Raw genomic sequence first — 286,883 nt, 5'->3', positions numbered from 1 at the left:
TGTGTTCCCTTTCAGTCGGTCACGTTCGACGTACGTCAGTAGTGACCGACGAATTGGGATATCGCTTAGAGAGCCCTATCATCTTCGTGTAAACTAAAACAAGCCAATGGAATTGGCGTGCGATATTTGCATAATGCGCACCGCCCCCGACAGGTGTATATAAATAGGAAGCGGATGCAATCGCACTCTGTCTTTCGCTTCGGAGCCATTTACTGGTGTCCTGTTTGAAGACTCCTTTCTTCGTTTGTTTTCTGAATTAAAACATTGCCTCAAGAAGAGGGTTACAGCGAGCTTCAGTGCTGGTGAAGAGGGCACGTTCAGCGAGGTCGCGAGTGTCCGAGGAGCTGAGCTATAAGCTCTAAAACTGCTGTTTTCACAGCAACACAAAGAGTGTGTGTGTGAGCGATTTGGGCCGGTTCCTCGGTGTGTCAGGGAGTGGTGTACCTGACACATCGCGTCGCTCCCTGGGTGCTTCAGCACGAGTGAGTTGACTTCCCCTTCTAAAAGAGCTTTACAGACGAACCCTGACAGTATGTCATTTCGTCTGTGCGTTACTGGGTGCGGTCGTTCCCTGGTCCCTGCTGATGGGCACAATCGCTGCATCTCGTGTTTGGGCGTTCAGCACGCTGAGGCAGCTTTTGTGGATGGTTCATGTTCCCATTGCGGGAACATGACCATCGCGGTGCTGAGGTCGAGGCTCTCCTTCCTGAAGTCTCAGGAAGCGGGAGTCCCCTCTCCTATGCCGCGTACGACCGTTTTTTCCGGCCCTGGGAACCGGAAGGACGGTACGGCGCTGTATAGGGAGGGCGGCCTGAGGATAACGGTCAGGGCTCCCCCGCCGAGCGGAAACGCTCCTCGGGCCCCTGCCCCCTCGCCAGCACCGCAACCCATCTTTCGCCCGTTGGTTTCCGCTGGGCCCTCTTCGGACTGTCCAGCCGTTACCTTCGGTGCGCCGGCGGAGGATCAGATGTCGGTCGCTGCGTCGGAAGGCGAGTTTGAGAATTCGGGAGAGGAAGATCCGGACGCGCTGCCGCCCTCCGGGACGGTAGCGGTGGCCGAGTCGGATCCCGAACTCTCGGCTGTGCTCTCTCGGGCAGCCTTGTGCGTCGGGCTCGAGTGGAACCCTCCACCCTGTCCCGGCCCATCTCGGCTGGATGATTGGTACTTGGGGGGGGTCGCGCTGGGCAGCCCCAGCGTCCCGCCCCAATGCCTTTCTTCCCGGAGGTGCATGATGAGGTGACCAGGTCTTGGCAGACACCGTATAGTGCCCGTACCAGGCCTGGCCCCCGTCCGCCTTCACCTCCCTGGACGGCGGGGTAGCCAGGGGGTACGCGAGGATCCCGCCAGTCGAGCGGTCTGTTGCGATGCAGTTGTGTCCAACAGCCACCGGCTGGCGTGGTGAGCCGCGTCTCCCGTCCCGGGCCTGTAAGTTCTCAGCCGGTCTGACTGAGAAAGCTTACAGTTCCTGTGGGCAGGCTGCCTCCGCCCTGCACGCGATGGCCCTCTTGCAGGTTCACCAAGCAAAGGCGCTGTCGGAGATGCCCCAGGAAGGTCCTGACCAACAGCTGCTGGGGGAGCTGCGTGCTGCCACTGACCTTGCCCTCCGGGCAACGAAGGTGACAGCACGCGCTGTTGGTCACGCGATGTCTACCTTGGTAGTCCAGCAGCGCCACCTCTGGCTGACCCTCGCGGACATGCGGGATGCCGACAAGCAGCGGTTCCTAAATTCCCCCGTGTCCCCGGTCGGCCTATTCGGCGACGCGGTGGAGAGCTTCGCCCAACAGTTCTCCGCTGCACAGAAGCAGGCTGAGGCTATCAGTCACGTCATGCCACGGCGGTCCGCTGCTGCCTCCACCCAGCCGCCCGTGGCTCAGCCTCAGCCCGCTCGTCGCCGAGGGCGCCCGCCTGCATCGTCCTCCGCCCCTGCTAAGACGGCAAAGCAGCAGCCTACACCAGCCAGACAGCAGGGTGCCGGTCGCGGGCGTGGTGCCCAGCCCGTCTCCGCTAAGCCCGGTGGTAAACGTAAGAGCAAGACACGGCACTGAGACGGGCAACCTGGAGGGGAAGGATCTTGCTCTTCGGGAGAGTTTTCCACCATCTCTCCCACCCCGGAGGAGGGCCGGGGGGAATTTGTGTTTGTCTGTCCACCGCCGCTGGCTCTCCGGAGTCCAGCGGTACCCACTTTTTCACAAAAAGAGCAGTTTCCTCAAACTCCAGGTCACAACAAGGGGTGTCTGCCAGTGTGCCAGGCTCCGCCTCGCCGCTGACAGCTCCCTCCCCATTCGCCAGCAGGTGGCAGTGTGTTGGTGCAGACCGTGCCCCGTGCGCTGTCTCCCATGCACACTGCTGCCTCGCAGAGTCCGACCCCACTCCGGGCCGCCCCCAAGCCGTCCGGGTCGGGTCCCTCTCTGCCTTGCTGCCCCACCCCGGTGCGTCTGTGGTGCCTTTGGTCCCGCTGGCTCAGTGTCTGGAAGCGTGGATCACGCTCCCCAGCCTGTCCAGTTGGCTCATTCGTACTATCAGACTCGGCTATGCGATTCAGTTCGCCCGGCGTCCCCCGGTCTTCAGGGCTGTCCACTTCACTCAGGTGTCGTTGGACAATGCACCTGTTCTCCGGGCGGAGATTGCTGTCCTCCTGGCGAAGGATACAATCGAGCCGGTCCCTCCAGCCGATATGAAGTCGGGGTTCTACAGCCCCTGCTTCATTGTACCGAGAAAGGGCGGTGGGCTACGGCCAATCCTGGACCGTCCCCAGGATTGGTTTGCAGCAATGGACCTGAAGGACGCGTGCTTTCATGCCTCGATTCTGCCTTGACACAGACCCTTCCTAGGTCGGTCTGCGTTCGAGGGTCGGGCATGTCAGTACAAAGTCCTACCCGACATGGTTGTAGCTCCCAGCCGGTTGGGTCTTCAGGTCAACTGGGACAAGAGCAAACTCGCCCCCGGGCAGAGGATCTCTTGTCTCGGTCTCGAGCTAGACTCGGTCGCACGGACTGCGCGTCTCACCGAGGCGCGCGTCCAGTTGGTGTTGAACTGCCTGAGCTCGCTCAAGCGCAGGACAGCGGCTCCACTGAAAGATTTTCAGAGGCTCCTGGGGCATATGGCATCTGCAGCCGCGGTAACGCTGCTCGGATTGCTTCATATGAGACCGCTTCAACACTGGCTCCGCGGCCGGGTCCCGAGATGGGCGTGGCAGTGCGGCACGCTCTGTGTCCCCGTGACACCGAGCTGCCGTCGCACCCTTGTCCGGTGGTCGGACCCTTCGTTCCTGCGGGCCGGAGTACCCCTCGAACGAGTGTCCAGGCACGCTGTGGTCTCCACAGATGCCTCTGCCACGGGATAGGGGGCCACGTACAACGGGCAGGCAGTGACAGGTCTTTGGACGGGGCCTCAGCTGCATTGGCATATCAATTGCCTCGAGTTGCTAGCGGTTCGTCTTGCGCTGGCCCGCTTCAAGAAGCTGTTGTCAGGCAAGCACGTTCTAGTCCGCTCACACAGCACTGCGGCCGTTGCGTACATCGACCGTCAAGGTGGTCTACGCTTCCGTCGCATGTCGCAACTCGCCCGCCATCTCTTGTTGTGGAGTCAGAAGGTTCTGAGGTCCCTTCGGGCCACTCGTGTCTCAGGTGTGCTCACCGTGCAGCCGACGAGCTGTCACGGCAGCATCTACTTGCGGGCGAGTGGCGTCTCCACCCCCAGGCGGTCCAGCTGGTTTGGCAGCGTTTCGGCGAGGCCCAGGTAGTCCTGTTTGCCTCCCCGGAAACTGCCCTCTGCCAGTGGTTTTATTCCCTGTCCGGCGGCACGCTCGGCACGGATGCCCTGGCACTCAGCTGGCCCCCGGGTCTGCGCAAACATGCGTCTCCCCCAGTGAGCCTTCTCGCACAACTCATGTGCAAGGTCAGGGAGGACGGGGAGCAGGTTCTGTTAGTGGCTCCGTACTGGCCCACTCGGACCTGGTTCTCAGACCTCATTCTCCTCGCGACAGCATCTCCCTGGCCGATTCCTCTGAGGAAGGACCCCCTGACTCAGAGACGGGGCACCCTGTGGCACCCGCGTCCCGATCTGTGGAACCTCCACGTGTGGTCCCTGGACGGGATGCGGAGGTTCTGAGTGATCTCCCGCAAGCGGTTGTAGACACCATCACTTCCGCTAGAGCTCCTTCCACTAGGAATCTCTATGCGTTGAAGTGGAACCTGTTCGTCGAATGGTGCGCCTCTCGCCGAGAGGACCCCCGATCATGTTCGGTCGGATCCGTGCTTTCCTTTCTGCAAGATGGGTTGGAGCGAAGGCTGTCTCCCTCCACCCTCAAGGTGTATGTTGCCGCTATCGCCGCACATCACCACGCAGTTGAGGGTAAGTCCCTGGGGAAACACGATCTGATCGTCAGATTCCTGAGGGGAGCGAGGAGATTAAATCCTCCTCGCCCTTCCTCCGTACCCTCTTGGGATTTGACCCTGGTTCTCACAGCTCTCCGGGGTCATCCCTTTGAGCCTTTGCAATCAGTCGATCTGAAACTAATGTCTCTTAAGACGGTTCTTCTGGTTGCATTGGCTTCCCTGAAGAGGGTAGGGGATCTGCATGCATTTTCGGTCGACGAAACGTGCCTAGAATTCGGGCCCGGTGATTCTCACGTTATTCTGAGACCCCGGCCTGGATACGTGCCCAAGGTTCCTACCACTCCCTTCAGAGATCAGGTAGTGAACCTGCAAGCGCTGCCCTCGGAGGAGGCAGACCCAGCCCTAGCTTTGCTCTGTCCCGTCCGCGCTCTGCGCGTTTACGTGGATAGAACGCGAAGCTTCAGGACCTCAGATCAGCTCTTCATCTGTTACGGAGGCCAGCAGAAGGGAAAGGCTGTCTCCAAGCAGAGGATGGCCCACTGGATAGTGGATGCCATCGCCTTGGCGTATGAATCCCAGGGCGTGCCTTGCCCGCTCGGGTTGAGAGCCCACTCCACCAGAGGGGTGGCCTCTTCCTGGGCGCTGGCTCATGGCGCCTCGCTGACAGATATTTGTAGAGCTGCGGGCTGGGCGACACCTAACACGTTCGCTAGGTTTTATAGCCTACGTGTAGAGCCAGTATCTTCACGTGTACTCGCATCCACTAGTCGGTAGACGTGTTGTACCTGCTCTAAGTGTCGGCTTGCAATGCCATTCCCGCCACTGGCCGGATACGTGCATACTTCACTCCAGTCGAGTTCCCCGCTTGGCGAACCCTGTCGAGTTCCTCCGCCTCCCCCTTCGGCTCGGACATTGCGGAGTGTCTGATGCCAGGCCTACATCCGTCGCTGACGCTGTCTGTTGGCTGGGGCCCATATGTCGTGACCCCTCTACGTGAGCGGTCCCATATGTGTATTTTCCACGGTTTAAAACTCCCTACGGGCCGAGTCCGTGTCTTTCCCTTAGCAGAGCCAGCTCTGCTGTCACCTGTCAGATGAGTCTCCCCCTACCAGGTGGAGCCATCCCAGGGACTCCATATGCGTACTGCCCCCCGGGCCAGTCCATGTGTGTATTTCCCACGTAAACTCCTCCCCCATTGGGTAGGTAGTGGTCTCCGCAGCGTCCCTTACGGGTTCGCTTCCCCAGTGTAGTCTAGTTTACTTAGTGGGTATTGGTTAGACAGCAGTAGACTCTCTCGGTGTAAGCTCGCCCCCTTCACCGTCAGCCGGTGCTATGGGCGGCTGAGCTTGCGCTGGGCTCTGGAAGGGGTTTCGTAACTGTGGCGCTTTAGTTGGGATCCCAATTCGTCGGTCACTACTGACGTACGTCGAACGTGACCGACTGAAAGGGAACGTCTCGGTTACGTATGTAACCCTCGTTCCCTGAAGGAGGGAACGGAGACGTACGTCCCGTCGCCACAGTTTCTGTACCCTCGCTGTAGTGCGGACACCAGTTGTCTCCTCAGCGAAAAACAGAGTGCGATTGCATCCGCTTCCTATTTATATACACCTGTCGGGGCGGTGCGCATTATGCAAATATCGCACGCCAATTCCATTGGCTTGTTTTAGTTTACACGAAGATGATAGGGCTCTCTAAGCGATATCCCAATTCGTCGGTCACTACTGACGTACGTCTCCGTTCCCTCCTTCAGGGAACGAGGGTTACATACGTAACCGAGACGTTTTTAGTCTAGATTTAAACTGACAGAGTGTGTCTGCTTCCGAACAATGCTAGGAAGATTGTTCCAGAGTTTAGGTGCTAAATAGGAAAAGGATCTGCCACCTTCAGTTGATTTTGATATTCTGGGTATTATCAACTGGCCTGAATTCTGAGATCGCAATAGACGTGAAGGACTATAATGCACCAAGAGCTCGCTTAGATATTGGGGAGCTAAACCATTTAGAGCTTTATAAGTAAGTAGCAAGATTTTAAAGTCTATACGATGTTTAATAGGGAGCCAATGTAATGTTGACAGAACTGGGCTAATATGGTCATACTTTCTGGTTCTAGTAAGAACTCTAGCTGCCGCATTTTGGACCAACTGTAGTCTGTTTAAAAGCCGAGCAGAACAACCACCCAGTAGAGCGTTACAGTAATCTAGTCTTGAGGTCATGAATGCATGAACCAACTGTTCCGCATTTGTCATTGAGAGCATATGTCGTAATTTAGATATATTTTTTAGATGGAAGAAGGCGGTTTTACAGATACTAGAAACATGACTTTCAAATGAAAGATTGGTATCAAAGAGCACACCCAGGTTCCTAACTGAGGACGAAGATTTAATGGAGCACCCGTCAAGTGTTAGAGAGTATTCAAGGTTTTTTCGTGAGGAAGTTTTTGGTCCAAAGATTAGGATATCAGTTTTTTCTGAATTTAATAATAAGAAATTTCTTGTCATCCAGTTTTTAATGTCAGCTATGCATTCTGTTAGTTTTGTGAATTTGTAGGTTTCGCCAGGGCGCGAGGAAATATAGAGCTGAGTATCGTCAGCGTAGCAGTGAAAACTAACACCATGCTTCCTAATTATCTCTCCTAAGGGCAGCATGTACAGAGTGAAAAGCAACGGTCCTAGTACTGAGCCTTGTGGTACTCCATATTGAACTTGTGATCGATACGACATCTCTTCATTAACTACTACAGACTGATAACGGTCAGATAAGTAAGATTTGAACCATGCCAAAGCAATTCCACTAATGCCAATATAGTTTTCAAGTCTTTTTAAAAAGAATGTTGTGATCGATAGTGTCAAAAGCAGCACTGAGATCTAATAACACTAATAGAGAAATACAGCCACGATCGGATGATAAGAGTAGATCGTTTGTAACTCTAACGAGAGCAGTCTCAGTACTATGGTATGGTCTAAATCCTGACTGGAAATCCTCACAGATTCCATTTCTTTCTAAAAAGGAGCACAGTTGTGTTGAAACTGCCTTTTCTAGTATCTTTGACAGAAAAGGTAGATTCGAGATTGGCCTGTAATTTACTAAATCTCTCGGATCTAGTTGAGGTTTTTTAATAAGAGGTTTAATAATAGCCTGCTTAAAAGTTTTTGGCACGTATCCTAGTGTTAAAGATGAATTAATTATATCAAGAAGTGGACCTACGACCTCTGGAAGCATTTCTTTCAGTAGTTTAGTCGGCATTGGGTCTAACATACATGTTGTTGATTTTGATGATTTGATAAGTTTAGATAATTCTTCCTCTCCTATAGCGGCGAATGATTCTAGTTTTACCTCAGGGACACTACAGTGCACTGTCTGAAGCGAAACTGTAGACGGTTGCATGTTTATAATTTTCTCTCTAATATTGTCAATCTTGCAAGTAAAGAAGTTCATAAAGTCATTACTGCTGTGCTCTTTGGAAATGTCAGCAGTTGAATCTCTGTTTCTAGTTAATTTAGCCACTGTGTCAAATAAGTACCTAGGATTATGTTTGTTTTCTATTAAGAGATTTGAAAAATAAGTAGATCTAGCATTTCTTATAGCCGTTCTGTACTTAATCATTTTTTCTTTCCACGAAAGGCGAAAAACTTCTAGTTTTGTTTTCTTCCAACTACGTTCAGCTTTTCTCACAGCTCGTTTTAGAGCCCGAGTGTGCTCATCATACCACGGCGTTGGATTAGTTTCCCTAATCTTCTTTAGACGTAAAGGAGCGACTGCATCTAATGTGCTGGAAAAGAGAGAGCCAATAGTTTCTGTTGCAGCATCGAGTTCTTCTAAGTTGTCAGGTATACTAAGGCGATGAAACTGCTCGGGGAGATTATTTATAAAGCAATCTTTAGTGGTAGACGTGATGGTTCTACCATATTTATGGCTGGGTGGTGGTTTTGTAGCCTTGGCTAACTGTATTATACACGACACTAAATAATGATCTGATATATCATCGCTCTGCTGTAGAATTTCAACAGCATCAATATCAATTCCATGCGACAGTATTAGATCTAAGGTATGATTACGACAATGAGTGGGTCCTGACACGTGTTGTCTAACTCCAATAGAGTTTAAAATGTCTGCAAATGCCAATCCAAATGCGTCTTTATTATTATCTACATGGATATTAAAATCACCAACAACAAGGACTTTATCCGCAGCCAGTACTAACTCTGATAGAAAATCAGCAAATTCTTTGATAAAGTCAGTATGGTGCCCTGGTGGCCTGTATACAGTAGCCAGCACAAATGTCAACTTACATAATGTTACATAAAGCACCATCACTTCAAAGGAGTTATATTTGAAATTCTTTTGAATGATTCTGAATATATTACTATAAATTACAGCAACACCTCCCCCTTTGCCTTTCTGTCGAGGATTGTGTCGATAGTCATAACCTTGAGGACTAGACTCATTTAAAATAATGTAATCGTCTGGTTTTAGCCAGGTTTCTGTCAAACACAGCAAGTCTAGTTTATTTTCTGTGATAATTTCATTTACAATAAGTGCTTTTGAAGAAATAGATCTAATATTCAGTAGCCCAAGCTTTATCATTTGTTTATCTAATTTATCTGTGATTTTCATTTTTTGAACATCAATTAAATTTTTACCCTTAAAAGGTTTCGGAGATTTTTTGTATTTACTAGTTCGAGGTACAGACACAGTCTCTATGTGATAATATCTAGGTGAAAGAGTTTCTATGTGCTGTGAATTATTTGAGTTCTGTGACGTGAGGCAGCTAGCAGACGGTCGGTTTAGCCAGTTTGTCTGCGTCCTGATCTGGGCCCTGGTTTGTCATGGTTTAGCTCTAAGACTATTTGCCAAATTTCTAGATAGAAGAGCAGCACCATCCCGGGAGGGATGAATACCATCTCTTTTCAACAGATCAGGTCTGCCCCAAAAGCTTTTCCAATTGTCTATGAAACCTATATTATTCTGCGAACACCACTTAGACAGCCAGCCATTGAGTGATGATAACCTGCTAACTATCTCATCACTCCGACGAACAGGAAGAGGGCCAGAACAAATTACTTCTGCTGACATTGAATTTGCGAGTTCGCACACCTCTTTAATGTTAATTTTAGTGATCTCCGACTGGCGAAGTCGAACATCATTTGTGCCGACGTGGATAATGATTTTAGAATATTTACGTTCAGCATTAGCCAGCACTTTTAAATTTGCTTTGATGTCAGGTGCTCTGGCCCCCGGCAAACATGTGACTATGGTGGCTGGTGTCTCTATTTTCATGTTCCGTGTAATAGAATCGCCAATAACTAGGGCACTTTCAACAGGATTCTCAGTGGGTGCGTCACTGAGTGGGGAGAACCTGTTTGATGTTCTAATCGGAACGGAAGAGTGGTGTTTGTTCTTGCCACTATGCCGCCTCACAGTCACCCAGTTAGCCTGCTGCGTGGCTTCTACAACCGGAACCGAATGTGCAGTGTTTACTAGGCTAGTCGCATCCAAAGCAGTATCTAAGGCCCTTTCATTCTCACTATCCTCAATTAAAGTTTGGATGAGGTGTCTCTAATTCTGAGATTCTCTCTGTCAGCCTGACAATATCCCTGCATTTATCACATGTGTAAGTCTCACTGCTGACAGAAAGAGCTAAGCTGTACATGTTGCAGTTAATACACATGATAATCGTCGGACATGACTGACCGTGTTTTTGTACGCCGTCCGAAAAGCTGCATCGCACACGGGACTCGCTAGCTGGATGTCTCGGTCGCTTGCCGGTGCCTGGGGCAAGGGTGATGTGCGGGACGCTGTACCTCGCGGTGGATCGATGAATGCCGGGCAGCAAAGTCTCCACAGCTTCCCGATCTGGCGAGGACAGATCAGAATAACATACATCGGATAAATCCGCCATTAGATCAACAAGGAAGGTTAGTTTAGAGGAAAAAAAAATAGACGGTAGCTAGCAGGCTAGCGGGCTATGGCTGACACTAGGTGATTACGCTGGTAGATTACTAGTAATAAATCGTTCCGTTTAGTAATACTATGCAATAGGTTAAGTAATCTAGTGAAAAATAAGAAAGTTATATTATGTGAATAGGAATAAAGAGAAAGATTTAGGATAAACTCCACGAAGCTTCGAGCGTAGGTCAGACAGCAGGCAGGCAAAACACTGAGCAGAGAGGCAGACAGGAGCCCGTTCAGATCAGAATTTTGTATTCTTTCTATTATTGTATTGAACCTTTCACTCATTAGATAGATATAATCTCTATTCGACAACATCCTGCAAAAAAGTGGCTGCAAACGAGTGGGGGATGGGAAAGCCTGTGATTGGCTGTCGCTTAACGAGCAATTTAGCTGTCTAATCGCAAGGGTTCCACCTGTTGAGTGCTTTTTTGTTTTACTGATTCACAATGTAGAAACAACATTTGATCACACACTTATAGGCCTAACACAGTTCAACATTCTAACAAAATCTCATCTCATTATCTTATTCATTGTAAAATTGTTTTAAAATTTCAGATTGTTGTAACAGGTAATGAGAGCATGGTTTAAATCACTGAACACATATGATTTTGAGATTCATTACTTCAAATAAGTTTACCGACCCGGTCCGTGTATGGTCAATCAGGGTATCTTCCGTTCATTCCATTTCCGTTTTCAGATCAGAAAACGGAAAACGAAAAAACATTGTTTTTTAATTTATTGTTTTCGTCATAAAATGTAAAAAGATTAAAATGGATTTTAAAAACAAGGAATTTATACATTTTTATATATTTTGTTCCTCAATCTTATGTGTTAAAACTAAATTGTGAAAAATAAAAAAAGAAAATCTTAAAAAGCATTTGCAAAGGTCAACGGCAGGGGGGGGCAAAGACGCGGCAAAGGATTAAAATGGCATCTATAGCAGGGCACGCAGATGTGATCATCAGTATGATAAATAATAATATGACTTATGAAAACATTTCTGCGCACTTATCCCAAATGGGCGTACAGAAATGTTCTGCATTCAGCGTTTGCAGATTTTGCAGCGCACTCAACGTGAGAAGACGCGGCCACTTTGATGATAGCCATCTAGAGTTGTATAGCAGCGCTATAAATGAGGTGAGTTTATGGACTATTTTTGAACTTTTATGAAAGGGGACATTTGTTATGAATGTAGTAGCCTACATTACGCAAAAACATTAAGCCTGCAAAGGCAAACATTTTTAACCTATTGCTGATCATGATGATTCTTTCGCATTTGCATTTATTGTATAGGCCTATCTTTGCATGGCTTAATTATGGAAGCCCGTTTCCGCCACTAAATAAAAAAAAAATATATATTAATTTTTATCTCAGAATTCTGACTTTTTAACTCGCAATTACATTTCTTGTGCTCTACAGAGCACAAGAAATGCAACACAACATAATTTCTTATAAAATCCGTAAATGCATTTAAAGAACCAAATTAGCCAGATATATTCAGGATGACAAGGTCTGGCACGACATACAATCAGTTATATACACACACGCACGCACCGACCCACACACTCACTCCTATCATTACTGGGATTCTCCATAGGCGTTTTTTATACTGTACAAACTATGTATATACTATCCCTACGCCATCACAGAACATTTTTTCTGGAACCCTGCGCTCCGCCATGAACTTTCCCAATCGTTTATTTACCACCCTTCTCTCTTCTTCTCGCTCGTCTTTTCAGGATTATCCTGGATGTTTCTACATATGACAAAAAATACCATACCGATTATGTGAGCTTAAAAACAGACACTAAAATGTAGGTTTCTCAAATAGCTTTTGCTCAGTCACAGAAAGAACACTAATGTGGGGCTGCTTGATATGGTCAAAAAGTTATTCAATTCTCAAAGTTAAAAAAAAACAGACTTAGTCTTTAAAGAATCAAGAACTTTATTGTGAAACATGAGTTCAGTGTTGTATACTGTAGCGAATCATGAGATTAGTATTATTAGTCCCTTACTGAATAGTCAAATAATTGTCCCATATATCATTAGTTCTTATCAAATATCAAAATAACTAATTGCAGCTCTATTGCTGAGTAATGACAGCAGGTATCCCCCTCTTTTTTAACTTTCTCCATATAATTAGAAAAATATCTAATTTAATTATCAAAGATGCTGCAAAAAATGAATTCCTCTTCTCAAGAGATGTTTAAAGATTAGGTTAATAGAGCATTTTCTTGAGCACTTCAACAGGTGCCTTCCATGTGAGGGTGAAAGTGGGTTTTAGAGGGACATTCAAATGTCAGAAAGCTCTTGGGTTTCATCAGAAAGATGGTAATTTGTGTTCTGAAGATAAACGAAAGTCTTATGGGTTAAATTTTTTTTGGGTGAACTAACCCTTTAAAGGAACACTATTTTTTAACATAGGCTCTTTTTCCATCTCTCCTGGAGTTAAACATTTGTGAATCAAATCCATTCAGCTGATCTCAATCTGGGGGTATCACTGTTAGCATAGCTTAGCATAGATCATTGAATCGGATTAGACCATTAGCATCTCAGTACACTATTTAAATACAGAAGAATCAAGTTTTAAATAGGAAAAATATAGAAACTCATTTTTGAGTGAGATGCTACTGGTCTAATCCAATTCAATGATCTATGCTAAGCTATGCTAACAGTGGTACCTTCAGCTGACAGGAAAATCTGACTAACAGTCTTTAACAATGGCAGAGTTTATTCACATTAATTTAACACATCCTTCAATAGTGTATGGCTAATTTATTAGGGTCCTATAACTAAAGTAAGGTTTTCTAAAAAGGATGATTTGCCTTGATGTAAAACACTATTCAACTCACCATCTACATCCGAGTCCCCATCCTCACTGCTATGGGCAGGTGTTTTTTGAGGGGAAAAGAGGTCCGAACATTTGTCTGAAAAACAGAAAATGTGTTATCAGATCTTCTGCAGTGTAAACAGACATTCTGAAATCAGTGGCCATGTCTCGAAGTAAAGCTGCATTTTTTTAAGATGATCTGAGCCTCATTTTAACAAGTAAGCCTACAAACCCACTTATATATCAATAAATGTAGAACGCTGTGTAATTTAAAAAACTGAATTCATGATTAACAAACAATCAGAAGGACAGTTCACCCAAAAATGTAAATTACAGTATTAATTGCTTATGTGTTCCTAAACCCACAAGACTTTAATATCTTTCTGGGGCTTGAAAGTGTCAATCGCATTCAAGTCTATCGACGGGTCAGAAAGCTCTTGGGTTTTATCAAAAATGTAAATTTGTGATCTGAAGATAAATTAAAGTCTTAAGGGTTTAGAACAACCTGACAGTTAGAAAAAAACACATACTTAAAGGGTTAGTTCACCTAAAAATTTTAGTTCAAAGAATCAACAATTGTCCACTGTTTTGTGCTCAGTCATGCATGTATTTGGCTCTGGGACACTCTCAGAAAATAATGTACATAATTGTACCTTTAGGGATACAATGGCTTGTCAGGGTACAAATTTGTACACTGGTGATTTGTACCTTAAGAGACCAGTTTTGTACCTTTGGTGACAATTTTGTACCTTTATTTAACAGTACAAAAACTGACCCTTCAAAAAGGGTACAAAATTGGCTTTGACAGCGTACAATCGTTGACTATAATGAGATATATATATTTTACACACACACACGCTGAATTAAAATCAGAATTTATTAAATCTTTTTCATTTTCACATTTTTTTTTTACATCATTTCATTTTAAACACATTTTTAAACATTTCATATGAGTCCATCTTGCTGGGTGTTGAAAAGTAACACTGAAGCAGTGTTAAAGTTAATGAGATAATTGATTGATGATTGAGTGATGATTGACAATTAGTGGAGACACCTGATGATAATAAGCAGAATCATTGAAGGAAAGAGAGAAAAAAGGTGTTAATTAATGTTTTATTGAATGTTTCATTTCAAGTCACCATGAAAGAGGTCAGCATTTGCTTTAGAAAATAGGTGTATTTGACATCGGCTGCGGCTGGATGTAACCGATCGGTGAGATTAGCCGCATGCAGGCGGGGAGGAGCTGAAAACGGAGACGTGAAGTCGAACACGCTGTGGTTCCCATAGTTTGCTGCATTTTTCTTGCATGAAATTGAGCACAACGAGCAACGAAGATGAGTAAAGGTTTAATGTAAAAAGTATTTATTTACGTACTTTAATAAACAATATACAATTATTGTTATAGTTTAATAGTTATTACCTAGAATCTGAAACCTGTACATCGAATAAAATACTGTGTGGCAAACCAAATTAAATGACCGAATTGTTTATAGCTTTACAATGTATTATTGATGTAATGAATTTAATCAAGAAACATAGCTTCTGTAATCAATAGTGGCTTGCCAGCCTGTTTGTTTAAATATAAAGAAATTCTAATTCTGTTTACACAAAGAAATAATGGGCTTTTATTACAATTTCAACACTCCTGAATACCCTTATTATTTTATTAAAATCCTACTTAAACATAAACCTTGAAATTAGATTTGTTAACTACCAGTGTTTTCAGTTCCACATATATAGCGAGTACAATTCCTCTTTCTGATATATAGAATGGTTCCAAAAATAATGAATTTTGTGGAGGATGTTGTCCCTCTCTACAGTCTCTCAGAATTTAGAGGTCATTTCAGGCTTTCCAAAGAACAAGTGGAGGTGTGTGTACTAGACAATATAAAATTCATTTACTTATTTCAAGTGTTAGCATGTTATCTTGATAACCTATTTTCTACCTTTGCAGGATGTCATTACCACCCTTGGTCCTGTTTATATGAATTTACAACAGACTAAACCGCCACTCATAAACAGTGTTCTTGCCTGCCTTTGGACGTTGGCCAATCAGGAGTCATATCGTGGGGTGGCAGATAGATTCAACATGTCAAAATCCACTCTTGCCAAGCATCTCCATGAGTTTTGTTGCTATGTTAATACATACATGGCCCACCACATTTCCTGGCCCAGAGGCCAAAGGCTGGAGATGTCGAAGTTAGGGTTTGATGCAGCAGGTTTCCCCAACACTGATGTGCAGTGGATGGGTGTCACATTCCTATAATGAGACCCCATTGTGATAATCCCCTAGCATACCTGAATAGGAAACAGTTTTATTCTGTAAATTTAACTGGGTTTTGTGACAGTCAGCGGCGCTTCTGTCATATCAGTGTGGGTCACCCTGGGAGTTGGCATGATGCCAGAGCATTTCGCTTCAGAGGTTGGTCGTCTTATTGAAGAAAATCCCCATTCCCTTGTCCCACAGGGAATGCACATAATTGGGGATTCTGCCTACCCTCTGTTGCCTCAATTTATGAGGCCTTATAGAGACAATGGCCACTTGTCTGCTAGGCAAAAACAATTTAATAGAAACTCAATACTGCTCGTGTGGTCAGAGCATGCATTTGGCATTCTAAAATGTAAGTTTAGGAGGCTCCAGTGTCTGCAAATGAGAAGCATTTCAAATATCAGTACAGCAGTCTCAGCATGCTGCATTTTGCATAATATTTGTTTAGAGGCCAGTGATCAAGTTGTTGTGGTAGATGATGGTGTTGATGATGAACCACACCCCCAGCAACCCACAACACTCATGCCTGTCATTATAGAGACCAGATTTGTGGTCAGATCTAAGTTGTATGTCTATACTGAACATGCAAACAACTGAAGAGAAGTATTTATCTAGATTAAACTTTGCCAGTATTTTTTTTTTAATATATATATATATATATATATATATATATATATATATATATATATATATATATATATATAATGAAAGTAATATTGGAATGTAAAGAAATATTTGGCAAATGATAACCAGTTGACCTAATTTGTTTTTGTTAATTAAATAAGAATGTTCTTTGAGACTTGGTGACTTTTCCTTTACTGGCTGAACACACAAAACAAATTGGACTCAATTTGAGAAGTTAAAGTGGTGGTGGTAAAAAAACAAAACAAAACACACAAAGCACAGGATATTTTATATATAGATTTTGTAACTGACATGCATTTGTTAATTTATTGACACCACTGCCATAGACTATACACTTGTATCAGATTGTGTATAATTTCATTTATCATCTCCCTGTGCATTAAGCAGATTTCCCATTTTCATTCACAGCTTTATCTTTGAAATACAATAGACGGAGTAGTACCAACATGCAGTTGTGCAATGAACTTTTGAGCATTTGTAATTTATAATTGCTAACATTTAACACATGTAAAAAGTGTTTAACACATAGCTGAATGATAAAAGGCAGGATTTGTGTTGGGAAAAAAAAAACTTTAATGAACACTAGAATAAATGTGATATTCTAGAAAATATGTTCTTGATTGAATAAGCATTTAGAAATGGTGTAACTTGAGAACATTAAAAAAAATATTATATATATATATATATATATAGAGAGAGAGAGAGAGAGAGAGAGATAGTAGTGGTTATAATTTGGTCTTGTCGTTTTCCCATTTTCTTTAGTTCCTCCACAATGGTTCCTAAGCTGGTCAACATCTTTCTCTCAAACGATCGCCTGCGCCTCTCCTTTAGCCGCCGCCATCTCTCCAGGTCTGGCCTCACCAGGGACTCGAGCACAGCAGTCCTTCTCTCTGCATGCGCTTCAAAGGCATCCAGAAATTGTGAGGGTTGTGATCGTCTCTGCCTGCTGCTGAGGGTTGTGTTGTGCATTGCAGAGGTTCCAGGCTGTGCATCCATCACAACACCTGCTGGCTGGTCTTGAGAAATAGTGGGCCTTTCGGAGGATGTGTCTTCCAAACCCAGAGGAGTGGATTGAATGGTGCCAGGTGGTGCAGTACCAATCCCTGATGACCCAAAAAGCTCGTCCATTTGCTGAGGAGTGGAAAAAAGGTCATGTGAAATGTATAGTGAAAAATGACCAATATTTCAGACTTATAAGACATGACAATGTTATTTTTAGATGCTTGAATATAATAAGGTCTTAAACTTACTGTATAGTACTCCTAGGTGTGCCTCCCCTCCCCAGTTGCACGGCGCCGGTCCTTTACTCGCTTATATGTGGTTAACATGTTTGCTAGTTTTTTTCTAATTTTTTCGCTTGACAAGTTGTACCCATTTTGTGAGAATGTATTTTGCACCTTTTTATAGAAAGCCATTTTGTTCCTAAAGTAGAGTTGCTGATGAGTCCTTGTTAGCTCCAGTAGGAATAGTGTCATTTTATGTGTTATTTCTGTAAAATGGAAAGAGAAATATTTTAACACCACAAAAAGAAAAAAAAAGAAAGTAATTCAACCACAGCACTGGCATTTATATTTTTTACAGTCTTTGATGCAATACCTTGTGACTCATGGCTGTCTGACTGGATGGAGGGGGGTGACGTTTGAATGGCTTCTGAAGGGTTTCCACATACTGCACCAGATTGGAGAGTGGCAGATGGTGGGTCCTTGACAGTGGGGTAAGTGGTACAGGGGGCCTAGTGATGGTAACGGGGCGCTGGCTGAGGGTGGAACAGGGGGCCTAGTGATGGTAACGGGGCACTGGCTGGCTGAGGGTGGAACGGGGGCCTAGTGATGGTAACAGGGCACTGGCTGGCTGAGGGTGGAACAGGGGGCCTAGTGATGGTAACGGGGCACTGGCTGAGGGTGGAACAGGGGCCTAGTGATGGTAACGGGGCACTGGCTGAGGGTGGAACAGGGGGCCTAGTGATGGTAACGGGGCACTGGCTGAGGGTGGAACAGGGGGCCTAGTGATGGTAACGGGGCACTGGCTGAGGGTGGAACAGGGGGCCTAGTGATGGTAACGGGGCACTGGCTGAGGGTGGAACAGGGGGCCTAGTGATGGTAACGGGGCACTGGCTGAGGGTGGAACAGGGGGCCTAGTGATGGTAACGGGGCACTGGCTGGCTGAGGGTGGAACAGGGGGCCTAGTGATGGTAACGGGGCACTGGCTGGCTGAGGGTGGAACAGGAGGCCTAGTGATGGTAACGGGGCACTGGCTGGCTGAGGGTGGAACAGGGGGCCTAGTGATGGTAACAGGGCACTGGCTGAGGGTGGAACAGGGGGCCTAGTGATGGTAACAGGGCACTGGCTGAGGGTGGAACAGGGGGCCTAGTGATGGTAACGGGGCACTGGCTGGCTGAGGGTGGAACGGGGGGCCTAGTGATGGTAACGGGGCGCTGGCTGAGGGTGGAACAGGGGGCCTAGTGATGGTAACGGGGCACTGGCTGGCTGAGGGTGGAACGGGGGGCCTAGTGATGGTAACGGGGCGCTGGCTGAGGGTGGAACAGGGGGCCTAGTGATGGTAACGGGGCGCTGGCTGAGGGTGGAACAGGGGGCCTAGTGATGGTAACGGGGCGCTGGCTGAGGGTGGAACAGGGGGCCGAGTGATGGTAACGGGGCACTGGCTGGCTGAGGGTGGAACAGGGGGCCTAGTGATGGTAACGGGGCACTGGCTGGCTGAGGGTTGCAGTGGCTTCATAAAACTGAGGTTTAGGGGTACAGGTGACCTACTGGAGGTAGCGGGGCATGGAGTAGGTTTGGGGAGGTTTGGAGCACAAGCTGGGCCACTGATGAGAGCTGTTTGGAGAGAAAGGTGTAGATGTGGTCATTATCACTTAAGAAATATGTTTCCAGTATGTGCTTGTTCATCAAGTAAATGTGTACCTTGTTTTGTTTCAACTTTCAGTTTCAGCTTTCAATTAGCAGTGATTGCCATGGTGTTTTTATGATTTAGCGATTAAGTAGCTTTATGGATTCACAAACTTTTAAGTAGTGTGTATGGTGTTTTGGAAGGGTGTCAAAAGAGAAACAAGCTAGTAAATAAACTGAGAACATATTGGATTTATGACTAGAAATCTGATGAATTACATGGGTGTTTCTGGTACTAGAAAATGGTAAAAGTAATGTATTAATAAAATAATAATTAATAAAATAATTCACTGATGGTTATGAGCATGTATGTGTTTTTCTTTAGAAAGTTTCAGCAACAGGATTTACACTACCAATCACCTAAGCTCTCTTTAACATTTTTAAGACAAACACCATTACATTTCATATACAGAAAGCACTTTTGTATTTCGATCGTGATGTACACCAACTCCATTAAAGTGAACAGAATGTTGGCTTGTTTATTTGAAGATGCAACCTAAGTTGTTAGCATGTGCAGGTGATGTATGATGAACACAGCAATAGAAACTAAAGAATATGAAACCATATGAATAAATAGAGGAACATAATGTATTATGCATTATTTGTATAGGAGGATATGCAATTATGACCACATCAAATGATGTTTTTAAGATTGACATTTGAGTTATTCTTTAAAAAAGTATAAATACTGTAAACTTATGCTGAATACTGTAAAAGTTTGTATGAAAATGAAAGTCCAAAATAAACCTGTACACAAAACCTTTATAAACAAATGAATCAAATAACAATAATGTAAAAAAAAAAAAAAAAAAAAACAGTAAACATGATTTGTAAGATGAAAACAACATGAAATATGAATTGTAGGCTACTCTTTTGAAAGTGTGCGTGTATGAACATGAGTGGAACTGAAGAGGCTTACACTTACAGCATCTGTTTTTACAAGAATAAAGTTCAATATAAGCATATACAGTATTATTTAAATACCAGTGTTGTGGGGTCTACGTTTCTTATCAGTTTTATTTTGATAAACATGACACAATAACATCGTGACTTAGGGTTGCCAACTTTGTCACTATGAAATGAGGGACAAAAGGTGGGCTGGTTTTGTGCGAAAATACAGTGTATGATTTTTAGCCATTTGTCATAATGATAGCTAATTTAAAGGAATAGTTCACCCAAAAATGAAAATTCTGTCATCGTTTACTCACCCTCAAGTTGTTCCAAACCTGTATGAGTTTCTTTGTTCTGCTGAACACAAAGGAAGATATTTGGAAGAATGTTTGTAATCAAACAGATCTTGGTCCCCATTGACTTCCATAGTATATATTTTTTCCTACTATGGAAGTCAATGGGGACCAAGATCTGTTTCATTACAAACATTCTTCCAAATATCTTCCTTTGTGTTCAGCAGAACAAAGAAACTCATACAGGTTTGGAACAACTTGAGGGTGAGTAAACGATGACAGAATTTTCATTTTTGGGTGAACTATCCCTTTAATAAAATATTAATACATAACTCTCATGCCTTGGCAACGTACAGTAGGTTTAATAATAGTTTGTTCATTTACAGCAGCATTAACACAGACAAATAGATCATCTCTGCTTTCGTTCTCCCCAAGCGCATCTTCTTCACAACATTTGAGTCATGAAACAAAGCACCGTTTAGCTTAACAAGACAGTCGTTGCTGTTATACCTGAGTCCATGTTTGACGGTGTGATACACGTATGAGTTTCCACAGTAGTTACCCCGAAGAATCCATAGATATTGCTTGCACCTTTAGCTAGTGTGGCCTTCTTGTGCATTTCTGTGGAAGCATGTTTAGTCAAGTCATTCTCACCTCCATGGGCAACTGAAAATTCCCTGCGACATAAACTACAGAAGGCTTTTGTTGAGTAACCGCTGACGGGCTTAATCCATATATTTTTTACTTCCCAGTTTTTATTGTAGCTGCACAGTCTTTTCTTTTTTGCAGGTTTATCCATATTTGCAGTTTTACCCACATGCCAAATCGATTATCGACTTTGTGTGTGTGTGTGTGTGTGTGTGAGGAATTGGCGCATTTACAACGTATACTGATGCGCGTGAGAGGAGGGGGCTGTGATTGGATGATGATGATAGGTCAGGTGTGAGGTGTCCTGTGTGTGTGTTGCCGTGTCGGTGATCATTCTCAAGTGTCATGATCAGCACTGCTGTTGTATCAGTGGTTAGATCAGCGCAGTGTTAAAAAAAACGGGACAAGTGAGGTCCCGTACGGGACAAATCAATTAGGCTCAAAATGCGGGACGTCCCACCTAATTCGGGACAGTTGGCAACCCTATCGTGACTTCATGAAAAGAGCCTTAACTGTTATAAATATACAGATTTGTAAGCATTCGTGGAACTGAAGTCGTGAAAATAAACACGAAACACGTGATCATTGTCATTCGGTGAATCCGGCCAATCGTGAAACAGCTGTGTTGTCATCAGAACTCGTGCAGCTCCTCTTCTGAAGCTGCGCTGGCTGACTCGGGTGGCTGATCTCGAATCGCTCTCGTGGTACTTTAAAGCCATACGTCACAGTCACATGACGTCAGCGCTGTCTCAAGTCGGACAACATTTCTTACCGGCATGCACTGCTTCAAGTCAGCCGCAGATTGGTCTTTGTCGAACAAGCCTATTGTCAGTGGAGCCCGGAGGCGGAGTCGCAGTATCAAACTTCCGCCCAGATGACTGCGTCATCATTAATGTATTTTAAATAGAATATATGAATTATACACAATTTAAAATTCTACCTATAAAATAATAGGCTATTCTGTTTCTAGAGCAATTATATTTTTGAAACAGCAAATTCAGTAGATAAAATCAATATAATATGCCACTAGAAACAACTCTAAAATGTCAGAAATGGTCCTGCCATTTTAAATAAAGTTGAACTAACGTTACAATATATATATATATATATATATTTCATTTAATAAATTTTCATTTTTTTTATTTGACATGGAATAACTCAGGAAGGCAGTAAGATCATAGAAATTCTTTTTTGGTGATGCTCTCCTACATGTGAGCTGCACCTTTTTCAAATTTTGTGGCGATAAAAGTGTTATTCATTTTTTCGCAGCTAGATGGCGCCCACGGACGGTAAAATCAGTTTAAAAGGCACTTCTCAGCACTCTTTAGAGCAGTGGTTCTCAAACCTGTCCTGGGGACCCCCCACCACTGCACATTTTGCATGTCACCCTCATCTAACACACCTGATTCAAGTCATCAGCTAATTAGTAGAGACTGCAAGAGACTTGGGTAAAGTTGGATTTATATACGCACATTCGGACATCCGTATTCAATAGCCTTGTTAATCACACTACATTCAGTGGACATTCACAAGTAAATATGCCCTTAAAACAATACTTGCCTATTTTGATCGACTGTGAAAAATGTTGTAAGTTGACAGTCGTTGGTTGTCAATATCATGTCGCTGCTTAAAATTCGCAAACATTAATTTATTGCACATTTATTGGAAAGTCTGAATTTATCAGAAGTCCGAATGTGCAAATATAAAACCAACTTTACCCAAGTCTGCAAGAGTTGAATTGGGTGTGTTAGATGAGGGAGACATGCAAAATGTGCAGTGGTGGGGGGTCCCCAGGACAGGTTTGAGAACCACTGCTTTAGACGAGTTTTTCAAAATGGTTCGATGCATTAAAAAGCTGAGTTTCTAAGCTTTAAGATGATACCTATTTTGTGTTATTCCACATTTGAAAACGAACATGGATGGTTCCAGGAACATTGGATACACACTGCATCCCGGAGAGATGAGAGACATGTTTTTAGCCAAGTATGTTAAATCATTCCATGAGTAATATCTTGTGATCAACGCAATATATTATGTTGATTTTGGATTCATTTTAATGAGAATCTGCTTTAAATAATGATGTGCATTTTCTATGACCTGTGCATTTTTTATTACGTTATGAGCACGTGAAATCTACTTATTTACCTACAAATCGGTCCCTTTCTCTATGTCAGAGGAAGTGACGTCGCCTGCGTCTGCGCAGTGCGACCTGATGCAGCCCCTGAAGTGAGACACAGGAAACAGAAATACTGCAAAATAATAATAATGACGCAACTAAACGAGACGAAATAACATTATAACATTTCGTCTCATCCCGTTTTGGATAATGAAAATGAAGAGACATTTTAGCATTTTAGCATTTTGTAAACCACATTTAGTCTCGTTTTTATTTGTCAACAATATTGCATTACACATTTAATTTTCGTCATCGTCACATGACCAGCATTTACGTCGCGTCTCGTCTTCGTCACATGATAAAGGTTCGTTGACAACGATATTTAGTCATAATTTTCGTTGACGAAAGCAACACTACTGAATCGTAAAACTGTCTCATGTTACTGCTTCTGATCATCTCTGTAATAAATTCCTGGATTTCTTTGGCACTAAGGTTGAAAATGTTCGTAGAGGTTTGTGTGCCTCTACTTCATTGTCTTCTTCAGCTGTTTTTATTCCTTGTTATTCTGGTTCTATGTTTTCAAAATTTTGTACATTTGACACATATTCTCTTTTAGCAGAGGACTCTAAAATGAAAGCAGCCACTTCTCTACTAGATCCCATACCGTCTGGTTTGTTTCAGTCATGTTTTGCTTCTCTCTGTCCCATTGTTCTGAGCATTATAAATGAATCTCTGTGTACTGGGGTTGTCCCAACAACTTTTAAAATGGCTGCGATTACCCCGTTACCTAAAAAGACTGATATTGACTATGAGAACCTTGCTAATTTCCGTCCCATATCTAATCTCTCGTTTCTTGCTAAACTTTTGGAGCAAGTTGTTGCTACTCAGTTAATTTCTCACTTAACTGAGAACAATCTCTTTGAGCCGTTGCAATCTGGCTTTCATAAATTCCATAGTACAGAAACAGCTCTGGGCAGCGTTTCCCAAAAGCATCGTAAGCTTAAGTTGATCGTAGCTCCATTGAAACCAATTTTTGGGAAACGCTGCCCTGGTTAGGGTTACCAATGACCTGTTAATTGCTTCAGATTCAGGCTGCCTTTCAGTTTTGATCCTTCTTGATCTTAGTGCTGCTTTTGACACTGTTGATCATTTAGTTTTGATTTCTCGTCTTGAAACTGTCTTTGGTGTCTCTGATACTGTTCTAAATTGGTTTAAGTCCTACCTCAATGATCGGAAGCAGTTTGTTGCCATGGATGGATTTAGATCTGAGGTTAATGTTGTTCAATCTTGAGTGCCTCAGGGATCAATTTTGGGCCCTCTGCTTTTTAATATTTATGTTTTCCCTCTTGGCCAGCTTTTGAGATCACTTGGTCTAAAATTTCATTTTTATGACACTCAGATCTAATGAAACCTAATGAAACTGTGCCTGTTGATTTTTATTTCTGAATGTATCTCTAAGATGAAAGAATGGATGACAGAAAATTTTCTTTGTCTTAACAGTGAAAAGACTGAGATTATGCTAGTTGGTACACCCCACCAACTACGCAAAGCTGGGTCAGCCAAGCTAACTCTTGACGGTTCAAATGTGTTTCAAACTATCTAGGGGTAATTTTTGATACCAATTTAATGTTTGAGCCACATATCAACAATACTGTTAAAACTTCTTTCTTCCATCTCAGAAATATTGCCAGATTGCGCCCAATGCTGTTGTTTACTGTTGCTGAGAGACTGAACAACACTTTTGTGTTTTCACGTATCGATTACTGTAATGCCTTGTTGGCTGGGGTGTCAAAAGCTACCTTAAACAAACTGCAGGTTGTGCAAAACTCGGCTGCCAGAATCCTTACAAGAACTAAGTTAAGAGATCATATTACTCCTGTATTGGAGTCTTTGCATTGGCTCCCCATTAGGTTTAGGGTTGATTTTAAAATTTTAATGCTTACCTACAAGGCCTTACAGAGGTTGGCACCTCAGCATTTGACCAAGCTTTTAATTCCTTATACTCCAACCCCTGACCTTTGTTCATCTGAAACTGGTCTTTTAACTGTTCCCTTAACTCGTTTAAGATTGATGGGTGATGGGGCTTTTTCTTCACTAGCTCCAAAACTTTGGAATTCTTTACCAATTGAGATAAGGCAAGCTAAATCTCTTGGCATTTTTACATCTCTGCTTAAAACTAATTTTTTAGGGTAGCTTTTAATTGAATAATTTTTTCATTGTGCTGAAAAAAAAAAAAACTGAAAAAAAACTGAAAAGACAACTGCTATTCATGTATACTGCTGGTGACTCACAGTTTTGGGGCTGGTAGCGATAGCTTTTCTTATTGCATTGAATCATCATCATCCAGTGGAGATTCCAGAAAAGAGAACACTAAATCTGAACATTCTGAGCTAAACTCAAACGGCGAACAAAACACATACAAATGCACATGAACTCGAGCTCTGCCGTACTGCTCCACAGTACTGTTACATGGGGTTTGCACCAGATATTCAATTCAATTCAATTCAAATTTATTTGTATAGCGCTTTTCACGATACATATCATTTCAAAGCAGCTTTACAGAGAATGCATGTCAACATTACAATTTAAAGAATGCAGTTAGCAAATAATGTAATAATTTAGGCAATTAATTTAGAATCACTGTTAGCTGTTTAACTGAAGGTAGAAGCAAGTTCCTGGAAAAATGAATTACATTAACAATAATTAATATATATAGAAATTGGGCAATCTGCATGTTGATCCAGATGATTGCGTTTTCTGAAGTCCTCGCAGGAGTTGGCACCAGGAGTTTTATGTCCATATGTCCTGATGGCAGGGGAATCCTATGACGAATGAGGGAAACCCTAGTATTACAACACAGCGCTGCAATATAAAGTTAAGGAAAACAGAGAGAAATATATGTCTACCTCAGATTTAACATTTGAACTGTACATCAGCTTCGGAGGATAACGTTATAATCTCGTTCACTGGAGAGAAAGCTGCTTACATGTAGCCTACACAGGGAAAGTAACCGTAAAGACATTGAATTAAACATAAATGCAGCTTTTGTGTATTTATCAGCTTTTCTGCATTTATACTGTCCCTGAAAATCATCACACATCACTTGCCGCAAATCCGTTTTTATGAATGATGACTTACTAGCCGTTGCTCTGGTCTTTGTAAACAGCCGCTAGCAGCACCTGCTGGTGAAGACGACTAACAGCAGATGGAGATCATGCATCAGTACTCTACTGCTTTTCCTGCAGTTCCCGGATGTGAAATGTTGAATTTTCTGCCGAATTTGAACCAATGAAAATTGCCAGTTGAATATTATAGGTTGTATTTTTGAACAGAATGAATATTTTGGAAGTGAAATCTGAAAGGTGAATATAAATCACTGAATTTTTTTAACCCTCTGGAGTCTGAGGCCGTTTTGGGGCCCTGGAGAAGTTTTGACATGCCCTGACATTTGTGCTTTTTTCAGTTGTTCATAACTATACTAATGGAAAAAGTGTCATTACACTGTATTCAGCACAAACTAGGCCACAATAATATGTGAGGAACATGTATGTACATGTTTGTGTTTTTGAAGGAATAATGTTTATGCGTGGTTATTGAAAAAACAAAAAACTTAAGTCACTGAAATAAGGCCAAAATGCAAATATTACATATATGTTCACAAGACCTCTGGGTATTGGAGGTTGTAGACTAGAGTTTGTGCTTTAAAATGATGTAAAATTATCCTGCCCACTTGTTCATATAAAACAATAGAGAGATTTAAATTGTATACTGTGTTTTCAATTCATACTTGCAACCGGAGGGCGCTCTGTGCACCTTTAGTCCACAAATTACTCTGTGTGCACACAAATAAAAGTACACAATGTGTGTACACATTCTATAGTTTCAATTGATATATTACTTATGTCTCTATGACAAAAAATGCTGCAAATATGAATAAAAATCCTGCAATTTAAAAAAATCCTGCAAAAATCCCTTTTTTAATTGAAATATTCACAGCTTAAATATACGACCATAAAATATCAGCCCATAAAAATGCAAGCCTTAAAAATACAACAGGAAACAGCCCCTAAGATTCCGGATAAAACATATTTGATGCCATATTTGTATCCACACTCGAGTACTCTTTACACTGTTGTTAATGATAATTCTTTTGTCACAATTTACAGTGATATTGATATTACTGTGTTTATTAATTATCATAAAGTACATTACATTTCAAAGATTAAAATTTGTCACTATATGTGGAAAATAACAGACTATGACCCTTAGTGGGCAGTTTGATGTTCCCACTTTACTCTTTTATAACGAAAACCTGTTTTAATTTTTAATAACATTATTGTAACTTATAAATGTAATTGGAAGCCTACAGTTTAAGTTTCTATTTTGTGATATTTATATTGCAACATATGTTTGTGTGTCAAGAATAAAGTGCATTAATAATTGTGTTGGTCTCTCACCTGGGGACCAGAAGGACAGTGATGGAGAGTGACGTGGCACCAAAGTCTGCCGATAGGAGAAAATTGCAGAAATCATGGGCACTTGTAATTTATGAAAACTTTTGTAAACAAAATCCCTGCTGCACACTGGTTTTTAGATACCAGCACTTAAAGGTCACTCACAGTCAAATTCCAATTCAGATGACAAGGATTGTAAGGTCCTGCTATGCACGTTACCAGAAGAGAGGCAAGATTGCCAAAAAAAAAAGTGGTACAGGGAGTAGGCAATGTCTACTATAAAAATCTCAGAGAAACACCAGTTCCTGAGTTGATGGCAGGAAACATCACTAAAGTTTAAATAAAAACATACTCAAAGTAGTTTCTAGTGAAATTCAAAAAAGCTGCAGACTACATGATGATGTTATCCTGGAGCTGATGTTGACTCAGAAAATTATGAAAGACACAGATCTGCATACCAATTTTGCTCAGGATATGTCCAACATTTGCAGGTGGATCCTTTTGGTGTTCATCTTTACACTGAGACAGGACTAGTCATTCTTATACCACATCTATGAAAAGGACATCCTGTTACTTTACATCTGGATGCTACTGGATGGGTTGTGAGTTGAATTCCAAGTCAGGCAAAGAGAGTGTTGTACTACAGCATCAATCTTCCCGGACATGGAAAAGACAAGCCTCCTCTTCCTGTGTCTGAAATGAAAACGAATGACCATACAATCCCAAATGTTTCCTTCTGGTTTCATCAAACTTTAACATTCACACTAGGGATGCACCAATACCATTTTTTAAGGACTAAGTACGAGTACAGATACTTTTTTCTAGTACTCGCCAATACCGATGCCTATACATTTATTAATTTTTTTTTTTTTTTTCTTAGCAGCTGCTGGAGCTCTGCTCGTAGATCTAGATGCACATTAATCCGCAATTTCTTCAAAGACACTGTCCAGACTGGTACCTGGTTGGTCTCTGTGAGGCCTTTTGACTGCTGGTTCTTCATGCTCCTCAGCTGTGGCTGTCTCTGCAACAGGCTATATTAATAATAATATATATATTAGGGGTGTCGCAATATACCGGTATTGACGATAACCGTGATATTCAAAGCATGAAATATCGATATTGTGTTAATTTAGGGTGTGACAATATACCGGTATTGACGATAACCAAAATATTTAAAATAAATAGGACTCTTATGATATCATGACATGTAAATACTCCAGCGCCAGTACCTGGTTGAGCTCTCAGGTGGCAGTATTAAACCTTAACGTTGACGCCTGCCAAACAAGAAGACACAGCGTGCGCAGCTATTCCGAGCAAGAGAGTGAGAGGCTCTGCCCACAACCGAGAAAACTAAAGTAAATTCGACAGAATGGGAGTTGCAGATTACGCCATTTTACAGAGAGTAAGTTGTGATTATTTTACTAGTCATGGAATGGGAAATGTTATATTTACCTGTTAACAGTGTGTGTTCATATATTTAGGGTGATTATTTTAAATACCGCGTTTTCTTTACTCGTCTTATTCAGCGTGATGTATATTCATACAGTTATATGCCCTCAAAATTCAAGATATATGGGCATTTTTTGCCCCGACGAGTTTTTGTCATTAAATCATAAGATGTAGTTGTTTTACAATATCACACGAGCAAAAGTGCCGTTTTCCCCAAATCAGCACAGATGCAATGTTCCATCAACTTATTGTTAAATGAACAATGCGAGTTACATTTTAGACACAGTATTGTTAATATTGTTTTTTTCCCTTTATTTCGCCAACGGAAATTTCAAAATTATGAACCGCAGAACAGAGCCCCGTGCAACAGAAATGTTTTTGTTATACTGACTGAATCCGCGTTTAGAACGAATGAATCCAAGCTTCGTTCCTGAATGAATCAGTAATTTGAACAAATCGGTTGACTCACTCACTCATTAAGACAGTGACTTGCTGCCACCTACTGGCAGTTTAGTTTAGTTTTAAGGGACATTTTAATTAAAAAGTAAAAATTAGAAAAAAATATTTAAATATTTAAATATTGAATTAAATTTATGTAGACAAATTGTAAATGCTTTGTATGGATTGATGGATTTTGTTGATAATGATTTCATTTGATTGGAAACAGCCATAATGTATAGGCTACTATGCTAGTATTAATTTTTATTTCTTCAGGTCTTAAAAAACCTTAAATTTGACTTTAAAAAATGTGCAGCAACCCTGAAAGAGAAAAACTAAATAAACAAAGTAAAAATTATTTAGACTGATAAATCCCCTGATAAATATTTGTGTAAAATAAGCAAAATGTAAATTTAATTGTCATGACATTTTATGCATGAATAGTACACACATGCAGCCAATGTAAATACATCAATTTTCAGTTAAAAAATGAATTAAATATAATTATTTTAATTCATGAATTAACTGACAACAAGATGAACATAAACAAAAGTGAGTAAACAAATGAATAAAACAAATAAATACAAGTCAACAACACATGAAACGAATCTTTATTCAAATGTATTATTCTAACAAGCTATATCATATTTACAGGCGGACAACCCCACATCGTACTGCCATCTCAACAGAGCTGTGCCAATACTGCAGCTTTATTTCAATGAAGCAGCTGACCACTGTGCCCACCTTCGCCTGTCTTTGCCATCCATCATGTCCCTCATTGGTGCACTCAGGCTGGAATCTGACCATGGATGGGAGAGGGACATCGAGGTGCTTGTCTTCCTCTACTGGCTTGCCCATGTAGCATCCTACAGGGTGGTCCCACAGACCTTTGATATCCCCAAGTCCTCTGTGCATGACATTGTGCACAGAGTGAGCCAGGCAATCATGGGAATTTTGAGGAGGGTGATTTGCTTTCCGACCGGAGATGACCTGGAGCCATCACCACCAGTGTGTCTTTATGCAAGCCACTTTACTCCAGGGGCATTGTCCCTGTAATAAATGCACTGTAAGTTGTTTTGGATAAAAGCATCTGCCAAATGCATAAAAATAAATAAATGTACTTGAATTTTGTACAGCCTTATTTAAATCGTCTTGAATAAATGCTTAAAACTGCTTAGTTCTTATTTTATTCGAGATACTACTATAATACAAAATGCATGCATTTACTATTTGTATTAGCTGGGTTAAAAAAAAAACAGAGGGATCAACAACATAAAGGCGAGTAAATACTGACTGAATTTGTATGTTTGGGTGCAATAACGCTTCAGCTACTATTTTACTGTGTGTAGTTAATGCAAAACTCTTAGGTCATGAAGGGCCATTGTCCTGCAGTGTTTTCCTATCCTAATTCTACACACCTGAACAATCTAGTTAAACCAATTAATGACTAATTGAAAATGACTGACAGGGGTGTTGGAACTGAACCCTGCAGGGCAGTAGCCCTCCATGACCTGCCCTGAATATCCCTGCATGTGCTCTGTATGCATTTATAAGTCACATTATATACACAACAATAAAACTATTGTTTGAAGGCGTTTTTGTACATTACACTACACATATTCACAAAATATTCAGCACTTCATAAATACTTAATTTATGAATGTTAGCATTATTTCAAAGTTATAACTTATCTAGAAGTCTATAATATATTGTGATTGCCTAGAAATTATTGTTTTATATACCTAGTATTGTGCAAAAGTCATAAGTCACCATGTGGTATTGTTGTAGCAAAGCTATAATGAACATGTGGCAAAAATGTTTTTTACAAGTGTAAAATTACCAATTACCTTTACACTTGAGCAACAGAAGGACCCTGGCTTTCTTAAACTTAAATGGAAAAGGACTGGAAGCCCAAGAAAGGCCAAGAAAACTTCTGATTAGAAGTAATATGATAAGCTTCAGAGTTTCTTGTTTGACATGTTTGTTACTGATGTTTGCCTAAACAAGCCATTTTGTACAGATTTTTTTTAATTCACATTTTATATATTTTTAATTGTAATGTTCATATTTTCTGTTTTTATCTTAATAAAGAGAAGAAAATATGGATGGTCCTTAAAGCATTGCTAAAACATCAAAGCTGGTTGTGCCTTATGATTTTTGCACAGTACTGTATGCTTTTATTTAATTCTATTTAAAAAAATGTGTTTGTTCATATTACACAAACCCAAATGTGTAAATGATCAGAAGATGCTTTTGTGTTATCATTTATTTTTAGCAAGGATTTCAAGGAGGGAAAGGAACCTTTCGTCCCTTTCCTTAGTCTCCCTATCTCTCCTTTCCTCTCTCTCTCACTTCTCGTTGCCATCTCTCTTCTCTATCCCTTGCATCTCTTTCTTGCCTTTCCTCTCTCGCTTGTCGCTCTCGTTCTCTTCTGTCCTCCTTCTCCTCCATTTCTCTCCACCGTCTCTCCTCCCTCTCAGCAGCTTCCCGCTCTCTCCGCTTCCCTCTCCTCCATCTGTTTGAGTAGGTCTTGGAGGTCGTCTGGCCTTTTTCTTTTAGCCCTCGTTGGCTCTGGGCTCACTGAGGATGAAGAACCTGCAGCAACAACTGGGCCAGATGAGGCAATAAGGGCAGGTGGAGTGATGGAGGGTCTCCCCCCAACTGCCTCATCCATGGCACTGAACCATTTCCATTTTTCCTGTGGGTTCTCCATCCTCAGTGCTCACACCGGTTTGTGGAGATTTCAGATCCTACAAAAATGCACAAACTTAATACAAAAGCTGTCATTTTAATAGCACAATATCATTTGATTTCTGTATTAGAAGTAACAAAATGATCTTACTTTATATTTTTGTTTGAGGTTTTCCCATTTTTTTTTTTTTTTTACAAATGCTGCGGTCACTCTGCCTTGCAGGTCCTGCTCGGCCACAAAAAATCTGCAGCAAATAACAGAAATCAAGAATCAGAAAAGTGCTGTAAGGACTGTTTGAAATTACAATAATTGAAATAAACTACAAGTTACAATTTAAATAGACTTTTATTGACTTTTCTAGTATACTCACTCAAAGCCTTTGATGGAAGCATTCCGCTTTCTGGTGAAGAGGGCTTCATTAGCCGCTCTCCACCGGATAAGCAGATGTGTGCTCTCATCTGTCCCTGTAACATCCATACAAGATTCAAGTTATCTCTGAGATTTGTGTGCTCAATACTACATTTAAATGTTGAGGTAGTTGTTGATGTGTTAAGTAACTTTTTATCCAACACAAATGTTCCTAAATTTTTCAACAGAACTAGTGGACAAATAAAATAGATTGCTTATATTTAGTTACTTTATGGAAATTTATTTACATTACTTTCATTCATCTATTGCAAACTGTGCTGACAACAGTGAATTGTACTAAGTTACACAATAGCATGTACATCATTCAAATGTCTACTTCATATGAGGACCTAATAGACATACTCATGAAATTCATATGGATGATTTTCCTACAAGAAATTAAATAGTCATTTAGTAATCGTATTTAGGATGTACATTACTGGAGCTCACCTGTTAGCAAAATCACAATAATACTATACCATTTAGCGCCTTTAGTTTCAACAATTTGCTCTACTGTAATTCAACAAATGTGAATTTAAAACAAGGAACCGTGTTTTTGGTTTGTAATACTCACATTTGAAAACACCTGTGTCTATCTTTTCAGCCATCCTCCTTCTTCTTCTTGCTTTACAGCGGATCACAGACATTTAAGTGCATTACCGCCACCTATCGCACAAAACGTATCCTCTTCTTCTTCTTCTTTATGATCCTCTCCCGTGGCCTCCTGGGATAGAAAAGTATCTATCAGATGAGCACTCAAAAATCTAGGCGGAAGCAGTAGGCCATCCGGGAACTTCTCGACTACTTATTTATGATTACTTTGGTTTCTGGCATACTTATTCGCTTGTCTACTGCTTTTCCCCTATTATAGCATTGGTAAGTAGGCGGTTTCGGACGCACTTTAAGTAGGCGCACGGCCGAATCTCGCGAGAATTATTACCTCACCCAGGTAATTTTCACCTACTCTTTTTGCTTCTGACATACTTATTCGCTCGTCTACTGCTTTTCCCCTACAAAATAGTAGAGAAGTAGGCGGTTTCGGACGCAGCCAAGGTGCAGTATTGAGTTTTGAACGGTTTGTTGGTTCCACCTTTCCGATTCTTTTAGCCAATCAGGTCCTGTTTTGGGTGGGGTCCAACGCCCAGTTCTCCTGTCCTTGTATGCAATTAGCATACTGTCCTCACAGTCCTTTGTTCTCAAACTTAGGGATTTTGGTCAGAACTTTGAGAAGTTAATTTTGCTAGTTCAAAAGTCATACATCTTACATAAATCAATTTTGCATCAAAATACTGGAAAGCATTCATCAATTTTGCACCAAAATACTGGAAAGCATTCATCAATCACATCCATACCAAACAGTACACACTTTCTGTAATTGAGGTAGATTTTCTTCAAATTTACCAGTAATCAATATTTAAAACACACAGAAAGAATTACATACGTTCCATGAACAAAATAAAACATGCTTAATACATATGATGTGTTAGAGACTGCTTTTTTTGGTGATAAATTCATATCTCTGGCAGTATTTCCTAAATTGTCTTTGTTGTCTCTGAAACTTTGGAATGTCTTTTGAAATGCAAAGCTGGGCAGAGGGAATGTTTCTTGTGGGTGATTCCCATGGTGCCCTGCTGTGATCTTCACCTCGAGATGTGTCACAGGTCTAGGTTTTCCTGATAACAGTGGGAATTTACGCCTTGTATCTTGGACTTTGTTGATCTGTTCCTGTTCCATCTGTTCCTTAGTCAACAAAGTGAGAGATAGTCTTTTTGATCTGTCTCTTCAGTAAATGGTGGCAATTGGAGAACAGGATCTTTCAGCAATATTGTGATTCATGTAGGTCTTGGTGAGGGAATGAGTTGATTCTCTTTGATCTTTTGAATGTGGAGTGTTTTGGTCATGTAATGTGCTTCGTTCAGTAATAATCCTACAGTGTTTTTCTCTGAATTCAAGCGCTTCTCACTGGATCTCATGGCGCTGTTTAGTGGTCATGTGACTGATCAGAGGGTAAACGTATCTTGATATAATTTATAGAGGAAAATCATATAGCAATAACTATCGTTTTCCTGTTATCACCCTGCCCTACGTCTTGGCATTTGGATGATGTAATCTCCACGGTTGCACCAGCTGGACATAAACAGTACTGTGTGAGCTCTACACTGGGCTCAGCCACGTCCAGCCTTCCATTACATATTTACACCTGTTACATGAACTCAAACTATGACCAGACGCATCTACGGCTAGAGAAGAGGAAACATGTCCACGTTGACACATTATACCGCAGTTTAAGATGGCATTCAAACTTTATTATTAATGAAGATTTGCTCATGACATAATAACAAGTGAAGCCACTGCAGCATCTGATGACAATGATTGAATGAGCAAACATTAGGAAATCTAATTAGTCAGGAATTATTTCACGAGTTCACATTTACATATAATTAAGTACAGTAAGGGTTATGCATATTTGGCGTGCTGTCCGGGGGGAGGGCTCCGAGCTCGGAAATTTTGGCCCGAACCCAGAGTACTCCCCCCCTTTCGTTGAGATAGAAGTAGATAGAACTGAAGTGAGGAGAAGGGGTGGAGGAGGGATGCTGATGAACTGTCAGACGAACAGGGGTAAGTCTGCTGTATTTATACCTCTTGTCCTGATTGCATTGATTAACTGAATGCTCTCCACCTGAGCTAGTTAGGTTAATTATCTGCACCTGTTCCTCCCGAACCTTGTTTAATAAAACATCATTAAAAGTGTGAGCGATGTACATAAGCCTACTTCAAATGTCAAAATGTGCTCATTCTGAAATCTCAATACATATTTATTCATTTTTAACATTATGTTCACACAACTTAATTCAGTTTGTCTGACTCTTTGAATTTAAGTCTAGATTGATTCACTTTGGCCCATGGAAACATGAACACACTGTAGTGTGACGAGTTCACGTTTTATTAAAAGTGACGCCCATGTGTTAGATAATATTGCTTATGTTAGTAATTTTAATTTAGACAAATAAAGTTTGTCAAGACAAACTTTGAAGCTGTTGAATGTTGATTTCTGGAGATATTTTAGTGAGAGCTGCAGCTCAGAGGCTGATGTGTTGCTCCTGTCATACAAAGCTTGTGGAGACCTAATAAAGCATAAAAGAGCTTCATTTCAGAAGAAGAGATGCTGATGGAGATTTTCTAGAGATCAAGGCAGCAGATTGAAGCTCTGAAGCTCCTGAAAGACTGGAATTACCAACGGTGTTCAGCAGCGAAACTGTGAGTGTTTGTAGTGAAGACAGAAATAAAGCACACTATCAGGAGACGACGGGATTTCTTCATTCTGCTGATCTGAATCACATTCATGATCATTCATACTGTCATCAGTTCACATCAGTCATTCACAAACCAGTTCAGGATTAAACGAGTCTCAAATGTATTTTTATTCAATCTGATGAACAATTTACAATATAAATATTAAAGCAACTTTATTACTTTGTTTATTACAGATACAGAACAGTGTGTGTGTCTGATCTAGATGTGTAACTTCTAGAAGACAATGAAAAACATGAATTAATACTAGTGGTGGGCATAGATTAATTTTTTTAATCTAGATTAATCTCACTGTAATCTTGGAATTAATCTAGATTAAAATGGCTCATTTGAATTCTGCCGAAGACATTCAGAATATGTGAGCTACCCAAATAATGACTAAAAGTAATCCGCCATTTTGTCCGACAAAGCAGTCAGGAGTTAGAAGATTAACCTCGGTGGAGTTAAACTTGAAAAATTGTGTATATTGACATCTTTCCGCCTTTGAAACAACATTGATCTCATGTTCATGTTTATTTGATGCTATAAATCAGGGGTCTCAAACTCTATTTACCTGGGGGCCGCTGGAGGTAGAGTCTGGGTCAGGCTGGGCCGCATCAAGTATTCCACAAAAAAGGAGCACAACTGATCCAATCATCTCAATCTTTATTATTAACAGTTCTTCAACATAAATAAGGTCAGCATTGTGTGTGCGCGTGTGTGTGCTAGTTATTATACATAACTAGTGACATGCATAACATGCATGCTGGTTATAACATGGAAGAGAGAAAAAGAGGGATCAGTTTAATTTATTTTTCTTTAATATGGGTTCTATTATGTTGTTCAGATTCAGATTTTATTTTTGAATGTTGTTTCTATACATTAAAAAGTTGTAATTGAAATGCAAATGTTTAATAGTATTCTTTTTTCATGACAAATTCATGCATTTTTAAAGATATTGTGAGACATTGTGAGTATGAGTTCATTTAATAATTTAATTAGAATTGTTTTCACACCTGTCATAGTCAAAGTCATAGTTAAAACATTGATTTTTTTAAAGAGCCATTTGTGAGCTAAAAGAGCCGGGTCTTTTCAGCGAGCTGAGTCAAACGAGAAAGAGAAAAAGAGCCGGAATGTCCAAGTACTTCGCGGTTGGCTTGACAACCATTGACAACAAACTCCGCCGAAAGCTGTCACGAGATCTATGGTAGCCCATAAGTGATAACAAAATAAAACAAAAGTGCGCGAGCACGGCACGCAACGACTCAGCAAAAAGGTGCGTTTAGAATAATTTGCGGGCCGCACTAACACTAAACTTTGATGTCAAGTGGGAGGCCACAAAATATCATCCCGCGGGCCGCGAGTTTGAGACCCCTGCTATAAATGGAGTAAGAGATGATCGGTTTACGAGCCTCTAGAGTTGAGGCGCTACAGCAATCTGTCACGACCATGGTAACGGCACATTAAAGAGCAACAAAACGGTTTTTATTGTTTGAATTTCTTAAAAAACTACACAGTTTTAAAGCTGGGACTTTGTTTAAAATCATAAGTAACCTGCTCTGTCTTGTCTGTCGACGTGTTGTCAGTGTCCTCTTTGCTCCGTGATGCATTTATCACTGTGTGGCGTCACAGCGCCACGGCTTGACAGACAAAGCAACAGTAACTAAGGGGGGCGGGTCTTTGCGAAGGGTCAATTCGGCTAGGTATACATCCGTGCTAAAATATCAAGGTGAAAGTCATCATAGCTTGCGTAGCTCCCAACCCAACTTTGAGAATAGATTAACGGCAATATTTTTTTTATCGCCCAATAAGAGTCTCACGTTAACGCAGCATGTTAATGCCGATAATGGCCCACCACTAATTAATACAAATGTAATGAAGTGAGATTTGATGAGTGTGTGTAAAGATCAGAAAGAGTATTTACAGAGTGTCTCTCTATCCTTTAATATCACACAGAGACACTGAGGAATAAACACTAAATCCAGCACAGAGGGGTTCAGTGAATGTGGTGTTGAGTGTATGTAAGTGTGTGAGTGTGTGTGTGTCAGAGACACCGTAGAAGGACAGGGTGCCGGCCGACACGTCCACATATACTCCTGCTCTATTACAGGATGAATGGTCAGCAGGTATATCAGTTCTGTTCTTATTGTGGCAGACAGTGAATCCTCTATCAGAGCAGTACAGACTCCAGGATTTGTCATTGTATCCAAACTCACAGTCACTCCCTCCTTTCCTGCTGATTCTTTTATATGTCACTGATATTTCAGCTCTATTTCCGCTCCATTCAGCCTCCCAGTAACAGCGTCCAGTCAGTCTCTCTCTACACAGAACCTGAGGATACTCATCAAATCTCCCTGGATGATCAGGATACGGCTGATCCTCTTCCACACGTGTCACCTTCCTGTTCTCATCAGACAGAATGAGTCGAGTGTGTGATGTGTTTGGATCCAGTGTGAGATCACAGGCATCTGAACACAAGAAGAGAGAAACATCAAGAACAACAACAGTGAAGGTGTGTGTGTGTGTTTACAGCTTTGACAAAATGTCCTCCAGATTCACAAATGTCCTCACTAATCCAGTGAAAGCTGTTGAACAGAGACTAGAGATTCGGAGCAGGCGGATTCATGGTGGAATGGGTTTTATTTTAGAAACATGAAAGACGGGGTGAATTCTCTTGTTCACTGGAGGAAGTTTGAGGCGGACTGCCCCTGGAATAAGAATCTTAGTGACAGTAAAAGGACTGGTGAATTTGGGAGCTAGTTTATTACAAAAGAAGCGGAGAGGAATGTACTTGGAAGAAAGCCACACTTTTTGACCCACAACGTAGATGAGAGGCTTCGACCGGTGGCAATCGGCCTGAGCCTTAGTGCGAGCTTCCACCTGGAGGAGAGACTCTCGGGCTCTTCTCCAAATGTGACGGCACCTCTGGACGAAGGCGTGAGCAGAGGGGACCATGACTTCGGACTCCAGACTAGGAAAAATGGGTGGCTGGTAACCTAAGCTGAAACCTAAACCAAATGGGTTACGACCTGCTCGTTCCAAGCCATAACATAAAAGAGGGATTAGACCTCAAAATCAAATTCAAGGAAAGATTTATTAAATTCAACAAATTATACAAGCAATAATAAAGAACAGAAATCTAGGGGTATAGCAGAAACAAACAAAAAAATAATAAAGAAATTAAGCTACATGTATAAGGTAAACACAAAAATTCACCCCTGAGAATTGTTCCCCAGAGAGTGCCTATCCTCCAATAATACACAGCCATTTTTATTCTGTAGCTTTAGTAGACTGAGGGACGTCACACCTCCCACTCCAAAGAACGGACAAAAAAAGGGCCACAGAGAGGAGAATAGAGAGAGAACAGAGAAAAGGATGGAGATGTGTAGCGAATTAACTCAAAGGGGAAATGTTAATAATTATTCATAACTCATTATGATTATTAATTATGATTAATTATGAATATGTAAATCGGTTAATCGGATTAACTGGATGTAGCTACATTAAGATTAATATTACAATCGATTAACCTGTTCGTCCAGTTTATTAATTCTAAGAAATGTTAATTTCCAGGTTATGGAAAAATAACATTTCTTATTGTACCGTATCTAAATCGGGACCTAATCACTTAAGAGGCAACTTATTAGCAGACAGAGTCAGAACCAAACATGTATCGTGCACAATCTTTATTAACTAACTCACAAACACATAACTAAACTAACAAACACATTACTAAACTAACAAACACATAACATAACATACACAAAGGGTCACATACACATACATATTGTAGGTAAGAATGAGTAATGATTAGCTTGAACCGGAGGAGGTACTGTTACTAGAGCTATAGGAAGAAGTCAAAGACAGTTTCGAAAGAAATCATCAGTTTCTTCCGCAATGGCAAAGGTAAGTCTTACAAATTAATACTAAATCGCTGTTTAGTGTTAAAATGTACGATACTTGCAAGATGCTTTTAGGCTGAGGAGCGTCGAATCTGCAGGTTGAGGATAAACCTTGAGGTTTTCGTCTGAAGTTGTTGCCAGTCTTTCTATGTTGGGCGATGAGCACATGGCTGGGTGTCGTAGGCCGAGGCCTACCGGCCTTGCGGGCCTGGTCTAGGCCGCAAGGAGGTCCGTTCGGCAGAGGTGTAAAGTACTTGAGTAATTTTACTTGATTACTGTACTTAAGTATTATTTTTGGGGATTTTTACTTTACTTGAGTACATTTAAAAATCAGTACTTTTACTTTTACTTGATTACATTTTTTGAGAAAAAAGAGTACTTTTTACTCCTTACAATTTTATTTACAGTCAAAAAGTACTTATTTTTTGGAGATCACTTCATTCTATTTTCTTTTGCTATTACCAAACCAATTGAATTGCGCTGATGACCAGTTTAATTTAATGGTTATTTATTCAATGAGATTCATTTTCACATTCCATGAAATTGGTCAGACATGTTCATTGGTCCTTTGGAAGTGACGTCATGTTGCATCAATTACCACAATGCACAGCACCTTGACCTCAAAGAATATACACTAACAAGAAGCAACACTCAACAGAATGTTCCATTGCAACACCTGCGCCAGCAGCGGCCTTGTATTTCCGCCATTTTGGGGTGAAGGCGACTTGGCAGTCCACTAGTTTCTATGGCAAAATCAGCTGCTTTGTTAAAAAAAAAAAAAAAAAAACTTTTTCACAAAAACTTTTTGCTCTCAGTCAGTTTGGGTTAAAACTCTTTAAAAGATCTAGTATTAGTATTAGACTTATAAACCCTGAATTAATACCGACATATGAAATTGAAATTATGATATGCATCAGAAAATTTGGGAATGTTGGACAATAAATATATGAAAATAACAGCTTGATTTTGCAGTGTTGTCTAATGTCCATTGAAGCAAAAGTGTCCAAAAGTGGGAATTATGCGATAATGGACACAGCAGATCATAAGATCATTATGTTTGTAGCGTGATCCATTAAAACGTACAATATAGCTTATTTCAGTTCAGATCTAGATATTATTATTATTACTCCACTAGGTCTGAAATATATTGTTCGCTGCAAACATGATGATCTTAAATTAATTAATTATTAATTAATTTACTATTAATAAATGTGTAAAGTTTCATAAAATGAAAATGCTCAATAAAGTAGGCTAACTACGTTACCTCAGATGGATGAATGGTTGGATTCCACAACTGGTAAAATAAAACGTATATAAGACAATACAACATTTACTGTAGGAGCCATACAATTTACTGGTGACTTAATTTAAAAAACTGTTCTATTGCGCTTCTGATTTGGCAGTGAAATTCACCGATTTGGGTGCATAAGATGTGAAGGATTCAATGGTCCAGTTAGTATTTTCACCCCATAATGGTGGCCGCGCTACCGGAGCGCCATCTAGTGACTGTTGCCTAAAAAGTATCAGAGTGTCGCCTCTTGGGTTCTAAGCTCTTTGTTGACCTGGAAATTACAGTGGGTACGGAAAGTATTCAGACCCCCTTAAATTTTTCACTCTTTGTTATATTGCAGCCATTTGCTAAAATCATTTAAGTTCATTTTTTTCCTCATTAATGTACACACAGCACCCCATATTGACAGAAAAACACAGAATTGTTGACATTTTTGCAGATTTATTAAAAAAGAAAAACTGAAATATCACATGGTCCTAAGTATTCAGACCCTTTGCTGTGACACTCATATATTTAACTCAGGTGCTGTCCATTTCTTCTGATCATCCTTGAGATGGTTCTACACCTTCATTTGAGTCCAGCTGTGTTTGATTATACTGATTGGACTTGATTAGGAAAGCCACACACCTGTCTATATAAGACCTTACAGCTCACAGTGCATGTCAGAGCAAATGAGAATCATGAGGAACTGCCTGAAGAGCTCAGAGACAGAATTGTGGCAAGGCACAGATCTGGCCAAGGTTACAAAAAAAATTTCTGCTGCACTTAAGGTTCCTAAGAGCACAGCGGCCTCCATAATCCTTAAATAGAAGACGTTTGGGACGACCAGAACCCTTCCTAGAGCTGGCCGTCCGGCCAAACTGAACTATTGGGGGAGAAGAGCCTTGGTGAGAGAGGTAAAGAAGAACCCAAAGATCACTGTGGCTGAGCTCCAGAGATGCAGTCGGGAGAAAGTTGTAGAAAGTCAACCATCACTGCAGCCCTCCACCAGTCGGGGCTTTATGGCAGAGTGGCCTGACGAAAGCCTCTCCTCAGTGCAAGACACATGAAAGCCTGCATAGAGTTTGCCAAGATGGTGAGAAATAAGATTCTCTGGTCTGATGAGACCAAGATAGAACTTTTTGGCCTTAATTCTAAGCGGTATGTGTGGAGAAAACCAGGCACTGCTCATCACTTGTCCAATACAGTCCCAACAGTGAAGCATGGTGGTGGCAGCATCATGCTGTGGGGGTGTTTTTCAGCTGCAGGGACAGGACGACTGGTTGCAATTGAGGGAAAGATGAATGCGGCCAAGTACAGGGATATCCTGAATGAAAACCTTCTCCAGAGTGCTCAGGACCTCAGACTGGGCCGAAGGTTTACCTTCCAACAAGACAATGACCCTAAGCACACAGCTAAAATAATGAAGGAGTGGCTTCACAACAACTCTGTGACTGTTCTTGAATGGCCCAGCCAGAGCCCTGACTTAAACCCAATTGAGCATCTCTGGAGAGACCTAAAAATGGCTGTCTACCAACGTTTACCATCCAACCTGACAGAACTGGAGAGGATCTGCAAGGAGGAATGGCAGAGGATCCCCAAATCCAGGTGTGAAAAACTTGTTGCATCTTTCCCAAAACGACTCATGGCTGTATTAGATCAAAGGGTGCTTCTACGAAATACTGAGCAAACGGCCTGGATACTTAGGACCATGTGATATTTCAGTTTTTCTTTTTTAATAAATCTGCAAAAATGTAAACAATTCTGTGTTTTCTGTCAAAATGGGGTGCTGTGTGAACATTAATGAGGAAAAAAATGAACTTAAATGATTTTAGCAAATGGCTGCAATATAACAAAAAGTGAAAAATTAAGGGGGTCTGAATACTTTCCGTACCCACTGTATAACAGTCAGTGGAAGAAAATGGAGGAAGTCAAAAATCAGCCACAGAATCAAGAGCACCCATGGCCAACAGTTCATCTGATGATGAAGATTTTTTCGCTTCTTTGAAACAGACAACACATGAAGCCAGCAAAGAGTTGGATGGATATCTGGCCTGTGTTTCAGACACCAGTGTTTCAGGCACTGCAGGATTGATTTTTAGCCCCAAAAGAGCTAGGCTTGACACTCACAATTTTGAAAATCAACTTCTGCTTAAGTTAAATCCGAGGTTTTGCAACTTTGAGTAGCATGTTGCATAATGGCATTGGGTAGTAGTCTTATAGTTTGATAATTAAATACAATTAAACACAAACAGTTCTAAAGGAGGATAAAACTTTGTATGTGGTTCATTCACTTCATGTTTTTAGAGATTAAAAGCTTATACAAGAATCTCTAGTTTTCATTCTTGCTGTTACTTTTACTTTTTTAATACTCAAGTACAATTTTAATGTAGTACTTTTTTACTTTTACTCGAGTATGATTCTGGACAGATACTTTTACTTTTAATTGAGTAAAATTTTCACTCAGTACTTGTACTTTCACTTGAGTAACATTTTTGAGTACTTTTTACACCTCTGCCGTTCGGTTGTCCAGATGCAAGGAAAAGAGAGGGAGTGGCATTGTTCGCTGGCTTTTAACCTCTGGTCAAAGTCCAACCTCTTAGGAATGGTGGGGCGAATGAAGATGTTGTATTTCCGGGTGACAACACACCCCCTTGTCGGGGCTTTTATGACCAAGAAGAACTATTAAAGATTCTTGTAATACTAAAGTGTTGCACAGGTATGGACATACTGCATACACAAGCGTTTAATCTGCCCAATACGAACCCATAGACACTAAACATGGCATAATTGAAGTTACATTAAATGTCATAAAACTTAAAAATCATAAAACATGTAAATACAATGACTGCAATACAACACAGTAATAATAGATACCATTTCCTGGGAATATGCATGTTCATTTATAGAATTAATGTAGCAACGTCTTTGTTCTGTGTGGAAAATGCAGGGAAGATGCAGACTTCCTGTGTCTCTTCTCTGCTCTCAATGTGGCAAGCATATTCCTTGGTGCAATAAACTTGTAACTGAGAACTTCTCGGGGGATGGGGACAGTCAGATCCCAGAGTGAGCTTAAAACTATTGGTGAACTAACAAATAATTGTCTGATTTGTCTCAGTCATTACAGAGGAAAGAATTGAAGAAGAGAGAGAGAGGAAGAAAGAAAGAGAGATTCCTGACACTACTGGGATGTCTTACACACAAGAAAGAGCATCGGATCTCAAGTTATCCTTGCCACGGATATGTTTAATCTGTAAGTGGAAAGGATGCAGAATAAAACTCCATCTCAGAATTCTTTGGTTCTCACCATGCATTCGATCTAAAAATGTTAACAGGTTATGTTCAGTGTATACTACAATAGGACCACAGACCGAACTCAAATAGACCTCGAAGTGTTGAACTGCTAAAACAAGTACTAGAGCCTCTTTTTCCACTGCAAAATACATTTGCTGGTGACGATTGAACTTTTTTGAAAAATTACTGACTGGATGCTCAATCCCATTTACATCTTGCAAAAGAACAGCGCCAGCACCATAAGCACTAGCATCAATAGCATGGAGGAAACATTTTTAAAACTGAGGCAACTTCAGCACAGGAGCATTGGCTAAAAGGGACTTCAAAGGCACAGTGACACTGTTGTGCCCATTTGAAAGGTGTCTCTGGGCTTAACTAATCGGTCAGAGGGGCAACAACAGTCCCAAAGTTCCAACAAAAGCCCCTGTAGTAACCTACCATCCCAAGAAAACGTCATAACTCGCGACAGGTAGCTTGAACAGGAAAACTACAGACAGCTTCAACTTTAGCGCTGACAGGTTTTACACACCCCTGGCCAACCACCTTACCCAAACATGTCACAGTGGCCTTGTCAAATTCACACTTGGCAAGATTTATAGTCAAGTTAGCTTTAGCCAAACACTCAAAAAGCTCTCTAATTTGAGCAAGATGGTCAGACCAAGAAGAACTGTACAAAACAACATCGTCCAGGTAAGCTTCACATCCCCTTAACCCAGACAATTCTCGATTTACTAGCCGCTGAAAAGTAGCATGAGCATTTAAAACTCCAAAAGGCATAGTGGAGCACTGCAGAAAACTATCAGGTGTAATAAAAGCAGATAGTTCTTTAGCAAGTGAGGTCAAGGGGACTTGCCAATAGCCTTTTAGATTGAATTTACTAATGAACTTGGCAGAGCCCACACAATCTACAGTCATTGATTCTGGGAAGAGGGAAACAATCAGGTTTTGTCAAAGAGTTAAGCTTACTGTAGTCAGTACAGAAACAATAAGAATGATCAGATTTACTCACCAAAAGGCAGGGAGAGCTCCAAGAACTGAAACTAGGTTCTGCTAGATTATGAGTAAGTAAATAATCCACCTCTTTCTGAAGCAACTTCCTTTTTATAGGATTTACACAATATGGATGTTGTTTTACGGGTTAAGCCATACCAACAACAATGTCATGACAACAATGTTCAATGACATGAGTTTGGATAGGAACATTAGAAACGAGTGAGGGGAATGAACTTACCAACTTGATTATATCTGTCTTCTCTGATTCACACAAATGAGACAGATAATCAGCTAAATTAGCTAGAACCTCAGAATTGTTGAGGCACCCTTCCACTTCTCCTCGAGAAGGACCTTTAATCTCCTCCAGATTGTCAGCCATATCTAAAGGTGCTGTTGAAACACTCAGATCTACAAGTTCAGCAACAGCAACAGACAGAGAAGGTACAGGAGTCACATATGGTTTTAATAAATTAACATGACAAACCTGTACTTTCTTTCTACGATCAGGCATGTTTGAAAGATAGTTGTTGTTAGGATAACACTTCGCTATCATATAAGGTCCAGTGAACCTAGCCTGCAATGGACAACTCAGCACAGGTAGCAAAGCAAACACTTGATCTCCTACTTGGAAATTCCTGGACTTAACCTTACGATCATACAACCTCTGCATTTTCCTTGAGACTTTCCCAATTTTCATAGAGAAATAGCTCAGGCTTCATAGAGTCTGTAACAAGAACTACTCACGTAGTCTAAGGTATTCTCAGGTGGATCAGATGTTTTCCATTCATCTGCCAAGAAAGCAATAGGGCCCCTGACAGTATGTCCAAACACTAACTCATTAGGACTGTGCTCTTTTGCACAACCTCACGAATAGCTAACAGCATCCAAGGAAGTCCATCTTCCCAGTCACAATCAAGTTCCAGCCCTCCCTGACTCCCTGAGGGTGATAAGCACTCAAGATGTTGTGTTTAACTTTGAGTTGTTGCATGGCTTTAGAGAATTGTCTGGACACAAAATTTGAGCCCTGATCAGACTGAATGGTTTTTGGAATGCCAAACATTGACATAAAACTTGTTAAAGCCTTTAAAATTGATTTAGTTGTAATCAATCTTAGAGGATAAGCTGCAAGATATTGTGTAGACTGGCACATCATAGTGAGTAAATAAGTATGACCAGCCTTAGATCGTGGTAAAGGACCAACACAATCCACAATCAAATGTTCAAAAGGAGTGGGGACTACTGCAATAGGCTGTAAAGGAGCCAATGGAACCTTTTGGTTTGGTTTTCCGGTCATTTGACAGATGTGACAAGACCGTATATAGTTAATCACATCTCTCTTGACTCTAGGCCAATAGAATTTCCTCAGAGTCCTATCATATGTCTTCCATACCCCCATATGACCAGCAAGGCCCTGATGTGACAGGGTGTTCACCATCAGTCTGTAACTCATGCATAGGGTTCACATCTTCAACTTCAGTACACACAGTACTGGGTTCCGGCTGAGAGGAATTTGCAGAAGCAAGAAAATTATCACTAGGAACATTTTCTATTCATCAGACATTCGTCTCTTAGCCATCGCTCGAGTTATCACACAAGCAGGAAATAAGTTAGTATGGTCAGAAGATCCATTCAATTAATCTACAACAGGAACTACTGTAGGTGGAACACCTATTAAGAACAGCATAGTCTGAAATTGTCAATAAAAGCAAGCAATCTCACCTTTTGTGCGTGTTACTGAAGTATTATCAGCTGAATTTGACACAGCATTCGGTTGTGCAACCATCTTTTTATTTTTAACAGAGATGCTCAACTTTGACCTACTCAGCTCATTTAAATGAACAGAACCTTGATGAGTAAGACAGGGTTTCTACAGGTTTCATCAAATCTAATTTAATGCTTTTTAATGCCAAATTTTAAAAATGTAATGCCATATATATATCGCTAAATGTAAATAGATGATGTCATATGGCAATTAGAATATTTATTGTCATTAAGTTCTGACAAGTGTCAGCCCTTTACATTTGATTGCTTCTCTGCTACTACTCTTTGTGCTCACATAGTGTATTTTAATACAGCCAAATTCCCAATAAAATTGTTTAATCTATATATTTTTCTGTTTTATTGTCAGAAAATATGAAATGGTGACTGAAATGCGGCCCATTAAGACTACATACAGGGCTCAACATTAAACCTTGTCATGTGCTTGTCCTTCGGACAAATAAATCGGTCATTCATTGTCCGAGTAAAACAGTTGCTTGTCTGCAAAAAATAGGATTTTTTATTTTTTTTTGCAAATATAAATTATTCTGAAGCAATATCCTTTCAAATATTCCAGCTTTGACATATATAAATCTGCATAGTTGTGATATTTACACTGAGTGATTTTTTTTTTTACCTTTACAAGGGGAAGTTTCCCCCCACCAGTGATAATTTTGTTAACGAAAACTATGACAAAAAATGTTCGTTGACGACCTTTTTTTCCATGACTAAGACGAGACGATGAGAGACGACACCAATTTCATTTAATGATAACGTGACTAAAACTACACGTGCAATATCGTTGACGGAAAAAGACGAGACTGAAATGTGGCTAAAAGACTTTAAACACTTTACCAAAATCACTCTTTTTAAATCACTTTTTGTTTTTGTCGAATAAAGGAGACAAAACATTACAGACTGTCTTTACAAGTCACGCGGTTGCCAGATTTCCAGAATTTAATCCCACTATCAGAGCTTTTCTGTTAAAAGAACACGTTTTACTTAATCTTTGCTATCTGGCAACCACGCACACGAGCCCTCTCAACACTGAGGAAGAAGCGCGAATGATCTGAAAACACAGACAAGTAAGCAAAAGTTCAGCGCACTTCATTTGAGATTTTCTACTTAAATTAAAGTGTCTATATTGCGCTGCTCGTTTACTGACTAAATCTGGGACCAAAGTGCAGGCTGATATCCAGCAGTGGTTCTCAAACTGACGCGAAAAGTGCTGTTCATTTTATTCTACTCACTTAAAATAACATGAAAATTGAACATGTATTTCTAGCAGGTAAAATGTCGTATATACACGACATTCAATCAAATTACCTCATCTTTCGCGGTCGAAACTGACTGCACCCACACAAGCCAGCATCACTATATTAGTGTTGTTCTCGACAATATAACGTTACCTTTGTGACAGTGGGGATTTAGCACTACTAGCATGAAGAACAAATATAGACATAGACTGCATGTAAATTTAAGATTAAAACTCTCTTCGATACAAAAACATACCCTTCTGCGAGTTACTGTTTTTAATGTTGATCATATACCAGCAAGAATATTGCCCGAATATAATATAGCTAATATATAATATCCCGAATATTGATTTTATACAACAGTTCAACAAACAAAAGGGCAATATTAAATGATGTACATTTTAAACAGCATTGTCAGTAGAGTGGTCACTCGACTGATACTGCACTGCTGTCAGTCACTGAATCCTTGCGGATTGCAAAGGCTGATTCCAAATCATCAGTTCTCATTCTGCTCGATCTATCTGCTGCCTTTGACACGGTGAATCATCAGATCCTTCTGTCCACCCTGTCATCACTGGGCATCACAGGTACTCACTGGTTTGAATCCTATCTCACAGGAAGGTCTTTCAAGGTTGCCTGGAGAGCGGAGGTATCCAAAGCTCATCAACTGACCACAGGGGTTCCTCAGGGTTCAGTTCTTGGACCCCTCCTCTTCTCCATTTACACTACATCAGAATCAAGTTTCCGACTCCAGCTCGTCTACAGAGAGAACCAATACTGATTTATTTTACGACACCCCATGCTTCCTGATAGCAGGAGAAGTGACAAACCAAATGGTCACCAGGAAGATAAAGTCTCTTTGATCACCAGATCAAAGAAACAGAGAAAACAATGCAGGCCCCATTTGTTCTCTAATACCCCTTTTCCACCAAGGCAGTTTGAGTGCTGGTTCGGAGCCAGAGCCAAGTTTCAAATCAGTTCTTTGTCTTTCGACACACAAAGCACCAGGTCCGAACCAAGAAAAGTGGTTCGTAAGTAGCACCAAAACATTGCTGGGCTAGAAGTAAGAACTGCTTGCGTCAGGAGCTGGGGGCGGGGTTACCAGGACCAACAAGAAACTTGTGACCGCCATTTTTGAAATAGCAGCTAATCGAGCTAATGCCGTCTATATACAAATTACGGCGAGACGTGTTTGGATGACGATGTAGGTTCACAAAGCCATGAGCATCAACAGTAGTGAAACATCCGCGATTGTTGATAGAAGGCTTGTTCGAGATGCATCGGAGCAGCGCGGATTGATTCGGTGGGTCCCGCGGATCCGCGGGAGCGTTTGTAGAGCATAGGACTCCTTGTGCTTTTGGATCGTTCTCACGGAGCTTTGATGTCATGAGCCGATCACTATGCGGGAAGCCGTATGTGATTGTATTTGGCGCTGCGGCGCTAGCTTTGCTGTGAAATATGAGACATACAGAGACGTAAGACCTGGCTCTGTGCTGCTCTCTAGCCTGTGGAAAGGCAAACCGGTTCTTAGAGGGCTCGTCAGTTGAACCAACTCCGAACTGGCACTAGCACTAGCTCTGAACTAGCACCCGGTTCGTGCTGGTGGAAAGGGGGTATAAAGGACCTAACCTCACAGAAAACTCAACAGAGACTGTTATACAACTAAAACTGCAACAAAATTGTTCCAAACAATTTTAAATGGACTTATCAAACATCTTTTAACTACATACATTTTACATTATGTGTTCACAAATAGTTATGCTTTAAAACACTCACAATTCATGTAAATGTGTTAATTCTTGACTGAATGAATGAAAGTATGCTTTATTGTGTCTCTTTCCCCCTTTCCTATATCCTGACTTGAATGAAATCTGTTTAAAATGTATTGTATTCCATTAAATAGGAATTATGTTAAATTGACACTCTCTGATGAAGCAGAAATGGGATGTAACACCCATGTGTTATTGGGGGCAGAGAAAGGCCCTTTTGAAACAGGACAATATCTGATTGGCCAAGACTCCTCTGAGGTGTGAAAAAACAACTAAGTTTAAATAGTCGAACTGCAAGAGAAGACTAGTTGTTGTTTTGTTTTGTAATGAGTTAGGACTATTCAAGAAAACAGCACAGAAGAAAGAACCGGTCAGCCATGACCAGAGTAAGCAGAACCATGGAGTAACAAGAAGAACAGACAAGCCGCTCATTCAAGCCATTCAATTTTCACTCACATTTCTTTTCTTTGCTTTTACTTAATTTTCTTTTCCATTGAAATGACCAATGAACCAACAACTTTTGCCGCGTCAACTCCAGTGACAAAGAGACTTCCTTTTATTGTTCCTCACGGACCCTGGACAAATCATCGACGTGGAAAACCCTTCTCTGAACGACGAGCGAAATTCACATTAAAAAGTCAACGCAAGCAAGTACCTCCAGATAAAAACTGAACTGGTGCATTTAAATTAATGATTCATGGTTCGTTCGGGTCTTTGAAATACATTGATAGGAATTCTGTTTATCATATCACACTCTGTCTCTCTCTTAAAACTCTTTCTCATTTCCTGTCTAACTGCAACGCATATGAATGTGTGTGTGTGTATGTGTGTGTGTTTGTGTTAGATTAGTTTGTGTTAGAATAAATAAAATCTCTTGTAGATTTTAAAAGAAAGTGTCTTGTATTATGTGCTTCTATGATTTAATGTCTTAAACTATCATTTTAAGTTACCTGCTCTAATCAGAAGAGCTTACGGCTCGAGCAAATGAACGCTGGACGAATCAGTTGCTCGGTCGTAAACTTACAACTCTTTATAATTCCCTGATAAATTATTTCATTTAAGCTAATTTTACTTCCTAGGGTGTGTTTGCCCTACAACAATCAAACCTCTACAAATGATTCAGAACGCTGCAGCACGTCTCGTCTTTAACGAGCCCAAAAGAGCCCACGTCACGCCTCTCTTCATCTCTCTACACTGGCTACCACTTGCTGCTCGCATCAAATTCAAGGCGTTGACGCTTGCTTACAGAGCTACCACAGGCTCAGCACCCTCCTACTTCCACTCACTCTTACGAGTCTACACTCCTACCAGAAGCCTTCAGTCTTCAAAGGAGCGAAGGCTTGTGGTACCGTCACAGAGAGGCATGAAATCACTCTCCAGAATATTCTCATTCACTGTTCCTTGCTGGTGGAATGATCTTCCTGCCTTCGTCCGGAATGCTGAATCCCTGGCAACATTCAAACGACAGCTGAAAACTCATCTCTTTCGTGAGCACTTAACCTCATCTTAAAAAAAAAAAAAAAAAAAAAAAAAAAATCTTACACCTATCCTTTCACTTCCTCTCTATTGTAGCTTATGATACTCTGGGCACCGCCTATAACTTGTATTGTGAGCACTTCTTGTCTATTTGCCTCGTCAGGACGACTCGCTTGTTGTATTCCTCACTTGTAAGTCGCTTTGGATAAAAGCGTCTGCCAAATGAATAAATGTAAATGTAAATGCAGTATTCTTGCTATATTTTGCAACAAAAGCCACATCAGAACTGCAGCACACAAACTGTGTTTCGTGAACGAATCTGTGGCTTTGAAAGAATCATCAATGATTCAATGATCCATTCATAAATACAGCTGCTCGCTTTGATACTGAATGAATGAATGAATGACTCGATGATTCACTCATAAAAACAGTGACTTACCGCCACCTACTGGCGGTTTTAACGTAATACTTAAAAGTATCATTTCATTTTTTTCATCATTGTATTTATTGTTTTTGTTTTTTTTAATTTTATTTAAGGCATTATTTATTTTACAAAGGTATTTATAAAGGTAAAAAATGCACTGGAAAATTGATTTAAGAAGGCAAATATTGTCCCATAATGGAAATGTGTAATTGCAGTCTAAGTGGAAAAGAGGGTACACAGAAGGATGTTAAATCCCTCAGGGGGTACCACACTAGAACTTTTGAGAACCACTGAAAGAGGATATGTAGAATTGCACAAGTGCTACTACTAAGAGTGCTATGTCAATACAGTCTGTTACCTTGATTCAAATTTTTCATAAGCTTTAATGAATTGGTCTAAAGAGAAAAATTATGACTATTTTGTCTAAAGACTACATATAAAATAGCTATCAAAATTAATGTTGGTAACTGTAGTTTGACTAAAAGTAATGACTAAGACTTGACAAAAATGTGATGACTTTTTGTCGACTAAAACTAAACTAAAATATGAAAGACTAAAATGACTGAAATGTGACTAAGACTAAAGAGCATTTTCGTCTGAAGATAAAGACTAAAACTAAATCAAAAATGGCTGCCAAAATTAACACTGCCCCCCACCCAGTATGATTCATGTAAAATGTATGATTTATCTTTTATTTTTAAATTCTTAAATTTGATTAATAAATTCAATTAGAATAAGACACTAAGGGCTGTTACCAGGCTGTTTTTTTTTTTGAAAATTCAAATTAGAAATGTTGGGGGGAAAGTGATACTTTTAAAAATGAAACTAAACCACCAGTAGGTGGCAGCAAGTAACCATCTTAATAAGTGAGTCATTGAGTCATTCATTCAAACGATTCATTCCAATGGCTGATTCGTTCAAAAATGAGGCAGCTGTTTATGAATGAGTCATTGTCTACATCTCAATTTGCATTCTATCCATCCTAAATAGTATGTGATATTAGTAATATTCAATACTATTTAGGGCGGATAGTATTCACATTCCGTCCTAAATAGCCTTCAGACAGCGTGCGATCAGTTCTCCTCCCACCTGAATGGTCAAATGCACACATAGTTGTCAAAATGTCCATCGTGTGGAGTATCTCATGTATATACAGTCAGTTATGGATTAAATGGATATAAATATTAGGGTGAAAACAGGATATGTGTCAGTATCCATCGATTCAGTTTTAAAGGGTCCGTAGCCTATTTGTCATTAATAATATAACAACAAAATATGTTAAATAAATGTAGTCATGGTAAAAACCTACTGTATCTGAAAACAAGTTTATTTAATTTGTATCTCTATAGTATTTGTTGTATTGTTTGTAATTTGTTTGTAAATTTCTTTTTATATAACAACAATTATATTGGTAATAATGCCCTTTGAAAGTTATTGGACACTGTGAAATTTTTGTTCTTTAAGTTTGTGACAAGCACATAAAATTTTTTTTTTTTTTTCATTAGAGTAATAATAAAGAAGCTGTCCTACATTCATTAGTCTCACTGTGCTGTGCTTGGAAAACTGCAACATCACCAAAAAAAAAAAAAAAAAAATAGAAATGAATAAATGTATAGGTATAGGTATCGGTATCGGCGAGTACTAGAAAAAAAGTATCGTTACTCGTGCTCGGTCCTTAAAAAATGGTATCGGTGCATCCCTACAGATGAAAGAGTTTCATATGAAATTCATCAGAAAGAGTTTGAACAAGAATTTCAACTGTTTTTGCATTCAGTTATAACTCAAGTTTTTTTAACTGGAACTCTTGTTCTTGTCTCTCTTTTTTCAAATTATAACTCCATTTTACGGAATTCTAATTGCTATTGTAATTTCTTAATCTCAAAATCCTTTTCTAACTCCTTCTCTTTCAGTGCACATGCATCACGCTCTGCATGAAGTTTTTCCACATCAACACATAACTGTTTCTCTTGCAAAGACATCTCACTAAACTTTGCATTTTGATCAGTATCATAAAGAGGAGAGGTTAAAGACACATCAGGATTAATGGCTTGAGCTCTTACCTCTAAAACACCCAACTCATAAAGTGTGTCTTTCACAACTTTCATCAGCGTCTCTTTGAGCTTTTTATCATTACTCGTTACCTCAACGCCAAAGCGCTCGGCAATCTGCAACAGCTCTTCCTTCATACACTCAAAACTCTGGATTTACCTGAACATGTAGCAGTCCCGGACGAGCCCCCAATTTTATGTTACGACCCGCTCGTTCCAAGCCATAAAATAAAAGAGGGATTAGAGCACAAAATCAAATTCAAGAAAAGATTTATTAAATTCAACAAATTATACAAGCAATAATAAAGAACAAAAATCAATGGGTATAGCAGAAACAACAACAACAAAAGAATAACAAAGAAATTAAGCTACATGTATATGGTAAACACAAAAATCAGTCACCCCTGAGAAATGTTCCCCAGAGAGTGCCTATCCTCCAATAATACACATCCATTTTTTTCTGTTCTCATCTATGGAAGCATTGCTGTGCACTCCTGGATCAGTGCTCGATTGCTCCTGTCTGCCTTGCTGCTCAGAGTGGTTTGTGTCTTTAACTCAAGCAAACAAAGCTCTGTATAGCTTTTTTTTTAATCTCTTACTTTTATTCATTGTTGCTTATATTATTATTACCTTATATATAATATTGCCTACCACATTAATCTGACGTCGCTAGCTTGTAATCTTTGAATCTAAATCGCTATTACAACGCGTTTGCATCTCGCTAGCTTGCTCAGATCACTCTACAAACACGGTGAGTCATGTCATCCTCTCCTAGCATTGTTACCTGTTCCATTTGTCACATGTTCAGCATAGTTCTCTCTGTCAGCAACAAGAGATTTACATGTCATAAATGTAGGGAAATAGTCAGGCTGACAGAGAGAATCTCAGAAATAGAGACACGCATCCAAACTTTAATCGAGGATAGTAAGAATGCAAGGGCTTCAGATACTGTTTTGGATGTGACTAGCTTAGTGAACTCTGTACATTGTTCGGTTCCGGCTGTAGAGCCCGCTCAGCAGGGCACTTGGGTAACGGTGAGGCGGCCGAGCCGCAGAAAACACCACTCTTCTGTTCCAATAAGAACATCAAACAGGTTCTCCCCACTCAGTGACACACCCACTGAGAATCCTGCTGAAAGTGCCCTAGTCATTGGCGATTCTATTACATGGAACGTAGAGAAAATAGAGACACCAGCCACCATAGTCACATGTTTGCCAGGAGCCAGAGCACCTGACTTCAAAGCAAATTTAAAAGTGCTGGCTAATGCTAATCGTAAATACTCTAAAATTATTATTCACGTCAGCACCAATGATGTTCGACTTCGCCAGCTGGAGATCACTAAAATGAACATTAAAGAGGTGTGTGAATTCGCAAGTACAATGTCAGGAGAAGTAATTTGCTCTGGTCCCCTTCCTGTTCGTCGGAGTGATGAGATAGTTAGTAGATTATCATCACTCAATGGCTGGCTGTCCAAGTGGTGTCCGCAAAATAATATAGGTTTCATAGACAATTGGAAATGTTTTTGGGGCAGACCTGACCTGTTGAAAAGAGATGGTATTCATCCCTCTCGGGATGGTGCTGCTCTTCTCTCTAGTAATATGGCACATAGTCTTAGAACTGAAACATGACAAACTGGGGCCCAGGACAGGAAGCAGACAGACTGGCTAAACCGATCGTCTGCTAGCTGCCTCACGTTACAGAAGTCAGATAATTCCCAACACATAGAAACTCTTACACCTAGATATTATCACATAGAGACTGTGTCTGTACCCTGAATTAATAAAAACAAAAAACTTCCAAACCCATTTAATGGTAAAAATTTAATTGATGTTCAACAAATAAAAAATAAAAATAATAATGATAAACAAATGATAAAACTTGGGTTGTTAAATATTAGAGCCCTTTCTTCAAAATCACTTATTGTAAATGATATTATCACAGACAATAATCTAGATATGCTGTGTTTGACGGAAACCTGGCTAAAACCAGACGATTACATTACTTTAAATGAGACTAGCCCTCAAGGTTATGATTATCGACACAATCACCGTAAGAAAGGCAAAGGGGGAGGTGTTGCTGTAATTTATAGTAATATTTAAAATATTAGTCAAAAGTCTTTCAAATATAATTCCTTCAAAGTGATGGTACTTTACGTAACATTATGTAAGTTGACATTTGTGCTGGCTACTGTATACAGGCCACCAGGACACCATACAGACTTTATCAAAGAATTTGCTGATTTTCTATCAGAGTTAGTACTAGCTGCAGATAAAGTCCTTGTTGTTGGTGATTTTAATATCCATGTAGATAATAAAAAAAGACTCATTGGGATTGGCATTTGCAGACATTCTAAACTCTATTAGTGTTAGACAACACGTGTCAGGACCCACTCATTGTCGTAATCATACTTTAGATCTAATATTGTCACATGGAATCGATATTGATGCTGTTGAAACTCTGCAGCAGAGTGACGACATCTAAGATTATCTAGTCTCGTGTATACTATATTTAGTCAAGGCAGCTAAACTGCCTCCCTGCCATAAATATGGTAGAACCATCACTTCTACCACTAAAGATCACTTTATAAATAATCTTCCTGATCAGTTTTATCACCTTAGCATACCAGACAGCTTAGAAGACCTTGATGTCTTTTCCAGCACATTAGACTCAGTTGCTCCTTTGCGCTTAAAAAAGATTAAGGAAATTAATCCAATGCCATGGTTCAATGAGCACACTCAGGCCCTAAAGGTAGCAGGCAGAAAAATGGAGCGCAGCTGGAAGAAAACAAAACTAGAAGTATTTCGCATTTCGTGGACAGAGAAAATGACTGAGTACAGAAAGGCCTTAAAATCTGCTAGATCGGCCTATTTTTCAAAACTTTTAGAATAAACGTAACCCTTGGTATTTATTTGATACAGTGGCTAAATTAGCAAGAAATAAAGCTTCAACTTCTGATGTTTCCAAAGAGCACAGCAGTAATGATTTTATGAACTTCTTTACTTGCAAGATTGATAATATTAGAGAAAAAATTATAACCATGCAACCATCTACTACAGTATCGCGTCAGACAGTGCATTGTAGTGTCCCTGAAGAACAATTCAATTCATTTACTGCTTTAGGAGAGGAAGAATTGTCTAAACTTGTTAAATCATCAAAATCAGGTAAACTAAAAAAAATCAGGTAAACTAAGCTAATGAAAAAGATGCTTCCAGAAGTCATAGATCCTCTTCTTAATATCATCAATTCATCTTTATCACTAGGATACATACCAAAAAGCTGGCTGTTATTAAACCTCTTATTAAAAAAAACACAACTTGATCCTAGAGAATTAGTCAATACAGGCCGATCTCAAATCTCACTTTTCTGTCAAAAATACTTGAAAAGGCAGTCCCATTACAACTATGTTCCTTTTTTAGAAAGGAATAGTATCTGTGAGGATTTCCAGTCAGGATTTAGACCGTACCATAGTACTGAGACTGTTCTCATTAGAGTTGCTAATGATTTGCTCTTATCATCAGATCGTGGTTGTATCTCTCTATTAGTGTTACTGGATCTTTATGCTGCATTTGACACTATTGATCACAATATTCTTTTAAAAAGACTCGAAAATTATGTTGGCATTAGTGGAATTGCATTGTCATGGTTCAAATCATACTTATCTGACCGTTATCAGTTTGTAGTAGTAAACAAAGAAATGTCATATCGATCACAAGTTAAATATGGAGTACCGCAAGGCTTAGTACTAGGACCGTTGCTTTTCACTCTGTACATGCTACCCTTGGGAGATATCATTAGGAAGCATGGCGTTAGTTTTCACTGTTACGCTGATGATACTCAGCTCTATTTCTTTGCGCCCTGATGAAACTTACCAATTCACAGAATTAACGGAATGCATAGCTGATATAAAAAATTGGATGACCAGTAATTTCCTACTACTAAATTCAGAAAAAACAGAGATTCTAATTTTTGGACCGAAAACTACTTCACGCAATAATCTAGAATACTGTCTAACACTTGATGGCTGCTCTGTTAAGTCTTCGTCATCAGTTAGTAACCTGGGTGTGCTCTTTGATACCAATCTTTCATTTGAAGGCCATGTTTCTAGCATCTGTAAAATCGCATTCTTCCATCTTAAAAAAATATCTAAACTACGATATATGCTCTCAATGAAAAATGCAGAGCAGTTAGTTCATGCGTTCATGACCTCAAGGCTAGATTACTGTAATGCTCTACTGGGTGGTTGTTCTGCTCGCCTGATAAATAAACTACAGTTCGTACAAAATGCAGCAGCTAGAGTTCTTACTAGAACTAGGACGTATGACCATATTAGCCTAGTTCTGTCAACACTGCATTGGCTTCCTGTTAAACATCATATAGATTTTAAAATCTTGCTAATTACTTACAAAGCACTAAATGGTTTAGCTCCCCAGTACCTGAGTGAGCTCTTAAAGCATTAAAGTCCTTCACGTCTATTGCGATCTCAGAATTCAGGCCAGCTGATAAAACCTAGAATATCAAAATCAACCGCAGGTGGTAGATCCTTCTCCTATTTGGCACCTAAACTCTGGAACAATCTTCCTAGCATTGTTCGGGATGCAGACACACTCTGTCAGTTTAAATCTAGACTAAAAACGCATCTCTTTAACCTGGCATACACATAACACATTATCAATTAATATTTTCAAATCCGTTAAAGGATTATTAGGCTGCATAAATTAGGTCAGCCGGAACGGGAACACTTCCTATAACACCAGATGTACTCATTACATCAGAAGAAGAATGGCATCTACGCTAATATTAGTCTCTCTGTTTATCCCGAGGTTTACCCTAGTCAACCGGATCCAGGCCGTTTCCAGGTGAGACCAAGGAACTGCGCCTTGACACGACCACAACGCAGCCTTGAAGTATCAGCAGAGATTGAGTCAACTAGATCATCCACTCTGAAGGCCTGATCAACGCGACAACCAGTGGCACAGTTCCTCAACAACCGTCCATACCGGCGTGATGAATACAATCCTCAACTGGATGGAACTGAAATAAATACTTTGAATTTTGCAATCCTATCGGACTTATGATAGCAACCTGGGGCCGGATTCACGAAACATTCTTAAGAATAAAATTCTTCTTAACTGCCAATTTCTTCTTTTTTTTTTAACTTAAGAAAAAAGATAAGAATATTTTGTATTCCCAAAAAAATCTTCTTAAGAATGTTCTTATCTTTTTTCTTAAGATTGTTCTTAAGACAAAACTTAAGAAAACTTCAAATTCTTTAAAAAGAATGTTCTTAAAAATCATCTTAAATAACTTCTTAAAGTTAGGATAACTGAATACTATTCGTATGATTTTTAATGAAATTTATGCTTTTTTCAAATATTAAACGTTACAAATTATAAAACTTATATTAAACTGTGTAACTACTTATATATATGAAGACTTCAGATGCAAAAGCCTCTAAGTGCCGTCTGAAATTTTCTTCTAAAATAAGCATTTTTATCAAGCTTGTATGTTTATGTTCAGTTATTTCACTTTAATGTCAATGAAAAGGATCTATTATTTGCCATTAAAGTGGAATTACTGAACCTAAACATACAAGCTTGATAAAAATGCTTATTTTAGAAGAAAATTTCAGACGGCACTTAGAGGCTTTTGCATCTGAAGTCTTCATATATTTTACTTATATAATCTAGTATACTTGGCTAATTATATGTCTGTGTTTCAGATTGAAGTGCTGTGGGTTGTCAATAGGGAGAGAGAGCCAGAAAGGCCTCTTAGAGATCGAGCAGATCCTCTCACCCTTCCTGATCATGCTCTGCTTAGACTTTATAGGCTAACAAGGAACTCAGTAATGTATCTGGCACATATTCTGAGAGATAATTTGCAGCGAAAAACAAAAAGGTACTCTCCACTTCCCATGATACTGCAGATAATGATTGTGCTACGATTCTTTGCTTCCGGATAATTTGCAATCAATCGTTTCTTGTCATCCATGTTAGCTTTCCTGAGAGTATTCTCTTTTGATGGTTAATGTCGAGATGTGATTGCTACTTTAAAGAAGCAGGTTATAATAAAGTGATACAATTAAAATGTGGCGATAATAAATTTGTTGTAGCCATAGCTGTTTTAATTTTATTTGTAAGAAAAAAAAATAAGATGTTCTTGGGAAAATATTTGAGAACTTCTTAAGAAGTTTTTCAAGAATTGCTCTTAGGAACGTTCTTAAGAACTTCTTAGTATTTATCTTAAGAATTTTCTTAACTTCTTTCTTAAGAAGATGTTCGTGAATCCAGCCCCAGAGTCGTAACAAAGCACTGTTTGCCAGAGGAGAACTGGCCCCCTGACTAAGCCTGGTTTCTCCCAAGGTTTTTTCTCCATTTAACAACTATTTGCCACTTGTTTGCCACCTGATGTCACCTGTTGGAGTTTGGGTTCCTTGCCGCTGTTGCCTTAGTTGCTTAGTTGGGGACTCTTGACATTTGACTTGACATTTGATATTCAACAGTATTATTGATGTTTACATGGACAGCAGTAATCCGATATTAATACGATTAAGACAATACTCTGATTAAGAAAGGACCATGTAAACAGCGATGTTTTATTACCTTAATCAGACTAAAGTCATACTCGAAGTAAACACAAATCGAATTAAGACAGGTGGAGTATTCCTATTTTAGTCGCATTATTGGAGTGCATTCTAGACATGTACACACCTTGATCACACTATTAACTTCATGTGGGAGTTTTCGCCACAGGACACATAATACACACACGGCAGTAGTGAGCACATGAAGCGTGACAATAAGCTTTTTGAAGAATACGGACAACGGAAGCACTCGCAAGGCGATCATTTGTGTTTATAAAGCATATACATTTAATTGTTTAGAAAATGACCTATCATTTCTCTAGATAAGACCCTTATTCCTCGTCTGGTATCATATAAAGCCATTTGAAGCTGCACTGAAACTGTCATTTTGACCTTCAGAAAGATGTTTCCACATGACTCCTCTAAAGCTGAACGCACAGTTATGTTCACATTATGTAGTGATACACTACTTAAATCATCTTTGAGAGAAAATGAGCCCCTGGTGGTGACCGACACTGATAACTAGTTAAAAACGCCTCTTAAACTGGCCAAATCATGTTTCTCTGTAAATCTAGTGTTTTTCTGTGATGTTTGTTTGGGGCATAAAATATATCATTAACCTGATAGAAAAACAATTAAAGTCTATGAGATGAGCTCAGTAATAGTCAAACAACTGTGTGTGTTTTTAAATCTAAACCTCTTTCACATACTCGATTCATCTTCTCCTACCCTCCTTTGACAATGTGTAGCGCGGCCACATAATCGGTCTTTGTCAGGTGACGTCACACTCGTGAAAACCGAAGTGCATTATGGGTGTCGCCGCCATTTGTGAGGTATCCAAACAATCTCTGTATCAGTGCAGAGTTGTTTCTTCTTTGGCTTCTTTTCATTGTAAAAATGGCACACTTTTGTTGTGTGAAAAGCTGCAATAATATGTCCCACGATAGAAAATGTCAAAAACTTTACTACGAGATTAGATTTAGTCGGTTTCCTACTTGAAAAAAGGCTGTACGGAGAGTATGTAGAGGCAGTAACAGAGGCGCCGGATCGCTTGGGTTGCCGCGGTGAGACGCAAAACATCACTTTCGTCAAGATATTTCCATTCACGTATGCTTGCTCTCTACATTTTCAAAAAATTTGAGTTAGAGATTTCTGTTTTCTAAAGTAGCAAACGTTATAGCAACGCATTGTTTTGGATTGTATGTGCTATGAAACAATAGTCAATTTAAACTGAATCCCTTTACTTGAATATGTCTACATTTTTTTTATTCTTAATTTTGCTAAGGCATTTTTATTTTATATACTTAAGGTACGACATTTTTGCTCTGTATCCATATGCTGATTCTAATTTTCTGATTACTTTTTACAGCTGTGGTCTTATGTTATGTAGCTAAAAACCTTCTGATTTCATTGCAGATCAGCCTGCTTAAAGATTATGGAGACTGACCCCAACTGGACACCATCCCTCCCTACATTAAGGCCACATCAGCATTAAACACAGGCTGTGTCTCAATCAGCTCCCTAGTTCAGTAGTTAGGGCACTGATCAGGAGAGCTCAGAGCTGATTGAGATGCACACACAGACACTAAGTAAGTCAAAACAATGCATTATTATACATTATTTCTATCATTATTTCATTCATTATTTTTTAAACTTGACATAATAAAACATGTTGAGTAACCTCTGAGAAGCCTATCTGAATTTGTGTATTTAGTTATAGATAGTATTTTGTAATATAACAATTTTCTATCCATACAGAGGAGGCATTGAAAGTACTTGGGTAAAGTTGGTTTTATATTCGCACATTCAGACTTCTGATAAATTCAGACTTTCCATTAAATATGCAATACATTAATGTTTGCGAATTGTAAAATTTTGTACATTTTAAGGTTAAATGCATCAATCTGGTGCACTCTGGAAGCTCAAAATTAAGAGCTTCAACCCATGTACAGTGTGCAAATTGACCAAAGAAATAGCATTGTACCTGGACATGAAAGAGGGTTTAGTTCTTTTTAGTCTGTAGTATCATCTTTTTAGTTGTGATATAGTGTCTACATCGTTTTAGGTGTTTTAGGATGCCAAACAATTATTACAATCAAATAATAATATAATAATGTTTTAGGCCTATATAATTAATATCCATATATTGTAAAAAATGCTCTCTAAATAAATTACACTTTTTATTAGAAATTATAAGACTTTTGTACTAATTTCTAAGATAAATCTTTGAGCTTTTATTTTAATCTCCAGATCACCAGCTGATCGCGTGAGCAAATGTGCGCACTTGCAGCGCAGACAGAAATATACTTAATCTCTGTATTTTGCTGTTTTATAAAGGCACAAAGCCATATCGCGGTTTCGATTTTAGTTCGTTGGCAAAATAGAGAAGAAAAAAAAAATCACTGAAGCTGTTTATACTGTGAAAATTAATATCTTACCGATTTGTACACACTTAGTTCAGTCAGCAAGCGAGTGAAGAAAACACCGGCATTTTAGCAATGACTCATCTGAACACCTCTGATTGGTCATTATGGAGATATAAACACAATCAAAGCCCTTACAGGATTTTCATACAGGATTTCACTCTTTGTGATGTCTCGTTTTGCCGCGTTTATCTAGTACGTGTCTGCGGGAGCACCACAACAACAATCTGTGATGCTGTATAGGAACTCACTCGGCTAATAGCTGCCCTGATTGCTGCCTCGCGCTAGGAAATAAATTAATTACTGTTATAAATACAAAACGTCACTAAAACCTATAATTTTCACAATCATTTTTAATGTTAAAATATATTTGTCAGGGACCCCCCAAAATCCAAAAATAAATTCTTATGGGGGGTCCCTAATGACTTATGGAGGGTCCGGGACCCCCCCAGACCCCCCTCATTTCGAACCCTGGCTTTATCCAGTCTTGCATGAACAATAAAGCATGTATAATTAAATTTTTCATGGTGATTTGTAGATTTATTTTAAGATTTCACAGGTATATGCACTTATAGTATTAACATGATAATTACTAATATACACAATCTGTAAACCAGATATTTAACTTGCACGACATGTCTTTGTTTTTATTATTATTAAGGCCTTTGGACAAAAAAAAAAAAAAAAGACCCATAATGTCATTGACCCAGACAACACAGAGGTAGATGGAGGACAATAATTTACAAATTATTTTGGCTCTAAAAGGTTTACTATATCAGAATGTACTATAATAAAATACATTATTAAATTCAACATACATCTCTGATGATGCCTTGTTTATTGGAACAATGTTTATTGTGTTATACATTGGTTTATGTACTTAATGCAATAAAGAAAAAAATGCATGAAAAAAGGGGTAGTATTAGTTCAAAATTCTTCCTGATCACAACACTAAACCATCCTTAATCAGGCACTTATGATATACAGTTAACACGACATCATCATCATCATCGTTTACTACTGCGTTATCGCAGTCCTTCCTTCAGAATATAAATAAATCCTGCACCCAGCCATTAGTGAAATGTCTGTGGGTTTCAAGATATTTATAGTTTATAAATTGTTCACAAGTATATGCGTTTATACCATAAACAAGATAGTTAACAATATTTAAGTATGATGATTTAGGTGGCAATGCGGGGTCAGCAGCACTCCAACTTACTGCAGTCAGTTCGTACAGATCTATGTTATGAATGGATGAAAATTTCTCCAAATAACAGTCCCTGGCATCTTTGGTGAGTTTATCGCGATATGACATTTAAAATTTTTTCTTGTGCTTCTTCATTTTTGCGAGTTATTTGCTTGTTATCTCAACTCGCGTAATCTCTTTCATTCTCACAGTCAGCAGGGATACCACAAATATGGCGCCGCGGTGACGTCACACACAACAAAATCACGTGTCTGACAAAGACCGATAGGGGAATATTTATACTGCTGTTAATTATTCTAATTAATAATTTAAGTACAGCTGTTGTATATATGTTTTCCTGTGTTATATTGCCCGGAAATGTGTTTGTGTTCCCGTTGTACTCACGCGAGACTTCTGTCGGGAAGATCCAGGGAATCCCCATGACGTCATGGGGTTGGACAGCCAGGGGCGTAATTTCCACTGGGGACAGGGGGGACATGTCCCCCCCACTTTTTAAAATCCCCTTTGTGTCCCCCCCACTTTCAAATTCGTTTGTTATGATTTTTTAACCGCACGCCATCATCGCCACGGAGGAGCAGGACAGAGAGCCTGCCTGCGTCAATGCGCGCGTCCGCGTCCAGGAACGTCGCGTCTCACGTGCACACTTTGACTGAAAGTACTAATGAGCAGGTATCGCGGTTACGGCACAGTCAGTCAGTCAGCCAGCGATGAAACACAGTCAGACGCAGCAACAGATGACTTTGTCATCATGGATGAAAAAAAAGAAAGGAGATGTGAGTTGGTTGATTCAGTAAATTAGCTCAGGTCAGGATAATCATATGTTTGATGTTAGCCTAACATTGACTGAGGTAACATTAATATACACTATTGCTAGGTAACTTCAGACCGTTAGCTAAATATTTCATGTAGAACAGTCTGTGTACAATGAAAACGAAAATTAAACGAAAACCATGAAAACTCTAAACCGCAACTTTTTGTGTCAATAATGTATGACAATCAGACTCTGGCTGCTCTGGATGTTAGGCTCAATATGATCATTCATAACTCGTTTTCAGAGGACAGATGAGGTGGAGCTGCTTCTGGACAGGGAGGGTGAGACAGGGAGAAGCAGTAGCAGCACATTGTTACAGGTAGGTTAGTAGGCCTATATGAAGTGCCAGGTGATTTTGATTTGTTGGTGATAAAAGAGAAGAAGTGTACATGATAAGTAGTGAATACAGTTTAAATATTATCAAATTAAATCAGTGTTTCCACACATTGATTTATTTGTGGCGGGCCGCCACCCACAGATAGCCACTGCCCCCTGCCATCAGCTCCAGCGTCTCACACACAAGGGAGCGAATTTGATTTCAGATCCCTTTAGCGCATTTTTTCATGAAAGGTACATAGAGACAAATCTAGCTACTTTTTTGAATAAACCCTATTATAAGTTGGATGATGTCGCCGGTACTGCCCGCGAGCGCTAGGTCTGACTTCCCGCCGCAGAATCGCTTCTCTCGGCGCAGTGAGCGGCAAAGAACTGAGCGCATTCAGTTGACTGTACACAGCCAATAAAGGAGTACAAAACAGCGTTTTCATGAACATAGTTGGTTACTCAGACGCAGACAGTGCGCTACATGAGACAAATAGCCAAAACCACCGCATAATGGGGCAGGGGCGGTTTCTTCATAGGGCGACGCACTACTAAAATGAGAAAGGGACGGATTTTTTCAATCACATTCAACCTCAGAGTTATGGCTAGCTGTCACTCACTGCTCTAGACTGTTCGTTCTGCCTCTGGATATAGTCCAATCAGTGTTGAGTCACGTTCTGTGGAGTACCGCCTCTTGCCCCGAGTGCTGCCATAGACTTACATTCATTATACATAACCTTAACTTGTGTAGCAATTGGTGGAAACAAACATACCTCTATTAATATTTTTTTAAGCTGAAGTGACATCCAATAATTTCCTCAGTGCATAATTTACATTTCACAGACATATTCTCCATCTTTAAATGTTAGAAAGTCTAGAAAATATTTCAATTTTGCAGTCAGGCGTGGATGAGCCTTCAGCAAGCACAAACTTCCATGAACGAGCGCCGCCGCGCGCATGCGCGTCAAACAGACGGAGTTCAATCTGAGTAAAATACATTATGCTAAAAATATTTGTTGATGAAAATTTGTTTTTGTTGGCGGACATAATTATGCCATATGTAGAATTTCGAACCTACAACTAAGTGTATTTGTATGATAGCAGTAACTGTGTAAAGTGACTGTTGTAGGGTAATCAAAATAGCCTAATAATTAGTCTGTTCTTTTGTTTTTATTTAGTTTATTTATACAGATTTTTTTAGATCCCAGCCCTATGGCATACTTTAAATACTGAATTTTCCATGTTTTCCATGTTTGCTTTCCAAGTCTCACAAAATCCTGTGGGAAACATTTAAAATGTTCTTGCAGGACCCGAAGTGTGTGTTTAGAATATTTTGTTAACATGGTCACATCATCACATGGGTATGGTTTCATATTATTTACTTGCTCACTTGTGTGGTGGGAAACAGGCCCTGATATATATATATATATATATATATATATATATATATTATTTATTTATTTATTTTTTTTTTTTGTGGACTGTTTCCATATAGTTTCATTTGTGATGAACTTTTGTTTATATTTATTTGTGTCATGCTTTCATATCAGAGGACTGACGAGGTTAGGAGGCTTCAAGACAGGGAAGTTGAGACAGCGAGAAGCAGCTCAGAGTTGCAGGTATGTGCTGTGTACAGGGTCAGGTCATTTATTTAAATTAAGTTGGCTTGAAAAAGCCAATTTACTGAATTACTATTTAAATGTATTATTAGTGGTGCTCACACACGCACTCGCACACATACTCACACACTCACTCGCACGCTCACTCACATACCCACACACACACACACACACACACACACACACACACACTCACTCACTCACTCATTCACTCACATAAAACACCATAACAATTACCCTGAGCACTACCCTTGACTGTTTCCATATAGTTTCAGTTGTGATGAACTTTTGTTTATATTTATTTGTGTCATGCTTTCATATCAGAGGACAGATGAGGTTAGGAGGCTTCAAGACAGGGAGGGTGAGACAGGGAGAAGCAGCTCAGAGTTGAAAAAGTCAACTTACTGAATTACTATTTAAATGTATTATTAGTGGTGCTCACTCACTCACTCTCACACATTCACTCACATACTCACACACTCGCTCACTCACTCTTACACACTCACTCTCACACACGCACTCGCACACATACTCACACACACACTCACATACTCACACACTCACTCTTACACACACTCACTCTCACTCACACACTCACTCTCACACACTCACTCGCACACATACTCACACACCCACTCGCACACACACTCACTCTCACACACACTCACTCTCACACACACTCTCACACACACACACACACACACACACACACACACACACACATAAAACACCATAGCAACTACCCTGAGCACTACCCTTGACTGTTTCCATATAGTTTCATTTGTGATGAACTTTTGTTTATATTTATTTGTGTCATGCTTTCATATCAGAGGACTGACGAGGTTAGGAGGCTTCAAGACAGGGAGGGTGAGACAGGGAGAAGCAGCTCAGAGTTGCAGGTATGTGCTTTGTACAGGGTCAGGTCATTTATTGAAATTAAGTTGGCTTGAAAAAGCCAATTTACTGAATTACTATTTAAATGTATTATTAGTGGTGCTCACTCACTCACTCACATAAAACACCATAAAAGCTACCCTGAGCACCTTAGCAACTGTCACGGATACACAGCCAACACCTACCAACACACAAGCATCGTCACCAGATCTCCACACCCTGCCCACTAGTTCACTCTCCCCTGAATACTGATCAGGAACACCTGCACCTCATTAACACTCTGAGGTCTGAAAACGCGCCGGCGCGTTTTGCGGGGTTTTTTTCACATTGCAGCAAAACAGACGTAAAATACTTTGTCATTTTTTGTCATAGAGACATAAGTAATACATCAATTGAAACTATAGAATATCTCCTTTTATTTGTATACACTCAGAGTAAAAACAAAATGTTGTACTTTTTGTAAAATAAAGAAAACTAACATGATGCGTGATCTCTCGTCTCCCTCTGAACGAAGTCCAATCTGATAGTTCTCAGAAAATGAACTGCAACTTAGTGAATACTACTGACAAAAAAATTACACTTATGCCTAAAGAAACGTTGAAATGTCAGGTTTTAAATCGTGTAAGTCAAATCGAAAACAAACATTCTGTGTTTATGTAATCTGTATGAAAAGAGAGCCATGTCAGAAGTCCGTGATTCAGCTCATTACCCACTAATGCGGCCACGCCCACGGAGCCAGCGCTATTCAGAGGCAAATTCAGAGGCAACACATGCATACATCGACTCAATCGTGTATTTATTGCCTTGAAAAGTGTTTATCTGGATGTAAAAGCCATGGTTAGCGATCTCTGGAAGACATGCAGTTAGTTCCTGTTTGTTTTCTTCAATTGATGAATTTTAGCGTTTTTGTTTCTTTAGCGCCCTCCGGCTGCAGTATGAATTGTAAAACACCATTCATGGAATATCCTCTTCTTCTTTGAATTTGTGGACTAAAAATGCACAGAGAGCGCCCTCCGGCTGCAGTATGAATTGCAAACACCAGCGCTCATAGAGATAACAATGAATAAATATAAAAAATGAATAAAAATAACTCCTCTGTATAGAAAATTGTCATAAACATATGAGAATCCAATATTTGTCCAAATGTGCATGTTTTTAAACTAAAAGCCTATAATCAGACTCTTTGCATCACAGAAATACATTATATTTTAAAGTATAATATAAAACCATTATTTTATATTGTAATAATATTTTTCTGTATGTTTCATATACCATGATGAGCTTGAGACATCACAGAAGTTTTTTTTCACAGCCTACCTGACTGAAATGCCTCATTAATATGCAAGTCTTTTCAGGTCATTACTATGCGATTCTTTTATCTTCTCAGGTGAGAATGACCCATTATTCATGGAGATTCACGCCTCCACGCATACTGTTTCTCTTGGCAAAAAGTGTCTTACAAAAACTAAATCAATATATTGTTATAAATGAAAGAGTACTCAGCATAATTTTTACATAATTTTGAAGCAAAAACTCTAGTCTACAACCTCCAATACCCAGAAGTCTTGTGAACACAGATTTAATATACTTTTATTGGCCTTATTTCAGTGACTTAAGTTTTTTGTTTTTTCAATAACCACGCATAAACGTTATTCCTTCAAAAACACAAACATGTACATACATGTTCCTCACATATTATGGTAGCCTAGTTTGTGCTGAATACAGTGTAATGACACTTGTGTCATTAATATGTTTATGAACAACTGAAAAAAGCACAAATGTCAGGGCATGTCAAAACTTTTCCAGGCCCCAAATCAGCCTCAGACTCCAGAGGGTTAACGGACACTATATAGACTCTCAGTTTCATGCAGTTCATTGTCTGGTCTCGTCATACATACCTGGACTCCTTACCTGCTACTCACCTGTGTTTCCTGTTGTCTACGATGTCCTGTTCTCCGTACGATCCTGCAAAGACATTCCAAAGTCATTCCTCAGCTAAGTGTCAGTATGTTTGTGCTTGCATCGAAAGTCATCATACCATCTGTTGTTACCTGTGTTCGTGTCTCTGTTAATAAACTACCATCTGACTTTTACTTCTCTGAGTCTGACAGAAGACCAGACCACAATATGCAGAGCGCCACGAACACAGGCGAGGATCGTACACCGGATCCGTTTACCAACCTGGTTGACGCTGTACGATCCTCTCTCCCACCTCCAACTTCGAGCACAACACCTGCAGTCACTGACACCATCGTGCACGCCATCCATAAAGGTCTCCTTCACCAACCGACCACCGCTGCATCTGTCAGTCCCATGGCTCGGCCAGCGACATTCTCCGGTGCAGCGGAAGATTGCAGTGGGTTCCTCCTACAATGCTCGTTTACTTGGAAGCGCAAGCCCATCTCTTCACCACCGAGAGAGCCAGGGTGGCGTTCATCATCTCCTTGCTCTCCGGACGAGCTTTACACAACCTCTCTGGGAGTCTAACACTCCAGTTACTGTCACCATTAACGATTTCTTCAGTCACTTCAGGGAAGTCTTCAGACAGAATACTGCTGATCTATTCGTACATGACCAACTCTTCAGTCTCCGCCAGGGGAAAGAAACTGAGAGTATGTATGCGCTCCATTTTTGTACACTAGCAGCTGCTAGTGGCTGGAATGAGACGGCATTGATTACAGCTTTCTGTCAGGGACTTCATCCTCATGTGAAGCAGTTAATGGTTGTGTACGGCGACTCTGTAGGATTGGAGAACCTGATTCAGAAAACCATCCAAGTGGCTCAACGTTCTGCGTGTTCAGTTTCTTTACCCACCGTCAATCCTCTGCCCACCACACCATCTGTCGCTCTTCCAGCACCTGAACAAATGCAAGTGGACTCATACCGGCTTACCTGAGCGGAGCGTCAGAGAAGGATGCAACAACACCTGTGCCTGTACTTTGGGGCAGAAGATCATCCAATTACCACCTCATACTGCTCCTCTTACTAGAACTACAGTTCATATCCTTAATGCTCATACCTGTGTTTCAGCGCAAGCCCTCCTGGAGTCTGGGTCAGCAGAGAATTTCATCAGCAACGAAATTCTCCAGAAACTGAATGTACGCCATAAACGATGTCAGCAGAATCTTCAGATACAGACCATTCAGGGAAAACCGCTGGGACGTGGTCGCATCAGTCATTTCTCCCCCACATTGATGCTCCACAGAGGACATCACGTTCATGGTGCTGGAAGAATCCACCGCTGACATCATCCTGGGATGCCCCTGGTTAAATCAACACCAACTTCACGTACAATGGAACACTGGTGAGATCCTCAAGTGGAGTAATGAATGTTTCACTGTTCATCTTCTATCATGAAACCTCCTGCGAAGATCCAAGTCTCCTCTTACTACGATTACGAAGTTTTTCCTGTTCTTTCCACATCCATTGAGAGTCCTGAGACAGATCTGAAAACTGAAATTCTGGAACAGCTACGTCTTCTCCAAACTGGACCTGCGGAGTGCGTACAACCTCATTCATATATGACGGGGGGATGAGTGGAAGACTTAACTACACCATCTGGACACTATGAATACCAGGTCATGCCGTATGGCCTGTCCAACTCTCCCTCCGTCTTTCAAAACTACATGAATGAGGTGTTCCGGGAGTACCTCCAAAGGTTTGTGATCGTCTACTTTGACGATATCCTGATATATTCCAGGAACCTGGCCGAACATCGCCACCACGTCTCCCAGGTCCTGGAGAAGCTACGTCAACACCACCTATACCTCAAGCTGGAGAAGTGCGAGTTCCACACCACCTCGGTCCAGTTCCTTGGATATATCATTGACCAGCACGGGATCAAGATGGACCAGAGGAAGGTGGAAACCATCCACAACTGGCCACTTCCCTCAACCATCAAGGAACTGCAATGATTCCTTGGCCATCCATCTGCCAAAGAAGCCTTTCAACACATACAAGAAGCTTTCATCACTGCCCCGATCCTCGTCCACCCGAATCCTGAGATCCTGTTTGTCGTCGAGGTGGACGCCTCTTCCACCGGGGTCGGGGCGGTGTTGTCACAGCGGCAGGGTGATCCCCCACGACTCCATTCATGTGCCTTTTTCTCCAAGAAGCTCCTTGCTATCAAGTTGGCCTTGGAAGAGTGGAGACACTGGCTGGAGGGAGCAAACCATCCGTTTGTGAGTATGGAGTATGGAGTACCTTCGAGAAGCCAAAAGACTGAATCCTTGTCAAGCTCGCGGGGCCCTTTTCTTCACGAGGTTTGACTTTAAAGTTTCCTACCATCCTGGATCCAAGAACCGCAAAGCCGATGCCTTCTCAAGGTTATATCACCCCGAGCCAGAAAATCCTGACTCTGAACCGATTCTCCCTCCAGCCATGCTTGTCAGTCCCATTCAGTGGGACATTAACCAGCAGATAACCCAAGCCCACGTCTCTGAACCCGCTCCACCGGTAGGTCCTGAGGGGCTCCTCTACGTTCCACCCGCTCAGCGTCAGCCCCGCATGGACTTAGCTCACTCCGGACTCTGGACACCCAGGCAGTTTACGTACCCTCTCGCTCTTGTGTCAACACTACTGGTGGCCGTCCATGACCCAGGATGTCTCCCGATACATCAAAGGATGCTCAGTCTGCACCGTTGCTGACACTCCTAGGAGGCTACCGGAAGGCAAGCTGCTTCTTCTACCTATACCTCATGGTCCATGGAGCCACATCAGAATCGACTTCATGACAGACCTACCTGCATCCAACAACTTCACCTGTGTGTTCGTCGTAGTAGATTGATTCTCAAAAGCTGTCAAGCTAATTCCCCTCAAGGGTCTTCCCACAGCTCTGGAAGCTACCAAAGCTCTCTTCCACAACGTGTTCCATCACTTTGGCATCCCCGAAGACATCGTCTCGGATCGGGGCCCACAGTTCATCTCCAGAGTCTAGAAGGCCTTTTTCCAGCTCCTCGGAGTGTCCGTCAGCCTATCCACTGGATACCATCCGCAGACCAACGGCCAGACTGAGCAGAAGATCCAGGAAATCGGGAGATACCTGTGGTTATACTGCCACTGGAACCAGGACAGCTGGAGCCAGTTCCTCCCCTGGGCTGAATATGCCCAGAATTCCCTTCAACAATCCACCACAGGGCTCACCCCATTCCAGTGCATCCTGGGCTACCAACCTCCTCTCTTCCCCCGGTCGGGTGAGCCCTCTGAGGTTCCAGCTGTCAACCACTGGTTCCAGCAGAGCGAGAGAGTGTGGGACTCACCCCATATCCATCTCCAGCAGGCAGTTCGGAGACACAAGTGGCATGCGGATGCCCAAAGAGGACCAACTCTGTTCACTCTCCCCTGAATACTGATCACAAACACCTGCACCTCATTAACGAACACTATGTAGACTCTCAGTTTCACGCAGTTCATTGTCTTGTCATACATGCCTGGACTCCTTACCTACTACTCACCTGTGTTTCCTGTTGTCTCCGATGTCCTGTTCTCCGTGTTCTCTGTACAATCCTGCAAAGACATTCCAAAGTCATTCCTCAGCGGCCAGCGGTCATTCCAATTGGCAGTGCATTTGTGCTTGCATCGAAAGTCATCATACCATCTGTTGTTACTTGTGTTCGGGTCTCTGTTAATAAACTACCATCTGACTTTTACTTCTGTCTCCATCTGAGTCTGACAGAAACCACATTGCTAGCTTTAAAAACTACTAAACTAAAACTTAAACTATTGAAAACCTTAAAGCTTTTAAACTTGAAACTTTCTGACTAGCCTTTATCAAGCCAACTTAAAGTTTGTCTACGAACTTTACTCATCTAATTAGGTCACATGTCAGAAACAGGCTAGCACATTTTCATATTTCATAGGAGAGACCTGAGGGGACAGGTGCAAGCGAAGAAGTGCAGGCAGGCAGGCAGGAAGGTGAACCTAACCACGTTGACCCAAAGCTCATTGTAGTGCAGCAGCTTACCAACAAAACACTACGGTTCCAAGAAAAGTGGTACCGTAAATTTCCTTGGCTCCACTACAGTCCAGGAGTCAATGGAATACTATGTTTTTTCTGCGCTCAAGCTTTTGGGCATGAAAAATCTAATTTGGCCAAAAATGCAGACCCAACATTTATCAAAACTGGTTTTCGAAACTGGAAAAAGGCAACTCAAAAATTTGCAGAGCACATCCAAAGTAATGCACACAAAGTTGCCATCACTACCCACTGCCAAAAAACGAATCCAGTGGATGTCCAGTTATCTTCGGAAAATTGCGGGCTCTGTACAGTTCTTGGCACGGCAGGGAGCTGCCCTTAGGGGCCATGCAGCTGAAGAGGGTAACTTAAACCAGTTACTGAAAGTAAGGTGTGAAGATGACCCTGGCTTAGAGAAATGGCTGTCAACAAGAAAACATGATTACACATCCCCCAAAATTCAGAATGAAATTTTAAATCTATTTGCAAACAGCATAATTTGGGAAATCATTAGATCAATTCACATGTTGCCACTCCTCCAATATTCCATTATTATTGATGGAACACAGGACATTGAAGGAACTGAACAGGAAGCCATATGTGTCTGGTATGTAGACCATGATTTGGTCCCCCAGGAGGTCTTCTTGTGGTTTTACGAAGTCTCAAGCACAACTGGGGAAAACCTAGCAAAAGTTGCCACAGATGTGTTATTGCGCTTGAATCTTCCACTGTCTGGTCTACGTGGACAAACGTATGATGGAGCAGCAAACTGTTACAGATCCCTTGTTTCCCTGGACTCCATATCCCATGATCCTCCTTTTCTCCACACCTGCACTCACTTCCCTCGTCAGCTCCTCATCATCACTCATCACCTGCACCTGGACTCTATTGCCAGCACTCCCTTTATATTGCACTCACTCCTTTCACTCCCTGTCCGTTCTCTGTTGTGTTAATGTGTATGTTTGGTGTTCCTGCCCTGTGTTTATTAATCCTCTGGAGTCTGAGGCTGATTTGGGGCCTGGAGAAGTTTTGACATGCTCTGACATTTGTGCTTTTTTCAGTTGTTCATAAACATATAAATGACAAAAGTGTCATTACACTGTATTCAGCACAAACTAGGCTACAATAATATGTGAGGAACATGTATGTACATGTTTGTGTTTTTGAAGGAATAATGTTTATGCGTGGTTACTGAAAAAACAAAAAACTTAAGTCACTGAAATAAGGCCAAAATAAGTATATTAAATCTGTGTTCACAAGACTTTTGGGTATTGGAGGTTGTAGACTAGAGTTTTTGCTTCAAAATTATGTAAAAATTATGCTGCCTACTCCTTCATATAAAACAATATATTGATTTAGTTTTTGTAAGACACTTTTTGCCAAGAAACACAGTATCCATGGAGGCGTGAATCACCACTGAATAATGGGCCATTCTCACCTGAGAAGACAAAAGAATTGGATAGTAATGAGCTGAAATGACTTGCATATTAATGAGGCATTTCAGTCAGGTAGGCTGTGAAAAAAACCTTCTGTGATGTCTCAAGCTCATCATGATATATGAAACATACAGAAAAATATTATTACAATATAAAGTAATGGTTTTATATTATACTTTAAAATATAATGTATTTCTGTGATGCAAAGAGTCTGAATATAGGCTTTTAGTTTAAAAGCATGCACATTTGGAGAAATATTGGATTCTCATATGCTTATGTCAATTTTCTACACAGAGAAGTTATATTTATTTAATATTCATTGTCATTACTATGAGCGCTGGTGTTTTCAATTCATCCTTGAAGTCGGAGGGCGCTCTCTGTGCATTTTTAGTCCACAAATTCATCTAAAAGAAGAAGAGGCTATTCCATGAATGGAGTTTCCAATTCATACTGCAGCCGGAGGGCGCTAAAGAAACAAAAACTCATCTAAAATTCATCTGTAGAAGAAAAGAAAACAGGAACTAACTGCATGTCTTCTAGAGCTCCCTAACCATGACTTTTACATCCAGATAAACACTTTTCAAGACAATAAATACACGATTGAGACGATGAATGCATGTATTGCCTCTGAATTTGCGTCTGAATAGCGCTGCCTCCGTGGGCGTGGCCGCATTAGCAGATAATGAGCTGAATCACGGACTTCTGACATGGCTCTCTTTTCATACAGATTACATAAACACAGAAGGTTTGTTTTCGATTTGACTTAAATGATTTAAAACCTGACATCTTAACGTTTTTTTAGACACAAGTTTAACTTTTCTGTGATTAGTATTCACTAAGTTACAGTTCATTTTCTGAGAACTATCAGATTGGACTTCGTTCAGAGGGAGAGGAGAAATCACGCATCATGTTAGTTTTCTTTATTTTACAAAAAGCACAACATTGTGTTTTTACTCTGAGTGTATACAAATAAAAGAAGATATTCTATAGTTTCAATTGATATATTACTTATGTCTCTATGACAAAAAATGACGGAGTATTTTAAGTCTGTTTTGCTGCAATGTGAAAAAAAACCTGCAAAACGCGCCGGCGCGTTTTCAGACCTCAGAGTGTTAAAGAAGTCTCTATATTTGTGGAAATCCGTATCTGCCTCATCTCTCTACCAACACCTGTAACAGAAGAACGGACCTTTAAACCGCTGGATTTCCTCAAGAAAATGGAGACTTTCCCCAGCTTCCTGGCTCCAACTCCTCCAACGCCTCCCACTCTTATGTCTGCTGGCGATCGCCTCATCGGGCTTCTGCAGTTTGGACTTTCACTGGAGAGGTATGTGGAGGAGTTCGTTGAGCTCGCTTATTTGACTAACTGGCCCGACGCTCAGTTGATCGCCCTGTTTCTGGATGGACTGGATGACAACACTATCCGTTTTGATGAACCTGATTATCGTTTCTCCTTAAGCGAAACTATCAATTTAATTTTGTGGTTAAATGGCTCCAAATTCCTAGTTGATAAGGTTCAGGATGAGTGTTTGTCTCCAGTCCAGCTAGAAACACGGTTGGCCAGGCCAGTTAGTCAACCTCCGTCTTCCTCCGCATACCCCTCCAGTGAACTCCCTGCCTGTCCCACACTGGACCCACACTCCTCCACTGGGTCCCGAAAGCGGAGGAGGAGGAAGCAAGCCGCTCCAGTCTCTCCAGAGCCCGCTCCAGTCTCTCCAGAGCCCGCTCCAGTCTCTCCAGAGCCCGCTCCAATCTCTCCAGAGCCCGCTCCAGTCTCTCCAGAGCCCGCTGAGCTCTCTCCAGTCTCCGCCGAGCCCGCTCCCGTCCCTACGGGAATTCTAATTGTATTTGAGGGAATGGACTGGCCCTCAGCCCCAGCCGCCGAGCTACTATCTCCAGTCTCCGTCGAGCTACTATCTCCAGTCTCCGTCGAGCTATTATCTCCAGTCTCTGCCGAGCAAGTTTCTCCAGTCTCCGCCGAGCAAGTTTCTCCAGTCTCCGCCGAGCAAGCAGCGCCAGCCTCCGCTGAGCAAGCAGCGCCAGTCTCCGCCGGGCAAGCAACGCCAATATCTCCAGTCTCCGCCGCCGAGCCCGTATCTCCAGTCTCAGCCGCCGAGCCCGTATCTCCAGTCTCCGTCGAGCTATTATCTCGAGTCTCCGCCAAGCAAGTTTCTCCAGTCTCCGCCGAGCAAGTTTCTCCAGTCTCCGCCGAGCAAGCAGCGCCAGCCTCCGCCGAGCAAGCAGCGCCAGTCTCCGCCGGGCAAGCAACGCCAATATCTCCAGTCTCCGCCGCCGAGCCCGTATCTCCAGTCTCAGCCGCCGAGCCCTCAGCTCCAGCCGCCGCCGCCGAGCCCTCAGCTCCAGCCGCCGCCGCCGCCAAGCCCTCAGCTCCAGCCGCCGCCGCCGAGCCAGCCACAAACTTCAAACTGTTTTTCTCCTCTCCTCCAAAGACTGTGTTCCCTCCCTGCCTCCCTCTCCCGCCTCCTCCCACTTGTGTCCACACTGCACCTCCACCTCAAGCCCCCTCGCCCAGATCTCCACCTCGGACCTCTGGGCGATTACCTTCACCCCGGCTCCAACCTCCCTCTCCTCCACCGTTGCACATCAGGCCATCAGTCCCTCGTCAGCCTGCCCTCCCCTCTGGATTGCACTCCTCCGTCTCCGCTCCGTCCCTCGGTTCCAGTTGGCCTCCTCACTCCCCCCGGTGTTCGCTTTGTTGTCTGTCATCCGTCTTCAACTGCGGCCTTCTGGAGCCCCGGCTGCGCTTCGGTCGGCGGAGCCTAGAGTTCCGCCATCACCCGCCAGTCCTTCAGCGCCACCTGGGCTCAGCGGCAATTCGGCTACGGCCCCTGACCCGCCATGGCTGCCTACGGCCCCTGACCCACCATGGCCGCCTTCGGCTCCTGACCCGCCATGGCCGCCTTCGGCTCCTGACCCGCCATGGCCGCCTTCGGCTCCTGACCCGCCATGGCCGCCTTCGGCTCCTGACCCGCCATGGCTGCCTTCGGCTCCTGACCCGCCATGGCTTTTGAACCCGCCCTGGAGACCTCCACTCCAGTCTGCTCATCCCCCTGCTCCGGCTTGAGGTCTCCAGGGCGCCCACCCCCCTGCGAGGACGCGCCTACCGGGAGGGGGAGGTACTGTTACAGATCCCTTGTTTCCCTGGACTCCATATCCCATGATCCTCCTGTTCTCCACACCTGCACTCACTTCCCTCGTCAGCTCCTCATCATCATTCATCACCTGCACCTGGACTCTATTGTCAGCACTCCCTTTATATTGCACTCACTCCTTTCACTCCCTGTCCGTTCTCTGTTGTGTTAATGTGTATGTTCGGTGTTCCTGCCCTGTGTTTATTAAAGAAGTCTCTATATTTGTGGAAATCTGTATCTGCCTCATCTCTCTACCAACACCTGTAACACAAACATGTCAGGCAACATAAAGGGAGCACAGGCCAGGATAAGGGAAATGCAGCCACTGGCTTTGTATGTACACTGTGGCGCCCACTGTGCAAATCTGGTCACCCAGGCTGCTTGTACAGCATCATCACTGACATCTGATGCCCTGGATTAGGTCCACAAGCTTGGCTGTCTGTACAAATTGTCAGGCAAATACAAAACAAAATTTGTGAACATTGCAACTGTAGCATCAGGGACAGTTATCAACCTGCAACCCTTGTGTCAAACAAGATGGACCACCAGGACTTCAGCAATCTGGTCTGTGCTACGTCAGTATGAGTCTGTGCTACTCAGCTTAGAGGACATGGCCCAAACAGATGCATCAAACACTGGTGTGACAGCAAGAGGGCTGCTGGAGAGATTTGGAAGAGGTACCACAGTTTTAGGACTCATGATGGCCACTGAAGTAATCTAGGAGTTGGAGTGCCTTAATTGCACACTGCAAAAGCGGACAGAAACAGTGTCTGGTATGCTCTCTGCAGCAGATTGTGTGAGGACCACCCTGAGAGCAAAGAGAACAGAGGAGAAGTTCCAGGAGATATACAGTCACGCAACAGAGATGATTACCAAGCTAAATATTCAGCCGATAATCATGCCCCACATCCGCCGTCCACCAAACCGCTTCATTGGCAATGTCACTACTGCACACACACCTACAACCCCAGAAGAACACTACAGAGCTGACTTCTTCAAGGTGCTGGATACTGTGGACATCCAGCTGAAGGAGAGGTTTGATCAGGGTGGTCTGAAAACACTGGCGAAGCTGGAGGAAGCCCTCCTAACTGGGGAGATGGACACTGCTGTGGTGGAGCAGTATCCTGAATTAAACCAAAGGTCCCTGAAGGTGCAGCTGAACATGTTTAAGCTCCAATACACAACCACTTCAGAGGCCGCAACTATTCTGAGGAATCAGTTACCTGAAGTCCGTGGCCTTTTCATCCAAGTAGAAGCACTTGTATGACTTCTTATGGTTGTTCCTACTGCCTCTGCTGAAGCAGAGAGGAGCTTCAGTGCTCTGAGGAGGTTGAAGACCTGGCTGAGAAGCTCAATGTTGCAGATTCGCATTAACAATGTAGCAGTCTGTCACATTCACAAAGAAATTCTGGATAAAGTCAGCAAGGAAAATATTTGCCAGGAGTTTATCCTGGCGAATGAGTACAGGAAGCATGTGTTTGGCTCTTTCATGTGAGAAGAGGATACAGGACAGTATAGAAGGGTGGATAGTTAGGATACATGGAAAGAATGGATAGATGGACAACAATGAAAAATGTTTTTCATATTTTTCACACTATCACCGTCAAGTTCTGTTTGTTTTGGTTTTCATTCGTCATGTTACTTTGTTCTAAGTTCCTGCCACTCGTCAGTCGTCAGTCACCATTGACACCATGTTCTTCATTAGTTTATCTTCTACTCTGTGTATATCAGTTCCTGCTCGTTTTCAGTTTAGTATCCTGTGGCGAGGGGGGCGTGGTTTAGCGGGGTCTGCAGCAGGAGGGAGTGTCTGGGGATGTGCGGTGATTGAACGGGTTGAATGTAAATCACGAACACCTGTTTCTCGTTCCAGTAATTGGCGTGGAGACAGGATAAAACGCCAGGAGAAGCAGGAGCGTGGGAGAGAGAGAGGGACTGCTGACAGTCAGACTGAGTGAGCTGTGCTCGTGTCGTGGAGTGAAGCCCGTCCTTGGATGTGGAATTATTGAGTGTGCGTTGCACCGTCTTTTTGTTTATGTGTTTGATATTTTTCTCTGGTGAGAATAAAGACTGTCAGCAGCCCAAAGCCGATCCCTGTCCTCTTCCTTCCCATTACACAAAGAACCTTCATTACATATCCAATCTTGTATTTTTCATGTGTGTTGTTATACCTGTTCCTGAATTTTTGTCATTAAACTTTGTATTGGAATAACCCTTCATCTTCTTTGTCTGTTTGCCAGTGACCACGTGTTACAATATTAAAGTTAAATGTTTGTTAAATATTTATGTTTGTGAGATTGTGTGAAAATCTTGCACCCTGTGTACCAAATAAGTAGTGTATCTTTTGTGTTATCAATTTTCCCATCCTTTTGGATTACAGAAGTAATGCTTAAAAATTGTTACCCCCTCACTGGTATTATATTGTTGGAGGCATAAACATGATCTACTTTAGGTATTTGTGCTACACAGAAAATTAGCACCAGGAATGTAAATATTTTAATTTGTTCATTAACAACAATGGTGGTTGTTAATGCACGAAAGACAGTAATTATAATAATGATCAACGTTTTCATATAATTACATATTAATTTTGCTGCTATCTATCTGCAATTCATATTACAAAATAGTTCAACACACATTATTCATAAAAGCTTTTTGCTTTTTCTTTGTCTCCGACAAACATCCTGTGCAACAAGTAATTTATTTTACATTTTCAGGTACAGCTGTTAGTTTGGGGGAAAAAACAGTTTAACAGTGGAAATTGAGTCTCACAAATCGAAAACATTTTGTGTCCCCCCCACTTCTCAAACCAAAGTTACACCCTTGTGGACAGCTGATTGTCACATCCGATAAAAGAAGCCGGTTTACCGGTGTTCGGGAGAGGACGCTCTCATTCATTGCTTTGTGGATTAAGCGATCGATCGCTCTACACTACTTGTTTGTCATCGTCTGTGAATGGTTATCCCGTTGTGGAAATAACATCCATTGGATTAATTTCACTGTTGGGATTCTGAACAGGACACTGTACATCGTAATCCCGGACTAAAAGCCTTTCCGGTGAGGCCGATTCAACACACACACACACGCATACACACACACTTTACATTGGACTGAAACGCACTATTCCAACACACATACATACATTTTTATTTATATATATATATATATATATATATATATATATATATATATATATATTGTTGGTGTTTTGGTATATTGCTGTTTCTTGTATAATACACTTTGGGTTGACATTTATTCTGTTTATTTTGTGGAGAATTTTATTCAAACACGTTTAAAAGAAAGGGTTAAAGAACCAGTTGACGTTGTGTAAACTGCCCTATATAGGCTGAGTGTTACAAAAGTAGAACTGAAAACTAAAATCTCTTTACATCTGGAAAGAAATTCCTCACGTCAGCAACCTTTCCTAAAGTCTCATCCAAAAAATAATTGATCTCATCTAAAGAGTAAACCTGATCACAACCTGGGAAATTTCTGACAGATCTGAAACATCAGATAAACACCATCCTCATCCTCATTCATTTCATGCTCACCTAATTTTAGTAGTTTTTCTCTGTTTTTCTCTTCATCTTCAGTGCTTCCAGATTCTGTCACTACACAATCCCTGCTTCTCTGGCCTTCCATCCCCACAACATCATTTAATTCAGAGATCTGCACTTCAGCATCTCCTTCAACTAGGGCTGTAGCTAACTATTATTTTGGTAATCCAGTAATCGTTCGATTATTCTTAACGATTACTCGAGTAATTCAATGTTTCAGATATTTAAATACACATAAGTACAAGTGACAATACATTTACCCCCGGTTTCACAGTCAAGGCTTAAGCTAGTCCTAGACTAAAATGCTTGTTTGAGCTGTTTCAACTGAAATAAACTTGCACTGACATATCTTAAAATATGTCACTGCCATTGTTTTGTCTCAAGATGCACACCAGTAATGTTTTTTTCTAGGGTATGTTTATAAAAACTACTTAAATACCCTAATTGAAATAAGGCTTAATCCTGGCTTAGCCTAAGCCCTGACTGTGAAACCGGCCCTTAGAGTTTGTAAAATATACACTGATGTCTATGGAAGCTGCAATAATAATCCTGTCCATTATAATTAGACAACGCATTATATTCTTATCAGATACATATTACATACTGTGAGTAAGGCAAGCAACTATAAAGTTTACCCTGTTCTCCCAAATCACCGGACACTTACATCCATCTGTGTATTTTGAAAGAAGTGGATGAAGTCACGTGTTTATGGCAAGCCGTTTTAGCTTAAATTGTTCCCAGCCTTACTCATCATAATTGCAGTTCAGTACATGGAAAAGACATACAGTGAGTCTCAAACTCCATTGTTTCCTCCTTCTTATATAAATCTCATTCGTTTAAACGACCTCCGAAGAACAGGCGAATCTCAACATAACACCGACTGTTACATAACAGTCGGGGGCTCCGCCCCCCATATTTGCATATGCCATTGCCAGCTCATATTCAAGCCATTAGAAAGGGCAGAACTTCTGGATGTGCACAGCAGAATCAACAGACTAGGTAAGGAAGCGAGGACAATAGCAAAAAAGGGCAGATGGAGCAATAATAACTGACATGATTCATGATAACAGGATATTTTTAGTGATATTTGTAAATTGTCTTTCTAAATGTTTTGTTAGCATGTTGCTAATGTAGGCTACTGTTGGTTAAAGTTACCATCGTTTCTTACTGTATTCACGGAGACAAGAGCCGTCACTATTTTCATTTTTAAACACTTGCAGTCTGTATAATGCATAAACACAACTTCATTCTTTATAAATCTCTCCAACAGTGTAGCATTAGCCGTTAGCCACAGAGCACTGCCTCAAACTCATAGAGAATCAAACGTTAACATCCAAAATATATACTTTACTCACATAATTCGAAGCATGCATACAGCATGCATGATGAACATCTTGTAAAGATCCATTTGAGGGTTATATTAGCTGTGTGAACTTTGTAAATGCGCTGTAATATAGTCCAGAGCTCGTGTGGCAGGGAAGACGCGATTGGCAGGGGGCGGGGTCGAGTGTAAATCAGTGCATTGTTAACGATGCCCCAAAATAGGCAGTTAAAAAAATTAATAAAAAAAAAAAAACTATGGGGTATTTTGATTTGAAACTTCACAGACACATTCAGGAGACACTTTAGACTTATATTACATCTTTTAAAAACATGTTCTAGGGGACCTTTAAATGGGTTTAATATCATGCTGCCTTAGAACACCGTCTAATAATGCGTTTCATGGATTCTGTGGAAAGCGCCACTTCCTGTATTTTACTGGTTACTCAACACAGGCAAATTGAAATTGAGGATTTTTTTAAATAATTGAGTATTTGAATTTAAACAAGGAATCATTACAGCCCTACCTTCAACCATTCGCTGATTCTCAAAATTCACCTCCTTTACAAGTCAAGTCTTTCCTTACACTTTCAGTAGGAATTAAGAATTAACATTAAAAGTCTGTGAGTTTAAAACATAAATTGTTCTTGCCTAAATGACAGCACATCTTTCAAATACTTGTCACTAATTTTACATCTAGTTGTTCATCCTTGAGAAAAAACACCACCGCTTTGTTTATTCAGGACGCAGGAACAATATTCTCATGTCCCACACATTCAGACACCTCCAACAGCACATATTCCACAGAATCTCCAGAATTTGTGAAACACCTGATGACATGATGGAGTGAAAGTGTGTGTGTGTGTGTGTGTAGACCTACACTTTTGTAGTCCTGCTGTCATCATGACCTCTCTTCCATGGTCCACACTATAAACACACAAACACACATTAACGTAGATCTGCATCATTTCACACATACGTTCAGTTTGTCATTATTAGTGTTTGACATTAGTGATCGACCGATATTGATTTTTTATAACCGATACCGATTATTTGCATGTTTATGTACCTGATAACCGATATGCAGAACCGATATTTATTTACTGTTATACTTCTGTTTTTGACAATTATTACAACACAAATGAGCTGAACAAACCATTTTGTTTATAACAATCACTCCCTCCTTGCATACAAAAAAAACCTTTATATTTATACACAAATAAATAGAGGGGTCTGAGTCCAAAAAATTAAAGTGCAGTTACTAAGTGTCTTTGTTTTAAAATAAAAGCTTTGAGGTAAAAAAAATAAAGCACAAAAATGATTATAACATATTGGTGGGGGCGGGGGGCTATTTAGAAGTGCATAGCTATTTAGTAGTGTAACTTAATAGATCATGAAATGCTTTCTGACAAAGTGCTGTAACTAATCTATGCATTTACACAAAACTATAAATTGGGCTACTCAACCACGATCGCATGTGGAGATAATAAATAATTTCCACAGAGCTGCATTTATTTAGATTTGTATTAACTAAATAATGGTTATGTAGTAAATCAAATGATTATATAATCTAGGGTGTTTAAACGAGATAATCTTGTCAAAAATTTCATGCAGTGGCCGTGCTTGAGGCTTCCTGATCATCAACCCATTCAGGTGCTGAGCAATATGAACAAACTTTTTTTTCCGAGACTATATAAAGTTAAACAGCACTTGTCAGTTGGCATTTTATGATCTAAATTTAATCTAACGTTAAATCATGAAATGCCAACTGACAAAGTGCTGTTTGACTATAACTTACTCAACCGCGATTGCGCATGGAGATAATAAATAATTAATTTCCACAAAGCGGTAGGCTATATTTATATGTGTATTAGCGAAATAATTGCTATGTAGTAAATGATAATATAATCTAGAGTGTTTAAACAAGATAATCTTGTCAAAAGTTTCATTCAGTGGCCGTGCTTAAGCCTCCTGATCATCCGTCAGTTGCTAAGCAATATGAATAAACTTTTTCTTCTAGACTAATGGTGAGCAAATACAACAGATAGAGAATTAAATTCAGCGCTTTTATTTTCAACATGCACTCATTCATGTCTGTTTTATTTAATTCATGTAAAGTTACGTCTTTATTGGGGCAGGACATGACGAATTACACTACGTGACTCAATGAGTTCATCTCAATTGTTTAGAAACAAGCTGCATAAATTAACTATATCAGGAATTTATGTCTCAGATCTCATTTGTGCATGTCTGTTATGTTAAATAAAGTTAATTAATTAAAGCAAACCAAGTAGAACATATACTTTACCTGTGCACTGAGTTGTTGTTGACTGATCTCCTCAGACGCCCGGGCTGCAATGGCGGAAATCTCAAAACGGCCACAAGATGGCGCCGTAAATCGGCGAATCCGATATTACAAAACCGATACCCGATTATGGAAAAATGCTTAAATATTGGGAAAAATATCGGTAAACAGATACATCGGTCGATCACTATTTGACATACTTGAGTATCTGCAGTTTATAGTTTGGATCCTCCAGTTTGTGGTTGAGCAGCTGCACTCCTGATTGACCTGGGTGATTGTAACTCAGATCCAGCTCTCTCAGGTGTAAGGGGTTTGAACTCAGAGCTGAAGACACATAACCACAGCCTTCCTCTGTCACCATACAGCCAGACAACCTACAGACACACAGTCAGATCATCTACAGACACACACAGTTAGATCATCTACAGACACACACAGTCAGATGATCTACAGACACACACAGTCAGATGATCTATAGACACACAACAGTCAGATGATCTACAGACACATAACAGTCAGATGATCTACAGACACACAACAGTCAGATCATCTACAGACACACAGTCAGATCATTTACAAACACACACAGGCGGACCATGTTGAAAATCCCTATGAGACTGTTGATGTCACTGAAGCCCTGCCCACTTTCAATTAGTGACCTTTAAGGCGGCTATCTTCAGTAGAGTGGTTTACTTCCTTTTGTGAGTGGGAGTGTTTTGTTCCATCTAGCAGTTTGTTTTTGCTAAATTGCTAAATTTTGCCCAATTTGCTGACACACGCCCAGATCATCTACAGACATACATTAACACTGTGACCATCTGACTGTACTTTATGCATTATATGTTCTTAAATACCTCAGTATCTGCAGCTGACAGTTTGGACTCTTCAGTCCATCAGAAATTAAGTTGAGACCAGAGTCCTGTAGGTCATTGTTACTCAGATCCAGCTCTGTCAGGACAGAGTTTGAGGATTGTAGAGCTGAAGACACAATTTCACAATGCTGGTCTGAGAGATTACAGCCAGCAAGACTGAAAGAGAACAGATCAAACACATCAACTGTCAAATCAGCTACAGACACACATTAACACTGTGACTGTGTGACTGTACTTTATCCATTATATGTTCTTAAATACCTCAGGATCTGCAGCTGACAGTTTGGACTCTTCAGACCATCAGAAATGAAGTTGACATCAGAGTCCTTTAGGTCATTGTTACTCAGATCCAGCTCTCTCAGGACAGAGTTTGAGGATTGTAGAGCTGAAGACACAATTTTATAATGCTGATCTGAGAGATTACAGCCAGAAAATCTGGAAGAGATGAAATATTAAATAAATAAATAATAAATAAACAAATACATATATAGTGGGTTTCCAGTTTTCTGCCCTCAGGAACGTAAGATTACATGATCTGAACACTGAATCACAACACAATGAGCTCCTGATAGTGCGATAATCTGATCACTTTATCATTCAGATTAATATCTGAAATCAGATGAGCTCCTAATTGTTTCTTCAGATAATGAATATTTAAAATTTTGCAAAATGTAGTAAAGTTTTCTGAGGTTATAACATATAAAAGTTTTGAGAGACTCCAGACAGCTGTGCATTTATTGCAGTTTTACAATTTTTTTTTTTTACTGGATTAAATCCTTATTGCTGAATTGTTAATTTGATAAATATTTTTAGTTCCCTTTTGAGGGAACTTGCGCTGCATCGCCATGGCAACACTTTGGGGATCCCTTCAGCGTAAGTGCTCCTGAAGACGTGTACAACAAGTCTAATCGTGATTGGTGCAACGTCATCCCATGACGTATGCCAGCGGAACACGGAAGCTATAAAAGAGCTGTCAAACACAGCTGTTTAAGCTTTCTAATCTTCAGCAAGCGTTCTGTGTCTCTGCCCATCTTATTTGGTGTTGTTTGCCCCCTAGAAAAACTATATATATCATAAAAAGATTGTTAGAAATGGCAAGTGAAGGCAGTCCCTGCCAGTGTTTCATTACGGAGGGAGATGCACATGAATTTTGTGTTTACTGCATGGGAGCGGAGCATGCACGATCAGCCTTTGAGAAGGCTGATTGTCCAGACTGAGAAGCATTTCCTCTAAAAACTCTTCTCCTCTCAATAGAGAGGCCTGTAGAAAAGCCAATGTGTCAAGCTGGGTCACTCACACCATTAGCAAGGGCTACAGACTTCAGTTTGGGTCTCGCCACCCAGGTTCAACAGAATTTTGAAAACAGTAGTGAACCCTGAGCGGGCACAAGTGATGGAGGAGGAGGTTCAGACTCTACTGGCAAAGGGGGCCATAGATATTGTTCCCCCAGAGAGAAACACCGGGTTCTACAGACGGTATTTTATAGTTCCGAAGAAAGATGGAAGATTACGTCCAATTATAGATCTGCAGCAGCTCAACCGCTCTCTGAGGAGATTTCGGTTCAAGATGCTGACGTTGCCTCTCATCGTGAGTCCAATCAGGTCTGAGGACCGGTTTGTCACGATAGACTTGCACATTTCCATCCTTCCGGAACACAGAAAGTTCCTGAGGTTTGCTTTAAGGTACCCACTAATGTGATGAGGTCCACAGTCCTCCAGGACTTTCATCCTCCTCTAACGTCGGCTGGACGCGAGAATCTGCAATTGCTCTGTCCAGTCAGAGCCCTCCAGTGTTATGTCAGAAAGACTTCTAAATGGAGAAAATCAGATCAGTTATTAGTATGCTTGGGGCCCCCAAAGAAGGGTTGCCCGGCTACTAAACCTACCATCAGCAAGTGGATTGTAGAGGTCATATCCAAGGCATGTGAGGTGCATGGGTGCCTTCATCTCTGCCTCTTAGGGCTCATTCCACTGAAAGTATGGCATCGTCCTGTGCACTATAGTTGGGGGCCTCCCTCCAAGATATTTGTGATGCGGCGGGTTGGTCTTCCCCACACACCTTCATTAGGTTCTATAGTTTGAATTTACCAGTCACGCCTGGTTCCCAATTGCTCATGACCTAGTTTGTGCCATTTCTGCTTCACATCAGGACAGGCATTTTGTCAGTATGGTGACATGGGTATTCGTTCCCCAAAACTTTTTCATGGTGACACAGCGCGAGTTCCCACGAAAGGGAACGTCTCAGGTTATGCATGTAACCATGGTTCCCTGAGAGGGGAACGAGATGCTGCGTCCCCTTGCCATACTTCCTGCATGCCTGTCAACTGCTTGCTTCAGATCAGTAGCTGAAACAGCTGTGTTTGACAGCTCTTTTATAGTTTCCGCATTCCGCCGGCATACGTCACTGGATGACGTTGCACTAATCACAATTGGACTAGTTGTACACATCTTCAGGAGCGCTTACGCTGAAGGGATCCCCAAAGCATTGCCATGGCGACGCAGCGTCTTGTTCCCCTCTCAGGGAACCATGGTTATATGTGAAACCTGAGATGTTTCCCACTATTTGGTGGTTCAGTTATTAGTTTGAGTCAATGGTGTTCACAGGCACAGTGATAGTATAAATGCTTGATAGGTAGTTTAAGCTTTACAGTGATGAAGAGACAGAGATTAATATGCTGATTTATGCATGTGGAAATCAAATCCTTTAAAATTACGTTAGCGAAATAAAGGAGCCCTTAATGAGTGCGCGTTAGGGGTTGCATCGACTAATCGACTTTAATGCTCTGCCATGATGCTTTAAGCATGACATCGACTAGTCGCTGGTCATGGCCTAGAGGGCGCAACAGGATCAGAAATCTTTGAAGTCCACATTTATGCTCTGTATCAAACAGTTAATGACAAATAAATGCAATCTCCAAGAGCGCTCCAAAAGATATGTTTGAATATACTATCTGGATTCTCAATATTGATCGGATGAATGTAGAAATAACTCACTAATATATTCATATAAATGTAGTCTTTACTGAGCTATGTTATCTGTATCTGATTTCAGACGAGCAGAAATCTGTGAGAAATATAATGACCCAAAGACAAAAGAACTGTTGTGAACATGGAGTATGGCACATCATTAGTACACTTCTGGCTGTTTTCATATAGTTTTAATGAGGGACTGTAAAGGGCAGGTAGAGATGGACTAAATACTCTCCAGACTAACAACATACTGCATTGCAGTAGATGTAAGATTAAACTATCATATTAAACACTAGCTCTATTTGAATAAATGTTGTGCATTTATTATTGTACATTTCTAATACCTTATTTGTTCATTAATGACGTCATCATCGACTGTTTGACGTCAACTCGACTTTAAACACATAAATGTCGACTTTAAATAATCTGAAGTCGTTCAACCCCTAGTGCATATTGGGAATGAAACTCTGTCAGATGCTTAAAGCTGCTGTCCATAACTTTTTTTTGGTTGAAAATTTTCCAAAATGAATTACTGAGCAAAGTCAGAACCAATCACTTTTCAAAACTATCTCCTTACTTTAGCTTGATTCACAAGGGTAAGCCTGTAATAATGTTTTATAATCTGATTGATACTGGTAGGAATTCATGGGAAATACATGTTTGCTGATGTTTGTCTGTTGAGTCATTACGTCAAAAATGGTCCGATCCGTGACTTAATAACCGTGATACAATACGAACCTTGAGTTTTGTGATCCGTTGAACCACTACTTAATCCATAGTTATGAATAACGATAATACTAACTACAAACACAGTCATGCAAAGTTGATGTTTTTAACATTAACAATTCGAAAACAAAGTATAATGATTTGCACCATTGGCAGCGTGATCTATTGTAAAACTTTTTTTGAGTTTGTCAGAACAAAAGTGGATGACATGTTATTTCTTCAGCTTACATTTTCTGGTGAAACTTCTTATTTTTGGACATACATACAAGACATTGAATGTAATTGCGATGTACAGTGAAGATCCACACTGGTGCATTGCCAATACTCCTGACAGCCCCCCCACATAGCTGCAGCTGCTCCTCAAAACATTAGATTCATCCACTGAGGAGCCGTGCCGAAGTACAACCCACCTAAAGATGATAATGCCACAAATCACTGCAATTGCAGGTTTCAAACCATAGCTTTAAAGGATTAGTTCACTTTCAAATTAAAATTTCCTGATAATTTACTCACCCTCATGTCATCCAAGATGTCCATGTCCTTCTCACTGCAGTCGAAAAGAAATTAAGGTTTTTGATGAAAACTTTCCAAGATTTTTCTCCATATAGTGGACTTCAATGGCCTCCAAACAGTTGAAGGTCAAAATTACTAGCTGTGTCTCATTTCAAAGGTTGCATCCTCCGGAGCTCACATTCGAAGGTTGCATACGTCATTGAGGCTGTAAGTAGTAAGTAGGACACTCCCAACGCGACCTTGGAATGCGTCCTTCTTTCACAGGAATTCGGAGGATGCATGAGGTGTATCCTTCGCTGCTGCAGATAGCCCACAATTCTTTGCATCACTGTTAACAACCGTCATTTATTTGAAAAAAAATAAAAATAAATGGTGACATCGGCGAATGTACATACAAGTGAAGTATTTAAACGTAAGTGGTTTCAAGCTTGTTTGTTTTAAACTTTGTTCTTATCCTTTGTCTCTGTATCTGTTGTACATCTGTTAAGCCAGCTCCTCAAGCATTAACCAAAATAAAACAAGTAAATATATTTTCTTTCATAATTCATTCTTTCTTTCATATTTCTTTCATAATTTTCATTCATTTGCTGAGAGCACGACGAGGCTGCAGTGAACGCTTTGGCATAGCAACGATATACTTCCTGTTTCCTTTTCTGCCTGTGTGTCCTACAAATGATGTCTCGTTTAATTCTGGCTAAGGACACTCCATATACTGCATCCTTCACAGGATTCGTCCTCTTGAGGATGCAGCCTTCGAAATTAAATGAAATGAGACACAGCTACAGTTTCATTGCCGCTTCAAAGCATTCTACATGATCCCAGACAAGAAATAAGTGCCTTATCACTCATTTTCTAAGTTCACACAGCTAATATAACCCTCAAATGGATCTTTACAAGATGTCCGTCATGCATGCTGTATGCATGCTTCGAATTATGTGAGTAAAGTATTTATTTTGATGTTTATATTTGATTCTCTATGAGTTTGAGGCTGTGCTCCGTGGCTAACGGCTAATGCTACACTGTTGGAGAGATTTATAAAGAATGAAGTTGTGTTTATGAATTATACAGACTGCAAGTGTTTAAAAATTAAAATAACGACGGCTCTTGTCTCCGTGAATTCAGTGAGAAACGATGGTAACTTTAACCTCATTTAACAGTACATTAGCAACATGCTAACGAAACATTTAGATAGACAATTTACAAATATCACTAAAAATATCATGCTATCATGGATCATGTCAGTTATTATTGCTCCATCTGCCATTTTCGCTGTTGTTCTTGCTTACCTAGTCTGTTGATTCACCTGTGCAGATCCAGACGTTTACTGGCTGCCCTTGTTGAATGCCTTTCATAATGTTGGGAACATGGGCTGGCATGCATATGCAAATAGTGCGGCGCACACCCCGACTGTTATGTAACAGTCTGTGTTATGTTAAGATCCGCGTGTTTTCCGGAAGTCTTTTAAACAAATGAGATTTATATAAGAAGGAGGAAACAATGGTGTTTGAGACTCACTGTATGTCATTTCCATGTACTGAACTCTTGTTATTTAACTATGCCAAGATAAATTCAATTTTTCATTCGAGGGCACCTTTAAACATAAATGCTCATCTTAAACTAGCTCTGTTCTTCTTCTCTATTTGAATTCCAGCAGTGTAGACGCTGCTAAGTGTATTACTGCCCTTCTCAGGTCAAAGTTTGAACTAAATTGTCATATACAATGTACTAGCGCAAGTATATAACAATTAGTTGAAACTTTGACCTGTGGAGGGCAGTAATACACTTAGCAGTGTCTACACTGCTGGAATTCAAATAGAGGAGAAGAAGAGAGCTAGTTTAAGATGAGCATTTATGGTTAAAATATATATATAATTTTAATTATTTTTTAGAAAATGAGTGATGTTTTGTCTAGATAAGACCCTTATTTCTCATCTGGGATCATGTAGAACCCTTTGAAGCTGCACTGAAACTGTAATTTTGACCTTCAACAGTTTGGAGGCCACTGAAGTCCACTATATGGAGAAAAATCCTGGAATAGTTTCATCAAAAATCTTTTTCGACTGAAGAAAGAAAAACATGAACATCTTGGCTGACATGGGGGAGAGTAAATTATCAGGAAAATTAAATTTGAAAGTGAACTACTCCTTTAAGCTCTTTTAAGTGCTTGTTTAAAAGTCCCAAAATTATATTAACATTTACTATTTATTTCACTATTAATCATCATCTATGAACTTACAGCTCTGTGGAAATTAATTTATGTCTGTGAGTGACTGCATTAATATTTAAAAGTATAGTTTTCTCACAAGTGCATAAATTAATTGGGCAAAATACACATTATTACACACAATAAACTTGTTTCAATGAGGCACTGATGACGTGTGTCAGATTCACTATCACTATAAAAGACTAAAAACAGCACTGTCAGCAGGATTTCATAATAACCTATTCTAAAGGCGGCACAAGCTCAACTGTTCAGTTCTAACTTAAACACTTCTGATTGGCCATTGTGAAATCAGCAGATATGTCTGTGATTGGCTACATTACATGTAGACCATATGACGCTCTTGGTTGGGGCGGGTTTTGGTATCAAGTAGACGGAAGGAAAGTTAGTTTAGATGTCGAATAACTAATCAGGTGATAACATTGAAGTGAAATAATTCCAAATGAATGTCCAATAAATAAATGAATTAAATTAAAATCTAAATTCCTCTTTTTCTGCCTAGTTCTCCTATAGGCACACGTCGGCCCTGCCTGTTCTAGACCATAGGGCTGCACAATTAATCAAGTCTGAAATGCCACAATTATGTAATTGTTCAAAGGAGCATTTATAAAAAAAAGTCAGCTTACATTATTCTGTGTATAAGATAATTAAGATAACATAAGATAACCTAAAGGTTTTTCCCCATTGTTTTAAATTTAGTTTTTAGCATAACATAATACCATGCATATTTATATTTTTATTTATTTATAGCAACTAAACCAATGTATATTTGAAGAGCAATAAAAGTTTTTCAGAAAGAGTGTTTTCAGCTTGTTTGTTTTGATATAACAATATGGCATGCAGTCGCTTCAAATAATGGCATAAAGCTATTCAAAACATCATTCAGTGTAAATTGTGATCATTGTAAGTAATAATCGCAATTACAGTTTCAAGGAATAATCAACAATTGTGATTTTTGTCATAATCGTGCGGCCCTACTAGACCACGACAAAAACATTAATAATTCTGATAACCTGTGATTCTAATGTAAATCATTTGCAGTTTTGTTTGTATAATTACTCCAGTGAACTAGCTGTTCTTGTGTTTGTATTTATTTTGATGAACACAATAAAGAGTTGGGAGGTGGGCTTTTCTTCTTTCTTTTGACTGAGTTATTCCTAAAACTCAGTGAGATTCACCATCATTACAAAGTTGCTTGTCACTGCAAAAAGAGTATTTGATGGAACCGAGCTGCCACAACGACTCTTTTCTACTTCAATTAAAACAGACGTAATTTATCATAAACCGAGCGTTTCTGACAGGCGCTCACAATGAGGGTGGAGATATTCATGTTTTGAACATGTATGACTTTTTGTGCAAAAATATTTAATAAAAAAAATATAAAATATCTAAATTGCCAAAGGGCAAGAAAAATAATCTTGTTGTCCCTTTAAATTAAGAATATTTTCCTTGCCTCATTGGCAGATATTTTTAATTCATGTATGTGTGCGACCTGTTGAAATGTAAGTTAAATCTTTTATTTTGACATTAATGTAGTCACAATGCTGACAGAGTAAATATGTGTTAGAAAACTAGACCTTTATCACTCATAATATTCCCATTCACTGTAATCCACCTTCTCTATCATTTCATTTATTTTATGGCATAATCACACCTTTTTAAATATATAATAATGTAAAACACTGGCTAGTGCTGTACAGTAAAAAGTAAGACACTTCAAGCACAGCCGTCACTGTAATAGTTCACTGTAACAGTCGTCAAATAGCTGAACATTAAGCATTTATGATGAATAATTACTGAAGATTAAATGTCATAATGATATATTATTATTGCTATTAATATTAGCAGTAATTTATGTAATTTTATCTTCATTCACAAGTGAAAATGTCTCAATTCCAGTTTTACTGATCAATGATGTCAACCGTCCCTTTGTGCCACCTGGTGGTGATTTCACCAGCGAGTTTCACACGTGACTACTGGGTTGTGTTTACCTGCGGCGGTAACAGGCGTTTTAGTGACTATCTACTGTATTAAAGAGGCGTGTCGTGACCCTTTAAGATCCTGTTATTGAGGAGAAAATCTTCCATTTAGGAACATTTATTTTAAAGGTGTCAGATTCATTATTAAATATGATACTTCAGTTAATGATTAAACACTCACAGAGCTTTTCTGGAGTTGATCACAGCTGGTATCAGTTTTCTTCTCCCCTCATCTGACGTGTTGTATTTCATGAGGTTCAGCTCATCCAGCGGCTCCTCTGACATCTGAATCATGTAGGAGATTGTTGAGCAGTGAGACGGAGAGAGTTTTCTCTTTGAGTGTTTGTCTGATTTCACAAACTCCTGAATCTCTCTGGACAGAGACTGATCTTTGACTTCCAGCAGACAGAGAAACAGATTGATAGATCTTTCAGTGGAGAGTCTATTTTCACCTTTGATCATCTTTTTAATGTACTGTGTGATTTTCCTGATGCTCTTTGAGCTGTTCTCTGTGTGTGTCAGTAGATCCTGTAAGAGTCTCTGATTGGACTCCAGTGAGACGCCCAGCAGGAACCGCAGGAACAGATCCAGCTGTCCATTCTCTCTCTCAACGGCTTTATCTACTGCTGATGTTAGTAGATCATGCAGAGAGACTTTATCAGATCTGTAAAATCTGAATTCATCCAGTGGTTTCTTGTTCTTGATCACATGTGAATAAAACAGATAGAAAGCAGCGAGAAACTCCTGAAAGCTCAGATGAATGAAGCTGTAGACTTTCCTCTGATGAATCACAGATTCCTCCTTAAAGATCTCAGTGCACATCCCAGAATACACTGAGGCGTCAGTGACGTCTATGCCGCTCTCTCTCAGGTCCTCCTCATAGAACATCACATTGCCCTTCATCAGCTGATTGAAAGCCACTTCAGCAAGTTTCACAATCACTTCTCTGTTGGACTGCAGCAGATTCTCTGGATCTCTCTCTTCATACTTCTGATTCCTCATGTTGATCTGAATCAGCAGGAAGTGGACGTACATTTCAGTCAGAGTTTGAGGAATTTCTGCACTCAGATCTTCTTTCAGGAGCTTCTGAAGCACAGTGGATGAGATCCAGCAGAAGACGGGTATGTGGCACATGATGTGGAGGCTTCTTGCTCTTCTGATGTGTGAGATAATTCTGCTGGCTTGATGCTCATCACTGATTCTCTTCCTGAAATATTCCTCCTTCTGAGGCTCATTGAATCCCTGAATCTCTGTCAGACGGTTGATGTATTTGGAGGGGATCTGATTGGCTGCTGCTGGTCTGGAGGTGATCCAGATGAGAGCAGAGGGAAGCAGCTCTCCTGTCATGAGCTTTGACATCAACACACCCACTGATGAAGTCTCAGTCACATCAGAAACTTCCTCATCATCTGAAAACATCAGTGTGATTCTGCTTTCATCCAGACCATCAAAGATGAACACAACTTTACACTCCTCATAAATCTTTGAGTCCAGATCTTGAAGTTCAGGATGAAAGTCCAGCAGAAGTCTGTGAAGACTGTACTGATGATCTCGGATCAAGTTCAGCTCTCGAAATGGAAGCACAAACATGAAATCTACATCCTGATTGTCTTTTCCCTCGGCCCAGTCCAGAATGAACTTCTGCACAGAGACGGTTTTTCCGATTCCAGCGATGCCATTAGTAAGAACAGTCTTGATCTGGTGTTTCTCCTCATGTCCTGGTTCAGGTGAGGCTTTAAAGATGTCATTGCAGTCGATTGGAGTGTCTTGTGAGTGTTGTGTTCTGGCTGTTTTCTCCATCTGTAAAACCTCATGTTCTTCATTCACTCCTTCACTCTCTCCCTCTATGATGTAGAGCTGTGTGTAGATCCTGTTCAGGAGGGTTTCATTCTCCTGGAGGTTCAGTCCCTCAAATAATCTCTCATACTTGTTCTTCATGCTGGTTTTGAGCTGCTCTTTGACTCTCTGGAGTTCATCATCTACTGCTTGAGGAGAATCCTGGTCTCCAGCCTGATCATCTCTGATTAGAAACAAAATACAAACATAAAAACATGTTCATCAATAAATCATGCAAGGAACAGCAACACATTTAAGAGAGAAGTGTCAGTTTAACAGACTCCTGTTATATTCCACATATTTACATTAAACTTTAACATATTTTCTGGAATTTAAGTCACATTTTGAAATGTGCTGCATCTTATATTTGTCTGTTTTGGACTCTTATGTAGAAGTTTTGGTCTCTTAGATTCCTGTACTAGTTTTGTCTTCATTACTTGGGCTTTAAAAGACATTTAATATTCAGAAATATTATTGATATGACGGCGCTGAAACTATCAGATGAGAACAAAACATGAACTGAGCTGAGCTGAATAATGACACTACTGTCTTCTGTAGAGCTGCTTTATAACTGTAATGATAATATGACTCATGCACAGATTAAACATCTGCATTTTTACTCTCAAAAATGTAATTTTTCACCCTTTGTGACTTACAGTCAGCTGTGATTTATTTTCTGGAAAATACTGTAACTGTATCCATGACAACTAAAATTCTGCTGTCTGCTTAGACCTGTACATATTTTACATTTCATTATATTTATCTATATAAGTAAACACTGACATTGTACACTGATTTTCTTATAAATAAGTGTCTCAATCTAGTTTCACTACAGCAGGAAACTCACTAAATAATGCTGATAATCACCTGGGGTCAGAGGTCACTGGTCCATCACTGAATTCAGGAGGATGATGTATGGATTGATTGCTCTTCAGAGACACACAGCTGGGATCTGGAGATGAAGATCTCTTCCTGAAGATACTGAGATATAATAATAATTCATATACATCTTTACACTGTAATTAACATAATATAATTAAATCAAATGCTGTTGTATAAGTCAGTCTATTGTCTTCAGTACAGGACAGTGTCTCACCTGGGGGTCAGAGGTCAGTGCTCCATCACTGAATTTAGGAGGATGACCCATGGATTGATTGCTCTTCAGAGACACACCGCTGGGATCTGGAGATGAAGATCTCTTTCTCTTCCTCGTCTCAGAGTCTGACATCTTCCCTGTATATGGAAACACTGGGAACATTACATTAATATTACATTTCTGCATTTAGCAGATGCTTTAATTACAAGTAATTTACAGTGAGTTCATTTCAGCACATATCCCAGTTAACAACATGTGCTCTAAGAATGTCTTGATACTAAGTTATGAAAACATTATTTCTACATATTCTTTGAACGATCAAAATGTGTCTTAGTTAAGCCGCGCACACACTTAATGATTGTAAGGCCGATAATGAATGTAAGTTGATACTTATGACTGATCGCGTCCAGTCAGAGCCAGTTGCGTTCAGTCTACGATTACAGTCGGTGTTCAAATTCCATGTGTGAGTATATAAATCAGCTCCAGTCGAAGGAAACAATCAGTATGTGTGTTAAGTTCAGTCTTAGAATGTTTTAAATGATGTTTTATTAACAAAATTCGGGAGGAGCAACGTTCAAATAATCTGACTAATCATCACGTCATCTCGGCCAGCTGTCAGCAATCAGTAATCAACATATCTACCCAATCAGCATGAGTGAAAGCATATATATAAGACATGGTCGACTCACCTATATTCCTCGACAGTTTGACAGCATCTGACCCGCCCTAAGTTCCCACCGTGTCCGAAATTAATCTCTGTGTGTCCGATGAAGAATCTTTCGTCCACAAGGTATCTTTGCCACAATCCTCTGGCCTTACTAGGAGCAATTACACCGCCGCCGATTCATCTCGGGGGCACTTCAGCCCAAACAAAACGGTCCCCGCATGCCAAGACGCCGAGGCCGACTTTCGTCACTGCGGTCGAAACATCCGTGATTTCCTTCCGTGTATTTTCCTAGTTCTGCCCAGTCTATCTTTCCTGCCATAAAGAAATGGACAACAAGGCAGTCGAGCACCAAGCTCGAGTCTCGGGCAATTTCGCCTCTTCCCGTGAAGAAACGGGCCTTCCTCCAGCATCAGGCCGCCGCAGCAGGCCTTTCAGCAAAGCCGCGCCGCAGCGCAGATATCAGTCCAAGCCAGCTGACACTTTCCACCCCATCGGCTCAACCCAGCAAAAGCACAGTTAAAATCCTTCTCGTTTTCTGTCACTGAATTAATTTCCACAGTTATGCCATCTGTATCAATGTTGATCGAGGGAATCCATGTTTTAAACTTTTCTGTAAAGTTTGCCGTTCTAAATTACGGCACGATTGTGGTTTAAACACGCAATCAACTGATACATGCATACAGAATCATTGAAACTCGGAACTTACTGTCCTCGCTGTCCAGCGATTTATCAACAAAATCGCTTAGAAACTTAGTCATAATATGTATTTCTGTTTAAGTATAACCACTGCTTCAATATTGGAGACGCAGAGACTGGTAGGAAAAATTATTTTCAAATCATTATTTTGATGCATTTAAATAAATCTTACTGTTCCCTTTTCATCTGTATCTGTTTTATAACGAGCATAATTTGTAAGTAACTTAACAAACCAGACAGATAACCAATGAATAAACTATTATGTTGCAGTTTGGAAGTATGGAATTTGAGTAATTTCCAGGTCTGGATAGAAAAGAAACCAACACAAATAAATATAAATAAACAATGTTATACAAGCAGTGTGTTCATGGTAAAATTTTAGTGATTGTTGAACACAATTAAAATAAATTCAAGGTGCACATTCTTATTATGCAAAGCTCTGTCTTTTACAAATGAAGAGTTCAGATGCAAAACCCTCTAAATCCATCAGACTTCTTTTCTTTAAAATGAGCATTTTTTACCAGGCTTTTACAATCAAGTTCAGGAATTTCATTTTAAAGGTAATGATAAGGTTATTAGCTAGAGAATAAAATAACCTTTTTTCAAAAATGTCACTCTAGACAATTTATTGGTTTTTAACAAGTTAGATTTTCTTTTGCGTCAAAACCAGCTAAATCCACTTGTGCATTTTTTTGCAAAAACATCTACATCCACCTATTTGGGACAAGACATGGTAAATAGTTGAAAAATCACTAAAGATGCAACTAAAAACCCTGAAAAAGATGAGAGCACTTATCACTTAAAAACTAAACAGTAGACAAACCTCTTTACACAGGGATCTAACACGTCTCTTCTATTCAGCCTCCACTTTTTGCCTCCTCCGTTTATATGGCACAGCTTCCATATGAGACAGAAGAATAGCATCTTGTTTGACTTTGTCTTTGGTGAAATAGAGCTGTTGTTTGATGTATAATAAATCTGATTCCTTCAAAGTAACGGCACTGCACGAAGAACTGTTATGAGTGCATGATACAATTGCGACCAAGCCATTTCCACTGTAGGCTATTTTGCCTTATGACAGGCGGAGTTCTGAGGTAAATAACGTTTTCTTCTGCCATTCAATATTAGTAGGACAGGCTGATCCATTTCATCGTACTCCATCTTTTATTTTAAAAATCTCAATCTGAATCTGACTCTAAAAAAATCTCCTCAGCGCGCCGCTATATTGAAACCGCTCGGAATCATATGATTCGATTCGCGCCTTCTGAGTGGTTCTCGGAATATAGCGGCTTTTGCTGCCAAAGGGAAGTGGCGTCTAGAGGCTTTTGCCAACAAACCGATATTTCTGAATGGGCTGACGCTGCGATTTAGAGGATTTGAAGCACGTGATTTGTTGAACGTGTACTACGTGCCGTAAGCATTCGTTCAATGTCATTATCTCATTTTTGACAGAGATGGCGTTTAGCGGCTTTTGCATCTGAACTCTTCAAATGATTCTCTTTTGATCTTTACTAAATAAATGTGCTTGTGACAGACCAGCAACAGTTAAAGAACAAAGGATCATCTAAATCATATTGTACTTTGCTGTTTGATGATCTTTCAACATCAAACAATGACAGTTCAACAGTACTGTCTTTTACAGTATCAAACCATTGTGTCAGAGGTGAATATGCAGGTTTAAAGGATTTCAGGCCTTTTTCGAGAAAATAAGAATATGTACAAAATTTAATAACTTCTCTCTCTTCCCTGCACAGTTTCGCTGAGCTCAGGTTTCCAATCGCCCCAGATAAAACGATGGGTCCAGCCACGTCCATTGAATTTCTGGGCCTTAACTAGAATACAGCTAATATCCAGGCCTCACGGCATAAGGAATCAATAGGATATTTGTTCGCTTCCACCTTCCTAAACAGTCCAAACTGTTCTAAACAGGAATTACTATCTTCGATCAGCTACTTAAACCTCATGATGTGAGTAATTCCACAAGACCACTCTTTCATCTTACATCTCCTCACTCTTGTATCTTCAATTCATGTGCTAGAAACACGCGTCAGGCCGCAGCAGCAGCAAGCCTGGACCGTGCCCCAGATTCCCTACCTTCCTCCCTCTGCTTAGCCACACATTGCGGCTTTCACCGGCGCCGCACTCCATCCAAAGATGCCTGCCCCTCTTGGTGAACGCCTTCACTCCAAACATGAGGATGCCTCTACTAGTGAAGCAAGCTCAGCTGTCTCAACCATTTCATCCCGCCATCTTTCACCCTACCTCTTTTATCTTTGGTCTACAGTTCAACTACGGACCCGAGCGTGAAGCTGCCTCCGCTAACGGTGCAGGCCCAGATGCCGCAATTTCCCTTTCTCAGTTTCCCTCTTTTCTAACCTCCTCATCCCTCCCCTGGCTCCAGGGGCCGACCGAGCGTGAGGCTGCCTCCGCTATCGGCACAGGCCTAGACGTCCTACTTTCCCTTCCTTCCTTTTCTAACCACCCTGTTCCTTCCCAGGCTCCAGGGGCAAACCCGAGCGTGAAGCTGCCTCCGCTAACGGTGCAGGCCCAGATGCCGCAATTTCCCTTTCTCAGTTTCCCTCTTTTCTAACCTCCTCATCCCTCCCCTGGCTCCAGGGGCCGACCGAGCGTGAGGCTGCCTCCGCTAACGGCCTCGGTCCCGGCCTTTCTTCCTCCTTGCTCTGTCCCACAAGCAAACGCAGTTCACCCTGTCTACTACACTGATGCCCATCCCACCAAATGCTACAGCCCTGGAACCAAACCATGTTGCCAACAACATCAGATCCTCTTAGAAATTCAAGCTGTTGTCACCAGAGGTGGACCCATTCTCAACCCCGGTACCTTATTCTGAGCTGATATTTCCATAAACCACCCGCAAAAAACTCTCCTTGACACCTCTCTCAACTTCATTCTTCAAGCTGCCTCCCCTAGAACCCTACAATCCATTCTGCATAGGAGCAGCAACTACAGCCACCCAAAAAGGCCACTCCCAGCATCAGATTCAAACATTTGGTCACTGGAAGCTTAAGAACTACATCCGATCTAATCGCTTCCATATTAAAGAAGCCCAACGAACACCTATCGGTTAGTTTCAGCTCCAGCTCGTTCTCTCACACATACCTGCAAGCCACCATATCCAACTCAACCAATACCATCATTCCAATATAAAGAAAATTTTCTATCATTGCCGCAGCAGTGATGTCACCTTGGCTCCCGCAGGAGCTCAGTTATTCTGGCTTTTCTCTCCACTGCAGCAGCAGTGATGTCGCCTCAGCTCCCACAGGAGCTCAGTGCCTCTGGCTGTTCTCTCCACTGCCACTGCAGTGATGTCGCCTCGGCTCCCGCAGGAGCTCAGTTCTTCAGGCCAATTCCACCACTGCCGCAGCAGTGTCGTCACCTCGGCTCCCGCAGGAGCTCAGTTCTTCAGGCCAATTTCTCCACTGCCGCAGCAGTGATGTCGCCTCGGCTCCCGCAGGAGCTCAGTTCTTCTGGCTATTTCCCCCACTGCCGCAGCAGTGATGTCGCCTCGGCTCCCGCAGGAGCTCAGGTCTTCTGGCTATTTCTCCACTGCCGCAGCAGTGGTGTCGCCTCGGCTCCCGCAGGAGCTAAGTTAGTCTGGCTAATTCCTCCACTGCCGCAGCAGTGATGTCGCCTCGGCTCCCGCAGGAGCTCAGTTATTCTGGCTAATTCCTCCACTGCCGCAGCAGTGATGTCGCCTCGGCTCCCGCAGGAGCTCAGTTATTCTGGCTAATTCCTCCACTGCCGCAGCAGTGATGTCGCCTCGGCTCCCGCAGGAGCTCAGTTATTCTGGCTAATATCTCCACTGCCGCAGCAGTGATGTCGCCTCGGCTCCCGCAGGAGCTAAGTTAGTCTGGCTAATTCCTCCACTGCCGCAGCAGTGATGTCGCCCATGCTCCCGCAGGAGCTCAGCGCTGTCTAATGTCTTCATCCATATGACGATAACTCTACCGGTCCTTTACTAACCCTCCCAGCAGCGCATTCAGCCTAAGCAAGGCAATTTTGGGGGTCATCAGTAATGTTCCGGCTGCTGTCCTGCATTGGTTTGCAATTTTTGGGGGGAGTACAATGGGTTCGGGCCAAAATACCGAGCTCGGAGCCCTCTCCTCGGACAGCACGCCAAATACGCATACTACGCATACTATTTACTATCTGATTATTTGTAAGTGTGAACTCGTGAACTAATCGTTAGGTGTGTCCCCAGCTTTAGGTGAACACTAAAGGAATATTTCATTTGATCATTCTGTAAACATTAAGGGAACGTTACTTCTGAATGTTTTCTGAATGTCCTAATAAAGTAGAAGTTAAAAAGAGACATTCATCTAACATTTGACACTAACAGATAACTTTCATTATATCATGATCTAACAGATATGATCTATTAAAGTTACTGGAAAGACGTTTGTTCATGAGTTTGAGAGAACATTAGTCTTGTTATTTGGGATGTTCTCTGTGAACATCAAAGATAATATGAACACAACAAAGAACTGAATCATTAAATGAATTAAACTAGAGCTGGGAGACATATATTTCATATCAGTGGATATTGATAATCATCAGGATGTAATATAAATGTAAAATCTTTATTTCTTTCAAATAAAGGCAGATTTCTCCTCCTGAGGTAAAGTTGTAGAAACCAGAACATGAACACACAACACTTGCAAACAGGTGAACATTTCACACATCTGAGGTACAATATTCAGAACATTTATAACAATAACAAAATACATCAAAATATGCAGGACTAAACTGTAGTAAAATCATTTTCCAGTAATTTTTCCTGAACAAAATTAAGGAATCGCCCCTGCTTGTTCCCTATATAACATTATAATTATCAGAAGACAAGAAAATGTTTCACAGGTCAATATACATCATCTAGATATATCTTAAGTGGAAATATCGTTACGGTTTTGATATAATTTGGATAAAGATTAGAAAAGTGACGCAGATTCCGTATATGTACCTTCATTTCCGGCGTCATCCATTCATGGTCGTCAGTGTTTGTTGTTGTCAGTGAACAAGAGTGTGTCACGATCATATAAACACACAGAACAACATCATATAACGACACAATATAATAAAGCTGATAACTGAACTTACCGTCAAACTCACTGATGTTCGTTCAGCACCGACACTTCAAGCTCGAATCGAAACGAAACCGAAACAAACATTTCTTCTTCTTCTTGTAGAATTCCGGCAGTGTAGACACTGCTAAGAGTATTACTACCCTCCACAGGTCAAAGTTTAAACTAAATTCTCACATACAGTCCAATGTCATGAAGAACTGAAGAACTTCCTCAGAGATCAGTTTATCCTTATTACTGTGTCCAAACAATGATAAAACAGAAAAAGCCTCAACTACAAGTCCTGCTAGTTTAACAAATAATATATTTATTTCTACCCTATATTTTCTACATTCCAGGAAAACACACCTTACTGTTTCCAGATTCCCACATTCCCATAGTCCAGATAGTCCAGAAACATGTTTTCCTGCTATACATGAGAGTACTTTAACACACAGTGCTCCAACCTGACCCAACCTAAATCCACACAGTTTCCTGCAGGATATCAAAGTACAGAAACATCTTTTCTTAATGTCAGGTTGTATAGAAAAGTAGTGTATAACCCTAATTTCCTTTTCCCACCCAATTTACCATTCTTTTATTAAGTCCTCTTTAATTCTTTCTCTCATTTCGACTCTCCCAATAACACATGAACATCTCCTTCTCTTCCTAAGCTCAGAAACTATGTCCCTCTCCTTGGTGCAGTCATTTATTCTAAATATATATAGCTACATGAAAATAGTTGCTGTTGACTTCTCTTGTGATAAACCTAGTGAATACTAAAGAAGTCCCTGCAAATCAGAATATATAAATTAAAATACTAATAAAAATACAAGCTCATATAAACACTTTCTGGAACCCATAATGTAAAACAGCCTGTATTTTGTTCATCTATCCCTTTGTTTGTTTGATCCCTCATTAGACAAAAAAAATAATAATAATAATAATAATACATACAAAAAATTCCCACCCAAGTTGAGCTAAAGCTCGTTTCAAGCTAACTGTAATTCTACCTGCTTATTAGGTGTGGTTCACATAATTTCGTTATGCAGAAAGCATGAATTTGACCCTTCTTAGCCTACCATGCTCTGTATAAGGGGGTGATCCATGGATTTGTGTCAGGTGGTTCTTCGACTCTGTGCCATGCACTGAAACAGTGTAACACCTATCCATTTCATATTTTCTTCCAAATAATGATGATTACACACTCCAATGATGTTTGAGGAATGAGAAAGAAGCCTTTGGAGGAAACACGCTATAAATATTCATTTGATTCAAAGCGCCTTACAGAATTAATGATACTAACTTCCCAGAGTTGATTATGTCCCAAAGTTGATTGAACATTAAAAGCAATATTTCAATTATAATAAAAATAATAATAATAATAATAAAGACACTTTAATGTAAGAACTGCTGAGAGCATAAAGGTAAAATATTCTCACAAATAAGAGAAACTGTTTCACAGGGGGGTGAACTTTATTCACAACATAACACCAGTCTCAAATAAAGATTATAATGAGCTCTAATAATGTAATTAGTTGAGTTTACTTAGAAAGCTTAATTAAACTGTTGGGTTTACTTAAAAAACTTAAGGAAACCGATTGCCTTAAATTTAGCAAGTAAGTTAATTCATCATTTTGAATTGATAAAACTAGCTACCACACAGTACAGAGTACTTAGAAATCTTGAGTATTCACTGTAAAATGTAATTAGTTGAGTTTACTTAAAAAGCTTAATTAAACTGTTGGGTTTAGCTACCACACAGTACAGAGTACTTAGAAATCTTGAGGATTGGTAATTCAATTTTACAAATTGAGTACTTAGTTCAGTCATGTTAAAAGTCTTGTTCACATTATGTAGAAACTGCCTTAAATTTCTCAAGCATTTTTTACTCAAAGTTGCAACAATGGACCATACATTTATTTGTATTTATTAAACTGGAGATACTGTTGAAAATAATAAAGTTTAATAATAACATTAGTGTTTTTCTGGCTGTCGTAACTCAGTGTTTGTAAGACACAGCTGTTATGGTGAAAAAAGCCAAGAGAAATGCTGGGATTGATCTGTTGGATCTGTACTTATAATGTCATCATCAAAAATCCACAGATTTCATCCCAAGGTTTGTACTTGATCAAAAGTGTGTTTTGTTACTATAAACAATTAAATATTTTATTGCTGAAACTAAATCAAGAGACTGAGCACAGTTGAGATCATATATTTTTAATATTATATTTGGCAAAAAACATTTTGGACTACTTTTAGACACACAGAGACATCAATAATCAGCGTATAAATCTCAACAACGGTGACATGCAATGCATGCTGGGAGCCATCATAGTATAAAACTCATCCATGGCTCCCAGCATGCATTGCAGCATGAAGCATGTCACCGTTGTTGAGATGTATACACTGATTCTTGATGTCTCCGTGTGTCTATATAGTCCAAAATGATTTTTGACTAACATATTAAAAATATGATTTCAACAGTGCTCCGTCTCTTGCTATAGTTTCATTGATTATTAAAAAATACTTATGTTTTTAATGACAAACCACACTTTTGATCAAGTATAAACCTCAGGATTAAATCTGTGGGTATTCAATGATATCATCAGGAAAGATGCAATAGATCAATCCCAGCATTTCTCTTGGCTTTTTTCACCATAACAGCTGTGTCTTACAAACACTGAGTTACGACAGCCAGAAAAACACTAATGTTAAAAGTCAAGGTCAAGAGCCCAACTAAAGCAAACACTTTCCACCATGATGGTGACATCAAACTTTATTATTTTCAACAGTATCTCCAGTTTAATAAATACAAATAAATGTATGGTCCATTGTTGCAACTTTGAGTAAAAAATGCTTGAGAAATTTAAGGCAGTTTCTACATAATGTGAACAAGACTTTTAACATGACTGAACTAAGTACTCAATTTGTAAAATTGAATTACCAATCCTCAAGATTTCTAAGTACTCTGTACTGTGTGGTAGCTAAACCCAACAGTTTAATTAAGCTTTCTAAGTAAACTCAACTAATTACATTTTACAGTGAATACTCAAGATTTCTAAGTACTCTGTACTGTGTGGTAGCTAGTTTTATCAATTCAAAATGATGAGTTAACTTACTTGCTAAATTTAAGGCAATCGGTTTCCTTAAAGGTGCCCTTGATTCAAAAATTGAATTTATCTCGGCATAGTTAAATAACAAGAGTTCAGTACATGGAAAAGACATACAGTGAGTCTCAAACTCCATTGTTTCCTCCTTCTTTTATAAATCTCATTTGTTTAAATGACCTCCGAAGAACAGGCGAATCTCAACATAACACCGACTGTTACATAACAATCGGGGGCTCCGCCCCCCATATTTGCATATGCCATTGCCAGCTCATATTCAAACCATTAGAAAGGGCAGAACGTCTGGATATGCACAGCAGAATCATCAGACTAGGTAAGCAAGCGAGGACAATAGCAAAAAATGGCAGATGGAGCAATAATAACTGACATGATCCATGATATCATGATATTTTTAGTGATATTTGTAAATTGTCTTTCTAAATGTTTTGTTAGCATGTTGCTAATGTACTGTTAAATGTGGTTAAAGTTACCATCGTTTCTTACTGTATTCACGGAGACAAGAGCCGTCGTTATTTTGATTTTTAAACACTTGCAGTCTATATAATTCATAAACACAACTTCATTCTTTATAAATCTCTCCAACAGTGTAGCATTAGCCGTTAGCCACGGAGCACAGCCTCAAACTCATAGAGAAACACGTTAACATCCAAAATAAATCATTTACTCACATAATTCGAAGCATACATACAGCATGCATGACGATCATCTTGTAAAGATCCATTTGATGGTTATTTTAGCTGTGTAAACTTTGTAAATGCGTTGTAATATAGTCAACAACTCATGTGGCAGGGAAGACGCAAATTAAAGGGGGCGGCGTCGAGTGTAAATCAGTGCATTGTTAATGATGCCCCAAAATAGGCAGTTAAAAAAATTAATAAAAAAAAAAACTATGGGGTATTTTGAGCTGAAACTTCACAGACACATTCAGGAGACACCTTAGACTTATATTACATCTTTTAAAAACATGTTCTAGGGGACCTTTAAGTTTTTTAAGTAAACCCAACAGTTTAATTAAGCTTTCTAAGTAAACTCAACTAATTACATTTTACAGTGTAGAACAATCCATAACATTTGCAATGGACAAGGTGCAGACACTGGTTATGGACTGCACTTAATGAATCGTTGGTGCCAGATGTGGGAATGAAGCTGGGCCAGCGGTAGATCTGTGCATCTAGCCTGAACCATCTCCAAAGCTGTTTGGTGGAGAAAAGAAATAGAAAAAACATTAGAGCATTTTATAAGGAGATGTACAAGTTAACTGTGGGTTAAAATACTTATTTCTCACAAACAATATTGGGCAGTGAACAACATGTACAAGGCAGCAACATGCACACAATACTGTCAACAATCTCAGTACTAGATACCACAGCAGCTGTGCCAATGACTTCAGATTGATGATTCTCACAGTATTTAAATATATTTTTGCTCATTTACCAGCATTGCTGTGAAAGCCGAGTAACGAATAAAACTGAAGAACGTTCTGACTACCATACAATCATCAGCACAGATCAACCAGGACAAAGCTGCCGTGTACGTGTGCCCAAATTGATCCGAGATGAGCAGAAACGGTTTGTAGAAGTGGCTGACAGATTTTGGCTTCCCCATTTAGCTCATAACTGAATAAAGCATGTTATGCAATTATAAGGAAATGATTATTACAAAAGCTAGCCTGATGCAGGGACTTCAATATCAGTGGGCCTCTACATTCTGCCCAATTATATCCTCCAAACAATGTGAAAACTGTCAAAAAAAAAAAACAAAAAAAAAAAAAACAAATATAGTAAATGTATTTTTGTACACATTTGCAAATAAAGGTTAAAATATTACATTTTAAAACAAAAACTGTTTGCCCACCATTTTAAAACAAAATATATTTAAAATAAGAAACAGAAACGCAGATCAAATGTTAACTTGTAGGAGGAACACAAATTCACTCATCTGAATGTAGTAAATAAACAGCAACTGAATACATGTAACACCCCCTTTACAGTTAGTGCTCTCATAAATGCATGTAGAATATTAAACCTACATTTAAAATAAGCATTTTAGCTAAATATATATTTTAGAATTACTGTGCTCCTTTTCTCTTCATTTATTTCCAACATTTGATAAGGACACAACCAACAAATCATACACTGGAGAAACATCTCAAGTCCACACACATCTGCCGAAGCATCTGGCAGGCCAAACCACGATCAGCTATATGCTTGGTTATTTGAAGTCCTTTCTCTGTTCCTGTCTGTTTTGTGGTCTGTATGCGAGTCAAATCTACTCCACTTATAAAAGCTGCTGCTAGTTCAGACGTGACAGATGAAGTCACTCCTTGATTGGACTCTTGTCATTTGTGATAAGATTTTTTTAGTTTGTATGAATGTTGCCATCTTTGATATTACTTTACTCACTATCACTATAATTACAGTTAATAGTCACAAATTGAACACAGGTTTGATTTTGGTTACATCATACAGCATTTAAAACACTACTGTAATTTCCTGTGTGCAGAGGACACTGAGACTCACATCTAAGTAAATGCTGTAGTTAAAGGGTCATGAAGCCCCAAAACACTTTTTTTGAGATGTATAGGCTGCACATCATTGAAAACACTAAAGGTACTCATTAATGTTATTCATAAGTGAAAAATGATTATTTTTACATTTTTCAGAGCGATTTCTGTCTTCCGGTTTGAAAAGCTGAGTCGGAGCAACGTCACAAAATCTGCCACTTTAAAATAATGGTCTAGATCACTATAAGTTCCTGCAGAGTGACACTTAATTATGATGCATTTTATATATTCAGAGTAAAAAATATGATTGATAACGTCTCAAACACAATAATGTTGTGATTAGTAATTAATAGGTAATTTTTAATCATTTGTCACAGTTGATAGTTATTAATGAGGTTAATATTCAGTAATTACTGATTACGTAACAAGGAACAATCCTAATCCTAAATTTGATATAACTTTATGATTAGTTCAACTTATTTCCATATTAGTTAGTAGTAGTAGTTAAAGTGTTAATGTAGTACTACTCATTATTCCTGTCATTATCTATTAATGATGGACCATTATTATAAAGTGTTACCCAGTAATCCTGAGGCGTGGACTCATTTACAGTAATGTAATTGTCTGGTTTTAGCCAGGTTTCTGTCAAACACAGCACATCTAGGTTATAATACAAGACAATACAACATACTTTATACTGTCCCCTTGGGGAAATTTGTTCTGGGAATGCTGCATTCCCAAATCACACAATAACACAATATATAAATAAGTCAATCAATCACATATATCTCACCTAAACCATCTAAACATGGGGACAAAACATGTAGACAGGCATCATATTGCACAGCTAGGAACTTATAGGAAAACACCTGTTTAATGTGAGTGTCGTGAATAACAACAGGACTGTGGGCATCGACTGCTCTGGGGTCAAACACTATCTCTTCTGTTTTTTAACATTTAAAATCAGTTTATTGACCGCTGAGTTGGGAATATTCATGTGGAACCAAGTTTCTGTAGTCACCATTAGACTTGATCCCGATACTCTAAGCAGCCTCTGATGTTAATCTGCTGCGCCTCCATTTTGTTCCAATGTGACCTGGCGTTGCACAGTATCACAGAGGGTAAAGTTGTCCATTCAAAGGTGTCAGCTGTCTCACCAAATTTTTTGTATTTACTAATTCGGGGAACTCAGACACAGTTTCTATATGATGATTTCAATGAAATCTAGCCATGTCAGAATAATGTGATATCATATCAGATATATGGTGATTATAATAGCAATATAAATAACAAGGAAAGACAGTAAATAGAGGTTAAACACAACACTATACAGAGGCACAAACACAAAGCACAACAGAGGCAGACAGGAGCTGGAAGCAGATGAAGATCGTCCTTCCTCACTGATAAACACTCATCTCTTAGTGACAGGTTACCATCGTACTCACATAATCATGCAACTTCCATGTGTTTACTGACACACTTCTGCACACACTGTCCCGTTCACAGCTTCAGTTCGTCACTCTCTCCGCTGATGATGACTGATGGAAAGTAGCGCAGGAACACGGCCTTTCTAACAGACACCATTTTCTTGTTTCTGCTTATTTCATTTCAATTTGAAAGACAAAATGAAAGCATACACTTGATACACATTTACAGTTTTTTGCACTCACTGGGATACATTTCTCAACACTTAGTTCACTTTTTCAAAACTCTTCATACAGTTCTCGTAACCAACTCTCATCTTAACAGAGAAGATACAGGTTTACTCTTAACCAACTCTCATCTTAACACTGCTGATACAGTTTTTAAAATGTTACACAGTTCTTGAAACTATGGCTCCATTTCTCAAAACTTTAAACCACAAAACACACACAACATGCAAAACATCACATATCTTGCAAAAGCAAACACTTCTAAAAATGCTATTATAAGACAGTAGACATTTTTCACATCTGTGTGTAGTTTTTCTTGTTCAGAGTGCAGTGGAGTGGACAGGAGTTTGTATAAATGATCCACAGTTTAGCTTACATAGACTGTTGTAATCACTGTTTGAAGAGTGAAGAAAACTATTGAGAAATTGGTCCTAGTGCTGAAAGAAACACCGTAATATTCAAAACATGTACAACCCGAATTCTGGAAATGTTGGGAAGTTTTTTTTTTAATTTAAATAAAATGAAAATTAAAGACTTTCAAATCACTTGAGCCAATATTTTATTCACAATAGAACATAGATAACATAAATATATAAACTGAGATTTTTTTTTTTTCCCACTAAATGAGCTCATTGAAAATTTGTTGCCTGCTACAGGTCTCAAAAAGTTGGCAACAAATGGGTGAATAAGCAAGAAATTTTGAAAGAATTCTACTGGGAGAACATCTAGCAACAAATTAAGTTAATTGATATCAGGTCTGTAACATGATTAGCTATGAAAGGCAGATGGGCAGAGCTGTGAAAGAGAGAGTAAAAAGATTGTGAAATACTTTAAAAACAATGTTCCTCAACGTCAGATTGCAAAAGCTTTGTAAATCTCATCATCTACAGTGCATAACATCATCAAAAGATTCAGAGAAACTGGAGAAATCTCTGAGCGTAAGGGACAAGGCCGAAGACCTTTATTGGATGCCCGTGGTCTCCGGGCCTTCAGACGACACTGTATCACTCATCGGCATGATTGTGTCAATGACATTACTAAATGGGCCCAGGAATACTTCCAGAAACTACTGTCGGTAAACACAATCCACTGTGCCATCTGCATCTAAAGCTCTATCATGCAAAAAGGAAGCCATACGTGAACATGGTCCAGAAGTGCCGTCGTCTCCTGTGGGCCAAGGCTCATTTAAAATGGACTGTTTCAAATTAGAAAAGTGTTCTGTGGTCAGACGAGTCCAAATTTGACATTTTTGTTGAAAATCATGGATGCCGTGTCCTCCGGGCTAAAGAGGAGGGAGACTTCCAGCGTGTTATCAGCGTTCAGTTCAAAAGCCAGCATCTCTGATGGTATGGGGGTGCATAAGTGCATACGGTATGGGCAGCTTGCATGTTTTGGAAGGAATGCTGAAAGGTATATAAAGGTTTTAGAGCAACATTTGCTCCCCTCCAGACGACGTCTATTTCAGGGAAGGCCTTGTGTATTTCAGCAGGACAATGCAAAACCACATACTGCAGCGATTACAACAGCATGGCTTTGTCAGAAAAGAGTCCAGGTGCTGAATTGGCCTGTCTGCAGTCAAGATCTTTTACCTATATGTGACAGGTTAAGCTTTCTTTTATTTATTTTTCTTTAATGGTGTATACTTCAACTCAGGAGACACGCCCACTGCTGTGGAGCACACCTGTGCGGTGTAATCAGCAACGCGTGTTAGCGGCTTTATAAAAAGCATGTCCAAGTACGGTGTTGTGATTCCTCTGTATGCATGTTGTGGGCAGAAAAGGTCTTGTGGCTTATTTCCTGTTGCTTTCCCCTGGTGAGTCGCCTGATTTATTGCCTTTTTCATAGTTGTAGATCATAGTTTAAATGGGTGTTTGTTATCAGGGACGTGTGTGCGTGAACTGATGATCGAGCACAGGTAGCCTAAGGTTACAGTAGTTCAATTCAATTTCAATTCAAATTTATTTGTATAGCGCTTTTCACGATACATATCATTTCAAAGCAGCTTTACAGAAAATGGATGTCAACATTACAATTTAAAGAATGTAGTTAGCAAATAATATACTTTAGGTAATTAATTACAATCACTGTTAGCAGTTTAACTGAAGGTAGAAAGCAAAGAGCTCCTGGAAAAATGAGTTACATTAACAATAAATTAGGATATAGAAATTGTGCAATGTGAATGTTGATCCAGATGATTGCGTCTTCTGAAGTCCTCGCAGGAATTGGCGCCGTCTCTTCACAGGTGATGGTCATCTGAGGTCTTCTTAAGAGGCTGGATCCAAACTGAAGCTGATGTACTCTCTAGTCACCTCGGGGTGGGTGTCCCGAGGTAAAACAGAAAAGCAAAAGGAGAATAATTAGCGTAGCTGCTGTTCATAACTTTAAGCAAAGATAGTCTTGTGCAAATAGTCTGAGACCTGCTTGGGAGGTAAGACTCTTTTCTTTCTTTGTGTAACGTTTAATACACCTGCTTTTATATATTTGTTTTTATATTGGTTTGATATACGCGTTTCATTGATTTCCATATATCAGCTTCATTTTTCACCGAGGATACGACTGGCTGTAGACGTCACGGTCTTGCGCCGCTGATTTGAACAGTGTTTTAAAGATAATTTTGGCCAATTTATCTGTATGACAAGTTGGAATAAGTGCTGAAAGCTTTCGTCCTCCGTGCAAGTATATTAAACTAACCTGCTTTGTATTCTTCTCCAGTGAAGCAGTTTGGATTATTGTGCAATATTAATTGTGATTTATCTGTTGCATTTATTGTATTTTTTATTGTATTTTTATTTTGTTTGTATCAGAAATGTTTGCCATGTGTTTATTTGCATTATTTGAGGAGCTGTAATATTGAGGTTTAACAGAAGGGGAGAGAATATTTGTCTTTTCTTTTTTTTGGTTTGCTTTTGTATCTGTTTCATCACTTATTTCTAATGATGACGATGCACTGATTGCTGTGGTGTGTGTCCCTTCTGTGAAAGTGAACTCATACTGGTCCCATAGTAATTGTGAGTAAATAACTGGTAAACTGCTGAAGAGATTCCTCGTTTTACAGTTACTGATTTGTGTAATAAATTAACATTATATTTTTGGAAAGTCACGCCTCTGTCTTTAATTCCTACCGAACCAGCAGGGTCCTTCATCTTATTGTAATTCCTTTTGGTTGAAAATTTCTTTTTGGGTGTAATTATTTTAATTTTTTCCTGGGTAGATAACCTAGGTGGCGTAGTCGGGGTTTCTGTTACTTTTAGCCAAAGGTTACATATAGAGAGAAATATGTCAAAGATGACCACGAACTCTTCAGCAGCTGAAAAACTATATCAGAAAAGAATGGGATCGAATTCCAACACAGAAACTCATAACCTTGATGCCCTCAGTGTCTTCACACTGTTTTGAAGAGATGCTACACCATGGTAAACATGCCCCGTCCCAACTACTGTATTTTGAGACCTGTAGTAGGCATCAAATTTGAAATGGGCTCATTTTGTGCATAAAATTGTAAAATTTCTCAGCTTAAACATTTATGTTCGGGTTGTATTAACCATCTTGAAAAAACAGTTCGGTTTAGTGAGAACACATTTCAGAGAATAGTTAGTGTGTTTGCTGACGTCTGACTGTCACTGACACTTGAAAAGCAGTTTCACTTCCTTTATTTCACATAAACTGAACAATTTCAGAGCCGCTGTTCAACACGACAGTTCAGAAGAGAAAAAGAAGTCTTCAGATATTGTTTGAGGTGAGTGTTTCATCTTTCTTGTTGTTTTCATCTATTTTTAAAAATAGATGGAAAAAAGAGTCCATAAATACAATATTTTTCACTTATGAATGCAGATCTGTGAAATGTGAGATGGGAAAAGTTGTGATGAATAATAATGAGTTATAATTAACTGACACAATCTGTGCTTTCACACATGTGCTGAAAACTACGGAGCCCCGCACATGACATGCAGGAAAAAAAAAATAGTAGGCTAAGAAAAAGCTTTGCCACCCCAGAATTATCACAGAATAAAATATAAATGTAAGCAGTGTTTCAAGTACTGCAGTGGCGCTTCAATGTGATGTCCTAAAAAAGACAGTGTAACGCAAAATAATGGCAAGAAAACACATCTTTCAATAAACTGCATTGTGGTCAGTTTCATTAACAAATGACTCTTATGAACCTGTTCTTCGTGAGTCAAAAACACACAGCGCAGCCAAGTTCACTTACGAATAGTTTTTTCATTTGTTCGTGAAACGGAAAATTACTGCTTCCCGGCTAACTCAGAAGTTCTGTGAGAAATGTAATCCCATCTGAATATGTCTGAGATTCATTTTCGTAATTTTTTGGTGAGCTGATTCACCGCCTGCCCGCTCCACTTTCATCATGGACAAAAGGTCTTTTTGTCATTTGATGAAACAATACCATAAAATCAATAAGATCCCGATCACAGAAACTAATAGTAGAGTTAGGTGAGAATCTAACCATATTTCAGTTTTTCTCAATTGCTTACACATTTAGTGATTCAGTTGGCCCATCAGTTCTCAAAACAATTTCTCAAAATGTTTAAAATGACAACATTATGTAGCAAAACTGATGACACACCAATCAAAATCTGAGAGAGAGCTAAAAAAATTATTTACGAGTCTTTTAAACTATTCCTACTGATATACAGTGTAATTGGTAACACTTTACAATAAGGTTGTATTAGTTAACATTAGTTAATGCATTAGTTAACGTTAACTAACCATGAACAACACCTCTGTTCAGCATTAGTTAATGTTTGTTAACGTTAACTCACGCATGTATTAATGCATCTATTCATGTTAACAGCGCAAGTAGTTAACATTAGTTAATGCATTAGTTAATCATTGTTAACATTAAATTACGCATATTTTAATGAATCTATTCATTTTAACAGCGCAAGTAGTTAACATTAGTTAATGCATTAGATAACATGAACTAATCATGAACAATGCCTCTTATTTAGCCTTAATGTTTTAAGGTTAACTTACTGTACTTACATTAGTTTATGTAGCAGTTGACACATTTCTAACTCTCCACTCACTTACACTAAAATAAGGTAAAAAATACCATTGTGTACCTTATCAGCATTATTTATTAACAAGGCATTGATTTGGGCTGTAAATATAATTACGAAGTGCAAACCATCTGAACATTAACAGATATGTTGTTCATGTTTATATGCATTTTACTATCATTACTTACATTCAACAAAGCATTTATTAATGGAATTTGTGAACCTTATTGTAAAGTGTACACTATTTCATCATTAACTGATGAGTTACCAACATTTGTAGACCCTTTATTAACATGACTTACCATTAACAAAGCATCCATTAATGGAATTTGTGAACCTTATTGTAAAGTGTACACTATTTCATCATTAACTGATGAGTTACTAACATTTGTTGACTCTTTATTAACATGACTTACCATTAACAAAGCATTCATTAATGAATTTGTGAACCTTATTGTAAAGTGTACACTATTTCATCATTAACTGATATTACTAACATTTGTTGACTCTTTATTAACATGACTTACATTAACAAAGCATTCATTAATGAAATTAAACGATATTTTGAGCCAATAATCCACACCTACCCATAAACCTACCGATAACCATTTCTTGGTTTTCTTGGTAAATCTCCGTACAGTTATAAATAAAAGAATAAGAGACAAGCGTAATCACAATAATTTATTTTTTTGCAAAAATGTCAAAAGTTGTACCGAAAGTACGTTAACGTAGTTCAGACATCCCAACCTGCAAAAAGTCATTTCAGGGAGAAAAAAAAAAAAAAAAGAGGAAGGAGCTATAAGCTATAGGCATATGCAATTATTCGTTAATTATGTTTAAATATGTAGATTACTTTTACTATTTATATAAGCTGCTTATACTATTTATGTAAACTGCTTTTATTTATTTTCCATTGCAACTTTAAACAGGTCTAAGGTGCAGTCGCAGTCCTCTCTGGCGGTAATAGTTTTAATAGGGTACAGAGCAGAATTTAAGATAATAATCCATGAAAATATGATGAATCCGGCTTCTCACCGTGAAGGCGCGCACTCAAATGTCAATCCACTGAAACACGGCATGTCGCAATCTGTGACGAAGCAGGTGAGAACCAATGAGCGTTTGATATCAGTGCCGTAAACCATGCCGTAACGGATCTCGTGGGCGCGCGCGACTTTTTAAAATTTGAATCATAGCGAGCGCGGGCTTTGACTATGACGGTCGCTGCTGGGAATGAAGATGAAGAACGACGGAAAAAACGCAGAATTTGGATATGTTCCTTACAAACATATGGATTATAAAGATTTGGAGTACAGCGAACAAATAAAGTTGATGTGATTTGTGAATTTATGTTGTGCTTTGGTGTGTCTTAAAGGAGGTGTTTTCTTATAGGAGAAAACGCCTCAGCAAACAAACTAAATATTACAAAATGGGTAAACAATTACAGACATTTTATTTTTCATTTAAATGCTTTGTTAATGGTAAGTCATGTTAATAAAGGATCTACAAATGTTAGTAACACATCAGTTAATGATGACATAGTGTACACTTTACAATAAGGTTCACAAATTCCATTAATAAATGCTTTGTTAATGGTAATTCATGTTAATAAAGAGTCAACAAATGTTAGTAACTCATCAGTTAATGATGAAATAGTGTACACTTTACAATAAGGTTCACAAATTTCATTAATGAATGCTTTGTTAATGGTAAGTCATGTTAATAAAGAGTCAACAAATGTTAGTAACTCATCAGTTAATGATGAAATAGTGTACACTTTACAATAAGGTTCACAAATTCCATTAATGGATGCTTTGTTAATGGTAAGTCATGTTAATAAAGGGTCTACAAATGTTAGTAACACATCAGTTAATGTTGAAATAGTGTACACTTTACAATAAGGTTCACAAATTCCATTAATAAATGCTTTGTTGAATGTAAGTAATGATAGTAAAATGCATATAAACATGAACAACATATCTGTTAATGTTCAGATGGTTTGCACTTCGTAATTATATTTACAGCCCAAATCAATGCCTTGTTAATAAATAATGCTGATAAGGTACACAATGGTATTTTTTACCTTATTTTAGTGTAAGTGAGTGGAGAGTTAGAAATGTGTCAACTGCTACATAAACTAATGTAAGTACAGTAAGTTAACCTTAAAACATTAAGGCTATTTACAGGCATTGCCCATTATTTCATATTATCTAATGCATTACCTAATGTTAACTACTTAACACTGTTAACATGAATAGATGCATTAATATATCCGTGAGTTAACGTTAATAAACATTAACTAATGCTGAACAGAGGTGTTGTTAATGTTAACTAATGCATTAACTAATGTTAACGACTTGCACTGTCAACGTGAATACATGCGTTAATATATGCGTGTTAACGTTAACAAACATTAACTAATGCTGAACAGAGGTGTTGTTCATGGTTAGTTAACGTTAACTAATGCATTAACTAATGTTAACTAATACAACCTTATTGTAAAGTGTTACCGTGTAATTACAGTACCAGAACTTTAGATGAGGGAAATTTCACTATTCTCTGTACAGTAAACTGAAGCACATGTTGTAACACCCTCAAACTTGTGATTGTCAGCTTTCTTTGTTTTTTTCTTTCTTGTTTTATGGGAAAAGTTTGAAATACAAATTTATGCTGGCTTGTAATAAAGCCAACTTAAAGTCTTGTTTAAAATAGTTTGTCAGTTAAGCCAGAATAGATAAATGTTCTGGGTGTTTGCTAAAGGTTTGTTAGAAGATTCTGGATAGTTGCTAGGCTCTTGGCATGCAGTTACTATCCAGCAACTATTCTGGATAGTTGCTAGGCTCTTGGCATGTGGTTGATAGGGTGTTCTGGGCGAACACACACAGACATTCCCATCACTGTTAAAAGATTAGTTCACTTTCAAATGAAAATTATCCCAAGCTTTACTCACCCTCAAGCCATCTCTTCTTCCTGATGAACACAGTCGGAGTTATATTAATAAATATCCTCCTGATTCATCCAAGCTTTATAATGGCAGTGAACAGTGCTTCCATCCACATCCATCCTCCATCCATCATAAACATATTCCACACGGCTCTGGGGGGTTAATAAAAGCTTTCTAAAGCGAAGTGATGTGTTTGAGGAAAAAAACCCCATATTTTAATAAGTTATGAAGTAAAATATCTAGCCTTCCATATTCAAGTTCCCCCAAGTTGATTAGGGAAGGCGTAGCGTAAGCTTTTGAACTGCAAGAGTTTTACACTTTCTTCGTACATTGAATACGAAAGGCGGTATATGAATATGGAAGCACTTTCTTCAGCTCATACTCGTGATCTTGTTCACTGCCATTATAAAGCTCGGACGCATCAGGATATTGATTAATATTACTCTGATTGTGTTCATCAGAAGGAACAAAGTCATATACACCTAGGATGGCTTGAGAGCGATTAAAGATTGGGCAAAATTTCATTTGAAAGTGAACTAATTCTTTTAATAACAGAAACACAAAAAATGTTTGAAAAACTATGGAAATTCAAAAGTTTTTGTTGTTCTTTAACTTGAACTAAAACATGATTTTTACCATCAAAGTATTAGTAATATTAGTAAAATTAGTAATATTAATAAAACAGTCATCTCCTTAAGTGACACAAGCTCAAATTAATAATCTGTTGATGTTTTTCATATAGTGTCTTGACTTGGTGCCATGATGGATATTGAAGTCTTGTTATTTATTTTATTTTAAACTATATAGATGATTATTTTGTGGTAATGCAATATTTGTGAATACAATTTTGTATGTCAGGCCATAAATCTCCAAAAACTATGCATTGGCGCTTGCTCTGGTGTTGCCGCCCCTCATAGACCTCATGCCACCTCTTTGCCACCCTATAAATACTTTTCTAGATCTGCCCCTGTTGTAATTTTAAAGTAAGTCTTATTGGATTTGTATTTGGCTGTATTTTTATATTCCAACTCTAAACTCTAGCAAACTAAATGAATTGAATTTAATAAATTGTTCAAATGGTGTTTTCACACATGCTTACAACCAGGGTTAGGTGCTGCTGTGCTATTCGCTGTCATTTAGGGTTAAATCAGGATTAGGGAAGAGTGTGTGTACATGTTTGTCTATACTTGTGATAGACAGTTACATTCACATGACCAATAATGATCCTTTCACTTTTGAACACATTTGAACAAACTGAAAATGTTGAAATATACTTCAGGAGGTCTTGCAGTCATTTACAACGAGAAGTGGAAAGTGTTGTGTGTAACTGCTTGAATTCACTTCATTTGAGTCCATTGTTTTACAGATTAATGGCCCAGTTCCGACTGTTCTTGTTAACATTTTTTGTCCACCTAAGGCCAACACTGACTTTTCAACACATAAATGCATCAATGTTTTGCCAATCATTCTTACATATTTGGGTCTTTAGCGACCCGGATCTATATCTAACACAGATGTATCTCCACCTGCTGCGATAATATAAAACACCCCTAATATTAGAGTAACCATTACAGAAGAATAAAACACAGCATACTTAGTTTCATTTTGTAGCTTGGAAGGGTTCATTTTGAGCAGATGTCCTCACCAGAGCTCATTTCCCAGTACATTCAGCAAATGATAGTTTTGAGAATATATGTTTAAGGGTCACGAATATGAGCCCATTTGCGATCTCAAACATTTTCTCAAAACATTCATTTTCAACATCTTCAGCATCAATATTTTGATCGCTGACAGCTTCACCAGATCCTCCATCAGGTGACAGTGACACTCATATTTGATTTTCATTTCTTTGCAGAACGGTCATGATGATCTACACAGTAACAGCGCACACAGGAAAGCAGCTCTTGGCGGGCACCACTAGCCTCATCTACATCCAGCTGCGTGGTACTGAGGCTGAGAGTGAGGAACAGAATCTGAACCACCTTCAGGGATTTTGGCAAGGATCGGTAAGTGCACCCAATTAAACCAACTGTAAGGAGTTTTGGTTCAAAAACCGTCAGTCAGAAAACTACATTTAATGGAATATAATTGAAAGAGTGAGTATAAATGCTATATGGAGTAATGACTAAAAAAAATTGCATTTTATGTTTACCTTAAAATGAACTTCCCAAATGTAGAATGGCGCATTAGGGCTGGAGGAGGAGTACATTTCAGTGAAAAAACTTGAATATTCTGTGATTATAAAGTCAAGAAAAAAAGAAAAAAGAAAAGAAAAAAACACTCTGGAAAATAGTGTCAAGGAACCACATGGCTCCCCCAACTCTGTATTTGCATTATTATTATTTTACCTACATTGGTCCTAATAAGCCTTTGTAAATATGTCTGTGCAGGAGCGAGCATTTAAGATACACTGTAAGGCGTCCCTGGGAGAACTCGTATCTGTCGAGATCTACTCCAAGCCGTTTATGGGTCTTCTTCACAACCAGTGGTTCTGCGATAAGATCTTGATCAAGACGCCCGAAGGTGATGAGATTTTGTTTCCGTGCTACAGCTGGCTTGACAGCAATGAGAGGCTCGTTTTAAGACCTGCTAAAGGTAGGCAAAATTCTCATTCACCAGTGTACTTGAAACACACATACAAAGGTTTGTTTTGCTATCAAATGTGTTTTATACTGTACACACTGTACATTCTCTCCCCCTACACTACTCCTAAACCTACCCCTCACAGGAAACTGTCTGCATTTAATACAACATTGTTTATTATGTTTTTAAAGCTATTTCAAATATGAGGACTCATGAAATGTTTACCTCATAACAGTGTAATACCAATGTCATTATAAAAATGTGTCCTCATAAATCACCAAAACGCACGTCATCAAGTCATCATCCTATGATCAAGTAAATATGGATACAAAATATAGCCTACATTTGTTTTGCAAACAAACAAAATCAATTTGTGAATTAATGTTGGCATTTGCATTCCAGCTTCACTCGTGTTCCAGGACATCAACCCAATAGCCCAAAGACAAAGGACGAGGCAGCTAGAAGAGCAACAAAAGTTATTTAGGTTTGTGGGCAGCAAAGTGTCTGTGTTATATTAAAATAAATTCAGTAAAATTAAATTATTTCCGTTGAAACCTATTTGAATTTTCCACTCCCAGGTGGCGCGTGTATGCTGAGGGCACACCCCAAGTTATCGATTACGACACTGCCATTGCTCTGCCAGCTGAAGTCCGATTCTCTTTTGCAAAGGAAACCGAGTTTAACTTCAATGCTGGAAAGCAGTAAGTGACCCTCCTGTAGTGTTCATCTCTTTGTTACACACTCTAGAAGCCTTTAGGTTTTAATGTTGTTATTCACTGGCTATGAGTTACTCAATTTCTGTACTTCCACTTTAAAGAGAATGAATTTCGCCCATTTTGGTATTTTCTTGCTTTTCATCAACTTCTCATTTTCTGTCGGTCTTAGTACACTATGTAACTACAGAAGAGGCAAGTTTTAAATAGGAAAAATATCAAAACTCTTTGGTCATTTTTGAGTGAGATGCTAACAGTCTAATCAGATTCAATGAACTATGCTAAGCTATGCTAAAAGTGGTACCGCCAGACCCGGAGATTAGCTGAATGGATTTGAAAACGGTAAAACTCAACTGTTTAACTCTAGGGGAGTTGGAATGAGCTATTTTCAAAAAAGTGGAGTGTTCCTTTAACTGTGGTGATTTAAAAACAAGATCCATTTATATTCAGTGTATTTTGCATGTAAGTGGATGGCATTCGGTAAATAGCTTTGCCTTATTGAAGACAGTAATAATATAATATCTAATAGTAACTACGAAAATGCTCACAACTAAAGCTGTAAATCATAGATTGTATAAGAAGGTTAGTTCCGCTATTGATGTTTTAACTGTGTCCCTGTGTATGTAGGTTAGCTGCTCTGAAGCTAACTGGATTAGCTGACAGCAGAAGATCGTGGGAAAACCTCAGGCAACTGGAAGTAATTCTTTGTGAAAAAGTGAAAACCATTGGTAATCATTTTAAATCAACTGAACTGTTCAAACTGGCTGTATTACAAGTACAGTCTGTACTGCAGCATATGTTCTCAAATAGCATGCTTTGCAGAATACATTCAGGAGCACTGGGATGAGGACAAGTTCTTTGGCTACCAGTTTCTGAATGGCCTCAATCCCATGATGATCCAGCGCTGCTCAAAGCTGCCCGAGAATTTCCCCGTCACAGACGACATGTTCAAAGACTCCCTAAGAGGGAGCAGCTTGGAGCAGGAGATGAAGGTACACTACTCGCTACTGGCATGATTTGGAATGACTGGGTTTGGTTTGCATTGGTTTTGTCTAATTTTCTGTGTTTCTTCATTATTTGGTATGATCTACCCTCACACCCAGAAAGGAAACATCTTCCTGTCTGACTATAAGATGTTGGACGGGCTGGTGGGAAATGTAGTCAGTGGCAGGCAGCAGTACCTCACGGCTCCCCTGGTCCTGCTGTACAGTAACCCCCATGGCATGATGCTGCCCATTGCCATACAGGTGAATATCTTGCATTTGAAGTCAAGTCACTTTTATTTACATAGCACTTTTTACAATGCAGATTGTGTCAAAGCAGCTTTACAGTGAAAACTGGTAAAGAATATTGGCTGCACAGTAGCTCTGAAAGAAAATGGTGTCATTGTCCAGCTTAGGTAAATACAGTAATGTTGCATTCCGATGTAAGAAACAATAGTTATTAATTTAGTTAATTTAGTCTATATTTCAGCACTGGAGCTTCTGCCTCTGGCTGAGGAGGAAAGAGCTGGGGTAACATCTAGCTTTAGGGCCAGCTGCAGGGGAACGACTTTAAAGCTGACTGACACAGCCATAGTGGGATTAGAATTTGCTTCAGCTAGGAAATGCTCAAAAAGCGATATCCCATACAGGGATACATTATTAAAAATTAAATTCAGATGAATAAATTTTGAAAGATGAGGTAACAATCTACTAGGGATGCACCAATACAGGTACTAGTATTGGTATCGGGCCCAATACCAAGCTCATGTACTTGTAAAAATACCACCGATACCAAAGCCGATACCTCACGTGACGTATGTGACAGAATTATCCATGCATAGAGACACCGGCGGCAGCAGCAGAAATGTCAGCCTCAGAGGTGAGGAAATATTTCAAAATTAATGACGACAACACACACATTGCGAACTACATGCTTTCGTTATCTATTAGTGAGGGCTGGATAGGCGGAATTGCGCTGAATGACACAACCACAAGCGCGCTCTCTCTCGCACACGCTCTCTCTATTTCTTGCGCGTGATCCCAGTTCTCTCAGTTCTCAATTCTCCTCGCGCCTGAATGGTCATGCACACACACATTGTTGTCAAAATGTCCATAGTGTGGAGTATCTCGCGTAAATACAGTCGGAAGAAACAAAAGAAAGATGATGTGTAATGTACAATTGATGACTAGGCGAAATAACCTAGGTTCCCTAAGAAACCCTTTGTACATTTTTCATGCATGTTCAAATTCATTCTGCACAGTTAAGGCAAAAGCCTAGCAAAGAGAATCCCATCTTCCTCCCAACGGATTCAAAGACAGACTGGAAACTGGCCAAGATCTTCGTCCGAAATGCAGAGTTTGGCGTTCACGAGATCGACATTCACCTGCTGAGAACTCACCTGCTGGCAGAGGTGTTCACCGTGGCGACGTTGCGCAATCTTCCACCTCCACACCCTCTCTACAAGGTATTGAATCTGTCACGCATGAGTTGATTTGACGTGTGAATGGTGAGGGCTCTTAGCAAAATGGGTATGTTCCAGACATGCTACATCCTCAGAGAGAGAATGATAGCGAGTTAATTAATATACACTATATTGCCAAAAGTATTGGGACACTCCTCCAAATCATTGAATCCAGGTGTTCCAATCAGTTCCATGGCCACAGGTGTATAAAATCAAACACCTAGGCATGCAGACTACTTCTACAAACATTTGTGAAAGAATGTTTGTTTTTCAGGGGTTGGGCTTGAACCCTTAGTTCCAGTAAAAGGAACTCTTAATGCTTCAGCATACCAAGACATTTTGGACAATTTCATGCTCCCAACTTTGTGGTAACAGTTTGGGGATGGCCCCTTCCTGTTCAGACCTTCTCTCCAACATCACAAATGTGCTTCTAGAAGAATGGTCAAAAATTCCCATTAACACACCCCTAAACCTTGTGGAAAGCCTTCCCAGAAGAGTTGAAGCTGTTATAGGTGCAAAGGGTGGGCCAACTCCATTTTAAACCCTACGAATTAAGAATGGGATGTCATTAAATTTCATTTGCATTTAAAGGCAGGTGTCCCATAACTTTTGGCAAAAGTTACCTCTATACATTTTGACGGCAGGGGTTTTTTGCAGTTGTAGTCTGTGGTCGCAGTTATCTATTTACCTCAGAGGTGTTGCTCCCCTTCACTATTTAGTTCACTATAGCCTGTGAACACAGCCTACACAGAACATTGGGTACACTAGGGGTCACTAATGTCTTACTCAAACCCATTCATCTTCCTGTAACTTTTCTCAAAAAATGGAATCATTCTTCAAATTCTGTAATTCATGTAGAAATAACTTGAAAAAATGTAATGAAGGGAGTCACCAACAAAAGAAGGCTTGCGGGCACAGATACACACACACACGTGCAATAATGCACACACTCACACACAAGAAGTTAAAAAGAATTTTTCATTAATATATTTTTATCTTTAAAGAATATGACTTCAGTGAATGCAAATCTCTTACTTACTTTTCCGTCTGTAGCTCCTCTTTCCCCATATCCGATACACGCTCCAGATCAACATCATGGCCCGGAATCGGCTGATATCCAAGGATGGGGTCATTACCATGGTATGCAAATAGTATTGTTAAAGAGGCACTAGAGGTCAAAACTTCAATTATAATCCAATACACTTTTGTTGAATTCAGCAAATTTTTCCTCACGATGGATTTGTTGTGCCAGAACTTTGTTTATAGCCTTCCACCTAACTTTATGTCATGTGTCTTTTCTCCATTAACTCTTAGTATGCAGGAATAGGTGGAGAGTCATTGGCAACGTTGCTGAAGCGTGCTACCGCCTCCCTGACCTACGGCGCCCTCTGTCTTCCTGATAACATCTCTGAGAGAGGCCTGGAGAATGTACCCTACTTCTACTACAGAGATGATGGGATGAAACTGTGGAACATCATCAACAGGTATGACTACCGGTGGAGTTAATCTAGTGTTTTATTGATAGGCTTTATGCTTTTCTACTCTCCAACTATGTGTAGGCTATGTGTGTGTTACATAATACATCCAGTTTTTAGGGCTGAACTAATACACCCTGGTGCACTTTCTGATTCATATTTCAACAAATACAGTGTCAGTTATACAGGTTCATGGGTTTAATTGTCAGTAAGCTCATGCTGTATGGTGTTGCAAGTCACTTTGAATAAATTCCAGCTTAAATAAATGCAAAGCAAATCTACAAAAAAGTAAAGCTGTTAATATGTAAACCTGGAAAACATCTGACTGTGTTGCTTACAGGTTTGTTGCAGCTTTCTTGTCACATTACTATCAATTTGATTCACACGTGCAGAAGGACACAGAGCTGCAGGATTGGATCAATGAGATATTCACAAATGGCTTCCTAGGAAGAGATGGCTCAGGTGTGTTTTCATTTACCTTTACATTTATTAATTTGGCAGACGCTTTTATCCAAAGTGAGGAATACAACAAGCGATTAGACATAGACTCAAGAAATGTTTACAATACAGCTTTCAGACATTGCTTAAAGTAGCATAAGCTAGAATAGGCAGCGATTAACGGAAATGAAATGGGCTAGACCAATGAGTATGCATTTCCAAAGGAACTGTTGCCATATCAGGACATTTAATCCAACAAAGGTTTCCTTTTCTTTTTTGTGTTCATCTCAGTATTTGAACAGCATAGCATAGACATATTTGCTTTGAGGCACAACCTCTTTTGTAAACCCCACTGTAATTTCTGATTCATGGACTAGAATTGAACCAGCTCAATAGTCATAAATAGTTTGTAGTTTGTGGCTCAACTCTCCATTTCAGTGTGTGCACGTACGCACATATAAACGTCCTAAATTGAGTTCCTCACAGAAACAGCCTTTCATTCTTCACAGGAATACCATCATCTCTTCAGACTGTGACAGAGCTCGTCAAGTTTGTCACCATGGTGATCTTCACTGCATCAGCCCAACATGCCGCTGTAAACAATGGACAGGTGAGTTAGTACAAGTCAATTCACTTCCAGTCACACAGAGCCATTAAAGCTGCAGTCCCTGATCCTAATCCCATACACTTTTTCTCAAATCCAGCGTATTGCTACATACATTCCTCTAGCTGTCTGTTCAGTGTCGAGCTCAAAAAACCCTTCGTTATCCTGGCTCTGTGAATCAGTAACAAACATAAACAATGCCAGCCAATCAAGCTTCAGGAGCATGAAGGGGAGGGGTTTGTGGACTCTGCCTTTTAACTGTTGTCTGTTATTAACATTATCTCAAGATACTTCAAGCCCCTAGAGCAAGTATTCCACAACATTAAGACAAACCTGTCCATATCCACTTTTCATGGCCTAAGTGATGTTATTTATGTGCTCTTGTTATTCTTTGTGAATATTTGACTTACATGTCATATTTTTTTCTCCACTTCTTTCCCCCCAGTTTGACTTTGGCGGCTGGATGCCTAACTTCCCCACTGCCCTCAGAAAGCCCCCTCCCAAGGAGAAAGGTCAGACCACTGAGGACACGATCCTGGAGACCCTTCCTGATGTGAGCACGACGGTGAATGGGATGGCTGTCCTGAGACTGCTGAGCAAGGATTCTGCAGACCATGTGAGTTTGTACATTATCAGGGTACATGTTACACTGCAAAAATGTTTTTGTCTTGTTTCTAGTCAAAATATCTTAAAGTTCTTAAATCAAGAAGCATTTTCTTGACAAGTAAAAATTATTTTCTTGTTTCTTATTTTCTTGTTTTAATGAGTTTTTCCTTAAAACAAGCAAAATAATCTGCCAGTGGGGTAAGCAAAATAATCTTATATCAAACCAAAAATAAGATATATAATCTTGTTTTCAGTTTGGATTAAGATTATTTTGCTTGTTTTAAGGAAAAACCTCACTTAATTTTGACTTATTTTTCCTGAAAACAAGAAAATAATTTTTACTTGTCAAGAAAATGCTTCTTGATCTAAGAATTTTTAGATATTTGGACTGGAAACAAGACAAAAAAGTAAGAACAGCATTTTTTTGCAGTGTAAAAGACTGCAATTCTGTTAGAAAATTCTTGTGTATGGCATGATATTACTCTGGATGTCAACGTCATCCACTGCTTTCATTCCTCTGGTTTGCATTACCTGACTGTTGCATTACAAAGGACATTTAGCAAACTGTGAGCATAGTGTTGCAGTGGACTCTTGCAGAATATTAGTGTTCAGTCATACGCAGTGTTAAACATTGATATAAATGCTTATTATCAACATGTTATTTACGATTACAATCTTGTTACCCTGTCCATAGTACCCTCTGGGACATTTCCCAGAAAATCTGTATGATGAAGACGTCCCCTGCAAGCTCATTGAAGAGTTTCAAAAGGATCTGAGGGAGTTGTTGGATCTCATCGAGGAGCGGAACAAGAATTTGGAGCTTCCTTACATCTATCTGAACCCCAAAAATGTGGACAACAGTGTAGCCATTTGAATGAAGACAGAATTCTTTCATATCATGTTTGTATTTCTATTTATAACTTTGTCAATAAAAGTAAATACCAAAGCAGAAATACCATAAAGTGAGATCATGATATTTCCTCTAAGGGAAAGTAAATAAGGTGAAAGACACATAGCCTACGATCATTTTCTGACAGTGTCATAAATTCGGCATGATCAACGCACAGTGTCATCTACTGACCAGCCAAAAAAATGTGACATGAAGTAGCATAAAACTGAAAACTGCTTACCTCAAGCTCTTTTCCCTTCTTTTTTCGGCATCGGCTTGGTGTGTTCCTGCCTTTATGCATCTGTTTACAGGGTTTATTGTGTAACAAAATATCAGTAATAACCAGGGGGAAATTATACATATGTGTGGCTTTTAATTATAAACAAGACTGATATACATCGGGACTCTTATTTTGAAATGCATGTCCTACTATTGGAGGCTGCTCATTCGATTTCAGATTAGGTCTCATCCTAAATACTGGCGCCAAATCACAGCACCCTCACTCTTCTTCGAGATGGCGGATGACAGAGTACCTTGTGTATGGATTGTTGGTAGCTCAATTATTCGAAGGCTGTATGCTCACATCTGTGAGCAGGGGCTCGACAGGAGCCTTGGCCTTTGCTGCAGTATAACCTGGGAGGGCAGAGGAGGCAGACTGTTGCGGTCTCTCAGGGACAAAGCTTCTGCTCCCGACATCTTGATTATTCACCTCGGTGGAAACAGTTTATGTCGGAAGGGCTGCAACTGCCTGGATTTCCTTCGGGAAATGAAGACGGACCTGGAGGAAGTCTTCAGGATGGTCCCCAGAACCAGGCTTCACTTTTCATGCATTTGCCCCGACTGAACTGGCGAGGGCAGACTGTTAGGTCTGCATACGGCATTGAACGGAGCCGGCGGTAGCTCAACAGTTCGACTGCAGACTTCTTGGCAGAGAGACAGATGCGCTGCGTTCGTCATTCCAACATCGACCTGTCGAATCTGACCTGGGACGGAGTCCACCTGAGCCCAGAGGGAAATGAGCTTTTGCTGAGTAACCTCAGAGAAGCTCTGCAGGTAGAACTCTGAAGATGAAGCCATCAAATGTCTTTTTAAGGGCAGCAACGGCTCTTTAAGAGCCACCCATTAATTCAAATTAAGCTCAAGTGTGAGAAATTCAAGTCTCCACACGTTACATAATGTGGGTCCACAGAACTGAATGTCACACTGTGGTGAGACAAAGCCCTCGTACCCGTCAGCATAGACGACGAAGTCATAATGACGCACCTAAGACCTTCATCTTCAAGTGGCATCAACAAACTGAACTCACCAGCCTACACTATGATCAAAGTACAAGTAACCATCCACAGATCAACACTGTTGTCACTTCTTAGACATTCAACCACCTTACAAATACTGTTTGAACAAGTTCCAAGTTTTCACATTTGATATAGTTAAAGCTCGGTCATTCTAATTCAGTAAAGATGTGCTAAAGTTATAAAAAGTAAACACTTAAATTGTTATAAATGCTTTTATTTTTTTTATTCATCAATGAATCCTGAAAAAAAAAAAAGTATCACAGGATCCAAACAAAATATCAGCACAACTGACTGTTGAGGGATGTTATTTTAACTCTAAATTGTTTATTATTTGATTTGATTTGATTTATTGATTTGATTTGATTTATTGATTTACAAAGCACTATTAAAACAACAGAGCGTTGACCAAAGTGCTGTACAATGCAAAAATTCTACATAAAATAAAACATAAACCTCTAAAACAGTACACACACACAAAAGCCAATGCCTCAACACACTGCAGGCTCAAAAGCTAAACTAAAAAGATGAGCCTTCAAACGTCTTTTAAAAATGCTTAGAGTAGAGGATACTCTAATATGAGACGGTAAACTATTCCATCACTTTGGTGCTGCCACTGCGAAGGCCCGATCACCCCTCCGATTGTATCTTGTCCTCTGAATAATTAAAACAGACTGGTCAGAAGATCTTAAAGACCTGGAAGGCTTATGCACCTGTAAAATCTCTGACAAGTATGAGGGAGCTAATCCATTCAGGCACTTATAAACAAAAATCAGGAGCTTAAAATCAGTCCTGTACTGGACAGGCAACCAACCCAAAGAGGATAAAATAGGAGAAATATGGTCCCATTTGCGTGTCCTCGTCAAGAGCCTAGCAGCAGCATTTTGGACTAATTGCAACCGGTTCAATGCCTTTTGACAAACACCTACATACAAAGAGTTGCAATAGTCAAGTCGTGTGAACACAAAAGCATGAATCACCTTCTCACAGTCATTAAAAGAAAGAAAAGGTTTAACCTTCGCCAAAAGACGTAAATGAAAAAAACTTGTTTTAACGACTGAATTTATCTGTTTATCGAATTTTAGAGAACTGTCAAATAGTACCCCTAAATTTTTAACCACAGGTTTACAAAAAGGGGTCAGCTCACCTAAATTTGACAGTTCAGGAAGAGCAGGACCACCGAACCAAACAAGCTCCGTTTTTCTCTCATTGAAGTTTAAAAAATTTGCTGACAGCCAGACTTTAACCTCCTTTAAACATTGTCCTTTAATCCAGATTATTGAACAAAGGCAGACCAAGGAGGAAATAGAGGTAATTGGAATCTCTGAGAAAGAAGATGGGCTCTGTCTTTTGACTAGCGAATTTGAAGAATACATGATGTCTCCTGAGGTCAGCAACATGTCAGTTGATGATTGGTTGATGAATTACAAGCTGCCTGAATAAGAATTCCACTGAACCAGGTTCATTCAACAACCGCATTATCCCATATAGCTGACTATAGCCCTATTCGGACAAAGGAATTAATTTTATCGTACATATTTACAGCGGGTCTATTCGAACAGGATTAGTATTACCTGAGGTAATTTTTCCGGACCTTTTTACAGAAGGTAAAAGCCGTCGTAATCTTTATTGACATTGCCCATAATGATTACTGAGATGGCACATTTGGACAGGACTAAAATCACTGAGAAGCTCTGGTAATAAATAATTAATACATAAATCCACCAATATTCTGCGTGTGCCCAAGTGGGCTGGGGGTTACTAATTTTGTTTGGCACGCAAGAGGTTCAGTGTTCAAAACCACCTTGTATAGCATTTTTTATAACACTTTACAATAAGGTTAATTAGTTAACTACATTAGTTATCATGAACTAATAATGAACTGCACTTACACAGTATTTATTAATATTTGTTAATGTTAATTTCAACATAGTAATACATTATTAAAACAGTGTTAACATTAGGTAGTACTGTAAACTAACATGAACAAAGAATGAACTGTATTTTCATGAACTAACGTTAACCATAACAATACACAAAACATGTGAAACAACGCAATAAAAGAAATGCAGTATAGAAAAATTACATTTTGATATATATATCAAAATGTAATTTTTATTTAGACAGCCCTTGGTTTATATGGTCTTCATTGTTTAAGACCAGCAAGGACAGAAATGTCTGCGATGTCACGATACCAATACTTAAACGATACTATGGCAAAAACCTAAAACAGCAGGAAAAGTAAATAAATAACATATGACATTACTTTCTTCATCAGTGTGCAGGCTGATAATTCTGGATTTGATCTTCATTGCCATGAAGTTAGTTAGATTTAATACAATTTTTAATGTTTATTATTGTCATGCTCAATAAAATTGTAAATTGTTTGCTGTTTTTTTTTTTTTTTTTGCCTTTTCTTTTTAACATGTAGGCGTTTTTGATAGTAAGGTTATTGTAAAAATTATATTACTAAATAATTAGAGCTATGTTATTAAAGCATAAATTGGTTTAAAATAACTGTATATAGGAGTGACATTGATTAGGCATCACACAACAAAGGCCACCGGGTGACAGCCATGCTCCATTATGACTGTTTATTGCGTTATGAAACAAATCAAACAATTACAGTTGCTATGTGTGACAAGTGCCCTCAATGTAAGCTGGAGCAATGGACCAGTTTCTAGGTTAGTGGAGAGGAAGGTGTGAGGAAGAATGATAATACTGATTATATATATATATATATATATATATATATATATATATATATATAGGGCTGGGGAGTAACGAAATGCATGTAACAACGATACGTATTTAAAATACAAAATTTCAGTAACTGTATTTCGTTACAGTTACATTTTAAATAGGTGGTAATCAAATTACAGTTACTTTCAAAAAGTATTTTAGATTACCAGGGATTACTTTGATTTTTTAATGTCATTTATTTCATTTAATAGGCTATTAAAGTAAGCTGTTTGAGGATTTTTAACCAACGAGCCAATAGTTGATGATTCTCCGACTCTGTTTTAAAAAAAAAAATGCGCGCTGCCTGTTAAGTGTTCAGATATTAGCAACCTGCAGAGTGCAGACATGAGATCGCACGTATGGACGGGAAAACAGGGCATAACGCATTTCTCTAGTGGAAATTCAAAGACAGTTTTACTTATAAACGTGAAAAAGGACGTACAGTAACATCACAGTGCAATGCAAGCTATGTCTACCTGCAACAAAACGTCGATCTGCTTCAAACAATTCAACATCTAATAATTTGAAAAAGCATCTTGAGGTAGGCCTAAACTGTTCTTGTTCTTTGAAAATGTTATTTTCTCTATTTACTCCTTATTTTCCTATTTACTTGTATGTTGAGCTTTGTATGGTTACATCATTAGCCTACGTAATTTAAGAATTTATTAGGTCTTTGAAAAATAACACGAAATCCTCATAGAATTAACATCCACTTAATCATGCGTTAAATAATGTTTTATAAAGCCAATTTCTTTGTTTACTTTACAAACAAACTTTAAATCTAAATAATTAATTCCAAATGTTCAGGTATATGGCGCGTAATCGAGTTCATGATCAAAAATAGAGATTCAGTACTCCGCTGGTCATAAATCCAAAGGTTTTTTAGTTTTATTTTGATCTTTATTCCGGGCTTGCAAACAAACAGCTTTGTAATAATTCCCCCAAACTTCAGGAAATGTTTACTAACGCTGTCAGCAGGATGTTAACACAGCTACACGCTGAAAACAGACACAAAGAGGAGAACAGACGCGCCAGCAGAGAAAATACTGCACCACGCACAAGTTTACTGCTCGCGAAATACAGGAAGAATAATATATATATTATTCATACCAATAATATAAATATTATTGGTATGAATGTATCTCTGAAGGGAACTGTCTTCAGAAAAGTTTTGATGTAGCTTTGTGTATAGTGGTAACCATGAACTGGTTCCAAAACTGTTGAGGAACTGTAGGTGAGTAGGTGAGCTTTGAATATAGGCCTTCTCTCGAGATTATTTGGTAGATCATTTCATTTCATTTTCTTTAAACATTCTAAATGTTACAAACAAACTTTAATAAAACAATTTAAACCACTGTGTCATCTCGACTCTATACACCTATAAAACAACCTATAATATTAACAGTATTTTATTGTTGTCATTTAATATTTTGTAATCCCTCTGATGCACATCTTTACACATCCAAAAATATAATTTAGGAATGATATATCAATAGTAATTATATATGGATGTGATGTTAAAAGAAACAAATATTTTCTTAATTCGTTTAAGATATTGAAATTCTTTACCAACACATAGGTTATGTCTAATAAACTGTAGATATATATTTTGTAACTGATGTTAAAATATAATTTAGTGGAAAACTAAATCCTGATGGGTAGAGGTCATTTTTATTTACAGGTTGTAAACTTAAAACAGAACATCAAGTTAATATGGTCCTTTGTGTGAAGTATTTCAAAGTATTCCAAAGTATTTAGATTAAGTTACTAAACTTGAGTAATGTAACGAAATACGTTACTGATTACTTTTTAAAGCATGTATTTTGTAATCTGTAGTGAAATACTTTCTAAAAGTAACCTTCCCAGATATATATTCAAACACAATTCAAACAGAAATGTTTAAATAAAAATAAATGCGAAATGTACATCCGACTCACGTTCATTAACATTAAACAATACTCTTGTTAGAACTCTTTGTGTAAATTGTCTTTTGATTATCATCAGAAAGTCCTGTAAGACGTGCAGTGGATGAGTGTAAAATCAGTTCAACCCTACAGCTCAAAGAACGAAAGATAACGTTCTCCTATATTTAAAGAGGGTTTTTTTTCTGATGGCCCGCCATCTCAAATCCACTAGAGATTTTCTCAACTCGATCAATAAACTCACCGAATCCTGAGTTTCTCAGTTTGATAAACACCCACTTCAGATTCAGAGGATCTCAATCCGCTATCATCCACTCTTAAATCAGCAATCATCATTCTAAAACCATTTATCACCATCAACCATAAAATATTATAAAGTGACTCATACCCATATTAAATTAATTATAACAATATAAACCTTAATTTCAGTTTGATAAACACCCGCTTCAGATTCAGAGGATCACATTAATCCGCTATCATCCGCGCTTAAATCAGCAATCATCACTCTAAAACCATTTATCATCATCACCGATACAGTATTATAAAGTGACTCATGCCCATATTAAATTATTTATAACAACATAAACCTTATTTTAATCTCTTCTGTGTCGCTCGTGTTGCTTCCGTGAGGCATCTGCTTACGTCACACAACTCGTGTTCGTGTAATACATCATGTGTTTTTATAATATAATTATAATACTAATTATTTTTATTTATACATAATTAATTCACAATGCATATTAATAGATCGTTTAAACTTTTTAATTAAAAGTTTAAAGTTAGATTATACAATATTATTTTCTGTAGACTCCACATAACCAGAGTTACATGTGTCACTTCAGTTAATTAGCAAATAGTTATCAAACATCAAAACTCGAGTCTTTGGTCTTTCAAATAATGCGTATTTATAAAGGGTAATGTTGGATTTAATGATAAAAAGCCATTATAAACGTCAAACTGTGATTCAGTACACTGTCCAGCTAGAAAAGTTTCCACGATTCAGATTTTACCTGCCGTTGTAAGAACATTAATTAATTTCTCTTTGTCCTGCTCCTCTGGTCCTCTCCAGTTACTGACAGTGATGAAGCTCCAGTCCTCCACAGTTGACCTTTCTCCCAAAGTTTCTTCCTCCAGTATCTCCATCTCATGGCGTTTTCTTACTTGCCATGGTTGAATTTGACTTTCTAACTATGTGTATATAAAGACTAAAGCATTAGTGACTTTCGACCAACTGCTGAAACAAGTAAAGTCACCTTTATTTACATAAGTTTTATTTATATTTATATCTTTATGGGTGATTCTTAGACTATGGGCACTTTTATGTCCTTTGGGCATATTTTTAAAAATATATATAATTTTGGACAAATTCCTCTTTCTTTATCAAACTAACAATAAAACCACCTTAAAAACTTTTTACTACCTTTCTATTATGATTTTTTCATATTTTTCAACCTCCTTATAGGTGCCAAAATCACTGTTTTCTCCTTGTCGCACACCCAGACTTTTAAACTTCAACAATGAAAATACAGTTTAAAAATATGACTTATCTGGTAACTATTAATGTACCTGAATTAAGCACTAGTAAAATAATTAAAATACATTATAGTATTTAATGTGAGACTACTATCAATATTACTTTTTATACAAAATATAGCTGTCGCACAGTATTGGTGTCATTTCCACCACAATGCTGTAATGTCCCTTTAAAAAGTTTGTGTGAAAGATTGTTTAGGTGGTTTCTGTGGAAATGTTCAGTGACATTAGAGCACATGTTGGACATGGAGGAAATTTTAAATTTTCTTCAACAAAAAATGAAGAAAAATCAAGGTAAATATTGCTAGATCAGTTAATATATTTATTCTACGTCATTTCCAAACATGCTGTACCTTCAAGGGTGTTTATAAAAAGCTAAAAATTGTAAGTTAAATAAGAGTATTTTGCATACATGAAATGCTAAGTATTAATTCAAAGCGAATCAGTGAAGCTATCTTCCATTTTTTCACAATAAACTACAGAAATGTCATTTCCACCACAGTCATTTCCACCACACTGCCCTCTGTGGTGGAAATGACATTTATGGTTACAAAGTACAATTGATATGGATTGCAATAGTATAGTTGTGTTATACTTTTTATAATAATACACTATATTGCCAAAAGTATTAGGACACCCCTCCAAATCATTGAACTCAGGTGTTCCAATCACTTTCATGGTCACAGGTGTGGGTCGCTCTCAGCAGCTCAGTGAATTCAAGTGTGGTACCGTGATAGGTTTCCACCAGTGCAATAAGTCTCTAGAGCAGTGGAGACGTGTTCTCTGGAGTGACCAATCACGCTTCTCTGTCTGACAATCCGATGGACGAGTCTGGGTTTGGTGGTTCCAGGAGAACGGTACTTGCCTAACTGCATTGTGCCAAGTGTAAAGTTTGGTGGAGGGGGGTTATGGTGTGGGGTTGTTTTTCAGGGGTTGGGCTTGAACCCTTAGCTCCAGTGAAAGGAACTCTTAATGCTTCAGCGTGCTAAGACATTTTGGACAATTTCATGCTCCCAACTTGGATGGCCCCTTCCTGTTCCAACATGACTGCGCACCAGTGCACAAAGCAAGGTCCATAAAGACATGGATGAGCGAGTTTGGTGTGGAGGAACTTGACTGGCCTGCACAGAGTCCTGACCTCAACCCAATAGGACACCTTTGGGATGAATTAGAGCGGAGACTGCGAGCCAGACCTTCTCGCCAACATCAGTGCCTGACCTCACAAATGCGCTTCTAGAAGAATGGTCAAAAATTCCCATAAACACACTCCTAAACCTTGTGGAAAGCCTTCCCAGAAGAGTTGAAGCTGTTATAGCTGTAAAGGGTCGACCAACTGCATATTCAACCCTATGGATTAATGGGATGTCATTAAAGTTCATGTGCACGTAAAGGCAGGTGTCCCAAAACTTTTGGCAATATAGTGCATATAATTATATTATGATTTTTTTTTTATTTCTAAATTATATTACTTTTATATTAATTGGTTTAATTTTTTCTGTGTTTAAGATGCCACCTAAGACAACAAAAGAAAGGTCACAGGCCTATAGGGACAAAATAAAAGCTGACCCTATAAAATATGAAGGAGAGACTTAAAAGAGACAGATATGTCAAACGCTCTCTCTCACACACATGCAAACATACATACACTCTCACATTCAAGGTGCTCAAAATTTTCCACTTTCCACACCTCTGTTTAAATGATACAGTTACTCTTTACAGAAGATAAGTGTTCATTTGAGACTACTGAGAACATTTCAGTATCAAACTCTCACAATTATATAGCCTCATAATTATCTCACAATGTTGAGATTTTGATGCATCATTTATGGCTTATATTTTTGCCTTGCCATCATTTGTGTCAGTTATTTACAGTATGCACTGTAACAGTTAATCTGTGAGACAAATCAGTTTTATACATCAAACTCAGCACTACACTAAAACAGGTGTGGTTATGTTTAATGATTCTGTGAATTCTGTTTAATGAGTGTGATGAATTTAAGTATTTTTCTAATAAATATTTCTACTGTTTCTTTACATTCACGTTAACTCATTGTCATTTCCACCACACCCTGTCATTTCCACCACCACACACATTTTTAAAAAATATTTAAAAAGTTCTCATCACACATTAAAAATGTATCCACAATTTCTGAGATCATGCTCTACTTAATATAAAAATTAAAGTTATTTATTTTCTAATAAGCTCTTACCCAAACAAATATTAAATTTCAGAGTGTGACAGGTGTACAGTTCAGCATTTGGTCCTTAGAGCAGTTGAGTTATCTCATTGACAAATGTATAATTAATGTAAATTGTGGAAAAACTGGTAAAACTAGCTAAAAAAAAATGATCTTAGACAATTCTTGAGTGGCATAAATTATTCTATTTTTAAATAACAGCGGTATATTGAGATGTGGTGGAAATGACATTTGTTCATTGCGGGTCGGAAAAACTGTAAAATATTAACAATTTCTCTTGTAATCTAAGTTTGTCCTCTTACAGATCTTAAAACTAGAGATATTATTTAAACATACGAGAATGTGTTACGTGGCTTTTGAACAAGTTTTTTTTATTCAACTTCACAAGGCTAAAAGTGCACCTAGTTGAAGAAACGCCCAAATATTTAGGCTAATTTACTGATTAAAACCAAAGGTGTTCATCAGTGATTGTACATCAAGAGCAAGGACACGTTGTGTGCATTTTGTTTTGTGCTTTTACCAGAACGAAACGCTCGATTGTCTGTGTGAAAACTGTGTGAAATCCATCAGAACGCGGCGGCGCTTTCGTCGGCCAGAGGGATAACAATGTAGCCAATTTAGTTTCATATTTATATTTAAATATTGGGCTATAACCTAATATATTTTTTTTAAGATGTCACCAATGATGATTATAAAAAGTGAATAGCATGACAGATGCGCAATGTCGGGAGACCACTTCATTAAGTTTTGTTTTATAGTAAGTCTTTCTTTAAAGTGAATTTCGTTTTGTAGAAATTGTATCTTAATTTCAATCAGTGTTTCATCAACCAATTGCATATATTTAATAATTAGGAAGAAAACCATGAAGGTCGGGTGTGGTATGGATTGCGTAACAAACAAACTCATGTTTCCGCGGCCTTTAAATAAGGCTGAGTCTTCCTGTTTTAATTAAATTTATTACTTTGTCTTTATTACTTAAATAATTGATAAGATGTTTTTGGTCGAACAATATATTTTAGCTGATCTAGTTAGACACAAATTTGCGTAGTGGCTTATTGTGCAAACGTATTTTTCCTACCACATGCCAAACTCATAACTTTTCTTGCAGATTTAAAAAAAAAAAAAACAAATTCGCACATACTCTGCTCGGCAGCAGCAGACGCTGGCAAACGCGCGGGGGGAGGGTTGATCGATCCCATTCGGAACTTCTGCAAATCCCCATAACACAAACAGATAAAGAAACTTACTACAAATACTCATAACAGAGTCTAACAATTGTGTATTTCGTCAGCTTATTTCATATGATCAGATCAGGGCTGGGTTTCCCAATAACGATGTATCTTAGCTCTTAAGAGCGCTTTCTACGTGCGAGGTTACGAACGCTCGCTGCAATTCCACGTGCGTTTCCCAAAAATGCCCTTAACATGAACGTGCGAGAACGCGCTCTACGTGCTACTTAAGAGTCGCTGTCCGTTTCTCAAGTGCTGAATATTACCTTATAAAATCGTATCCTTTAACGTTTAACCTAATAATCGTCACCTGATGTGGTTTAGAATAAATAAATAAATAGATACCTTTCAAAAAGATTAAATTAATGTTCTTCTGGAGGAGGTAGAGCTAAACAAAGATGTAATTTTCAGACGATTTCTTTAAGCTATATATATATATATATATATATATATATATATATATATATATGAAGACTTCAGATGCAAAAGCCTCTAAGTGCCGTCTGAAATTTTCTTCTAAAATTAGCATTTTTATCAAGCTCATATGTTTAGGTTCAGTAATTTCACTTTAATGGCAATTAATAGGTCATTTTCTTTTCCATTAATGTGAAATAACTGAACATAAACATACAAGCTTGATAAAACTGTTCATTTTATAAAAAAATTTCAGATGGCACTTAGAGGCTTTTGCATCTGAAGTCTTCATTCATACACACACACACACACACACACACAGTCAAACCACAATTTATTCAGACACCTTGAACATTTCATTCATTATTACAGATTATTCACTATAGTTTTTTTTTTTTTAATGGTAGTAAAATATGACAAGATCTCAAATAACACTTCAGCAAAACATGGTCAGGTCAAAGTGTCAAAATAATTTTTGTTTCCAAATTTGTATCAATTTTACTGGTAGTCCACTGTATGAAGAATTTTTGGGCATAATATGTCACAGTTTACTTTATTTTGTCATTCTCACTTACATAAATTAACTATAGTGTCTATATTTAACTTAAATTAATTATAGTTTATATATATATATATATATATATATATATATATGTGTGTGTGTGTGAGTGTGTGTGTGTGTGTGTGTGTGAAATCAATCAAACTGATTCAGTGTTTTTGAAGTTAATATCTAAAATTGTTTATGTTTTAAAATTTAGTTTATAGTTGAAAAAAGTCAGTCACTTCAGAAACACTTGGAAGAACTCCTATAGTAGCTATTTCATAGAGCTTTAGGCCTTGGGTGGTAGGCCTATATAAAGCCTATATAAAGGGTATATAGGGTGACAGTAGTACAAATTATGTACTTCATCTAGCCAATTTCTACAGGTGTACAGACAAATTTTTTATTGCAGACATGTTTTATCAGCACTATTTATGACATCATGTGTATTTTTATTTTTTTATTTTCTTCCCTTTTCTTTTCATATTAAACAACAAAGAGTATTTAAGAGGAATACAGTCAAAACCTTAGCTGTTATACACATTGCACTTGAATAAAGGTGTAATCTGCCGGTTGTCCTGTAGGTGACCTCATAACTCTGTCTTCTTACGATGCACTTAGAGCTTTACGATTACTCCAGAGCACTCGTAGATCTACGATCATTTTCAAGTGCAACTTAAGTTACGATGCTTTTGGGAAACAGACCTTAATATTAAGATCACTCGTACGATCGTTTTTACGATCAATTTAGGCTTACGATGCTTTTGGGAAACGCAGCCCAGGATGTTAAAATTAACAAAAAGCACCAAGATTTCAAAAAGGTCTGTCACGCGCATCGCTTAGGCTAATATTTTGAGTCTCCCGCCCTCTGGATTAATGGCTTTGGTGACAAACATTTTAAACAAAGCGCCCTTCCCCCTATCTCAAACTTGTCAAGTGTTGCAGAGCAAGCACTGTTAGGTTGAGTAGCCCATTGTGGATAGTCAGATTAGGCGATTATCTATAGCAGAAACTTTTTTATCTTAATAGCCTAGCACTTCTTGAATAACAAAATGTTGATTATTGGGATATCAACATTTTTTTTTTTTTTTTTTTTTTGTAGCTTATGGCATGACATTTTTTTTGTAATGTTTATGAGTGTGTTAATGGATACAAACTGCACAATTGCAGTTTATCAGTATGTTGCATAGCTATAATTGCACGAAATGGTTGAAACATTAACACATTAAAATCGTCTGATAATCATACAGTAGTTAACATGAACCCTTTGTAAGCGATGTGTTACCATTACATCATGGGCGTACGGGACATCCCCTCAGCCCCCACCCTATGATGGGCCCTGTCGCAGATTATTTACTATTTAGCCTTTGCTTTTTTTAGAACTAAACTCAATTGACTATAAAGATAAAACTAAAGCAGCCAACTGAAGCCCAAAAATGCAAGCAGAATACCATAGAAAATAGTGCTAAATTACCACAAAAGGGGGAAAAATTCACTGTTGTTTCCATCGCTGTTTGTAAGGTAGCCAAGACAACAGCAAGCTTTGATGCGCTGTGCTTGTGTTATACTGTTAGCGGTCATGTGTCGAGACAAATAAAAATGTTCATTCTTTGCTGAGATATTATTATATTATTATTATTATATTGCCCAAACATAAATATCATAGCCAATAAGTCTAGAGTTAGGCTATTTCTTTATTCTTTTACTGTAAATACATGAATTTAGTTTAGGACTATAGGCCTATCATTTGATGCACCGATCGAAATTACTGAAAATTTGCGGCTGAAACAGCAATTTATGCGCTTATATAATATATTGTTAAAATATATTAAAATATATTGCTTGACCAAAAACATCTTATCAATTAATTAAGTAATAAAGACAAAGTAATAAATTTAATAAAAACAGAAAGACGTCTATTGCTTCAGCCTTATTCAAAGGCCGCGGAAACATGAGTTCGTTTGTTACGCAATCCATTCCACACCCGACGTTCATGTTTTTCTTCCTATTTATTAAATATATTGGTTGATGAAACATTGATTGAAATTAAGATACAATTTATACAAAACGAAATTCACTTTAAAGAAAGACTTACTATAAAACAAAACTTAATGAAGTGGTCGAACTCATGTCTGAGCCGCTGCATGTCTCCCGACATTGCGCATCCGTCATGCTATTCCCTTTTCATAATCAACATTGGTGACATCTTAAAAAAAATATTAGGTTACAGCCCAATATTTAAATATAAATATGAAACTAAATTGATTACATTTTTATTCCTCTGGCCGACGAAAGCGCCGGCGCGTTCTGATGGATTTTTTCCTCATGACAGCTGAAACAACTTAAAACAGGCCTTCCGTCATTTTGGCGATAGCCTATTGATGCAAGACTACAAATGGTCTTTTATTTGTGTACGCTCACAATAACAACAAAACCTTGTGCTTTAGTAAAATTAAATAAATAAAAAACAGGGTGAGCTTTTAGATGTCTCTCTGCGAGAAACGTCTCAAATGAACTTAAACTCAGCGAATAATTGTACCTAAAAAGAAAGAAATATCTCAGTTCGATAATAAATTCGTAGGTCTGTGAGAGGCGATCCGCTGGAATGTGTCGTTTCTGAATTTGATATTTTAAGGAATAGAATACACTCCTGCATTTAAATGCAGCTGCAGGAGTTGCAGTTGTTTTTATAACGTTTTATTAATCCGTCCATTCTTTTTAGTTTCAATTATTTAGCTAAATCGTGCCTTAATAATGGGAGCGAAATTATTCGGTGACTCACGTTTTACTAAAATAAAGGATATAATTCATGAAACACGCAACAATTTCTTAATCAGTGTCTAAACAGGCTATATTTTTATTAAGTAGTTATCTGTCAAATAAAGAACAGGTAACGAATAACAAAGAATGTGCGTGTCAAAAATCCATGCTGTTTTATTAAAGGAGTTTAACATATAAATAAAAATGTATTTGTGATAAATATAGGCCTAATATGTGAGAAAATTGACATTTTGCATAAAGATAAATGTGCTTTGATGCATTTGTTGGATAACTTGTGGTTAAAGCACCACTCAGTGGTCAAAAGGTGCAAATGCACTTTGCGACACGGCGGCGGCGGTAGAAACGCCGTTTTGGATGGCCACCTACTGTAGCTTCTTATATTTTTCAGCAGAGACAGTACAGAGATCATAGAGAAGCTGGCAGAGAAAATTGATGAAAGCAGAGTATCCTATTTTAATATTAGTAGAAAACATATCTGGGAAAGTGCAAGACTCACAATGTCCATGAAGTCATTCTGCCCATCGAAGAGGATTGATGTCAAATTTATGGATGACCTGGGGGCAAGTGAGGGAGCAATAGATTCTGGTGGGCCAAGGAGGGAGTTCCTCACTCTGCTTATGGAGAACCTTAAACAGGGGGCATTATTTGTTGGTCCTGATGAAGCCAAATTCCTGAATTTCAACAGTAGATGTAAATAAGCACTGGATATAAACATGCACTGCCGCATTCTAGTATATTTGAATAAATCTTGATGAATCAGTATTCAATAATCTGTGTCTCAAATCATTGTTTTTCAGCAATGCAGAATGATGATTACTTCTATGCTGGTGTTGCTATTGCTCTCTCCATTGTGCATGGGGACCAGGACCACAGTTCATTTCACCTAGCCTCTTTAAAGCACTGACGGCTAACCCTGAGGCCACAGTCATTTCTGTTGAAGAGGTTACAGATCCGATGCTTTGCACCAACTTGCAAAGAGTAAGCTCCCTCAGAAGTTTCATTCTTTCTTTTTTTTCTTTTTTTTTTTTGAAAAAATTAATTACCCAGTATTATTCATTTAAATATTTGCTAACACTTTACAATTAGGTTCATTACTTAACATGAACTAATAATGAACTGCACTTATACAGCATTTATTAATGTTTGTTAATGTTAATTTCAACATTTATTAATACAAATATTAAAATTTTGATAACATTAGTTAATACACTGTGAACTAACATGAACAATGAACAACTATATTTTCATTAACTAACGTTAACTAAGATTAGTAAATACGGTAACAAATGTATTGACAGTGTTGGGGAAGCTACTCTGAAACTGTAGTTTGACAAGCTACAAGCTACTCATAAATTAAAGTAGCTAAACTACAGTCAAGCTACCCTTTTGAAAAAGTAGTTAGCTACACTACAAGTTACTACATCGAAACTACTTTGATTTTTTTTTTTTTTTTAATGACATAGCTTATTACAAATAACTGGATAACTGTTAATGAAGAATGTTTAAGTAAGATGTTTGGAGTTTAAAACAAAACAGTGCACTACAATTATGATTTCAAAATGTACTGTTTTATTTTGTAAACTATATCAAAAGATATAATACTCAAATGTAGCCTATATCTCACACTAACTCTCTTTGCACGCTTTATAAATAATACATTCAGAATTTTAATATAAGTTTTGTTTATCATGCTATGAGAGGACTGACGACCAATTGCACTCTGCAGTTTCAAAAGTGATATCTACAAATAAATGCAGGATTCACACAAAAAATTGCTACCATAACCAAAACACAGGACAAAAATATGCAATAATAATAAGAATAATAAGAAATGTAAATGCAGACTAGAAAAATATTAATTTTTGTGTCTATTTTTTTTTAAATTCTATTCCAATTATTTGTAAAATGACTTAAAATCCTAAATGTCTCACTATTGCTATTCTTATTATGGTGGAGCCGTTGTTTACACATTACATCTTCACTTTACTATAGCACCCTCACTGATTTCAGAAGCACCCTCAATGATTTGATTCTGGAACCGGACCTGCAGTTAAACCGAACCGGAACTTAAATTGGATACACGGAATAATGCAGGTTATACTCACAGCACATGCAGTGATAAAGCTTTGAGACGCGAATCATGCGCTTCTCGCGTGAACATTCTTATACCCGAGCAACCGATTTATTAGATCAGCCTTTGCCATGTGATAAGCGCACTAAACTATTGCGATTTTGTTTTCAGTTCAACTGACGGATGAACTGTTCTCGATGAACTGCTGATTACCTGATAAAGCAGCAAGATGCGTTATATAACAATAGATGGCGGTAATGCACGATTTTAGTTTATGATCTGAAGACGCTGTGCTTCTTTATGAATGAATTAGGTTCGTCAGAACGCAAAACGGAAAGTAGCTTGTAGCTTTTGGTCGCGCTACACCGCTACTTGCTGGAAAATGTAGTTAACTACTGGAAAAGCTACACTGTTTTAAAAGTAGCTGAACTACATACAAGCTACTGAAAAATGTAGTTAAACTAGTAGCGCTGCTACAAGTAGTTAACTACTCCCCAACACTGTGTATTGATCATGTGTAAGATTGAAAATATCCAAAGATATTTTAAAATGAACAAAGACATTTGCTTTACTTTTTCAACCCCCTCTCTCTTGCCAAGGGCCATTTGGAAGGCACAAAGGTGATAGTGATCAAGGCCTGTAGGCCAAGATGTGTGTATATGGGGGGTCTACAAATGGTCACACCTTTAGTACAGTGGGGGGAAGTTTTAATCTTCTGATTGGTCAGTTTGAATGTCTCACATTTGGGTTTAAGTCACATGGTCAAGGAAGGGATAAAAGGGGATTTTAACTGTTGCTCTGGTCTCTTTTTTCCTATGCTCTTCTTCCTTGGATCTCGGGCACTCTCTTGCCCTCTCTCTCTCTCTCTCTCTCTCTCTCTCTCCCTCTCGTGCACATGCGTGGCGTTTGTGGAGTGTGAATTGGAGCGCGACTGTGGAGTCCTTTCTTCTTTTTCAAAGGTCTGTTCACTTAAGTGTTGTTTCTCTCACTGTTTCTTACTGTGTATGGTCACGAAACACTAAAATAGTGTGGTGAGAACGGGGAGGTTGGGTTTGCCAGTTTCTTTAACTGGCTGCCATGGCGAATGCGGAAACAGCGAGTTATGAGCAACTCACCCGGCAGCATGGAATAAAAGTGCCGGTTGGAGCTGAATGCTCAGTTGAAGAATGTGTGTTAGCATTGGGAGAAGTGGTTGGTCACAGCAGTATTCGTTCGGCGTCTAGAATGAACGGTGCTGTGGTATTGTTCCTAGATAAAGTTGAAAAAGTGAACATGATAGTTGAAAACGGGGTAGTTCTTAATGATAGTTTGATTAAGGTTTTTCCACTTGTCAATCCAGCGAGGAAGGTTTTGATTTCTAACGCCCCCCCATTTATTAGTGATGAAGCGCTGCAACGTAAATTATCTCGCTTTGGACAGTTGGTTTCTGCAATCAAGAAAATTCCCTTAGGGTGCAAATCTCCGTTGCTGAAACATGTCGTGTCGTTTCGCAGACATGTATATATGATTTTGAGGAGTGATATTGATGAACTGAATGTTGCTTTCAAATTCAAAGTTGACAGTTTCGATTATGTAATTTTTGCAACAACGGAGAGCATGAAGTGCTTTGGATGCGGGAAAGTGGGGCACTTGGTACGCGCTTGTCCAGATAAAAATGTGGTAAATGGTACAGAAGATGAAGGTCAGAGTGTGGAAAAAGAAAGTGAAATTAGTGAGGTTTCAGATTTGAGTGTGAATAAAGAAGGACTAAGAAGTAGTATAGGAAAGAGTAGTGAGGAACGGATTCCAAAAAATTATGAGACAATCGATGTTGAATTTGAAGAGATGGAGGGTGAAATACTCAAAGAGGATGAAGCTGTTTTTAAAGTGCCAAGGGTTAAAAGGAAGTCAAAGATGTGTGAGATGGCATCTACATCAAAAAAAAAGGTACAGGACGAGCCTGTTAATAAAAGTTCTGAGGAAGCTTTGAATGCAAGTGATTTGTCTGGCTCAGAAAGTGAGCAAGATTTTTCTGAAGTTCAAATTGAGGAAGATGTGGGGCAAGACTGTAGTGGTTATAGTTTGGAAAGAATGAAAAATTTCCTCCAGCGTACAAAAGGAATGAGGAATGTTGAGGTCATAGACTTCTTTCCTGATCTTTCCTTATTTATTGACTCTGCAAAAAGTTTAATGAAACAGAAAGGTGAAGGTTGTTTGTCAAATCCTGAGGTGTATCGTCTAAAAAAGATTGTACAAAGAGTGCGTCCTCAAGCAATAAATAATGATTTGTCACAAGAATAATGGAGCAGTATGGACATGGCTTTTTGTGCTGTTTTCATCCCTCATAATGAGCAATTTTAAAATCGCTTCCCTGAATGTAAATGGGGCGAGGGATGCAAGTAAAAGAGCACAGGTTTATGAGTTAATGAAACTAAAAAGTATAGATGTCATGTTTTTGCAAGAAACTCATAGCACAAAGGAAAATTAAATTGAATGGATGAAAGAGTGGGAAGGAAAGGTAATTCTAAGTCATAAAAATGCTCTTAGTGCTGGGGTGGCTGTTTTGTTTTCAAAGACTTGTCTACCAATATCTTATGACGTGGTTGAAGTAATACAAGGCAGATTAATTAAGATAAAAGCAAACTTTGAACATGTTACTATGGAATTGATAAATGTCTATGCTCCTGTGAAATCAATGGAAAGAATGTTGTTTCTTGAAACTTTATGTGACAGTTTAATACAGAACATTTTTTAGTACTGGGTGGAGATTTTAATTGTACAAGTAGGGACTTGGATAGGAATCACATTGAGCCTCATATGGCTTCAAGAAGCAAATTACTAAATGTGATTAAAACATGGCAACTTTGTGATGTGTGGAGGACTTTTCATTGTAATGAAAGGCAGTATACTTGGGCCCATGTAAAGGAAAATTGTATGTCACTTGCAAGATTAGATTTTTTTTATTGTTTTAAATATCAGAAACAATGTTTTAAATCTTGTTATATTTGTCCTGTTGGTTTCTCTGATCACTCGATGGTTGTTGCACATGTTTTTATTAATTCTGTTAAAAGTAAGAGTGCGTATTGGCATTTTAATTGTGCCTTACTTGAAGATGCTCATTTTTGTAAATGTTTTTCATTCTTTTGGTTGGGGTGGAAATCAAAAAAGTCTTCTTTTACATCAATACAACAATGGTGGGAGATTGGGAAGGTTCAAATTCAGAAGCTTTGTAATCAGTACACTTTCAATGTTACTAGAGACATTGTTCAATCCATAAGGAATCTAGAGATGGATATTGTGGAACTTCAGTCCTTAAATGAAGTTTCTGCAAATCAAAATCAATTGCAGGCACTTAAAAGAAAAAAAAACAGCCTTAGCAGATCTATTAGGTACAAGGTCTCAGGGGGCGTTGGTTAGATCTAGATTTCAAAATATTTCTGAAATGGATGCCCCGTCCAAGTTCTTCTTCAGTCTAGAAAGGAAAAATGGCCAGAAGAAAAGTATTCAGTGTTTACGGTCAGAAGATGGAAAAGTTCTAACTGAGGTTTCTGACATTCGTAAAAGGGCTGTCAGCTTTTATAAGGAGCTGTATTCTAACAGTCCTGTGGATGGCCAGTTAATGGCTGAATTTGTATCAAGTCTTCCAAAAGTGGAAGAAGATTCTTATGCAGAACTAATATGTCCTTTAACAACAGACGAACTTTTCAGTGTTTTACAGAATATGAAGAATGGCAAAGCATCGGGATTAGATGGATTGCCTGTTGAATTTTATAAGGCGTTTTGGCACTTGTTGGGGGAAGATTTATTAACAGTGTTGAGTGAAAGTTTGGATAAAGGAAAACTACCAAAGAGCTGCAGAAGAGCTGTTTTAACTTTGCTCCCCAAGAAAGGCAATCTGAAAGATATAAAAAATTGGAGACCAGTCTCTTTATTATGCACTGATTACAAGATTTTCTCAAAGGTTTTGGCGAATAGACTGAAGAAGGTAATTGGACAGGTTATACATATAAATCAATCTTATTGTGTACCTAATAGATCTATAGTGGATAACATATCCTTAATTAGAGATGTTTTGGAAGTCTCTAGGTTATTCGGGAAAAAATGTGGCTTGATTTCACTAGATCAAGAGAAGGCTTTTGATCGGGTGGATCATCAGTTTTTATGGTACACTTTTGAATCTTTTGGTTTTCCACCAGCGTTCACTGCCTTGATTAAAGTGCTTTATGAAGATATTGAAAGTGTACTGAAAATCAATGGTGGTTTGAGTAGCCCTTTTAAAATACAAAGGGGGATTAGACAAGGATGTGCCTTGTCAGGCATGCTTTACTCTATAGCCATAGAGCCCATGCTGAATAAAATTAGGACTATTTTAGATGGTTTTAATTATGACAGTGTTTTCCCAGCTATAAAACTATCAGCATATGCAGATTATGTTTTAGTTTTAACTAGTGGACAGGATGATATTGATAAGCTGGTTGATATTGTCAATATTTATGCAAAAATTTCATCTGCAAAAGTAAACTGGGCCAAAAGTTCAGCATATAGTGTTGGAAAATGGAAGGATGGAGAATTGGTTTTACCAGGTGATATGGTTTGGTCACAAAGAGGTCTGAAATATCTTGGAGTCTTTTTAGGTGATGAAGTAATGATGGAAAGAAATTGGGAAAATATTATTGAAAATGTAGAAGGAAGGTTAGGAAGATGGAAATGGCTTTTACCCAAAATGTCCTTTAGGGGCAGAGCACTGATTATTAATAACTTAGTAGCCTCTTCGTTATGGCACAGATTAATGGTTCTAGAGCCTCCTGAAGGGGTTCTGGGAAAAATACAGGTCATGATGATCAACTTTTTTGGGGATAGATTACATTGGTTACCACGGAATGTTCTTTATCTTCCAAAGGAGTTGTTGACCTTATAAGCAGGAAAGTGGCTTTTAGGCTACAGTTTGTTCAAAAGTTTTTATACTGTCCAAGTATAACTTGGTTTGGACCAGCCTGTTGCCTTTTAAGTAAGGTTGGAGGGTGGGGTTTTAGAAGAAATATATTTTGGACAGATTGTAAGAGTTTTAATTTGAAGTCTATTTCTACCTTTTATGAGAGTGTAAGAAAAGCATGGTGTATGATACAGGTTAGAAGATCTTTGTCAAATAAGTCTCTGTATTGGTTTTTAGAAGAACCGTTGATTAATGGTGCTCGACTTGACTTATGTGGAGACACCACTTTGTGGCTAATGCAAGTTTTAACGAAAGCCAAAATTGTTCAGATGAAAGACTTGATAGAAGTGGCTGGTATCACTTTGGACAATGCTGATGCACTTGCACAGAGACTTGGAATCAAATCAACAAGGACAGTTCATTTTTTATTGAAGGAGTGCAGAGAAAACTTGGGTGAAGAAGACTGGAACTTTTTATCAAATAAAGCACTTCCTGATAAAACGGATAATTTTCCTTGTATGGTGATCTCTGAAAGTGTAATAGAAAATGAATCTCTTTCAATGACCTCAGAGAATTTTAGAAATATAATGTTTGATACAATAGGGGGAAAGAGTTTATATAAAGTTTTTGTGAAGGTGATAAATAAAGAGAAATTAAAACGTATTGATACACCATGGAGAGATCATTTAAGTGTGGATTTTGAAGTTAAACCTTGTTGGGGCTCTTGTTACAAACCACCATTGACAAAAAATGTGGGTGATCTTCAGTGGCGCATTTTACATGGAATTGTTGCTGTAAATGCTTTTATTTCAATATTGAATCCAAATGTGCAAGACAAATGTCCTTTTTGTGGTGAAAGAGAAACTATTTTTCATTGTTTTATGCATTGTGAGAGATTAAGACCTTTGTTTGGTTTATTGGAGATTTTGTTTGCTAATGTTAATGAAGTGTTTACAATGATTGTGTTTATTTTTGGTTTTAAATACTTTAAAAGGAAAAATAAGAAAGGACGGTTGTTAAATTTGATCTTAGGTCAAGCCAAGATGGCAGTTTATATTAGTAGGAAATATAAAATTGCTGGCAGTAGTAAGAATGTTGAATTGTTATTCAAGGGGCTTATAAAAGCACGAATAAAACATGATTTTATTTTCTATTCTCATATGAGGAAATTGGAAAATTTTGAAGAGGTTTGGACTGTAGGAAGAATGTTGTGCTGGATTGAAAATGATGCATTGCACTTTGCTGAGGAATTGGAGTAAATTAAATTTTATGTGATAGTGTTTTTGTTTTGTATTTTGATGTTGTATAATTAATAAAGGTGTGTTAAATCTCTAATCTCTTTCTTTCTTTTTCTTTCTTTCTTTCTCTTTCTTTCTTTCTTTCATTAAATAGGTACGTGCTGTTGTGGGCCGTGTGATTCATGTAAGTGATGTCACAGAAACTGTTGAATGCAGGGGCTCATGTATGGAGACACAGGCCTGTTACATTGAGGATTCTGGTGGAAATATCAAGCTTCAGCTCTGGGATAAACTGATTGGGAGGGTTGTTGTTGGGCAAACCTACAAGTGGTCGAATCTTAGCACCAGGATGTTTGGTGGCAAACTGTATGTGACAACCACGCGCCACAGCGAAATTGAATTAATGGATCCATTGCCTGGCTTGAAAAAGGAAATCGACTTCCATATTGACGAAGGTGAGGTAAACATAAGTGAGGGCAAGATCACGTCTGTCGAGGTTGTGGTGTCCAGACGCTGTTGCAGATGTCAAGCATGGCAAGAGGATTTTGAGGCGAAGGCCAAATTTCATAGATGTGTACGTTGCAAAAGATTGCAAATTTTGCAGATGTACGAATCTACAGTCAGTGCTTCTCTGACACTATCTGGAAAATCTGAGGAAGAATTGATGGTGCCAAATACAGTTGTCAAAAGGTATGATTTGTATATGTATGTTATTGTAATTATAATTGTGTAGTGTTTTGATACTGTCATAATTTACATGTACATAGGGAAAAAAAAAGTGTGCTGTATGCCCAGTGTGTGTTAGGGAGTTTAACATAAAAACATCCAAAAAGTTTGGTGTTTTGGGACTGTTCAGCAGTGAATAGATTTTCAAATTTCTTGCTACTTCATTGGCAAGTACATTGATATTAGGTCAAATAAGAATGTATTTATTTTGTTGTATGAAGAAATAGTACTTTCATTTTTATAAATGGAAAGATGAGTTTTATTAGGTTGTGCACAAAGGTAATTTCAACCTCAAATCAATAGGTTTAGAAAGACTGCTAGATTTAAGTACAAAATCATTATTTTAACCATTAGTGTGGTACTATTTAAGTTATTTGTTTCACTGAGGAATCACTTTAACTTAAATTCACAAACTTTATAAATTTTATTTTTTATAGTAAACACTTTAACAAGGGTTTTTAGTTTTTGTCTTTTTTTATTGTAAAAATGTACATGCAGTAATGTATTTTCTAATTAGAGTTTAATATTGAAATTGGAACTATTAAAATGCAACATTTATTAAATATGTAAATTTAGATTTTGGAGGGTTTAATAGGTAAATTTGTCTGAAGTATAAAACTTTAGGAATCTTTTTATAATGTAAAGAAACGTATTTATAAAACACTATTTTGTCTAACTAATATAGCATAATCAGATGCAGCTTTATTTTTACTAATAGTAATATAGAAGTTTGTCCATCATAGTATGTTAAAATGAATTGCATGCCATTTATCAATGGGAGTTTGTATAGTTGTATAGTACTTATTTTATGATCATTAATCAATAATTAAAGTGATTGCTAAATTATAATAAAAGAGAATTGCTTGTAATGCTGTAGTATGAATTTTGTTAAATTTTAAATTTGGAATATAAAAGTAGTGGTATTTTATATGTAGCCTAATTGTTGTACAATTAGTAGTTAATATGCAAGTAATAAATTATAAATCAGTGGAAAGGCTGAACATTTTAGATAAAAATATTTTAAGAGATTATAAATGTATGTAGTTAAATTATGATGTATGCAAAGTCAAGTAGTGGGTTAGTGCAGTAGGGTACTTGTAATGTATTATTTTTTGCAAGTTTTAGCTTCAGAGAAAAATGCTATTGTCAAATAGGAAATGTTTCTGTTATAATAATCAAGGTTAATCTTATCTATGTGTAGTTGTAGTGATATGTATTGATGTTTGCCACTAGGTTATAATAAAATGTTAAGTGTTTTGTACAGAAATTTTTATATTGTATTTGAAAACTAAGGGTTTTTTTTTTATTCAATAATGGTTATGGGTCTTCATTCATGTAAACAGTAATATATGTAAGTAAAGAGTTTGGTATGTAAAGGAAATGAGTTTGAGTTTAATTGGAATGAAGAGATTTATTTTAAAGTACTATTATCATTTTTATGTTTTTTTTTTTGTTTTGTTTTGTTTTTTTTTAGTTTGGCAGTCATAATTGTAAATTATAACAATATTGCATATGCAAATATTGCAATGCAAGTACATAGGGTTAATGAATGTAATGATCAAAATTTGATTAGCTGGTATTGAGATGATGGTTAAAATTCTAATTACGGTTTATGAAAGAATTTAAATGGAAGTTTTGGTTTTATGTGTAGGTGTAAAATGTTTTTTGCAAATTTCTATTTTTTTTTTTAATTTTTTTTTAATTCTTTATTTTTGAAACATTGGGAACAATACAATAGCCAAATTGACATAACCTCATGGTCACAGTTCCAGTCTGTGATCTAGATCAAGGTTCTCTATTCCCAACATTCCCATTTTTGTAAGTATAATAAGAACATATTAGAACACAAACAAAGGGTGCATTACTATAATACAAATCTCTAATACATATAAAACAAAAGATAACACAATTATTTTGTTAATAAACGATACATACAATACAGTACAATAAAATCAACCCTTGATTACCATTATCTTTGCAACTTTCAGGACAACATTCCTGCATGTTGTGTTTGATTAACATAGGATACCCATTTTGACCATAAGACTGAAAATCTATTCATCTGCAAGCGGAGTGAGAATGTTAGTCTTTCCATCTGGTAGATTTCATTAACACATTCTATCCATTTTTCCAGAGTAGGGGGATCAGGGAGGAGCCAGTGTCTGGTGATAGTTTTCTTACAGGCAATAATTAAAATTCTGAATAGATACTTTGCATAATCAGGTAAGAAGTCTGTGTTACCCAAAATAAAGTTGGTAAAGTTGAAGGGTATTTTCATGTTGAGAATATTTTCGATATCTTTGTGTATCTCTATCCAATATTGTTTTATTACTGGACAATCCCAGAATATATGCCAATGGTTGGCATCTTCACTTCCACACTGCCTCCAGCACTTAGTCTCCTCCCCGGAGCCAGAAATTTTCTGTTTTGGCGTAATGAAAAACCTGATCAAACATTTCCAACCAAATTCCCTCCAAGAATGTGAGTTTGTGCATATCCACTGTGATATGCAGCAACCAATTCCATTCCTCATCAGTTATTTTCATGTTACTTTCCCTTTCCCATTTTGTTTTCACATATAACGTTGAATTTGTTTGTTTATTCATAAATCCCTTATACAGCCGTGAAACAATACCCTTTTTGACTTTTGCCTGGTATGCCATCAATATTTCTTGGAGCACTGGTTCTTGCATATCAAGGGACCTAATAACTTCTTGATTGAGATAATGGCGTATCTGTAAATATCTGTAAAAGTCATGTTTCTCCAAATTATTACTGGTTTTAAGTGATTGGAAATCTTTCACTTTACCTTTATCTATTAATGAGAAATGTGTTGTTATACCCTTCGACACCCAGTTTTGGAATCCGACATCTGTTTGGTTGGGTTTGAAATCAGGGTCATAGGCACACCACCTTATTATCTTCAGATTATCGTGCAATTTATATTCATGTTTAGCCTCCATCCAGATTTTTAGTTGTGATTTTATCCAAGGGTTTTCAATCTTGCATAGAGTCCTTTCTAATTCTTTATTTCCCAATATTGCCAGTAAAGGTGGTTCTGACATAAGACGTACTTCAATGTCTTTCCACATAGCACTGTAGTTTGTATTACAAAGATTTATCAGGGGTTTAATTTGCGCAGAGTAGAAATAGTTTCTAAGATGTGGTACAGCCATACCCCCGTTTTCTTTGGAGAGCTGTAATGTTTTAAATCTGATCCTGGGCTTTTTTCCTAACCATATAAATCTAGAAATCATTTTGTCACATTCTAAAAATTGCTTTTTTGTAATTTCTGTCGGAAGAGCTTGAAACAAAAATAGAAATCTTGGTAATAGGTTCATTTTTACAGATTCAATTCTTTGGATTAGATTAATGAAGGGGGTAACGGTCCATCTCTTTATATCCAGTTTTATTTTGTTCAAAAGATCATCGTAGTTACATTTAGCTATATTGGTTATATCTTTGGGAATTAAAATACCTAGGTATTTGTGGCGACCAGGGCGGGCGAGAGCCGTGAGGGAACGGCGCGAGGCCGGTGGCGCGAGTGTTAATGAGCTTCACCTGGGAGGCGCACCGGCCTTGAGTCCCTCACGGAGGAGCTCCGGGAGCATAAAAGGAGGAGCGACTACAGTGAAGGACGAGAGAGGACCAGGCCTGGACTTTATGTTATGTTTTATTATGTTTGTGTGGCCGGCAGACGTCCGCGAGGGTCTGCCGGCATTACTTTCGTTTTGTTCTTTGTTTATTTCTAATTAAAGTTTTGTTGAATGTTCGCCGGTTCCCGCCTCCTTCTTCCCGTATTGACGAACTTCGTTACAGTATTTTAATATGGTCCGGTCCCATTTAAGATTTAATTCATCACTTATTGTTTTTGGAGGGTTATAATTAAATTTCAATATCTGTGTCTTGCTTACATTTAATTTATAACCAGTATAATCATCAAAGCTTTTTAGCGTCTGAAATAATTTGGGAAGTGATGTGTTTGGTTCACTTATGTATAACAACACATCATCTGCGTATAGCGCCACCTTGTGTATATCACCAGAAATATTTATACCTTTTATACTGTTTGTTTGCCTTATTAATTGAGCTAGCGGTTCTATATAAAGGGCGAAGAGTAAAGGAGAGTGTCCGCACCCTTGTCTTGTCCCGCGCTCTAGTTCAATAGTATTTGACAAATTTTCATTTATTTTTATCTGCGCAGTTGGTTTTGTGTATAGTGCCTCGATCACTTTAACAAAATCTGAATGAAATCCGAATCTCTCATTCTCCCAGCTTACGGAATCAAAAGCTTTTTCAGCGTCAAGACTGATCACTGCAGCTTGTATTTGATGTTTTTAAATATGGTTTAGTATGTGTAATGTACGCCTTATATTATCATGAGTTTGTCTTTGTGGGATAAAACCTGTCTGATCAGTAGAAATGAGTTGTGGAAGTATCTCTTGAATTCTCTTCGAGAGAATTGATGTGAAAAGCTTGTAGTCAATATTAAGAACAGAAATAGGTCTATAAGAACTACAATTAAGCCGATCCTTTCCCTCTTTGTGAATTACAGATATAGTGGCCTGTTTCCATGATGGTGGCATCTTACCCTCTTTTAGAGCTAGATTAAATATTTGAAGGAGGAATGGTGATAGCTCCAATTTAAATTTTTTGTACCATTCAGATGTAAACCCGTCTGGACCAGGAGATTTGTTTGCTTTAAGCTTTGATATAGCATAGGATAGTTCCCTTTCTGTAATATTAGCCACAAGCCTTTGATTTTGATTATCCTGCAAAACTGGTAAATTAAGTTGTTCAAGAAAGCCCTTGATTTGTTGTCTATCTTTTAACTTTGGCTGTGTGTATAATTGTTTATAGTAACTCTGAAAAGCCTGTTTAATTTCACTTTGTTTATAAACGCATCTCTTAGAATTTGGGTCTCTTATTTTATATATTGAATTGTCTGCTTGTTGCTTTTTTAATTTGCTCGTTAAGAGTTTAGCAAACTTATCACCAGATTCATAGTATTTTTGTTTGGTATAAATCATCTTTTTTCGTATTTCTTGTAAGTAAAGCGCATTAATATTATTTCTCACTATTTTCAGCTTAATATTGAGTTCTGGTTTTAATTCTCTCTTATGTTCTCCCTCCAGCTCTTTTAACTCCCTATTTAACTCTGATAATCTAAATTGCCTAGCTCTTTTTTTCTGGACACAAAATGATATAATTTTACCCCTCATGACCGCTTTCAAAGTATCCCAGACGATTTCCGGGCTCACCTCACCATTAAGGTTTTCTTTTAGGAATGCTTTTATGTCAGATTTGATTAATTTGGTAAATTGTAGATCGTTCAGTACACTTGTATTCAACCTCCACTGTATGTTTTTAGAATCATCATTTATTTCTACATTTAGCAATAAGGGAGCATGGTCAGAAAGATCAATGTTTCCAATCTCGCAGTTACATATCCTATGGTGGTCCTTTTTGAAAATAAAAAAATAATCAATTCTAGAGTGTAATGACTGAGGCAAATCAGACACAATTATTGGTTAGTTAACCAATAGTTTTAAGCTCACTCTGGAGTCTGTCCCCATCCCCCGGGAAGTTTTCAGTTACAAGTTTATTGCGCTGAGGAATGTGGTTGCCGCATGGAGAACAGAGTAGAGACACAGAAAATCTGCATCTTCCCTGCATTTTCCACAGAGAACACAGACTCTATGGCATTAATGTATAGACAGACTGTGCTATAAATGATTCCTTCTCAGGAAATGGTATCCATTATTACTGATGTTGTATTGTACTCATTGTATTTACATGTTTGATGATTGTTAAATGTTATGACCTGCACGGTAACTTCAATCATGCCATGTTTAGTGTCTATACGTTCGTAGCGGGAAGATTTAAATGTTTGTGTATGCGGTACATCCATACCTGTGCAACACATCAGTATTAAAAGAATATTTAATAGTTCTGATTCAAGAACTCAGCTTGTTAATCTTTCGGGGTTGTAAAAGCCCTGACAGGAGGGTGTTGCCACCCGGAATTACAACATCTTCATTGGTCCGGTCAACAACTGAGAGGTGTGACTTTGACCAGAGGTTAAAAACCAGCGAACAGTGCCACTCCCTCTCTTCTTCTTCCTTGCTTCTGGACAGAACAAATCTCCTTGCGGCCGGCCTCTCTAGGCCCGGCCGCAAGGCTGGTAGGCCCCTGGCCTACAACACCCAGCCATGTGCTCATCACCCAACAGACTGGCAACAACTTCAGATGATAACTTCAAGAGTTATCCTCAACCTGCAGATCCGACGCTCTTCAGCCTAAAGGCATCTTGCAAGTATCGTACATTTTAATGCTAAACAGCGATTTAGTATTGATTTGTAAAGACTTTACCTTTGCTATTGCTAAAAGAAACTGATGAGTCCTTTCCAGATTGCCTTTGACATTTCATGTAGCTCTAGTAACAGCAACTCTTCCGGTTCAACACTATCATTACTCATTCTGACTTGCGTGTGTGTGTGTGTGTGTGTGTGTGTGTGTGTGACCCTTTATGTATGTTATGTTATGTGTTTGTTAGTTTAGTTATGTGTTTGTGAGTTAGTTAATAAAGATTGTGCACAATACACGTTTGGTTCTGACTCCGTCTGCTAATGAATTGCCTCTTAAGTGATAGATCCGGACTACGTGAGTAGTACAGTACAATAAGAAATATTATTTTTCCATAACTTGGAAATTGACATTTCTTAGAATTAATAAACAATCAACACTGAGCGTTCACTGGACGAACAGGTTAACTGATTGTAATGTTAATTTTAATGTAGCTACGTCCAGTTAATCTGATTAACGGATTTGCATATTCATAATTAATCATAATTAATAATCATAATGAGTTATGAATAATTATTAATATTTCCCCTTTGAGTTAATTTTCGCTACAGAACGTTGGTCTGTGGAGTTTGCTATGTATTTCCTACTGCACAAGAGGCGTGATCAACGAGCATTATTCACGCAATTGGATAGTCCTTCAACCAATCAGATCAACGATCCGGGTGATGTACTTTTGCAGAGCGATGCGAAAACTCCAGACAGGTTTAGTTTGTATTGGTTTGTAGCATTGATCAGCGGTTTGCAGAAGCAGCAATGGCATCGAGCGATTTTTGCAGGCTGTGCAAAAAAACATGAAAGTGAGTAGTATTTACACCCAGTTGAGCGATTTGTTTGCTAAAGAAGTCATTTAGCATCGTTGAGAGGTTAAAAGGAATTGGATTGACGGTTGTGCGAGAGACATAGAAAGAGCTCTGTACCCGCCAATAGCGAGCAAGGTGGATAAGCCAGTCTGTGATTGGTTCTCGCAAAAGTGTAACAGTTGCAGCAGAAATGAATGTACGGGTTTCCAGACTGAGTTGCCGGGCGAAATCAAATCGCCGGCAGATCAGGCTGGGTTTACCCAGTCTAGTTTAGGCCCTCAAAAATGCTCTTCATTTCGGAGAAGAACAATAATTGACTGAGCAATTACAATAGGCTCGGGCCCTAATAAATAGCAGATGATTGTGTTTCATAAGCATACAAATGGATTCATTTATAGTTATAGCTTATGAAACACAATCATCTGTAGGTTCTTATTTAATAAGATTATATTTAGCTTATTACTGAGTAATGTCCCACTTCTCATTCTTACAGTATACTATACACAAAAATTATGTAGTCTACTGTGTTGCTGGTGATTGGAAAATTCATAGATTTAAACATGTAGTTAGACACAAGTTTGCCTGTTTTAGTAGACCTTCATTTCTCATGCTGTTTGTGTTTGGACTAAACAAATAAATATAGTATACAATAGAAAATATCCCTCGAGGTCGCCTCTGTCCTCCGTTGCACCGGCATCACCTCAGCCTTCGGGATCTCCTGTTCCACCTCTGTCAGTCGTCGCCACAACGTCGCGGGAGCTTGCCGTCTCTCCGTTTGCGCCCTGGAATCCACCTGCCGAGTCTCCGTCGGTCGTCCCCCAGATGCCGTCAGTCCGCCCAACACCATCTGGACCCCTCCCATCTTCGACTCTGCCGTGGACTGTTGGCTCTGGGGAGCTCTGGGTCTGCGCCATTGGCCATCCACCATCTACGCCACCAGGGGATCGTCGTCCTCCCTTCACCACTCCATCACCGGGGTAAATGTCACAGTCACCATCTCGTCCCGTTTGTTTTGATTGTCATGTGTTTCTTTGTTCTCAGTTCCCGCCACTCATCTTTCACCATGGACACTAATTACCCTCACAGCTGTATTTAAGTTCCTTCCCGCCTTCAGTTCATTGTCCGGTATTGTTTAATGTTACATGTGTTTGCTGTCGCCTGTTCTTCCATTCCTTGAGATTAAACTTCGTTGTGTTACTTGTATCTTCTGCCTTCGTCCTCCTTGGAGCCAACTCGTAACACTGCTTTCCTTCTCATTACTGTTGTTTTCTTTCTTATTACCTCTGTTGCTTTTTTATGTATAACACTATTAATTTTTTAATCATATCCTTCTACACCATCTTCTATTTCAATTAATCTGTTACTACATATATAACTGAATTTATCCCAATCAATCCCATACCATTAAAAAAATATATTTTCAAATATATTTTTAAAGGTGCCCTAGATTCAAAAATTGAATTTACCTTGGCAAAGTTAAATAACAAGAGTTCAGTACATGGAAAAGACATACAGTGAGTCTCAAACCCCATTGTTTCCTCCTTCTTATATAAATCTCATTTGTTTAAACGACCTCCGAAGAACAGGCGAATCTCAACATAACACCGACTGTTACGTAACAGTCGGGGTGTACACCCCAATATTTGCATAATGCCAGCCCATGTTCCCAACATTATGAAAGGGATTACACAAGGGTAGCCAGTTAACGTCTGGAGCTGCACACAGCCGAATCATCAGACTAGGTAAGCAAGAACAACAGCGAAAAATGGCAGATGGAGCAATAATAACTGACATAATCCATGATAGCATGATATTTTTACTGATATTTGTAAATTGTCTTTCTAAATGTTTCGTTAGCATGTTGCTAATGTACTGTTAAATGAGGTTAAAGTTACCATCGTTTCTTACTGTATTCACGGAGACAAGAGCCATCGCTATTTTCATTTTTTAAACACTTGCAGTCTGTATAATGCATAAACACAACTTCATTCTTTATAAATCAATCCAACAGTGTACCATTAGCCATTAGCCACGGAGGACAGCCTCAAATTCACTCAGAATAAAACATTAACATCCAAATAAATACTTTACTCACATAATTCGAAGCATGCATACAGCATGCATGACGAACATCTTGTAAAGATCCATTTGAGGGTTATATTAGCTGTGTGAACTTTGTAAATGCGCTGTAATATAGTCGACAGCTCGTGTGGCAGGGAGCACGCGATTTAAGGGGGCGGCGCCGAGTGTAAATCAGTGCATTGTTAATGATGCCCCAAAATAGGCAGTTAAAAAAATTAATTAAAAAAAATCTATGGGGTATTTTGAGCTGAAACTTCACAGACACATTCAGGAGACACCTTAGACTTATATTACATCTTGTGAAAAAGCATTCTTGGGCACCTTTAAATATATTTCAAAATATACAAAAAATGGCCAAAAAATATTCACTAAAATATATTTTCTAACAATATTATTAACTAATAATTTTTGGCCATTTTTGTATATATTTTTTTAAAAATATATTTTCAAAATATATTTTTCCAAAAGCATTTAAAATAGATATTTTTCCCTAAATATATTTAAATCCAAGAAAATACATTCACATGTGACATTTGAAGAAAAACGTTATTTGTTGTCTATAACACGTGAACATTTGAATAAAAATCAGCAAGGAAACAATGTTCAAAAAAATTACAATATATTTAAACAAATGTAACTTTTTTGCTTTCAAGAAGTCTCAGTATCCCCAGTTCAAATCCTCAAAGCCTCTTTGGGCACATTTGGAAATCTCTTGACTGCCACTGCAAGACAAAAATCACAGCTATTTTTTTTTAACTAAATGTTTCTAGTAAATTTTCCTTTCACCAAGTAGTGACTTACCATATATGGCTGCCATGGTTTCCTCATCAAGGGCACTTCTTCTCTCACCACCACTGACAGTTTTGTGACAAAACACAATAACAACAGGTACAGAGGGCATGTACTTTGGATTTCCTGATATTTTTGTTTACACTGAAACTTTAAAATCCAGTATACCTGTAATTGTTTTCTAAAGATATTTAATGGACATATTTTTGGACAGTACAGTAAAGAAACTGATGATTGAGGAGAGGTCGAATTAGCCTTTTTTACACTTCTGCATTGCATTTTCACCTTTACAAATAAGGGATAGTGGAATATCACAAAGGTTTCATTTAAGCAAACTTAACTTAAAGGGATCATCCACCAAAAACAAAAAATATCTCATCATTTAACTTATGCTCATGCCGTCCCAGATGATTATGACATTCTTTTTTTTCTGTGGAACACAAACATAGATTGAGTTTACACAAGAAGGTCAAAAACCAAGCAAAGTGAACATGATGGTAATCCATATGTCCCCAGTTGACAAATCAAAAAGTCTTCTGAAATGAAACAATTAGTGTGTTCGAGGAAAATACTATTGTGTTAAATTTGTTACACTGCAAATTTGCTGACAAACTGACAAATATGGGCTCCAATTTAATAAATTAAACAAATAAAATCAATGTGACCAATAAAAAAAAATCTACTTTTTAAAGTGTCTCATGATCATTCTCATCTTGTTGCTGTTGCACAAACTGTTTCCGCTTCTGCTAATAATTTTTTTTTTACAGTAGACATGTAAACCGGTGGTGACAAATAAGCATCTTTTGTTATAAGTGACTTCACTGGCTCAACTGGTTCATTGAAAACATCTTGTCATTCAGCAGAAAGTGAACAAAAACTACAGAATTATATAGTAACCTAAGCAATATTTAAAAAAAATAATAATAGAAAATTTGAGCGAATTGAAATGCCATTAATGCCAAAGCAGCGTTTGCCTGAACTCTAATAATTAAAGTTTATATTTAACATTTAAATTCAGCATAAATAGAGTACCCCAGGGATGACGTGTTTTTGTAGGCCAACCCGGAAGTTAGCGGCGCACGGGTTCCCTCGATTGAAAGCCTATGCATTTTTCCCATAGACTTTTGGAAAATCGCAGAAAATGAGCTCTGTGTTTAACAAAGGGTTATGACACTTACACGTTTTGTCTATCAATATAATCTTTACAAGTTGACACAACATTTATAGATTTTGAAGCCTAAATAAAGTCAGGAGATATAAAAGGCTAACAGTATAGGCTATAAATGGACTACAGCACACTGTGGTCGCGGATCAACGTCACCACCACCAAGCTTCCTCAAACTTTATTTATAAACATGCTCGCTGATTATGATCTGTGCTGTTATGAATACTTATCCACTTTTTCATGAGAAATGCTGTCCAAATGTCCCATTTTTAATGATGACGTCTAAAGTAACTTGTTAGCAACCGCCGATTTTAAGACACAGTAAAAGTTAAAAAAATCACAAGTGGGTTATAACTGGTGTCATAGATCAAAAAGTGAAAGTATTTAGAGGCTTTGTTAACCACAGATCTTATTTCAGGCGATTTAGCAAAAACCCATTCGAAAAACCCATAGACTTTACAGCGTTGGAACCAGAAGTCCTAAAATGCTAACTCGCTTCCGGGTTTTGCCTACAAAAATGTGTCATCCCTGAGGCACTCTATTACAGGCTCCACTATCAGTGACAGGATCACGTGAGCATCATCGATCAACAGCACGGTCTAGCAAACACTCTACAGCTTAAGTTTAAAAAATTAAATTAACGTTTTTGCTAAGTTTCCAAATTAAAAACAACTAACGTTAAAACGGAATTCTAAAAATCTCAGATGCGTCTCCTCATGTGAGCAAATGAAACAAACGGGCTGTAATCACAAAACATCTTAAGGCTAAAAGTAGCTCCTAACTTGCCGATTTAGGAGAAACTCTTAAAAATAATGGGCGTGTCAGTCCTAATTTTAGGACTAAATTTTTGTTCTAAGAGTATTTCACAAAGCATTTTAGCGCTAAAACTAGCTCCTAAATCTGTGAGACGTTAGGAGTAGTCAAGAGGACTCCTAAATCACTAAAGACCAAATCACAAACAGTCCTAATCCACCCAAAGACACTGTACACCATTGAGGCAACAGCAATAGAGCCTTAGGTGCTCAACTTTTTCTTCATAAATGTAATATATTTTGATTTATAGATATGAGTCTACGATGAGACACCAAAAATAAATCTTTAACAAATAAATAAATATTGTCCGATTACATGTGGCAGTGGTTTTCATGAGTTCACATTTACAAATGATTGAATAGAGTAAAAAAAAAAAAAAAAAGAATTAATAGGCTAAGCGTATTTGGTGTGCTGTCCAAGGGGATCGAGGGCGTCGAGCTTGGAATTCAGCCCAAGCCCAAAGTTCTCCCCATATCCCCAGCCGAGAGTGAGGAGCGGGGTGGTGGAGGGATACATAAACTGACGAATAGGTGAGTCGGCTCTTTGTCGCTTGCATTTTGCATTCTCTTGAAATGCAGACATCCAAGAGGCGGACAATTTTTATAAAAAAAAAAAAACTTTATTTGAATAGGGCAACATTTGTGTTTTAAAACCTTTATTTTAATGTGGAAACATGACACCTCATTCTACAATATTTCTATGATTAAATCGCTGACTCCTTCCCCATCAGCCAATCACTGTGTGTATACTCCATCGCAACAAGGTCAACCCCGCCCTTACTCTTAGCTTAAGACTTCAGTCTATTCCTTAGTAAAAGTTTGTCTTAGCAGCTTTGTGAATAGGTTTTAAGAGAAAACTCTTAGCTAAGAACTTTTACTGCTATTTAGGAGAACTCTTAGTGGTAAGATAAAATGTTTTGTGAATACGGCCCCTGAGCATTAAACTGACAAATAGTTACAAAACCTAGAAAATACAAAACAAAATTATACATCATCCTTCAGTTTCCACCTCTCTTTCCTTGTTCTATTTTTTTTAACTTTTATTCCTATTCTGAATTTTATAGGATAATAATCACTCCCTACTGTTTCCTTCAATACTTTCCATGAACTCATATTTGCCATACACCGATCAGGGATAACATTATGACCACTAACAGGTGAAGTGAATAACACTGATTATCTCTTCATCACGGCACCTGTTAGTGGCTGGGATATATTAGGCAGCAAGTGAACATTTTGTCCTCAAAGTTGATGTGTTAGGAGGAAAAATGGGCAAGTGTGAGAATTTGAGTGAGTTTGACAAGGGCCAAATTGTGATGGTTAGACGACTGGGTCAGAGCATCTCCAAAACTGCAGCTCTTGTGGGGTGTTCCCGGTCTGCAGTGGTCAGTATCTAGTAGTCCAAGGAAGGAACAGTGGTGAACCGGCAACAGGGTCACTGGCGGCCAAGGCTCATTGATGCACACATAGAGAGCGAAGGCTGGCCCGTGTGGTCGGATCCAATAGATGAGCTACTGTAGCTCAGATTGCTCAAGAAGTTAATGCTGGTTCTGATAGAAAGGTGTCAGAATACACAGTGCATCGCAGTTTGTTGCGTATGGGGCTGCATAGCCGTAGATGTTCTGCCTGGAAACCATGGGTCCTGCCATCCATGTGGATGTTACTTTGACACGTACCACCTACCTATGCTTTGTTGCAGACCATGTACACCCTTTCATGGAAATGTATGACCTGGTGGCTGTGACCTCTTTCAGCAGGATAATGCACCCTGCCACAAAGCAAAAATGGTTTAGGAATGGTTTGAGGAGCACAACAATGAGTTTGAGGTGTTGACTTGGCCTCCAAATTTCCCAGAACTCAATCCAATCAAGCACCTGTGGGATGTGCTGAACAAACAAGTGTGATCCATGGAGGCCCCACCTCGCAACTTATAGGACTTAAAGGATCTGCTGCTAACATCTTGGTGCCAGACACCACAGCACACCTTCAGGGGTCTAGTGGAGTCCATGCCTTGACAGCTCAGGGCTGTTTTGGCAGCACAAGGGGGGACCAACACAATATTATAGTCATTATGTTATGCCTGATCGGTGTATTCCCGGATTCCCGGATATTAATGTAGTACTGACTCCTGGCCATTCACACTCTTGTGCCAGTATCATTAATACACACTAACCCATTTTTCATCCATTGATTCTTCAATTATTTTACCATTTAAGTCTGTATTCTTCTACCAGTGTTATGGCTATTAAAGTCACCACATCACACAACTTTGTCCCCATTTAGTTCTATCAACTCTTCTAACTTTTCTTCTTGTAATATTTGACATGGGTTGTAGAAGTTAATCACCTTGAAGCTACTTTTATCAGTCCTGATTTCTACAATAATTGCTTCTTTTTCATTAATACTTATTTCTCTAAACCTCACTCCTTGTTCAATAACAGTTACGACTCCTCCAGTTCCTCTTTACCTATCTTTATGTATTCCTTCATAACCTTGAATTTTAAAATCAAGATGCGGTTTTAGCATGTTTCTTGAATACATGCCAACTTGATGTGTGAATATTAGCTACATCATGCTACAAACTTTAATTGTCTCAGGCTTTGCTCTTGGTAACACTATTGAGACGGAAACCAAAGGCATCTGGATGAGTTGTGTCCGTCACCCCTATAAAGAAGGACACACTCTGGTGCTGCTGGACACAGAGGGACTCGGTGTTGTGGACAAGGTGAGAACAAAGAGCTGTTGACTTATTAATATTGTTATATGGTGGATTCTTTGATTTTCAAGACACTGTGTTTCAGGGAGACTCTAAGAATGACGGCTGGATCTTCTGTCTGGCTGTTCTGCTCAGCAGCACTCTGGTGTACAACAGCCGCGGCACCATCGATAACAATGCAGTGGAGAAGCTGCAGTATCCTTTAACCTGCAACTTAACCCACTTCCTTTTTCAAATTTACAAACATACACTTTGTAAGATGCTGTTATTTCTCAATGTGCTGCAGCTATGTTAGTGAGCTCGCTGAAAAGATCAAGATTGAATCGGTAGAAGCAGCAGAAGAGGAATTTCTGACTGAGGACGAGTACCTTGAGTTTGCCCTCCAGCTGAAGAAAGGTATTTTAGATAGACATATTGTAAACATCAAGCACTATGTGAATGTAAATTAATAGTCAGTAAATATTAACAACAACAACAACAAATGTTGACACAATCTTCATTGGTAAAACTTGTTATTTTCTCCTAAAAACCTAATTTAGGTGTAAATAAGAAAATCAGCGTCTACAACCTGCCCCGTAACCTGGAGGTCACGGGTCGTTTTTGTGATCACATTTTTCACAAGAGTTTTGTGAAAACACTGAAAGGAGGACACAAAGTTACTGGCAAATGTGAGTGTTTTACCCAATAATTTAATTTATTGGGACATTTTAGTGTTCAGAGTGTGAACTTCAGACCCATACGCCTTTATCCCCCGGTTTTACAGACAAGGCTTAAGCCTAGTCCCAGACTAAAATGCATGATTGAGCTGTTTTAACTAAAAGCAACTTGCACTGAAATGTCTTAAAATATGTCAGTACTGGCACATCAGTAATGTTTTTTTCTAAGGCATGTTTATAAAAGCAACTTTACTGTCCTAATTGAACTAAGGCCTAATCCTGGCTTAATCTAAGCCCTGTCTGTGAAACCAGGTCTACATTTAAAAAGGTAAGTATGTTGATGTGTTTGTGTGTGTTGTCAGTGCTCGGGAATCTGGTGCAGATTTATGTGGATACAATCAGCAGTGGGAAGGTGCCCTGTCTGGACAATGCAGTGGTTACTCTGGCAAATCTAGAGAACCAGGCAGCTGTTCAAGAAGCTTTGAAAGTGTATCAGAGTGGGATGGAAGAGGTAAGGACAATTTCATATATTTAGTTTTTCAATTTTTTGGGTTTGTTATACGTATAATGTTAAATGAAATTATACATAAATATACATATACTGTCTCTTAACAGCAGGTAGTAGTTTAAAGCATCATGTTATACATTTAACATGATAATATTCAGTAAATAAATAAAGCTCTGCCTTTGTTCACAAAGTTATTATTTTTATTTTACTAAACCGTTTTAATTTAAGTACAAGAATTGTTATAGCCATTTACTGACGAAGCATGCTGTTCTTTGCAGGTGAAGAACAAGTTCCCAGTAAGTGTGGATGATATTTCCTCAGAGCACCAGAAGTTCAGCAGTCTGGCCACCGCTGAGTTCATGAAACGCTCCTTTAAAGATGAAAAAGGAGAATACCTAACAAAACTGATGGTGAGTTTCACATGCACAATTATGTGCACTCTTATAATAATGCAGCTATATTCTCTAGATATGCAAAGGCTTGTTAATTTAATAATTAAATGATATTCAGCTGAAGTATTTAAATATTGTCCTTGTGTCTGTAACGGAGGCCAGCTATTGAAAGCTGTGTAGGTAAAACCTCACTCCCCTGATCTCAAGAGGCACACTAGTGACGACTGACGCTGGGAGACTGCAGTCTTTAGCATCCTCATTAATGTGCCTGCCTCCCATGCAGGAGACGATGGTTCGAGTCCAGCTCAGAGCTGGGTGAGTAGGACCTGTAAGAATTGAAAATATCTTAAGATATTTTAAAATGAACAAAGACATTTGCTTTACTGTTTCAACCCCCTCTCTCTTGCTACAAGGGCCATTTAGAAGGCACAAAGGTGCTGATAGTGATCAAGCCTTGTAGGCCAAGATGTGTGTACATCGGGGGTCTACAAATGGTCACACCTTTAGTACAGTGGGGGAAGTTTTAATCTTCTGATTGGTCAGTTTGAATGTCTCACATTTGAGTTTTGGTCAAATGGTCAGGGAAGGGAAGGGATAAAAGAAGATTGTAACTGTTGCTCTGGGCTCTTTTATACTCTGCTCTTCTTTCTTGGATTCTTGGATCTTGGGCACTCTCTTGACCTCTCTCTCTCTCTCTCTCTCTCTCTCTCTCTTTCTCTTTCTCTCTCTCAGGTAACGTTTTACATACATGCTGTGTACAATTAATCGTATATGATTTTATCATCTCATACATCTATTTTGTAATTATTTTAAGTGTAACCATAATCAGATATTGTCATTAAACCCTTTCAGTTACAAATGATGTGCTAACTAGTTTTGATTTAGTATTAACATTAATGTGCTCCCTATTGCAATACAATATTGTCACACTATAGCAACGCTCTCCCACATATTTTGCTATTATAACTGCGCTTATTTCCGTCGTTGGTATAAGTTGCAGTGGGTGGTAATAGACAAGAAATGTACAGTTTTCTAACATCTTACTGATAAAGTTTCTTTAGTCGCTCGGCAAACCTTACAGCCTGAACCCCTGTAGGAGTTCCACCCTTACAGTGGCCTTCCAGGACCAGATCTGAGGAACCCTGGTTTACTGTGTTTGGTTTTTCATATGATACAACTGGAGAGGTTATAGATGTACCTGTGTAGCAGATGAATATCGAACTGTGGACCTGGAAGCCGAGGATTTGTTAGAGCTGTGGGGTCCTTCAGAGGGAAGAGCACTACAGCACTGAGACCGCCGGAAACACTTGCTGTACTCTTTACGCACCTATGATAACAGAATCCAACATCAGGTCAGTTAACAACCAAACGCAAGACCCAAGCAAAAAAGATTACACTATTTACAGCAAAGTAAAGGGTAGGAGACATACATAATGCACAGTAGTGGCCAAAAGTAAAGTCTGGAAGGGTATATTTGTTTTTAACGACCCTACAAGTTTGATTAAACCATCAAAATATGAGGAAAACACACACATATAATGGCCTCTAAGTGCCATCTGAAATTTTCTTCTAAAATGAGCATTTTTATCAAGTTTGTATGTTTAGGTTCAGGGCAATTCTGTCTCTAAACTTCTTTCACTGTGTAACAATTAAAATTTGAGCAAGAGCAACTTCAGGGTGAGCGACTTTTTGAAAAACGAAAAAGTCTAATGCCTTTCATTATTGAATTTTTCAAAACACTGACAGATATTTCACTCACAAATGAGCCTGAAATAAAACTGGATTGCAAACACTTATGTTGACTTTAACTATTATAATTAAATATATATTTTATTTCATACATAAAGGATATAACCTCTTAAAACAAGCCTTTAAAAAAAGACAACCTTCATATTTTCTACTGACTTAAAGTACGACAAACTCAAAGGATTTTAGTTGAATTAAAATCGCAAAATAAACATTGCAGCCAGAAAATGGCTTTATGAATCAATATTTAACACATTCAGCAGTGTTCAGTAATGAAGAATGTGGTGTATGAAAACCAATTCCTGTAGCTTTTCACAAGTGGGCTTGGGTTTACCTTCTTCTGCAGAAGACAGTGGAAGATGAAGATGAACATCCCTTGTAAGGTGTTGAAGATAGTGAAGAGGTATGCCATAATTACTGAAGAGTCGTTCAAGAAAAACAGGCCAAACGACCACGTCAGACAAAGAAGACACAGCAACGCAAAAGCACCAAACACCCAGGACCTGAAAATGACGGGATAATGGTTTAAAACACATTCCGTAGATTTTGTGAACAATATCAAGGCTTCTCTGCCAGTGTAACGGGTCTAAAAATTAGAACACATATTTTTGTCCCTTTAGTTCTATTTTTTTCTCTGTTTGCTTATGCAGTTGCAATCTCTTTCTAATCTTGATTCTGTACAATTGTAGATGTTGTCAGTGTACAGACTGACAACATCTGACTTCATCATAGTACAAAGCATAACAAATGATTACAATCTAATTTCAGACTGTTAGATTCATCAGCCAATCAAATAGTTCTGTTTGTACCTATTTATATGTAGGCCACACAGCAAGCTTTTTGTGTGTGCGTTTCTGAATTAGTTTACAGTTGTTTTATGCATTAATTAATCTCATTTACTTTGTTTCTACATCTTGTTGATTTTAACGAGAGCATTCGCAAGAGTGAAGAACTCAAGTGAGCTCATGCTGAGCAAAACTCTTGCGATTTGAGTGGTACTGAGCTTATTTCCTCTCTGTGAGCGAGACATTTAATTGCCTTTGATTGGCTATTGCATTTATTTGCTCAGTTTTACTCGGAACACACAAACACACAAAATTAATGATTAAAAAAAAAAACACTACTTTTGTTTGCAAATAGAAAATAAATTCATAAATTTAACCCACTCCTACGATTAGACCACCCAGATATAAGAGTCTAAGACAGCAGTATATCACTGGACTTGTTCCCAATAGATTCCAACAACTATTTCTGTGGCTCAAATGTCCTGAACGGATGATACCTTAAAATGGACACGACAAGGGGAGATTTCTCTCCGTCTCCTGCTGCATTTTTAAAAGTAATCATGACTTTGGGTCCAATAAAACATCTTGCGTATCATTCCATTGTATGGCCCATCTGGAAATATGCATGTAGTTCCCAAGGAAAATGTTTATGAGAGGGTCAGACTGTGATATCACATTGCAGGAAGTGAACGAATAAGTTAATAACACGGTGCTTGAAAAGTTAATGCTTTCTCTAATTATTCCCATAAACCCCAGTTAGCTGCATCTGAGTATTTACAGTCCAGCTCCAGATGCAAACCTCTACCTCATGTGCAGTCTTTACCACAGAAAACTGCTCAGTGCCACAAAGCCAGATTGTGGAGATACAATCATAATGTTATCATTTTAAGATCTTGCCACTTTGAATAAAGCAATCAAGATGATAAGTCGGGACAACAAAATAGTCGAGTGCTAAAGATGAAAGAAAATGTCCGAATGTGAAATTGTGCAGACAGCTGGGCTAAAAACAAAGCTGCTAAATGTGTTTGACAGTGCTGAAGATTGATCTTACCGTATGCTCTCCAGTCTGCTGGAATCAGGTTTCATAGACATTGAGTGTTTTACCATCTTGTACATAGTCACCACCAGAAAGATGAGATTGAGCTGTTGGAAAAGATAAAACACGTTGAGAAGACCACACAGCTTTCCCCACAGTTCTTGGAACTCACGTTTGCAATTCATCATTCAGATGACATATTTGTCAAACATTTAATATTCATATTTGCAGCTGCACTTTTCCGGAGAGCACCACGTAACAGTTACATGGGCAAGAACAGTAGAACATCTTTCTTTGGTCGTGTGATCACTGTGCTGTTAGACGAATGTAACAACAGCATTAAAAAATAAAAATCAAGTGTGGTTTATGTTGGCTACAGTACACTATGATCTGAACTATGAAGTATAGCCTTCAATAATTCATAAAGTAGACAGCATCTGCAAAAATGTCACAATGCAAGAATGGATGGACCCTACTGGGAGTTTCCAAGATATCTTATAACCTGGAATGAGACGGTATTACGCATAGGCCATTTGGAAAGGTGTTCAATTCTTAACACGATAGGCTGTGACTCAAGTTAGTACAGAAGCTTGTAAGACTGTTATTATTTCTTGAGACATAAACTACCAACAGGAAAATATAGTGCTACCATTTGTTCCTAATTTTGATCTTAAAGGTGCCCTAGATTGTTTTTTTACAAGATGTAATATAAGTCCTAGGTGTCCCCTGAATGTGTCTGTGAAGTTTCAGCTCAAAATACCCCATAGATTTTTTTTAATTAATTTTTTTATCTGCCTATTTTGGGGCATCATTAACTATGCACTGATTTTTTCAGCACAGCCCCTTTAAGAGATGCGCTCCATCTGCCACACGAGCTCTCGACTATATTACAGTGCATTTACAAAGTTCACACAGCTAATATAACCCTCAAATGGATCTTTACAAGATGTTCGTCATGCATGCTGTATGCATGCTTCGAATTATGTGAGTAAAGTATTTATTTAGATGGTTATGTTTGATTCTGTGTGAGTTTGAGGCTATGCTCTGTGGCTAAAGCTAACATTACACACTGTTGGAGAGATTTATAAAGAATGAAGTTGTGTTTATGCATTATACAGACTGCACGTGTTTAAAAATGAAAATAGCAACGACTCTCGTCTCTGTGAATACAGTAAGAAACGATGGTAACTTTAACCACATTTAACAGTACATTAGCAACATGCTAATGAAACATTTAGAAAGACAATTTACAAATATCACTAAAAATATCATGATACCATGGATCATGTCAGTTATTATTGCTCCATCTGCCATTTTTCGCTGTTGTTCTTGCTTGTTACATAACAGTCTGTGTTATGTTGAGATCCGAGTGTTTTCCGGAAGTCTTTTAAACAAATGAGATTTACATAAGAAGGAGGAAACAATGGGGTTTGAAACTCAATGTATGTCTTTTCCATGTACTGAACTCTTGTTATTCAACTATGCCGAGGTAAATTCAAATTCTGATTCTAGGGCACCTTTAAAGATTATCGCAGACAAACGGCGCGTAGGGGCCTTCTCAGACTAGTGTAAGTCATAACTCTGGCCCTGAAAATGTCTGCTTGCTGGCAAGAGCTTGTGTTTTTCTTCACCACCCTGAACATGGGAATGTAATTCAGGCTGACCAGAGAAGACCTCTTAAAATAAAAATAATGAATCCCAAAAAAAAAAAAAAAAAAAGAATCATCTATTTTAAATATGTGGAATAGGAAGAGAGCACGCTCTGTTAAAAGAGGTAGTGGTGTCTATCTTTTGACTTTCCTAACTTCAAAAACTAACCTAAAATATAATATCATCATCCTGATTTTAGAACCTCTCTACACAATTTCCTATCCATCAAATTCTCAAAAACAAGACTCTACAATGGCATTTAATTAGCGGAAACCTCCTTGGTTAAATCATGTGTTTCTGGAGTGTTGCAAATCTACATATTTTACTTCAAAATGTGGGTCACATATCGATAATATAATGACAGTTGGGGAAAATATACTGACTATTTGTATAGGTTAGTAACAGAGCACATGTTGTTAACTTGGTATATTGTGTTTGACTATAATCCAAAATGAAAAAAACCTACATTACAAATAAGTGAGCACATTACAGCTTTATAAACAAAAGAGAAAAACACACATCTGTTTTTTTATGTTTTTTTTTTTTTTTTTTGGAGGAACAGAAAGACAGAAACAGAATATGCGCTTTGAAAAGAAAGTCACCAAATTCTTTGCTTTGTCGATCATCAACACAAACCACATGTAAACACCAAAGAATCCAACTCAATTTTTCAGAGCCTTTCAAATACAGATCACCCCTGCCCAGAAACAGAAAGAAGGAAAGAAAGAGTATTACTGGATGAAATGAAGAGAAGAAAGAAAGAAAGAAAGAAAGAAAGAAAGAAAGAAAGAAAGAAAGAAAGAAAAAGAAATCTATCCATCTATATTTAAAAATGTATCCATCTATAATGATATACATATATATAATACAATATATAAAACTAGATTTTTACTGTATATTTTATGAAATTTTCTTAACCTAGTCATCAAAATAAAATGCAGAAACAAAACAGAGTTACACGGCTCTATTTAAATACAGAAGGGCTGTGCAAATGGTGGTACAGCAAACACATTTTTTGCATATGTGAAGGTTTCTACTTTATGTGGATATTGGGACATTTTACTTTGTGAATATGAAAACATTTGCATTTGTGTGGATTGAGAGGTACGTGAGCCAACAGGATTAAGCCATATGTCGGCTTTGTATTCTGTTTTAAGAGCTGCTCACCTCACTTTTTCACGAATTTAGCAATATTGCATGATTTATTTCACTTAACTACATGTATTCTTTCATTTCTCTTCACAAATCCTTATTCACATTTCACCCTGTCTTTTTTGCAGGGAATTTATTTAGATTATTCCCCTTTTATTTGAATCCTTATATTCACATGCAATGAGGTTAAAAAAGGCTGTAGATCAAAAATATTTGTACTTGTCAAAATAACAGAAATAACTTTTTTTTTTAGATTGGTAAACGGTAAATATTGGTCAACACAACACAACGCAAGTCAAATTTCAGTTTTCAACACAGTCTGTGGTTGTATAACAAATTTCCCATTAGGGTTGGGAATCGAAAATCAATTCCAATTCTGGAATCGGATACTTAAGGTCAGGAATCGGATACTTGATATAAAGTTAAAAATTCGATTCCGCTTACTGTGTATATATTTTAATGTGGTTTTCAAACCATTCAAGTGTAAGAAGACACGAAAGAGAATTCAATTTGCTGTATTCTGTACTGGGCACATCCAGAGCGTGCACACAAAAAGCTGCTTCTCATATAGTGCACAAATACTGAACCGAGTTGTCTTTGGCTTCATCTTGTGCTTGAATGGACAAATACCAACAAAATTATGTCAAAATATCCTCGTAAACACAGTCAGTTATGTCTTAAGTGAATATAAACAGTTGAGAAAGAAAATGCATGTGTAAAGGTCATTGCACACTGAGTCCGAAATTTGCATGCGAAACTTTCGCACGTTAAAAAATTAATTCGACCTCACGTTATGACAATCGCGTTTGCACACTGCCTCCGAAACTTTCGTCCGTCAAAAAAATATTCGGATCAGGTTCGATTTTCTGCGTTTTTCGCATCCGTGGCACGCATTTTGAGAGACGTTTTGACAATTCAGAGCCAACGTACACGAACGCAAAAATCCAGAATGCCATCTGACAAGTTGATACACGTCGTCTACGGCACAAATCAGTAGCACTGAATGACAAACAACGTGAGGAATACAAAGAGACCGAATATAAAGACATATTGTGCCAGTAGTAAAGCATCAAACAGAGCCACTGACATCCTGAAGTAACTAATCTTTGAAACGCTCGGATAATCCCGCAGCTCCTTGATGAGGTGAATTCTCCTTTCTCTCTATGCAATCTCGGGATTGAATGGACCCAATATTTCCTCTTTCTTTTTCTCTTTTTAAGAATAGAGGAGACAACTAATCATGCTCACTGCTGCTTGAAGACTTCATTTTATATTGTTTTGCGATTTGTTTTGCGATTTTTTTCCACAACGCATTCATTAATACGCATCGGAGTCAGTGTGCAAGGTCTCTGTGCATGACGAATTTTTTGGGTTGCGAATACGAAAAAACGCATGCGAAAATTTCGGACTCAGTGTGCAAAGGCCTTAACAGTATATTGGATCCATGCATTTGGTCTTAAAAGTGACAGCAGCCTAATAAACCTCCTGCCGTATGTGTCATTACTGTTAATCAAAGAAGAAAAGAAAAAGAGAATCACTCTCAATGATTTTGACTGAATAACTTTTGTAACTTTAATAAGGATTGTTCTATACTCTGCAGTTATTTTACACCTGATTTCAATTTCTGAACTTTCAGTTGTATTTATTTGTGCTATTGCTAATTTGCTTATTTGTTCTTATTTTATTACTGTGTTGTCTTTAATGATGTTTGAAATTTATATTAGTTAGTCTAGTTTATTAGTTAGTTGTTCTTTAGGCTGCTGATTTTTGTTCATGGTATTCAGCTGCAACAGAATGTTTTGCAAAAAGAAGAATAAATATGTTTGATATCTAAATGTCTGACTTCATTTTTTTTTTTTTACTATATTGGAGTTGAAACTGGGAATCAATCATTTTTGGAATCGATAAGCAGAATCAGAATCGGAATAACTAAAATTCAAATGATACCCAACCCTATTTCCCACAACCCGGTAATTCAGTAAGTTAGACTTTTTCATTTAGCAGTAAATATGAATAGAGTTGCGGTGAAGAGGAAATTACTAACGGTAAGAGAAACAGGTCAATTGACACACACACACACACACACAAAAAGACAAGTGAGGGTTAATGGAGAGAGAGCTTGAGGGTGGGTCTTTAGATCACTGATTATGGTGCTGTTGAGTGTTTGCTGCTGAGCCACCAGGAGCTGCTTTGCTCCGGCTTGAGTGGAGAGGCTAAGAATGCATTTAACACAGCTGGGAGTGATGACACAGATCTGACGAGACAGCCAGGCAGGCCAGGCACAGCACAAGAGGAAGCCAGGCTAGCCGAACCACCTCAACCCTCCTCTGTGCCTCCCAGCCTCCTCCTCCATCTCACCCTTCCACTCCTCAAAATAGATCAACAAGCACAAGTTTAATATAAACCAGCTTGTGTTCAGAGGACAAGTTACTCTTCTAACTGCGTCTGTTGAAGTACTGTATATATTTGTAATTCATGGGTTGTGAGAGTACAGAGAGGATCTGCTTAATTAAATATAAATGTCCTAAAAGAGGCTTTATGCAAAATATAATTTCTTATTTTTTTTCTCTTTTGGTTTTGAGATGAAATATGACCATCCTCGTAAGATATCATGAATGAGAATGAGAATTACAAACTAACAAGTGCCACATAAAAAAAATGTCACATGCAATTTATGAATTGGTCCTACCAGAATTTCGTTTTACTCCTAGTTTTGGGGTAAAACATGACCTTTATATGTGATGCACCCATGTGTTAAATTCCTGGTTACAGGAAGTGACCTCTCTGACACAGAAGGTACATGGGATGCATTTAACTTTTAACATTTAAATTAATAATTTGATACAATGCACTTATTGTGTTCATACATGTTTTTTTTTTTTTAAATACTTGCATGTAATTACATCTATAATTACACCACTGAGCATTCCTTTACACCTTAACCCAACCTTAAACCTACCCATACCACCAAACCTGTCCCTAACCTTGCCCTTATCCACCTCTTAATAGCAGCACAAGTGTTTTGCAATACAATATGAACACTATACGTTGTACTTGTTCTTGAATGCAAGTACAAAGTAGTTAAGGACACCTAATATAAAGTGTGTTTCCTGTTCTGACAAGCCACATTCAAAGTATTGTAAAATATAAACTAAACAGTCCTGACTTTAAACTTCATTATATCAGCATCTAATTGCATCTATTTTTTGGAAAATGGCTTGGGTCATATTTGTATCTATCTTTGGGCAGGAAAAAAAAAAAAACACATTCACACTATGAAAAATTATCCCCATTGTGATGCCATAATTCATATCAGTATGATAACAACTTTAGCTATCCATAGCTGAACAGCTGAAAATGCATACCAGAGTCATGAGGTTAAAGAAACTGCCTGGAGAACTGAGAAACAGAATTCTGTCAAGATCTGGGGAAGGCTACAAAAAATATGCATTAAGGTTCCTCAAAGCACATCGCTCTCCATATTTAATTGCAGTTTACATACATTTTTAAATTCCATCTTAAATTGATGAAGTTGCAACAACTAGGACTCTTCCTAGAGCTGGCCACCCAGCCAAAACAAACAGAGGAGTAGGGCCTTGGTAAGAGAAGTGACCAAGAACTCAGTGATTATTCTGGTTTAGCTCCAGAGATCATGTGTGGAGATGGGAGAAACATGCAGAAGGACAACCATCACTACAGTCTTAGTGGCCATACACACACTTGAAATTTGCCCAAAAAAAGCACCCAAAGGACTACCAGACTATGTGAAACAATTCTCTGGTCTGATGAATTTCAATTACAAGCATCATATCTGGAGAAAACCAAAGATAATGGTTGTATCATGCTGTGGGGGTGCCTTTCAGAGGCAGGGACTGGGGCAGGGTAGAAGCTAAATGTAGCAAAATACAGAGATATCCTTAAGGAAAACCTGAGGAACACTCAGGACCTCGGACTGGGCTGAAGGTATACCTTTTAACAGGACAATGACCCTAATCACACAGCTAAGAGAATGCAAGAGAGGCTTAGGGAATATAATGGACTTGAATCCATTTGAACATCTCTGGAGAGAACTCAACATGGCTGCCCACTGATTGTCCACAGCCAACCTGACAAAGCTGAAGACGATCTGCCGAAACAAATGGTAGAAAATCCCCAAATTCAGGTGTGCAATGCTTGTCACATCATATCCAAAAAGACTTTAGGCTATAACCGCTGCCAAAGGAGGAAGTGAATTAAGTCTGAATACTTATTTCAAAGAAAACTGTATTTCCATACAATCATTTCTCTATACTTCCATTTTCAAGAACTGAAATTCCATTTTAACCTTCAGGTCTGGAGTCATTCTCCAGGAATACAGAAAGTAAATAGGAGATTGCTCTATGAATAACGACTGACCCATGGGAAGACAGATCTTAAATTGATGAAGTTGCAACAACTAGGACTCTTCCTAGAGCTGGCCACCCAGCCAAAACAAACAGAGGAGTAGGGCCTTGGTAAGAGAAGTGACCAAGAACTCAGTGATTATTCTGGTTTGGTAAAATCCCCAAATTCAGGTGTGCAATGCTTGTCACATCGTATCCAAAAAGACTTTAGGCTATAACCGCTGCCAAAGGAGGAAGTGAATTAAGTCTGAATACTTATTTCAAAGAAAACTGTATTTCCATACAATCATTTCTCTATACTTCCATTTTCAAGAACTGAAATTCCATTTTAACCTTCAGGTCTGGAGTCATTCTCCAGGAATATAGAAAGTAAATAGGAGATTGCTCTATGAATAACGACTGACCCATGGGAAGACAGTATACATTACTGACCAATCAAAATGAAACAACAAAAAACAGCATCAATTATTGCCCAATGTAAAGAAAGCTTATCTTACTGAACTACAGAAAAACAGCATATGTTACCAAGACTTGGGAACACAGCATACACATCAGGGTTGGGTATTATCAATTATCTCAAAAAAACATAGACATTATGATGCATATCTCACAATTCAACATAATGCAAAAAAACACCAATATATCTCTTTACTGGTGAAAATGAAGTACAACATCACTTAAGGAATTTCAATGTTTTTGTAACCTTTCTAGAGGAAGTTCTAAACACCTAAATAAAGGTAGTCATGTTAAATGTGCAAAACTTACCATAATGATGAATGTAACAGGGCCGATGAAACTCCAAATGAAATGATTATCAACTCTCAACCAACAGCTAGAAAGAGGGAAAAAGAGAAATTACCACCACAGAAGCAATTACTTACTACATGAACACACTGCAAAGTTTTGAGAGTGACAACCACTTTCATTGGATGGAATGACATTCCCCAAATCAGTATTTCCCAACCCTGTTTCTGGAGGCACACTAACAGTAAACATTTTGAATGTCTCCCTTATCTGACCCCACCCATTCAGGTTTTGAAGTCTCGGTCCCACTTTATATTAGGTGGCCTTAACTACTATGTACTTGCATCAAAAAATAAGTACAATGTACTTATTGTGTTCATATTGTACTGCAAAACACTTTTGCTGGTATTGAGGTGGATACAGGTAAGTTTAGGGACAGGTTTGGTGGTATGGGTAGGTTTAAGGGTGGGTCAAGGTGTAAGGGATGGGTAAACGTCTCGGTTACGTATGTAACCCTCGTTCCCTGAAGGAGGGAACGGAGACGTACGTCAGTAGTGACCGACGAATTGGGATATCGCTTAGAGAGCCCTATCATCTTCGTGTAAACTAAAACAAGCCAATGGAATTGGCGTGCGATATTTGCATAATGCGCACCGCCCCCGACAGGTGTATATAAATAGGAAGCGGATGCAATCGCACTCTGTTTTTCGCTGAGGAGACAACTGGTGTCCGCACTACAGCGAGGGTACAGAAACTGTGGCGACGGGACGTACGTCTCCGTTCCCTCCTTCAGGGAACGAGGGTTACATACGTAACCGAGACGTTCCCTTTCAGTCGGTCACGTTCGACGTACGTCAGTAGTGACCGACGAATTGGGATCCCAACTAAAACGCCACAGTTACGAAACCCCTTCCAGTGCCCAGCGCAAGCTCAGCCGCCCATAGCACCGGCTGACGGTGAAGGGGGCGAGCTTACACCGAGAGAGTCTACTGCTGTCTAACCAATACCCACTAAAGTAAACTAGACTACACTGGGGAAGCGAACCCGTGAGGGACGCTGCGGAGACCACTACCTACCCAATGGGGGAGGAGTTTACGTGGGAATACACATATGGACTGGCCCGGGGGGCAGTACGCATATGGAGTCCCTGGGATGGCTCCACCTGGTTAGGGGGAGACTCATCTGACAGGTGACAGCAGAGCTGGCTCTGCTAAGGGAAAGACACGGACTCGGCCCGTAGGGAGTTTTAAACCGTGGAAAATACACATATGGGACCGCTCACGTAGAGGGGTCACGACATATGGGCCCCAGCCAACAGACAGCGTCAGCGACGGATGTAGGCCTGGCATCAGACACTCCGCAATGTCCGAGCCGAAGGGGGAGGCGGAGGAGCTCGACAGGGTTCGCCAAGCGGGGAACACGACTGGAGAGAAGTATGCACGTATCCGGCCAGTGGCGGGAATGGCATTGCAAGCCGACACTTAGAGTGGGTACAACACGTCTACCGACTAGTGGATGCGAGTACACGTGAAGATACCGGCTCTACACGTAGGCTATAAAACCTAGCGAACGTGTTGGGTGTCGCCCAGCCCGCAGCTCTACAAATATCTGTCAGCGAGGCGCCATGAGCCAGCGCCCAGGAAGAGGCCACCCCTCTGGTGGAGTGGGCTCTCAACCCGAGCGGGCAAGGCACGCCCTGGGAATCATACGCCAAGGCGATGGCATCCACTATCCAGTGGGCCATCCTCTGCTTGGAGACAGCCTTTCCCTTCTGCTGGCCTCCGTAACAGATGAAGAGCTGATCTGAGGTCCTGAAGCTTCGCGTTTTATCCACGTAAACGCGCAGAGCGCGGACGGGACAGAGCAAAGCTAGGGCTGGGTCTGCCTCCTCCGAGGGCAGCGCTTGCAGGTTCACTACCTGATCTCTGAAGGGAGTGGTAGGAACCTTGGGCACGTATCCAGGCCGGGGTCTCAGAATAACGTGAGAATCACCGGGCCCGAATTCTAGGCACGTTTCGTCGACCGAAAATGCATGCAGATCCCCTACCCTCTTCAGGGAAGCCAATGCAACCAGAAGAACCGTCTTAAGAGACATTAGTTTCAGATCGACTGATTGCAAAGGCTCAAAGGGATGACCCTGGAGAGCTGTGAGAACCAGGGTCAAATCCCAAGAGGGTACGGAGGAAGGGCGAGGAGGATTTAATCTCCTCGCTCCCCTCAGGAATCTGACGATCAGATCGTGTTTCCCCAGGGACTTACCCTCAACTGCGTGGTGATGTGCGGCGATAGCGGCAACATACACCTTGAGGGTGGAGGGAGACAGCCTTCGCTCCAACCCATCTTGCAGAAAGGAAAGCACAGATCCGACCGAGCATGATCGGGGGTCCTCTCGGCGAGAGGCGCACCATTCGACGAACAGGTTCCACTTCAGCGCGTAGAGACTCCTAGTGGAAGGAGCTCTAGCGGAAGTGATGGTGTCTACGACCGCTTGCGGGAGATCACTCAGAACCTCCGCATCCCGTCCAGGGACCACACGTGGAGGTTCCACAGATCGGGACGCGGGTGCCACAGGGTGCCCCGTCTCTGAGTCAGGGGGTCCTTCCTCAGAGGAATCGGCCAGGGAGATGCTGTCGCGAGGAGAATGAGGTCTGAGAACCAGGTCCGAGTGGGCCAGTACGGAGCCACTAACAGAACCTGCTCCCCGTCCTCCCTGACCTTGCACATGAGTTGTGCGAGAAGGCTCACTGGGGGAGACGCATGTTTGCGCAGACCCGGGGGCCAGCTGTGTGCCAGGGCATCCGTGCCGAGCGTGCCGCCGGTCAGGGAATAAAACCACTGGCAGAGGGCAGTTTCCGGGGAGGCAAACAGGACTACCTGGGCCTCGCCGAAACGCTGCCAAAACAGCTGGACCGCCTGGGGGTGGAGCCGCCACTCGCCCGCAAGTAGATGCTGCCGTGACAGCTCGTCGGCTGCACGGTTGAGCACACCTGAGACACGAGTGGCCCGAAGGGACCTCAGATCCTTCTGACTCCACAACAAGAGATGGCGGGCGAGTTGCGACATGCGACGGAAGCGTAGACCACCTTGACGGTCGATGTACGCAACGGCCGCAGTGCTGTGTGAGCGGACTAGAACGTGCTTGCCTGACAACAGCTTCTTGAAGCGGGCCAGCGCAAGACGAACCGCTAGCAACTCGAGGCAATTGATATGCCAATGCAGCTGAGGCCCCGTCCAAAGACCTGTCACTGCATGCCCGTTGTACGTGGCCCCCTATCCCGTGGCAGAGGCATCTGCGGAGACCACAGCATGCCTGGACACTCGTTCGAGGGGTACTCCGGCCCGCAGGAACGAAGGGTCCGACCACCGGACAAGGGTGCGACGGCAGCTCGGTGTCACGGGGACACGGAGCGTGCCGCACTGCCACGCCCATCTCGGGACCCGGCCGCGGAGCCAGTGTTGAAGCGGTCTCATATGAAGCAATCCGAGCGGCGTTACCGCGGCTGCAGATGCCATATGCCCCAGGAGCCTCTGAAAATCTTTCAGTGGAGCCGCTGTCCTGCACTTGAGCGAGCTCAGGCAGTTCAACACCGACTGGACGCGCGCCTCTGTGAGACGCGCAGTCCGTGCGACCGAGTCTAGCTCGAGACCGAGACAAGAGATCCTCTACCCGGGGGCGAGTTTGCTCTTGTCCCAGTTGACCTGAAGACCCAACCGGCTGGGAGCTACAACCATGTCGGGTAGGACTTTGTACTGACATGCCCGACCCTCGAACGCAGACCGACCTAGGAAGGGTCTGTGTCGAGGCAGAATCGAGGCATGAAAGCACGCGTCCTTCAGGTCCATTGCTGCAAACCAATCCTGGGGACGGTCCAGAATTGGCCGTAGCCCACCGCCCTTTCTCGGTACAATGAAGCAGGGGCTGTAGAACCCCGACTTCATATCGGCTGGAGGGACCGGCTCGATTGTATCCTTCGCCAGGAGGACAGCAATCTCCGCCCGGAGAACAGGTGCATTGTCCAACGACACCTGAGTGAAGTGGACAGCCCTGAAGACCGGGGGACGCCGGGCGAACTAAATCGCATAGCCGAGTCTGATAGTACGAATGAGCCAACTGGACAGGCTGGGGAGCGTGATCCACGCTTCCAGACACTGAGCCAGCGGGACCAAAGGCACCACAGACGCACCGGGGGTGGGGCAGCAAGGCAGAGAGGGACCCGACCCGGACGGCTTGGGGGCGGCCCGGAGTGGGGTCGGACTCTGCGAGGCAGCAGTGTGCATGGGAGACAGCGCACGGGGCACGGTCTGCACCAACACACTGCCACCTGCTGGCGAATGGGGAGGGAGCTGTCAGCGGCGAGGCGGAGCCTGGCACACTGGCAGACACCCCTTGTTGTGACCTGGAGTTTGAGGAAACTGCTCTTTTTGTGAAAAAGTGGGTACCGCTGGACTCCGGAGAGCCAGCGGCGGTGGACAGACAAACACAAATTCCCCCCGGCCCTCCTCCGGGGGTGGGAGAGATGGTGGAAAACTCTCCCGAAGAGCAAGATCCTTCCCCTCCAGGTTGCCCGTCTCAGTGCCGTGTCTTGCTCTTACGTTTACCACCGGGCTTAGCGGAGACGGGCTGGGCACCACGCCCGCGACCGGCACCCTGCTGTCTGGCTGGTGTAGGCTGCTGCTTTGCCGTCTTAGCAGGGGCGGAGGACGATGCAGGCGGGCGCCCTCGGCGACGAGCGGGCTGAGGCTGAGCCACGGGCGGCTGGGTGGAGGCAGCAGCGGACCGCCGTGGCATGACGTGACTGATAGCCTCAGCCTGCTTCTGTGCAGCGGAGAACTGTTGGGCGAAGCTCTCCACCGCGACGCCGAATAGGCCGACTGGGGACACGGGGGAGTTCAGGAACCGCTGCTTGTCGGCATCCCGCATGTCCGCGAGGGTCAGCCAGAGGTGGCGCTGCTGGACTACCAAGGTAGACATCGCGTGACCAACAGCGCGTGCTGTCACCTTCGTTGCCCGGAGGGCAAGGTCAGTGGCAGCGCGCAGCTCCCCCAGCAGCTGTTGGTCAGGACCTTCCTGGGGCATCTCCGACAGCGCCTTTGCTTGGTGAACCTGCAAGAGGGCCATCGCGTGCAGGGCGGAGGCAGCCTGCCCACAGGAACTGTAAGCTTTCTCAGTCAGACCGGCTGAGAACTTACAGGCCCGGGACGGGAGACGCGGCTCACCACGCCAGCCGGTGGCTGTTGGACACAACTGCATCGCAACCGAGCGCTCGACTGGCGGGATCCTCGCGTACCCCCTGGCTACCCCGCCGTCCAGGGAGGTGAAGGCGGACGGGGGGCCAGGCCTGGTACGGGCACTATACGGTGTCTGCCAAGACCTGGTCACCTCATCATGCACCTCCGGGAAGAAAGGCATTGGGGCGGGACGCTGGGGCTGCCCAGCGCGACCCCCCCCAAGTACCAATCATCCAGCCGAGATGGGCCGGGACAGGGTGGAGGGTTCCACTCGAGCCCGACGCACAAGGCTGCCCGAGAGAGCACAGCCGAGAGTTCGGGATCCGACTCGGCCACCGCTACCGTCCCGGAGGGCGGCAGCGCGTCCGGATCTTCCTCTCCCGAATTCTCAAACTCGCCTTCCGACGCAGCGACCGACATCTGATCCTCCGCCGGCGCACCGAAGGTAACGGCTGGACAGTCCGAAGAGGGCCCAGCGGAAACCAACGGGCGAAAGATGGGTTGCGGTGCTGGCGAGGGGGCAGGGGCCCGAGGAGCGTTTCCGCTCGGCGGGGGAGCCCTGACCGTTATCCTCAGGCCGCCCTCCCTATACAGCGCCGTACCGTCCTTCCGGTTCCCACCGGAAAAAACGGTCGTACGCGGCATAGGAGAGGGGACTCCCGCTTCCTGAGACTTCAGGAAGGAGAGCCTCGACCTCAGCACCGCGATGGTCATGTTCCCGCAATGGGAACATGAACCATCCACAAAAGCTGCCTCAGCGTGCTGAACGCCCAAACACGAGATGCAGCGATTGTGCCCATCAGCAGGGACCAGGGAACGACCGCACCCAGTAACGCACAGACGAAATGACATACTGTCAGGGTTCGTCTGTAAAGCTCTTTTAGAAGGGGAAGTCAACTCACTCGTGCTGAAGCACCCAGGGAGCGACGCGATGTGTCAGGTACACCACTCCCTGACACACCGAGGAACCGGCCCAAATCGCTCACACACACACTCTTTGTGTTGCCGTGAAAACAGCAGTTTTAGAGCTTATAGCTCAGCTCCTCGGACACTCGCGACCTCGCTGAACGTGCCCTCTTCACCAGCACTGAAGCTCGCTGTAATCCTCTTCTTGAGGCAATGTTTTAATTCAGAAAACAACGAAGAAGGAGTCTTCAAACAGGACACCAGTAAATGGCTCCGAAGCGAAAGACAGAGTGCGATTGCATCCGCTTCCTATTTATATACACCTGTCGGGGGCGGTGCGCATTATGCAAATATCGCACGCCAATTCCATTGGCTTGTTTTAGTTTACACGAAGATGATAGGGCTCTCTAAGCGATATCCCAATTCGTCGGTCACTACTGACGTACGTCGAACGTGACCGACTGAAAGGGAACAGTGTAATTATTAATATAATTACAGAAATTAATTACAGATATAATTACATGCAAGGCATTTTTAAAATATAAGTACAATGTAAAAACATGTATGTACACAATAAGTGCATTGTATCAAATGATTAATATAAATGTAAGTACATTGTAGTTAAAGACACCTAATATAAAGTGGGACCGCAGTATCTACTAGTGAGACTAATTGTGTAATTAATATCAATGACATAGTAGACCAATGCAGGTCTGTATTTGCATTTAAACTGCAAGACCTTAAGCACAGTTCAATATTTTTATATCAACAAAGAACATTACTCACGCTTTCCTCGTCCCATAGCTCTTATAGTCGATGGCTGCCGAAATGCCAACCACCACACAGGGGAACAGGTAGCCAGATGCATAATAGTATTTTCGTCTAGAGAATTCGCTCTCAAAGACCTCCACAAGCATGAGGAACAACTGAACGCCCTCCAAACACATCCAGGAAAATGCCGCAAGAAAGAAGAAATGCAGAAGTCCAGCAATCACAGAGCAAATAATCTGCGCAGAAAGAAATTAGAGGAGTTTAGTCTTCAAAGCCGTTTTTTAAGAACTTTATTCACCAAAAATGTTATTTGAGTTAAACCAATGTGTTCACACCTCTTTCACAGGGGTAGTCAATCCTGCTTCTGGAGAGCTATAGTCCTGCAGTTGAGCTCCAACCCCAATCAAACTGAACTGAATCACCTAACCAAGGTTTACTTGAAAAGTACAGGCAGGTCTGCTGGAGCAGGGTTGGAACTGAACTCTGCAGGAGGGTATTTTTCCAGGAGCAGGTTTGGAGACCCCTGTTATAACATCTTACTGAACATCTTTAACGTCTCTCTTTTTTAATACCCTTGTGAGAAATCGACCTTACTAAGTCAGTATCCTAACCCATTTGAAACTGTATCATAGTCAATAACTATTCATAGTCAATAACATCATTAAAACTCCTTCATTGGTCAAATTACTTGGTCAAATACTGCACCTCATGATAAGGGAATTTTAAGTTCACTTCTTTGGATAATAATCACTGCTGATTCTAGTTTGATGGTAGCAAATTGATTCAAGTGATGCTGTCTTAAATGGTTAGTTTACACAAAAATGAAATTTCTGCATTAATTACTCACCCTCATGTCGTTCCACACCTGCAAGACCTTTGTTCATCTTCGGAACACAAATTAAGATATTTTTGATGAAATCTGAGTGTTTTTTATCATCTCCCATAGAAAGTAACATGACTACAGTGGTTCAACCTTAATGTTATGAAGCACCGAGAATACTTTTTGCGCGCAAAAACAAAAATAAAGACAAGACGTATTCTCGTTGCTTCATAACATTAAGGTTGAACCACTGTAGTCACGTTGACTATTTTAATTGACTATTCTCTGGACCTTGAATGTAGTAATTTCGTTGCTTTCTATGGGAGATAAAAATTGGATTTCATCAAAAATGTCTTAATTTGTGTTCTGAAGGTCTTTCGGGTTTGAAACGACATGAGAGTGAGTGACAGGAATTTCATTTTTGGGTGAACTAACCCTTTAAGGTCCTCACACTGACTAGAGTTTGGCAAGTTGCCATTCTGTTGGTTGCCATTAGGAATTTCTACTTAACCACATTATATCGCTGTGGGTTGTGGTGGCTCTTGTGGGAGTGCCTAAGTCAAAAATGTTGCAGCTTACTAGGGTTGAAACTGATATACTACAATGTAGCATATGCACACGTATCAGGATAATCAATAAACTTTGGAGTTTTCAGAACGCTTTTAACCTGATGAACTGTGTTTGTAAATCACTAAATCGGCTCCGGCCGGCTGTGACTTTCGGCAGGTTTGTGGACCCGTGAGGGTAAACAGAAAACTCCAACTTCCACACTTTGGTGACTTCAAAGGAGCACTACCCCCCAGAGACTGTCCAGAACACATTCCAACACACACACACACACCCACACACAAACACATACAGAAACACACAAACATACACTTTTGACTGTATATGTAAAATACAACTATGCCAAAATATATCCATCATGTATTTAGAGCGTATGCATGTTTCCTAGTGTTTAAATGAGTGTATTTGTGCTAGTGTGCATTTTAATGATGAAATTTTGTCTGTAAACCATAACTTCTTTTCTATGCCTTTCTGATCTATCGAGTTTGATCTCTCTGTAAAGCTCTGGACTCGAGCTATTCACTGAGATAGGTCACATAGCTGACAAATGCATTTTTCTATGTGTTTAATGATATTGTGAAGAAAGCACTCCATCTCGAAATCCGATCTGATAGTTATTAAGTATGCAAATTCAGCTAGGAGACCAAACAAAGGAACTTTGCCCACCAAATAGTGCTGCGCATCTATTGGCCGCTACAATTCAGGAGGTGTGTTAGCTTGGGTTTCCATAAAAACAATGACACACACCTTCTCCTTGGTCTCCCGATTGTCTCACGAGCCCTCGTGCACGTCTCTCCCGGACGTCTCCGTTGACCACGCGCTGCCATCGCGCTCATCTTCGGGACCGCCATCTTCCAGCGAAACTCACTCTCAAGTCCTCAGTTCAAAGCTTCCCGCGGAACGGAAGAAGCCAACGAACTGCACCAGCGCTAAACTGAAATTCGACACGCACAACCAATGCTGCCGTTTCTCAATCTTAGATGATGAAACTGATTTCCGTGCTGGCTTCAAGGACTGTTTTGTAAGTTTGCTACTTGCCTTCTCTCTTTCCTTCTCTACTTCCACTCTTGTACATACGTGTGTATATTCTTGTATATATATTTAGACGTATAACCTCTGTATTCGTAGTTTGCATATATTAAAACGTTATTCACGCTCGATTGTTCTGTTTGTTCTTTCAACTGAAGACCAAGTCACTTTAACGTTTTTCAATCGTTTTATGCTTTGATGCTATAATAGCAAGTTATTCTCATGGCCAGAGAATAACTCCGTTCATAATATTCTATGAGAAGCAGCGGTTTGCTGGACGAGCTGGTAGTTTCTCTAAATAATTATTGAACCTGAACTAATCACATATATAATCAATTATAATTCATTATAATTGATTCACAATATATGTTTAATCCCCCCCTTGGGTCGGTATGTGCATAATAATTCATAAAACCTTATGAATTATTATATTCATATTCCACCCATAAATTGATTAATAACCGCTACATCGTTACAACAAAAACATTTTAGTTTATTTGTATAGTGCTTTTCACAATATATATTGTTTCAAAAGCAGCTTTACAGAAAACATTTTCAGTATTATAATTTAGGAAGTATACTCACTGGAGGTTCGGTCATGTTGATGCCTACAAGAAAGAGAAGCTCTGCAATAAAGAGGTTGATGCAAGAGGTTCTTGTGGATGGTGTTGCGGTCATTCTGCAGGCCACGGAAGAAGCAGAAGGTGAAAATGCTAATGGCAAGGCAGACAAGCGAGACAGCAATGCCCATCCGTGTGATAACCGTCAGCAGGAGCTCGTGAATGCTCCCCTCACCCTTGAAAAATAAAAAATTAGCATTAACAGTTATGCCATGTTCTACTTAACTCTAATGCTTCACTTGTTAGAATATAATAAGTGAGAATTGGCTTTTTGTTTTCGAATGTGTAGAGACTAGAAAAACTGGCCCAGTTTCAAATGCAAAAAAAAAAAAAAAGAAAGAAAATTACCTTTTCCAGTAAATGTATCACATCTGCTAGTCACCCATGCAACGACCTTCCATCTTTTATATATATTTCTACTATTCACACATCAGCAACAAAATTCAGTTCCAGTGGAGACAGTTACATTGATTAAAATGGAAGCTCACATCTGGAATAGAGTGAGGGTTTGACAGCAGGCGTCTTAAATAAGACCTGTTCAAAACTCCTAGTTCTTATAGCATCCATCTTACATCTTTGTTCATGCATAGCTCAATACACAACTTTATTTTAAAAAAAGCTAAAGACATTTTTACATTGAGCTCAAATCATTCATCTTATGTCTTTGTTCACACATAGCGTAAGCTAGATTTTTTTTTTAAATAAAAAAGCGCCTAACGATGATTTTATATTAACAACAGGTTCAGTTCACATGTCGTCCAAACAAAAAACAATTCTTTTATATTTACTGAAAAGGCTGTTTGCATGAAAACACCTTAATGTCATTTCTTGAATGTTCAGTTGGCTTGTCTCTTCAATGACACTGCATTAAATTATGACTGTTTAAATCAGGATAAAAATTGATCAGAAATAATAAAAAAAAAAAAAGCGAGATCATTACAATTTTGCGTGACTATTTAACTGACACATTTCGATTAGTTAGTAAAGACTAGGTGCAACAATCCCTGTAGACCAGCATTTCATTTAAATGAGGAATGTTCTAATCAGCTATTGGCCCAATTGGTGTTCTTCCTTTTCAGCCATTGCTAATGACTGCTCCAAACGCACGACTGCCATGACACAAAGATTAAAGGCCAGAACACACCAAGCCGACGCCTGACGAACTAGTGGCAACAAAAGCAGACTGCGGGGTTGGCTCACGTCGGCAGCATCTGTGTCCAAAGTTGGCCTGACACACCAAACCAACGCTAAACAGCCTGACGACCAAGTAGCACGTCAGTTCTGCACCTGCGTGAGATTAAATGCCTTTCTGTACCAGCAGGTGGCAGTAGCTGAACAGCCAATCAGAAAGATCAGATGGCCCGATGGACCGACGAGCTCCAATGCCGATTCAATATTTCGAATCGGCCGAAAAAAAAGCAGACGAGGACCACCTTCAGCCGACGGTGCAGAACACACTGAGAAAACTTAGTCGGACCGACGAAGAAAAACTGCCCAACGGCCGACCGTCGGCTTGGTGTGTTCCTGCCTTAACACTGAGAGGAGCCATCTAGTAACAAGCAGTGGGCTGATCAAGCTCAGATGTATGTCCCCAAGCCACTTTTTGGTCTCTTACAGTGCTCAATTGTTGGACCTTGTGGTGTTCCTCCTTTTCAGCCATAGCCAATGACTGCCTCGCTTGGTGGCCTGCAAGAATGCCTTTATTGTTTGTCTGCTGGACATCTGCTAAACTCATTCTATATTCCTCCACAGGATGGAATTCCACAGGTCTTTCCAGGTAATTCAATGCCCTCCCATCTCATCCAGCAGTCTTGCTTGGCTTAAGATACGGCTTTAGTGATCCTATTCACTTCTTGATGGCGTACATCCTCCACCACAAGTTGTCGACATTCAGCTAGTGTTACCTTTTGCCTGGTGGTCTTGGTTTTGTCCTAGTCCAAAATCCATTCTTTCGTGTTGTACCTGGCCAACAATGTCCCGGTGTGAAAGGGCTGATTTTGTGTCATGGATTGCTAATGCTAGATTGCATTTCCTTCTGTTATTATAGGATTTGGAGTGGGCTCTCCCACAACAATATCATTGGACTGTCTAAATATGTCTAACTTAACTTTAGCACATTTGTTTTCCTCTGTAAGTCTTGTAATTGGGAGTGAAATTACCCTGTTTCCATACAGTCCCATCATGCTGAGACATCTTCGTAATCCAAGCCACTTCCTCATGTGTGAGCTAATCAAACTGTCCAGCTTGTTGACCTGTGAAAGGGTGACCTTGTAGAAGGTAATTGGCCAGAAAGACAGGGAAGGTGAAACTTTGGTGCCTCCAATTTGGGTTTCTGCCCTGTCTTTCCTGGGTGAGCAGTAATGTCGATGTGCTTGAGACCAGGGATTACATCCCCCCTCATTTGTTTCAGATGCATGTTGTTTAGGTTCACATCAGACCAGTATCTGAAGCTTTTAATTGGTTTCTCCAGCACTGTAGGTATTGGTTGAATTATCGGATGGATTTGTTCAAACTATGGAAATAATGTGATTCATTTGGCATGATTTCCAATTCTCAACCCTACAGCACAGCTTTGACTATCTTGTGAGTACTGTCAGATTTTTTCAAAAGCACTGAATACAATATACGGAATATCTATCCACCTTTTTTGCATTAAAAAAACCTTTACCGCACACATTTCTGCAATTTCTAAGAACTTAAAGATAGTGTTATGGAACAATGGTAGCAAAAGGTTATGAAAAGACTAATTATTCAATGAAAAAAATATATTTCAATGCTGGATTTGTTCAACACAACTAAACCTTAACCTTAATCAATTTACAAGCAGCTGCTTTCCTTGCATTTCTGGGAGCTGAAATCTATCATTTTATTTCACAGCTTGCATTTAAGAAGTGAATATTTAAGTTGAAATATTTCAGAAACATTTCAGACAATTTTGGTTTTGTCAGTTCGACAACAAATTCTGAGCTGCCTAAATTCAGTTTCTTTAAAAAACAAAAAAAAACATATTTTTCACTTAATATATTTTCCTCTTATAAATTCACTTCAACACTTCGACTACGGTATACAAGACTTTTGTCATTAATGTACTTCCATATTTGTGATTTAAGATGCAGTTGCACCACAAAACCCATAATTTCCACATTCATTACAGCTAAAACGATAACTACGCTATCATATAGTGTTTGGTGTTATCAGACAATTGCTACTGCCTTTCATGTCATACTGACATATAATTGCATTGTTCCCAGAAACCTACTATTGACACAAGAGCTTCATTCATCAAAGTAAACTAAGAATTATATTATTATTAGGAAAGTGCTCCATTATATTCATTTGTTTTGTTGTAGAGAGATAAGAAAACTCAACAGACTCATGGTTATATGAAAAGCATGGAGAAAGCAGAAAATGGGCATTGAGGAATCGCTGGTGACTTATAATTACTGTACATAACTGAACTACATATTGATTTCCTCTACCTAGATGTCCCACCACAGGGCAGGTCTGGGACCAATTGATACTCACCGCATGTGCATCTCGATGGGCCATCAGGATTGCAAAGTTAGTCAGGTGACTGCAGGAACAAGTGGTGTGAGTCTTGTTTGTTGCTAGGAGTTTGCAGCCTTGTGTTGACCAGTATCCTACCATGCTCCGCTCTGAATAGTTCCAAAATGAGCAGTTTGGGTTGAAGTAGTTCTCAGTCTGATAAATGAAGAAACATGTCATTTTATTTGCATGTGATGGGTGACATCTGTAAGGTTTTGAGATTTAAACCTCCCAATAACAAAGTCATAAATGTTTTATACCCAAACAGTATGTTTTCTCAACAATCTCTATTAAATCTTTCCTCGACCAGCGTTTTATTTTATAGTTGCCAGTCAGCACCAACATTTTTTGATCATATTCACAAATTTCCATGCCCCCCAGAATATTCTGTTGAATGAATATGTAAACAGTCAATATATCAAAAGAAAAAACAGAGCCTCTGCTTTTAAACAAAACTTCTTTCATTCTTTTTATATCGATACTTGAATGTGGGTAATTAAAAAAAAAAAAAAAAAAACTTTTGACTTTTTTTAAAAGACTTCATCTGGATGGGATTCAGAATGATAACAAAAACATAGATGGAGTAGATAGAATCCATCAACACCCCCAAAGCTTCACACTCATAAACTCGACATTTCCTTCAGTAACGTTAACGAAGTTTTGATTCTATATGCCGTTTTAATATTTGATGATCGTCGTTAGCTTACAACATAAGCAAGCAATGTTTATCTGCTCCTTCCTGGTTTACGGAGATCTTCTTTTTATTTGTTTTTGGATCTGGAGATGCTGTACTATTTAAGAAGATCTGTAACAGCGCCCTCTACCGTATAACAGTGAAAACACGGAATGCCGGAAAAACCCGTCAATGACGGGTAAGTCATAAATGACGGAAATTTTTGTCAGTGGTGGGGAAAGAGTTAAGAATGTTTTTCAAGGTTTAACTCTAACCTTAACTCAAATCCTAGAATCAGAGGGCATGGATTACTTGCCAATTCAAAATAGCATGCCTCATATTTTAAATAACAATAAGGCCAAATACCAGTTTCCAAATATTTAGCAGTTGAAACGTGAACGATTTTTAAAATCTTTCTTCTTTTTATACTCTGATGAAAATAAAGCACCAATACCTGTGGGAAAAGAAAAAAAACAACTAACAAAAATAACATTAAAAGACTAACAGTCTTAATTTGATTTCTTACATCCAAATGCTCGAGTGTGAAGATGATTGGTTCCGCCACAAACACGCGGCTGGATTCTTTATTGATGGAGGCAGAGAGGATGTGGGAGTTGACAGTCAGGGTGTGGTTTCTGACTCCGCCCTCACCCATCAGTCTCACCACGGCGTTCTCGGCACTGAGGAAATGCCCCAAGTGCTTATAAAGGACAAAAACCAACTTGGCAATACCTTGAGAAAATAAACGATGAGAGAAGATACTATGTCATTTCTTGTTGAATTGCAATTGACGAACAGAACTTCTCTTTCAAACCATTCAGGTAAAATGGCTATAGGGTTTCATTTTCCTTCTCAAAATATCTATAACATTTTCTTTCTTATTTTGGACTTTCTCTTTTACCGTCATAATAGATCAAAGAGAATGTTGAACAAGTAAGATCTTACAAGCATTTTTTTTGCTAGCAACCAGAATAACAAAACATGTGGAAGGATACACAATGGTACCCTTGAGTCCTGATGTTTATTACAGACATAGTAACACAAGAATGCATGTAAAATGTGTATAACAGTAACTTGCAATGCACTAAGTACTTGTGCAGAGTGTTTATGGCCTATATTACATCCTACAGATCAGGAAAATCATTGACTTCATTAAGCATCTGAAGTAGCTTCATTCAAGCATTTAAAATACCATAATCTTGCATTTATTTACCGTTTTTACTGTTTAGCTTGACCATATTTGCTGAGAGGTGAATTGTGGCTCCTCTTTTGCTGGTCTGTGGAAACCTGAAGTCCTGAATTTGGCCATCAGTGCTCAACACATACACGTCCAACACTGAATGAAGAAATAAATCAGATTGAAACAAAATGATAAACAATTGCTGTTGCATAAACTGCTCTGGAAGTTCTCACATTCTTCTGTCAGATGGAAATTAAGGACTCATTGAGTCTATGTGAGGTAATTTAATTAAAACAAGACAGTGTGTACATAAGAGACTGAATTGAGAAGAAAGCAATAGAACTGTGTTTGTTTCAAGTTTTCCTAATGCTCCTCAGGCCACAGCCAACTAATTCTCTTCAAAGCTGCATTTGTACCACATCATATAATTTTCAAACGAGAGGCAGAGAATAAAAACGTGTATTCTCTAGTAAGCAGAGAATATTTTCTCATGTGCCTAAATTAAAGAAGGAAAAAAAAGCTACTTCATTACCTTCTACTAAAATTGGCACCTTTAACTGAAAGATGACACATCCTTTTTTTATACAGCCACCACTTTGAGTATTGTGATTTCTGACATTCATTTCCCTTTTGATGTGAAAGCAAGAGATCTGAGAGCTACGGCTTGACAGACCCCATCTTCATTCACTTTCAAAGTATATACAAGAGCAGTCAGGGCATTCTCTTTTTCTGACACCAAAAGAAAACAATGATATGATTTTGGATTGTATAAATGATGAAAGACTATCTAATATCCTGATATCAGACGTTACAATCGTGAACAAATTTAAAGTGTCATGAAAGCCCCTGTTTTAGCCTGTCATTCACATCTCAGAGTTGGAAAAAGTCTCAAGGAATGGGCATGTAAAGCTGTGGAAGAGTGGCAGAGTGTGTGTGTGTGTAACAACAAAACACAGACCTGCAACACACTCATTATACAGACACATGAATATTTAAATGTGTCAACGGGAGGGGGAAGAAAAAAAAACTGAGTTGAGGGCACCTTGATGCATTTTAAAAATCTAACCCTATATAACAACAAACTGCCAAAACAAGGGAGAAATGCAGAAGGTCAGATATTTTCAATATATTTAAGAGCACTACAGTCTCTAAACAAAAAAACACATCAGTTTAACACAGTTACTTTTTTTGCCAATTCTTTGAATTTTCCATCTACATCATTTTCTTCTGTATATCAGAATAATCCATCATGTTATCACGTTCACGACGTACGGCTGTATCAGTGTCCTTATTTGCACAAATATTTCATTTGAAGAAGACATGATTAAATATGTGTGCATACACGGTGCTGGTTCATGTTTAGAGCACTAGAGTGTAAGAAATATGTCCATAAAAAACTTGAAACGTGCACGCTCCGGTCTGTATCTGATCTATAAGATCCACGTGGTGAGCGTTGTTAAACTCACTGAGGCGTTCCGCACAGAAACCGCTCTCATGCACACTCCGCATGTTGTTTGAATTCTCCACTGTAATGCGATAATATAGCGCAGTGGTTGGGTTAAAAGAGTTTATTCTCATGAATAAAAGCAGAGATTAGCTCAGGGCCAGCTAACGTAGATTTGTGCCTGCAGCCAGTCACACACTCCAAAGGCACACTTCTACCTCACATTCGACTTTGCTTTTCAACCCGTTAGAACGAAATTGCAAGCAAAAATAACCAATTTCCACTTATTGATAAAATGCATGAGTGCTTTTAGTGTTTTCAGAGATGTGCACATCTCTGTTCACATCTCAAAAAATGTGTTTTAGGGATTCATGACCCATTAAAACAACAACAAAAAACACGCACACAAACAAGCTTGAGGTGAAAATCAAGGGAGTGAAAAAGCTTTGAGCCAAGGTTTGGGGGGGTTGGTGGGTCTGCAGTAATCCAAAGGCCTACATAGTGAAATGACAGATGAGTGCACAAAGCTGACTTATATGAATGAGATCATATTACTAATAAATTCCACTTGCAGGGGCCTGGCTTGTATTCTTACTATGTGAATGGTTAAAGGCCGTCACATGCTGAGACCGGAGCTAAACCTATTCGGTTTCAGCACTTCACCAGTGATGAATGCATACATGAATATTACAAATATCCACCCTTTTGACACGCACTCAAGATAATAGCTCAACCCCAATCTTGACTTTTTTTTTTATTTTTCTATGGACTCTACTCCTGATGCCTATAAGCACTTTAAGCGCTAAAATTTAAAGTTTTGTTTTTGGCCTCTACAAGAATAGGATTTCATGCTTGAATGTTCAAAAGCTCATTATTTTCCCCATATTTTACATTGTTGCAGCTCCTCTCTTCCCAGTCTGTCAGTAACGCTCGGTTTAGTTCCTGTCTCTGTGAAACTTCTGAAAAGTACAATGTTCTGTGATTGGTCGGCTGGATCAGTGTGTTGTGATTGGTACAGTATCTCACAGAAATGAGTACACCCCTCACATTTTTGTAAATATTTCATTATATCTTCTCATGTGACAACACTGAAGAAATTACACTTTGCTACAATGTAAAGTAATGAATGTACAGCTTGTATAACAGTGTAAATTTGCTGTCTCCTCAAAATAACTCAACACACAGCCATTAATGTCTAAACCGCTGGCCACAAAAGTGAGTACACCCCTAAGTGAAAATGTCCCAACTGGGCCCAATTAGCCATTTTCTCTCCCCGGTCTCATGTGACTCGTTAGTTTTACAAGGTCTCAGGTGTGAATGGGGAGCAGGTGTGTTAAATTTGGTGTTAAAGGGGTGGTTAAATGCGATTTCACTTTTTTAACTTTAGTTAGTGTGTAATGTTGCTGGTTGAGCATAAACAGTATCTGCAAAGTTACAGTGCTGAAAGTTCAATGCATACAGAGATATTGTCTTGTAAAGTCATGGCAGTTTACTGCCTACAAAAACAACCCGTTTTGGACTACAAACGGTTGGTGACATCATAAACCCTCAAAACGCCCCTGGGAATGCGCAACAAAGTGGGTGTGGTGCAGCATGTGGAAATGAAGAGTTGTGTACACCGGACCACGCGGCGCGGCGCGGGGCAACGCGTCAAAAGATAACAGAACCCATTATAATCTGTGATCTTTTCTACACTGGATGTGGCGCTGAAGACAGCTTCCAGAATCTACACGAGTTCAATGCTGGATGGCTATTACTGAATGCACAAAGGCTATTACTGAAAGATGAAGCAGTTCCAACTTTAAAAGCAGAAGCTGCTGTTTATTGGCTTCAAACTGTAAGTACATTTTATTGTTTGTACATGTCTTTTAAACCTATAATTCTGTTGCTATTTTTGGTTGCATCAAGGACATATACAAAGAGCAACTTGTTTTTGCTTCGCTAGCCAGTTAGCTAAATTCTACAAACACCAACAAACTTCTATGTTCATAGACAAACAGTTGTTGATGCTATAAATTAAATGCTACCTTTACAAAAATGTGACTACTCAGTCATGTATTCGGCTACAGTAAAGCTTTAATCAGGATAAAACTGTATATTGAAAGCTAACAAACAGCAGTGACCGCTTATCTAAACACTTTGACACAAATACAAAATGAAATACCATTCATAAACGTCCTTTAAAAGCCGTGATTGCGTTTGACCCTCTTCATCTTGGTCTAATTCGGGCTCAATTTGATATAGCAATATAGACGCTATTATTTACATTTTGACTGAAGCAACAGATGGTAAGGAGAGTGTCGTGTCCGGACGCTTCAGCGAATCACGATACACTGGGCCAGCTACCAACCTGCTAACCAATCTGAGCACATTGCGTATTTCGGAGAGAGCGGCTTCATAGAAGCAGGAAGTCTAACGAGCCGTTCATATGACAGTGGAAACAGAGGTGTAGAATAAAGGTAAAATATATGAAAAATACAGCGTTTTCAAAAAAACAAAGCATTAAGACATGATAAACTGTGCCCCAAGAACACAAAGCCTAGAACCACTTAACCACCCCTTTAATCACTCTCACCCTCTCATACTGGTCACTGAAAGTTCAACATGGCACCTCATGGCAAAGAACTCTCTGAGGATCTGAAAAAAGAATTGTTGCTCTACATAAGGATGGCGTAGGCTATAAGAAGATTGTCAAGACCCTGAAACTGAGCTGCAGCACGGTGGCAAAGACCACCATAACAGGACAGGTTCCACTCAGAACAGGCCTCGCCATGGTCGACCAAAGAAGTTGAGTGCACGTGCTCAGCGTCATATCCAGAGGTTGTGTTTGGGAAATAAACGTATGAGTGCTGCCAGCATTGCTGCAGAGGTTGAAGGGGTGGGGGGGTCAGCCTGTCAGTGTTCAGACCATATCCTGCACACTGCATCAAATTGGTCTGCATAGCTGTCGTCCAAGAAAGAAGCCTCTTCTAAAGATGATGCACAAGAAAACCCGCAAACAGTTTGCTGAAGACAAGCAGACTAAGGACATAGATTACTGCAACCATGTCTGATGAGACCAAGATAAACTTACTTGGTTCAGATGGTGTTAAGCATGTGTGGCGGCAACCAGGCGAGGAGTACAAAGACAAGTGTGTCTTGCCTACAGTCAAGCATGGTGGTGGGAGTGTCATGGTCTAGGGCTGCATGAGTGCTGCCGGCACTGGGGAGCTACAGTTCATTGAGGGAACCATGAATGAGCAGAGCATGATCCCCTCCCTTCAGAGACTGGGCCGCAGGGCAGTATTCCAACATGCAAACGACCCCAAACACACCTCCAAGACGACCACTGCCTTGCTAAAGAAGCTGATGGTAAAGGTGATGGACTGGCCAAGCATGTCTCCAGACCTAAACCCTATTGAGCATCTGCAGGACATCTTCAAACGAAAGGTGGAGGAGCGCAAGGTCTCTAACATCCACCAGCTCCGTGATGTCGTCACCCAGATAGCAAACGGATGTGGGCCACTTTAGGCAATGATGCGGCACTACAGGCCTTCTTATGGCCTGGACAAAATGTATGTGAGCCTTAAGTGGCCCACATGTAACATGGCAAATATGGCCCAAATATTTCAAATCACATGTGGGCCTTTTTAGGCAAAGATGCGGCACTTACGGCAATGTGTAATCTGAATGTGAGCCTGAAGTGGCCCGTGTGATAAATAATGAATATGGGCCAAATATCGCAAACCAAATGTGGGCCATCTTTGGCAAAAATGTGGCACAATCAATAATGGCTAATCTGGCTTTAAACCAAATATGGCCCACATATGCTGCAGCAAATGTGGCCCAGTTATCTTAAAACACAACTGGGCCAGTTTTGGCAAAGATGTGGAAAGTAAACACTGGCGATTCTGAATGTGAACCTTAAGTGGCCCAGACATGGCATAACAAATATGGCCCAGATACATTACACCAACTTTGGACCACATTTGGCTAATGTACGGCACAGTCAGCACTGGCTAGCAGGGTGTAAGCCTAAACTGGCCCACATATAATGCAGCAAATGTGGCCCAGTTATCTTTAAACTTATCTGGGCCAGTTTTGGCAAAGATGACGGAGTGTAATCACTGGCGATTCTGAATGTGAACCTAAAGTGGCCCACAAATGGCATAACAACTATGGGCCAGATACATTATTTCAACTTTGGACCACATTTGGCTAATGTACGGCACAGTCAGCACTGGCTAACCAGGATGTAAGCCTGAACTGGCCCACATATAATGCAGCAAATGTGGCCCAGTTATCTTAAAACATATCTGGGCCAGTTTTGGCTAAATTGTGGGACAGTAATAACTGGCAAATCTGAATGTGAACCTTAAGTGGCCCACAAATGGCATAACAACTATGGGCCAGATACATTATTTCAACTTTGGACCACATTTGGCTAATGTACGGCACAGTCAGCACTGGCTAACCAGGATGTAAGCCTAAACTGGCCCCCATATAATGCAGCAAATGTGGCCCAGTTATCTTAAAACATATCTGGGCCAGTTTTGGCAAAGATTACGGAGTGTAATCACTGGCGATTCTGAATGTGAACCTAAAGTGGCCCACAAATGGCATAACAAATATGGCCCAGATACATTACTTCAACTTTGGACCACATTTGGTTAATGTACGGCACAGTCAGCACTGGCTAACCAGAGTGTAAGCCTAAACTGGCCCACATATAATGCAGCAAATGTGGCCCAGTTATCTTAAAACATATCTGGGCCAGTTTTGGCTAAATTGTGGGACAGTAATAACTGGCAAATCTGAATGTGAACCTTAAGTGGCCCACAAATGGCATAACAACTATGGGCCAGATACATTATTTCAACTTTGGACCACATTTGGCTAATGTACGGCACAGTCAGCACTGGCTAACCAGGATGTAAGCCTAAACTGGCCCCCATATAATGCAGCAAATGTGGCCCAGTTATCTTAAAACATATCTGGGCCAGTTTTGGCAAAGATTACGGAGTGTAATCACTGGCGATTCTGAATGTGAACCTAAAGTGGCCCACAAATGGCATAACAAATATGGCCCAGATACATTACTTCAACTTTGGACCACATTTGGTTAATGTACGGCACAGTCAGCACTGGCTAACCAGAGTGTAAGCCTAAACTGGCCCACATATAATGCAGCAAATGTGGCCCAGTTATCTTAAAACATATCTGGGCCAGTTTTGGCTAAATTGTGGGACAGTAATAACTGGCAAATCTGAATGTGAACCTTAAGTGGCCCACAAATGGCATAACAAATATGGCCCAGATACATTACACCAACTTTGGACCACATTTGGCTAATGTACGGCACAGTCAGCACTGGCTAGCAGGGTGTAAGCATAAACTGGCCCACATATAATGCAGCAAATGTGGCCCAGTTATCTTTAAACTTATCTGGGCCAGTTTTGGCAAAGATGACGGAGTGTAATCACTGGCGATTCTGAATGTGAACCTAAAGTGGCCCACAAATGGCATAACAAATATGGCCCAGATACATTACTTCAACTTTGGACCACATTTGGTTAATGTACGGCACAGTCAGCACTGGCTAGCAGGGTGTAAGCCTAAACTGGCCCACATATAATGCAGAAAATGTGGCCCAGTTATTCTTAAAACATATCTGGGCCAGTTTTGGCAAAGATTATGGAGTGTAATCACTGGCGATTCTGAATGTGAACCTAAAGTGGCCCACAAATGGCATAACAACTATGGGCCAGATACATTATTTCAACTTTGGACCACATTTGGCTAATGTACGGCACAGTCAGCACTGGCTAACCAGGATGTAAGCCTAAACTGGCCCACAAATAATGCAGCAAATGTGGCCCAGTTATCTTAAAACATATCTGGGCCAGTTTTGGCTCAATTGTGGGACAGTAATAACTGGCAAATCTGAATGTGAACCTTAAGTGGCCCACAAATGGCATAATAAATATGGCCCAGATACATTATTTCAACTTTGGACCACATTTGGCTAATGTACGGCACAGTCAGCACTGGCTAGCAGGGTGTAAGCCTAAACTGGCCCACATATAATGCAGAAAATGTGGCCCAGTTATCTTTAAACTTATCTGGGCCAGTTTTGGCAAAGATGACGGAGTGTAATCACTGGCGATTCTGAATGTGAACCTAAAGTGGCCCACAAATGGCATAACAAATATGGCCCAGATACATTACTTCAACTTTGGACCACATTTGGTTAATGTACGGCACAGTCAGCACTGGCTAACCAGAGTGTAAGCCTAAACTGGCCCACATATAATGCAGAAAATGTGGCCCAGTTATTCTTAAAACATATCTGGGCCAGTTTTGGCAAAGATGACGGAGTGTAATCACTGGCGATTCTGAATGTGAACCTAAAGTGGCCCACAAATGGCATAACAACTATGGGCCAGATACATTATTTCAACTTTGGACCACATTTGGCTAATGTACGGCACAGTCAGCACTGGCTAACCAGGATGTAAGCCTAAACTGGCCCCCATATAATGCAGCAAATGTGGCCCAGTTAGCTTAAAACATATCTGGGCCAGTTTTGGCAAAGATGACGGAGTGTAATCACTGGCGATTCTGAATGTGAACCTAAAGTGGCCCACAAATGGCATAACAAATATGGCCCAGATACATAATTTCAACTTTGGACCACATTTGGTTAATGTACGGCACAGTCAGCACTGGCTAACCAGAGTGTAAGCCTAAACTGGCCCACATATAATGCAGAAAATGTGGCCCAGTTATTCTTAAAACATATCTGGGCCAGTTTTGGCAAAGATTACGGAGTGTAATCACTGACGATTCTGAATGTGAACCTAAAGTGGCCCACAAATGGCATAACAACTATGGGCCAGATACATTATTTCAACTTTGGACCACATTTGGCTAATGTACGGCACAGTCAGCACTGGCTAACCAGGATGTAAGCCTAAACTGGCCCACATATAATGCAGCAAATGTGGCCCAGTTATCTTAAAACATATCTGGGCCAGTTTTGGCTCAATTGTGGGACAGTAATAACTGGCAAATCTGAATGTGAACCTTAAGTGGCCCACAAATGGCATAATAAATATGGCCCAGATACATTATTTCAACATATGGACCACATTTGGCTAATGTACGGCACAGTCAGCACTGGCTAACCAGGATGTAAGCCTAAACTGGCCCACATATAATGCAGCAAATGTGGCCCAGATATCTTAAAACATATCTGGACCAGTTTTGGCAAAGATGACAGAGTGTAATCACTGGCGATTCTGAATGTGAACTCCAACTGTACTCCATTACTCCAACTTTGGACCATATTTGGCATATGTATGGCACAGTCAGCACTGGCCAACCAGGGTGTAAGCTCAAAATGGAACAGTAAGCATGTTAATAGTTCATAACAATTAGGTCCAATGTTGGTAAATATTTGGTACAGTTGACACAGCAAATATGCTCTAAATATCATAAAAAATTAGGCTACTTCTGGCTTTGTATGGAGCACCTTTTAAAACTGGTTAATTTAAATGTATAGCTAAAAATGGAGCTGAAAATATATCATTAATACTTTTCAGGGATATTTGATGTAGGATGCAACACTTAATTGTACAGGCTAATCTGGAGAAGGCAGATATTTCAGGTTTTTTTTAACATAACTTTATTGGTGTGTTTGTGTGTACAGGTATATGTGGTTTGTGAGGACACAAATATCTATAATGACATTTGCATTACAACCAAATGGCTTAAAAACATACAAAACTTTTTTCTTTTTTTAATTCAAAACATGCAGAAAGTTGTGTGTGGTGGGTAGGTTTAGGGCTAGGGGAGGGGGGATGTACAATAAATGGGGAAGGGGGGTAATAATAAATGATGTTTTTGGAAAATGTAAATTGTAGAAAGTTTTCTGTGATGGGTAGGTTTAATGTTGAGGGATAGGTTATGCAGTTTGTACAGTATAAAAACCATTATGTCTCTGCATGGTCCCCATAAAACATGAAAACACAGCATGTATGTGTGTCTGTACTGTAGAGCAGAAACACAGATATGCACTTTTACAGCTCTTACAGTCAGTTATGCTGTACATGTACTGTAAGTAAAGTGTCTGATTGAGAAATGTGTACAACATAGTTAAAATTAGTGAACTATGGTCTTGGAACATATATTTAGTAGAGTGACATTTTGAGCTGCTGTATGTTAAAATCTTTGCCATGGTTTCAAGCAGAACATATTCCACTGTCCATGTTTTGTTGAACTTGTGACAATATCCCAAGGACAAGTTAGTCCTAATGCTACCCTAAACCTAACCCAACCCATTATCCTTAAAGTAAATGATAACCGGCACAAAACCCTGGTTGTATGCATAAACTTGACATAAACTGTAAACTTGTCACTCAAATATGATTGGTTGAATGAAATGCAGGATTAACAATGTAAGCAGGCAGTGTCATTTTATAAACTGCTTCAAGTGACCCTGATATTGTAATAAGTACATAAATGAATGAATGAATAAACTAATAAATAAAACATTACAAAACAAACATTAATAAAAATATTTATTTTGTCTTACATTTTAACTGAATATTGACATTTACATTTATAAATGACTTTTTTATTAATAAAAATAGCCTGTCATATTATTAATTGATAAATTAAATTATGAATGGGTAAATCAGCACAGCATAAAACTGCAATGAGAACATTGTTTTTTGATTTGATTTGATATTAGGCTATTAACTTTTCAAACATTTTTTATTTTTATTTTATTATTATTATCATGTTATAGGCTTCAGCTAACTTTATTAGACATCATTATTTAATAGAATTCAAACTGGTTCGAATTCCTATTTCCGGCCCTTTAAATTTAAAAGTAGGCGCGCGGAAAAGGCGCCTAAACAGCAGAGAGGATCGGCTGGAGAATTGACGGTTGAAAACTGCACAAAGTAAAGTCAAGGTAAGACTTCATAAAAAATAATGGATTTAAACAATGTTTTTATGTTGTTGGCGATTGCTTCGTTATATTTGATTGGAGTATTTATGTGATATTAAAGTTAGCTAATGATTACTTAAATCGTTAGCAAGCAAACACATAGGTAAGGCTATTTGAATTTAAGTTACTTAGTCATTTCAACTTTTGCTATCTCTGGATTTTCAGGATTTTATTTTAAAAAAAATATTAATGTTTATGTAGAAGATTTGTAGTTTGTGTAGGCTACAATGATTAAGTGACCGGACATAGTAATTTGCTATGTTCGCGCTGTTTACATTTTTCTTATGATACGGCCAGTAGATCAAGACTGATTAGTTCATTGTTTTTAACTATTTTATGTAATATCTCGTGAATAACGTTGATTAGTTCACCTCCGAGTCTTTTGAACCGAGTCTCTTTCGTTCATTCACGTCACGTGACGGCATACATTCAGTTAACGCAGACATCCCAAGTCTCCCGGAAGTTCCGGGAGTCTCCCGCATTTTGATTGCGGCTCCCTGATGCCCGCAAATTAGTTAAAATCTCCCGGAATCTAGAGCGAGCGAGCAAGAGCGCGCATGCAAGACAGCGACTGTGCCTGCGTCTCAATGTGCATACTATCCATCCTAAATAGTATGTGACACTAGTAATATTCAATACTATTTAGGGTGGATAGGGTGGATAGTATGCACATTGGGATACAGGCCAGGGTGTGTTTCAAACCGTGTAGCGCGCACACGACAGAGACGGAGAGGGAGCGAGAGACCTTGCGTGTGTGTGGTAGTGTGCGTGTGTGCGAAGCGCATGTAAGGCAGCATCCTGATTGGCCTGTTTCGGCAAATCAACCAATCAATTGTCAGTGTGGGCGGGCTTTTATCTCTTCTCCCGAACCAAATTAATCGTTATGTCTATCTAGAAACAGGAGCACCATGGCAGAGGGAGAGTGCCACACACACACAAAAAAGGTGAAAGACACATTTTACGGCAGACTACACAAAAGTGTACCCCTGTCTTATAAGCGTCAAACATAATGACAGTATTTGACAGCGACTTCAGCATTGCCCATGGAGGGTTAAATTATTGTAAAAGGAATATTGAGGTGAATTGACAAGTTTTATTTCATGTCCATATTATTCAGGCTAGTTGCCAAGGCTACATTAAAACAACAAACTCCTTAGACCTGTTTAAAATTGGAAATGGAAAATAAATAAAAGCAGTTTACATAAATAGTATAAGCTTATATAAATAGTAAAAGTAATCGACATATTTAAACATAATTAATGAATAATTGCATAGGCCTATAGCTTATTCTAAATGTTTTTTTTTGGGGGGGGGGGGCTTTGGGATACCTCCCTGAAATGACTTTTTGCAGGTTGGGATGTCTGGTTAACGTTAGTTTGGTTTTACTTAAGTAACATGATATACAGTTAAGTCCCATGTAGCCCAGTTAAACTGTAAATCCAGTGGTCAATAATACTGAAGTGATACATTGTCTATCTCCTCAATGTAGATCCTCCTGCTGTAAAAACCAGCATTGACCAGCATGAATTCCCTTTCACTCACTGTTTCCCAACCTGCAGTCGGTTCAGCACGGTACTGTAGACAAGTGTTTTTACTTATGCTTTATTATGGCATAACAGTAAAATAAAATTATGACTATAATTCAATTGGACATTCATCTATGTATTCATTGTACTTTATACTGCACTAACTGGTTTTATTACTTGTCAGAAACATCAGGCTCACAGCAACAGATTAAGAAGAATCCTGCATCAAAAGATGACTTCAACTTGCATGTGAGACAGAGTGAGAAGAGAAAAAGAGGAATGAAGATGGACTGTCTAAGAAACCTGTAAGTCAGTTACACTGTCTATTTTGCTATATGTGTGTATTAATTTGTATTATACTACGAGGATGTTGAATGCTTGAATTAGAGCTACGATAACCGCAATACCGCAGTAATGAGATGCCTACCGCGATGTTGAGGCCATCACCGCCATCACCGCACCGTTTCTATGGTAACCAAGAGCTCCTGAACTCATCAGATTCATGCGGCTGCGGCTTGTTTGTAGTATCGGCGAAAAGAATTTCTTGAACATCTGCGAAAATGTTAAAGTATGTAAAATAGTGGCTGAACTTAAACATATGCTTTTATTAAAACTGGTGCTCTGCTGTGCCAAGGGACATTTCGAAACATTTCACCAGTTACTTTCGTTTACTGCATAGACCTTTATGTCCTATAAATGTGTCATATTCGTATTTGTGTGACAGTCCACGCAGCTTTCAGTGGGCAGGGCTATTGGCATTATTAATAAAGAAACATGAATGAATGAGAAAGTAAAGAGCAGGACGTGGTTGATATTAAAAATAAAATTAAATACTGGCAGGATGTTTCTATGCGCATACTCTGAGTGTAAGACGGACAAGCATTGAAGCCTCTGTTTGCGCGTCTAATTGGTCAAATACACCGTGTGAGCCAGAAAGTGAGCTAATGTATATCACACAAAAAGCAAAGTGCAAACTATTCTCAAGAGACAAATTTCAGCATAACATGCTGATAACGGTAGGCTATCCTAACTGTCTTAATTTATTCCTTTATTTATTTTGTGGACCGTAAATATAGTATGAGTAATATATATAATGAGAAGAATAGTATTTCGTGTTAAACAGGTTGGTTTTTAAAATGCATCTAAGGGTGCTTTCACACTTGGTTCGATTGCCTGGACCGAACGCGAGTTCAATTGCTCTCCCCTCTCCCTGCGCCCACTGGACTGTGTTCACATTATATTATTTGGGTCCGAACCGCGGTTCGTTTTCGTCATCAAACCAGCAGCTGTTGACTATGTTGCTTAATAACGATGGCACAGGAGAAGTCGGCAAAATGCATAACGTTGCTCTCCTCACTATTTTTGTTTTTGAACCGTAGGTTTTGTTCATAACGGAACTTGCATCTATCTCCCACGAATGTAGAATGCTGAAGGCGAGCAGAAATGAGAAAAGTTATGCTACAGCTCTCTGTTTGCAGCACGTCAGTCACGCTCGTCGGGAAAGTGAGTGAAACACACACACAAACACACATTTTTATCAAATAATACGGCATTAATAGCGGTTCACTTCCACAACTTGGAGCGTTTGCATTTATATCAGAAGCGAACTGTACCTGAGTTCACTTGAACCGCACCCCAGACCACCCTTTTTAAGCGGACTCGGGTACGGTTCGTGGGTGTCCGCAGTTACACACAGCACACAGTTACTCCTCGTGTTTGCTGGATAATGATATAATGATATTATATTTAATCCTCCAAAATCACTGTGCAATAATGAGTGTGTTAAGTGAATAAATGTAAACTCTATGAATGAAATGAGCGCAAATCAAATAGCTGTATTGCTGTTGCCTCTCCATGTGCCACAAATCAGCTTGGAAAGAATAAATCAACTGAAATACTTAGTGCTTTTTCCAGTTTAACGCATTAAAATATTTAACACAGTTAATGCAGCATACGTTTTTTTTGTTTTGTTTGTTTCATCCTTTGGCTAGCATTACAATATATGATTACGCTCTTATTTCTGCGAATGCTTTTAAACCATTTAAGCGCACCAAAAGAGAAAAAGAGAACGCACTGTCTGTGAATGTCCTGTCACACACACAACGCACAGAAAGACATGCACCAGTATAGTGAGCATGGACGGCCCACCAGTATCGAGTTCTCTGTCATGCTTGAAGAAACAATAACACACACGATAATGTCAAAAATGTCAGTTTTGTTAAATATCACCAATGGAGCAGCCTTAAATGAGTTAAAGTCCCCATGAACCGGAAGTGCAAACGTCTTTTCTCCAGTGTTGTGACATATTTCCAAGCGAAACAGAATATTGAATAGAGGGCAGAGTTTTAATTTAACGCTCCTCCTCTCCGTCTCTCGCTCATAGCAGACTGAGGGTTGGGGGGGGAGTGGTTTTATTTTATCAGAGAAGGAACACCATTTCAGACCAGAAGTAACATTTCAGATTTTGATTAAAGATTACCACGACAAACAATTTTTTTCGGTGTATTAACTTGCACGGATTAATTGTTCACCACAAGACTAGTAATATGCACTAACAAAGTAAGTAAGGTCAATTTTGATTTTATGACGTCTTGAAATGAAGTCTTAATTGAAAAGTAAATGAGTTGTGAGAAAGTGGACATCAGTAGCTGTATTAAGACCCGGGTATACTTCACTTTCCGCGGCCAGACGCATCTCACGTGCAGTCTTGTCTGCGCATCTTTCAAAGTATACTCAACTACAGATGTGCGTGGATGACCGAGTTCAACACATGCAGTACAATTTAATTCACGAATCGTGCCATCAACGGGACTTCGCTGGGTAGGATCAGAGAATAAAAATAGTGCATCCACCATCCACCACACAGTCTTGAAATTTGGCCTGCACACGGACGATGTATGCAGACGTCCGTGAGCCCTCCAGATGACGAACATTACGTCATGCAGACAGTGCACGAATGTGGCTTTAGTTTCAGTGAGACTGTCCTTATTTCATAAAAACATGCCATTAAAAAGTATTTAAAATATACTCTTTATGTTGTTTCTTTATGTTGTTTTTATTTTAGAGATTAACTGTGACATTATTACATAATAATATGTATTATTAAAAACTTGACTATAACATTACATTTAGATCTATTGCATTATATTTAGATAGTGGCATGAAAGGTTGCAACTTTGAATGAGCATTGTAGCTGATCACAGTCATGTTGAGTGTATGTAAGCAGTGATCTCATCATTGAAACTCGAATTCTGCTCACTAACAAATACGTTCATCGTAACTAACAGTGCAAACACAATGTAAATAAGAGGTTTGTTGATTATAATGGGAGTTGTGGTGTGAGTTCAAAACTCAGTCAACATTTTGTCTGTCTCTTCCTTATCCCGAGGTTTCCATAGTCAGCTGGATCCCCTCCAAATCCAGATCAGATGGTGGACCTGCATCTTGGCATGACCACGACGCAAGCCTAAATGTCAACGAAGACCATGTCAACTAGACAAGCCAGACAGATCCCCTGTGAGAACTTCGTTGACAGCCATCGGCAAAGATCCTCAGCAAAGACCACAAGAACCAGACAAGTCCTCTGCACAGACCCCTACGGCTAGCTTCAACTCTATGCCGGCGTGTTGTATCTTGATCTTCAAACTGATGGAACCATATGAAATATTCTAGATTATACCAATCCACAATCTGACTTGTGTTGCTGCCTGAATCACATCACACCATATTCGTTCATTGGCCAGAGGAGAACTGGTCCCTGACTGAGCCTGGTTTCTCCCAAGGTTTTTTTTTCTTCTCCATTTTTGTAACCTGATGGATTTTGGGTTCCTTACCCCTGTTGCCTTTGGCTTGCTAAGTTTGGGACACTTAATATTCAGCATTAATATTGATTTGATTGCACTGACACTATCATATGAGAACTGAACTGAGCTGGACGATGACATCACTGTTTTTTGCAGAGCTGCTTTATAACAAATTGAACTGATTTCATAATTGATTAACTTTATACAGCTATTGAACAGAACTGAATTAAAACATACTGACTTCAGCTGAACAATGACACTATTTCTTTTAGAGCTGCTTTACAGCAGAATTGAACTGGAATAATTGAATCATTCTCCTGTTTATACCTGTAAAGCTGCTTTGAAACAGTCTATAAAGTGTTAAATTAAAGGTGACTTGACTTTTGAAATAGCCTGATCTGGTAAACAGTAATGTGTTGTCAAAATGTCACCATTCTAGGCAGCATGTGGGCCACATGAGGATTTTTATTTTAATCCACTAGGGTTAAAATAAAAATATACTGTGGCCCACATTAGGGTCAGTTCTGGTTTATTATTTGATTTGTTATTGGCTTACGTGTGGCATGATTGTGGCTTTATTGTGGCCCAGATCTTTCAAACAGGAGTGGACCGCTCATCATGCCATCATTCAACGCAGTATGTGGGCCAGAGCGAGGTGTTGGATCTGGGCCAGAATTAAAATGAACTGTTGCCCAGATTAGGGCCAGTTATGCTTTATTTGTATTGCTTATGGCTGACATGCGGCATTGGTATGGCTTGCTTGTGGCCCAAATCTGGCCAACAGGAGTGGTCCGCCTAAGTGCCATCATTCCATGTGGTATGTGGGCCAGAGCAAAGGGGTTGGATCTGTTGCACACTTGACACTTTCATGTGGCCCACATTTGGCAGGAATAATGGCACTTGGGCGGTCCGCTCCTGTTTGCCAGATTAGGGCCACAAGCAAGCCACAGTTATGCCGCATGTCAGCCATGAACAAAACAAATGAAGCAGAACTGGCGCACATCTGGGCAACAGTTCATTTTAATTCTGGCCCAGATCCAACACTTCGCTTTGGCCCACATACCGCATGGAATGATGGCACTTGGGCGGTCCACTCCTGTTGGCCAGATTTGGGCCACAAGCAGTCCATACCAATGCCGCTTGTCAGCCATAAACAAATCGAATAAAGCAGAATTGGCCCACATCTGGGTAACAGCAAGGTGATGGATCTGGGCCAGAATTCAAATGAACTGTTGCCCAGATGTGGGCCAGTTCTGCTTCATTCGTTTTGTTTATGGCTAACATGCGGCATTACTGTGGCTTGCTTGTGGCCCTAATCTGGAAAACGGGAGCGGACCGCCCAAGTGCCATCATTCCTGCCAAAAGTCAGCCAAATGAAAAGTGTCAAACTTGCGCCAGATCTGGGCCACAAGCAAGCCATACCAATGCCGCATGTCAGCCATAACCAAAACGAATATAGCAGAACTGGCCCACATCTGGGCAACAGCAAGGTTGTTGGATCTGGGTCACAATCAAAATGAACTGTTGCCCAGATGTGGGCCAGTTCTGCTTCATTCGTTTTGTTTATGGCTGACATGCGGCATTACTGTGGCTTGCTTGTAGCCCTAATCTGGAAAACGGGAGCGGACCGCCCAAGTGCCATCATTCCTGCCAAAAGTCAGCCAAATGAAAAGTGTCAAACTTGCACCAGATCTGGGCCACAAGCAAGCCATACCAATGCCGCATGTCAGTCATAACCAAAACGAATATAGCAGAACTGGCTCACATCTGGGCAACAGCAAGGTTGTTGGATCTGGGCCAGAATCAAAATGAACTGTTGCCCAGATGTGGGCTAGTTCTGCTTCATTCGTTTTGTTTATGGCTGACATGCGGCATTACTGTGGCTTGCTTGTGGCCCTAATCTGGAAAACGGGAGCGGACCGCCCAAGTGCCATCATTCCTGCCAAAAGTCAGCCAAATGAAAAGTGTCAAACTTGCGCCAGATCTGGGCCACAAGCAAGCCATACCAATGCCGCATGTCAGCCATAACCAAAACGAATATAGCAGAACTGGCTCACATCTGGGCAACAGCAAGGTTGTTGGATCTGGGCCAGAATCAAAATGAACTGTTGCCCAGATGTGGGCCAGTTCTGCTTCATTTGTTTTGTTTATGGCTGACATGCGGCATTATTGTGGCTTGCTTGTGGTCCAAATCTGGAAAACAGGAGCGGACCGCCCAAGTGCCATCATTCCTGCCAAAAGTCAGCCAAATGAAAAGTGTCAAACTTGCGCCAGATCTGGGCCACAAGCAAGCCATACCAATGCCGCATGTCAGCCATAACCAAAACGAATATAGCAGAACTGGCTCACATCTGGGCAACAGCAAGGTTGTTGGATCTGGGCCAGAATCAAAATGAACTGTTGCCCAGATGTGGGCCAGTTCTGCTTCATTTGTTTTGTTTATGGCTGACATGCGGCATTACTGTGGCTTGCTTGTGGCCCTAATCTGGAAAACGGGAGCGGACCGCCCAAGTGCCATCATTCCTGCCAAAAGTCAGCCAAATGAAAAGTGTCAAACTTGCGCCAGATCTGGGCCACAAGCAAGCCATACCAATGCCGCATGTCAGCCATAACCAAAACGAATATAGCAGAACTGGCTCACATCTGGGCAACAGCAAGGTTGTTGGATCTGGGCCAGAATCAAAATGAACTGTTGCCCAGATGTGGGCCAGTTCTGCTTCATTCGTTTTGTTCATGGCTGACATGCGGCATTATTGTGGCTTGCTTGTGGCCCAAATCTGGAAAACAGGAGCGGACCGCCCAAGTGCCATCATTCCTGCCAAAAGTGGGCCAAAGGAAAGTGTCAAATTTGCGCCAGATCTGGGCCATATCAATTTTGCTATCTGGGCATGGAGTGGAAGAGGAATCCAGTGGCAACCTGTGAAGCTCTGGTGAACTCCATGCCGAAGAGTGTTAAGGCAGTACTGGAAAATAATGGTGGCCACACAAAATATTGACACTTTGGGTCCAATTTGGACATTTTCATTTAGGGGTGTTCTCACTTTTGTGGCCAGCGGTTTAGACATTAATGGCTGTGTGTTGAGTTATTTTGAGGGGACAGCAAATTTACACTGTTATAAAAGCTGTACACTCACTACTTTACATTGTAGCAAAGTGTCATTTCTTCAGTGTTGTCACATGAAAAGATATAATAAAATATTTACAAAAATGTGAGGGGTGTACTCACTTCTGTGAGATACTGTATATGGCTATAGAAATAAAGGTAACTTGACTTGACCACAACTCAACAGACATTTCATTTCTGAACTCCTGGGATATGTACAAGAACCAACATAAAAAAAAAAAAAAACACTTCCAGGTACATGTTCATCTGTTTCGGATAAAATTAACATGCTTTTAGTGCCACTCACTGGACATGTCACTTTGAAATGAAATGTGCAAAATGTGCAAAATATTTTGTAAAATCGACACAGGCACATTTTTCCAATGAGCCTGTTTATACAATGGTAGCTTTTTTTTTTTTTTAGAATGGTAAATTTAAAATTGATAAAAGAAGAATCGAGGGAATAAATACATTTATTAATATTTTACTTGTGTGAATAATATGTAATCAATAAAAAAGTAGCTCTATTCTGATTGGGAGTATTTTAAAAAGTCAATCTAATTACAAGTACATTTTTTTTTTAATGTAATCCAGATTACAGTATACACAGCAGGATAGTAACTGATTATAAGTAGATTTTTAAAACTAGAGAAAAATGCTAAACCTTGGTTAGCAAATTCAAGAAAGGTAAACATCCAGCCTGAAATCAAACTGACAAAAGCAACATGAGATTCTCTGTAAACTCTTGTACAGCTGTCAAAGCCTCAAATTCCTGCATTATTCACAGTAGATTCTCATATCTTTGTCTGTAAATAGCAATCAGCACAATGATTTCTTGAGGCCAGATCGAATCTGCCGGGAAAGGTTCGCTAAATTAAGCAGCACGACATTAGTGTCGTGTAGTATTGCTTAGTTTCTTCTGCTCATTCCACAGACTCACCAGGAAAGCTGATATCTGCAGAGACGGATGTGTGGTAACAAAAGCAGTGTTGGTTACAGTCATCTAAAAGACTCTGCAAATGCATAGTTGTAACCTGTAACTGCCCGAAACACACTTCACTGTGACCTTGCTTAATTTCACCTGATACAACACGAACAGCATATTCATTAATCCAGCAATAACCTTCTTAATCCAAGCATGTACAAAATCAAAAGCTTCATAAGAAACAAAATGCTTTAATAAAATGCATTTTAGGAGCCAAGAACATCTAATGACTGAATAAATTGTTATAAAGCTCTCCAGCTGTAGAGGACCACAGCAAACAGATAAAGACAGTAACAAAACATTTGTGCTCAGATAAGCATAGTTTAAATTCATACATGAACACAAACCTAATTATCCCAAAATGCTCAGAGAGCTGAACAGGGTACATGAAACTGCCACAGCAAGACCTGCTCAAGACATTTAGCTGCTGCAGTATGTTTGATTTGCATACTGTCTAATATGCTAGTCGCCTGAATAATTAATCATGGAGCTGCTCTCCATATGATTTCTTTACCTCTGAGGAGCTGGTCCTAAATATGCCTGTTTCAGATACTTAACTGTTCTATCCGCACTGCAGCAATGTACAAAAAGACTATCTGTTTTTCAAGTTTTCCTTTACCACCAATGTCAACACTTTTATTGCAGCAGGGCTGTCAACAAGGCTGAAAAGTTCTTTTTTTTCCAATAAATATTTCAAAAACGCCAAAGGCATTATTTCAGTTATAGAAAAAGATCAGTGAACACCAGATTTTTTTAAAATAACGCCATATTATAATATATTATTATTTATTGCAAAGGGGAAAAATGCATTTATTTTAAAGTGCAAACAAGTATGAAATGAAAAATCTAACATAACCTCCCAGTTCCAGTGTTAATTTGTTGTTTTAATTTGTTAAAGTTGTTTCAGTCCTAGATTGACTTTTGATGAACATCTCTTGTTAGTTTGGTTAATATTTCAACATATTAATTTTCACTTTTTAGTTGATGAAAATAACATTTAAGTGACAAGAAAGAGCTAATAAACCAAATTTCAAACATTTTATATATTAATGTGCATACCATTCAAACGTTTGGGGTCAGTAAGATTTTGTTAGAGAGTGCATTTATTTGATCCAAAATGCAGCAAAAACAGCAATATTGTGAAATATTAATGTAAATTAAAATGACTGTTTTCTTTTGAATATATGTAAAATCTAATAATTTATTCCTGTGATCAAACAGATTTTTACTAGCCATTATTCCAGTCTTTAGTGTCAAAATTGCACTAAAAGTCTTCAGTATAAAAAATATTTTTATAGCTTTTTTAAATTTTTATTTTGCACTACCCAACAAAATCATCCCATATTAGAACAATGCTCAGGTGAACATTTCTGTATTTCTTTATATTGCAATATATATTGCAGAAAAAGTCAATCTCACAACGTTACTTGTTTTTCCAATATTGAGCAGCCCAATATTAGGGTCTTTTAACTAGTTGCTTATTACCATGCATATTACTAGAATATTGGCTATTTATTAGTACTTATTAAGCACATATTAATGCCTTATTCTACACTCTCGAGCCTACACAATACCTTAACTTAACAGCTTCCTAACTAACTATTAATAAGCAGTAAATTAGGAGTTTATTGAGGGAAAAGTCATAGTTAATAGTTTATATGTGTTCCCTATACTTAAGTGTTACCAGTGATCCTCCAGAAATCATTCTAATATGCTGATTTGCTGCTAAAGAAACATTTCTGATTTATTAGCAATGTTGAAAACAGCTGTGCTGCTTTATATTTTTGTGGAAAATGAGATATACATTTTATTTTTCAGGACTCTTTGATTAAAGCTTTTTATTAACAGCATTTATTTGAAATAGAAATATTTTGCAACCTTGACCGTCCCTTGATCAATTTAATGCATTTTTAATGATTAAAACGTTTTTTTTTTTTTTTTTAAATAAAATCTTGTTGACCCGAAACCTTTGAACATGTATAAGGGTCAAAGACGGAAATAAAATAAGTGCAATACAGCTTTGAATTGTTGTTTTTGCTTTGCATCAGAATGGGTCCTGTTTAATTCGTTTTTTTTTTTTTTTCCGGAGCAAAAATTAAATATGCATTTTTACCATGATTTACAGAAGACACCCACTAAAATGTCAGTGTAACAATCTTGTCAGGGATATTTACAACCAAAAATATATTCATGCCATATTAAAGACTAATAACTTTTACCCTAAATGCTAATTACTTAAAATTTTACATTTTTATACTTTGCCCATTTGTCAGCAAGAATTTTTTACTCATTTAAATTGCATTAAAATTTAGTATGCTCACTTATTCTTTTAAATATTTTAATACATACATATCCGAATAAGTATGTTGTTTAAATGTTTACATAAACATAAGTGTTACACTGAATGACAATGGAACATTAACCCACATTTTGACATTTTATTTTTCCAAAATTTATTTGAAACCTTAAAAGTAGACATTTTAATGTGCTTTCTATGTATATAAAATCACAATTTCTATTGACGCAGACATCTAAATGTCTTTGATCCATAAACATTTAACAAAACACTGAAATTTTACACAGAGTACACTATTGTAATAGTGCGTTGTTGTGGAAAATTCACAGCATGATGTTCACATTCTGACTAGCACACAACTTAATTCAAGTTCACTTGTGAATTTGCTAGTTCAATAGTATGTTTGCGTTGTGTGTATATGATTAATTTGATAAAACATATGAGTTAATGAACACATTAGCAAAGCGCTTTAGTGTACCGGTGTTTAGTCACCACACAGTGGACCGATCCCTGAAACTATAAATATATTTTTTCTAAATTGTTCTTCAGTGCTAACAACTGCTTGCCATATGCCAGCTTTTGTATTTGAATGTGCACTTAAATCTGTTGAATGTTCAAAATACAAATTTTCATTTGAAAGCCTTTGTAGTGAGTTTCATAATTCAAAGTGATAGACAAACAGCTAAACTCAACTGGACTGGCAAAGCATTTATACCACAAAAGTATTAAGGGTTCAAAGTTTCATAAAATAAGAACTTTAAAGAAAAGAAAGATTGCAATGCAAGACTGATCTCTACATCCAAACACTGACACAGTACTTAGATCTATTATTCCCTTTTTCAAAGTGTTGATTTTGTTTTTAGGCTCTAGAACAGGTTTTCATGCTTGAAAGTTCCAAAAAAAAAAAAAAAAAAAAATTATATATATATATATATATATATATATATATATATATATATATATATATATATATATATGTTTTTTTTTTTTTTTTCCCATATTTAAAATTGCTGCAGCTCCTCTCTTCTCAGTCTGTCAGTAACACTCTGTTTCATTCCTGTCTCTATGAAGCCCCTCCTTCTGAAAAGCACAAAGTGCTCTGATTGGTCAGCTTGACTAGTTGTGACTGGTCAACTGCTTTGAGAGTGTTTGGGAAATGTCCCGCCTCTTACCATAACGGTGAGTTTCAACACACTACTAACTCACTCAACAGGCCACGCCCCTTTATTTTGCACATCTTGGGCAGGAATTATTTAAATGCGGAATATTGTGACGTATTCGCTCCCAGAAGAAAACTCAAGACTACAATGGTGGCGTTTCAGGGAGTTCAGAAACAGTACACACTTATATAGAGATTATTAGGGGTGTGACGAGACGGGTATCTCACGAGACGAGACGAGACTCGACATTGAGTTCACGAGATGAGACGAGACAAGATTTTTACACACTATTTTTAAGAAATCCTCAATGGTGAAATACATGACTAGAAAAAATATTCTGCAGGTGTATTTGAAATGTTTTAACTAATCATCTTATAATGAATGTCATTCAGTTCTACTTTCTGAGTATGAATTATCATATGCAGTAAAAGACAACAATACTCAAGTACTGTAAAAGATTTTGTCACTAACTCAACTGACTGACTTCTCTTCTGTATGATTTCAGTCCCTTCAGACCTTACTGTACATGATTTATGAGCTTCTACAACTTTTGACCTCCTAACTGAACTCCTTTCCACAGACTGATCATAGAAATAAAAACAGTATAAATAAAAACGGTAACACTTTACAATAAGGTCTCATTTATTAACATTAACATATTAACCAACATCAACTAACAATGAGCAATATATTTGCTACAGTATTTATTAATCTTTATGTTAGTTAATAAAAATAGTCATTCATTGTTAGTTCATGATAGTTCACAGTGCATTAACTAATGTTAACAAATGAAACCTTACTGTTTGTGCTTAATAAGATTAAGAGAAAACTGTTATTCATTTTTATGGTAACACTTTACAAGTTGAAACCATAATCGCACTCTCTCAATATTCAAAGTGCAAATAAGACCAAATGTTTCTTTGGTACAGAGCTAAGAGATGGTTACAACTACACTGCCCAGCCTAAAATAGCTTTCATATTGAGAGATATTTGCATTCATCAGGGAGCCGCTTTCAAAATGCGGGTACTGAAATCGCGTTTGAATGCGCGCGCGCGTTTACTTTCACTTTTAGCGATCGCACGTAACTCTGTAAATATGGAGCGGGGGCGACCGTTATCCAACTGAATTAAATGTTTTTTTTATTTAAATACAAAGCACAACGACAGTGGAGGCGTAATGTAAACGTAGCGGTGGCATATTCTTATATTCTTTCCTAATCATCCTAACACTCTGTCATGGCAACATCACGAGACTACTTTTCGCCTCGACGAGAAATCTCGTCACACTTTAGTCTCGCGAGATCTCGTGACACGAGATCTCGTCACACCCCTAGAGATTATGTTTTAAAAAACGAAAAGTCCTCTAATAAATCCTCTTTAAACTTCAGACTGTCTTAAGTATGATGCTCTGTTCTCTTATATGAGCATAATGGCATATGAAATCTTTGACAGCACTAGTGCCCTGTCCAAAAATGTGTACTGTGTTGGCATTTGGTTTCAGAATGTTCGGAAACATAATTTGGAGTTTTTTGGCACTGGTTGGAGTAGTGTGAACTGACCTTACTACCTCTTCCAAGCATTCTTGCCAATTCTATTTCCTTCTCCTTTGGTTTTCATAATTAGCCCTTACTCAGGGAATACTCCATTAGTCATTAAGTGGCAGTTGTGACAGGTGGCTCAAATCGAAACTTCATCAGTTATAATCAAAAGATTCCGGCTCAGATGAAATGACTTACTGATGTTCTCGGCAGGCACTCTGACGACAGCGGGCTCTATCAGGTTGTCTGCAAGGACAAAGGCTCCTTCCTCCAGGGTATCTAGTAACATAGTGGCGGCATGTGTTTGCTCTGTGGAATTCATGTCCTCCCAGGATTTAAGGGCTTCTGGCCTCAGGAGGTTATCAACCGTGTCCACAATAGCCTGTAACCATGGAAACAAGGGAAATGACAGGCAGTTGATATTTTTCCAACACTTTCCCTGGAAAAAAAAAGGATCCAGCACATGGAATACACTGGGGACAGCAGAAGCAAATGAGACTTGTGACATGCAACAACAACTATAATGGGAAATGAAACACTTTCTGAAACTGTACAACTAGTGTAATTTGTGCAAAAATATGCCGTTTGACTTCATGGCTCAACATTTAATGTGTTGTGTGTGTTCATGCCACCTTTCATTAGAGATCACTGTGACAAAATAACATTCCTATCCAATTCCATTACCTATTATTTGTAATTTCCAAACAGTTTCTACATGGTTTCTTTTTTTCTCTGAATCCATACTGGACATAGGGGTCCATTTGGGTATCCCACACAAACTGGAGCCCTTCTGCTCCCAGCAACAACCCACTGCTACACAATCTGCTTGATTGTGATATTAAATTCCCTGTTGGGGATCAATAATGCATTTCTTCCTATCTGTAACAGAATCTAACTGCAATGCTGTCACAAAAATCTTTCTGAGAAGTAAAAACATGATCAGACTGGAAGTAGCTTACAGATTATAGGAAAGGCTCCAGAAAATGGGATGTTCTCATTTGTATCCAAGAAAAATCATTAGTATGCAATTCAATTAACGAATCTCAAGGTGACTAACAATACTGCAGTGCTTACTGGGATTAAAGGAGGATTTTAACCCTGTAAACTCTGAAATAATAGTCAGAGAAATTATGTTTTATGTTATGTATCATATTTGAAACATCAGACTTTTATGCTCCATTTAGTATGATACAGTCATGTGAAAAATATCAGGATATAATAAAAAAAAATCATCTAGCCTGTTAGCAGGTCTTAAATTTAGGTAAATACAACCTTAGATTAACAAAAATGACATAACACTTCATTATGGTCATTATTTATTTAACAAAAATAAAAAAAATATATAGAAGCCATGTGTGACAAACTCAATAGTATGAAATACTAAATACTTGCTGATGATCAATTAATCAGTGGCATTTGATTAGAAGTACCCAGCTGCAACTTAAGCCGAGTTTCCACCACAGGAACTTTCCCCAAGGAACTAGGGGCTTTGGTGTGGTACTCGGTGTGTTTCAACTGCAGGGACCAGGTCTAAATGAAGTTACGGGTAAAAATTTCCCCTTCAGAAAGTCTCTGCTCTCTAGGTAGTACTTTTTTAAAGTTCAGGAACTTTCGGGGGTGGGGCTTGGGCACTGAACATGCTGAATGGTTGAGTTCACGCAGCATTTTGATTGATTGACTCCATGCAGCATTTTATTTCAACCATCTTTTATAAAAGCCATTTTGCGGTGCATGCAGTCGAGTTGTTTGCTATTCGAATCAACAATGGAGTTTAAAAATTACTACTGGACCAATGAGGTTCAGGCTTTATTAAGCTTATATGCGGAGGATGAAATCCAGCGGGAACTGGAAAGTCATGCGCAGTCATACAGAACGTCACCGGACTAATCTTCACTGTACATTAGACCGCAATGGAAACACAGACAGCAACAGGTATTGGGGAAAAAGTTCCATGGACAAATTGTTAGAAGGTAATTTTTGGTGGAAACGAGGCTTTACCCTCTTAATTCCTTTGGAAGCAGTAAGGGAGTACTTAGATTTTCATACATCTCCATTTTGGCCTACTTTTTGTTAAATAAATAATGACATGGTGTAATATGTCATGTGTTGTTGTTCATCTGGGTTGTATTTACATAATTATAAGACGTGCAAAAAAACGATGATTTTTTTATATTACGTTATGATGCATAAAACTATAGAATTCAAAGAAGATGTACTTTTGTTTTCACATGGCTATATAGATATATATATATATATATATTTTATTGAGGCCCAAATTGAGAAAAAGTATGAGAAAAAGTATGCAATTTAAAACTTACAAAAATTAAGTTGAAATTCTGACACTTGTAATGTAAACTCAGTGAGATCTTTCTAACATTATAGCAGATATTTACATAAAATTATATAAATTTTATGTAAATATCTTTTTAAAAATTACATACAGTCATTACTCTGTATCTGCCAATAATGTGCCTTAGTAAGGTGACATTTGATGCTTAGTTTTATGATCAAAGCTCTGTAGTTTTTAGAAATCATTCTGTCCATTTCTCCTCTTAAGCTTTTATTCGTTTTGATTTGCAAGGAAATATTCTAAATTTATGTTTAAGATGGTTAAAATTATTATTTAATCTTTTAAAATATTTTTAAATTTCAATATACATTTTGAAAATGTTATGTTGCTAAGCGTAAATGGTATAATATAATCTACAAAATATAAATTGAAATTTTATTACAATTTTAAAGGTGAAGTATGTAAGATATTTTATGTTAAAATACATTCTCTTAACCCAGTTTATTGTTCATTGACTACTATTAGTATGTCATTTTTGGGTTTAGTATGTCTGCTCAACCAGTAGCGTGAGCTTGGAGGCATGGCTACAGTAGCAGGCAGAGCCAGAGGGTGTTAGTCACTGTACGACCATGACTAACACGTTACATTGGAAAAGACATACAGCTTCGGTTACAGAAGTGCAAGTTGCTGCATGTAGACCTTCAAAGGTTAAATAGATCATGAACACATCAAAGCGAACAGGGCAATGCGATGCTATGCACTACAATGGACACTTCAATACTGTATACAGTATCATCATGCACCCATTCAGGGGTGCATTTTCCCAAAGCGAACTATGGTCGCAAGTTTCGTCATTACCAATAGAGTTCAATGGGACTTAAGACTACGATAGTTGGCTAACAATGCTTTCAGGAAACGCACCCCAGAAAGACAAATGTACAAGTTCATAATGTTTACTCAGCCTTGCTTGTGTTCGCTTTAGACAGTGTTAGTCTACTCACCTGCATACTCATGACATGTAGCTACACAGCTAAAAGTATTCCTAAAATGTTGGGCCTGTTATTGAAAGTAGCCTACTTTTACCTGTTGAGACATGCCTTCACAAGCACCCGCAATAGCTGTATTTGTGATGTTTGAGTTGGGGGAGGCGCAACGCATGAAAGGAGCTTTTGCAAAATATGTTTTATTCTTGTAATTCCATTTGGTGCCACTAGTGTTGCAGAACTACATACTTCACCTTTAACTTCACTCTGAACTTCTAAAGGACTTGCAAAAGCCCATGCACTGGGTCCCAGACGGGGTGACCTGTTACCTGTTGAGACTGTGAGAGAATCTCATTACCACAGAGCCCTTGAATGACATGGAGTAATTGTAGGACACTAAACACTAATCACTCCAGCGAGACTCCCCCTGCAATTAGTCTACAGTAAGTCAAAAGCATCTGCTAAGCCATAAGTAGTATTCACAGCCCTTTTCTTGCTGGTTGGCAAGTTATTATGTACAGCAATTGATGGAGTACTGTGTGGGCTGTCTGAAGTGTGAGTGGCCTTGTGGGCTGTAACATTTATTTCAGAGTTGACGCACTGCAGAAGGCATATAGCCATATGCGCTGCTACCAATTATGATGATATCCGACATTACCAAAAGACAAAAATAACAGCGAGAAGTAACTTAGCAGTTAAGTTTGTGAAGGATTTTCAATCTCTAAAATCACTGGGCTTGTTTAAACTTGGCATTAACATGTATCCGGATGTTGTCCACATACACATTGAAAAGACAAGCGTAAAAGCATTTGTGATCAGAATGTTATCCAATCTGTGTGTTCTAGTACAGGTAGTCGAAGACATATTGTAATCGTATCTCAGTGGAATGGAAACACAATCTAACCATCGTTTCTGCATTTACAGATCAATGTCACACAAAACCCAGCTCACTATCCGGTAGCAGGGTGTTTTTACAAGACAATCAGGAGAGGAGTAGAACACAGTAAAGGTCCCGATATACTCACAGCAAAGTTCTTCTTCGTTCTTCGCTTAGGGGTAAAGAGAAATTCTAAATACGTGAGCAGCGGTATACTGTTCCATTATACTGCAAATAATCTGATGTTGTTCACACTGCTGAGAGCGGCGTTTAGATGAATATGTTAATATGTGCTCTGTGCTTTCCTCTCAATAGCAAAATAAGCAACTACAATGATCAGTTAAAGGGCACCTATTATGCAAATTCCACTTTTACATGGTGTTTGGAAATAAATGTGTGTTGGCAGTGAGTGAACAACTACCCTACAATGATAAAAATCCACCCACTTCTTTTTTTTAATCCCCATTAAACCAAAGCGGTTTTATTAAGCCCTATTCGGACGGGATTAGTTTTACATGGGGATGTGGAGTAATGCAATTTTACCTCAGGACATCTGTAATATTAATTGGCCAATTTGCACGGGACAAGACATCTCAGTAAAACTAGCAGAAGTGGGAGGGGTAACTCGATTTATGCCCCGCCGTCACCTCCCTGTCGTCATGTGGGTATATGTTGCTTTCTCATTCCATGTGCGCAAACCTGGCGCAAACACATATAATCTAAATATATAAACTATATATAACAGTTAGGTCCGGTCAAATGACTTATCAATTAAATTCTGACTGGATTATGATGGTAATATAGCCTGACTTCGTCATACTCATATTCTAGGTAGAATGTGAGTCTGATACTGCTCCATTGCACTTGAATTATGGGGCGTGTCTTAACCGAACCAGTAAAAAAAAAAAAACTCTGCACTCAATTGGATAGACCTACAACCAATCAGAGCAACGCAGTAAGTGACGTATGTTGAACTTGTACTTAAACTTTTGCCGAATCACGTTGGAAGGACGGCAAACACATCTTTCCCATCGACAAATGCCTTGATTGCGGTTCTTTGTTCGTCTTTTAAAATTAATGCGCTGTTGATTTCTTTTATTACAGACGTGATAGCGGAATCTAAACATCGTACTTCTCCAGCTGCAGTCATCGTTGGTGAAAACCAATTCAACCCAAGCGCTCTTTGATGACGTGGGTGGTTACGTAACCGCAGATAGCCTGTCCATCATCGATTAAAGCCCACCCTGGCAATTTGATTGGCTCGGCCTTCTGGGAGCCTGAGCATAATTACTCCACAATGGATCGAGACCAGACCGAACTTCCCGTCCAAAAAATGTTGTGGGCGGGGTTTCGGGCTGGCACCCAGGCTAATGGTAATAGGCACTTAGCTAAAGATAAAATTAGTTTTGTGCCTCTGACAATTGCTTTCGATCTTCTTTTTGCTCTGAATGGTATGTAGAAAATACTTGAGGTTTGCAACAGACTTGTCCCACCACCTACAACACAAATGAATGTTTCTTCAAGTGCTTCCATGCTTGAAAAATGCGCAGAAAACTACTTTTAAACAGGAAATGATGGAATTTTACCGTACATATTTACAGTGGGTCTATTCGAACGGGATTAGTATTACCTGAGGTAATTTTTCCGGACCTTTTTACAGAAGGTAAAAGTCGCCGTAATCATCTGACATTGTCCGTAATGATTACCGAGATGGCACATTCGGACGGGACTAAAATCACTGAGAAGCTCTGGTAATTACTTTACCCCCACCTCCCCATGTAAAACTAATCCCGTCCGAATAGGGCTTTAGTCAAGCCGCTTTGATTCTCTGGGCAGTGTGACGTCAAACTGCTCAGGCCCCGCCCACAGCCACTGACTGACAGTCCTGCATTACCATAGTTTCTATCTTCAGCGAGTTGTACACCGTCCTTCATTTTCTCCATGTTTGAGCAGCTGTAGTGACAACAATGTCTGTTAAGTAATTGAAATGTTTTGTTGCTGGATGTAAGAGTGAATATAACATTCTTCTTTTACTCCTGACATCTAAGCCGCTGAATCGCAGTGGATTAGTTTTAATTTTGAAAGGAATGTGCCACAGATCTAATATACACATATGATTTCTGTTACATTACCTGCTGTTTGTGTTCACAGATATAACTGGCTGTGTTTATGTGAACTGTGTGTGTTTTTGACACAGCCTTGTGTGTATTTGACAGTTTAAACAACAAAAAATGTGAAAGAAGTTACTCAGGAGACTTGACATCTGACAGCCAGCTGTCTGTGTGTGCGTGCTTCAGATAAGTGTGCTCAGAAAACGATCCATTAGAAGTTTAAACTGATGTAGCTTTAAAACGTGTAGAAATAGTAAACTTTAATGATGAAAGAATTATGCTATCTGTGAGAGTGATCACGATACAGATGATAATCAAAACCAAGCAGATGTCTTGTTAGTATTTGGCAGAGAATCAGATTGAGGTGGAAACTGTGATCACGGCACGCAGCAGCTCATTTGCATTTAAAGGCACATGCACGAAAACAGCTTGTTTTTGACTGAATAATGGGTATTTACAACATGGATTTATAAATGATCTGTGAGGTATTTTAAGCTGAAACTTCACACAGACATTCTGAGGACACCTGAGACCTAAATTACATCTTGTAAAAATGGGCAAAATAGTTGCCCTTTAAGATAGCATCTGATCATAGGAATGTGGATGTTCGCAGCAGCTCTGTAAGTATTTGATTCAGTTCAATTCTGTGAACCGACTATATCTCAGTCGGCTACATCAGCTCAAATGAGTAAATGGATTCAATAAACTAAAGCCTATTGTTTGTTTTCTTTTTCCAATATGTCCCAGTCCAACCTTGTTTCAAAAGGAAATAGATCAACACAGGAAAGAAAGAAAATAATAATAAAAAAGGGTTGTGAATATCTATATATGTATTGTGTGTGATATGCCATTATTCTTTTACAGTGCAGCTTTGAATAACTGACTGAAACAAGTAATTCAGGATGACGAAACTACAGGAGAGATATGCATAAAAGATAAAAAGGAAGAAACGGCGGTGTGTGAAGCACTCAGGTGCGGGTGAGGAAGTGGCCACATTTGCACTTTGATCACACTATCAGCTGACAGACCAGAGCGATTATGACTGTGGGATGTCAATTACTCAGGCAAAGAACAAGAGTATAAACCAGCAAGAAATCCAATCATTCAGGTATGAACAGAAAAGCACAGAGTGTGAAGTTAAGGAAGAAAAGCGGTGAGGAGGAGGAAGGGAAAGCAACACAAAGCAACACAAAAGACGAGACTGCCTTAAAAGAGAGCTGCGTGTAATCAGACAGACTCACACGGGCCAGCAGGACAACAGACACATGGATTTCCAGCCAGACACACAGACAAACAAGCTGCATGCAGCTGAGCAGGTGAAAGGAATACTGGGAGTGTGTCCGTATATACCTTTGTATAGGCCCTGCAAGTCCTCTCTCTTTTTTGACGCTTTTTCCCCCCAAACACAAAGACGAGAGATTAGGAACAATACAGAGAGAGAGAGAGAGAGAGAGGGAAAGAGAGAGAGGAAAAGAGAAACAGAAACAGAACAAATAAGAGCCAGCCATTTCATGTATGGGTACTGCTTAAACTATGAGCTTGGTTTTCAGTGATATTTATATATTTTTTTCTTAGATGAAGACCACTGTTTTTCCAGTTGAAAAATATGAAGCATATTTACATGCACATTCCTTAAGCATTTTCGGGTGTTTGTTCACAGAGAGCCCGCTTCACAGACAGTGCGCCAGTACAGATTTGAATTCTTTTATTGCATATTATCACGCTGGAATGGTTTAATAGCACTTGAAATTAATAGTGTGATCATATAAAGTAATGCTAGCCAAAGGATGACAGAAAAAAAAAAAAATAAAAAAATTATATATACACTACTATTCAAAAGTTTGGGGTCAGTAAGATTTTTTAATGTTTTAAAAGAAGTATCTTCTGCTCACCAAGTCTGCATTTATTTGATTAAAAATACAAACAAAAACAGTAATATTGTGAAATATTATTCCAATTTAAAACAGCCTGTTTTCTATGTCAATATACAGTAAAGTGTAATTTATTCCTGTGATCAAAGCTGAATTTTCAGTATCATTACTGCAGTCTTCAGTGTCACATGATCCTTTAGAAATCAATCTAATATGATGATTTGATGCTCAAGAAACATTTAGGATTATTATCAATGTTGAAAACAGTTATTTACATTTTTATTTCATGATGCTATGATGAATAGAAAGTTCAAAAGAACAGCATTTGTCTGAAATCTAAATCTTTTGTAACAAACACTACCATTCAAAAGTTTGGGGTCAGTAAGAATTTTAATTTTATTTTTGGGGGATAGAAAGTAAAATTAATCAATACTTTTATTCATCAAGGATGAGTTAAACTGATCAAAAGTTACAGTAAAGACAATTATAATGTTAGAAAATATTCTATTTTCAATAAATGCTTTCTTTTGAACTTTCTATTCATCGAAGAATTTTAGAAAAAAATAATTTTGATAATAATAATGAATGTTTCTTGAGCATCAAATCATCATATTAGACTGATTTCTGAAGGGATCATGTGACACTGAAGACTGGAGTAATGATGCTGAAAATTCAGCTTTGATCACAGGAAAAAATTACACTTTACTGTATATTGACATAGAAAACAGCTGTTTTAAATTGGAATAATATTTCAATAATATTTTTTAATCAAATAAATGCAGGCTTGGTGAGCAGAAGATACTTCTTTTAAAACATTAAAAAATCTTACTGACCCCAAACTTTTGAACGGTAGTGTATATTATATTATATTATTATATATATATATATATATATATATATATATATATATATATATATATATATATATATATATATATATATATATATATATGGGCTGTCAAACGATTAATCGCGATTAATCACATACAAAATAAAAGTTTAAGTTTGCATAATATTTGTGTGAAGTACTGTGTGTAATTAATATGTATATATAAATACACACAAATTAATGTATATAATTAAGAAAATTATGTTATTTATGTACAAAATATTTTTATATATATAATATAAATTATATAAAAATATATAAATAAATAAATATACTTAATATTTCTCAAATATATACATGAATGTGTATTTATATATACATAATTAAACGCAGTACACCCACATATATTAGGCAAACTCAAACTTTTATTTTGTATGCGATTGATCACGATTAATCGTTTGACAGCTCTAATATAGAGTTCAAATGCAAAAACCTTTAAGTCTGTCTAAAATGTTTTCTTTTAAATAAGCAGTTTTTAATCAGGCTTCAATGTTTAGGTTCTGTAATTTCACTTTAATGGCAATAAAAGTGTTATTAGTCAGTTATTGAAATGCCTTATTTTCAAAAATGTCACTTTAGTGAATTCACTGGTATTTAAAAAGGGACATATCATGAAAATCTGACTTGTTTAAGTGCTACGTCCCTGGTGCATCTACCAAACCAGATAAACATGCAAAAGGACAACCCAGTAACTTTGTTTTGGCCAAGCCTTTTCTCTGCAAGCATGTGAAAAAATAAGCCGCTCAGATTTCGCTCCTCTTGTGACATATCTTATTATAATATTACCACCCCTTAATCTGCATGTTTCCACCCACAGCGCCTCATAAAGCCAAGACAAAAGCACATTAACTGCTCTGTTCGTTGGCTGCACAGAAGAGAACTCGTTAGCTTGGATGGCCTGCAAGTTGACCCTGGCAAGCTCGATTGCTAAAAAAGTAGCACTTCTGTTCAAGCGATATTTTGGAAAAAAAATATTAGACCATTCATAGCATTTGATAGCAATCATAAACGTTAGCCTGGTGTATGACTCTGTTTGGCAAACAGGTACGCCATGTATAGTGGGCGCCCATATGGGTTTTTCACAAAAGATTAGCATGACGGCACATGCTAGTCGATGAATTGAATCAACTCCACAGCAACTACATAAATTTATCCACTAACCATTCAGAAACGTCCAGTTGAATTCTAAAAGTTGTAACTTCTTCCTGAATCTCTCCATCAGTGTCTGACTCCAGTTTGAACAATGCAAGGCTGAACAACCGACAATCGTCATTTCGGTCGTGCGTGAGATTCTCCAGCTTTGTTGTTGTTAAGCAACCAACGCGCAAACTGTTAAAGCTCCACGTTCTTTTGGAAAGAAGCTCATTTGCATTTAAAGGGACACACAAAAATAGCATGTTGCTCACACCCAAATAGGGGCAAATTTGACAAGCTATCATAAATGATCTCTGGGGTATTTTTAGCTGAAACTTCACAGACACATTCTGGGGACACCAGAGACTTATATTACATCTTGTGAAAAGGGGCATAATAGGTCCCCTTTAACAAACTTGACTGTCTTTTGTTGCAAAACCAGCTAAGTCCATGTCTACTTTTTTTTTTGCAAAAACCTCTAAGTCCACCTCTCTTTGGAACAAGACATATGAAAACGTCTGTCAGTTTTAAAGCAGCAAAAGGAACACTGTTGTGTGTACTTGCTACTCGTGAAATCCTGTCATTGCCACTGTAACGATGGACAAAACATGATAAAAACTTGCAGCTTGGCAATTGAAAGTCGACTCATACGCACAACATCATTCATTTAAAAAAATTATATGATTCGATTTGCGTCTTCTGATTGGATTCTTCTGTGGACTTAGAGGCTTTTGCTGACAAAGGAAAGTGGTGTTTAGCGGTTTCTGCCAACGAACCGGTATTTCTGAATGAGCTGACTCTGGGATTTAGCGGATTTGAAGCAAAAGTATTTAATGAACGCATAACGATGTGTGGAGAGCATTCGCTCAATATCATTCTCCCATTTCTGACGGAGGTGGCGTTTAGCAGCTTTTGCATTGAAGTCTTCATATATTAAAGTGAATATAATGTGTACAGTATATATTCAAATTTGAACTAAGTTTTTTTTGGTGGTTGTAGTATTTCTTTTTTTGTTTTTTTTTGTGGCAATCTTGGGCCAAGATGTTTTTGCAGGCCTGGATGATGCAATGATGCTGAATTAACTGTCACCTCTGTTTCTCTCTGCTGCCCAACATTTCCACATGTGAGAACCCAAGGGGAAAATGTTTTGCTCAGAGTCTGATCTTTCATATGTCACTTCAATGAAAGTTTCAGAATGTAATATTGACAGCTAGCAGTTGAAATGGGTACTGCAGTCCAAATTCAAAATATTGGAGAGGGTTGTTTCTCCTGCTCCCTCCTACTAGGACTCCACACTTACGCTGGTTGCCAGATTGAGGCCACGTAACAGGAACAAGCGCTACTGACAATGGAAGGTGACAAGCCTTACACTAAGTTGATCAGCCAAAGTACCACATCATCAAGCTTTTTAGATGGACAGTGAGGCTTTTTACATCAGGTAGAAACTGCAATCTCAGATCCAATTTGTTTGCTGGCTTCAATACACTGTGTTTTCGGGGTATCAAAATACTATTGGGTAAATTCGCAGTGTGCGAGAATCACACAAACCATAACAAAAACAAACATTTTGACACGGAATACACATTTCAACATAGACTAACTAGCTGTAGCATTGTTTTTCAGAGAAATAAGTATTTGAACTTCGTTTGCATGAACATGTTTCCAAAATCTCTGCAAACATATGGTATTTTTATGCTTTAGTACAGTCAAACAAATTACAAACAGCACCTTTAAGTACATACAGAGTACAGAGCTATTCAATGAATGTGGATAACATACAGTTCAGATAATCTGATCTTGTCAAATTCTGCAGAAAATATCATGTTTGTATATTTATGTTCATACTGAGATGTCTTAACTGAGTGAAGGTTTCAGAGTCTCAGAAAATCTATATTCTATATTTATACTCTGTAAATCTATATAGAGCTCTATTTATATTTATACTCTATAAATCTTTATAGAGCTCTACTTTCTGGATGGATGGATGTCAATCGTAAACACATTTTTGTGTCAAAAAATTGTCTGGGTGGGACACAAGCCTCATGACAGAGAAGGAACTTCTCTGTGTTGACTAGGTGCAATGATGGATAAATCAGCTTTGGGAATTTCTGTGGCAATATAAGCCATGGTAGTAATGCCATAAAAGCTTGACTCAAGATAAGAAATGACACTTCAGCTAACAATAGGGACTGGCATCCCCTCACATAAACATACTTTTCCTGGCAACTGAATTTGTCATGTTAAAAGCATCTCCCACAGAGACTGTCAAACCAAGAACTGTTGAGGCTTTTAGGATTTATTCAAACTTTATCAAACCAAGATTCAATCATGTGACCCCATAAAAAAAAAAACACACACACACAACCAGAAAGCACAAACTCTCTTGCCAGACATGAAGTGTACTGTACCTTGTTGAAGCTATGTCCCGCTGTATCTTTATCGTCATGTTTAAGCTCTTGCAGCTGTGTGTCCAGTATATCCACAAGCTGCTCCATTAGCCGAACAGATGAGCTAATGTCCCCGGCAAACACAGGGCCCTGAGTGTGACGCGCCAACTCATTGGCCAGACTTGCAGCATTTTCACCACTGCGGATCTGGAGTTGTAAGAAGTTCAGAAAAAAGCCATGTAACTGAATGGACAGTTATCATATTAATAATTATGGCTAGGCATTGGCACAAATTTCATGATTTGACAATTTTGACAAGCTTGCAATTCAATATTGATTCATTTAGATATACTGTATATCAGGTAGAGTACATCAATTTTCTCAAGGAAAAAATCTTTTCGACCTAAAGCTGTAAACTGTACAGGTAACCCTGTCAGTCAGTGCATTACTATCATTGCATTAATATGTTAGAGGATAGATGTTCCCACATCAACTGAAAACAGCACAGACTAAAAACATCCATTCTTAGGATTTAAGAGTCAATATCAGTTCATCAAAATGAGAATTAAAATCGAGAAAACATTATTTTCAACCCAGTCCTAATACTTATTTTCTGGTACATCAGCTCAGTGAATACTTGGGCTTGTTAATGGCATCTACCCATAAGATATTATATTTTGTAAATTTATCTCATCTTCCCCTCTATCCACTGATATTTTCCCTGTATTGTACTGCTGTAGAACACCTGATCCTCACCACAAACATTTCAATGTACAATTGGTTATATTAAAGGTACCCTAGAATGTGTCTGAATTTTCAGCTCAAAATACCCCATAGATTTTTTTAAATTAATTTTTTTAACTGCCTATTTTGAGGCATAATTAAATATGCGCCGATTCAGGCTGAGGCCCTTTTAAATCCTCGTGCTCCCTGCCCCCGAGCTCGCGACTATAAAACAGTGCATAAACAAAGTTCACACAGATAATATAACCCTCAAATGGATATTTACAAAATGTTCGTCATGCATGCTGCATGCATGCATCGGATCATGTGAGTATAGTATTTATTTGGATGTTTACATTTGATTCTGAATGAGTTTGATGGTGCTCCATGGCTAAAGCTAACATTATACACTGTTGGAGAGATTTATAAAAAATGAAGATGTGTTTGTGCATTATACAGACTGCAAGTGTTTAAAAATGAAAATAGCGACGGCTCCGTGAATATAGTAATAAACGATAGTAACTTTAACCACATTTAACAGTACATTAGCAACATGCTAATGAAACATTTAGAAAGACAATTTACAAATATCACTAAAAATATTATGATATCATGGATCATGTCAGTTATTATTGCTCCATCTGCCATTTTTTGCTTTTGTCCTTGCTTGCTTACCTAGTCTGATGATTCAGCTGTGCACAGATCCAGACATTAATACTGCCTGCCTTGTCTAACGCCTTGAACATTGGCTGGCATATGCAAATATTGGGGGCGTACATATTAATGATCCCGACTGTTACGTAACAGTTGGTGTTATGTTGAGAGTCGCCTGTTCTTCGGAGGTCTTTTAAACAAATGAGATTTATATAAGAAGGAGGAAACAATGGTGTTTGAGACTCACTGTATGTCATTTCCATGTACTGAACTCTTGTTATTTAACTATGCCGAGGTAAATGCAATTTTCAATTCTAGGGCACCTTTAACCTGTTGTTTGCCCAAAAAACAGAAGTGTTAGTTCACCTCTGACAGCCTTGTCAATGGATAATAAACAATTCATGCTTTTGCAAATTTGAGGAAATACTGTATGAAAAAAGTATGTATTTGATTTTAGAAATGTTACATTTCTCTATTATATATATGGCAAATCTCAACTGCTTGATTGTTTATATTGTTGCATAATGCATAACTATATTATCACAGCTCTATATTATATAAAGTTGGATGTCCTACGTTATCAAACCAACATTAAAGTACATACAATATACTGCCTTAAGGTGATAAATAAAATATAGCAATCTTAACTACTTTATTGCTTGTATCATCGCAAAATATAAACCATATTATCAATATACTAAATGCAACTATAAAGCATGGAGATATTATGAAATAATGTGTGATGTAAAAAGTGGTATACAAATAAGTTTGAGTCAGCTATTTTAGACTCACCTTCTGTGCCACCTGGGTCACCCAGTGCGAAGTACAGTTGCTGAGATCAGGACCTTTTGGACTCCAGATGCTGTCAACAGTCGTGCAGAGGAACAACGCGATTCCTGGTGAACCACAGAAAGGGCAAATCTGTTCAACAGTGATTTTAAGGTCAGCACTAGTTTGGAGGTCTCCATCTTTGGGACAGTTGTCAGTTCTTTCCTATTTAGTACTTGGGGGGGCACTGCTGAAGTTAAAGGTGGGGGTTTAATGCTATTTCATGCATTCTGACACTGTTAAAGAGTTAGATTCTCATGCTAAACATGGCCAAAGTTTCAAAACACGAGTTGGACGTATGACAAAGTATTTCTGTGCTAAAAATACTCTTCCAAATCCTCTTAAATTTCGGGATGTTTTTTTCAAGTATGTGCCTGTGTGACATCAGAAAGGTCAGAGTTCCTTGTACGGGCACTTCTCCCGGAAGAGAGCATGCCTGCACGTCGACCAGAGCAAGAGAGCAAGAGCACGCCCATCAACGTGCTTCATTAATGTTTACAGAAGTCATCGGCAGCCCTGCACAAGACTTGCTCGAGAAAGATTTGTCACTGTTTTTAGACCATGAAATCAACAATGTCACCAAAGAAGTGTATTTTTGGTTGTGAGGGCAAAATAACCTTGCTTCCGAAAGAACCCAGTGTTCAGTGGAGCTGAGAGATTTGTGCTCACGCATTACATTGATGCGCTCTCGATAGTTGCAAACTGATGCAATCACTTTTTTATTGGTTACAATGAATGGAGAATATCTTGTGTTTTTCCATGGCTGCTTTTTTTTTTTTTTTAATTTAGATAGGGACAGATACAAATAACATAGATAAACTTTGACAGTTATCTGATGCCTGTATCATAATGTTTTTAGCTTAAAGCTAATTTACAACACTTGTCCCTAGTAGGGCTTTTTTGGAAAAAAAAACAAAAAACACAATAGACCAATTTGGTTTTTGCAAACAGCGATGACGTTTTTTATGGGCGGAGCCTACCTGGTTGCAGAAAATGACAGTTGAGCAGTAGCAGTCTATGGAAGCCACGAAATAAAAGAATAAAAAAAAGTTAATTTCGAGTTTATATCTCACAATTCTGACTTTTATTTCTCGCAAACCTGAGTTTATATCTCACATTTCTTACAAAGAAAAACAGAATTGTGAGATATGCTCGTTATCCTGTAACTCGTTATACTCGTTTTCTGAATTGCAATTTATCCCGCAATTCTGACTTTTTTCCCCTCAGAATTGTGAAATAAACTCACAATTGCGAGTTATAATGGCCGAACTGGGAGTCATAAACACGCAAATGCAAGAAAAAAAGTCAGAATTGTGAAATAAAAATTTTATAGACTATGTTTAAAAGTTATCTATGTAAAATGTTATAGGTTTAAATATTACTCCATGCTGTAACTGCTATGTATGTATGTCCTCTGAACTGCATATGTGAATATTGTAATAATATGTAGACTTACTGTTTACATCAAATTCCTGCTTTAATAGTAGACTAATCCTTGCAGGTGTCATCAGTGCAGTCTGTTTTTTGCATTCCGATTCCAACATCCAGAGGCACAACAAAACGTTTTTCTCTTATTCTGTGGATTTTGCACATTTTCCTCCAATTGCTACCGCTATTTTTCTGCAACCACTATGCGCGCGCAGCTGCAAGTGACGTAATTGTGACGTCTGCTCTAAAGAGGTCTATACAGTTTAATATTAACATCAACATTAATAAAAGACCAGGAAGGAATAAGAATAAAAATGTAATACAATAGAAAATAATAAAAAAGGATTTAAAATATACAGAAAGGGCAAAGTCAAAGGACTAAATATGAGAACAACATTGTTCCTGAATTAACCACAATTTGATTTTTTTTTTGAAGGTGGCTAATGTCGGGATACATTTCAGATGATCTGGCAGAGCATTCCATAATTTTGCCCCTTTCACTGAAACAGCAACCTGGGCAAATGATGTTCTACGAAAAGGGATGTTACAATTGACTTTAGAAGCAGATCTGGTGGATCTAGTATTTTGCTGTCTTGTTATTATTTTGCAAAGCGGTAGTGGAGCAGCATCATTTAAGCATTTGAAGACCAGTTTAATCAGATGCAGAGAAATAAAATTAACAAAACTTAGAATCTTATTAGGGGCCGAGCACCGAAGGTGCTGTAGCCCCTATTGTAATTGTTAGTTTTATTAGGGGCTAAGCACCGAAGGTGCTATAGCCCCTATTGTATCTGTTAGTTTTATTATTAGGGGCTAAGCACCGAAGGTGCTATAGCCCCTATTGTATCTGTTAGTTTTATTATTATTATTATTATTATTATTATTCCTCCCCAATGGGAGTCTATGGCAGCCCTATCAACGGAACATGAGAAAATGATGAAATTTGGCACACTTGTAGTGATGGTCATGTCTAGAAATCTGACCAATTTTGGAGTCTCTAGGACCAACTCTATAGCGCCACCACCAGTTCAAAAATTCAACATTCTAAAGGTTATAACATTTGAACCATTTGCTCTAGAAAAATGTAATTTAGTACATCTGATTTGGCTCTTCATGCTGATGCTATTCAACATATTATATTAAGTCTCCGCCCATTACAGTAGCAGCCATTTTGAAAAGTACAGTAATCCGTTTTTTCGCTACTCCTCCTCCAAATTTTGTCCAATTTTGTCCAAACTTTGATCAGATGATCTTTGATCTGAGCTGCACAGAAATGACTGAACAGATTTTTTGTATTCATATTTGTTCAAAAGTTATGTTGTCATGAAGTTCACGAGGTCGACCTGAAATTGCTATAGAGGCTGCATCTCGGCCAAAATTTGAGCAATCGAAACAAAAATTGGTACACTTGATCAGTACCATGATCTGAGGTTCCATGCCAAATTTGGGAACAGCGCCACCTACAGTTCATGAGATCTGAAAAATGGCTATTTTGGCCAATAACTTTTGAACAGTTTGTCAGAAAATCAAGATCTTGGTGTCTATGGATTCCTGGGGCCATGCCGAATCCGAGGATATAGATTTTGTCAACATTAGATGATACGCATGTCCGCCATTTTGAATTTTGTCATAAATTGCAATATCTTTTAAACAATTTGACATATCTTCACAAAAATTGGTACGTATGACCTTTAGAAGGTCCTGAAGGTACCTGAGAAGATTCAACACAGCGCCACCTACTGTTCCACAGATATAATGTTTTTTGCAAAAACGCTTATAACTTTTGAAAACATTTTCCAAAATGTGTATGCTTTATGTCATTTTATTCCCTGGCTAACGCCAATTCCAACGATGTGTGATTTGTCATTTTCCTTAAATGTCCCTGTCCGCCATATTGAAATAAATGAAAAACAGTTTTTTTGCTACTCCTCCCACAAATTTTGTCCAATTTTGTCCAAAATCAGCTCAGATGATCTTTGGACCGAGCCGCATAGAAATGACTGAACGGATTTTTGATATTCGCTACCATTCCCGAGATATTCGTCTCTGAATATGACCTTGCTTGTGTTTGTTGTCTTATGCTAATTAGCTTAGCATGCTAAATGCTTATTTTGTACAAATTGCTTCTGTTCCTGATATGGAATGTTTCTGTGAATGATCTAAACTAAAATTTATAAATATAACATATGGTGCATTTTTATAAAAATTCTTGATTGTGAGTTCATTCTCATGAACTACTAAACTTCGACAGCTGTGTGACACTGCCTGCCCAGTGGTGCAAAGAGTTGAGTGACAGACACATAACGTAGAGACTGTGGGTTCGAGTCCCGTGTGGGTCAACTTTATAAAATTGTTTGTAATGTTGTCATTTCAATTCCTTTATAATCCAAACAAGTATTGTACTAGTCTTTCTTCTTTTAATTAGAAATTAATCTATTTTTATTAATTCTATGTTCATTTTCATCTTAGCTTCTGATCATTTTGAGTTCATTCTTACCTATAGTTCTGAACCAGCTGTTTTTCATGTACATTCAATTTCTGCTCTTTTTGCTCTTCTTGCTCTGCATTGCACTACAACTCAGATATTTGAGTGCATGAAATGTATGCTGTGTTGCTCTTCATTGTGAGTTCATTCTCATGAACTACTGAACTCTGACAGCTGTGTGACACTGTCTGCTCAGTGGCGCAAAGAGTTGAGTGACAGACACATGATCCAGAGATTGTGGGTTTGAATCCCATGTGGGGTGACTTTATAAAATTGTTTGTAATGTTGTCATTTCAATTCCTCTATCATCCCAAAAAGCTTCTGGTCATTTTGAGCTCATTCTCACTTCTACTTCTGAACCAGCTGTTTTTCATGTACATTCAATTTTTGCTGTTTTTGCTCTTCTTGCTCCGCACTGCACTACAGCTCAGACATTTGAGTGCTTGAAATGCTTGCCATGTTGCTCTGCTTTAAAAGCTGCTCTTTTTGCTGTGCTGTTCTGCCTGCAGTGTTGCTCAGCATGCTGTGCTGTTCTGTTTGCAGTGCTGCTCCGTTTGATGTTCTACTCTGCTTGGTGTGCTGCTCTGTTTGCTGTGCTGTTCTGCTTACAGTGCTGTTCTGCTTGCTGTGTTGCTCTGTTTGCGGTGCCTTCGGTGCTTGGCCCCGCAATGCTGCTTGCAGCTATATTATTTACTTTGAATTTGGCAGTGATGGTACCTTATTCTCTTCTTGTCCAGAACTTTCAAGGCTCGATTATAAAGACACTCTATGATTTTGACTGATGATTGATGAGCTTGGGACCATGTGGTTAGGCCATAAGATATATGTGAAAGAATCATAGAATTTAAAAAAATAAAAGCACAGTCAAGAGTCAGACAGTTTCTTATCATCATAAAACAACTTAAATTGGCCCTAATAGTTTTACAGATTTTCTTAATATGACTTTTAAAATTCAACTGATAATCTATATTTATTCCAAGATACTTCACTTCAGATACTTGTTCAATAAGTTCCCCATTAATTTTTATGTTCAAAAGTTGTGTTGGAGGTAGTTTTTGAATAGAAAAGCAAACAGAGTTTGTTTTTTTAGTATTTAAAGTTAAACAAGATGAAGCCAACCAAGATGATATTCTTTCTAAATTAGTATTAAGTTTGTCAGCCACAGAGATACATGTATCAGCAGGTGCATACACCACTGTGTCATCTGCATACATCAGTAGACCTATATCTGGACATATTACATCCGGTAAGTCATTAATGTATAGACTGAAGAGTATGGGTCCCAAGACCGTGCCCTGAGGAATACCTGTTTTAATTTTAAGAAAAGTGGATCTCACACTATTAATCACAACACACTGTTCACGGCTGATAGATTTTATGTTGGTCTCAGCATTGAAAGTATGTGGACTGAGGCTCCTTTTTTTTTTCCTCTGTCAAAGTTGTATACTATGTCTTAACATAGGGTTTTCTATGTACCAGAACCATTTCCATATAAGGCTCTACTAGGAGTAAATGTGAAACAGGGAATGGTCCCTGCTTAGGAGAAGGTCCTTGGGATGCTAAGGGACCTCATGGGTACCTGACCAATAGATGACCATATTTAGACTTGTTTTTCTATATGTATCACATTTCTATAACATGATCTATATGATGTATTCTCTTTCTCATTGGCTGAAACTATAATACACCCCTTGTACTCTTTCTATATATTCTCTCTTTTCTTATCAATAAAATGAGACTATATTCTCCCTCAGCGCTGAGTGATTGCTCATTCAATTGCCAAATAAGAGGTCTGGGATGAGGCACGAATTAGGAGCAAAAACCTAACAATGGCCCTTTAAATATGATTCAAACCAGGACAATGTTTTTTTGGATAAATTGAACTTAGCTAATTTAGAAATTAATATATTATGATTTACTGTATCGAATGCTTTTTTTAAATCTAGAAACACAGCACCAGCTACATTTCCCTGGTCAAGTGATTGTTTGATATTTTCACTTAATAGACAGATTGCGGATTCTGTGGAATGGTTGTGCCTGAATCCAAATTGCAGAGGACTCAGATACTGGTTTGTCTCAAGATAATGCATGAGTTGTTCTAAAACAATCTTCTCTAAAACGTTAGAAAAAGCTGGGAGAAGACTGATAGGTCTATAATTACAAGACATTTTGTCATCTCCTGATTTAAAAATCGGTATTACTAGAGCATTTTTCCACCCATCTGGGAATTGCCCAGATTTAATGGAGATATTAACAAGACTGGTGAGAGGCTGGAACAGAATGCTGCTATGTTTTTTAAGAAAAGCTGTACCTAAATTAAAAATATCTTTTGAGAAGGTGGTGTTTAGGTCCTGTATAGCTTTCAGAACAGCTGTCTGACCAACCTCCCTAAGCTGGAATGAGTTATCTTGACCTTCAAGCAGGTCTACTGTTGTTAGGCCTATATCGTTACAACATGAAAAGTTTGATGCTAGGTTGTTAACAGATTGTATGAAAAAGTTATTGAATTCATTAGCAACTTGTGCATTATCAGTGATGGTGTGTTCACCCATTTTAAGTTCATATTTTGTTTGGGTGGTGTTACCCTTTGGATTTAATAGGCTGTTTAATTGTTTCCACATTAATTTGCCGTTCCCTTTAGCCTCTGTTAGAGCTTGGATATAATAATTTGATTTAGACATTCTAAGTTCTTTGACAACTTGGTTACGCAAACCTTTAAATAGTTTCAAATCAGTGTCCCTTCGGGTCTTAATAAAAGTTTTCAAGGCAAGGTCTCTCCTTTCGAATATTATCATTCATCCATGGTAACTGAAATTTTCTCTGGGATTTCTTTAGCTTTTTAATGTATTTATCTACAATACTCTCAATAGTGGACATAAGCTTATTACTTGTCGGTGTTATGTTGCTTATGGTTTCATAAAAAAGGCCCAGTTCTATGCTGGATATACAAATTGTTTGAAAATGAGTCGGAACCGCAGGTGGTGAGTAAAACTGTTTCAAATGTCTGTTTTGTTGGCAATGGGCGCCTAAGTGCATTTAATGTAAACAACATGAATGTAGTGAATTCATAAATTCATTATTCATCATTCACTACACGCTATATTCATTATAGTGATTCAAAAGTTATCCAGGGATAATGCGATGGTGTATTGTGTGTGTTTAAATACATTTGTTTAGCTGACCATTGATAGCTTGCAGACGATCACTACACAAAAGTTGCGCGTACTCATCACTCTATAGCTCCGCTCACAAGACACGCCTCCAGGCACTCGGCTGTTTTCGGAAAGACTCGATAGAGCGTATCTATCTTTTATAAATATGATAAAACTAAAGACTTTTCGGCAATATGAAGGATTCTATACTATTCTATAGGTATACACGCAGAAACTGTGTGTGATACCCTCCTTTACGGAAGTGTGATTGTGTTTGTCACTCTCTCTCTCTTAGAGACACTTGTTGAGAGTGCTGTTGGAAGGATGTTGTAGTCCCGCTCGGCACTGAAAATGCTACATTTAAAGCTGGGTTTTTCTGTACTTTTGATGCTTGCAATTCTTATTTTGAGGAACATGAATTTCGTAAAGCATCAGAAAGTTGTGTTTGAGAGAGCGGTTCACGTGTATATGGAGCGTATTGTGAGGGAACTTTTTCCAATTCGGTAGAGTGAGGTAATCTTGGGGTTTAATAGTTAATTCAGTGCATTATATGTAGAGTTTGTTTGAGGAGGATTTTGGTGCAGGGAATTGTTTATTTATTTAGGCACTCGAGTTGCAGATTTATTTTATAAATATTGTGTTTTCACTGCTGCATGCAGAATATTGTTTGATATTTTGAATTATTTTTCTGGGCCCAGTAGTTCAATGAGTGACACGGTAAGCAAATGAATGTTTGTTCTTTAAATTTTAATATTGCTTGTTAGGGGTGTGACGAGACAGGTAGCTCACGAGACGAGACAAGATTGAGTTCACGAGAATGAGACAAGATTTTTACACTATTTTTAAGAAATCCTCCAAGATGAAATACATGGCTAGAAAAATAATCTGCAGTGTATTTGAAATGTTTTAACTAATCATCTTGTAATGAATGTCATTTCAGCTCTACTTTGAGTATGAATATACATATGCAGAAAAAGACGACAATACTCGAGCACTGTAAAAGGTTTTGTCACAAACTCAACTGACTGGCTTCTCTCCTGTATGATTTCATATGAGTCTCTTCAGACCTGAGAACTGTACATGAATTTTTGATCTCCTACTGTAACTGAACTACTTTCCACAAATTGATCACAGAAATAAAAACACTATTAATAAATGTGGTAACACTTTACAATAAGGTCTGTTTAAACATATATACACACATTATATATATATATATATATATATATATATATATATAGTTAGTTAGTTCATGATTCATTGTTAGTTCATGATAGTTCACAGTGCATTAACTAGTGTTAACAAATACAACTTTTGATTTTAATAATGTATTAGTAAATGTTGAAATTAACATTAAGATTAATAAATGATGTAGAAGTATTGTTCTTCCTTGGTTCTTGTAACTACAGCTGACAAATGTTAACTAAAGTGTTATCATAAAAATTAATAACAGTTTTCTTTTAGTCTTATTAAGTGCAAACAATAAGTGCAACCATAATCAAAGCACTCTCTTAATATTCAAGTGCAAATAAGACCAAATTTTTCTTGAAGCATGATACAGATCTGAGAGATGGTTACAACTACAAAATGCAAAATGCAGGGTATCTTGTCAAAATTTAATCTCGTGAGATCTCGTCACACCCCTCTTTTTTTTTAAATAAATTTTGTTAAAATAAATTTTGTTAAAATAGTATTTTTGTATAGGTGTATGAACTAATTGGATGAATGGATTTAAAAAAATAATAATTACATGTATATATATATATATATATATATATATATATATATATATATATATATATATACACACACACACATACATATATATATATATATATATATATTTTTTTTTTTTTAAGAATTGTGGAATTGTGGCAATATTGAATCTAATTGTTTGCTGATTTATTTAAGTGTCACTCATTTATTATTGTTGTAAATGGTAAATGTTCCTGGGGCTGAAATTTTTTGTGATTTAAGTTTCTCTCTCTCTCTCTCTCTCTCTCTCTCTCTTTTTCCTTTTTTGGGATATGTTGTACTGAACTGACATGTGATATCAAAATCTGAAATGAGCTTGAATAGAAACGTTTTAAACCAAATCTTGTTGTTCATTGTCCTATTTGATATCCATAAAATAACTGATTAAGTGTCATCTTTAATAATTATGAATTTAAATTTAATAACTGCAGTTCCCTTTCGAAGGGAACTCCACTCTGCGTTGAACAGAACGCATTGGGGAACCGTCACGTGACCCAGGTGTCGAAAGCACTATCCAACAACTCCAATTGCTATTGGCTGGCGACAGCCTATGACGTCATACGGCGCGACCCGGATGTATAAAGGGAGCGCCTGGAGAGACAGTCACTATCTTTTTCGTCTTTCGGTCCTGTTCTGTCTGATTGCATCTATACCATAAGACTCCGGTAGGGTTTTCTATATATACCTTACAAACGTTCATGACAGTGTGTTTATCCGTGTCCCAAGGTTTGACACTTGATATGCATATTTTTCTGAGCGTTTTCTGTCTGGAGAGGAACACGCATACACAGTGCTTGAGGGCACTGCTGTGTGTCTGTCTGTTGTTTACTCTGTTCTCGTTGGTACTCTTCCCGAGGGAAGAGCTGTCTGCATCTCTGCCTGGTGGTTCTGGCCCATTTGTGCTGAGGCTTAACGGTGGCTGCAATCAAAGGGCTTGCGGATGAGCTCGTTGGGAAGTTTGAGAAAGTTTTATTCTCTCAACTTCCCTGGGGCTGGCGAGAGCACCCGGATGACGATGACGTTCGTGTTTGACGTCATCGCGTCCGGCGGCGAGCGCTCCTTTGGCGGGTGTATGCGAGCTGCTGTGTGTTTGGGACGCGCTTCTCGTCGGGCTGCGGCTGCCGGGAGGGCGCGTTAAGAAAGGGGCCGCGTGCGGATGGTTCGGCGAGCGGTTCCTTTCTGTCCATTAATACGGCAGCTTCCATACTTTCCATTCCGTTCTGATCTCCGCTTTTGAGATCGGTGAGGAATGGAAAAACCCCTAGCCATTCAGATTTGTATCTGAACCCAGACAGACGGGAGGGGGAGGAAGAGCGAGTGAGACGGGTGATCGATTGTAAACACTGTTGCGTGTGTGATCAATCTCCCAGCTAGATAGGGCGCTTTATAGCTACCCTCTCCTCTTCTTCTTCCACCTCCTGTGTGTATATGTATATATAAGCATATGTCATGCTCAGATGCTTCTTATGGTCAGACTGATGGCTGGGCCCATAGTCATTGTTTCTATCAGCCCGCTGTTTCTGTTTGATAGTAAGAGGATCTTTTAGCTTAAAGAACCTTAGATTCCATCGTTTTATGTAAAAAGGAGCATTAGGAGTTTTTGGTTTTTGAGCTGCAGGAGGGTCTATATTTTATTCATTTAAAATAAGACCTTATTTCCTGTATATTTTTCTGAGCATGTAGTCAGGAAAATTAGGGGGGTTTTGGCATACTGAAGTTGATAGTACTTGTCACTTCAGCTAATCTATAGATGCTTAGGTCGGCCTTAATCGGCCGCCTGACATTGTTTGCTTGTGAGCTTCACTTTCTTTCTCTTATCCATGAGATTTGGAGGTGAAGCCCGGGCTTCACTAGGCTTGTGGCCTTGTAAGAAGGCCTGTAGCTTAGCGGCTAGGCTAGAGCTAGGTTTGGTTTGTTATTTACATAACCTTATGTTTACTATCCCTGATTAGGTTGTATAGTTCCTAGTTCTGGCCTCCTCCCGAGGGAGTTGTTAGGCCGTATGCCATTAACCCCTTGCTTGTGTAGGCGCAATTGTGAGATTAACAGCTAGGTCGTAGACTGTTTTGACTCCCTGATGCTGTCTCTCAGGTGGTAGGCCCTTATCTTTGCGTAGATAAGTTATGCAGGTTTGCTAGGCCCCACTTCCTAGAACTTTCATGCTAAGGGAAATGAATTCCTCTGAGCCACTTGATATTTGTATTTATCAAGTTTGATTGGACGATGCTAGTTTTTAGCCTTTCGTCTTCTAGGCTTAGAACAGATTTGAGGATCTGTATGGGAATGTTTTTCCTTTTAAATAGCATGTATTTCAAAGTTATATGTTACTTTGGGTTCTAGATTTTTGCCCTACATATATATATGTGAGCTTACTTATGCTGCCACAGGTTAGCACCTGTTCTCTCAATAGTAGGCCCTTTTTGCTGTAAAGCGGCCTCTATTTGAGAGGATGGTGACTACATATTCCCCAGTTAAGAGGTGTATTTGTGTCACTGAGTGCATCACCTGTTGGATTGCATACTCAGGGTAGTTAGAACCACTTTTTGAGGAAAGTTGGTATCTATTTTTTAGCTCCCTGGTGATCTTGTTAGCGGTTATATTGCATATAACTCGGATTGTAGGCTTTATGATATTTAGCCTCCTTCTAGTTAGCAGTTGTCATGCTGATTAACTGATCATGGTTTGCTCACATATGTACACTACCACAGGCCCTGCCATGTGTTTGTTTGAGTTAGTAGGCCTTATAGCCTCCCTTAGACCATGTTGGCTTTGTTTGGTTCCCTTTAGTCACATGTTTAGGGTACATTGCCTGTTGGAATGTTTAGTTTGTATGTGAGCTTAACATGCTGCCACAGGTTGGCACCCGCTTATATATAGCAGGCCCTTTTTGAAAGAAAAGCGGCCACTATTTAAGTGTTCGGTGAACCCTTTTCCCGTGTTACCGAGTGCATCGCCTGTCGGATTGCATACTCAGGGTAGCTAGATCACTTTTTGAGAAAAGTTCGTATCTGTCAGCTCCCTTTCAGTTATCTGTTTATCAGCTATATTGCATATAACGGTGATTGTAGGCTGGATTGTTCAGCCTCCTTCTAGTTTGCAATAATTTCATATTGGCTGTTTAATGGATATCAGTTTGCTCACATACTGTTTTATTATTACACTGCTTCAGGCCCTGCAGCATGTTTGTTTGAGGTGGTAGGCTTAATTAGCCTCCCTTAGACCATGTTGGTTGTATTGGTTCCCCTTAGTCACAAGAACTTAGGGTACTTTGCCTGTTTGGAAAGTGTAGCCTAGCACAGGTAGCAGTTGGCTTCCCATAGTTAGTGGGTTAGAGCTGGTTCCCTGTAAGCTTGGTTCCCTGGGAATTCACGAGCTGAAGCCACGTGTCACTGGATCGGCAGGCCACTTCAGGCCTCCTTTTTAGTTTGCACGTTGGCACAGATTGTGTTTTTCTGTGCGGCTCTGGATGAGATGTCAGTAGTGAAACCTTACTGAGGTTTGGTTTAACCTATTGTTGCCTCTGAGTCTATGATTCTAGTTGAGCTAAGAGCCACCTAGCGCTTAGGTTGGATCTTTGTGCTCCTGGAAACGGCCACGAGACTTACGCCGTGTGTCCTGAAGGATGCTAAGCCTGCGGGCCGCCCTTTTTGGATACACTAGTGTTTGTTTAGGTGTATTTCTCTCTGAGAACTATTTCTATACACTTTCGTTGGCCAGGGGCCCAAGTGGTAGATTCAACCCCCTCTTTTGCGGGCTGTTTACCAGGCTTGGGACCTAAACACTGCCACGAGCTGATGCCACGTGTCTGTTGAGGTTATAGGCCTTCCAGGCCTTCCTTAATACGTGCTGGCGTACGCTGTACTCCTCTTGCTTAACCCTCAGGGGTCTGAGGATTTTTGGGGCCCTGGAGAAGTTTTGACATTCCCTGACATTTGTGCTTTTTTCAGTTGTTCATAAACATATTAATGGAAAAAGTGTCATTACACTGTATTCAGCACAAACTAGGCTACCATAATATGTGAGGAACATGTATGTACATGTTTGTGTTTTTGAAGGAATAACGTTTATGCGTGGTTATTGAAAAAACAAAAAACTTAAGTCACTGAAATAAGGCCAAAAAAAGTATATTAAATCTGTGTTCATAAGACTTCTAGGTATTGGAGGTTGTAGACTAGAGTTTTTGCTTCAGAATGAAGTAAAAATTATCCTTCCTACTCCTTCATATAAAACAATAGAGAGATTTAAATTTTCTAAGACACTTTTGGTCAAGAAACACAGTATGCGAGGAGGCGGGAATCCTCATGTATAATGGGTGATTCTCACCTGAGAAGACAAAAGAATTGAATAATAATGACCTGAAATGACTTGCATATTAATGAGGCCTTTCAGTCAGGTAGGCTGTGAAAAAACCCTCTGTGATCATGCTAATAACAGGATTAAAGTCCACTCAGGACAAAAAAAACATGATTTTTGTGATCTCATGCATGCACGTATTATTGCACATGATATGAAGAAAATTTTGTATAGGCCTATGTTAAATTACACTACCAGTCAAAAGATTGAACACATTATAATGCCATTATAATGTTTTTAAAAGAAGTCTCAAGTCTCTAACCAAATAATGGTTTTCTATTTTAATATACTTTCAAATATAATGTATTTCTGTGATGCAAAGCGTCTGAACATTCCTACCTCTAGGGCATTTCATATAGGCTACTATATTTGTTATATTATAGAGCCTAAATGTTGATGTGCAGTTGACAAACTATACATCATTAAAAAGATCTAAGACTCAAGCTTCACATTTTGACTCTTAAAATCTTATATTGACCATAATTTCTTAATATGCTTAAAAGCATACACATTTGGAGAAATATTGATGGATTCTCATATGTTTATATCAATTTTCTATACAGAGATAATATTTATTATTCTATATTTATTGTCATTACTATGAGTGCTGGATACTGTGTTTTCATCATTCATACTTGCAGCCGGAGGGCGCTCTGCCCCTTTTGTCCACAAATGCCTCAGTAAAAGAAGAGGAATATCATGTGACAATCAAGGAACTAACAGAGGCAAGAGATCGCTAAATATGGCTATTCAAAACACTTTTCAAGACAATAAATACACGATTGAGACGATGAATGCATGTATTGACTGAATTTGCGTCTGAATAGCGCTGGCTCCGTGGGCGTGGCCGCATTAGCGGATAATGAGCTGAATCACAGACTTCTGACATGGCTCTCTTTTCATACAGATTACATAAACACAGAAGGTTTGTTTTCGATTTGACTTACATGTTTTAAAACCTGACATCTTAACGTTTTTTAGACATAAGTGTAATTTTTTTGTCATTAGTATTCACTAAGTTACAGTTCATTTTCTAAGAACTATCAGATTGGACTTCGTTCAGAGGGAGACGAGAGATCACGCATCATGTTAGTTTTCTTTATTTTACAAAGAGCACAACATTTTGTTTTTACTCTGAGTGTACACAAATGAAAGAAGATATTCCACAGATTAAAATGGTGTATAACTCTTAATTGTATGTGCAACATTGACAGAGTATTTTGACTCTCTTTCACACTGATAAGATAAAACCACGGTGGTATCGCCGGCGATACCTTCAGACCTCAGAGTGTTAAAGAGTAAAAGGTGCTTTTACTGAGTACACTGCTCGTCGGATTGTGTTGGGTGGATTATCATAAGAGCACTGTGCAGCTTTCTATTGCTGCCATGGATGTTGTCTGTCTGCCGCCAGCTTAGACAGGTGTTCAGAATGGCTTTACCAGAAACAGGCCTCTTTCTGAAGTTTACTTCTGTCTTTATGTATATAGAACTGTTGTCATGTTGAGCCCCTCTCGGGCCTCCATGAGTATGTGCTCTTGGCATAGTCTACCTGTTAGGTGAGCTCTGCGCTTCCCCTTGGGGTTTGTAATAGTGCTTAGCTCCCTAAGCTGATTATGATGGTTCGGCCTTGATCAGGCCCTGTCTTAAGCGTCAGCCCCAGGCTGGTTTGTGCTCCCCTTTTCAGGGTTTTCAGCGCACAGCCTCCTCAGTGCGTTAATTAAGCACTGGGTAGATCCTAGGTTGAGCGGATTATCTCCCCTCAATATGAGGGTTCATAGCACTTAGAGACATAGAGAGTTCTGCTCTCCAGGATGCCCGTCTCTACGCGTGGGTCTGAGCTGGTTTCTGCCTTTCTGCAGTCACTCTTACCTACTATCTTCCTAAAGAATGCGTTTTAGAGGCTCTGTATTCAGACAGGGTTGGTCTGAACTGAGTCTGTTCCCTGAGAAGACCAGGTCGGCCTCCCTGGTGGCAATGAGGGTGACCTTGCTCCCCTCATGACTGACTGGCCGAGGTTCCCTTTGGTTCCTTGGCCACATTCCCTTAAAGGAACCACTTTTCTCACAAGAAAATTGGGTTCTAGACGCCTTAGCGTTTCTCTAGGCTCTATTTGTTAAAAGAGAAAGGTAGAAGCCTGTGGGAAGGTCAGCTTGGGCTGTTGGCCAAAGGGAATGCTGTCACTGACAGCCTGGTGTGACCCGAGGGGGAGTTGCTGGGCAGTTTGAGAACTGCCTTGAGGTCTTTGCCTCAGCTATATTTTTTGGCAGGCACTCCCCTCCAGCATGGCGGCGTGGGTATATCGTTCCCCAATGCGTTCTGTTCAATGCAGAGTGGAGTTCCCTTCGAAAGGGAACGTCTCAGGTTACGTATGTAACCATAGTTCCCTGAGAACAGGGAACGAGACTCTGCGTTCCTTTGCCATGCTTCAGGTTGCCTGCCTTCAGAACAGTCCCTCAAGACGATAAGATAGTGACTGTCTCTCCAGGCGCTCCCTTTATACATTCGGGTCGCGCCGTATGACGTCATAGGCTGTCGCCGGCCAATAGCAATTGGAGTTGTTGGATAGTGCTTTCGACACCTGGGTCACGTGACGGTTCCCCAATGCATTCTGTTCAACGCAGAGTCTCGTTCCCTGTTCTCAGGGAACTATGGTTACATACGTAACCTGAGACGTTTTTACTCCTGGCCAAATAGTCTAACAGTATCACATGAAAAATTTATTAATTACAAGATTAAAACATTTTAAAATGTTAGGACTATATCTGGTGGTATTTGTATAAAATAGTCATGCTATGAAAACAGTTTCTATTACAAACAGCATTGTACAACATTTACTTATTAACTCAGTTATGGAATGCAAATCTTGGATAATATTCAAATAAGAAACGCCACGTCTGATACCAGCACAAGTGGAAAAAGGTGTCGACTTCTACAATTGACAACAAGATGCCTGACACTAACTGTAAAAATAATTCAAATGCCTTTTTCACAGCAGACATACCTCGAGTTCCTTTAGGACAAGGACGTTCCACTGTCACTCCTCTGTGTGCTTGTGGCCAGGATATTCCTCTTCTCTCTGTACGGTCACAGAAGTGCTTGCTGGAGGGCGGGAGGCTGACGGCGGTGGGGTCCGCCGGCGGATCAGGGTGCTCCACCGCAACAGGGTTGGGAGTGACGGTCATGTGCGCCGCAGGTCTGTGGGCAATGGTGGTAGTGGTGATCATGACAGGAGGTGTAGATCTTCCAGGCTGCAGTGTTGACGTGACATCAGAGACAGTCGGTACTGTGGGAACAGGAGAGAGTCCGTTTGTATGAGCAGAGAGGAAAGACTCTTATTTTCTTTCTTTCATTTAATTTTTAACACACTGACATGGTTTGTGATGTATGCAGTCAAAATCAGAGACCCTTGTGTTGCAAATCGCTCACTACAAATTTGATACATGTTACTGCCAGGGTTTTTATAGTTAAACAAAAATGGTTACACTTTATTTTAAGGTGTCAGTATTACAGTGTAATTATTCATTTAAGTACTGAGTAATGACAATTAACTACATGTACTTACAATAGGGTTAGGGTTAGGATGAGGGTTTGGTTTAGGGTTAATTGCATGCAATTATGCATAATTTCTAGTTATTACTACAGTAAATACATATAACATATGTAACAATGACACTGTAAAATAAAGTGTTATCACAAAAACTAAAACATTTTTGATACAATAAAATAAACATTAACTGAAATAAAAAAAATAAAAAAATAAATAAAATAAATAAAATTAATTAAATATGTATATAAAAAACTGAAATAATTAAATATAAATAAAAATATAAAAAACAAACTTATTTTAGCTAATTTAAACCTATTTTAATTCAGCTAATTGCCTAAGCAACATTTCTCATTTCCATTTAACTTAAGCTCAGCACCATCTTGTTCTCTCTGTGATACAAGGACAAACATTTTTGGATGCCGAGTTGTCTTAGAAGGGGCTTTTCAGTGAAGCCATGACAAAAAAATTTAAAAAAATGAATAACTTGCAAAGGAATGTGTGATATTGTTTTTAATAATGTGCAACACATTAATATATATATATCTGTTAAGATATCAAAAAATATGCTTTAGGGTTTCATGACCCTTCATCACGGGAACTGAAATTCTGCAGGATGTTGTGATATTCAGTAGATTCAGAGCCGTGTGCTGTACTGTGATCCATGAGGAATGTTAATGAAGTTGAATCGCTTTTTGTGGCCATCGTTCTTTTTGCAGCATTCTAATGCAGTCACAATAACAAAACTGCCCACGGGCCTCTAAGACCAAGGTTTCAGTTTTTTGCTTGTGTGTTTATGTGTCTGTGTCATCCCAAATATCCAAAAGCTTTATCGCTTCATACTAAATGGATTTTAGAAGGGTGAGGACACAGTCTGCATTAAAAAAAAAGGTTATTTTTTACTGAATTAAGAACATTGGTAGATCATGTAAAGTGCTTTCCATCATTGTGACAGATAAAACAAATAAAGTTGAATTCTGGTCTTTTGTGTTTTCAAACTTAGCAATACTCCCACAGTAAAAAATAAAAAAAATAAATAAATAAAAATAAAAATAAAAGCGCTCTTGCAACAAAAGCTCTTGTGATGTGCATGTCACAATAAAACTAAGAAACCTTAGAATATTTACTGACAGATAAAAAAAACGAACAAAATGGAAAATGTACACCCCAGCTTGTCAAACTGTGGATAATGAATATGTGTAACGCAACCTCTGCACACACACATTTTCCCTTCCATTCAAAGTAACAAAATGATTAAAAACTTGACAAAACTCACATCGCTGTGATAAAAACACTCAAAGGTTAGGCTATAATCATTATTTGTCACTTTGACAGATTGGGTTATCATGGTCTGTCATGCTATATTTTAATCATCAGTAGAATAAAAAAAAAAACATAAGACTAAAAATATTGACACTTAATCCATTCCTAACATTTCCAACTAACAAAATAGTTTCAAAACAGAAGAAAGTTTTGAAGAGAGATCATAAGATTCTGAAAGCAGAAGTTACCAAAGTGTTTTCCAGACAAAAGCAGTGATTTTTTTTTTCCTCAGCATTATTTCCATTTGATTATTATTAATGACATTGTTGACAGCGGCAACTCTAATACGCTGCATTCACACTAATGCACTAATTATGTATTCTGACACATCATTAGTTTTGTTGTGTCCGTTTACAATCCCTTAAGACATAACTGATTGTGTTTACATTAGTTTCGCATCATACAAACACTTGCAAGTGCATTTTCAGGCTCACATGCAGTCGCACACAGCCGCATGCCGTGGACGCTGTTCTGAGAACACACATTTGAAAGTAGCCACCTGTCAAGACAGCAAGTTTCTTGTATCGAGTATATTCTGTATTCCAAATGGCATAAATGATGCCTACATCAGGCATTTAGAAGTAGGCATGCACCAAAATATCGGCTACAGAAAATTTTTAGCCGAAACAGCTATTTTCGGAAATGGGCCAAAATCAGTGACTGAAACAGTTTGTTCAGCGTCTATTTCTAGGACACAACGTGGATAAGCTACAACAGTTAAACATCAGCTGAGTGGACATAATATTAATTTCTCGATTTTAATGAGCGATTTTAATGGGCGATTTTAAAACACTGCTTTATGAAGCTTCAAATCTTTTGTTTCGAATCAGTGGTTCGGAGCGTGTATCAAACTACCAAATTCACGTGATTTCAGTAAACGAGGCTTCGTTACGTCATAAGTTTTTCGAAATTTCAGCGGTTCACGTGACTGGCAGTTTGATACACGCTCCGAACCACTGATTCGAAACAAAATATTTGTAAAGCTTCGAAGCTTCATGAAGCAGTGTTTTGAGATCACCCATCACTAGATATTATTGAATAAAGTCATTATTTTGTTTTGTTTTGTTTTTTGGCACACAAAAAGTATTCTCGTCGCTTCATAACATTAAGGTTGAACCACTGTGGTCACATGAACTGTTTTCAATACGTCTTTAGTACCTTTCAGGGCGTTTGAAAGTGTAAATTAACTTGCTGTCAATGGAGGCCTCACTGAGCTATCGGATTTTATCAAAAATATCTTAATTTGTGTTCCAAAGATGAATGAAGGTCTTACGGGTGTGGAAGGACATGAGGGTGAGTAATTAATGACAGAATTTTCATTTTTGGGTGAACTAACCCTTTAATGATACAGACGACAGCCGGAATATTAGGCTGCTGTCACTTTAAGACCGAATGCATGGATCCAATATACTGATACATACATATACATAAACTGAGACATATACTTATTTCCCAACTGTTTATGTTCACTTAAGACATAACCAATGGAGTTTAAGCAAATCTTCATCATCATTTTGACATTCTGTGTGTATTTATCCATTTAGGTTAAGCTGTCTGTGTGGTCCACTCTGTCTCGGAGAGAGTACACAGAAAGCCGCTTAGGGAACAGTATCTCTTTCGCGGCTTAAAGCAGTTTTATTTAACTCTTTTTTATCATTAAGCATTTTAGCATGTCGCTTAGAAAAATGTCTCAAGTTTTGTGCCATCTGACCGGCTCTTCTGACCGGCCTTTATAAAGATCTCCTATCAAGCTAGTATCGATCGGCACACCCTTAGCGCCTGCCATCCAATAATGGCAAAAAACTTTGTGCTTTGTTACTTTAAATATGAAGCAAAGTCTCAACTTTGAATTCTGTCAATTTTATTACCAAATTCAAACAACAAATGTTGTTTTGGCGCTCTTTAATACAGCATGACAGATGGCTGTATCGCAGCAATTCAAGCGGCAGCACAGATCAAGCGCACTACAGCATTAAAGGTCATGAAACACTAAACTATATTTCCTCAGATTTTAACAGAGGTACAGTAGTGGCCTAAGTGATGTCTGGCCAAGGAAAGTTGACATCTTCACCTTCTTTATTCAAATATTATTAAAAACTTGTTAAAGGTTTTTGTAAGCATATTGTGTATTTGTATTTGGAGTCAATAATTTTAGATGTGATAACCTAATGGAAAATTGTACAGACATAATTTTTGTCCAGGCTATCTTACAAAGAAATTATGAACACATGCAAAAACAAGAAAAAACCAATGAAATATTAATTACTTATTATGTTTGATTTAATGTATGCTTTTTTCAAGATAAATACCTTAACCAAGATTAGTGTTTTTGACAAAGAGTGAGATCACATACAGTAAGTGAGACGCATGAATTTGTAAATTAAATGCTCAGTTAAATACATGTAAATTAAATGTTCAGTGTTAGTGTAATTAATGTTCAATATTATTATTATTATTTTTTTTTTTTTTTAGGGCTGTGCCGGTCAGCTTGACAACCGCCCCACCAGTGGTGGTACGCCAAAACACATTTTTGAGCTTTCATTTCCACCAGAAACAGTATGCTGTCTTTGTTATGTACCTTTGAAGTTTTCACTGTACTATGAGATTCAGGATACTTTTTTTTTTTTTCTAATCTGCTGGGCTATATAAAATGAATATTATGCACATTGCAATTCAGCCCTTGAAAAGTGGGTTCTTTTTAGAAAATGAAAAATGGCTGATTGTGAGTGAATGGTCAACACATTAAACAAATTAACTGACTGTGAACCTATTTAATTAAGCCGTCTACTACTTCAAAAACGGCAAATAGTGTCTCATGCTGCCAAAAGCAGGACACATTTTCCCTTTGTTGTAGCAGTCTTGAGTCCTCGTTTTGGTTATTTTTGCACAATGGGCTGTTCAGGGAAGATCTGGATCACAATGAATTGATTTTGTTAGCAGAAACAAATGCAAATAGCAGAAACAAATGCAGAATTGTTCCAGATTGGTAGTTTGGAAGCCAACCCAGTGTGTGTTTGTGTAACCATTGACTTAGAGGCAGTGTTGTCACAATACCAACATTTCAGCAATCAATAACAATACCAGTGACATTTACCAGTGTTCAATACCAATTTTGATACCAAAAGTAAAAATAAATAAAAGTTTGATTATTATAAATTACACCAGACAAAAAGCTTGCTATATCTGAACGGTTTATCTTTAATCAAACTGATCTCGTCAGCTTTGCTCACACCAGCTAATTCTGATATTAGAATAGAACTGCATGTTTTTTAGGTCACAACATTCTTTTGAAACAACCTAACATGCTGAACAGTAAAATGATGTAAAAACTATGATTTAAACAACGTTACAACTTCAAATAATAAAAGATGACAAAAAAATAATTATGTATGATATATACACACACATACACAGGTGCTGGTCATATAATTAGAATCTTGTGAAAAAGTTCATTTTTTTTTTATTGTAAATTATTTAAAAAAATTAAACTTTCATTTATACTAGATTCCCTACATGTAAAGTAAAACATTTCAAAAGTTTTTTTTTTTGTTGTTGTTGATTAGAGCATACAGCTAATGAAAGTCCAAAATCCAGTATCTCAAAATATTAGAATATTTACATTTGAGTTTCATTAAATGACCATCCCTACAGTATAAATTCCGGGTATCTCTTGTTCTTTGAAACCACACTAATGGGGAAGACTGCTGACTTGGCAATGGTCCAGGAGACAATCACTGACACCCTCCACAAAGAGAGTAAGTCACAGAAGGTCATTACTGAATGTGGTGGCTGTTTACAGAGTGATGTATCAAAGCATATTAAATGCAAAGTTGACTAGAAGGAAGAAATTAGGTAGGCAAAGGTGCACAAGCAACAGGGATGACCACAAGCTTGAGAATACTGTCAAGTAAAGCCAATTCAAACACTTGGGAGAGCTTCACAATGAGTCAAATGAAGCCGGAGTCAGCGCATCAAGAGTCACCACACTCAGACATCTTCAAGAAAAGGACTACCAAGCCACTTCTGAAACAGATACTGGATTTTGGACTTTCATGAGCTGTACGCTCTAATCATTAAAATTAAAAAAAAAAAAAAAAAAACTTTTGAAATGTTTTACTTTACATGTAGGGAATCTAGAATATATGAAAGTTTCATTTTTAAAAATAATTTACAATAAAAAAATGAACTTTTTCACGATATTCTAATTATATGACCAGCACCTGTATATACATATATATATATACATATACACACACATACACATTTTTTAAAAACACACTTTCATATATATATATATATATATATATATATATATCATATTATTGGAGATAAAAATTCATACACACACACGTATACACCCACTGGCAGTTTTAGTTTCTTATTTAGAGCATAATTTCATTAGAAATTTATTTTTAATATTTCCATATTAAAACCAAATAAAAGTATAGATCATCCACAAATGAAAATTCTGTCATCATTTACTCACCTTCATAGCCAGTGAAGCCTAAAAATTTATGTGTAATAAATTTTATGTTGAATCAAAAAAAACATCTCTTTCTAATAGCTACTTTTTGTAATGTCTATTTGATGCTTTTCTCATTTAACACAACAATGACTTTATCTTTTGGTGGTAATTTCTCAGCCAAATTTGATGTCTGATAAATTTGTGATTAATTAGATGATTAATCACCACATCATGAAATTAATTAGATTAAAAATTGTAATCCTTGTCAGCCCTAATGTAATGCAAATACTCTACAGACACTTCATACACATATACCGTCATACCGCCCAGCCCTACATCGACACTATGCTTTCTAGATGAAAACCATTCAATTCTTAAACCTCGTGGCAACTGCATTCACCTTGTGCCCACTTAAATGTTCTTCTTTGGCAAAGTGGAAAACAAAGAGAGTGAACGAGTGAGAAAATAAATAGAGGTAAACTGCTTGTCAATGGCTGAGTCCGCCTCATTGCTTCATTTTGACATCTCCTGGATCGTGCCTCTACAATTTTCTTTTTATTATGCCAGGCAATTTCACCGCCTGGCAGGAGAAGGAATCGCAAGGCATTGTCCATCAGAGCTTTCAGGAAAAGTAGCATCAATTAGCTGTCATTTCAGTCAGTGTCACTGAAATCACCCTCTGCAGAACGCAAGGACGTATAGCCTATCAAAGGCGAGACCACTCAGCAGCTCACAACGATTAAGAATAACATGAGTCCCAGAGTGAAGAGCAATCCTGAATGGTCTGCTGAGAAATTGGGATTTCAAGAGGAAAAGTGGTGAGACTGCTAAACAAATCTGTCACATAATTGACGTTGGCTTGTGCTTATTACTGCTATGGAGCTTTTACAGACTAAAACATTAAGAAATATAACTGGCAAAATGGTCTCAATTTCTTTTCTTTCTTTTTTTATTCAAGCAACAAGTAGGAGTTGCCAAATGCAAATGTAGTCTTTGTCCAAAGTTTCCTCCAGCTGGAGTTTTCTGGTGGCTGTCATTTGGAGGTGGGTTTATTACACGCTGACTGCATCACAAAAACATGACTTAGGATCAGCATGTGTTTGTGCAGTCTAGGAGCAATAAATTATAAATGCCATCTTGGTGCTTCCAAGATTTCTATCTCAAGGTCTAACAAAATTGTGTGGCATCAAAATAAAACAAAAAGACCAACAAAAATAAGTTGACAAAAGATAATAACGCAGAAGTGCTTTTACAAGTGGCAAGTGTTTGTTGTATCAACAAAACTTGTAGCAAAGTCACGCAGTCCATGAGGCGGGTTCTTGTGCTTTTACTTGACTGTAGCAGCTGAGCAATGTGTCTGCTTGTGTTTTATGACAGGTGGCAACCAGTGTTAAGGTGGCTAACTGATGTTGGATTTACATGTCATATTATCATACGTGTGCGATTAACTTTAAACATTAAGGTTATCTTCAATACCGGTATATTGCGCCACCCCTAATTAACACGATAACGATATTTAATTTTTTAAATATCATGATTATCGTCAATACTGGTATATTGTAACACCACTAGTTTGAAATATCCAAATTGGTTTGTCCCATTTCAGACATTTCGCATTTATATGGTTTCTTCAATCGTGAGTTAGACTGCCATTTTGTAGTCTATGTCGGTCCTAAGAATCATCAAGGGAAAATTCATCAGCAGGGTTTCAGCTCTACTATTGATTAAATGACTGAATAACTATTTCCATTGTTGACTGAGAGTCAACTTCCATGACATCTTTAGCAGTAATGTGTGACTGAGACAGATGGGGGCTTTATCAGGTCATCTAAGGGAAAAGGCACTTCACATCTGACTATCAGGGTCTAGTCCATATTGGAACAAAGGATCCCACTTTATATTAGGTGTCCTTAACTACTACGTACTTGCGTCAAAAAATAAGTACAATGTACTAATTGTGTTCATATACTTTTGCTTCTATAAAAGGTGGAATACGGGTAAAATTAGGGACAAGTTTGGTGGAATGGGTAGGTTTAAGTGTGGGTTAAGGTGTAAGGGAAGTGTCAACAGTGTAATTATAAATGCAACTACAGAAATTAATTACAGATGTAATTACATGCAGGTATTTTTTAAAAATAAAGTACAATGTAAAAACGTGTATGTACACAATAAGTGCACTGTATCAAATGATTAATTTAAATGTAAGTACATAGTAGTAAAAGACACCTAATATAAAGTGGGGCTAAAAACAAACGAACATTAACAATCATAGGAATAGGACTTAAATCATAAGTCGTTTGTCCAATCTCTTTGCGTATTTTATAAAACTGTATATTCATTTTTGCAACCAAAGTTGCAACCAAAGTCTTTTGTTTAAATCCCTAACCCTAAGTATGAGCAACAGCAATACTGAAGCAATACTAAAGACCATCAGTTAAACTTCATTAAACTAATCTTTCTGACTGAATTAGGAAAAAAAAATAGAGTTAGTAACTAACCTAGAGCAGCACACACCATCTGAAGCACTAGCAATCTCATAGTGTAACTACATTACCTCCAACCCTTGGGATACTAAGGGTACAGGGTTTCCGTTGTCCGGTAATTACCGGACATTGGCCGGGAAAAAAATTAAATGTCCGACAAAATTAAATCTCTCCGGTCAAATTGTCAGATTAAAACTGCCTAATAATCCCGGCCCCACCCCCCTAACACAATCTGAATCGACCGTTTGAAAGTTTTTAAACAACATCGCATGTTGCATTTCAAATAAAGCGCACGCCTAACGGCTATAATATAGACCTAAACCACGAACTATTGAGAGACGTTTCAAATATGGCCAGGCCCAGGCAGACTAGCCTTAAAAGTTTTTTTCAGAGGCCAGACGCGAAGGAGGATACTGAATCAGGAACGCCTGAAGCCTCAGATGTCCAGAGCCAGACAGCTCCGCCACCACCGGAGAAAAAGCCGAAGTGTAGGGCGTATCGGTCGGAATGGAGTGACAAGTTCCCATGGCTAAGATGTGAGGTAACGTTAGTTGATGGTAACGAAAAAATTTTCTGTTCGCGCTACGAAAAGGCAGGACGACGGTGTCATTTCACACGGTGGCCAATTTAAATGTTACCAGATAAATGAGACATACTGAGTTTATAATTAAGTTTGCTTGAGTAAAAACAATGCTATATTCGGATATTTTATGTGGGGAAGGGGGGTTGGTTTGTTAAACTATGAAATGTGAAACCATAGTAAAAAACAATTGGTTGATTGACGCCAATCGGACGTTCATGTTTTTTTTTTCCGTCTATTTGAATGTTAGGCTAATAAACATGTTGCATATACGGCCTGATTATGCCATTTTTTAAGTTACATAAACTGCTTTCAGTTTTCCTCAACTTGACTAATTAAGAGGCGATATTTAACCGGCATATCATCAAAATGTCCGGAAAACGAAACCTCTGCCGGTCACTTTGACCGGCACCATTTTTTTCTAGCGGAAACTCTGTAAGGGTAGTAGAGCCTGTCAGATCCATCTCAATAAATGACATCAAACCAGTTTGTTCTTCGATTTTATCTTGAAGTATATCTAAGCCTTAAAGATATTTTGTATTATGCACTACACAGGAAAAATACATACATTTTATGTCAAAAAAATGCATTCAGAAATTGCTAATAAATTTCACATACAACTACAAAGCAAAATTTACTCCAATAATCACATAAAGCAATATATACTATATAACAAATCTCAACTGCTTGATTATTTATATTGTCACCATATGCAGAATATGAAAAACTGATACATTTGGAAAATTTAGGCATTTAAGGTGTTTGTTACAACAGAGACACGGAGGCAGGAGTAAAAGCGAAACAGGTAAGTTTATTGGTGAAACAGCAGAGCAGATAGTGATATAGCGGATATGGAGCAGTACATGAATGAAGGAGAGAATGTGATACTGTCCTTTGCTGTCTTTCAGATGCAGATGGAGAGATGAGTAGAGGGATGATGGCGGAGACACTCACACACACAAGCAGGTAGGCACACGAGGAGAACAGGAGACGAAGGAGCTGAAGGAGACGACTGGAGCAGGTAAGTATGGCGTTTGGAGTCCTTGAGGTAAGCATACAAAGTCTGTAGTGCAAACGAGACCGGACAGTGAGTGTGTGTGGTGGTTTTATGGTGGTGGTGATTGCAGTGCTGATGAGCTTCAGGTGGCGGTGATTAGTAAGCTGGTGATTGAGTGCGTGGGTAAGGCAGTGAGGTGGAACCTGACGTGTGTGTGACAGTACCCTCCCTCCCACGGCCTGCTCCTGAGGGCCGCGGACCCCGACGTCGTGGTGGTCGTCCTCTAGGGCGTGGGGCAGGTCTGTCCGGATGGTTGGTGTGGAAGGTCTGTAACAGAATAGGATCAAGGATATCATTCTTGGGAATCCATGAGCGTTCCTCGGGGCCATAGCCTTCCCAGTCGACCAGATACTCTAGTTGACCACCACGGCGCTGGGAATCCAGAATCTTGTGAACCACGTAAGCAGTACCATCATCCAGGATGAGTGGAAGGGGGGGCTCGGCGGCTGCCACGTCAGGTTCTGTGGAGGGAAGAACAGAAGGGTGGAATGTGGAATGTAGGATGAATTCTACTATACTGTGCTGGGAGTTGGAGACGGTAGGTGACGGGGTTGATCTGCCGGACGATGGTGAATGGGCCAATGAAGCGGGGACTCAGCTTCTTGCAGGGCAGACGCATCCTAATGTCTCTGGTGGACAGCCAGACCTTCTGCCCCGGTTGGTAGACTGGAGCGTCGGAGTGCCGAAGGTCGGCTGTCGTTTTGCGTCTGCGCAGGGCTCTCTGCAGTTGGTGGTGAGCCGAGTCCCAAACCCTCTCGCTCTCCCGGAACCAGTAGTCGACTGCAGGAACGTTGGAGGGTTCCCCATCCCAGGGGAACAGTGGGGGTTGGTAACAGAGTACGCACTGAAACGGTGTTAATCCAGTTGTGGCTTGACGGAGGGAGTTTTGCGCGTACTCGGCCCAACCCAGGTACTGGTTCCAGGAGTTCTGGTGGCCGTGACAGAAGGTACGCAGGAAGCGGCCTATCTCCTGGATCTTCCGTTCCGTCTGCCCGTTCGACTGAGGATGGTATCCAGATGACAGGCTGACGGTCACACCCAGGAGGGAGAAGAACGCCTTCCAGACGTGAGATAAACTGGGGTCCTCTGTCGGAGACGATGTCTTCGGGTATTCCGTAATGACGAAAAACATGGTTGAACAACAGTTCTGCGGTGGTCATGGCGGTAGGTAGACCCTCCAGGGGGATCAGACGGCAGGATTTTGAGAAGCGGTCTACCACCACCAGGATGCAAGTGTGACCATCAGACTCAGGGAGATCGGTGACGAAGTCCACTCCCAGGTGTGACCAGGGTCTCTCAGGAACGGGCAGAGGATGGAGCTTGCCGGTGGGAAGATGGCGTGGGCTCTTGGAGATGGCGCACTCCCTGCAGCACTGCACGTACCTTCTGACGTCGTTGGCCATGTTGGGCCACCAGAAGCGTTGTTTGAGCAACGAGAGGGTCTCATTGACCCCCGGGTGGCCAGTGCCAAGTGAAGAGTGGGTATTGTGCAGAAGTGGAGTGCGTCGTGCCCGTGTGACGTATTGCAAGCCTTGGGGACAACCCGGCGGAGTGCGTGTGGAGGCATTGGAGGAGGGAACGGTTTCCTCGGACCATTGGATAGGGTTCACAAAGATTGACTCCGGTAGGATCGTCTCTGGGATTTCGGGCTTCTCCTCTGGGGCATGGAGGCGAGAAAGAGCATCAGCTTTGGTATTCTTAGAACCGGGGCGATATGAAATGGAGAAGTTGAACCTTGAGAAAAACATAGCCCAGCGAGCTTGGCGAGGGTTGAGTCTTTTGGCAGCCTTTAGATACTCAAGGTTTTTATGGTCGGTGAGAACTTGGAAAGGATGTGTAGCCCCCTCCAGCCAATGCCTCCACTCCTCTAGGGCAAGCTTGACGGCCAGGAGTTCACGGTCACCGATGTCGTAGTTGACCTCCGTCGGGTTGAGCTTGCGGGAGAAGGCGGCGCATGGATGGAGTCTACTTGGTATCCCCTGCTGCTGCGAGAGGACCGCTCCCACTCCGGTGGTGGAGGCGTCCACCTCCACGACGAAAGGTAGGTCAGGGTTAGGGTGGACGAGGAGGGGAGCGGTGGTGAAGGCTCTCTTGAGGGTCTCGAAGGCGTTGGTGGCTTGTTGGGACCAGGACAGAGACTTGGGCTGGTGACGGAGCAAGTTGGTAAGTGGACTGACGATGGTACTGTAGTTTTTGATGAATCGACGGTAGAAGTTGGAGAATCCTAGGAAACGCTGGAGTTCTTTAATTGTTGATGGAGTGGGCCAGGTCTGTATAGCGGAGACCTTCCCCTCGTCCATCCGGATGCCACTGTGGTCAATCACGTACCCCAGGAACTGGACGGAAGGCTGGTGAAAGGAGCACTTTTCAGCTTTGAGGAAGAGATGGAATTGCCGTAAGCGTTGGAGGACCTCCGCAACATGGTGGCGATGTTCGGCCAAGCTCCGGGAGTAGATGAGGATGTCGTCAATATACACCAGAACAAACTTGTGGAGAAACTCCCGGAGCACCTCGTGTATGAAATCCTGGAATACGGAGGGGGCGTTGACCAGGCCATATGGCATCACGAGATATTCGTAGTGTCCGGTGGGCGTGACGAAGGCGGTCTTCCACTCGTCCCCCTCACGTATCCGGATGAGGTTATACGCGCTGCGGAGGTCCAACTTGGTGAACACAGTGGCACCGCGGAGATGTTCCAGGGCCGCTGGGACGAGGGGAAGTGGGTAGCGGAACTTGACAGTAATTTTATTGAGGGCACGGTAGTCAATGCAGGGCCGCAAGCCTCCGTCCTTCTTAGCCACAAAAAAGAAGCTTGAAGCAGCAGGGGAAGTAGACGGGTGGATGTAACCTTGACTGAGGGCCTCTTTGATGTATTCCTCCATGGCCTTCTACTCCGGTATTGACAGGGGGTAAATGCGTCCCCTGGGCACTGGCTCACCCGGTAGCAGATCGATGGCACAGTCCCATGGCCGGTGTGGAGGAAGCTTGGAGGCGCGTTGCGGGCAGAAAACGTCACTGAAGTGGGCGTAGTCCGGGGGAACATCCACGGAACGCTTCTCTACAGGACTTTCGATGGACGTGGCATTGATAGAGAGAGTCTTGGAGAGTGGAGATTTCGGAACAGGAAGTACCGGGAAGCAGTCAGGAAAGCAGTGGTCGCCCCACTTCAGGACTTCGCCCGTGCGCCAGGAGATGGTGGGACTGTGTTGTTCCAGCCAGGGGCGCCCTAGAACCACGTCAGCGGTGGACTCCTCCAGAACCAGCAGATGGATGTTTTCTGTATGAAGCATGCCCACGCGGAGTTGAAGTGGTCCTGCACAATGACGGACGGTCTTACGGCTCAGGGGTTTGCCCGTGATGGAGTGGATTTGATAGTTAACCAGAGACGGGGAGATCTTGAGCTTGAGTTGTCGACAGAGGGCGCCGGAGATGAAGTTTCCTGCTGACCCTGAGGCGCCACCACTGGAACAGAGGTATTTGCAGCAGTAAGGATTATCATGGTAGTGAGTGGTTTCATTTTCTGAATGGAAGGAATTATAGCACTCACCACGGGCCGAGGAGGACGGGTTGGGCATGTAGAGATGACATGCCCCGGTGATCCACAGTATAGACATAAGTTCAGGGTCAGTCTTCTCTGTCTTTCATTAGTTGTGAGACGTGAGTGATCTACTTGCATGGGTTCGTTGGCTGGTTCTGGAGAGCTGACGGGTTCGGACCGACGGAGGAGGATGGTGGAAGGTGACTGGCCCTGGTGCGCGAGGAGACACGACTGCATACGAGAACCCACGCGGATGGCGAGTTGGATGAAGCGTTCGAGTCCTATGGAGTCCTCGTATGCAGCGAGATGCAGCCGCACATTAGGCTCCAATCCCTGACGGAAAGTGGTGATGAGGGCTTGTTCATTCCATCCGCTGGTGGCGGCTAGCGTTCTGAACTGCAAGGCATATTCGTTAACAGAGAGATTTCCTTGTTTCAGATTATAGAGTTTCTCACCAGTTGATGAATCCGTCAGAGGTTTCACGGAAACCTCTCGGATTCTTCACGGAAACCTCTCCCGAAGACCTCACGGAAATGAGAGACGAACGCCGGATATGACTTGACAACGGAGCCTTTCTGAGTCCATAGAGAGTCTGCCCATTGTAGGGCCTTACCTTGCAGTTGTGAAATGATGAACGCAATTTTAGCCGTGTCGGTGGAGTAGAAGTGCGGCTGCATCTCCAGGACCAGTTCGCATTGGAGAAGAAATCCGCTGCAGTCCTCCGCCGATCCAGAGTAGGGCGCCGGTTTGGCCATGGGACTGGCGGTGAATGCTGGCGAAGAAGCGGTGATGGTGGGTGCGGAAGCTGCAGCGTTGGTGGAAGGCGGTGAGGATGGTTGTGGTGTGAGTGCTCGGCGCAGTGCGTCCACGAGCTCTTGAAACGGGTCGTTGGTGCTCATACTGTTCAACTGTTGTTAAGGTCCGGTCTTCTGTTACAACAGAGACACGGAGGCAGGAGTAAAAGCGAAACAGGTAAGTTTATTGGTGAAACAGCAGAGCAGATAGTGATATAGTGGATATGGAGCAGTACTTGAATGAAGGAGAGAATGTGATACTGTCCTTCGCTGTCTTTCAGATGCAGATGGAGAGATGAGTAGAGGGATGATGGCGGAGACACTCACACACACAAGCAGGTAGGCACACGAGGAGAACAGGAGACGAAGGAGCTGAAGGAGACGACTGGAGCAGGTAAGTATGGCGTTTGGAGTCCTTGAGGTAAGCATACAAAGTCTGTGGTGCAAACGAGACCGGACAGTGAGTGTGTGTGAGTGTGGTGGTTTTATGGTGGTGGTGATTGCAGTGCTGATGAGCTTCAGGTGGCGGTGATTAGTAAGCTGGTGATTGAGTGCGTGGGTAAGGCAGTGAGATGGAACCTGACGTGTCTGTGACAGTGTTATTCACATTTACATCATGAATTTCTGTAAAGCTGCTTAAAAACAATGCGTATTCTCAGAGGTGCAATACAATCAAACAAATTAAAATAATTGCAAAAGAATGCAGTAAAGCATGCAGTATTTCCTAAAGCCATTTTGTTTCTGTGAACTTGTAAAGAGAAACACCTGTTTTGCAGAATCTTTAAAGGTTTAAAGTCTTAGACCCCACATGGGCATTACATTTCCACTAATCACCACAGACTAACAGGTGTCAAATGCTCCATTACCAAACAACATTACCAGTTTGACTTGTGTGTTCCTGTGAATAGCTACAGGCACATTAAAAAAACAACAACAGACGAATTGGTGCCAGAGTCAGAGACTCTGTTTAGAAACTCTGATGTATGTGTGCTAAAGACCAAAGAGAGGGAAAATGTGGCTTATTAACTTTGGGACTGACACTGCCTCAAGGAATATAACTCTGTATGTGAAGCAAGAGAATGAATAACAGAGGCAAATAGTGAGGAGGCAGAGAAAAGCATAGAACAATACTCTCTTTTTTCTTGCTTGCTCTTCTCAGTTCTGTTTGCTGTGAATGCCTCGATTAAGCACGAAATGTGTGTTGTGTTGAAACTCAAAAGACACAGAGGCACTCTTATGGGATACTCTCAGAGGACACTGGGCATTGAAAGCCACATTTTAGTCTCTTATTGGCTCCAAAACAGGTTTGTCATATGTTATATTATTATATTTTATGACTTAATGTATATAAAATAAATAAATAAATAAAAAAAACAACTGCCAATTCAATGGTGGCTGATTCTTCATACCAATAAGTAGCATTAATTTTTAATCTTTTACACTTGAAAAATTGCAGTTCTAAGCTTTGACTTGCTCTCTTTTCTCTTTAATGCTTTGTGGTACGAGTCTTTTTTTGGTCTATTAATGAAGTGATGTTTGAGTTGGCATGCAGACGTAAATTTATTTTTATTAACAAAAGAGTAACATATGTAAAAATTGTAATCTTTTTGTAGGGTAAAATTTAAATATTCTGACTGACTGAGTCTGAACATTTGTCTTCCATAGTATCACATTTTGTAGATCATGATAACCACAGGTAAAACCACACAGGGCACCTCATTACCATGGTAAAACGTATGATATCAGAAGTAGACGTAGGCTATAGGTAGATTCAATCATCTCACTTGAACCAAAACACCACATTCCCTTTCCAAATGAATAAAAAAATACACGGGAAGCACAGATTTAGAAAAGACACAGAAAATTAAAAGTTATGTCAAATTAGTTATACCATAAGGTCCATTTGTTCTTCATTAAACCCAACACATTTTTTATCAGTCCTGGTGTGAACAGACGCAGATGCATTTCAAATTCACAATTGTTAAGACACCTTAAAACTATAGAAAAGCTAAAGAGTATATTTTAAGAGATAATTTGACTAATTTGTGTGAAATGGCAAGATGATTTCTATCTATCTACAATGGAAGAGAAACAGAAATCGTCTTATTATAAGGTCCCTTTTCCCTTACAAATCAGATATGTTTTATGTTGGTCTGCGCCCCTCATGGAATTATAAGAATTGTAAAGGAGGATTACAACACCACGCATTTTACACTCAGCTCCAAGACTTGCAGTAGCATTTCAGGGTGTTGTTACAGTGGTTTAAGAGCACAACAGTGTTCCTGGTACACTTTCAAAGGATGGAAATTGAGCTAACGTGTAATTACCCAACTCACAGTTGAGGTGTAATACATAGCTCATAAAGTCTGGTAATGAGATTTAATCGCTCCCATAGATGCATCTCACGTCATCAGTTCTGGATGGTGTAAATTCTACAGATGCTTTGCCGGCAGGTGATGCCATGGGGTTTTACCACTTTCCCAGTGAATTTTAATGCAAGCAACTAATTTTATCTCTGCGCTCACAGATTCCATTCTAGCTAGAGACACTACATGTACCATTACATTTTCTAAGAAAAATATTTCAGTGCAATCAATACTGAAATACTATGTATTTAACATAATAAACAAGTGTTTTGTATATGTTCAGCACAAGCTCACTGATGTAAAGCTGCTACTGTGAATAGGATTTTGTAATTATATTTTCATCAACAGAGCATATGTTCTAGCTTAAGCTCTGGTTTTACAACAACAGTGGTGGCAGAAATTAACATTTCCATTTCCATTAAGGGGCAATTTATGACCCCTTAAAATCATTTCCAGGGGGATTTTTTACTTTTATTATGGCTGTTTTTAACTTTATTAAATGTATCAGTCATCTTTTATATCAATTCTTACATTTAATCCAATTAGAATAATAAGACACTTTAGGGCTGTTACCAATCAAAATAAATTAGTATCAATAAAAGCCATCTTTGCACTGCAAAGGTGGATCAGAAGCTGCATTTGAAGTGTATTTTAGGTGTATTTACTAATGAACATTATACGTGAACCTCAGGTGATATTCTAAAATAATAAAAATGCAATTCATGTCAATGTGAGTCATTGAATCATTCATTCACCTGGTTTGTTTAAAAGCGGATTCATTTTCAAATTCAAATTTCATATTCAAACAGGCTGAATACATGGTTTTTATAATGCATGCACATTTAAATCATGACAGGTCAAATCTAACCTGTTTAAAATCTAACTTAATGCTCTACAATGCAAGTAAACCACTCGCATGTGTGACTAAAATTTCATGCTAGGCGACTAAATAATGTCTATTTAGCCATTGGCTTAGGGCTGCAGAATTCCTAATCGAATTTCTAATCGCGATTACGATTAAGGATGCCACTATTTCGTAATCGTTCAAAGGTGCGATTACAAGGAAAAATATCCACTTCCATTAGTCTGCATGTTTAAGAGGTGTGTTATGAGAATGTCACGTTGTGAGAGGTGAATCATGACTACTTCAGAATGTATAAGGTCTAACCTAGCACAAAAGGAGCTACCAGTGACGTAGGTGTATGCTGATATGTCGAACGGCCACGAAACACCAGCACCTGCCATGTACACAGCCCATGTATTTACACCACAAACTAACTCTACAAACATGGAAAACAGTGATAGATGGACCTCTGAATGCTAAGGAGAAAATCTATCTATTAACATATTAGACAGGACTGTTAAACAGATTGTAAACTACTGAAGACGGAGAATGCAAGCATTGTGTGCTCAGGCTCTGTCTGAACTGTTCTCAGCGGCGTCAAAATAAAAGTCACAACAACAAGCACAGTTTACGTCTCTTCAGGCCCTAGTGGAACATTAGTTTTCAGGGAACCACACTGGTGGTGAAAGCCCCTATTATACCATTCATATATTGACTTTTTCATTATTATTTAAAAAAGAAACCAAACCAATATATAGTTGACATTTGAGGTTTAATGCTATAGAAAAATAATAAAAATTGTGTTTTCATGCAGTTGCTTCAAACAATGGTATAAAGCTATTCAATACATCATTCTATGTAAATTGTGATAATCGTAATTAATAATCGCAATTACAATTTCAAGGGAATAATTGACAATTATGATTTTTGTCAATCGTGCAGCCCTACATTGACTAATAAATTGTTAGATTTCACTCACCAATGTTTGAGTTAGAGGCCAAGTATAAGTTTGGCACAGATATTTTTCACCCATTTTGAACACTCTGAGTGCTTGAGTGTTTCGCACTCCGTCTTTAAAGCCCACAATTGTAATTCATCTCAAAGGATGCATAGTGCATGTTACCCACTGTAAACTGTAGCGTGAAGGCTCCCAACTCGCAATCACTCAGCTGAGAGTGTCGCTACATTGACACTAAATGTAAATGATATTCTTTGTTGTAAAATGTCGAAAAATGTGCATTCATACATTTTCATTCATGGTTACCACGTATTAGTTCTAATTAAGTTCTATCGTAAAAAAAAAAATGCTTCACTGACTGATGTTAAAAGTGTAGTAGTTTGGTTTTCAGATCATGAATGTATCTTAATGAATCCATCACATGAATGAAACTTCAATGTAAAAAGCTGTGCAATTTTACAAAGATAAGCTGATTTTTTGGATATATGTATTAATCTGGTGAGTAAACTAAAAAAAATTACTTGCCAATGATTCTATTGCCAAGGTGCGCATAGAGGGTTGCTTAATTACCTTAAATGTAGTAATTTAAGTAGATTTTCTTTTTCAACTGTACACCGAAGACATACATATGTAGACGTTTTAATCTCCAGTTTTCCAGAAGAAATTTTGGATTATTAAATAAAAATATCATAACTGATGGTGTGGTTCAGATTTGGTTTTGGCATGGTCTCTGTCACTTTTAGATTTCAGACTCTCAGCAGTTCAAGGTCTCTTTGTTTTAATAACGGGCAATTTTCAAAAGGTCAATATAAGCTGCTGTGTGAAACCGTGATAAAGTGCCCCTTTTATGCTATATTAAAGGTTGTTAATTTTGTTTTGGGGGTCTCCTACAATAGGTTTACATGTAGCCAGGGTCAAAAAAACACTTTCATTTTCTTATAATATCCATTGCAGCATAACCTCTTTTCTCACAGTGTCTGAAAAAGTTTTGATCAAGGGTCTGGTCTCTCCAAACTCCTCCTTTCTGAGAGCTTCCTCTGCTCTGATTGGTCAGATGGCTTAGTCACAATCATGATATAGTAGGGCTGGGTGATATATCGCATGCGATTGTCACGCGCATTTCGTCAGTAAAGCCGGTTCCCTGATTACAGCTAAATCGCCATCACCTGCTTTCAAATGGAGCGGCATTTAATAGACAGAGCCATAGATCACTGACAAGCTACGCAATATCGCGTTCATTATCGAAGGCGATTCATCTGCGATAATGAACGCAATATTGCGTAGCTGGTCAGTGATCTACGGCTCTGTCTATTAAATGCCGCTCCATTTGAAAGCAGGTGATGGCGATTTAGCGGTAATCAGGGAACCGGCTTTACTGACGAAATGCACGTGACAATCGCATGCGATATATTGCCCAGCCCTATGATATAGTAACTAAAGCAGTATTTAAGAAGGGGGACAGCAGACTACAAGAGCAGACAGAAACAGGCCTAGTGAGAATGGGTACTGCTGTTGTCACAATCACGTCTGTTCCTGTCACATCCCGGACTACATTTCCCATGATCCTCCATTGCTCATCACCTGCACTCACTTCACAATCACTCCACACTAATCACCACACCCAGCTGCCACACATTACCTGGACTATAAAAGACTCATACACACACCACCTCACCGCGAAGTCTTGTTTCCTCAGTGTACAATTCCAAGCGTTATTTCCCTGTTTACCTGTTTGTTACTGTTCCTGCCTGATTCCTGTTTTATGACCCATTGCTGCCTGCCTCGATCCTTGCCTGTACCCTGACTACGACTCTGCCTGTTCCTTATTGCTCCTGTTTGTTCCTGTTTGACCCTGCCTGTACGACCACGCTCACTTCAAATAAAACGCTGCATTTGGATCTTACTCTGAGTCCTACCTTCGTTACAGAAGACTTCGCCACACCAAGATCCAGCAGCTACCGTGAGTGTTTCCGTCACATTCAGCATCAGCATGGACCCAGCTATATGTCTCATCCACCTTCGTCAAGGTAATAGTACCCTGGAGGACCATATTCAGAAGTTTCTGGATATTGCCCATTATGCAGACTGGCCTGACTGTGCTCTTATTGACTTTTTTTGTGATGGCATCAACCAACCTCTCCAGAGTAGATTAAGACGAGAGGGACCGCGTTCATCACTCTGCGGTTTTATGGACTATGCTCTGTTGTCAGTTGGTTCTCCATTTACTGTGGGAGTCGCGGAGGAACACGACACCGCAGTGAATCACGTAATGGCCGCCGCACCAGTGGACCCTCACAAAATGGCGGCTACCATTACAACATCACATCACGCCTTCGCTGATCGCCCAGAGCAACGTCACGCCTTCGCTGATCGCCCAGAGCAACGTCACGTCTTCGCTGATCGCCCAGAGCAACGTCACGTCTTCGCTGATCGCCCAGAGCAACGTCACGTCTTCGCTGATCGCCCAGAGCAACGCTACGTCTCCGCTGATCGCCCAGAGCAACGTCACGTCGCCGCTGATCGCCCAGAGCAACGTCACGTCGCCGCTGATCGCCCAGAGCAAAGTCACGTCGCCGCTGATCACCCAGAGTCACGTCACGTCTCTAAATCAGTCCGGGAGCGGAGAGGGTTGCGTTCCAGTGTGGCTGATCCTCCACTGACTACGGTCCGAGCAGCTGGCATCCCCAAGTCCTCGCCGGCCGCTTCGCTCTCAAACCAGTCGGCCGCTTCGCTCTCAAGCCCGGTGGCCGCTTCGCTCTCAAGCCCGCCGGCCGCTTCGCACTCAAGCCCGGTGGCCGCTTCGCTCTCAAGCCAACCGGTTGCAACGCTCTCAAGTACTCCGGTTGCAACGCTCTCAAGTTCGCCTGTGTCTACGGACAAGATGGCCGCATCGCCTGTGTCTACGGACAAGATGGCCGCATCGCCTGTGTCTACGGACAAGATGGCCGCATCGCCTGTGTCTACGGACAAGATGGCCGCATCGCCTGTGTCTACGGACAAGATGGCCGCATCGCCTGTGTCTACGGACAAGAGGGCCACATCGCCTGTGTCTACGGACAAGATGGCCGCATCGCCTCATCCTCGGAAGAGGAGGAGGAGGAGGAGGAGGAAGGCTTCTTCCGTTCTTCCCCCTCTTACGCCCAAGCTGCTTGCTCGGCCGGCGCCACCTGCGCTTCTTGCCCTGCCAGCGCCACCTGCGCTTCTTGCCCTGCCGGCGCCACCTGCGCTTCTCGCTCTGCCGGCGCCACCTGAACTCCCTGCCTTGCCAGCACCACCTGAACTCCTTGCCCTGCCAGCACCACCCGAGCTCCTGGCCCTGCCGGCGCCATCCAAGCTCCTAGCCCTGCCAACGCCGCCCAAACTCCTTGCTCTGTCAGCGCCACCCAGGCGTCTCGCCCTGCCGGCACCACCCGAACGCCTGGCCCTGCCGGAACCACCTGAACTCCTTGCCCACGAGGCCGCAACAGACCCCGTTGAAATCCCCAAGAACTTTTTGGGGGGGGCAGTATACCTGAGGGCGGGGAGCTTATGGGTGGGCACTCTGCCTGGCCACTGCCGTCATTGGCCTTTGAACTATTATGGCCGTTTATGGACCCTAACCTGCCGTGGTTACCCAAACCACCTGACCTACCGTGGTTATCCAAACCACCTGACCTACCGTGGTTACCCAGACCACCTGACCTGCTGTGGCTGCCCAAGCCACCTGACCCGCCTGACCTGCCGTGGTTGCTCAAGTCACCTGACCTGCCGAGGTTACCCAAGCCACCTGATCCCCCATGGCCTTCTGACACTCCGGACTCACCATGGCTGCCCGTGGCACCTGACCCGCCATGGCTGCCCGTAGCACCTGACCCGCCATGGCTGCCCGTAGCACCTGACCCGCCATGGCGGCCCGGGAACCTGCATTGGAGACTCCGTTCCTGTCCGCCACTAGAGCTCCAATGCACCCACCCCCCCTCCCTATTGGTGTCATCTACGCCGCGAGGACGCGCCTTCCGGGAGGGGGGCGTTATGTCACGATCACGTCTGTTCCTGTCACATCCCGGACTACATTTCCCATGATCCTCCATTGCTCATCACCTGCACTCACTTCACAATCACTCCACACTAATCACCACACCCAGCTGCCACACATTACCTGGACTATAAAAGACTCATACACACACCACCTCACCGCGAAGTCTTGTTTCCTCAGTGTACAATTCCAAGCGTTATTTCCCTGTTTACCTGTTTGTTACTGTTCCTGCCTGATTCCTGTTTTATGACCCATTGCTGCCTGCCTCGATCCTTGCCTGTACCCTGACTACGACTCTGCCTGTTCCTTATTGCTCCTGTTTGTTCCTGTTTGACCCTGCCTGTACGACCACGCTCACTTCAAATAAAACGCTGCATTTGGATCTTACTCTGAGTCCTACCTTCGTTACAGCTGTGTTGTATAATGGCGCACAAACACATTTAATGGCTCTTGATGACTGATCATTTCTTCCCTGGGAAGTCATTCCTCAAGCCTGGTCATAAGCAAGATGCATGTATTTGGCCATGCAATTGCTATCCCTTCAACACTTCTGGAGAAACCAGTCCTGTAGCAATGGCAACTAGTTGAGACTATAGATTTTCCTAAGTAGGGTCATAAGCTTATCGCATACTGTGTACATTTGTAAAAATGCTGCAGGTGCAGGTCTAAGCCTGGCAGTGAGGTTAATATGGTTATGGCCGTCATACCTTGAACCTTTATGCAGCCAATGATAAATGCATCATTTTCAAACTATACATTTTCCTTTAACACACACCACATGATATTGAGACTGTCTAAATGAACTGAAAATACTATTCTCTAAGAACTTAATCAGATTCTATGGGAACAATTTGAGACAATTTTCAACTTAGTTAAGTAGGGTTAATCTCTTCAGATATGACGTACTTTTGCGAAACATGGCAATTATGGGTGAGGTTTACAGGGTTATGCCATAATAGAGGGGAATAGGCCTGCAAAGTCTCATCAGCCACTTGAGTCAAGTCACTGAGTGTCCTGCTTGCCTCACTATGATAATTGGCCTTTACAGGCAGTCACTGCAACAATCACACATGAGAATGATTAAATAATCCCCTGCACTTGAGCCATTTTGGTTTAGAGGACTCTCTCCAGGGGTCTCTACACCATCACACACACTTGTATCATTACAGTACTCAAAATTAAAAGTAAATCATCCATAGCAGCCTATGCTCTGCAGACATAAAAATTGGACCACCACACAAAACCAGAGACAATAATGAGTCTTACCTTCGCCTGGATCGGGTGGCCCAAACTCGAGATCGTATCGTAGAATGTAAAAATGATTCCACACATATAGCTGGTTATCCCTGGGGTTGTAATCCACAGCTGCAATGTACTGATACTGGTTAGGAAAGAGGATATTGATATACTCCCCTTGCCCCAGTTTGGTGTTATACACATAGTCAATTTGGCTCTTACTGGCCTCGCTTTCATTCTCCTCATAGGTGGAACGCACCACGTGCAGTACGCCACACACCATGAAGGCATTGGAGGCCGAGCGTTTGTCATAGACGGTCTCCCATGTGGCCTCAAAGCGCAAAGTATATGGATTGAGTTGGCTGAGAACGATACGTCCATTATTCTGCTCGGTAGCATAGATAACCCACAGTCCCCATTCGTCAACTGCCAAGTCGATGTCCGTTTTCCCACCCCAGCGATACGGTGAAACGTCATGGTAGTTGGCATTGGCAACTATGGCCTCCCCACACTTTATCCGTGTGCGCAAGTCAAACTTGACAATATTTCGAGTGCGTTCCTTGTTGAAGAAGATGGCCCCATCATAGGCCACAAACCCGGTTCCGTCAACGCGGTGCGGAAGCTTGTAGGTAGTTGTCCGTCGATCACTTCGCAAGTCGTCGAGTGAGGCATACTCTATGAGAGTGTCAGTGCGGTACGGAGTCCATGGCATGAAGTAGATCTTGTCCCCTGCCTGCAGGGGGTCTTTGCACCAAGCTCCAGCATGCTGTTCAGCCTCAAAGACAAAGGTTGGATCTCCTACTGCTTTCAGAGTCCCAGGGCAAATAAAAACTGGGGGAAAAAGGTCAAGAGGCAAGAACTAGAGTTAGAAAATGAACCAGTAATGCACTATGTAATGATCTTCTATGCATTCTTTGGGTCCAATGTATGTGTAAGGATTTTTGAGGCTAATGTACCACAATATAATTTTAGCAGTGTCATATCTGGTGGTGTGTGCATTGTCAAAAGAAAACGAAAGGTTAAGTAGGAGAAACTGCATGGACTGTTTGAGGTGGCCTTGCTCCCTGAGATTGTTGGCAAACAAGTTTAACTGAGAGGAACAGACAAAAGGGAAAAAGCCCTGTAAATGAGAAAAGATGAGAGAAACAACACTAATGGACAGATAAAATTCATTTTGGAATATCTACGTTAATAGCAATGATTCTTTTACGTCAACAGTATGGGGCGGGTTTTGTCGTATTTGTTGCAAAAGCCAAAAACACTTTTGGGCTTTTTGGTTTGTGGCAGTCATTTACCTTTTTGCTCCACTTCTATTTGAGCCGTGGAAAAACAAGAGAATGAAAAGAGAGTCAAGGGAGAGAAAAGATTAGAAGAGGACCCCCCCACCCCACCCCCTAAAAAAAAAAAAAAAAAAAAAAAAAACTACATTTATATATACAGGCCAAAGCATTTACGTCAAATAAGAAACCATCCAGTGATGAAATGTATACAGCACATGCAGAAAAAAAAAACTGTTCAGGGAAAATGCTTTTAGTGTTGCACCTGTGTTACCGAGAATAGGGTTTAATTAATCATGTTGCTATCAGTGGACACTTAGCAATAAAGAAAGAAGCTATTAGAGTGGTAAAGAGAGCAGGAGAAAGAAAAACTGCAAGATAAAGAGGTACACAGATAATAGGTATTTTGAAAAGCACACAAACCTTTCTTTCAAACACTAAAAAAGATGTAAAATTAGAAGTTATGGATATTATCTAAGAATAGATAATATTACAACTGAACAACTCTATTAATTTTTTGACATGAATCATACACTGCCACAAAAAAAACAACAACAACCTAATAATACATGAATAGGCGTGTAACATGCTAGATAAATTGATATACATGAGCTTATATTAATTCAATATGAATGTGTCAATTAAAATGTATTTTAGGACAATTTAAATACTACAAAAAACTAAGAATGCTGAAAAAGAAACTGATACTACAACATTTAAAAATCAGGGCTGTTGGAACAATTTGAAGGCTTGGATCATGAATATTAATTAAGTGACAGTGTATGTGCATTAGTCTTATTTATTTGTATTAATTATTTGAAAGAGAGGTAAGCGTGTGCTAGACATAGCACAATTACTGCTTACTGCAAAGTTCATCCATTCAATCCACTGCCAAAGAAACCGTTTGGATTGTAAGCAGTCTTCTGCTTGGTTTTTAATGTATAATGTAAAAAAAATAAAAAAAAAAAAATAAAAGTTTTCTTTGCACCTCAGGCAAGAAAAGTGAACTAAAGTTTGGGGTCAGTAACATTTTTAATGCAGTTGAAAGAAGTCTCTTGTGCTCACCAAGGCTGTATTTATTTGATCAAAAATGCAGTAAAACATTAATATTTAAATTAATTTCAAATAGCTGTTTTCTATGTGAATATATATTAAAATGTAATGTATTCCTGTGATCCAAAGCTGAATTTTCAGCATCTTTACTCCAGTCTTTAGTGTCACATAATCCTTCAGAAATCATTCTAATATTATGATTTGCTGCTCAAGAAAACAAAGTTGTGCTGTTTCATATTTCTGTGGAAATGGTGAAACATTTGATTAAAAGCATTTACTTTATGTTATTCTTTTTTAACATTCTAAATGTATTTACTGTCACTTTGGATCAATTCAATGCATCATTGATGAATAAAAGTAAAATTAAGCCCATCAACATGGGGAAGGCTTAATTTAACCTTAAACCTACAGGCTGAAAAAGTAAAATATAACTTCCATAACTTCCATCAGAAGACATATGCTCTTTGAGAAAATCAGTGCCAAAACAGGAAATGGATATGGTCCTGAAACAACCATCTGCAAATGTAAAGGCTTTCAATAGAGAGACAAATACAAGAAACAAAGCATCTGTAGAAGAGACAACAAAGAAGAGAATTTTGTTATTCCCCAAAGGTGCAATAGCCATCAGAGCTAACAGCTGCAGAACTGGACAGAGAATTAGAAATCCAAAAGGTAAGCTGAAAATATTAAACACAGAGTAAACACATTTCCATTTAATCACTGATAGAGAAACAATGGCACGAAGCTAAATGCTGAAACAGACAGTGGCTCTGTTCCAAATCCTAATGAGCTTCCTAGTGTATATACACAGCATTTAAAGGCTTCATAAGCTACGTTTCCATCTAATGTTGTGTGAATTTAACTTATGCACAAATTAAAATAAAAAACTGTGGCTCTTTTTTTCTCCGTTATAAATGACTTGCGTCTCAGAGCGGCAGACGAAACGCAATAAACATTGTCATGTTATCTTGTGTTTGGATGCGGCTGTGTGTGAACGCAATTGTGTGACACACTTCTGGGAGGGAATTAAAACAAATCATTCTGAGGACAGACTTTGGTCATTTCAGAACCACCAAACCAACATTTGAGATTCTGGTTAGTCCAATTATCCAGCCACATTCAATGTCACTGTTGAGGCAAAGTCACATGAATTTTCTGTTGTGCATCAAGAGATTTCTATATGTTTGCATCGTAGTTTATGTGCATATATTCTTATCAAAGAAAAAATTAATCCACCTCAACTGAGCACATACATTTTTTATGAGCATTTGTAATATTTTTGCATTATCAATATCTTGGCATTACCATCCAGAGTTTATTTTTATGGATATCCTAAAATGCGCATAAAAATAGGTGGATGGAAACATAGGAATGCAACTATAGCTACAATGCCAAATGTTGGTCTAAACCTATGGCAGCATTGCATGTTTTTTTTTACACAAATAAGAATGCTACACCAAAAATTTTCATTCAAGATCCAGGAAAATTATATTTATAAAGACTACATAAAATGTATTCACCTGTATTCTACACAGTAAAATGCAGTATTTCACCTATAATTGGTTTGTGGTTTTATTAATGTACTTATTATTAGATCATTGCGTTGTTTGCTTGGTAACATGGTGACATCAACAGTGACTGTTAATAGAGCTGCTACTCTATTAGATAGAGCTGCTGAAAGTGTGAAATCATTTACAAAGATCCTTTTCAATTAGGATGCTACCTATGTAGGTAGCAGACAGCAGGGCAGCTCACTAAGTTTTGGAACAGAGCTATGATGTTAGGATTCGACACAGAACTGCACTCAACCTGATACCTGATAAATACATTTACTTGAAGTATTTTGTGAAGTGCTAAAACTTATTCACCATCAAAACATACCTATGTGGCTTAAAGGATTAGTTCACTTTCAAATGAAAATTAGCCCAAGCTTTACTTACCCTCAAGCCATCCTAGGTGTATGTGACTTTCTTCTTTTATGATGAACACAATTGGAGAAATATTAATAAATATCCTGACGCATCCAAGCTTTATAATGGCAGTGAACAGGGGTCACGAGTATGAGCTGAAGAAAGTGCTTCCATCCACATCCATCCATCCATCCATCCATCCATCCATCCATCCATCATAAACGTGTACTCCACACAGCTCCGGGGGATTAATAAAGTACTTCTGAAGCGAAGCAATGCGTTTGTGTCAAAAAAATATCTATATTTAACAAGTTATGAAGTAAAATATCTAGCTTCCGCCAGACCGCCTTCCGTATTCAACGTACGAAGAAAGTGTAAAACTCTTGCAGTTCAAAAAGCTTACGCTACGGCCTACTAGCTTCTACCAGACCGCCTTCCCTATTCAACCTACGGAAAAAGAGTAACTGACACGACACCAGTTTACACATCGTAACTTGAATACGGAAGGCGGTCTGGTGGAGGCTAGATATTTTACTTCATAACTTATTAAATATGGATATGTTTTTTTTACACAAACGCATCGCTTCACTTCAGAAGGCCTTTATTAACCCCCCAGAGCCGTGTGGAGTACGTTTATGATGGATGGATGTGGATGGAGGCACTTTCTTCTGTTCATACTCGTTGTCCCCATTGACTGCCATTATAAAGCTCGGATGTGTCAGGATATATATTAAAGGTGCCGAAGAACATGTTTTTAAAAGATGTAATATAAGTCTAAGGTGTCCCCTGAATGTGTCTGTGAAGTTTCAGCTCAAAATACCCCCATCATTATAAATGCGCTGATTCAGGCCCCTTTAATTCTCGTGCTCGACGTCCCAAGAGCTCGCGCTTGCCTTAAACAACATAAAAAAAGTTCACACAGCTAATATAACCCTCAAAATGGATCTTTACAAAGTGTTCGTCATGCAACATGTCTAATCGCGTAAGTATGGTATTTATTTGGATGTTTACATTTGATTCTGAATGAGTTTGATAGTGCTATCATGGATCACGTCAGTTACTATTGCTCCATCAGCCATTTTTCGCTATTGTTCTTGCTTGCTTACCTAGTCTGATGATTCAGCTGTGCACAGATCCAGACGTTAATACTGGCTGCCCTTGTGTAATGCTTTGAACATGGGCTGGCATATGCAAATATTGGGGGCGTACATATTAATGATCCCGACTGTTATGTAACAGTTGGTGTTATGTTGAGATTCGCCTGTTCTTTGGAGGTCTTTTAAACAAATGAGATTTATATAAGAAGGAGGAAACAATGGAGTTTGAGACTCACTGTATGTCATTTCCATGTACTGAACTCTTGTTATTCAACTATGCCGAGGTAAATTCAATTTTTGAATCTAGGGCACCTTTAATATTTCTCCGATTGTGTTCAACAGAAAGAGGAAAGTAATATACACCTAGGATGGCTTGAGGTTGAGTAAAGATTGGGCTAATTTTCATTTAAAAAAGAATGAATCCTTTAAGTGTTTTTTTTTAAAACGTCTTAAATCATACCAAATTCCATAATGTCACATTTCAGCATTACTTGGCAAACAATTTACAGTAAAATAAACAAGATAAACTCATTATTATTTGGTATCATGTGCAGTATTACAGAATATTTGTAAGAAGATAACTTACTGTATGGCACACATTCATACTGGACCTCAAGATACTTGTATGTCCCAGGACACGGATCAGGAAAGACATCCGAGCCAGTGACGACAACACATTGAGTCCGATTGTTACACCTAAAAAACCAAGCATTAATGAGAAGAATTAATGGACAAAACTTCCCGGAGAGGTGTTTACTATTCTCACAGTTAGTTTACTAGAGTATATTATGCTATCAGTAAATAAAATTATGATTACTCCATTTATTTTAAAAGAAAATGTAACATTAATATAAAGTGTGAATGATTACTTCTGATTTGAGTGCTTAACTTCATGGCATTTTTGTGGTGATTAATTAAAAGTCAGGTTTCAGTCATTCTGTTTAGTTTGATGTGAAAAGATTCAGTTTAAGTTGGAGTTCACCCCTAAACCTAACCATCAGTAGGGCATAAACAGATTGTACAAAAATATTCAAAATGGTACAAATTCATACAAATTAACCGCCAGTTCACCAAATGAACTGCCTCAAGGGTTTATTCAACAATACACCTTTCCTGAGATTTGAAGATACGACTTCACATTATGGCCCTACATGACCTTATCCCAAACCCTTGTATCTGTTATGTGTCCATCAAGCTTATGAATATTCGCCTCGGCATAAAGACATCTTTTATTATTTATGTTAATTGCACCTTCTTTGCATCACATTCTAAAACACTGAGGCGGGCTGTATTCATGCCATGATTACACATCCTAGATGTTAACCAGCAAACAGCTTGGCTATGGGCTAACCAGGAAAAGAAAATAATTAAAAAAAACAAGAAATTTCATTAATTCATTTCATTCATTCGGGCCAACTGCAAGCTATTCTGACAGGGAATATAAAAAAATGAAGAAAACCCTAAAGGACATTCAAATTCTCCAGCAGCACTGAATATAAATACAATCTACGAATTTCCTTTTCTGTGATGCAGTTCATAGGTAATGGTAAGACTGCATTAACCAATCAAATCAGATGAACATGTCTATATGATTGCTGCAGAAAACTGAAGATTCGGCTGTCATAGGTTAAACTTTGACCCTGGCAATGTTACTCATTCAGTCATTGAGAACATGGCATTAAAGGGACAGTTCACCCAAAAAAAAAAAAAAAAAAAAAAAAAAAAAAAAGATTAATCTGTGCACATGAATATTGTTTTAAATGCATGTGCCTCATAATCTTGAATGAAAATAACTTCCCCTCCCTCTTGCAGCAACATCTCTTCTCTGATGACGAGGGCGGGGCAACCTGTCACTCACCAATGGCAAACTACAACCATCCAACTATCTAATCAATTCCTGATTGGATCAAATTCATTTGTTCTTGTTCTAGAAGACATTTAGGGAAGAACAGACTATCGCAACTATCGTTTCATGCTGACTTTAACTTGGTGGATACTGCATTTTCAATCTCAAAAACAAAACATTATGTTATGTTTCATTTTATTCTCTCTCTAAACCCTGATATCCCAATAGCAGGGCTGGCACCATTTTTGCGGGATGAATCCCTCATTGCGGTGACAAAGCTATACAGTGTGCAACAATGCGCTGTTAGAATATACAGATAGTGTTAGCCTAATACATAATTTTTTATTTTTACTTAGAATCGAATGGTATATAATATAATAATAAAGTATTAAAAACTAAAATAATTATAAACATTAAAATAAAATAAGCCCATATGCTAATTTATCGCTGTGAAAAATAATAATTTGTATATAATAAATATTAATATTTATAAAATTATTTACAATATAATATAAATATAATATGATAACGTAATATAATTTATAAATAATATAATATGAAGGCAGACCTTTGACTATCTTTGTCTACTTTATAACAGGTCCAAAAACACTGTGTAGAACAATCAGTTAAAACAAAGGAACTTGAACTTGAGTTTACATGCTAAAACGTCAATGAATAAAAATGAATATGTAGGATTTACTTTGAAACAATTTTCACTCAGAAATGCAAATAATTACAAATAAAAATTTTCAAGTATCACATTGAATTGAAAATTCAATTCTGAAGTAAAAAAGAATAGTAATGGTATTTTCTTGTAAAACACTCCAATAATCTTGTTTTATTTCCAAATCTTTTTACAGTGTTTTTAGAGTGTAGAGCATTTCTGTAATCACCTAGCAACAGAACACTAAAAGAAACAATGACAAAAACATTCGCTCAGCAAACTTCAGTATCTACAACCGCATAGGAAACAAGGAAATAGAATCCACATTTGGACTACAGGCAATGCTTGGCACACAAACCTTTACCTTTGAGATACGATTTTATAGGCATCCGGGAGGTAGCAATTAGTGTTGTCCATCTGGAACGGGTCAGCGGCGCATATTTTGTTGTCTGTGCGGCCGTAGTTAACAGTTTCAATCATGATGACATAACTTCCAGGGCAGCGGAGATCAATGGGATAGCCCTCACAGGACAGTGATGCACGACTGAAAGCTAAAAAGAAAGAGGAATATTAGAGATTAGAGCTGGGTGAAAAAAAGGAGTTTGGGTTTAATGCCCAAGCCACTCTGAACACACTGTTTTTACTTATGCTATGAAATAAATTTTTCTTTCACTTAACCACAAAGAATTGTGTTAAGCACTAGATATTCTTAAGTAGCTACTAGATATTTATCAGTTGTCATATAAATAGCAAATGGCTTTCATTTTAACCACAAGTCCACTTATTTTGATATCTGATCCACCGGCCGTTTACTAGCATGAAGTAATAACTAGGCTTGGTGTCATTTCTAAATACACACTGCACTTTTAGCATGTATCATGCGTTAATGTCCCAACAATATTCTTAAAATGCATCAGCATGACGCCCTGAGTACCATATGAAATAGATGGGTCAGCATGTGTCTTTTGGTCCAACTGACAACAAAATGTCAACAAAAATAGAGAAATGTTTTCTAATTGTTATTAATGCATAAAAACATCCTTGCATTTACCCAGTATAAAAATGACATGTTTGTTTTGAATCCTCTCAAAAGGCCATCATACTACAAGATATAATTATATTGAGTGCATGTAGGAGTTATGGTCCATATGGTTAGTCATACTTCTCTAAGATGCAGGAAACTTTGTTAAGTGTGGGAGGAAGAGTAGATATTACTGACCAAAATATAAAGAGGTGTTTTCTGTTGGCATCCTATATTTGAGATATTTACATAATGCTGCGTAAAACTGCACGATTCAGGATAAATTGAGAATCACACATTTCTCCCACGATTCCAAACAGACAACTAAACAAAATAACATGTCATTTACTAGAGGTTCTGACAAAATGTTAGGATAATTGCTGCAGTCAATTTAAAATTTTATTTCAATTTAATTAATTAGAATTCTTTTTTTTTCTTTCTTTTTTTTTTTTTTTTTTTAAAAAAAGATCAGTTTGAATTTATAATTCAATGACTGACTCATAAATACTTCAATTCAAAATTACTAGATGAACCAGCGTTCCTGAACAAATCTCTTGAATCTTCAATGACAAATACCACCTACTGGTGTAACGATGTAATATAAAGTCTTTAGTTGAATTAAGTTCCTTTCAAAAAGTGATTTCCTTTATTTTGATCGCTGCCGTAGACATCAGTGTTTATATACAAACTACATAAAGTTAGTTCAGGCAAGAATTAAAAAAACAAAGTAAATTCTACTATTGAATTGAGTAGTACTAAATTCCAGCTTGTAGAAATTAAAGAGTAATATCAACATTATAAAATTAAGCAAAACTACTCAGCTTTTCTGATACTGGTGTTCCCATCATACACTGGTCCTTAAATAATAATTAATGAGGTTGATTTTTCGCTGTTTTCCAGCTGTATATACACTTTTATCATTTCTTTTGTTGTTAGGTTTAGTAACTTGCCATTTTGTGATATTTGGATTAATTTTCTACTCAAAATGTCACATTCATATTCAAAAATGATCAATCGAATGTTACCGTCATTGCGTATTGTGTACCAAGTATTGAGGTCTCTGTGTTCAGGATCCATGTTACTTCTAATATGTAAATATGGTGTCTACACAATATCTATTGTATTATTTACTTAGATGTTTCTAAGTAAACACTTTAAAAGCATGGTTTAATTGAGTGTTATATTGTTTTAGTAAAATGTATCGCACAGAAACCTTGAACCAAGTAGAAATTACTCAACCTTTTAGCCTACTGGCTAAGTTAAAATGACTTATTTTCTTTGTTAATTTTACTTAACTTAGTTTACTTAATTTGATATGTGAAATTTACTTAAAAAAAAATATGCATGCAAGAACTTGCAAAAAAAAAAAAAAGTTAATAGACATAACCTAATCATTATCATTTAGGAATGAGATCATGCAGGTGTTTGAATCAAGATCGCGATCTTTTATAAAAAAATAAATAAATAAATAAATAAAGTAACAATTAATCATGCAGTTCTAATGCTGTACAATATTGTTTCTAGACCACATGGGTTTATAAGATGTAAGCAAAAACTTTGTGCAATTTAAACTGTTGCTATAGGGTTTGAAGTAGAAACTCAAAATTAGCTGTGCACTTGTTAGCATATAATTCAATGGGCTGCCATAGACTCCCGCTTTGAGAGAACAGACTGTACGTGCCTACACACAGGTGCAAGCAATAACATATGGGTCCAAGCACCAATGGCACACCCAAAACAGTCAGAATGTCACATTGTCATTGCGTATCAAGTTTTGTACAGTGTAGACCTTGCGAATGGATTATATGAGTCAACTGGTCCATCATAGGTTGGCACACCTTGTTTGCAGAGGCTATTTACACTGATAATAACTAACTCTTCTTTATGATCGCATATCAGCTCAGAGAAGCGTTTATTTGAAATAAAAATGAAATAAAGTTATTTTAACGGGTATTTAGTAGTGGGAATAGTGTTTATCGGGTAGGGTTAGGGGTTGGTGTAGGAACGGAGAGATGTAATGCCCCAATAAGAAAGCATCAATTTATGAGCTGGACAATAGTTCAGATTGTGAAGAAGATCTATATGGTATAGGTGGTATGGTATATGGTATATATGGTATGGTATAGGTATGCAGGTCACGTGGACATCAGCAATCTGTTGTTCTCCTCCTTTCACCATTCATTCTCCATCTAAAAGCACATGAAAGAAACATTAGTTTTGGTAATGGGGAATCACCAAAAAATAAATCATATCACTGTCAACATCAAGCCATGACGCTATGCTG

At 39.3% G+C, this 286,883-nt stretch overlaps 3 protein-coding genes, 3 long non-coding RNA genes and 1 pseudogene across 11 annotated transcripts; 4 read left to right on the top strand and 3 right to left on the bottom strand.

Annotated features, from left to right (window-relative positions):
* Positions 1–37,190: 37,190 nt before the first annotated feature.
* Positions 37,191–98,023, bottom strand: LOC125268879 (NACHT, LRR and PYD domains-containing protein 3-like). Of its 3 annotated transcripts, XM_048191478.1 has the most exons (8): positions 97,599–98,023; positions 97,366–97,482; positions 94,844–96,682; positions 86,516–86,689; positions 86,237–86,410; positions 85,583–85,756; positions 83,958–84,004; positions 37,191–38,086 (listed from the first exon to the last, which is right to left on the bottom strand). In XM_048191478.1, the coding sequence occupies exons 1-8, from the start codon at positions 97,778–97,780 to the stop codon at positions 37,554–37,556; spliced, it is 3,240 nt and encodes a 1,079-aa protein (XP_048047435.1). In that variant the 5' UTR covers positions 97,781–98,023; the 3' UTR covers positions 37,191–37,553. The 3 variants fall into 3 exon arrangements, with proteins under 3 accessions (XP_048047435.1, XP_048047436.1, XP_048047437.1); XM_048191479.1 differs by lacking the exon at positions 86,237–86,410 and having other exon boundaries at positions 97,599–98,022; XM_048191480.1 differs by lacking the exons at positions 37,191–38,086; positions 83,958–84,004; positions 85,583–85,756; positions 86,237–86,410; positions 86,516–86,689 and having other exon boundaries at positions 94,159–96,682; positions 97,599–98,014.
* Positions 98,024–113,611: 15,588 nt separating this feature from the next.
* LOC125268876 (hydroperoxide isomerase ALOXE3-like) lies at positions 113,612–129,085 on the top strand. The gene is made up of 15 exons (XM_048191477.1): positions 113,612–115,060; positions 121,139–121,289; positions 121,674–121,878; positions 122,269–122,350; positions 122,445–122,567; positions 123,207–123,307; positions 123,402–123,571; positions 123,683–123,826; positions 124,825–125,028; positions 126,079–126,165; positions 126,340–126,509; positions 126,841–126,962; positions 127,448–127,548; positions 127,988–128,158; positions 128,843–129,085. The coding sequence occupies exons 2-15, from the start codon at positions 121,146–121,148 to the stop codon at positions 129,020–129,022; spliced, it is 2,004 nt and encodes a 667-aa protein (XP_048047434.1). The 5' UTR covers positions 113,612–115,060; positions 121,139–121,145; the 3' UTR covers positions 129,023–129,085.
* LOC125268877 lies at positions 127,397–133,003 on the bottom strand. Its single transcript, XR_007184988.1, has 3 exons — positions 129,279–133,003; positions 127,953–128,147; positions 127,397–127,531 (listed from the first exon to the last, which is right to left on the bottom strand). It is a non-coding gene; the product is annotated as an uncharacterized LOC125268877 (long non-coding RNA).
* Positions 133,004–133,105: 102 nt separating this feature from the next.
* On the top strand, positions 133,106–154,733 carry LOC125268878. 2 transcript variants are annotated; one of them, XR_007184990.1, is made up of 3 exons: positions 133,106–133,612; positions 144,487–144,667; positions 152,065–154,733. It is a non-coding gene; the product is annotated as an uncharacterized LOC125268878 (long non-coding RNA). The 2 variants fall into 2 exon arrangements; XR_007184989.1 differs by lacking the exon at positions 133,106–133,612 and adding an exon at positions 143,310–144,379.
* An 11,917-nt stretch (positions 154,734–166,650) lies between these two features.
* LOC125268161 (guanylate-binding protein 4-like) lies at positions 166,651–169,122 on the top strand. The gene is made up of 7 exons (XM_048190257.1): positions 166,651–167,375; positions 167,452–167,561; positions 167,653–167,762; positions 167,906–168,034; positions 168,385–168,533; positions 168,809–168,963; positions 169,080–169,122. The coding sequence occupies exons 1-7, from the start codon at positions 167,223–167,225 to the stop codon at positions 169,120–169,122; spliced, it is 849 nt and encodes a 282-aa protein (XP_048046214.1). The 5' UTR covers positions 166,651–167,222.
* Positions 168,559–286,631, bottom strand: LOC125268874 (annotated as a pseudogene).
* Positions 204,306–211,917, top strand: LOC125268875. 3 transcript variants are annotated; one of them, XR_007184985.1, is made up of 5 exons: positions 204,306–204,540; positions 204,622–206,161; positions 207,687–207,769; positions 207,908–208,028; positions 209,103–210,956. It is a non-coding gene; the product is annotated as an uncharacterized LOC125268875 (long non-coding RNA). The 3 variants fall into 3 exon arrangements; XR_007184987.1 differs by lacking the exon at positions 204,306–204,540 and adding an exon at positions 211,122–211,917 and having other exon boundaries at positions 206,012–206,161; positions 209,103–209,226; XR_007184986.1 differs by lacking the exon at positions 204,306–204,540 and adding an exon at positions 211,112–211,917 and having other exon boundaries at positions 206,012–206,161; positions 209,103–209,226.
* Positions 286,632–286,883: the final 252 nt, after the last annotated feature.

Source organism: Megalobrama amblycephala, linkage group LG5, assembly GCF_018812025.1.
Source record: "Megalobrama amblycephala isolate DHTTF-2021 linkage group LG5, ASM1881202v1, whole genome shotgun sequence".
Taxonomy (NCBI): Eukaryota; Metazoa; Chordata; class Actinopteri; order Cypriniformes; family Xenocyprididae; genus Megalobrama; species Megalobrama amblycephala.
This window is presented reverse-complemented; position numbering and strand designations above follow the sequence as displayed.

Excerpts from the sequence above, each read along its gene's own strand:
- LOC125268879 (XM_048191478.1), bottom strand. The coding sequence starts at position 97,780 with ATGCAGAAATGTAATATTAATGTAATGTTCCCAGTGTTTCCATATACA. Across the intron at positions 96,683-97,365 it reads CCAGTGACCTCTGACCCCAG|AGATGATCAGGCTGGAGACC; the intron begins GTGATTATCAGC and ends GTTTCTAATCAG. Across the intron at positions 85,757-86,236 it reads TGTCAGCTGCAGATACTGAG|GTTGTCTGGCTGTATGGTGA; the intron begins GTATTTAAGAAC and ends GTGTGTCTGTAG.
- LOC125268161 (XM_048190257.1), top strand. The coding sequence starts at position 167,223 with ATGCTACAAACTTTAATTGTCTCAGGCTTTGCTCTTGGTAACACTATT. Across the intron at positions 167,763-167,905 it reads TGCCCTCCAGCTGAAGAAAG|GTGTAAATAAGAAAATCAGC; the intron begins GTATTTTAGATA and ends AACCTAATTTAG. Across the intron at positions 168,964-169,079 it reads AGTTTCACATGCACAATTAT|GCCAGCTATTGAAAGCTGTG; the intron begins GTGCACTCTTAT and ends TCTGTAACGGAG.
- LOC125268876 (XM_048191477.1), top strand. The coding sequence starts at position 121,146 with ATGATGATCTACACAGTAACAGCGCACACAGGAAAGCAGCTCTTGGCG. Across the intron at positions 126,963-127,447 it reads CCTAGGAAGAGATGGCTCAG|GAATACCATCATCTCTTCAG; the intron begins GTGTGTTTTCAT and ends CATTCTTCACAG. Across the intron at positions 128,159-128,842 it reads GCAAGGATTCTGCAGACCAT|TACCCTCTGGGACATTTCCC; the intron begins GTGAGTTTGTAC and ends CCCTGTCCATAG.